This window comes from Sorex araneus, chromosome 9, assembly GCF_027595985.1.
Source record: "Sorex araneus isolate mSorAra2 chromosome 9, mSorAra2.pri, whole genome shotgun sequence".
Taxonomy (NCBI): Eukaryota; Metazoa; Chordata; class Mammalia; order Eulipotyphla; family Soricidae; genus Sorex; species Sorex araneus.
In genome coordinates, this window is record NC_073310.1 from 67,686,230 (window position 1) to 67,965,150 (window position 278,921).

The 278,921-nt window shown below is 58.0% G+C and overlaps 6 protein-coding genes across 14 annotated transcripts; 2 read left to right on the forward strand and 4 right to left on the reverse strand.

Moving 5' to 3' along the window:
- Window positions 1-36,832: 36,832 nt before the first annotated feature.
- GATA3 (GATA binding protein 3) lies at window positions 36,833-58,658 on the reverse strand. 7 transcript variants are annotated; one of them, XM_004605314.2, is made up of 6 exons: window positions 58,450-58,658; window positions 50,038-50,561; window positions 47,586-48,125; window positions 44,406-44,548; window positions 41,092-41,217; window positions 36,833-38,010 (listed from the first exon to the last, which is right to left on the reverse strand). In XM_004605314.2, the coding sequence occupies exons 2-6, from the start codon at window positions 50,276-50,278 to the stop codon at window positions 37,726-37,728; spliced, it is 1,335 nt and encodes a 444-aa protein (XP_004605371.1). In that variant the 5' UTR covers window positions 50,279-50,561; window positions 58,450-58,658; the 3' UTR covers window positions 36,833-37,725. The 7 variants fall into 7 exon arrangements, with proteins under 7 accessions (XP_004605371.1, XP_055003035.1, XP_055003038.1 ...); XM_055147060.1 differs by having other exon boundaries at window positions 44,406-44,551; XM_055147063.1 differs by lacking the exon at window positions 58,450-58,658 and adding an exon at window positions 54,367-54,623 and having other exon boundaries at window positions 44,406-44,551.
- A 15,687-nt stretch (window positions 58,659-74,345) lies between these two features.
- TAF3 (TATA-box binding protein associated factor 3) lies at window positions 74,346-148,209 on the reverse strand. Its single transcript, XM_055147162.1, has 7 exons — window positions 147,836-148,209; window positions 140,519-140,761; window positions 91,715-93,537; window positions 84,905-84,987; window positions 78,616-78,841; window positions 76,401-76,507; window positions 74,346-76,073 (listed from the first exon to the last, which is right to left on the reverse strand). The coding sequence occupies exons 1-7, from the start codon at window positions 147,999-148,001 to the stop codon at window positions 75,959-75,961; spliced, it is 2,763 nt and encodes a 920-aa protein (XP_055003137.1). The 5' UTR covers window positions 148,002-148,209; the 3' UTR covers window positions 74,346-75,958.
- Window positions 148,210-150,952: 2,743 nt separating this feature from the next.
- ATP5F1C (ATP synthase F1 subunit gamma) lies at window positions 150,953-164,633 on the reverse strand. 2 transcript variants are annotated; one of them, XM_055147353.1, is made up of 10 exons: window positions 164,507-164,632; window positions 159,156-159,190; window positions 158,593-158,724; window positions 155,975-156,179; window positions 155,343-155,486; window positions 155,166-155,230; window positions 153,840-153,995; window positions 153,438-153,534; window positions 151,602-151,638; window positions 150,953-151,092 (listed from the first exon to the last, which is right to left on the reverse strand). In XM_055147353.1, exons 1-9 carry the CDS (start codon window positions 164,560-164,562, stop codon window positions 151,632-151,634), a joined length of 897 nt encoding a protein of 298 aa, XP_055003328.1. In that variant the 5' UTR covers window positions 164,563-164,632; the 3' UTR covers window positions 150,953-151,092; window positions 151,602-151,631. The 2 variants fall into 2 exon arrangements, with proteins under 2 accessions (XP_055003328.1, XP_055003329.1); XM_055147354.1 differs by lacking the exons at window positions 150,953-151,092; window positions 151,602-151,638 and having other exon boundaries at window positions 153,434-153,534; window positions 164,507-164,633.
- A 112-nt stretch (window positions 164,634-164,745) lies between these two features.
- KIN (Kin17 DNA and RNA binding protein) lies at window positions 164,746-180,728 on the forward strand. Its single transcript, XM_055147527.1, has 13 exons — window positions 164,746-164,909; window positions 169,411-169,505; window positions 170,590-170,633; window positions 170,713-170,835; window positions 171,286-171,467; window positions 172,217-172,265; window positions 172,641-172,698; window positions 173,454-173,583; window positions 174,690-174,740; window positions 176,226-176,294; window positions 176,965-177,064; window positions 177,220-177,320; window positions 178,283-180,728. The coding sequence occupies exons 1-13, from the start codon at window positions 164,796-164,798 to the stop codon at window positions 178,343-178,345; spliced, it is 1,179 nt and encodes a 392-aa protein (XP_055003502.1). The 5' UTR covers window positions 164,746-164,795; the 3' UTR covers window positions 178,346-180,728.
- Window positions 180,729-181,289: 561 nt separating this feature from the next.
- ITIH2 (inter-alpha-trypsin inhibitor heavy chain 2) lies at window positions 181,290-202,890 on the reverse strand. The gene is made up of 21 exons (XM_004605309.2): window positions 202,775-202,890; window positions 201,790-201,864; window positions 200,373-200,405; window positions 197,235-197,404; window positions 196,129-196,233; window positions 195,108-195,270; window positions 193,863-193,970; window positions 193,655-193,783; window positions 192,682-192,798; window positions 191,877-192,045; window positions 191,434-191,559; window positions 189,588-189,769; window positions 188,817-189,002; window positions 188,395-188,534; window positions 186,920-187,089; window positions 186,229-186,363; window positions 185,428-185,541; window positions 184,718-184,916; window positions 183,997-184,169; window positions 183,170-183,281; window positions 181,290-182,046 (listed from the first exon to the last, which is right to left on the reverse strand). Exons 1-21 carry the CDS (start codon window positions 202,856-202,858, stop codon window positions 181,899-181,901), a joined length of 2,838 nt encoding a protein of 945 aa, XP_004605366.2. The 5' UTR covers window positions 202,859-202,890; the 3' UTR covers window positions 181,290-181,898.
- A 7,414-nt stretch (window positions 202,891-210,304) lies between these two features.
- On the forward strand, window positions 210,305-251,969 carry ITIH5 (inter-alpha-trypsin inhibitor heavy chain 5). 2 transcript variants are annotated; one of them, XM_055146680.1, is made up of 14 exons: window positions 210,305-210,506; window positions 216,523-216,567; window positions 226,605-226,768; window positions 227,182-227,283; window positions 230,215-230,465; window positions 241,031-241,200; window positions 242,449-242,565; window positions 246,160-246,328; window positions 246,986-247,295; window positions 247,568-248,088; window positions 248,967-249,020; window positions 249,215-249,331; window positions 250,534-250,911; window positions 251,248-251,969. In XM_055146680.1, exons 1-14 carry the CDS (start codon window positions 210,417-210,419, stop codon window positions 251,598-251,600), a joined length of 2,841 nt encoding a protein of 946 aa, XP_055002655.1. In that variant the 5' UTR covers window positions 210,305-210,416; the 3' UTR covers window positions 251,601-251,969. The 2 variants fall into 2 exon arrangements, with proteins under 2 accessions (XP_055002655.1, XP_055002656.1); XM_055146681.1 differs by lacking the exon at window positions 216,523-216,567.
- Window positions 251,970-278,921: the final 26,952 nt, after the last annotated feature.

The window sequence follows — 278,921 nt, forward strand, 5'->3', positions numbered from 1 at the left end:
CTCCTGGTGTCTGGAGGGAGAGAAGAGACCGGGAGGCCGGAAGTGAGCAAAGACGGACTTCACTCAAGGCTAGCAGGAAGCTCCAGGCCCACCCCTGGCCCGTCTGATCCATGATCCTCCCTGTGCACCTTCAGAAGTGCTGGCGAGCCGCTGTCTGTCTCTGAGGAGAAGCCCGGGGAGCCCCCCGGTCCTGCAGACACTAGGACCAGCAGATGTGAAGGCGCCTTCCAGGGGCAGCCTCGCACAAAGGTGCCGCTGAGCGACAACCCTATGACTCCAACCTATGACTCCAACCCTATGACTCCAACAGAACTCCCCACGGTCATAGGGTTCTGCCTCTCCAGCTCGGCGACCCAAGAGAAAAGACAGATGAGAAAAAGATGGTTTAAATATATTCTCTTTTCCATTGTCACTCATAGATTTCTTTCATGGTACCTCATTTTCTGCGTTCAAAAAATACCTATTTATTGTGGAATAGATATAAAAAGGCAACAGAATTCTCAACGTTTTGAAATTTTGTCATGCCAGAAATGTGTGCACCCTTGTTCTCACATTTATTCCAAAATATCATATCAGTTCTGCCTCTCACAGTTTCTCTTTTATATTTTGCATCTTCTGATGGTCTCTTTTATGTTTTTATTACTTGGAGAGAAAGAAAATATATGTCATGCACCTGCATACACACACACATAACACACACACACACACACACACACACGATGCTGTGAAGGTTACACGCCTTTCCTGAGCTAGGTGATTTACTGATGTTTGCCAGCATTCATTCTAGGTGCCAAGTCTAAAATACCTAAAACAAGCATCAAGGTTTGTTCACCAGGATAACCCCTGGCTAGCCAGGATTTCCAGACACAGGTTCTGCTCAGACAAAGCTCCAGCTAGGACACCAAGAACCGTCATTGCTACATATCACTTACCTCTCACCTGTACGATAATCGACTGAGTAAGATGTGGAGACATTTGTGATTACACCCAAGCAAATATCATATCTATAACATGATATGCTGCCATTAAAGTCCAATGGCCATCCGTCCCCACTCCCCAGCCCCAGACACCCAACCCTGGACCGAGCCAGCCTCTTTCCCGCAATTCCAAAGCAACGAGGGAAGGTAAGTCCATGTTGGAAGCGTCGTCCAAGACCCAGGATGGATGAGACGAGCGGTAGGAAAAGTCGCTCAGCTCACGGCATTGAAACCAAGGAGAGTGTCCCACCACAGCGTCAGGTCACCGTGGAAACCCAGGTCCAGCCCAGGGCGCTCTACGGGAAGACAAGCCTGTGTGTCAGCCCCAGCCGGGACCCACCGCTGCCAACTCCGGAAACTTCATCTATCAAGACAACGGTTTTTTGTTTATTTGTTTGTTTTGCTTTTTGGGTCACACCCAGAGATGCTCAGAGGTTACTCCTGGCTCTGCGCTCAGAATTAACTCCTGGCAGTGCTTGGGGGACCATATGGGATGCCGGGGATTGAACCCAGGTCGGCCGCGTGCAAGGTAAATGCCCTACCCGCTGTGCTATCGCTCCGACCTCACAAGATGAGCTTTAAGCACAATGTTTTCCTGCCCAAAAAACACCAGAAATAAAACAGGAAGCATTTCACAAAGACAGAGCCATGCATTCTTTTCTTTTTGAACACAGTGAGTGAAAATTGTCTTGATCTCTCCTCCCAGATCCAGGCCAGAGGCCAGAGGGTCCCCGCACCTCACCCTGGCCCCGAGCTGGGGGCAAAGCCCAGTGTCCGAGGTGAATTCAGGGACCCCATCCCCTCCAGCCTGGGAGCCTCTGCGCCTACACCCCCTTCTTCCCCACCCAGCCACTCCGGCCTCACCAGTAAAACCCGATGCCCAGTTCAAGGTGAATTTCAAACCAACAAGGAACCGCTTTTTGGTCTGAGTGCGGCCTGGACCACCGATACTTTACAAAACAAATTACTGTGCATGGTCCAAGACGCGCATGGAGGGACCAACATCCTGTTCCTCCCGGGACAGCCCCTCCCCCCTCTTCGTTCCCACCCCTCCCCCAGCAGGCGGCCTGGGAGCTGGGCCCGAGAGAGATGGTCACTCCGAAGGCCCCTAGCAGGAACAAAAGAAGTAAAAATAACAGCCCGACTGAGAGGCGGCCCAACGTGGAAAGAATGTTACTGCACATTTGCTGACGGCGGCCAAGGGAGATTTCCAACACAAACAAGGAAACCTAATCTCCCTTTGCAAAGGCTTCCCCGGTGCTAACTGGTGAGGGGCTCAGGACCTGGCACGGCTTGGGTGGAGAGACCCCTGTTTGGTATAACAGGCAAATCAGCGACGCCCTGCCACGAGGCCTCCAAGAGACTCGGGGAGACGGGGCCACAAGGGCTGTGCAGTGTCCAGGCCCGTCCAGCCCCGCCGTGGCGCGTCCACCTGCTGCAGACATCGGGCAGATTTGCATGTTGGCCCGTGGGGGAGGCGGTGGACAGCCCCCAGCAGCGCCAACCTGGCTGTGGCCTGCTGATGTTCTCGGGGCTCCCAGGAAAGACGCGAGTCTCAGCCCGGCACGGACGGAGCCGCCTTCGCTCACTGGCCCAGGGAGGGACGGGGCGGCTGCCCCATCCCGTCTGAGAGCAGGGGACAGAGCCACGGGAACAACTTCACTGAAAAGTAAGGTTCCGTTTTTTGATCATTCTATCAGTCATTGAGGGGTAACAAGCAATAAATGGGTGGAGCGATAGCACAGCGGGTAGGGCGTTTGCTTTGCACGTGGCCGACCCGGTTTCATTCCTCGGTCCCTCTGAGAGAGCCCGGCAAGCTACCGAGAGTATCCCGCACAAACGGCAGAGCCTGGCAAGCTACCCGTGGCATATTTGATATGCCAAAAACAGCAACAAGTCTCACAATGGAGATGTTACTGGTGCCCGCTGGAGCAAATCAATGAACAACAAGAAGACAGTGCGACAGTGCTAATAGAATATACAAATTACCTATAATAAAGTATTGGGCCAGAGCAACAGTACATTGAATAGAGTGTTTTCCTTGCACGCAGCCAAGCTGGGTTCAACCCCCGGCATCCCATATGGTCCCCCAAGCACTGCCAGGAGTGATCCCTGAGTGCAGAGCCAGGAGCAACCCCTGAGCTTAGTCAGATGTGACCCAAAAGAACAATAAGTAAAATTTTTTTTAAATAAATGACTATGCAGAGAGTCTCTTGCCTGTACAGCTGGCTGTCTTCCCCGGGGCCCCTCGGAGGGGATGGTCTCCAGCTTCCCTCCCCACCCCTAGCAGAGCTCCCGGAGACCAAAGACCACCAGAACCTAGCTACAGCCATGCTCGAGGCCCTTCTCCACACATTCTTCATGGCCGTGCGATATCTTGTAGCCCACTTCTCCCTCTGGGAGAAACTGGCAAGCTTCTGAGAGTTTCCTGCCCACATGGGACAGCCTCGCAACTTTCCATGTTGATCCACTTATATGCAAAGTTCATGACTTCATCTTTACTAATAGCTGCATACTATTCCATTGTATAGATGTACCAAAGTTTCTTTAACCAGTCATCTGTTCTAGGGCACTCGGGTTATTTTCAGATTCTGGCTATTGTAAACAGTGCTGTGATGAACATATAAGTGCAGATGTCATTTCGACTATACTTTTTTGTTTCTCCAGGATATATTCCCAGAAGTGGTATTGCTGGATCAAATGGAAGCTCAATTTCTAATTTTTTGAGAAGCGTCCATATTGTTTTCCAAAGGGGCTGGACCAGTGGCATTCCCACCAGCAGACACACACACATATTTCTCGTGTCATTTTTTTCATGTATTTTTTTCCTTATTATAAAGTTTGGGCTCCATTTGCCATAAAAAAAATTGTATGCTCTGTTCACATCTTTGCCTCCCTCTTAGACTGGAAAATGAGCACATAAATTATTTTCTGACTCATTTGCCAGAAAAAGAGATAAGAAACTGTGCCCTTTTCTCAGAAAGGTGGTGAACAATGGGGCTGTGGTACTCAGATGGTCGAGTACTCGCTTTGCAGGAGGGAACCCAGGCCTCACCCTGGGAACCACAGGAGACATCGCGGGCCCATAAATGTGGCTCCCCCACCCCCAGATTTTTTTTGAACCATCAACTCTAAGATAAAAATGACCTTAAAAATAAAGCAAAACAGGGCTGGAGCGATAGCACAGTGGGTAGGGTGTTTGCCTTGCATGCGGCCGACCCGGGTTCAAATCCCAGCATCCCATATGGTCCCCTGAGCACCGCCAGGAGTAATCCCAGAGTACAGAGCCAGGAGTAACACCTGTGCATGGCCGAGTATGACCCAAAAAGCAAAAATAAATAAATAAATAAAGCAAACCGTTCTACTCACTTTGCAGCCGGGATCAATGTCTTTGGCACATTAGCCTGCTGACAACTTGGTCCTGTGTCATTTCACCCATGGATGAGGATTGAATCGTGTCTACAAACATGTCCAGAGCCGAGATCCGACATGGGAAGGCGGTTGCAAGTGTGACCTCCTGAGGGGTAAGAGGTTTGTCTTTTAAATTTTTTTTCATTTAAAATTTAAAATTTTGAATTTTGAATTTTAAATTCCATAAAATTTTTTTAAAAAGAGCAGCGCTGCCGAGGGTGGCCCCACAGAGACAGCGCACGCAGGAACTCTGCCCCGACATCGTCAGTACGGGTGTAGACAGTAGCACGAAACCACATCCAGTCCAGTGGGTCACCTGTGTCCATCTCAGTGGGCTGTGTAAAGGTCTGTGGGGAGGTAGCGTCTCCTTCAAGGCTACTCCTGCGTGAAATGGGATTCTGGGTGGCGAGGAACAAACTCCCCAGCCTGGAGCACGAGGCCAGAGCGCTGTGTTGTTGCTCCAGGCTCACAGCTGCAAACTCTGGAGCAGGGATTCTGGGCAAACCTTCCAGCACAGCCACCGTACCAGCTGCCGCTGATGCGAATCCTTCCAGAGCAAATCCCAACCAGGGCAAGACGGGGACCCAGGGTTTGCTCAAGGGAAAGGAAGGCCCAACCACCAGTGGGGGCAAACGAGTGCAGAGCGTCCGAGAAGGACTCACACCCGAAAGCTGTGGGGGACGCATACAAACCCCAATCCCCAGCACGCACCATGGGAAAGTGGCCAAAGGAGACAACCTTCTGGAGGAGGTACTCCAAGGGGCCGGGGAAGGGCACCGGCACCGCGCGTTCTGAAGGAAATGCCACGGAGCCACCGGGAGCTGGACGCACACCTGCTCCTGCTCCGGACACGGGCACAAAAGCAAGGCGGGTGCTGGGGGACGGGGCGGGGGGGGGGGAGGGGGGAGCTTGCGCTCGCTGCTGGGAGTGAAATGGGGACAGCAGCGGGGTCTCCGCTCAGGACAGCGCCCCCCGGGGTGTTGACACAGCACCAAGCACTACCTCCCAAATCAACTCGAGCGTGCCCAGTGCACCCCACAGAGCTAGTCCACAGTCTCCTCCCAGCCTCGGGGCCGGGACAGGCTCTGGCGGGGAGAAGCCACCGCAGAAGCAGGAGGGGCCAGAGCAAACTGAGGAAGGAGCACTGGAAGGGGGCCCTTCCCAACGCATGGGAGGCACACCGGGAGGAATGTTCTTTTCCAGAAGGAAAAAGTCGAGCGAACCAAGAACTCTCGAGAATCACAAACCGGCAGTGAGCACGGAAGCCCTGAGTTACAGCTCTAAGGCAGGGCAGGGCCGGAGAAGGAGCCATGGGCACCAGGCAGGGGAGAGAGCAGGGAACAAAGTCGGCGAAAGGGCTCAAGTTCCTAGATAAATCTTGATCGGAGGTGATGGGGGTCGGTGCCCAGAGGGACCGGCGGCAGTTGGAACTGGAGCGTGCAGGGGGCACCTGGGCTTCAGGCCCAGGCCGAGGGGGCCTTAGCCAGGCCCACGGCCCAGCCGCAGTCATGCAGGGTCCGAGGGCGCCTTCCGTGTAAGCACTCAGCTCCCGGGCCCGGCAGCAGGCGGACTCCAGCACCTCAGGGCGCAGCCCAGGGGCCCTGAGACCCCAGAACAAAATTTTATAAAAACGCTGATCCCCTGGGAAGATTCCGCCTCTTCCACAGACTCTCCTCCTGGCGGCCGAGGTGGGGGCCCTGGGAAACGGGTGCAAGCGGCAGGCCATAGCAGGGGGCGGGAGGGGCGGGCCCCCGACTCCACATGGATCCAAGGGCAACTGGGTAGGAATAAAATCTGCGTGGGCAGGAGGCGGAACCGCCACGGAGCACGCGACACAGCTCTGGGCCCGCCAGGGCCGGGCTGGGCCCGGGGCCGGCGGGCCGGAGCCTGGGAGGCGGGAAGCACAGACTGCTCTGCGCCCGCTGGCGTGAATGAGCAAAGCAAAGGGACGGACCAACCCCAGGACTCCTGGGCAAGGGGGAAACTGAGGCTGACAGGAGGGAGGGCCGAGGAGGGGTCTTCCTGGTGGGGAAGTGGGGAGCCCACCGTGTTCCCTCACAGCACCTGCCCCAGCCCCGCCCCGCCCCACCTGTGCGGCTGAGGGTGTGCAGCCCCTGAGAGACGCTCAGCATGTGCACGGTCCCTCAGTGACTGACCAGCGAGGCCCGAGCCTGACCCAGACCCACCAAGCCCCCTGTCCCTCCAGGGCCGCCTCGGAGGTCCCTTGCATTCCAGAAGACAGGCAGCCCCCACCGCCCAAAGGGCAGCTGCCTCTCCACCCCCGAGCTGGGGCTGTGGAAGGGGCCACAGGCCTGTCCGAGGGGCCCCCGGAGCCCAGACTGCCTGCCGGGGAGCAAGAGAAAGTGCACGGGAGGGGGCAGGGCAGGGCGGAGTGGGGGGAATTTTTTCAGAACTCGTTTTGCCCATCCCTGGTTACGACACCCTCTGCTTCTCCCTGAGGCCTGGCAACACCCCACCCCTGAAACTGACCTAGTTTGTGCCTGTGCCTTTAAGAAAGGGCTCTGGCAGAGAGGCGCATCTGAGAGGAGGTGGGAAAGTGGGGCAGGAGGGAGGGGCCAGGACCCCCAGCCCGCCCAGCCGCTCCCTGTCCCAGAAAGCACCTCCTCCCCGTTGTCTCCTCTCCTCACCCAGGCTCTGCTGCCTCAGGTGGGGTCCCGCCTGGGCCTATCACAGGGGGGGCGGGGGGGCTGGGGGGCCTGGGGCGCTGAGCTGCCGGCCCCAGAGCTGGAGGGGACACTGGACCCCACCTGCGGGCCCCACCCCGCCGGCCCCAAGCTCCACGTGCGCCTGCAGCCCGCAGCAGGCCCGGAGCTGTGGCAGGAGATACTTCTGGATTCTTCTCTCCAGACTGGGCCCAGGGCCGGCTGCGCCCCCGTCCTGGGGGGACACGCGCCCCCGCAGCCTCTGGCCAGCCCCGGCCACTTCTTCCCACACCAGCTGCAGGGCAAGAACGCCGTCGGGCTGGAGCCAGAGCACAGCCGGGAGGGCGTTTGCCTTGCACGCGGCCGACCTGGGTTCGATTCCCAGCATCCCATAGGGTCCCCTGAGCACCGCCAGGAGTGACCCCTGAGCATCGCCGGGTGTGACCCAAAAAGGAAACCAAGTAAAATAAAACAGGAACGCGGCTGGGGCCGCCCGCAGACCCAGGCCCGGGGCCCCACGCCCTCTCCCCGGCCCCTTCTCTGGCCAGTGCGGCAGCTGGCAGGACGCGGGGAAAACTCTTCCCGGGGTCCCACGAGAGCCCAAGGCTGGGTCCCTCACCTCCTCCGTCCCACTCCCTCTGCCCGACCGCACCCCCGGAGCAGAATCGCCCCGAAAGTGGAGCACTCAGGCCTCAAGACAGACAGCACGTGAGTCACCCGGAGCCAGTCCATCCTCCACCGTCGCAATGGACCCCAGCGAGTCAGAGCAACATGCGAGGAGCAGGCCGGGGTGGGGACAGCTCGGCCTCCCTCCCCGCCACTGCCTCAACGCCGGCCCGAGGGAGCAGAGCAGCCACCCGGGCACGGCCCCCGCCTGACCCTGGGCGGGAAACAGTGACAGCGTGCAGGGGCCACGCCGGCAAGCGGACGGAGCCCGGGCCGGGATGCGGGAGCCGGGAAAGAGGAAGCCCAAGTCCCAGCCTCAGGGCACAGTGCTCCACGGAAAGGCAGAGAGGCCACGGCCACTCACAGGCCACACCACAGACGCCACGGCCACTCACAGGACACGCCACAGCCACTCACAGGACACACCATGGCCACTCACAGGACACGCACAGTCACTCACAGGACACGCCACAGCCACTCACAGGACACACCACGGCCACTCACAGGACACAGCACGGCCACTCACAGGACACGCCACAGCCACTCACAGGACACGCATGGCCACTCACAGGACACGCCACAGCCACTCACAGGACACGCCACGGCCACTCACAGGACACGCCACGGCCACTCACAGGACACGCATGGCCACTCACAGGACACGCCATGGCCACTCACAGGACACGCATGGCCACTCACAGGACACGCCACGGCCACTCACAGGCCACAGCACGGCCACTCACAGGACACGCACAGCCACTCACAGGACACACCACGGCCACTCACAGGACACAGCACGGCCACTCACAGGACACGCCACAGCCACTCACAGGACACGCCACAGCCACTCACAGGACACGCCACAGCCACTCACAGGACACGCCACGGCCACTCACAGGACACGCATGGCCACTCACAGGACACAGCACGGCCACTCACAGGACACGCCACGGTCACTCACAGGACACAGCACGGCCACTCACAGGACACGCCACGGTCACTCACAGGACACACCACAGCCACTCACAGGACACGCCGGCACCAGCCCAGCAGACTCCGTCACATAAGGCAGCTCGCCGACGGGCACCAGAGAGGCAGAGCGGGAACCGGAGCGGGGACCAGGGTGCGCGGCGGGCAGGGTCAGGGCTCCACGCGGACACCAGCCCGGCCACAGCGACCACGCGTCACGGTCAGCAGGAGAGCTCCAGTGAAGGGACACGCGTGAGAAGAGGCCCAAGTGACGCAAGGGGAGGGCGCCGAGAGGGGAAGGCACCAAAGGGGGGGGGCCTGGACGCCCACTCCAGCTCCGGGCGCGGCTCCCGTCTGCCTCCTCTGTGACCCGAACCTCTGAGTCTACGCCCCAAAGGAAAGCCCAGGCAGAGACTCTCTCGCTCCTAGAAGACAGGACTGTGGGGAGATGCTTCTAGAATCACCTAGAAGATGGGACTGCGGAGAGGTGGGGTGGGGCGGGAGAAAGGCTGATTTGAGAGTGTATTTGAGTGTGAGAATAAATGTGCACAAGTGTGTGAATAGCCATAAGTGTGTGAGTGCACGAGCAGATTGAGTAGTTGTATGCGTGTGAGCGTGTGAGTGTGCATGAATGTGTCTATGTGAGTGTGAATGTGAGTGAGTTCACAAGTGTGAGCGTGTATAAGTGTGGAAGTATGAGTGTGGATGTGTGTATGAGTGTGAGTATGTGTGAGTATGTGGATATCTGTGAATGTGAGTGATCGTGAGCGTGTGTGGGCATGTGTGTGAGTGAATGCGAATGAGTGTGAACACACATGTGCATGAGTGTTAGCATGTGTGTAACAATGACTGAGTATGTGAGTGTGAGAGAAAGTGTGTGAGTATGAGTGTGTGAGTCAGAGTATGAGTGTGTGAGTGTGTGAGTCAGAGTATGAGTGTGTGAGTATGTGAGTATGAGTGGGAGTGTGTGAGTATGAATGTGAACGTGTGTGGTGTGAGTGAGTATATGAGTGTGAGTGTGTGAATATATGACTGTGAGTGTGAATGTGAGAGTATATGAGTGTGAGAGTGAGAGCTGTATTTGTGTGAGTGTGTGTGAGTATGAGTGTGTGCATGTGTGAGCATGAGTGTGAGTGTGAGTGAGTATGAGTGTATAAGTGTGTGAGAGTGTATGAGAGCTATGAGTATGAATGTGTGTGAGTGTGAGAATATGTGAGTTTGAGTGTGAGTGTGGGAGAGTGTATGAAAGCTGTGAGTGTGTATGTGTGTGTGAGTCTGAGTCTGAGTGTGTGAGTATGAGTTTGAGAGTGTGTGTGTGAGTGTGTGAGTATGAGTGTGAGAGTGTGTGAGTGTGTAAGAGTATGTGAGTGAGTGTGAGAATGTGTGAGTGTGAGAGTGTGAGTGTGTGAGAGCTGTATTTGTGTATGAGTGTGTGAGAGTCTGAGTATGACTGTGCATGTGTGAGGATGAGTATGAGTGTGAGAGTCTGAGTATGAGTGTGTGCATGTGTGAGCATGAGTATGAGTGTGAGTGTGAATGTGAATGTGTGAGTGTGAGAGTGTGTGAGTGTGAGTGTGTGAGAGCTGTGAGTGAGTGTGTATATGAGTATATGAGAGTCTGAGTATGAGTGTGTGTGAGTGTGAGAGTGTGAGTGTGGGAGTGTGAATGTGAGTGTGTGAGTGTATGAGAGCTATGAGTATGAGTGTGTGTGAGTATGAGTGTGAGTGTGTGAGCATGTGAGTGTGAGAGTGTGTGAAAGCTGTGAGTGAGTATATGTATAAGTGTGTGTGAGAGTCTGAGTATGAGTGAGAGTGTGTGAGTGTGAGAGTGTGTGAGTGTGAGAGTGTGTGAGTGTGAGAGTGTGAGAGAGTGTGTGAGTGTGAGAGAGTATCTGAGAGCTCTGAATATGTGAGTGTGTGAGTATGAGTGTGAGAATATGAGTGTTCAAATGTGAGTGTGAGAGCTGTGAGTATATGTATGAGTGTGTGTGAGTCTGAGTATGAGTGTGTATAGGAGTGAGACTGTGAGTTTGAGAGTGTGTGAGTGTGAGTGTGTGCAAGTGTGTGAGTGTGCAAGTGTGTGAGTGTGAGTGAGAGTGTGTGAGTGAGAGTGTGTGAGTGTGAGTGTGAGAGTGTGTGAGTATGAGTGAGAGTGTGTGAGTGTGTGAGTCTGCCTGTGAGAATATGTGAGTGTGTGAGTGAGTGAGAGTGTGTGAGTGTGAGTGTGAGAGAGTGTGAGAATGAGTGTCAAAGTGTGAGAGTGTGTGAGTGAGGGTGTGTGAGAGCTGTGAGTGTGTGTATGTGTGTGAGTCTGAGCATGAGTGTGAGGAAGGAAGGAAGGAAGGAAGGAAGGAAGGAAGGAAGGAAGGAAGGAAGGAAGGAAGGAAGGAAGGAAGGAGGGAGGGAGGGAAGGAAGGAAGGAAGGAAGGAAGGAAGGAAGGAAGGAAGGAAGGAAGGAAGGAAGGAAGGAAGGAAGGAAGGAAGGAGGGAAGGAGGGAAGGAGGGAAGGAGGGAGGGAGGGGTGAGGGAGGGAGGGAAGAGGGAGGGAGGGGTGAGGGAGGGAGGGAGGGAGGGAGGGAGGAGGGAGGGGTGAGGGAGGGAAGGAGGGAGGGGTGAGAGAGGGAGGGAGGGAGGATCAGGGAGGGAGAGAGAGAGGGAGGGAGGGAGGGGTGAGGGAGGGAGGGAGGGAGGGAGAGAGGGGTAAGGGAGGGAGGGAGGGAGGAGGGAGGGAGGAGGGAGGGAGGGAGGAGGGAGGGAGGGAGGAGGGAGGGAGGAGGGAGGCAAGCACGTCATCCCTATGCCCCCCCCCCCGGGAGGCAGAGTGGCAGTCCGGGACCCAGAGCCCCTTCTCCCGAGGGCCGCCCGAGGGGCTCTCCCGGCCAGGCGCCCCAGGCGTGGGAGGCCCGTGGGAAGGGCAGGGGGTCTGTTCCCTCCCGCCTCTGCCCCACACCCCCAGCCTCCTCCACCCGAGCAGGAGCAGCCGGGCCGGGCCGGGTCTCTGTGCCCGTCGTGGGGGCGGGGCCAGGCCTCGACCTGAGGCCTCAGGAGTTCCCCCTCGGTCTGGGCTGCGGTGACCCGAGGGGCCGCACAGCTGCGGGGGTTCGAGGGGCAGGAAAGGGGAACTGGGCCAGTTCCCACCTCATCAACTGCGCCCACATCCTCCCGCCAATGGCCAGGGCGCGGCCGCCCGGGGAGCGCGGTGGGAGCGGGCGGAGGGACGGGCTGGACGGCCGGGACTTCTCAGAAGCGGAAGCTCCGGACGTTGCTCGTCCCGCTCCGCCTCCCTTCCTTCCTGCTTCCCTCACTGCACTGCCAGCCCTGCGGCACGCCGAGGGCACAGCCGTGGGCACTGCCCCGAGCAACCTCGCAGTGCTCCACACGGCGGCCTCGGCCCTCCCCCGCCCGCACCTGCCCCGTCGTGCCGGCGTGGAGCAAAGGCAGGGCCTGGCCAGCAGCCTCCCCAGGAAGCCTAGTGCTCCGAGCACCGGAGCGTCTTGGGGCCAGCCCGGGAGGGAGGACCAAGGGAGCTCTGGCTCGTCCTCGGCCTGCGGGGTGCCGGAGGGCACGCGCTCGCCTGCGCAGGGCCGGGTTCTCGGAATCACCTCGGACCCATCCACCACTTCCCTTTCTGTTTCCGGAAATACCTGGCGGAGACTTGCGCAACCCGCCTCAGGCCACGCCGGGGCTGGCCGGTTGCTCCCCTGCACGCTGGCTTGGGGTCCGCACACCCTCGGTGACGCCCCACTCTGGGGTGACAGCAGCCGCCTCACAGGTGGAAAACTGCACCGACCCTCAGCGCCTCCGCGGGACCAGGACACGCCAGGGCTGATGCCCTCTCGGACCCAGGGACGCCCCTCCCCGGCCCGGCCGGAGAGCCGCTGGCGCAGGTCACCAGCCCGCCGAGAGCGGCATGGCCAAAAGCCGTCTCCGGCAGGCGGGGCGGGGAATCTAGCCAGGCCCCCCTCCCAGAAACACGCCATTGCTGACACCTTGGGCGCCTGGCCACGGACTCGTCCCTCTGACCACCCTCCCAGGCGTTCCCAGGGGTCCGGGGAGAAAATAATGTAAATGGGGCCATGGGACGGGATCGGGGTGCACCGTTGAGGCTGGGGGCACGGGGAACAAGGTCGGGAGTGAGGCCCTGCCAAGGGAGGGCTGGGACGGGCTGTTCTAGCAGGCGGGCGGGGGGTCTGAGAGCCGGGAGGGAGCAAGACGGGCTGTGGGGAGGGCGGCCCCGTGTGCCCGGGGGCCACCAGCCAGTGACCGCCAGGCGCCCCCCAAGGAAGGACCCTGCACACGAGGGTCTTTCTCCCTGTTTGACAGAGCCCGGTCCCACGGCACAGACCCCACTGCGCTCCATGTCTCTGTCCCCTGCCGCCCCAGGGGGACGGGAGCCCCCTCCCACCCGACCAGGGGCCTGGGAGGCTCCCTTGGCCCCGCCCTGCCAGCTCGCCCCCCGGCCGCTCTGTGCGGCTGGGCCGTCGGTGCCGCCAACCAAGCGCCAGGCCCCGGCCCTGTCCCCGGAGCACGAGGAGCGGGTGCCAGCCCCCCGCTGCGACGAGGAGAGTCCCTCCCGGTCTCCTGGGCTCTGCGCCCGAGTCGGCCCGAGGGAAGCTCTGGAGCACGTTGGGCCCGATCGCGATTGCCCGAGTCTCAACAAAACCTGGAAAAGAAAGCCAGTCTCGGTTGGCACCGTGGAGAGGCCACGCCTGCGTGGTGCGTGCCTGGCCCTCACCACGCTTGCACAAGAGCCTCTCAGAGGCCGACCAAGAGTCTCCAGATAGTCCTTCCATGCTGAGCACTGTTTTACAAGTCCCAGGCAAGTAGCCTCCGAATGCCGTTGATGGGCCTTCGCCAGTGAGCCAGGGTCTCCACACGAGCCCCCGGAACGCAGCTTTCAACAACGGCCTCGGCCTCGTGGGCTTCCACGCTGGACCCTCTCCTCGGGGCCGCCGCGCAGCTGAGTCCCACCGTGCACGGGACGCTTTGCTCAGCGCCAGCTGCCTCCCGACCAGACCCCCCGAGTCCCCGCGGCCGCTCTGTAAACAGCTCCGCTGGAAAGTAAACACCTCGGGGCCCGCCAGGAGCTCCTCGGAGCCGGCGGAGAGAAAGGCCAAACAGCTCTGCAGCCCCGCCCCAGGGCTGTCCACCGGAGGGTCAAGGGGCCTGAGGCCAGCCCAGAGCGCAGGACTCCGGCCCGGCCGGGCCTTTAAGCCCCTTGATTTCCGACTGCCCGTGCCAGAGAGAGACAATCGTCCCCCCATCCTGTCCACCCGGCCACATGCCCAATGCCCAGAGACGAGGCAGGGACTGTGTCCACAGGCGCCCCCCAGCAGGGCTGTGATGGCCACACTTTAGCACGTGAAGCCTCCCTGCCACTGGCCAGCCAGGCCCCACCCGAAGGCTCCCCCTCCGCAGGAGAGCGGCAGACCATCTCCCAGAAGACCGGGGAGACCAGAGACCCTGTGGTCAGGCGGGCCCAGCACTGGGACACCCTCAGGAGTCAAAGCCAACGGGAGGGGCTTCAGGAAGCCCCGACAGACCCGGACACGCGAGGGCCGCAGAGGCCTCCTCTCCCGGAGCCCACCCGCCGGCTGCCTCTTGCTGGCAGGGCTGCACGTGAGTGCGTCTTACTGGCGTTTCCCGTCGCCGTCCTTCAGGACGACGGTGCTTGCACCGCGACCCCCTTGCCCGTCTCCATTTTCCTCCGTCCCAGCGTCCTCGCGTCCCCTAACATTTCAGACGCAGCAAGACCAGGTTCACGTAAAATCCTGTGGCCTCACGCAGCTCCTGCGTCTCCTGACGGGCACCTCGACCATCTCCGGGTCACCTTGGCTCGACCCTCACTGCCCCCTCCCCAAGGTTAGAATAATCTGAATCACCCAAAGTATTGAAGAAAAACCAAAGCCGCGACGGCAGGAGAGGGCGCTCAGGGGAAGGCGCTCAGGGGAAGGCTCCCGTCTCGGGCCCCAAGCATCGCCAGGGGCCCCACCCTGCCCTGCACCCTGGGGCCCTTGCATTGAACACCTGGAGGGGTTGGCGAGAATCACGGGGGCAGGGCGTCCCCCAGACTCCTGAGCACCCCTTGGTGCTCCAAAATGGGAAAAAAGAAAGGGAGGGGAAAATGTGGAAGATGTTCTCAGACCCTCCTGGGGAGTCTCACCACCACACCCGGACCCCAGGAGACCCACCACAGAGGGGCCTGTCGGACGGTGAGGAAGGGACTCGGCACCCAGCGAGGGCCTTCCCCCGGCCCTCCTGCCACACGGAGGCTGAGCGCCCACTCTCGGCCTGGGTCCTCTCCTTCCTCCCAAGCCCATCGGCGTGAGCAGGCTTGGGGGTGCCCTAAGGGTCCTGAGGGTCCCAGGAGAGTTTCCCCGCTGTGCCACTTAAAGAGGGGAGTTACGAGGGGCCGCGGGGGTAGGCTTGGAAAGTCGAGAACGTGCCTGTTCCGTTTCTCCAACCAACAGTCGGGCACTGGTACATAAGGCCCCGGCACCCTCCTTTAAAGAAACCTGCTTTTCAAATAGGGGCCTGGTCCCACCACCAGCCCCCTCCAGGACCACCACCACCGGCTACGGCCCCAAAATCAAACCTAAGGAAACAAATGAAGTAAAACGGGAGAAGCGGAGGCACGTAATAAACCTGCCAGAGTCGGAATTCAAACCCGGGGCGGGAGAGGAAGGACAGCAGGTGCCTGTCTGTCACCACCTGCCTGTCACCCGGCCGCTCCCAGCACTGGCACTAGACCCCCGAGTGCAGAGCCAGGCGCCCCCCGCCCCAGAGAAAAGAAAAGTAGAAGAAAAGGCCCAGCACACCACAGTCCGCGACAGAGCCGGGCGTGGGGCATCCGGTTACGCGGCTGAGCCAACGCTGGCACGGGCGGCCCTGCCCTCTCGGCCGGCTGCAGGGGGAGCGGGCGTCGGGAGGTGAGCCCGCTCGGGGGTTGGTTCTAGGCTCCCTCTAAAGCACGGTTTCCACAACGCCCCGGAGCGTTCCTTGAGGGTCCCTGAGAAAAATCCCGAGTCACGGCCCGTCTGCAGGGCCAGGGCCTCCCCGTGGCTCTCCGCGGTTCTTGGACGCATCTGTGCTCTCCTTAGCGCCCGACGAGGTGGCCGGCGTCCGGCCTGCCCAGCTCTCACTGGACCCCCGAGACAACCAACGGAAACGCAGTCTGGAGAAGCGTCTGGACTCACACCCAGTGCTCACGTGGCCCTCGGGACGGAGCTCTGGGACCCACGGGTGTCCCTCCAAGGCCTCCTCCACCCGCTCCCGCCGGGGTGAGGGGACCCCGGGAGCAGCACGGGTGACGTTTTCTCCCCCTTCTCTGCGACGGGCACTGCAGGGTGGGGGAGCGCCGAGACCACAAGTCCCCACCCCCCTCGGGCCGGGCTCTCCGCCTCCTGCTGGCCCGGCTGCTCGGGGGGCCGGGGGTCCCCCGGTAATCTCCGTCAGCGGCCTCGGGCTCGTGTGCTGGGGGCACCAGGCGGGCTGCACCCCTGAGCTGTCCGCACGGCGTCTCCGCAGGAGCAAGTCCGAAGCACGGCCACCCGCTGGCCATGGCCGGGCTGGGGGACAGAGCCTGAAGGGCCTGCACACGTGGCCAGGCCAGCCCCTGCCCAGAACCTAAGCGCCTCGGGGACTGTCATTCATGAAGGGCACCGGGGAGAAGAGCGAGTTCCGGGCCGACCCAACTGGCAGGGGCAGGGATGGCCGCGTCCACCCAAGGCCAGGTGGGAGCCTTCCTGGGGGGCGCCGTGAGGTCGGGGTGCCCCTGGCATGAGGCGGCAGCTGGCACCAGCGGTGACCTGAGACAGGAAGCGAGGGACAGGGCGTGAGCTGGGGGAGGCCCAAGGGGGTCGGAGTAACAGCTGAGACCTCGACAGCAGACAGACAGACAGACAGCGGGAGGGGAGGGGAGGGCGGGGCCACAGCAGGCCCAGCCCCAGGCCCCGAACGGCCACACCCTTCAGGCACGGCTCCCTGCTCCCCTCCTCCCAGGGGGCCCTTCCGGCAGAGCCTGAACTGCACAGCCTGGCCCAGCGCCCGCTGCAGAGGGTCCCCGGCCGGGCGGGTGTCCACAGGGGCTGTCCTGCCAGGCTCTCGCAGCCTCGAGGCAGAGGCCGAGCCTGGTCCCGGTGAACAGCCTCGGAGCCTGGGAGGCCCGGTGAGCCCCACAGAGCCCCAGACGCTCCCCGGGGCGCCCCTCGAGGGCTCATGCCACGGGCCAGGACGCTCCCTTGATGACGCGCCCGGGACAACCCCTGGCTCCATCTGCGCCCGGGGTCAGGCGTGGGGAGCACGGTCTGACCCGCCACCCGCTGCCTCCCCGGCAGAGTCCGCGGCCGGCTGGCGAGGGCTGGGAGGATCAGTGCGTGTTTGCAGAACGCTCCCGTCCGCGGGCGACTCTCTGGGCGCCCGTCTGATTGGCGCGTGTTGTGAATGCTCCAGGAAAGGGCTTTCTCCGTGGCAGCGAAGCCGGGCCGGGAGCTGAGGGGAGACTCGGCTGAGGCAACCGGTCGGGCTGTCCCCAGCGCCAAGCAGGCCAGTGTCCCATCTGGGGTGTCACGGCCGGCCTGCCTGCAGCCATCGCGGCCATCCCGTTCTTGGGAGGGAAGGTGACCGAGTGGATAGACCAGCCCCGGCCCTAAAGAACGCCGTGGTCTCTCCTCCTGTCTCCCTGAGTGCCCGCTGAGACCGTCTGCTCCCTCTTGGACCTGGGCACGATCACGTGATCGAGGGTCGGGATGCCTCACGGGGTCAGGCCTGACTCGGTCTTTCAGTCGTTGTTCTGATGATCCAGGGGCCCACGGGAGGAGCAAGTCGTCCGGTCAGATCCTCTCCGGGCACCAACTCGGCAGCAAGATGCGGACCACGGGGCAACCATTCCGAAGGACAGGCCTGGACGCCGACATGGCCCTGAATCCAGAACCTTCTCAGGTGTCTGTCTCCACCCCTGGCAGCTTTCCTCCTTCCCTCCTGAGCAGCCCATGGCATGTAAGATGCGCGGGGATCACTCGCCACCCTCGGACCCGAGGCTCTGGAGCACACGAGGGGCCACAGGCCCAAGAGCACATCTCCCAGAGTCGTCCCGGAACCTCTGTGACGAACATCTCTCTCCAGCCCAACTCCATCCAGTCTCGGGTAATGGATTCCCCAGGGCTGCCTCCCTCTCCCTCTCCCTCTCCCTCTCCCTCTCTCTGTCTCTGTCTCTGTCTCTGTCTCTGTCTCTGTCTCTCCCTCTCCCTCTCCCTCTCCCTCTCTCTGTCTCTCTCTGTGTCTCTCCCTCTCCCTCTCTCTTTCTCTCTGTCCTTCTGTCTGTCTCCCTCTCCTCTCTGTCTCTGTCTCTCTGTCTCTGTTTCCCTGTCTCTGTCTTTCTCTCCTGTGTATGTGAGAGTGTGTATGTGAGAGAGAATGTGTGTGTGAGAGTATGTGTGTGTGTGAGAGAGAGTGTGTGGTGTGAGAGAGTGTGTGTGTGTGTGAGAGAGAGTGTGTGGTGTGAGAGAGTGTGTGTGTGTGAGAGTGTGTGTGTGTGAGAGAGAGAGAGAGTGAGTGTGTGTGTGTGTGTGTGTGTGTGTGTGTGTGTGTGTGTGTCTCCCCCCACCCCCCTTCCTTTCCTTCCAAAGTACTGCTGAGCTGACTCACACTCCCAGCTCTGGCCGCAGGGAGGGAATTCGGGAATGTGCGGGAATGTGCGGGAATCCTGGGAGGAGGAGCTGGGGCCCAGGGAGGACGGAGGCTCGTGAGACTGGACGTTGGTCAGGGGGTGGTCTCCCTGCTCAGCCCTGCAGCTGCTGCTCTCCCGCCCTGTGACAGAGCCTGTGGCCCCAGCACTGCCCCCCCCACCTGGACCCAGGGGACTCGGGAAGGAACTGCTCCCTGTCCCGGGCAGACGCACCCCGGGGCGGGGGCAGGACACCTCCCCCGAGGCTTTCAGTGACTTTAGGGGGCTGGAGAGAGAGGACAGTGGGCAGTGCTGGTCAGCAGGCGGCTGACCCAGGATCAATCCCCTGAGCCCGCCAGGAGTCAGCCCTGAGCACCGCGCTGTGACTCCCAACAGAACACTGAAGGCTTTCAATGCCGTTGTCTTTGGGGGGGTCTGCTCGACTCCAGCTGCGCCCGAGACTGCAGCCGAGGGTGGCGCCCCAGGGGCTGTCGTTACCGCATCTGCTCCCTGTTCCAGCGCCTCAGCCGACCCAACCCTGCCCCAGCAGGGTCCCACGGACGGGCCCATCCCAGAAGGCAGGGACACTCTGCAGCACCAAGGGCTCGCGTGAGGAGGGGGGTCGAGGGCTCCATCCACAGCGGGTGGTGGCCAAGGTCAGCACTTTGCCCCTCCCACCCACAGCTTCGCCGACCCGGGTTCCGTTCCTGGCATTCCGGATGGTCTCCAAGCACGGCCCGGAGTAACCTCTGAGTGTAGGGCCGGGAGCAGCCCCTGAGCGTGGCCAGGTGTCCCCCACAACAGACAGAAGAAGTTCCCACAGCAAGTGCCCACCCTCCGTTCCCTGGGCACCGCCCGGCAGCCCAAAGCTCCTTCCTGGCTCCCCGCCAGCACGGGAACGGGTGGGTCTTTGAAAAGTGGGCCCAGGGCTGGAGCGACGGCACAGCGGGGAGGGCGTTTGCCTTGCACGTGGCCGGCCCGGGTTCGACTCCCGGCAACCCATATGGTCCCCCTGAGCATGGCCAGGGGTGATTCCTGAGTGCAGAGCCAGGAGTGACCCCTGAGCATCGCCAGGTGTGACCCAAAAAGAAAATAAAAAGTGGGTCCAGAACATGGTGGCCTCTCAGTGTCTGTGCTGCAACCATAATGCCCAAGAGCAGAGACAGTGTGGGGGAAAGTGTCTGCCAGAGGCAGGGGGAGGCTGGAGGGGCAGATACTGGGGACACTGGTGTGGAGAGTGTCACTGGAGGCTTGGGTATTTGATCATTGTGCGACTGAAACTCAAACATGAAAGCTTTGCAACTTTATCTCAATAATTAATTGATTCAATAGTTAAAAAGTAAAATGTGGGTCCATCCACTTCCCTAGGGACTGAGGTACCGGAACCTAGTCGGGACCTCCCTGAGAGAGGAAGGGTTGGTGGCCAGCCATGCCCAGGTGGCGCCTGCTTGAACAGACGAGGCTGGGGGACGGGGCTCGGGGGGGGCAGTAAAAAGGAGGAGGAGAGGGCCGAAGAGATGGTCCAATGGGCAGAGCCCAGCGGGGCCTGCAGGAGGCACCACCTGGCCGCCAGCACTCCCGGCCCTCCTGCACAGGTGCGTGGCCCCCGGGGGCCCTGAATAATAAAGTCGTGGGGCACACGGGCGTGCAGGAATGAGGGCGACTGGGCCACTCTGGTCGCGCCTCCGGGCTCCTGGCACTGCAGGGAGTAGCAGAGATGGAGACCGGGAGGCCACGTGGAGGAGACGGCCCAGAGAACCGCAGTGAAGGGACAGCGTCACCCCAAGGAAGGCGCGGGCTTGGGGGGGGGGGTGCTGGGAGAGGGGCGAGCGCCTCAAACTGTTCTCAGGACAGTGGTTCTGACGGGGCTTCAGTCGGAGGCCACGGACGCACTGCTCCTCCCCCGGCCGTGCTCTGGAGGGCTTCGCACAGCAGGTGGGGGCCGAGCCCTGGGGTGTGGAGGGGCACTGGGTGAACCCCCAGAGCTCGGCAGCCCGTGGGGAAGTGCGAGGGGCCCCCAGGTCGGGGAAAGCCAGCTGCCTGCACCCGCTCCGGGGCCCCCTGCAGAGGGGCCACACAGCCCACAGCTGCCCCATACACACACACACACACACACACACACACACACACACATGCACACACACATGCACACACACACGCGCACACACGCACACACGCACACACACACGCACACACACGCACACGCACGCACACGCACACACACGCACACACGCGCACACACGCACACACGCGCACACACGCACACACACACGCACACACGCGCACACACGCACACACACACGCACACACGCGCACACACGCACACACACACGCGCACACACACACGCACACACGCACACACACGCACACACGCACACACACGCACACACGCACACACACACGCACGCCCCAGGCGCATCGGGAGCCGGAAGGCGTCTCGGATCCTGGGGGGAGGGGGACTTTTCCAGGACTTTCCCGCAGCGAAGCTCCCCTGAGCGCCCCTCCCCCCTGGCCTGTGGGTCCGCCCGACTGTGGCCTCCTGAACACACGCTGTCAGGAGCGCCCGGGGAGGGGCCAGGCCCGCAGCCCGGAGGTGGCCGAGAGGGGCCAGCAGGCCCTGGTTGCTCCACCCCCGCCCACTGCCCGGGGCAGTGAGTCCACATAATAACAGTGCTCGGGCCTCTCTGCAGGCGCCAGCTCCTTAGGGCCCCGCCCTGCCCGCTGAGGCAGCAGGAGCCCCCCTTGCCCGGAAACCGAGGCAGGCATGCGGGAGGCCCTGAGCTGGGCACTCGGGCTGCAGAGCGCGGGGACACGTCCGTCAGCCTCAGGCCAGCTCAGTGGCCCCGGCCGGGTCCGGCAGCCCTGCCCCCAGCCCTGCCCTCTGGCACGGGGGCACAGGCCGGGCAGGCTCGGCTCCTGCCCACCCCCTCCCAGGCCCAGCCCCCGGAGAAGACCCGATGCGGGGAGGTCTCTGGGAGCACTCAGCTGGGTGTGGGGCCCCAGCAACAACCCCTCACACAGAGCAATCGCCACGGTGCGGCCCTGGGGCCAGGGGTGGGGCAGCAGCTGACGTCCCTCTGCTGGGCTGAGAGGGAAACACGAGGCTTGAACCCGAACTCAGGGGCTGGAGCCAGAGCACGGCAGGGAGGGCACCTGCCTTGCATGCAGCTGACCCGGGTTCCATCCCAGCATCCCTTAGGATCCCCCGAGCACCACCAGGACTGAGTCCTAGAAGTCCTGAGGAGGAGCCCTGAGCATTGCCCAGTGTGATCCAAAAAGCCAAGAAAAGAGGAAGAAGAAGAGGGGGGCAGACGGGATTGGGGGGTGGGGGGATACAGGGTCCATCCCTAGTAACACACAGTGCCCCAAGCACCCCTAAGCACCAAGCTGGGTGTGGGAAGGAAAAAGAAAGAAAGAAAGAAAGAAAGAAAAGAAAGAAAGAAAGAAAGAAAGAAAGAAAGAAAGAAAGAAAGAAAGAAAGAAAGAAAGAAAAGAAAGAAAGAAAGAAAGAAAGAAAGAAAGAAAAGAAAAGAAAGAAAGAAAGAAAGAGAGAGAGAGAGAGAGAGAGAGAGGGAGGGAGGGAGGGAGGGAGGGAGGGAGGGAGGGAGGGAGGGAGGAAGGAAGGAAGAGAAGGAAGGAAGGAAGGAAGGAAGGGAGGGAGGAGGGAGGGAGGGAAGGGAGGGAGGGAGGGAGGGAGGGAGGGAGGGAGGGAGGGAGGGAGAGAGGGTGGAAGAGGAAGGAAGGAAGGAAGGAAGGAAGGAAGGAAGGAAGGAAGGAAGGAAGGAAGGAAGGAAGGAAGGAAGGAAGGAAGGATCGGAGGAGGAGGGAGGGAGGGAGGGAGGGAGGGAGGGAGGGAGGGAGGGAGGGGAAGGAGGGACGGAGGGAGGGAAGGAGGGAAGGAGGGAGGGAGGGAGGGAGGGAGGGAGGGAAGGGGGGAGGGAGGAATCGAGAAACAGTACTTTATTCAATAAGATGTTCTATGTCACCAGCAATTCCCCGCTGAGATTTCTGGAAGAATGAGGAGACCCAAGATCATCTTAAGGAAACAGGCAGCTGCCACTGAGATCTGGAGTCTCAATAAAACAGTTCATTTTGTGCAACGCAAGGGTCTGAACCCAGAGCTCCGGCCCTCTGAACTCTCCCCCAGCCCCAGAAACCCTTTTTGTTTGTCAACTTTATTTAACACCACGGTGTACAAAGTCGTTCACATGCATCAGGCCGTCGGTGTTCCAAGCTCGGTCCCACCCCAGTGTGACCTTCCCTCCGCGCAGTCCCACGTCCCCTCGCCCCCAGCCTGCCGCGCTGGCAGTACACAGTCATTCATTTCTTGTCACCAGTCACAAGACACAGCGAACGGAACCATCAAATATATCTCACAGAACTCCATAAAGGAAAGCTTGTGGGAATGCCGAATCCCAGGGGCTGCTCGCGCCAGTGCCCGGCTGGGCCTCGGCGGCACCCGTGCCACCCTCCCGGCTGGGCCTCAGGAAGGGGAACGTGCGGAGGGTTGCTCCTGCAGCACCAGGATCTGTAGGACTGGGAGGATTCCTGACCCCCCCCCCCAGCTCCAGGGGTGGGGGTCGGCGTCTCTTCCGAGAGCAGCTGCCAGGAGGTGTGGGCGCGGCTGCTGGGGCTCCCGGCAGACGAGAACACACACACACACACATACACACACACACACACACACACACACACACACACCCCGCTCCAAGGAGACCCCGGGGTTCTCAGGCCCAAGACTGCGTAGCTGGGAGCAGAAACTCTTTTCCAAGGAAACTCTGAGCACTTAGCATTCTCGGCTTACCAGGCCCCACGCCCCAAGCTCCCGGGAGTGAGGCGAATGTGTGAAGCAGGGGGAGGCGCGGAAGACACCCTACTCCCAGGCCCAGGAGGCCTGCCAGCCGGGGGACAGGAGGACCCGGTTCCCAAAGCCTCGGCCAGGGAAAATGGAATCAAAACTACCTCAGTCACAGATTTCCCGAGGCACCAACGAGAGGTGTGCGAGCAGAATAAGGCTCGAAGGGGGGTGTTGTTTGTTTTGTTTTTATGGGATTAACTATTGGAATTAAAGTCATTAAATGCTATTAGCTTAACAGTCCTTGATTAGGGTAATAGCCCGGGCCTGAATCGGGTTGGCCCAAGCTGGATTGCCATCCCACATTCACTTGGCCTTGAGCTCCGTTTCGTTTCTTGCAGAGCTAGAAGAAGCTAAGGCGTAAATACGGATGGGGAGGGTTGGAAAGAAAGTGGCTTCACAGGCACACAAGCGAGCACACACACATACACAAACACACAGGTGCACACACACAAACACATGTGCACACACGGGCACATACATAGATAAACACACATGCACACACGCAAGCGTGCATACATACACAAACACACACGTGCATACACATGAACACACACATACACAAACACACATGCATACACACATACACACGTGCATATATACTCACACTCATACACACGCACGCACACATACACATACATGCACACACATATACAAAACACCCACATGCACGCACGCACACACACACACACACACACACACACTCACATAGTGCCTGTCCTGGGCCTGTCTGCCTCTAGTCCCCAGGAGAGACAAAGAGGCCTGGAGTGACAGTATAGCAGGGAGGGCGTTTGCCTTGCACACGGCTGACCAGGGTTCGATCCCCAGCATCCTGAGCACCACCAGGAGTGATTCTTGAGTGCAGAGCCAGGAGGAAGCCTGTGCATCGCTGGGTGTAGCCCCGTCCCCCAAAATGAGAACGAGAGAGAGAGAGCGAGTGAGAGAGAGCAAGAGAGAGAGAATCAGAGAGTGAGAGAGAGAGCGAGAGAGAGACAGAGAGACAGAGAGAGAGGGAGAGAGAGAGAGACAGAGAGAGAATCAGAGAGAGCAAGAGAGCGAGCGAGCGAGTGAGAGAGAGCAAGAGAGAGAGCGAAAGAGAGGGAGAGAGAGAGCGAAAGAGAGGGAGAGAGAGAGAATCAGAGAGAGAGCGAGAGGGAGACAAGACAGAGAGAGAGAAGGGGGCTGCGAGCAGAAGGTGGAGAGGACGCCAGAGAAGCAGAGCAGACGAGAGGCTCGTGTCCCCAGGCCCCTTGGTAGGTGCTGGCGGCCACGGCACTGACCCCTGCGCCCCCAAGGCCCGCCCACAGGCAGGATGCAGCCCCCTGCCAGGCGCATCCCAGGGCGGCCACGGGCACAGGGCAGGTGCTCCTGCTGCCAGAGTTTGGTTTTCAGGCGGACGGTGGATTTCTGCGGGCCTTTCACAGCCTCTCGTCCCCGCTGGACCTTCTATTTTCCTTGGCTTTTTGGGTCACACCTGGAAATGCTCAGGGGTCACTCCTGGCTCTGCACTCAGGAATCTCCCCTGGCCTGCTCAGGGGACCATATGGGATGCTGGGAATCGAACCCGGGTCAGCCGCGTGCAAGGCCAACGCCCTCCCCGCTGTGCTGTCGCCCCAGCCCCCTGCAGGACGCTCTTGGCCGGCGGCGGTGCAGCATCAGGGCCATGCATGTGTGGCAGAGACCTGGTGGAGGGCGCGGAACCAACGGGCGGAACGTGGCGGGGGCCTGTCCACTCCGTGTGCCCTTGGAACTTGGGCAAAAGTGAAATTTCCATTAAAGAAATAAGGAAATGGTCGTCAGTGATGCCTGAGTCCAGCTGTGAAGCCGCAGAAGCATCTGTGTCCGGGTGGGAGACAGCCCGCGGGCGGGCGCGCTTTCCCCTCACACGGGATGCGCTTCCTGAATGGCCGGTGCCAGCCTCCGGGCGGGGCCGAGCTGCCTGCCCCTGGACACCCTCCTGAGGAGGAGTGGGGTTCACCGGGGCACTGTCCAGGGAGCCTGAGCTGACCCCCGGAGTGCGACCGGCAGCCGGTGCTGGAGCTCGGGGCCGGTGCCTTCAATCCAGGAGCCCAACCCCAAGGGCAGTGTCCTGACCCGGGCGTGAGCGGGGCTTCCCCCAGCCCGGGAAGGAGAGCACGGCCACTCCCACCGGGGGCAGCAGGCGGCCGAGCACTGCCAGGGAGCTGCCGTGTCTTCAGCTGCAAGCACACCGTGCACACAGCCTCAGCCATCACTGTCTCGCGCTGGTGCCTCCCCCGCCCCCCCCCCCCGGCGGTCAGCCACCACCGGAGGGGCCCAGCAGGCCCGTCCCACCCACTTGCAGGTGGCCCGGCCCTCCTGGAAGGCTCCAGGCCGCCCGAGTCGCGCCTCAAGGCTGTTTCTTGCTGAGATTCCAGCCCTCGGAATCCTGCTCTCCTGCAAGACCCCGCCCTGCAGTGCCCCGAGGGGAGGGCGAGACCCGTGACCCACACACGGGGGCGGTGGGGAGGGCTAGAAGGGACCCCGGGACGGCGTGACGTGCATGCGTGTCTCATGCCGTCCCCTGGAAGGCTCCGAGCCTCACCTTCAGGGCTGGGCTGCCGGGGCAGGAGGGCGCAGCCGGGGGGGGGGGGGGCCGCCGAGAGGGAAACTGACCCCAGGGTGGGCCAGTCCATGTCTCCCGCGGGCATCAAGGTGGCCGGGCTGAGGGGTTTCTCCGGGCCCTCACCAGAAAACCATCCCCGGGCAGCCAGAGGCGCCATCCCTGCTCACACACGTGTGTGCAGGACTCATAAGACATGTTTGTGTGTGCTGTGCACACATGCTACACACATGTGCTGTGCTGGGTTGCTACATACATAGTCATGCCATATCAATAGACATACACATGCATAGACATGCCACGGACATGCTAATTGCATGCTACATATGTACAGTATGTGTGCACCACATACTCACTACACACATACTACACATCACACACATGTTGTGATACTGAGCACAGCACACGACATACATATACTATGTGTGCTTGCATAGTACAGACATACTCATGCTATGCACATGCATGAGCTACACAGCTACTACATGCATAGTTCATATACACACACTAACACGACTTGCATGATACACTACACATACATGCGCACATGCATTGCACACATATGGTACACATATGCTATATACACTACTCATATAGTCCACATGCATGCCACACACATTCTCACACACTACAGTCATGCTATACACACTCCATGCATATACCATACCTATATGCTACATGCATATTACACACTTCATGTTTTGGTACTATATCTACATATGTGTGTTAGACGTGCACTTATGCTTCACCTCGATATACTGCACACATGCTACACATGTATGCTCACCCCCTGCCACACGCCCAGTGAGGTGGCATCCGGGCGGGGAGCGGGGAGGTGGAGGACCCTGAGGCCAGCTGCAGCTCCCTGTGCCCACCCGGGAGCCCAGACGCCCTCGCCAGGACGTGCCCGGCACTGGGGCGGCCACTGGGGGAAGCAGCCAGCAGCGGGAAGGGCGCCAGGCATGGCAAGGGGAGCGTGACGGGGCAGGGCCCCGCATGTCAGGACCATCTGGGCCGGGCAAGTCCACGGCCGGGACAGTCAATGGTGGACCAGGCTCCAGCAGGCAGGCCCTGCACTGAGCACTGAGCCCTGAGCCCTGCACCAAGTCCTTAGCACTGAGCCTGAGCCCTGAACCCTGCATTGAGCACTGAGTCCTGAACCCTGCACTGAGCCCCGCACTGAGCACTGAGCCCTGAGCCTCGCACTGAGCACTGAGTCCTGAGCCCCTCACTGAGCACTGAGCCCTGAGCCTCGCACTGAGCCCTGAGCCCAGGGCCTGCAGGACAGCGCCTGCCCCGCTGTGGGCGGCAGAGAGTGCCAGCCAGGGCGAGGCTCCTGCTCCTTCCCAGGGAGGGGGCTGCCGCCTGCAGGTGTCTGGCCTCACCTTTCTCCCCAGGCAAAGGCCGGGCAGGTGCCTCCCTCCTCGCAGGCTCCCGGAGGGGAGGCCGTCGCCTCTGCCCGACCGCAGTCCCGCCCACGGCTCCCTCCCGCCCTCCGCCCTAGACCGCCCTGCAGTGTGCTCCCGCTGGGCCCTGGCACCCCAGACCCTGGGCCAGCACAGACACGACCCCCCTCCTGCAGGAGGGGCGAGGAGAGGCGGCCAGGGTCAGGGTGCGGCCCCAAGGCGGCCCCTCTGAGCCCTTCTCCGGGGGGCTCAGGCCAGGTGCCCCCAGGCTGCCTGGAGGAGGCCCCTCCCCCAGCCCCGTGGTCCCAGAGTGACCCCGGGAAAGCCCTTCAGGAGGAGAGGGACGGGGCTTCTGAGGTGATGGAGGACCCCAGGTCTGAAGTGCCAGAAAGGCCAGCGCGAGGGAGGGGAGGCTGCTGGGGGTCCTGGGGGCGGGGAGGGCTTCCTGGCACAGGCTGACCTTGGTGCCACCCCAAACACACCGGGGCGACTTCCAGGACACAGCTAGGAGTAGCCCCTGGGCACCACCGGGTGTGGCCCCCAGACCCCCAGAGGGGCAAGTGACTAAGAAAGGACAGCCAGGACCCGCTTGCCCAAGGAGTCAGTCTCCCCCTGGACAGTCGGTCTCCCCTGGAGAGTCGGTCTCCCTGGACAGTCCGTCTCCCCCTGGACAGTTGGTCTCCCTGGACAGTCGGTCTCGCCCTGGACAGTCGGTATCCCTGGACAGTCGGTCTCCCCCTGGACAGTTGGTCTCCCTGGACAGTCGGTCTCGCCCTGGACAGTCGGTATCCCTGGACAGTCGGTCTCCCCCTGGACAGTCGGTCTCGCCCTGGACAGTCGGTCTCCCCCTGGGCAGTCAGTCTCGCCCTGGACAGTCAGTCTCACCCTGGACAGTCGCTTTTCTCCCCCGGCTGTGCTGAGCACAGCTGAGCCCGTGGCGGGGAGGAGGGGGGAGAGGAGCCGGGCCAGGGCCACCGCAGAGCTCCATGCCTCCACGTCTCAGGGGAGGAGCAGAGTGGCTGCCGGGCGTGTGGGTCCAGCCTGAGCACCGAGGCCTGGCCAGAGGGAGGGGTGACCGAGGCCTCCCCCTCTAGAGCTCCTGGCCCCTCGTGCGGCCCCGGGAGGCACCGGGCCGCAGAGCACGTCGGCGCCGCCCCAGCCACCCCTTCGCTCCGACCCGCGACACTTTCCCAGAGACTCCGGCCTCTCGGCCGCCTGTCCCCAGCCACGTGACCCAGCCCTGGCCTGGCCTGGTGTGGCCCTCGGAGTCTCCCTCGGGCCCCGGAAGCCGTGGGGCTCAGCGCCCTGCGTGTCCTCACGGTCTGTCCCTTGGCTTGTTTTTGAATTTGCTTGTTGGGGGCCACACCCAATGGTGCTCAAGCTTAGTCCTGGTGTTCTACTCGGGGGTCCTCCTGGCGTCTTGGGGGCCGGATCCTGTTCTGGGGGGCCGACCCTGGGGAGCCCGTGCCACCTGCCTCAGCCTCCAGTGCCCGTGGCTGTTCCGTGGCACTCGCGAGATGCACTTCCAACCTAGCGTTGGGCTTTACTGGCTTTTCCCGTTTTCTGAGGACCCCCGGACGCAGCAGGCTGGCGTCCAGGTCTCTAGTCTCGCTGCCAAGAGCCTTTCCTCGCCGGGTCTGGGGGCACGTTGCGTTCAGAGCGTTTCCCACTATTGTCCAACCACCGGCCGCCCCGGAAAGTAACAGAATAGGCCCAACACGCAGCCCCTGCCTGGGCCGGGATGGCCTCGGGACCCGCGGCTGGAGCGTGACGAGAGCCAGCCCCTGGCCTGGTGTCACGTAACCGGTGGCCGTGAGGAGCCGCCGAGAGTCCCCGAGGCTCTGGGTAGTTTTCACGTCTGTCACAAACCTCGTGGTTCTTAGGCCTCGGGGAGTGGCCGGGGACAGGCCCGGGGGAAGGATCGTTTCCCGGCTTTCCTGCTGACTCAGAGAAAGTGCCGAGACCCTGAGTCGCAGCCCCCCGGCTGCCCCCGTGCCGAGAGCCCTGGGGGCTTCTAGACCAGCCTCCACCCCTGTCCTGCCGTGCCCTGGGCCAGCGGGCCCCTCCAGAGGCCGCCGGCGCCTTCTGAGAGCCCGGTGACAATCACCTGGTTTCCACGGAGACTGCTCTGCTGTCCCGGGGGGACACCACAGGGTCCACGTGACACGGCCAGGCCTGGTCTGAGAAGTCGGGGGCCAGCGGGCCCAGCCCCTCACACATGCCAAGGAACAGCCCGCGCGAAGGCAGCGTCCCCAGTGCTGCCCCTCCCTGCCCGCCCGAGTCACCTCCTGCACCCAGGCCTCTGAGCGGAGAGGCCCCGGCCCGCCACACCTGCCCTGTACAAGCATCCCGCTGCCGGGGGCAGCTTGGGCACCCTCCCCCCTGCCCACGCACGCAACACGCCACTGCCGGGGCCTCCCGCAGGCTCCTCCTCAGGGGACACACTCTGGGTCAGCAGCTCTCCCCGCCCAGGGGCGTCCCCAGCCCTCCCGCACCATGGCCGGGTCACCCTCAGCAACCAGACTGCAGAGGCCGAGGGGCTCAGAATCCCCGTCCCCACAAACGCAGACAAGAAGGTGCCCATCTGGGGGCACGGGCTGGTTTCAGTCACGGGCTGCACGGGAGAGCCGGAACTCAGCTGCAGCCCGCCGGCCTCGGGCATGTGCCCCCCTGGCGCTGGGCTCTTCCCACGTGCTAGGCCAGACGCTGAGGGCGCGGGACGCCCCCTGCTCCAGGGCTGGGCCCGACTTCGGCATCTGTAGCTCAAGAAACTTGTCTGAGGGCCAGAGTGATGGGGCAGCGGGGAGGGCGTTTGCATGAATGTGGCTGACCGGGTTCAACCCCCGGCATCCCATAGGGTCCCCTGAGCACCGCCAGGAGTAACCCCTGAGTGCAGAGCCAGGAGTAACCCCTGAGCATCGCCGGGTGTGACCCAAAAAGCAAAAAGAAAGAAAGAAACTTGTCTGAGGTCGGAGAGATGACACAGGGCAGTAAGGCCCTTGCCTCGCACGCGGCCACCCCTGGCTCGGACCCTGGCCACAGCATGTGGCTCCCGAGCACTGCGGGATGGCGAGTGTAGAGCCACCGAGAAGCCCCAGCAGGCAGGCAAGCCCAGCCCCCTCCTCAAAGGGAGGGTAAAGAAAACCGCCCGGGTCTGGGCCCTTATCTCTGTCCCATCCCCCTCCCTTGGGGACTTTGAAGAGAGGGTCCCCGGGGCGTCCCGCCCTGTCCGCCCTCAGCAGAGGCTTTCGGTAGCCCCCGGCCTCATTCCAACCCCCTGACAAACCTGCTCCCTGGCCCTGCGGGGCCTGAGGCTAGAAACCACAAGGGCCAGAGGCCTGGGACGAGCCCAGGCCAGGAACCGGGCTTCTGGGGCTGTCTTCCCCGGAGCACCCAGGCGAGCACTCCAGCCCCCCGCGGAGAAGGGGACCGACACTTCCCCGACCCTCGGCACGTCCCCACAGCCAGGGCCTGCTCACCCCCCACGTAGCACGCCCGGGGGAGAGACACCGCGCGGGACAGCAAGGTGCCCCCCAGGGCTGCGGGCAGCGGGGATAGCGAGGTGCCCCCCAGGGCTGCGGGCAGTGGGGATAGCGAGGTGCCCCCCAGGGCTGCGGGCATCGGGGACAGCAAGGTGCCCCCCAGGGCTGCGGGCAGTGGGGATAGCGAGGTGCCCCCCCAGGGCTGTGGGCAGCGGGGACAGCGAGGTGCCCCCCCAGGGCTGCGGGCAGCGGGGACAGCGAGGTGCCCCCCCCCAGGGCTGCGGGCAGCGGGGACAGCGAGGTGCCCCCCAGGGCTGCGGGCAGCGGGGACAGCGAGGTGCCCCCCAGGGCTGCGGGCAGCGGGGACAGCGAGGTGCCCCCCAGGGCTGTGGGCAGCGGGGACAGCGAGGTGCCCCCCAGGGCTGTGGGCAGCGGGGACAGCGAGGTGCCCCCCAGGGCTGCGGGCAGCGGGGACAGCGAGGTGCCCCCCCCCCAGGGCTGCGGGCAGCGGGGACAGCGAGGTGCCCCCCAGGGCTGCGGGCATCGGGGACAGCGAGGTGCCCCCCAGGGCTGTGGGCAGCGGGGACAGCGAGGTGCCCCCCAGGGCTGCGGGCAGCGGGGACAGCGAGGTGCCCCCCCCCAGGGCTGCGGGCATCGGGGACAGCGAGGTGCCCCCCAGGGCTGTGGGCAGCGGGGACAGCGAGGTGCCCCCCAGGGCTGCGGGCAGCGGGGACAGCGAGGTGCCCCCCAGGGCTGCGGGCAGCGGGACAGCGAGGTGCCCCCAGGGCTGCGGGCAGCGGGGCCGCACTGACTCGCAGCAGCCGTGTTCCCGCTGTTTCCTTGGGCTCTGCGGGCGGCATGCGCCCACCTCCCCAGCACAGACCGTGGGTGCTCCCGAGTCTCCTGCTCACAGTGCTCCAGCACTGGCCGCCCTCGCTGTCGAGAGCACGTCAGCTGGGAACGCTGACCAGCAGCGCTGACCCGCTGACTCCGTCAGACACAGAGCACGAGCGTGGAGCTTGAGAACAGCACCGCCGCCACCGCCAAGGGGTGCGCTTACTGGCCCGCGCATCGGGGGCTGGGGGCTGCTCCGGCCCCTCTGGCAAAGCGGCGAGTCTCAGGAGCCAGGGTGTGCGGGTAAGCGTCCCCCCGCTGTCCCCAGGGAGACCCCCAGGCCGTGTCCAGGCCACACGGCCCCGCGCCTGCCCCGCGCTGGTGCCAGACGGCCGGGAGCCCCGCCGGGAGCCACCCTCAGCCCAGAGCCAGGGTAGCCCCCAAGTCCCAGCAGGGTGGCCCCCAGAGAAACAAACCGACCAAGGACCCCCAGAAGTTGTGCTCAGGAAAGAGCCCCAAGCCAAGCACCCAGGGGAGCCTCCTGTCTTCTAGAAGCTTCTGCACCCCAGGCTCAGTCGGGGGAGGTGAGAGCAAAGACCAGGGGGCAGGGAGGTGACTCAGCCACAGACTGTCCATGGCAAGTGCTCAGTGTCCTGGGGCTACCAGGCCCACAGACTGGGGGTCACGCCCTGGATGGGGGCGGTGGCCCCTCCTCCCCGACACAGCACCCCCTGCAGTGCCACCAGATGACTGAAGGACCCTCCCGGCCCCCCAAACTTTTTGTCCCCAAATGGCACTCAGCAGAGCCTGGACCCCCGCAGGCCTCCCTGAGGCAGGTTCAAGGGGGTAGGGAGTGGGGGTCTCTCGCCTCGAGCCCCCTCGAGCCCGAGGGGCCCACCTCTGCCCCGGAGCTGCCGTGCTCTGGAGAGCCAGTGGGGAAGCAGAATCTCCACTGAGCCCGGGAGCTGTGCAGGCCCCTGCCAGGCCTCTCCTACTGGGGGTCTTGTTCTGTCTCCTGGGGGCAGTGACTTGGGCAACGAGCAGGCGGTGCTCAGGGCTTGTCCCTGGCTCTGTGCTCAGAGACCCTCCCGGTGGCACGGGGGGACCCTGTGAGCTGACAGGGGCTGACCAGCTGCGTTAAAGCAAGGGGCGGCCCCCACGCTGGCCCCAGGACCTTGGTTTCCCCATCACTGTGGCCCTCACCGCGTCCCCCCACCCGCACCCCGCCCAGGGTCCTGCTAGAATCTGTGACTATGTTTTGCTTGGGGGGGGAGTCATTTTATTATTATTTTTTGGGTTTTTTGCAGGGCCGGAACCCGTTTCCCCGCATGTCGGCAGGCGCTTTGCGGAGCTGTGGGGCTCTGGGGGCCCGACTGTGCCAGGTGGGACCCGGCAGGAAGCGGGGGGCTGTTAATGAGGGGCAGGAGGCTGGGCGGATGGGGCGCGGGCTCAGGTTCAACATTCCATATTTCACGCGGACAGGCCTGATCCCTTAAGCCCTGGAAACACCCAGAGGGCAACTCTCAGCCGCAGGACCGGCCTCTGCCCCCCACTGACCCCGCGGCCTTCGCTGGGTCACCTTCTTCCTTCTCCGCGTCCACGGCCCCCTCCCGCCCGCACACAGCTCGGTCGTGTTTGTTTGCTGGAGGGAGGCTGGAGGTGGGCGGGTGCCGACGCTGCCCCCACCCCATGGAGGCCCCGGCCCACCCACACTCGGCCCTGGTTCACCCCTGGAGCAGAGTCCCGGGGGGCTCCCTCCTCACCCACCGGGCAGAGCACACGTGGGGTCCCAGGGAGTCGGGCTGAGGACTCCCTGGAGCCTCGTCAGAGGGAGGCTTCAGAAGGCGTGAGGTCAAGACTCCCACCCCAGGGGCTGCAACGATAGCACAGCGGGGAGGGTGTTTGTCTTGCACACGGCCGACCCGGGTTCGATTCCCAGCATCCCGTATGGTCCCCCGAGCACCACCAGGAGCAATTCCTGAGTGCAGAGCCAGGAGTAGCCCCTGCGCATCACTGGGTGTGACCCAAAAAGAAAACAAACAAATAAAACCTCCCCGGGCCCCGACTGCAGTGTCCAGCAGGCTTCGGGGGGCCCGCTGCTGCGCCCCTTTTCTCTGTGCTCCCTGACTCTCGCTGGGCGTCGAACCCTCCTGGCCGGGTCTCGGGGAAGTGCCCGGCACTGGCGGGGCTCTGGCTCCACAGATGGGGCTCGGGAGACGGCTGAGGGCTGTGCTCGTGAGGCCCCGGCTGCTGTCTGCTGTCCACCAGGCCCAGACCCGCTCCCTCACCTGAGAGCTGAGGCCCTCCCGCTCAGGGTGCAGTGCTCCCACGGAGGACACGGGGAAGGGCACGTCCTGGCGGGCTCGAGCCCCGGGCCCTTCCGGAACCCCCTGTGCATCTTGCCAGCGCCGCTCCGAGCAGCCCCACAAAGCTCAAACCAGCGCCTCGAGGCACGAGGGCTCCCAGAGCTGCCGCAGAGCCGCCCTGCCCAGGGCGGAGCGGGGTCACGGCCCACCAGGGGCAGAGCAGGGGTAAGGCGAGCACTGCCCCAAGCCGGCGAGAAACAAAGCCAAGACCAGAACCTGGCTGCTCTTCCTCTCGGCGGCCCCCCCTCTGCTGACCAGCCCCGGGGGGCCAGCAGCAGCCTCGCGAGGCCCGGGACAGCCGCGCGGAGGTCACAGACCCGCCACTGCCCGCTCTGGGCCCGGTTCGGAGGGACTTCCCGGGTTCCGGCCCTGCAACCTGGGCCCGTCTCGGCCCCACAGACCTCAGGCTGGGGTGAGGCCCGCCAGGAGCGAGTGCGGGCTCGGCTGTCGGCTGTCGGTCAGGCTCGGCCGGAGGCCGGAGGCCGGGGACTCAAGGCGCAGCTGCAAAGGGGCCTCTTGCTCCTGGTGCCTTTGCTCTCGGAGAGAAGGTGCCGCTGCTGCCCCTCGGCTCCGAGCACGTGCGTCCACGGGGGGAGAAGACGCGGGCCTCGGGGTGAGGAGGGGGACGCCTGGACGCAGGGGGCAGTGCTGCGAGACGGTCCCAGGCCGGGCTGGGCCACGCAGTGGAAACCGCCTGCTCCCTGCTGTGGGATCGTTCGTGTCGGGGGAGTCAGTGGGTCCTCCAGGGGCCAGTGAGATGTTCTGAAGCAAAGCCCGCATGCCACGCTTGGAGGTCATTTCACAGCCCACAGGGCACCTGCCTTGCACGGCCCCTGGGCCGGAGCCCCAGCAGCCCGGGGTCTCTGGCCGAGCACAGGACCGGGAGTCAGCCCTGCACAGCGCAGGTGTGGCCCCAAACCAGCCAGTCGCATGCCTCTCCCACGTGACATCTCATGGGTGACCCAGCGCACCTGTTTCTGAAAGGCAGGAGAGAGAGGGAGAGAGAGGGAGGGAGGGAGAGAGGGAGAGAGAGAGAGAGAGAGAGAGAGAGGGAGAGAGAGAGAGGGAGAGAGAGAGAAGGAGGGAGAGAAAGAGAGAGAGAGAGAGGGAGGGAGGGAGAGAGAGAGGGAGGGAGAGAGGGAGGGAGGGAGAGAGAGGGAGAGAGAGAGAAGGAGGGAGAGAAAGAGAGAGAGGGAGGGAGGGAGAGAGAGAGAGGGAGAGAGGAAGACAAAGGGAGAGAGAGAGCGAGAGAGAGAGAGAGAGAGAGGGAGAAAGAGAGAGAGAGGGAGGGAGGGAGAGGGAGAGGGAAAGAGAGAGGAGGAGAGGGAGAGAGAGAGAGAGGAAAGCACCTGGCATAGAGGTGGATGAGGAGGGGGTGGGAGGGCCCTGGGGTCACTGGTGCTGGGAAGCTTCACTGGGGTCACTGGTGTTGGAAACTGACTGAAACCGGACCATGAGCAGCTTAGTAAGGGTCTATCTCATGGTGATTCAGTTTTTTTTAAAGAAACTGTTTTTTAAAGGGGGAGCTGAGGTTGCTTCCGCACCGCACTCGGGCGCTGTTTCCCCGAGACCCTCTTTCCTCGCTGTGCGCCCACTTTCCACGGCAGCACAAGGAAGGCCTCGCCGCGAGAGCTAGAGCAGCCTGGGAGAAACGAGTCGTCGGTATCGGTGTCGCCGTCTGCGGCTCACAGCTCCTGCTCGGTCTCCCAGAAGTGTCGGCGCCCCCCGACCTGAGTGATGAAATGATGTTTGTCCGGGACTCAGCAGGGACACAGGAGCCGCGGGCCGCGGACGCCCGACAGTGTCAGGACTGACTTGGGGAGTTTCCTCTGGCCCCCCACCCCGAGAATGTCAGGAATGCGAACTCCCTGGTCTGGAGGTGAAAGGGCATCACTCCGACCTGTGGGCGAGCAGAGACCAGTCCGTGCGAGAGGCTGAGACTAGCCAAACGTCCTGGGGTGAACATGGCCGTGGGGAGCTCGGCCAGGCGCGTGGGGAGGCTGAGTGGGACTCAGGGCAGAGGGCAAACTCAGCAGGAAGGTGCTGCAGCTGGCTTGTTCTCGGCTCCTCTATTTCAGCGTGGAGTGTGAGTTAGGACGTTCGCTGGAGGGTGGGGGCACGCCCCGCGAGACAGCACAGCGGGGAGGGCACTGGCATGGGGAGTCGGCCTGGGTTCAATCCCCAGCACCCCATGTGGGCCCCCGAGCACTGCCAGGAGTGCCCCACCTCCCAAAGAAAACCAAAAAACAGCCAAAAAGGGGCTGGAGCGATAGCACAGCGGGTAGGGCGTTTGCCTTGCACGCAGCCGACCAGGGTTCAAATCCCAGCATCCCATATGGTCCCCCACGCACCTCCAGGGGTGATTCCTGAGTGCATGCGCCAGGAGTGACCCCTGTGCATTGCTGGGTGTGACCCAAAAAGCAAAAAAAAAAAAAAAAAAAAAAAAAAAAAAAAACAGCCAAAAAAAAGCAAACCAACACCTTTGCTCAGGAGGCCGAGCCTCGGGGAGCCCACCAGGGTGACACACGCCGACAGCACGGAGGGAACTGGCACAGGCCTGAGAGCAACCAGCATCTCCCGGTCTGCAAACGCTCCAGCACACGGGCCGGGCTGAGGGTCGCTCCACGCTGGTGTGAGCGTGGCAGAGGCGAGTCAGAGCCCAGCCGCGTGCGCACCGGCCCACCCCCGCCCCGCCGCCTCTCCGGTGGTTCCCACCGAAACTGTCCCCTCTCCACCCAGTCGCCCCACTGGCTGCTTGGGGCTTCCAAGACCTGTCAGAAGACCCCCGGGCCCACGGCAGGAAGCACTGAACCCAGGGACACACCGTTTCCACGGGTCACCCAGAAGGACGGCCCCCCCCCCCACCCACAGACGCTGCACTGGGCCGGGTGGGCGACGCCCGCATGCAGTGGCCGGGCTGGCCGGGGCGTGAGAGAGACACACAGACGCCGAGTTTCCCTTAGAAGCTATTTAATAAATATCCGAAAACAAAGTGGGAAGAATCCCTCGGAGCACAGCCACCGTCGGGCGAGGAATACCTTCTAGTTTTATTCAACCCAAACTCGAGAAAGGAAATATTAAAACAAAAACAAAACAAAACCAAAAAAAGCCGCTCTTAACACTAGCAGTAAATAATTTGTACAACAATTCAGTCTGTATAATATGATGAAATAAATCTACATCTCTGCTTATTTGGGCGTTTTGAATTATACATACAAACAATTACAGGGTTCTGTTCCGAGTGTGGGGCGGGGCGGGGAGCCCTGGAAAGCCCAGACCCCCAGAACTGGGGATTCCCACGCAGAGGGCCCCCAGCTCAGAACAAGTGATTTACCTATAACTCTGCTTTTTAAAATTTTTTTTTGTTTTTTTTCACTTTTTTTCCTTGCTTTTTTTTGTTGGCTTTTTTTTTTGTCTTTTTTTTTTTTTAAGTTTGTTTGTACTTTTTGCTTTTAATGCATCAAACCATGGTGACCAGTGTAAGAACCCCCAACTGGCAGTCTGTCCATTTGGCTATCAGACCTCGTCTCTTCTTTCCCCCACTTCGCGTCTCCCCAGAATTCATGACATTCTCGGCAGCCCTTCACGCCTCTTTTCCCAGCCACCCGATGCGACGAAGTCCTGTCCCAATGTCCAGTGTTCCTTAGGGTCTAAGTTCTAGGCGACGCTCAGGCTTACGTTCACAGCACGAGGACCCTGTGTGGGAGGGAGGGAGTCTGAATGGCTTATTCACAATGAACCCAGGGTCGCGAGGGGCGCGGCCAGCCCGGCTGCCTCTGCCCTGGCCCCGGCTCTGTCCTCGGCTTCATGATTCTTGCTCCTGCAGGCGCGGGCGGGCCTGGAGGGCGGGCCCTAGCCCATGGCGGTCACCATGCTGGACGGGTGGTGAGGCGCGAAGGAGAGGCTGGCCGGCGGGTGCATGGGCGTGGGCGTGGTCAGCATGTGGCTGGAGTGGCTGAAGGGGGAGATGTGGCTGAGAGAGGACATGTGTCTCGACAGGGCGGCGGGGTTGAAGGAGCTGCTCTTGGGGAACTCGTCCAGCGTCTCGTGCACCTTCTTGCACTTTTTCGACTTGCTAGACATCTTCCGGTTCCGGGTCTGGATGCCCTCCTTCTTCATGGTCAGGGGTCTGTTAATCTAAACAGAGATCAAGTTGTTGTTTTTTTACTTTTGTTGGCCGGCTCTGAGCTGCCACGCCTCCATCCTGGGCAGACGTCTGCTTCCCAAGGCCACACTCGCCCCCCTCTGCCGCTCACCCTCCCGGGACCCTCTGTCCTGTCAGGGCTCGGGCTGCGGTGGGCTTCTGCCGACCCAATCAGGTTCAGAAGTCAAGAGCCCGGAGGCCGGAGCGACCGCACAGTGCAGAGAGCATTTGCCTTGCACACGGCCAACCGGCATCGCATAGGGTCCCACCAGGATTGTAATTCCTGAGTGCAGAGCCAGGAGGAAGCCCTGAGCATCGCCGGGTGTGACCCTAAAAGCCAAATAAAATAAAATGAAGTGGTTGAATGGAAAGAGAGAAAGAGAAAGAAAGAGAAAGAAAGAGAGAGAGAGAAAGAAAGAAAGAAAGAAAGAAAGAAAGAAAGAAAGAAAGAAAGAAAGAAAGAAAGAAAGAAAGAAAGAAAGAAAGAAAGAAAGAAAGAGGAAGAAAGAGAGAAAGAAAGAGAGAGAAAGAAAGAGTGAGTAAGAAAGAAAGAAAGAGAGAGAGAGAAAGAGAGAGAGAAAGAAAGAGAGAGAGAAAGAAAGAAAGAAAGAAAGAAAGAAAGAAAGAAAGAAAGAAAGAAAGAAAGAAAGAAAGAAAGAAAGAAAGAAAGAAAGAAAGAAAGAGAGAGAGAGAGAAAAAAGGAAGGAAGGAAGGAAGGAAGGAAGGAAGGAAGGAAGGAAGGAAGGAAGGAAGGAAGGAAGGAAGGAAGGAAGGAAGGAAGGAAGGAGGAAATCAGGAGCCCAGTGTGGGGCACGAGGTGTTTTCCGGAGTCCACCAGAGAGAATGTCGGGTGGCACCTGAGAGTGCCTCATCTCGAGAGTTTCCCCTGCACATTTCACGAGCACTGGGTGCTGAGGGGCCCTGGGCGGAGGCAGGCAGGGGTCTCTATTCCTCTGACACATGGGCCAGAGCTCTGCAGACACTTTCCTGGCAACCTGAAATGGTGGCGTCTGTCTGTCTGTCTGTCTGCAAAAGGACCACCCCTGGCCTCGGTCAGTGTGGTTCCCTCGCCCAGACCTGGGTGCTGTGGAAGCTGTTGGAAAATGTCCCCCTTGAGTCTGTGTTTTGAGGTCAGTATTGGGCTGCTTTGGTTTCCAGGGGGCGAGGGGTGCAGGATGGGTGAAACCCAGGTTCCTGCGTGCAAGGCAAGGCTTGAGCATGAGAGACACACACAGCCAGGCTGGACTCGGGTCTCGGGGAGGGGGCTGGCGGGGGAAAATGGCAGGAAAACTCCGGGCTGTGTCCCAGGGTGGCTGGGATTGCAGGGGCCAGGTCCTCCGGTTCTGTGCTCCAGCTCTAACCAGAACCACAAGGCTGGGTCCAGTCGCTGGTAAGGGGGTCCGGGCTAAGCATGGGCAGGAAGGAGGCGCCCACCCCGCAAATGGGCCAGAAACGAAACAGTCGGGGGCACCAGCCTCGGCTTGGGAGCCGGTGCCCACAGCCCCTCTTCATCTTACTGCAGAAACGCAGCTGAGTCGGGCCCGGGAGCAAAGGGAGGCCCCCCGCTGCCCAACGATACGGCAGCAGGCCGGCTGCAGGGGAACCTTCCCGAAAGGAGGGGTCGGACCCCGCCACCCGGGCCCTTAGGGGAGGCGCCACCCACCGTCCAGCTCACTTGCTCCGAGAGCTGAAACATGGAGCCACGGCCGGGGGTGCCCAGCAGGAGCAAGACCCCGCAAGCTGCAAGACAGACCCCAGGGGTGACCACCAGGCCACCACCAGATCCGGCGTGGGGAGGAGACAGGCCCGGCCCGCACCAAGCCTGGCCGTCAGACAGCCGCCCCTCAGCTGAGCCGCAGGGGCTCTGGCCCGGCCCCCACCCCAACAGGCAGGAAGTGCCTGCAGGGCCTGCGTCCGAGGTTCCCTGCCCCACACGCACGGCCGGGCGCCCTGCGGAGGGTCTGGACCCAGGCCAGGGCCCACTGCGCAGTGAACGGCGGCTCCGTCCCGGAGCCACGAGCAGCCGCTGAGGAGGGAGGGGCTGGGGGGCCACGGGGCCCTCGGTGTCTCTGGGGCCAGTGAGAAATTCATCCTCTTCAGAGTCGTTTCCTTTTCAATCAGACAGGACAGAGCTTCTCTGTCACTGGGGCGGAAGCACCCGAGTGACAGCCGGACCCCCCCCCGCCCTCCGGCAGGCAGAGCCCGGCCCGCACGCGCCCAGGAGAACGTCCCTTCAGGCCTGCTCCAAAACACCAGGGCTGCCGTCCCCTGGCCACCAGACAGGCCCCGGCTTCTCCCTGCCAGGGGCACCTGCCTCGCTTCTAGGAGCCCTTGTTTCTTCCCGGGAAACAGACACCGGCTCCCTGGAGCACAGGCCTGAGGACGTCCAGCCTGCGATGGGGCAGCTCAGACACGGCCGGCTGCGAAGCCCAAACTGGTTCATCTCCACTGCCGTGGGCAAGCGAGAGCTGGGGAGAGGTGGGCGTCCAGTGGGGCCCCAGCAGCCGGCCTGGCTCCACCAGGGAGTGAGGCAGAGGGTCCACCCCGCCCTATACAGGCGGCCCTGGGGGAGAGGGGGGCCGGGTGACCCCAGACCTCCAGGCACACACTCCCCCCCACACCCCTCCAGGCAAGGCAGGACAAGGCCAGGAAGGCCCGCTGCCAGGTCGGGGGCACAGGTGCCGGGGCAGGCCCGCACCGAGGGGCCTGGCTGGGGCCTGGCCGGCCAGCCAGCGTGGGCTTCGGGAAGCAGGCGGGCCCCAGATGAACAGATGTGAAGCGAACAGCTCACCCCAGGCCTAGACTGCCCAGTGCCGCGGGCGGCGTTGGCCGCAGGAAAGACGGGCCCGTGCAGAGCCCTGGGAGCCCGAGGAACCCCCCCCCGCGGCTCTGGCTCCTGGACTCCCTGGATGCTCCCAGACTCCGGCCCCACCAGCTCCGAGTCCGTGAAGAAGCCTCTTCTCTCCCCCCCCTCGCTGCCTGTGGAAACGTGCCATGGGTCGCCAGCATGGGTCCGAGTTCCGTCCCCACGGGCCCCACAGAGCCCCGGCTCGGGGACCAGGCACGACACTTACATTGTGCAGTTTGTAGTAGAGGCCGCAGGCGTTACACACCGGGTCCCCGTTGGCGTTCCTCCTCCAGAGAGTGGTGGTGGTGGTCTGGCAGTTGGCGCAGGACGTGCCTGCCCTCCTGGCGGCCGACTGTGGGGAGAGGGGAGGGGGCTAAGACAAGTCCAACCACTCTCACAGAGCACATGAACCCAGGCTGGGAAGAGGCAGCTGCCCCGAGCAGCCACCGAGGGAAAGGAGAGTGAGAGCCCGGTGCGGGCAGGGGGCGGCCAGAGGACCCAACCCCGTCCCGCATGGGCCAGACTGATCTGAGGGGCCGCGTCCCCCTGCTCCACACCTGCCCCAGGCCCTTTCACAATGCAACGGGCAAGAAGGCCGATGTCCATATGGGCAGCTGGCCCCAGGGGCGGTGTGCAGGCCGCACGTGGGGGCAACTCCGGGTTCGATCCCGGGCATCAGACGGTCCCCCTGAGTACCTCCAGGGGGAGGTTCGGAGGCCCCCAGGGATGGCCTTGGAGAAGAGGAAGAGGAGGAAGAAGAAGAGGAAGAGAAAGAGGAAGGGTGTGGGGAAGGAGGGGACAAAGGGAAGGAAAGCAATTTTCCGGGGCGCCCCGGCTCAGCAACCTGGGGCCCCAGTCCCAGGACGAGGCTCCCCGCTCATGAGTCAAACTGAAGAAGAACAAGCCCCGCATCCTCCCCCCACCCCCGCCCCTGGAGGAACTCAGGGTCTCCTTATTGCTTATCCACTGAGCTGGCGGAAGTGGGTCAAGGGTCAGCCTCATTCTGCAGCATCCAGACTAAATAGGACCCTTTTAGTCCCATTTAGTCAAAAAAACTTGTTGGAAGAAAATGGAATCAAAGAGAAAAAAAAATACTTAACAGCCAAAACATTCCCGGGTGCCTCCCCCAAGGCCTGGGACTAAGGAAGAGACCCTGAGGCTTGCTCTGGCGTCAGAGAGACCCTGGAGCTGTGCTCAGTGCTCAGTGCTCCGTGCTCACAGCGGCTCCCCAGGGCCCTCCCGGGCCTGCTCGGGGGCACAAACAGTCGGTCTGAGCCCCCAAAGTTGCCAGAGATGGGCCGGAGCGATAGCACAGCGTGGAGGGCATCTGCCGGGCACGCGGCCCAGCCAGGTTCCCTCCCCGGCCTCCCTTAGGGTCCCCCGAGCACCACCAGGAGTGAGCCTTGAGCATCGCTGGGTGTGACCCCAAAACCAAAACCCAACACACAGGTAAAAGCCAAAGTGCCAGGTCCAGAAGAAGCAGCTCTGGCTGGGGGAGACCCCGAGGGTGCCCCAGACAGGCCCGCCTGCCCCCGCTCAGCCCTGGGTTTCCTCGGAAACCGGAAGTGAAAGCCAGCCCTGACCTCCCCCGCTGACAGGGCCTGGGCCTCAGCCCGGGTCCAGAGTGGGGAGCCCCCCTGGGGGCCCCCCTCTGCCGCTCAGGGACCCTGGCAGCCCGTGACCAGCCCAGCAGCTCCGCAGGGGTGTCCCACACGAAGGGGGGAGGAGGCCTCCTCTCCCAGTCACCTCAGAAACAGCCTCCCGCACGGCTCAGCAAGCCCCTCTGCCCGCTGCCAGACCCCCCGGGCCAGAGGAGAGTGCCGGCCCCCACGCACCCCTGCAGGGCGCAGAGCCAGCTGGCAGAGGGAGCAGGGGCGAGGGGCGGGACACCCCCAAGGAACCGCGTCCAGCCCCCCCCTCAGGCACCTCAGGGCTGAACCTCGGCTACTGCATGAGCTCCGGAGGCCAGGGCAGCCGCGGGGTCCAGCAACCAACCGGGGCCAGAGGAGTCAGGGGAAAGAGCAAAGAGGGGCACGAGGCCAGCCGGTGGCAAGGCCCCGACAGGCCAGCCTGCCTCCTCCCACCTGCCCTCTCCTTGTCTCCGCTTCCTGGACGGCCCGAGACCAGCCGCAGTGCAGTGACCGCTCCCCACCTGCTCGCCCAGGACTGACCCTCGAGCACAGAGCCCGGAGTCACCCCTGAGCACCACCAAGGGTGGCCCCAGACCAACACAGACGCCAAGAGCCCAAGGCCAGGGACTTGCCAGGGACACCATGTCTTTTTCCAACAAGAGCTCCGAGTTCCTGATTTTCTTCCTCACACCCCCTTCTTCTCCCTTTCCTCCCCCTGAAGGCCAGGTCCTGAGTGATTCAGAGCATTCTTCTGCGGTGCGATCACACTCATTCTGTGCTAACACCTCCAGCCATTTTTGTTTTAACACTTCTTGTTCTGATACGTTCAAACATCTCGATGTTTGGGCTGGGAAAGCCTAGCTGCTGTGTGCGAGTTATCTCCAGGGCCCAGATATCCGGCAGCTTTTTCCTAGGAAGTCAGCTTCGCACATGAGAGGAGAGGGTGTGTATGCGGGGGTGCCAAGCTGCAAGAGGCTGGCGGGGGCGGCTGGAGAAGGCGCGAGGATCAGAGAGAGGCACTGAGCCACGTGACCTGGCATCCCTGCAGGGCGGGGCCCGGGAGGGGATTCCCTGTCCTGCTGGGCTGCCCTGGAGGGCACTGGGCCTCGTGCACATGTGGGGGCAGGCCCAGGAGAGTCCATGGCAGCAGCCGAGAGGGTGTTTCTGGTCTCACTGCACTGGGGCTGTATCGGCCAAGGCTGCTTGGACTTGTCCTGGCCACTTACATTTGCGGGTCAGCTGCCCCCAGCTCCCGGGGGACCTGCCCTGTGATGCTCAGGCTCAGGATGTTTCCAGAAGAACGAAGAGGAGGGGCTGGTGAAGCCTCCAAGCGGCTCGCCGGGAAAGTAAGACCCAGGGCTGGCTGGATCCAGCTGCAAGTCTGACGAGGGCCAGTGCGCCAGGCACAGAGAAAACCCCTCCTGGGCCCGTCCCTCTGCAGGCCAGCACCAGGCAGCCAGAGATGTGCAGGTCCTGGATGTGTCTGGAACATTCCCTCCTCCACCCACAGAGAAGATCAAGGTCCCGGGCTCAAATCCCCTTCCAGACCCAGGTTCCATTCTTACAGGCACTGAGGGACCGAAGCACCCAGGGAAGGGAGGGAGGGGAGGGGGAGAGGAAGACAGAGACAGAGACAGAGACAGAGAGCAACAGAGAGAAGCGCGTATGTGAGTGTGTGTGTCTGTGCGTGTGTGTGCCTGTGTGTGTGTGTGCACCTGTGTGTGTGAGTGTGTGCGTGAGTATGTGTGAGTATATGTGAGTATGTGTGTGTGTGTGTGTGTGTGTGTGCGCGCGCGCGTGTGCGTGTGTTTCTATCTGGCCACTGGGGAGCAAACAGAGGGAAAGGAAGCATGTCCCTCGTGGCCTGACCGCGAGAGCCCAGGCCCCCAGCCCCATTCCGGGGACTCACCAGCCTCCGCTTGGGCTTGATGAGGGGCCTGTTCTGCCCGTTCATCTTGTGGTAGAGGCCGCAGGCGTTGCACAGGTAGTGGCCAGTTCCGTCTCGCCGCCAGAGCGGGGTGGACGTGGCCCCGCAGTTCACGCACTCCCGGCCTTCTAGAAACAAGAGGAGACTCGGTGACGTGAGGAAGAGGGGCAGGGAAGGGTCAGCTCCTCCTTGGCAGGGACCCCCAGGCCCTGAGGTGGGGGGTGGGGAGGGGGCAGAGGAGGGGAGCCGGCCAGGGAAGATCATTTTCTCCAACTTGCAATGGCACGAGCAAGGTGGACGATGGGCAGAGCCAGCACGGCGTCCACTCCCCCCAGGAGAACAAAGGTGACCCGGGTCTGAGAGCTGCGGAGGGGAGGACGCAGGGAGAGAGTCCCCCCCACGTCGCAGACACCCAGGAGCAAAGGGACCGACAGACTGGCTGACTGACGCTGGCATCGAGATCGAGGACTCTGGATTCTACTTCCAGTAAAACTGTCCGTGTTCCAGGCTGGCAGCGTCAGGGCCTGGCAGGGCCTCGGTGCCCCCACACCAGTCTCCCGGGCCTTTCAGGGCAGAAACCAGGGGACCACACGTACGAGGGGCCCCGGGGGGTCCAGGCGTGGGGGGTCCAGAGAGAAGGGCCCCAGGGACCCAGGAGCAGGGAGGGGGCCACAGCGCCCGCCAGGCTGCCTTCGCTCTTTTTCCAAAAAACAAACAAACAAAACAAACAGCAAACCGGCCAGGCCAGGTTGGCGCCCAGCAGGCCGGCCAGCAGCCTCTGGAAAGAGGGCGCAGAAGCCTCCTGCCTTGGAGGGAGGAAGAGGAGGAGAAGGGGGAGCCCCCAGCCTGGAGGGGGAGAGGAGCCCCTCACACCCCCGTTAGTGCACTTGGTTTCACGGGGCAAAATGCTCCGCCCAGAGGCCAGGAGGGAGGACTTGGGGACCCTACAGCAGGGCACTGGGGGAGGGGCCCAGGGGGTCCCCCTGCAGCTGGGGAGGCACAGGGCAGAGCTGGAGGGTCTGTGCGTCCCCAGGAGGCACCAGGAGAGCTGGGCTGCCCGGGCAGGGCCCTCTGGGATGCAGGGAGGTGGCCCCAGGCAGGGCCCAGTGGGGGAGGCAGGTGGCAGGGGGAAGGGGGAGGACGGGGAGGAAGGGGCCTCGGCTGGGGACGCCCCAGTCTGAAGCTGAGTCTGATTTCCTCTCCTGGCCTGCCTGGCAGCGGGGGAGGTCACAGCTTCCGTTTCAAAGGGACAGAAGCTCCCCAGGACGGTCCCCTGGCAGAGGCTGGGGCTGCCCAGGTGCCAGCCCCGGGGGCGGGAGGGGGGCGGCTTTCTGCGCTTTGGCATTTTCTTTCCCTCTGGCCGGCCATCAGGGGAGCAGGGAGTGAGCCCGCCTCCCCCTGCCTCTCCCAAGCCCAGGACCCCCGCCCCCAGCAGTGCTGGGCTGCACCAGGGGAGGGAGCCGAGCCGGGGCTGTGCAATGCCCCGACCCGGGACCCGGAGGAGGCGGGGCCACACAAGGGCCCCTGGAATAGGGGTCTGCTGTCTGCTGGGGACCCAGCTCTGGGCCAGCACCCCGCACCAGCACCAGCGCCCTGAGTGAGGCTGGCAGAGGCTGAGCCGCAGCTGCAGCTGTGTCGGGCCAGTCTCTCTCCTCACCAAGGCCTCTGCGGAGAGGTTAAAGACACAGGCCCAGAGAGCCCTCCCCCCTGCATCCCGCTGGCTCAGACAGGGGCTTCTGGAAAGTTCTCAGGGTCCCAGGGCCCCAGTGCCGGGAGGGGGCACCCAAGGGGGGAGGGGCTGGTAGGTCTACTCTGCGGGGTGGGGGTCCTGTGAGAAAGGTAAAAGGAGGAAGTTAAAATCCCACTTTTAAATCCTCTCTCGCCTCTCCCCTCCACCCCACCCCACCCCAATAAAACTCGAAATGAAATTGCTCCCTAGGGGCTCAGGAAACCACAGCCCCCGCCCCCCCACCTCACCGGAGCTCAGCCCCAGGAAAGCCCTGAGGGCGAGGAGAGAGCTGAGGGGGAGGCCGGGACTCTGGGGGCAAATCGCTGTCCCCCTCTGCACCCCCGATCCCCGACCCCCGACCCCCAGCCTCAGCCAGAGACCTGCCCAGCCGGAATCAACGCCCCCAGAAGGAAGGACTTTAAAAAAGAAAAACCAGCCATCCCGAGGTGACCCGCACCCCCGCGGCTCTGCCCCCCCTCGCCCCCGGGGCCGCCCCCTCGCCTGCTGCTGCAGCTCGAGGGGCGCTGAGCTTTCTGCTGGCCTAACCGCATCCGGACTCTATTAGAGTTCCCGGCCAGGGATAAACAATGCGACTGTCGCGTGCGGCAGTCTGAAAATAATTGGATTAGCTACAACGTATCAGCTAAATAGAGACAGTCCTGCAAGGCAGCGGGTGAATGTCACGGGGAAAAACCTGAAAACTGATCTCATGGCCGGCCGGCCAGCGGGGCCTCCCTCCCGGGCGCCCAAAGCGGGCTGGGCCAGTCCGGCTCGGGCGAGGATGGAGCTTTCAGGGCCGCGGGTCGCCCGCACAGGGACGCCAAGTCCCGCAATCCCGGGGACTCCCACCTGCTCTCACCCCTGCTTCCGTTAGAACAGCACCTCTCCTGCGAGAGCCAGAAGGCCAGGTGTGGGCGCGGGCGCGCTGTCTGCGGCGCCCACACCGCTGGCCTTTTTCTTTCCTGGACGACAGGCTGAGCGCGAGAAGCCCAGACAAGAGGCACACCCCTGAGACGGGAAATCTCTGCAGGCCTCTCTGCCGCCAGGCCCCGGACCCCCGCATGGAAGAGCCTGAACCCAGGGCCCACCTGCTCCTTTCTCAACAGCCGCTCCCCAGAGGCAGCCGAGAGCCTCCTTCTGCAGCCCAGAAACAGGAGTCCGGCTTTGGCCACTCTCCCGGTGCCCCACAAACATACGCCCCCCCCCCGTGGTGGCTGGACAGCTGACAAAGGTGGGCACCGCGGTGGGCAGAGCCCAGAAAACATCCCTGGGCCGAGGGCGGAGGCCCACAGGAGTTTCGCCTGAGGTTTCGTTTCAGACGGATGCCCTCCCTCACTCCCGCACCCTGGGGGAGGCACCCAGGGGGGCAGGAGAGCTGGCTGGGGGTCCTCCGCCCGGTTCCCTGCCCAGGAGCCTGGGGAGGCTGCGCCTACCTGTGCTGGATCTCGCCTTGGGCCTGGACTTGCAGCCGAAGCCGGTGGGGGAGCCCCCGAGCAGGCTGCTGGGGGGGAACAGTCCCGAGCTGTACTCCGGCACGTAGGGCGGGTAGGAGGTGATGGGGTGGTGGGCCGAGGTGGCGGCTCCCCCCAGGGCGGCCATGCCCGCCGCCCGAGGGTGCGAGGACTCCAGCTTCATGCTGTCGGGCAGCGGCACCTGGTACTTGATGCACTCCTTCTCCTCCGGCCGGCCCGCGCCGCCCGCGCCCGGCGTGGACAGCGCGGGGTCCGGGGACACGTCCTTGGGCGGGGTGGGCGGGAAGGTGAAGAGGTGCGGGCTGGAGTGGCCGGCGGACAGCGAGGAGGACGAGGCCGGCGGGTACACGGACAGCGGCCCCGGGGAGCCGTGGTGGATGGACGTCTTGGAGAAGGGGCTGAGGTTCCAGGGCGAGGCGCTGTGGTGGCTGCCCAGGGCCTTGCCCCCGTCCAGCCAGGGCAGCGACCCGTGCAGCAGCGGGGGCCGGCACACCTGGCTTCCTGCGGGCGGAGAGGGCGAGGGCGCAGGTGAGCAGACTCGCCAGGCTTCCCGGCCTCACCGCCTCGCGCAGACGGACCCCAGAATCCTGGCCCAGGGCACTCTCGCCTCCCTCCCGCCACCCCACCCCTCCACAGGGGCCAGGGGCAGGGTAAGGCCTGGGGGGGCCGTTCAGCCTCTCCAGACGCACTTTCTGAATCGCCTCCCTCCCCCTCCCCAATACTCTTGATTTATTGGCTGCCCCAATGACCCAGCCCGGGCCCAGACTTCATCCCAGCTGATAAGAGCCCAGGCCTTGAATGATGGGGTCCGAAGTGGGGATATGGCTGGGAGGCTGCTCCCTGCTGGGAAGACCCCGGCCTCCAGAGGGGCCCTGCGGGAGACGGGGCGTCAGGGCTCTGCCCCAAGGCTCAGCGCTGCCCGCGCCCTCGCCAAGGCCTGCGGAGGCATTTGCTAAGGGAATTTTCCTCGTCCGGTTGTGGGGGTTTTCTGCCTTTTTGACCCAACCATGTCCTCCAGGAGAAGAAACTGAAATCAGTCCCAAATGCCTCTGAGTTGTGATTCCGCCAGTGGAACAGCCACAACAAAAGGTGAATTTTCACCTGGACGGGGCGCCAGCTCTGGCCTGCCTGGGCTACACGCTACACGCCAGGCCTTCACCTTAGGAATGAGCTGGGCCCAGCTCGGGCCTGGGGTCCTGGGAGCCGCTCAACTCAAACTGCCCCGGCAAATCCTTGCCTTATTGATCTGTTCTCAGGCTGCCCTGCCTTTGCCAGTTCATGTAACCATTAAAAACAATACTGAAACCAAAATTGAGAGAGAGAGGGAGAGAGAGAGAGGAAGGGGAGGGCAGAGGGGGAAGGAGTGCTCTCTGAAGCCGGGTCAAGATTCGCAGTATGCAGGAAGTAGTTTAGTAAATTAACATGAAGCCTGCATCCACCACCTTCCACCCGGCCCGCATCTGCAGAGCACTCGGGCAGAGAGCAGGAGCGATTGTCTCCACACAGACAGCAGCGAGGGTCTGTCCTCAGCGAAGGGCCGGGACGCTGAGACCGGCTCCTGCGGCTCCAGCCCCAGAGACAGTCCTTGCCGTGTCTTAGAAGCTCCAGATTCCAGTGGGACTGATCGCGCCTCACCACCCACATTACCTCCGGGCAAACTTTCTTCTCAACATTTCTAAAGTCTCGAAACTCCTCAAGGTGAAAGAGAAAGAAAGGAAAAGAAGACAACAATCGAAAGACCACTAGGAAAGGCTCCTGGGCACCCGCTGGAGATTCCTCCGGGCGCCTGAGGCAGGCCGAGCAGAGGCGCAAGGAGGCCTGCAGGCCACGGCCAGCCGGGAACTTCTGTGCAGCCGGGAAGCTGGCGAGCCCCGCACCCCGAGCCTTCACCGCAGAGGCCTCCCTGGCCAGGACCCCACCCCGCAGAGCGGAGGGGCAGCAGACCCCGTCTGCAAACACACCAGCTCTGGCCAGAGGCTGGGAGACAGAGGAGCCCAAAAATACTAATAAATAACAATCCTCCAAAAAGGGCACCTCTCGGGGCCTTTCTGGAAACGAGTAGGAGACACCCACGGAGGTAGCCGGATCTTCCTTCAAAGGGTTCGGGCTCAGCGGGGCCCCTTGGAGGAACCGAGCCCGAGCTGGATTTGGGCGGTGCGGGCCGGACCTGGCCGCCAGGTGCGTGCCCGCCGGAGCCGGGACCCCGGCAGCCCAGAGGTGCCTGCGGAGGCTGTTTGCAGGAAAAAAAAAAAAAAAGAAAGAAACAACCACTCCCGACCCGACAGTCGAAAGCTCCCTCGCCCACTTCCGGGACCCAGTTTTTTGGTTTTTGTTGTTTTTTTTTTTTTTTTAAATGAACCAGCACCGGTCCCCAGGCCTCCCTCCCGCGACCCGGCGGGGTCCCCGCACTCACCGTGGTGGGCAGGCGGGTAGCGCTGCACCGTGGCGCGCACCGAGTTCCCGTAGTAGGACGGGACGTGGTTGCCTTGGCCGTCGATGTTGAAGAGCACGTCCACCTCCTCGGGCAGCGGGTACTGCGCCGGGTCCATGTAGGAGTGACCGAGGCCGGGGTGGTGCGAGTCCGGGTGCTGCCCATTGAGCACGGCCGGGTGGTGGTGGCTCACCCAGCGCGGCTGGTCCGCCGTCACCTCCATGGCCCTGGGGGGCGCGGGGGGCTCGGGGCGCTGCAGGTGCTGCCGCGGGCCGCGGGGCGCGGGGCGAGCGGGCGGACGGGCGGGTGCGCAAGTGAAGTCGTTATTTAAAAAAAGGAAAAATTAACTTTCGAGGGAAGGGTCGTTTAGCAAAAAAAGAAAAATAAAAAAGGAGAAGAAGAAGAAAAAGAAGGAGAAATAAATTCCCAAAACATAGAGAGGCACTGACGGATCCAAGGAGGTCGGGCCGCCAGGCGCGGGCTGCAGGCACGGGGAGCCGGCTCACCTGCAAAGGAGAGAAGGCGAGACGCCGGTGAGCGCCTAAGTACCCGCGCACCTGAGTTCCCCCAGTGGCACCACCTCCTCCCTCCGGCCGCGCGGGGGGCGGGGGACACGCGCGCGCCTCCCGCGCCCCTGCGGCTCCCCCCGGAGCCCGCCACCGAGGCCGCGCGGGCGCTCCGTCCGGGACCCCCGTCCCGGGCCCTTCCCAGCACGTCTCCCGGGGCGCGCGGGGCCGGGAGGCGCCGGGGCAGGGGCGGGCGGTGGCCGGCACCCACCTGGGCAGCCCGGAGCGGCGCGGGCCGGCGGGCGGCGGGCGGCGGGGGCTGGCTGGCGGGCCGGGGCGTTTTTTTTACAGGGAATGCATTCTTTCTCCGAGTATCAGGACGGCGCCAGGCAGCTCAGTGCTCGCAGACAGCTGTGGCGCGACGCAACTTAAGGAGGTTCTAGTGTCATCCGCGCCGAGAGGGAGGAGCCAGGCGCGGGCGAGGAGGGGACGGGATCGCGGCACCAGGAAACGGCGACCCAAACCCGCGCCGGGCCCGCGCCCCCACCCGCGCGCACCCCCCGCCCCTCGCTGACCGGAAAGGGGCGCCGCGCGGGGCGCAGGGGCCGGCCGGGGGCGGGGGTGCGCGCGCGGGCGCTTTAAAGGCGCGCGGGGCTCCCGCAGACGCACTCGGGGACTCGGGGCCGCCCGGGTGGGCGCCGCCGGCCGGCCGCTCAGCGGGCGCCTGTCGACCGCCGACTCTACAAAGTGGACGGACTTGGGAGACTGGGGCTTTTGATTTCTCTTTTATGTCTTTCCCCCAAAAAAGAAAAATTTATAAACTGACCCAGGAAATCGGGGAGTTCATTGATTCGGGGCGATGGCAACACGGATCCGAAACAACAACAACAAAATTAGGAATAAAGTGCGATTCTCTCCGAGAGCCTGGAGGCGACGTTATAGGAGACCCGGGCGGGGGGCGCAGGGGCCGCGGGGCGCGTGTTCCCGGGCTCGGGGGAGGGGGCTCGTGGACGACCTTCCCCAGCCTCTCGGCTTCCCCCGGGCCTGTTTCTGCAGCTGTCCTCTGCAGAGTTCGTGTGTGTGACCGGGACGTGCTTGGGAGGGGCTCGCAGGACCCCCGAGCCCGGGCGCAGGGGACCGGCTCGGGGCTGCGCTCCGGCGCCCCAACTTCGCCCTGCCCAGCCCCCCCGGCCCGGGCCCTACTTACTCCGGCTCCTGGCGTTTTCCCAGCCCAGGAAACCAGCCCCTACGCCCCTCACCAGGCCGCCCGCCGGACCCTCCCGCGCCACCTCGGCGGCCGATGGAAGGTCCCGGGCGCCGCGCAGCCCCCGGCCCGGGGAGCACGACCGCGGGCCCGGGACCGGGGAGGGGGCGGGGCGCGGCGGGGCGGGGCCTCGGGACGGACCAATCGGCGGGCGAGCTGCGGCTGGGAGGCGATTGGCCGGGGCCCGGGGCTCAACCTCCCCGGAGCCACTGGTCCTCCGAGCCACGGCATCCCCCTAGCGGTGCTCGCGCTCCTGCGCCCGGGCCGGCGGGGGCCAGGCGGGAAAGGAGGCCCCGGCTCCACCCTCCGCGCCCCCCCTGGGCGCCGGGTGCGAGGAGCGGGGCTCTCTCCTGCGGGCTAGGTGGAGGGGGTGCTCTGAATCGAAGACCCTGTTCCCCCAGACTCTCGTTGGCCCCTCAAAATCCCCTCCAGGTGCCCAAAGCGCGAGCTACAAGACTCCGTCCCAGCAAGTAAGTTCTGAAGGACCCCCCTGCCGGCCTCACCCGTGCGGGGCGTTGGCTCGCTCGGGCTGGACGGAGTGGGAGGCTCCACCCAGCCCTGCAGGCAGAGCCAGGACTCAGCCGGCAGGAAAAGCGCAAAGCTTGGGTCCCCATCTAAACCCCACCTCCCCTGAAATCAGATTTGCTCCAGAGCGGGGTTGAGTTTTCACCTCCCGAGCAGCAAGGAAAACGCCTGAATTAAACACCCCTCCGTGTCCCTCCCGAGCCCACTGCCCAGTCAAGAGCATCGATTTTCCGTCCACTCTAACCACGGCTCTCCAGGGCCCCGGCCGCTGGCAGCCGCCGCTGCGCTCTCCGGCTCTTTTAATTATTTAGTTTCTAACATTCACCGGAAACCGCTCCCCAAACAAGGAGCCGACGCACACACACACTTTTCTCTTTCCTCCTCTCCTTTTTCTTTCCTTCTTTCTTCTTTCTTTCTTTCTTTCTTTCTTTCTTTCTTTCTTTCTTTCTTTCTTTCTTTCTTTCTTTCTTTCTTTCTTTCTTTCTTTCTTTCTTTCTTCCTTCCTTCCTTTCTCCGAGGCCCGAGATGAAGGTGAAGGTGGGCGGCGGAGATAGGCCAAGCCGTACATGGGGACCCGGAGCTGGCGGGCGCCACGCGGACAGCCCGTGGCTCCGCTCAGGCCTCTGCGCGCTGGAGCGGGGAGCCCGGGCGCCCGAGCCAGGCCCGCTGCGGGCTGCCAGACCTGCACATGTCAACTGGTGGGGCCCAGCACCGTGTTTTCAGACAAAGAGAAAACGTTTGTGCGCGGGAGGCCTCCTGGTGCCGAAGACTTATCTGAAAACGCACGCAACTCGGGGTCAGGGGGAGTGGATTTCATGAACCGCGGAGCCGAGGTTCGGCCTGTAAGGCCACACACAGCATCCCCCCTCCCTTGGAAAAATAAAAGATGGGGAAGGCCCCCTCTGGGCGCGGGTGCGGGGCCTGCGGCTGGGTGCCCCGGGTAGTGGAGCCAGCCTGTAGGGGGTATTTAACATTTAATTCCCAGCCGGACCGCCCCGGTTCCCGGACTGACAGTGGGTAATTGGGAAAGAGGACGTTGCTCTTTTGATGGCCCGCGCCGGCCAGTCTCGCCGACGCCACTCCGGGCTTGACGTCACGGGCCCAGCCCCAGAGCCCGGAGCTTGCAGCCGGGGGGAGGGCCCCGGAGGGGAGGGGGCTGCGGGCGAGGGGAAGGCCGGGGTCGGCCCGGGACCCACGGCCGAGAAGGGGGCAGGGAGTGCGGCGGGGGCGCGGCTGCGGCACTTGGCCCGAGGCGCAGAGCTGGGCCGCGGGGGTCTGGGTCGGGCCCGGCGCCGGCCAGACCCGCCTCGCCGGCACGAGCAGGCCCGGTTTCCTCCTCGCGGGGTGGCGGGGAGGGGAGAGGAGGGGGTTAGGGAAGGGGGGGTGGAAGGTGGGCCTGACCCCCTCCGGGTCCCCGTGCAAAAAAAAAAAAATGGCCCTGGCCGCCTGCAGCCGGGATCCACGGCCCCTCCCCGGCGCCCCGGCCCGCGGCCCAGCCAGTGCCCCCTCCCCACCTCCCCTACTCGGGAGCCGCCGGCGCGGCCCGGCCGCTGGGAAGCCCGAGGCCGAGGATGCTGCCGCCGCCGGCCCTGGGCTCCGCTAGGGCGCGCGGCCTCGCTCTCCCGGGTAAGGGTCGGGCGAGCCTGGGATCCCGGACCGAGCGGGCGACGGCGCCTCCAGCGACCCCTAGAAGCGCCGGGTCGGGGCGCGTGGCCCGGGGCGGCTGCGTTCAGGCGTCAAGTTGAGCGGGGCGTGTGTGCCCTCTTGGGGAAAGGGTAAGAAATGGAACCGCTCTCGCTCCCCGGGTCGGGGACGAGCCGGGACCCGCACGGCCACCCCTCCCCACCCACCCACCCACACACACATGCCCACGGCAGGTCCCTCCCAGGCGTCCCACGGAGACACAGGCCGCGCGGGAGTCCTGTGCGCCCGAAGCGCGCCACCCCCACACCCCCGGCTCACCCCTGGGGTCGCGGGGCCCAGAGCACGCACGTTAACGCGGCCAGCGTCACCCACCCGAGCCTGGCGACCTCCCGCTGCAGGCGAGCTCCGCGGGGCCGAGGTGCCGAGCCGAGCATCCCGGGCGCCCCCGCCACCCGAGCGGGGGACCGCGCGCGGCCGCGCCCGGAAGGGTTTCGGCGACCCGGTGCCAGCCCCGGGCCGGGCATCCCAGCGCGTCTGCTTCGAGACCCGGGGCGGGCGGAGAGCGGAGCCGGCCGCCCGGCGCGGGGGGCGGCAGATAGTGGCCGGCGGGAGCAGGACGCGGAGCCGGGCCGCGCCGCCGCCGCCCTCCCCCCGCAGCCTCGGCGCCGGTCTGGGCGGACCCGGCCGCGCCGAGCCGCCGACCTGCGGCCGGGAACCCGCGGGGCGGGGAAGGCGCGGGCGACCCCGAGGGCCGGGAGCCGGGGCCGGGAGGCGGAGAAGCCCCGCCGCGGGCCGCTCCCGCTGCGCCCGTAAGCCCGGGGCGGCCGCGCGTCGGGGGAAGCGGCGCAGGCCAGAGGGGCCGGGGCCGGCGCCGCTCCAGCTTGGTCCGCGGCCCGGCGGGGCCCGGCGTAGGGTGTCTCCCCTTTCCCGCTGCCCATTGTTGGGGCAATTAGCGCTGACAATCACCGCCGAGAGGCGTTTAATTCGATTCCCAGCGCCGGCGGCGCGGCGGGCACCCGGCGCGCGCGGGGAGCGGGCGGGGGCGCTAAGCCCGGGTCTCCGGGCGGCCTCCGGGGCGGGGGCTCCAGGGAGGCGGGAACCACCAGGTCCCGGGCCCCGGCACGGTGGGGAGTCCTCGGGGCGACCCTCGCCACCGCCGCGCCTGCCGGCCACACGCCCTCCGAGCTGCCGCCGCGCTCGGGCCCTCCAGGTCTGCTCGGTACAGAGCTGCGACGGCAGCGGCGTGGAAACGGTTTCCTGCGCCTCGAGTAGCACGCCTCGACCACCTGAACCGCGTCCCAACTCCCTTCCGCGGCCCGGGAGCAGGGAGCTCTTTTTGCGGCGTCCCCACCGCCCCCTCCTCTGCTCGGGGCCGGGGATCGGGTTACCCGGCTGGGCGCGGATTTGTGCCGGAGCCGAGAATAGCGCAGGTAACGCTGTAGCCACAGCGCGGCCGGCCGCGCGGCGGGAGCGGGGCGCCGGGGACGGGTGCCCAGGCGCCAGCTGACCCTCCCGGGTGCCGGCTCCCGCGGGGCCTCCCCGAACTGCCAGCCCCGCACCCCGCGCCGGCCGCAGCGCAGCCGCGCGCGCGGGTTCCCGCCTAAGCAGAAATTCAGAGTAGGGAGCGGCCGTGGTGGCTACGCTCCTGAGGACCCCAGGACACCACCCCAGGAAGGGTACTGGAGGGGGGAGTTGGGGCGAGGGTGTGTGGGGAGCTCTGCAGAAAAGCAGAACCACTCGGGACCCCAGGGCCTCCTGCTCCCCCCGCCACCTGTCTGCCTTCCCCTAAGAAATAAGCTTCGTTTGGGGCGACACGAAGTGTTCTCTCAACTCCGTGTCAGGAAATGCGGGGACATGCAGCTTCGCTGTGCCGTCGCCAGCGGCCCTGCAGCTTGGGGGACCCTTAAGGGGGCCTTGCCGCCACCCCTCTCTCCCCAGCCAGAAAACCCCTGACTGCAGCGAAGCTAACCGGGCAGGGCAGGCCTGAGAGAGACAGAGGAGCAAGGGGGGGGGGTCGGGTCCCACAACACGTGGAAGGGATGAGGGACAGAGCTCGGGTTCCTCTGTGTGTGCGAAGTGTCCGTGTCCCCCACGCAGCCCCCGGGCTGGGCAGGCTCTCCCTGCCCTCCCCGGGCCTTGCTTTGGGTGGCAGGTGGGAGCTGCAGGAAGGGTGGAGTCCTCAAGGCCAGGCTCAGGGGTGGCACCAGCGTTGTCTCTCCCACAGGAGCCTCAGAACCCCCAGGAAAGGTGTGAACAGCATGAGCGCTGGCCCCCACCTGCCCGGGGCCCTCTCCCTGCAGTCTCTCTGGAGCCCTTGGCCTCAGCATCCACCCTCGGCCGCTCGGCAAGCCGGAGCAGGAGCAGGAGGGCTCTCTCCAGAGCTGCCGTGGTGATGTTCGGGGTCAGCCACAAAGCCACGCAGCTGTGGCTGCCCGCGCCCGGCTGCACTCCGGGGCGTGGGGGAGCTGGGCAGGGAGGAGCCGAGCCGCACGGGGGTCATTTCCTTCCCGCGGGAGACTGCAGAGGGTCTCTGGAAAGGAACTGGGCTCAGCAGGGAAGCTGGCCATCCACGGGCTCGCTCCTCCCTCAGAAGGCTCTCGGCCACCTGCCACTTCGTGGACCCAAGGCAATTTGTTACATAAAACAAAACAGCGGCCACACTCGTGTGCCTGCAGGCAGGCTCCTGGGCTGCCCCGGGAGCCATCAGCGCCCGGGGCAGTGGTTCTTCCCGCTCCTGCCCACCGCCAGCCGGAAGCAGGGGGACCTCGGGACTCCAGCAGGGGTGATCCCTGACCCAACGCCCAGCCGAGAAAGGAAGCAAGTAGAAATGCTTTGTTCCCACACAAAGAGGTTCTAGCCAAGGGACACCGCTTCTGTGGCACCACCACCAGCAGGGTGGCCCCAGCCGTAAGAGCAGGCTCGGCCGCAGCCTCACGCACTGCAGGACTCGGTCCCCGCGATGCCCTCGGCGCCCACCGGTTACCTTCCTGCAGAACAGGGGTTTCCGCGCCCGCGGGCTGGCAGTGTGGCCCTGCTGGTGGCTGTCCCATCACTAAAGGCCTGAAAAGGGCACCCCACCATTGCTTCTCTCACCCCTGTCCGATGCCCGAGTGCAGGAAAGACAGAATAAAGGAGGGACGCAGCTGCTGTCTGTGCTTCGGGCTGGGCAGCCCCGGCCCTGCCCCTGGTGGGGTTTGCCGGCCACAGAGGGCCTGTAGCAGGGCGCATTCGGCCTCGAGTTGGTTGAACCCCACTTCCCAGCCCAGAACTGCCCTTACCCCCCCCCCCACCGCCCATGTCACAGGAATGGAGCCCAGGCTCCCAGTCCGGTGGGTCTTCAACTGGGGGACCTGGACACCAAGAAGGGTCCCAGCATCCCTCGTGGTTCAGGCACGGGCGTGCACGGTCCACGGCCAGACGCTTCCCCAGATGCCTCAAGCCCGCAGGCAAGCATCTGCATGCAGAGACCCGGGTTTGGCCCTGCTGGCTGATTCCTGTCACCGATAAACATCCCCACTGCGTGTACCATGTACCGGGAGAGGGGCAGACTCAGTCCCTTTATGGAAAGTTCTTTTTCCCACCCACTATGACAGCCTTGGAGATTATGGGTAAGTAGGGGAGCACAAAGGGAGCGAGCACCAAATCAGGGAGAATCCTGGGCAGCTGGCTGCACTCATACAGAATTGCCCCGTCAGCTTCCCGGGCACCCTCGGTGTCAGAGAGAGAGAGAGAGAGAGAGAGAGAGAGAGAGAGAGAGAGAGAGAGAGAGAGAGAGAGCCTTGAAACCACTCTGCACACCTCCCCGCCTCTTGGGAACTATTCCTGGGGAGACCCCTTGGAGCTCTGGGGCTCAGAATTCCCAGCAGAGGGTCTCCTTCCCTCCCCTCCGCTGCGTCTCGGTTCCCCCAGCACCCTCTGTCAGAGCGGTGGGAGCTTTGAGGAGCGAAGGCACCTCCCCACCTCCAGTTCCCAGATGCCGCACATCTGGGCTCCAACTTTCTCACCCACCAGCTGTTTCTTTAATTACATGCAGAAACAGGGAGCATAAACACACACTGGCAAGCAGAGAGAAATAACCCCGAAATCGGGACCCTGACGTGGTCGTGGGCAAGGCTGGTTCCGATTCTTTCCCCCAAGCTCCCGGCTTGCCCGCGGTGAGAACGGGCGTCCAGCCCTTCCCCAGCCTCCCCCCACCTCGGGCTTCTCTTAGTTCGTGTGCGCCTTGTTCCATCAGCTCTTCCCACCCACCAACAAGGACGCGGAGCCTTACCTACGCAACGGTGCCAAGGTCATGAAGAAAGCCAGAGATCGCCAGTGACCCGCAAGGAACAATAAGGACAGGGGAGGGGGATCTCGCCCACTTTCTTCCAGGGAGGCTGTCCCCTCAGAGCAAAGACCCCCGCTCTTAATTCTCACCACGTGGGATGCAGCCTCAGAAGAGAGCCGTTCACTGACCTGGGAGCTCGCTTCTGTGGACGACCAGCTGGTTCTTATTTTTTTTTTCCTGGTTTGTCGCAGATCTGAAGGCAGAAATGACAGGCGGACTCACACTGCTGCCGTTCTGAGTCCCCGGGTGCTTGTGGCCCCAGCTCCTCCCAGCATCTCCCAGGACTGCCCAGGAGAAGTGAAGGCTGGGTGCCCGCATCCTTCTGAGGGTTCCTCCCTCCCTCCGCCCCGCAGACCCAGCAGAGCTCTTCCGGGTTGCCGAGGGGGAAAGGGTGGGAGGAGAAGATGGGGGAGGGGATGAATTTCACCCCCTTTTGCAAACACACTCCACATGGGGGGGATGTGAAACAGGCAGCGAGGGGGTGGGGGGCACAAGACGGCCTGAAATGTGACCAGCTCTGACGCCTACCAAGCCCGTCTCTGGGCGGGCTGAGTTAACACTGTGGATGTCACCGGGCTGCGGACTGGGCCATTGCCTCACTGACAAGCTTCAGCGCAGTTTTCCTCAGGTTTGGGGAGGCTCCTAGGACTCTGCTGGGAGCAGCTGGGGGTGTAATCTGGGAGGGCCACAGCAGGTCCCGCTTCCCCACCGCCCTGGGCATTGCCTGGCCCTCGCCCGCCACTCCAGCTTCTGGTTACACGGATGCTCAAGAAGTCCACCCACCGCTCTGGGGCCAGCGCTGGCCAGGAAAGTTAGGAAGCAGCGGGCTTATGGGGACAGGACCCCAGGCTGGCATCGAGGGGCTGGGAGGCAGGACGAGTGCTGGCATAGGCTCAGTGGCCACTGGGGAGCGGGGGTGATGTGGAGGGTCCGAGTCTTCTCCAGACTGCTAGGGGAAGCCGCCTTCTAAGAAGGCGATAAGGAGTGAGAATGAGAGGTGGCTGGGAGACAGGCTGTCTGGGGGGCCGGGGGACACACAGTCTCTTAGTCTGCACCCCAAGCCAGAGCTCCGCAGCAGCCACGCACCGAGGCTCCCTTCTCTGGGAGTTGGGGGGTGGGAGTGGAAATCAGCCCCTGGGGGTGCCCAGCGTGGGTCTCTGCAAGGGTGAAATGCAACCCCCTAAACGCTGGGGTAGAAGGGTCAGGGCCGTTTGTTTTGACAGGTAGAGTTTTCCCTTCACAATATTTATACAATAAGAATATGGAGAGCGACTTTAAAAATAAATACATCTTTGGGGAGAAATAAAACAAGATCAGCCTGCTGCGGGAGCAGGAAGTTGGAGGGTTCCTGCCGGGAGGGTGGGGTTCCAGAGTGCGGGGGCCATCAGGCTGGGGGCGGCCAGGTCACAGGGAAAGTTGGACTGGAGGAGTCCAGCTGCCAGGAGGGGGTCTGGAGAGCGCCCGCCCACCCACCGGCACCCCTGGGGCTGGGCTGGAGGACCCCACACTCAGCCGGCCAGACCAGTGCAAACCCCCCCCCCCAAACACACACACCCCGGGCGTCCCCCTTCGCGCGGGGGCTCGGGATAACGCGGAGAGTTGGGGGGGTCCAGGCCCCGCAGGAGTCCCCTAGCCCACCTGGCTCTCGGGAAGCAGCCCCCTCCCGCCCTGCCCCCTCCCCCCGCCCCTCCGCCGCCAGCGTCTGGCCAAGTTCTTGGCGCCGGGACTGCGCCTTCCCAGGACGCGGACACGGCCACCGTGGGCGACCTTCATCCAACCTGTTGAATGGGCGCGTCCCGGGGGGCGCCGGGGGCCGGGACCCCCTGTCGCCTGCCCCTCGTCCTTCGTGCAAAGAGCCTCCGGGAGGGGGCACCGGGCGGGGCCGGCGTTGGCTGGGAGCGCGCTCGCGCCCCACCTCGTCCCTCCGCAGGTCCCCGCCGGGCACGCCCTTTGTCGGGGACGCCCCGGCGCCCTCTCGCTCCTCTGGGGGTCCCTCCGCGCGGCCCCCCGCCTGCCACGCCGTCCCCCGGCCTCCTCGGGCCGTCTCTGCCCGCTGGGGAACTGGCGGGGTCTCCTTTGCAGGATGCGCGCCGGGCCTGGGCGACCCCACCGCGGGCTCAGCGCCCGCACGGGGCTTCGGGAAAGGAAAGGCGCTGTCGCGCGCCTGGGGGTCCCAGACCGTGAAAACACAAGATCGGAGTCCTAAGGGCCTCGATCAAATATGAGCTTTGCGCGGACCTGTGGGCCAGGGCCGGGCGGGGGAGGGGGCAAAGTCGTTTCCTGGTGGGATTTGGGCGGGACCTGCGGCCCGTTAGGGAGACCGGGAGGGTTGCGGGGGCGGCGGGAGCGGGTCCTGAGCAATGGAGCGCCGCCCCCGCCCCTCAGCTGCAAAATCAAGGCTCCCCAGAAGCCACAAGTTGCTCTTGACATCTCCAGGGCTCCCCCTCCTGCTCGACGGCTGGGGTCGGGAGGGGTGGGGCGGGTGGGGGAGCCCCGCGCGGGGGTGTGAACCGGAGCCCGAGCGGGAGTTCAGCAGAGGAAAGAAAAGAAAAAGAGCTGCTTGCGTTTATTTCTTGTTCCCCCCTTCCCCGGTGCCGCTTCCCCGTGAGCCTGCGCACCCGGGAGCACCAGGACCCCCGCGGTCCACCCTTCCCGGGACCGGCCCTGCGGCCTGAGCGCGCGACCTGCCCGCCAGGACACCGCCCGCACCTCTGCCCTGCAGCCCTCGCCCCGCACCCGGCTCTCAGCCCCCTGGGCCCGGGTCGGAGGCCCTGGTCCTCACCCGACTTGGCCTGGGCCCCTGCCCTGGGTGGGGGTGGGGGGCTCGTTTCTGGGGACCGAGCTCGGGTTGGAATTCTTCCTGCAGGCAAACAGAAGGCCGCGCTGCCAGTCCCGGGTGCAAGAGGCAAGTTTTCCCAGGCCCCGCGACTGCGCGCTAAGAAGAGCTAAGAAATGTGGCTGGATTTTTCATATACAGGCGAGTCCTGTGCCAGGAGACAGATCCGCGCGGAGCACTAGAGCGTGGGCGCCGCAGCCAGTCCCGGCCACGTTCACCTGTTGGAGAAAGAGAACGGAGCAATTATCGCGGGCAGGATCTCCAGCCTGCGGCGGGTGGGCACCGAGGGCCCTGGGCAGGGCTGGGGGAGCGGCCTCCTCCTGGGCTTCCCCCTCACTGCCCTCACACACAGGTAGTAGTTTTCTTCTCTCAGCAGCCGTCAGCCTGGGCCCTCCTTATCAGCACCCTCCCTCCAGGACAGTCCCTGCTACCTCTCCCTCCATTCTGGGCCACACCAGAGCAGCACTCAATAGCCGCCTTGCTTGAAGAGTTCAACCCTTCGATCCCGCGCGTGGAGATAGAGTTCATTACAAACGTGCAGGGTGGGGAGGGCCAGGGAGGGTGAGCCGGAGTCTGGGTGGGTGCAAGCCAGATCTTGCCTTTTCCTTCTTTCCCCCTCTCCTAAGAGAACGCTTCTGTTCTCACTCAGCTTTCGGACATGGCATCTCCCTAACCCAGCAGCGCCGGCAAGTGGGAGGCGGGCAGGTGGGTAGCCCCGAGGTGGGAGATTTTTTGTCACCGTGGACATCTCAAATGAAAGTTTCACAAAGCCATGACTGGAAATTAAAAAAAAAAAATCAGACCTATTCCACCCAGGCGCCCTAAATAAATAGCCCCGTTTGCAAATTCCTATCAATTATTACGTGATGGGAAAAAATCCTATCTGAAAATAAAGCACGTGGACATGGAGAATTTTAATTAAATCTTACTGTGGATATAATAACATGGCAGTGATTTTTCATTCGGCGCTTGCCTGCTCACCAGTGTTTTATGGCGTTTTCTTGCCTCTGACTTTATTTTAAAATATTAGACGAGGTGGAGAATTATAAACGACTCTTTCCTTATCTGTACTGCTCACATATCCAGGATCAGAGAAGCTGATTAAGAAAGAAGTCAGAGGCAACGTTGGATTCATAATGATTTGGAATAATGAATCCTTATCTCTGCTTTCCAGATTATCTGCCTTTCAGCTTCCAATGTTTTGTTACATGGGATAATTTATTGCATCTAATACATCACAATGAATCTGATGGTAGGAAGTGATGGCTAACGTTCTGAAAGGGGCCCTTATTTTTTATCCCGGGGCAATGAAACTGCTTTTTGCAGTTTTTAATTGGGAAAATATAAGGTAGATCTGATAAAAAAAAAAAAAGGGAAAAAAAGGGCTGGGTATAATCTTGCCTGCTCGGGCCTCACCACGCAGCTCTTTAATTAGTGTGTCAATTTCAGGCTGAAATTAACAAGATCGACCCGAACCCTGTGCTGTTCCTCCCAAGCACCAAGACCCTAATTTTTAACATGATTTATTTTTATGAAAAAGGAGATAATTAATCATAAACACTGACTGAAGCACAGAGCCAAGTTAAAATAAAATGCCATTTGCAACTTTATGTAGAAAGATACCTATAATGTTAATTTTTCTGAGGTTTCCTCTCCTGCCCCCCTCCACCGCCCTCCCTGGCTACTCCCCGGCTCCAGTCCCATTCCAAGTAAGGGGGAGATCAATTCCAGCTTCTCCTTATCCATTGCTCTCTTTTTAAAAGGAATGTCTACATATGACTCATCTCTGGCTTTGTCTGCTAACACATTCCGTTTGGGAGCAGGTATGGGACCCCAGAGCCCAGCGCTGGGTGGGTTCTTCTGTTCTCCAGCCATCCTCCCCCGCCCCCTCTTCTCTTCCTACGCTCTGGTTTTGGAACTGGAGAGCACAGACTCATCTCATTTAATGGTTAATTAGTTACAATAATTGGCATTTTTGTTTCTTTAGTCTTTTGCCCTCACACCCAGGAAACAAAAGCCATCTAAAGCAACAGGCATCCTCTCTGCCTTTTCCTCCTCTGATTTCTGGATCTAAGGCTGGGCCCTGAGTCCTGTCCCCACCCCCAGCTAGCCACAGCTCTGCAAACCTCAGGGACACGGCAAGAAAAAGGGGCAGAAGTCCCGGGCTTGGCGCTTCCCGCTTGCTCTGCCTTGACTACTCTCTGCTGGCTCAGACTGAGCCTTCCTTGCATACTTGCAGGCCAGCGTGAGGGCATTCCTACGTGTTCGCTCTCGATCCTTCCCAATGACGTCAGATCATAATTTCTTGGTAATTGGACGGTTTGCATCAGAATAAAGCGCATCTGGAATATTCTACCTTTCTCTGGGTTGCAGGAGATTTTGTACTGGGACTTGACTTTTTTTTTTTTTATAATAATTCTTGTTCTGTTCATTGCTCCATGTTCTCCCTCCCTCCCCTGCACCTAAGAACACTGACCCTGCCCCCACCCTCAGCCGGTCCTGGGGCTGGGTGCAGGCTTTGATGCTGGAGGTCCGGGTTCAATCTCCAGACAACTACAAGGTCTCCGGAGCACACCACCCCTGTGTCCGGCCCCTAAACACCACCACCAACTACCAAAAAGAAAAAAAGAAACACCCAGCATTGACTTGTGAAGCCTCTTGCGTGGAGTTTCTTTCCTGGGCATGTGGCATCCCCAGGAGGCTCCAGCAAGCCTGAGGCTGCGAAAGCAGAAGGGACACTTCTGGGCGCTTCCCCTGGCTGCGCCTGCTGGTTACGTGCTGGTGGCTCAGATTAAACACTCATTGCAAATATGCAGGCCTGTGTGAGGGCATTCCTACGCGTCCGCATCCGCTCTCTGGTCCTTCCCAATGATTTTTTTTTTTTTTGGCTTTTTAGGTCACACCCAGCGATGCTCAGGGTTGACTCCTGGCTCTGCACTCAGGAATCACTCCTGGCGCGCTCGGGGGACCATATGGGATGCTGGGAACTGAACCTGGGTCAGCCGCATGCAAGGCAAACGCCCTCCCCGCTGTGCTATCACTCCAGCCCCCTTCCCAATGATTTAAAAAAATAATTCTTGTTCTGTTCCAGCGTAGGTTGGAACACTGGCCCGGGTGTGTAGAGATGGAGGAAAGAGGAGGCAGCCCCCCACCGCGTCCCCCCTGCCTTGGAGCTCCTCCTCCCCCTCCTCCTCCCCCTCACTTTGCCCTTCACTTTGGTGCCCCTAGGAACCAGCCCCCTGGAGTTTGGGTCTCAATTCCTGGGCCTCTCTCCTAGCCAATCATCCCCGTCGCTAGAGACGGAAACAGCCCCACCCTTGACCGGCGCATCGGCAGGACTCAGGCGGTGCAGGAGGGAAGTTCTGCTTTCTGGGGCCGTTTCCTCCCTTCCTCTGCCCTTCCCCATGGCTTTGAGAGACTTCTGATTTCTCCTTCAGATTGTGTGCTGAGGGTTGTGGGGCCTCCCCACCACTGTCTCCCCCTCCCTTGCCCCTCCCCACCCCAGCCCCCTTGCTCTCTTCCCTCTTTAGGACCTATCGCTCCAAGAATTTCAAGTATCAATTATAAGTAATATTAATTTCTCAGCCCTGGCCAGCGAGGTGTGGCTGATCTTGATAGGCGCAGAGCAACGGGGCTTCCCTAGACGAGGCAGACCAGTGGGCCCCACTGGGCCGCCTCCCATGCCCAGCTGAACATTCAATTTTCCGGCATTATCTTCGCACTTAAACTCGCTTTCTCCATTTCGGTGCCAAGATAAATTTGCATAATATTTGCAGCTGTAATTAGCTGATGAGCATCTCCCAGGCTCCCCCTTTTGTTTCTCTGTGCATTTGGTCCTCCACTGAGGCCACGTTTGATCTTTAATATTACAGGAGTCCTGACAGACGATTGCCTATCTTATCTTACCAGCTCCCAGATCTTTGGGGAGGGCGGGGTGGGAGAAGGGGCTGGCTTGGGGGACCATGGGCGAAGAGGAGAACGCAGGGGCCCTAGCCAGTCTGCAAAGGTTATGTTGGAAGAAGGTAAAGGTAGTGACAGACGGATCAGATAAACGGAGACAGTGGGGAGGAATGGCTGTCGGGGGGAGGGGCCCGTCTGGCATAAATACGTGAGCTCAGGAATGGGGTAAGGAGACCCGGATGAGATCTGGGGCACCCGTGGGTGTGCCCCCACGCCTGGCCCTTGCCGGACCGGCACAGGGTTAAGGCCAGGGCACTGTGCTGGGAGTTGCTGCTGGGACTGGCTTCCCTCAAGCAGAGAGTGGAACTTCGGCTCATCTGTCCCTAACAGAGAGGGCAGCCTCAGTGTACGTCCAGTACCAGTACGGCCACTGACACTCGCTGCTCCCTCCAGCACTGTCTCAATTTTTTTTTGAAAATCGCTTCTTTGCCCCCTCTCCCCCCACACCCATGATTCAGGGGTAGGAGGAAAAGGGTCAGCAGAGAGAAGTGCCAACGTAGCAGAAGTGACCCAGGCCCGGAGGGAGAGTGGGGTGCCCCCTCCGCCCCGCACCCACCCACCGCCGCGTTTTTTTGGGGGTTCTGTTCTCCGGGGAGTTTTCAGATTGGGGGCCAGCGGGGCGGGAGGGAAGGCGGATTAGCGGGGCCGCCGGCGGCGGGATGAGCACTGGTGGGAATCCGGAGGGGTCGGGGGAGAGGGAAGGAGAGCGGCCGGAGGAAAACAAGCCGCGGGGCCGGCTCGGCTTTCCTGCCAATCACGGGAACAAACGCGCCCGCTTAGCGCTCACGCCGCGCGCCCCTGCGGAAAGCGAGCCGCGGCTATCACGTTCGCGCCGCCCGCCCCGGGCCCCCCCACCCCCGGGCTTGGGTTTCAGCCCCGCGCCCGGCGGCGGCCCCGGGCTGCGCCAGATCGGGTAGCGCCGGGGTCGCGGCGGTCGGGGGGCGCGGGGGCGCGGGGCGGGCACGGGGCACCGACGGGCGGTGAATGAACAGAGGGCGAATCAGTGAATGCGCCCCTGCAGGAGGGAAGCCCGAGCGAACGAATGAATGCGGGAATGAACGCACGCGTGGATGAATGAATGAATGCGTGTGGGAATGAATGCACCCGTGGATGAATGAACGAGTGCGTGAATGCATGAGCGAATCCGGAACGCATACAGGCGCGGATGATTCTGCGTGAATGAGTGAATGGATGCGTGGCTGAGTGAATGAATGCATGAGCGAATGAATGCATGCGTGCATGAATGAATGAGCGAATCCGTGAACGCATGCAGGCGCGGATGACTGTATACGTGAAATCATGAACACGCGAATGAATGAGTGAATGCATAAATGAATGAATGCATGAATGCGTGGATGAATGAAAGTGTGCGTGAATGAATGCATCCGTGGATGAATGCATGAGTGCTTGAATGAATGCGTGTGTGAATGCATAAGCGAATCAGCGAACAAATGCAAGCGCGAATGACTCTCCGTGAATGTGTGAATGGATGTGTGGATGAGTGAATGAATGCATGCGTGAATGAATGCGTGCGTGGATGAATGCGTGTGTAAAGGAATGAGCGAACTCAAAAGCATGCAAGTGTGGATGACCGCGTGAATTCATGAACAGGAGAATGAATGAGTGAATGCGTGAATGAATGCATGCGTGGATGAATGAATGAATGAGTGTGTGAATAAATGAGCAAATCCATGACCGCATGCAGATGCATATGCGTGAATGCGTGAATGTGTGAATGGATGCGTGGATGAGTGAGCGAATGTATGAATGAGTGAATGAATGCACGAGTGAATGAATGCTTGCGTGAATGAATTAGCATATCCACGAATGCAGGCAGTCGCGGATGACTGTATGCATGAATGCGCGAATGAATAAGTGAATGCACGAATGAATGCATGGCTGAGTGGATGGATGAATATTCATGCCTGAATGAGTGAGTGAACGAATGAATGAATGCATTGGGGGCAGCCCCCCTTCGCCTCTTGACCCCAAGCTCAACTCAGTTCGGGAAAAGTTTGCTTGTAACTTTTTTAATGCCGCCAATTTCCTGAAGCGAAATGAGAGGTGGGGCTCGACCCCAGGGGGCTGGGGGCGGGGCGGGGGTCGCCCCACGCCTGAGCGGCCCCCTCTGCTGTGAGGGGCAGGTGGCCGATGGCCGCCCGTGTGGCGGGGCGCGTGCTCGCGGCTGGGGTCGCCTCTGCAGACCCTGCAACCCCCCAGCGCCCAGGGGGCTACTCCCAGCTCGCGGCCCCCTCTGCGGGGCGGGGTCTGCTCCCCGCCGAGCCCTCCCCCACCTCGTCCCTGGGGGGGGACCTCCTGGGGCGCAGCGCGCGGCGGGGTCGCCCCAGCCCGGCCGGCGGGGGGGCGCCGCTGAGCCCCGCACCCGACCCCCGCTCGGACCCGGCCGGCCGCTTTGATTGACGCGCTGTCCCCGGATCATGTGTTAATCCCTTCTCCACTCGAGCCTTTTCATAACTCATTTCTCTCGCGCGAGATGGGGACCCTGATGGTTGCCGGGCAACCCGCGCATCCCGCTCCGCCGGGGCCGGTGCTCCGCGCGCGGGCGGCAGAGGTCGGCCCAAAGTCACGGCGGCCCCGCGCGCCCGAGCCCGGACCCGCCTCCCGGGCCCTTCGCCCCTCCCCCACCCGGGCCTGGCGCTTCGCTGGGGCGCGGTAGGACCCCTCCAGCTCTGAACTGGTCCTCCCAGGCAGCAGGAAAGGGGTCTCTGGGCCTGCGCGGTGGGCAAGGGCCTCTGGAGGGACCCTCGCCCCTCCCGCCGGGCGGGCGTTTCCTGGCCTCCGCTTTCCTGGTTTCTTTTTCCTTTTCTTTCTGGCTATGTTGCCACTGGCCAGTTAAGCTCAGGGGTCCCTCCTGGTGGCCCTGCAGTCCCTCTGCCACCCTCCTCCTCCCTGTGCTTCCAATGGGGGCCCAGGGGACCCCAGCCCTCCCGCTGGAGTCCTGCCCTGACCACCCACCTAACCTGGCCTGTCTTCCTCCTCCCTCAGGGGCTCCGGGACTCAGGGACCTCCCCCTTTGGGTTGTCACCCCCAAACCTGTCCCCTCCACAGAGCAGGAAGAGCCTGCCTGGCGGGGGTACAGTGCCAGGGAGCAGGGGCTCATCCTTCCCACATGGGGGTCCCTCTTCACACTGCCAAGTGTCCCCCAAGAAGGCGACCCCAGCAGGGTCCACATCTCAGCATGTGCCAGTGCTGAGGGCTCTGTCCCCTGAGTGCAGGGGCAGGAGCCAGGTGGGAGCGTAGGTGAGGGGGTGCCTGGTCACCTTGGCCCTGCCCAGGTGCGGCTGTTCCCAGGCTCCTTCTGCTGCCTCCTGGGGAAACTGAGGGACAGGAATTCCAGTGACAGTGGCAGTGAGCACCCAGAGGGCATCTCCCAGGCCAGGGCTGCAGGGGGGGGGGCTCTGAGGTCCGCCCCCTTTCCTGCGGCTGGGCTGGGGGGGGGCTGCCACTACTGAGGGTTATCCAAGAGGGTATTTCTCCCCCTCCCTCCCCTCTCCCCTCCTTCCTTCCCTCCTCATCTCCCCCTTTCCTCCTCCTCCCCCCCTCCCTCCCTCCCTCCCTCCTCCTTCCCTTCCCCACCCCAGGTGACTTCTGTCCTGAGATGCCCCCAGAGGGTCTGAGGACAGGCCAACATCACAGCCTCCAGATATACAGAATAAACTCACCTGAAACTCCCTTCAAAGTTGGGGTGGGGTGGCTCACTGGTAGAGCACTTGCCTGGGCCCGAAAGACTTGGGGTCAGGGAGCCCCTTTGGCTGAGCACTGGCCTGGGCTGGGGGGTTCCCGGGGAGGCTGGGGAGCACTTGGAGACGGTCCCAGTGAGCAATCTTTCAGTTTGTGTTTGGGGACGGGAGGCTCTGCTGGTGCTCAGGGCCCCCTGGAGACCCAGCCCCTGCTGGCCTGGGGCGCTGGGAAGGTGGGGGAGGGTGACGGAAGCCAGGCTCAGGCTACCCCGCAGGCGAGTGGGAGGAGGGACTGTATCCCGCGCCCACAGCCGCCTAAGTCAGTGATGGTGTGAGCCCCAGGTACCTGGGCACGCGGCTCCAAGTGCTATGTCGGGGTGTCTCAGTACTGCCGCCTGGGGCTCCTGGTCCTGGCGGGGGGGGGGGGGTGGCCTTGTCCACTGGCTCGTTCCCAAGCCGTCCAGTGGGGCCCCTAACTACGCCCCGGCCTGCTGCCAGGACAGGAAGCCAGAGCTGGCTCTGCCTGTGTGGGCAGTGGGGACGCGGTGGGGACTCTGGGTGCCCCTAATGAGCGGCCCCTTCACACAGGCCGGTCCCGCAGGGCTTGGTTAACAAGAAGATCATGGGGGGCAAGATGTGTTTGTTTAGCACCCCGAGATAAACCCAACAGGCCTCCCGAACTTTCCATCAGTGATGGGCACCGTTAGCCATGATAAATAACCCTGGAGCCGACTGGGAGTGGGACTGGGAATGACAGCGCGGGGGCTGGGCCGAGTCTCCTGCGTGTTGCCATGCGCACGCACATGTGCACACAAACCACACATGCACACACATGTACACGTATGCCCACACATACACCATGCATGTGTGTGCACCTGCTCACACCCACACATGTGCACACATGTGCAAAATAAGCACACAGATGCAATGCATATACACACATGCACACACATGCGCAAGTCAAGCACATGCATGCACACACATGCACACACACATCAGCGCAGGACTCGGAACCGTTTCCTTCCTGGTCAGTCAGCCCCACAGCTCAGTTGTGTTTTTTTTATTACTTTTTGAATCACAGTGATACACACATGTATAAAGTTCTCCACAAGGGGCTGGAGCGATAGCACAGCGGGTAGGGCGTTTGCCTTGCACGCGGCCGACCCAGGTTCGATTCCCAGCATCCCTTATGGTCCCCTGAGCACCGCCAGGGGTAATTCCTGAGTGCAGAGCCAGGAGTAACCCCTGTGCATCGCCAGGTGTGACCCAAAAAGCAAAATAAATAAATAAATAAATAAATAAAGTTCTCCAGGACTGCATTTCAGTCAGACAATGTCCCAGCACCGTCCCTTCAGTAGTGCAGCTTCCCCAGCCAACCTCCCGGCAGGCACTTTCCTGCTCTCTCCCCCTCCCTCTGCGCCGGGCCTAGGGCAGGGTGGGGTGCAGAGACAGCAGGTGCAGGCAGCTCCGTGAGCTCCAACCTGTGCTGCTGCTGCTGTGCAGATGGTGCCAGCGCGGTGTGCCCCCAACGGGTGGCCTTTGTGCGTGGAGGGCGCTGTTCGTGCAGGCCACAGCGGGCAGCGCCCAGGGGCTACTCCCGGCTCCGCGCTTAGTGCTTGGGAAGGACTCCCGGCAGTGCTCGGACGCAGCACTGGGGATTGACCCTGGGTTGCGACCACGTGGCTGCCTTGGGCCAGGGCGGGGGGTGGTGGTCTCTCCACACAGCCCTGCAGCCCCCCCCCAGGGCGCCCGAGGGTGCTTCTGGGGCAGGGCGTGGCTGCAGTGTCATCTGAACGTGATCTTCACTCAGAGGGGAGCCGGCCCCGGCCCCTGAGCATGCCCAGCCCGGCCCTGCCCAGGGCCGCGGCGGCTGGAAGGGGTCTGCTCCTGAGAAGACTTCTGCCCAGCAGAAGCCGCAGGGCCAGCCCCATCCGCAGGGCCAGGAGGGGCTGTGGGAGGCCACGTGCCTCCAGCAAGAAAGAGTCTTTGTGACTGGCTCCCCCTGGGCCGGGCCACAGCCCGAAACCCTGGGATTAGGTTCCCCAGACTCTCTGGAACCGCGGGCCGGGCGGCCGGGCCAGGAGTCAGTCGCAAGGAAGCGGTTTATCTCCATGGTCGGCTCTCAGGGAAGACCTTGAAAACAGAGCCGGCCTCGTCCCAGGGGCTTCCCTCGAGGACCCCACCACCGGGGCCAGCCGCAGCTAAAAGCCACGGGGCTCCCGGGAGGCCGGCTCTGGGGTTCCAGGAGTCCTTTGAAAGGCGGGCAGGTCCCTGGAGGGCCTTCTCTGCTTACCTCGGACGCCAGCGGGCGCCCCATCCGAGACAGGCAGGGACTCTGGAATGTTCTCCAGGTAAGGAGAGCTTCCTTCCTTCCGGGAGCTTCTCTCTCTCACCGGTCTTGTCCTCAGGCGTCATGCTTGCAGGGCTGATGGATACTGTGGCTCCATCAGACGCAGGAGGACCAGGCTGTTCCCCCCCCCCTTCCTTCCTCCCTTCCTCCCTTTCTTCTTCCTTTCTTCCTTCCTCCCTCCCTCCCTTTCTTCCTTCCTCCCTCCCTCCCTCCCTCCCTCCCTTCCTTCCTTCCTTCCTTCCTTCCTTCCTTCCTTCCTTCCTTCCTTCCTTCCTTTTCCTTCTGTCCTTCCCTTTTTCTTCCTTCTTCCCTCCCTTCCCCCTTCCTCACTCCCCCTGCTCCTTCCTTCCTTCCTCCTGCCTTCCCTGTCTCTATTACTCTCACTTTTTCTCTCCCTTCCTTCCTTAGTTTTTGGGCCACACCCAGCTGTGCTCAGGATTTACTCCTGGTTCTGTGCTCAGGGGGACCGTAGGGGGTGCAGGGGGCTGTGCCGGGTGATGTCCCACCCACTGTACTGTCTCTGGCCCCGACAGGCTTTAACCTGCCGCCCTCTCCTCAGCAGCCCTGCCCGCGCCCGCTACTCCCCACTGAACCCCAAGACTTGCTCTTCTGGTGGAAAAGCGGGTGGGCGGGCCGTGGGGTTGGCCTTGGCTGGGGACTGGGGTTGGGGGAGGCGCCCCAGCCTCCTGCCCCTCCAAACTTTCTCTCCCGATCTTTGAGCCCCCAGGAAACATGATCAGCGACATGACAGGACCAGGAGCTCGAACGCTGTCTCACCCCCTCCTGCTTCTGAAGGCACGGCCCGCGGCTGTGCGGTCTGGCCATCGAGTCCAGGCTCCCACAGGGGGGCACGTGCTGGGCACCCCACCACCTCCACCCACACCGGCACTTCAGACAAGGGCCCCGCCCGAGTCTCCCACTCCACAGCGCCTGCCCGCCCCACGGGACACCTTCAACCGCCTATTGTGGCGCCTGCCTGCCCAGCCGTCCGGGGGCAGCTGTAACTCGAAGCCCTCCAACAGCTCTGCGATTTAGTGACCAAGAAGTAGCCCTCGCTATTGTTCTCAGTGATTGGAAACAAAGTTCCTGACAATGAGGAAAACCTGCTCTCTGGCCAAGAAATGAAAAGGCTGTTTAAAAGCTTCGGGTGCCTGCCCCGAGGGGTGCGGCCGCCCCCTCCAAGACACCCCCCCCTCTGTCCCTCCTCTCGGCATGGACACTCGTCACAGAAATGTCTGGCCGTGCATGGACACGGCGGGATGACCAGTGAGCGCAGCTTGCCCTGAGAACTGGCCACACAGTGTCCCCGTTTGGACCCAGCCTCTGATGCCAGCCAAAAGGGGGCCCCCTTCCCCTGTACCCCCACCCTTTCGGTAGGCTGCTTCCTGAGTCAACTTTGGCGCCCTGGTTTGATTCATTGTTTCACTTGAACCCTGTGCTTAAGAAGAAAAAACAAATTAAAAAACAAAAAACAAAAATCCAAATGTAAAACGTTGGGGTGATGGGCCAGAGAGAGAGCACAGCGGTACCTAGGGTCCCCAGAGCCTCGCCAGAGGTGATCCCTGAGCACCGGGTGCAAGAAGGCTGGGGTGAGCTGGGCTGGATGGGGACCATAGGTCAGAAGGAAGAAAGAAGAGGCTGTGCTGAACCCCATCAGAAAAGCCACTTTCTGCCAGCTCTAGGGGAGGCCCGGGTCCCGCCGGACAATGTCGGCCGACGGTCCGTACTCCCACTGACCCGCATTCTTGCCGGGCCCGAGTTACGCAAAGCAGCCAACATCCATGTTGAACTATTTCACAGGGCTGTGGACATTCTCAGGTTTCAAAACCAAACATAACCCCTGCCTTTAAAAGGCCAACAAAAGCCAAACACCAAACGGGAATGGCTGCTAAGGGCCGAGCACCTGCACTACTGGGGCACGCACACACACGCACACACACATGTAGACACACGCACACACACGCACACACAAGCACGGATACACAAGTGCACACGCACACACACACACAACTGTTCATATGATGAAATGAAGTGGACGCTGCAAGTGTGTAGACTGACAGCTGTTGGCAGAGAGCCAGCAGAGGCCAGGGGGAGACAGGCCTAGGGCCGCCGGGGCTGTGACGGGAATATGTCACCCTGCAGCACTGGGGGGTCGGGACCCAAGGCAGGGCCACAGAGCATGAGGGACGGGCGGGGCAGGAAGACGGAAACTTAGCTTTGCCGGTTCCGGTTCCCTGGATTCCAACACAAGGGGATGGAAGGGGGCGTGGGGGTGGCAGGCGAGAAACCGTCCCAGGTCCCCCGCCCTGTGCCCCGCAGCGAGCTGAGAGTCCTCCCTGCGGAGGGCGTCTTGGCCTGAGCTGCCGGGACGGGAATGGGAGAGAGGCCACTTGGTACTATTCCGGGGACAGCCCACTGGGATGCGCCCAGCGGTGGCGGGAGAGCGAGGGCACCGCTGGCTGCCTGCCCAGGGCCAGGAGACCCCTGGCTGTTCGGGACACACGGGCGGAGGCCCCGCAGGTTCCTCTAGACACCACTACTCTGGGCACGCTCTGCTCTGAGGACGCCATGGGGTCGCTCCCCTCCCAGGGACGCGGGGGACACCCTCTGTCCTCGGGGGGTGATCCTCCTGCGCCCTGTGTCTCCCAAGAAGAACCCCCCCCCCCCGCCCCGAAGCTCCGGTGGCACTTCCCCAAGGCTGTCCCTCCCCTCTGGGCGCGGGGGCCTCTGCAGGGGATGCTCCCAGCTCTCCACCTTCTGTGCTCCTCGGGGGTTCGGTCCGCACCAGGGGACAGTTTCCCACCCTGCGTGGGCCGTGCAGGGCCGAGACCGCTGGCCAGGGAAGGGCCGCCTGGGTCCCCCGCGGCCTCTGCCCGAGCCGAGGTGAGACTCTGTATCCCGTTACTAATCCCCAAGCTCTCCGGCCCCCTGAAAACGATTCTTTGGTTTTATTATTGCAAAGGCCATTTATAAATCCATGGACTGGATTTAGGAAAGCAACCATGAAATAGCAGGGACAACAAACTGATTGAAATTCCCTCAGACGGCAGGCTAGGGGCACAGGCCTGGGGACGTGCCCCCGTCCGGCCGGGCGGGCGCCTGGACGTGGCCACTTAGACCCATCGGCCATGCCTCAGGGAGCTAAACCCTAAAGAAAGAAAATGGAAAAGCCACGACGACATAGCCAATGATCTTTATTTCACACCTTCCCCCACCTGCATTCCTCTCCAAAAAGCACTGACGGGCATACCTGTGCATGTGGAAATAATGTATAAAGTATTTAGAATGATCTCGAACGAAGAAAACAAACCACAGTATCTCAACACAGACACTTTGTTTCTTTGTGGGGATAGAAAACTTTTGGCTTCTAGAAGCAGGAGGGCGCTGAGGAAACCCACATGGGGAAGGCCGCCTGGCCCTCGATCGGCAATTTGACATTCAAGGCAGAAAACCTCATTTCTCTAACCACATAATATGTTTTAAAATAGGACTAATTCATATACTAATATCAATTTACTTGGCATTAAAAAATCACAATTTCTATTAATATATGTGTATGAGGGTCGAAGCCCATATTCTGGTATTTAAGATTATCTATTACACAGGCCCAAACTGGGGTTATTTCAGAATCAAGTAAAAGTCCATATTTATTCCAAAGTTGCTAAAATATGCTAATAAAATTAAATTTGACGTTTTACATTAAAAATAAAATATTTGGTTTATCTCTCAGACATCTATAACATATTAATAAATAGTGGGCAGTATAGTAATATAATAAAGTTTGTGATACCCTGAAATTTGATGAGTTTTCTTAAAAAAATTCATAATATACTTCATTTCAGCCTTAAACCACAATATCAATGAACAACAGATTTGCAGAAATAAAACAATATAAACACAAAATGCTACAGCATATTTTTTTTTTTTGTTCTTACTTTTGGGGAATCTACATGTCCTTTGAACAAGAAGAAAGTCAAAGAAATTTACAGAAACAAACAGGTAACAAAAACAACTTCAAATCATAAACTCTGGGATTGAACTGCCTGTTCTCCTTCCAACTGCTGGGCCCTGTCCCCCGAGGTCAGTGACGGGCAGGCCGGCCCTGGCCAGGCCCCTGCTCTCCACTCTGCCTTGTTTTCTGGCCTCTTTGCTCTTGTTACAGTAGTAATTACAGATGTGGCCGAAATCACCGTGGATTTCAGAGACTGCCAGAATTAAACACGATAAAAAATTTAAAAATAGCTATTTCATAAATATTTATTATTTACATAGGGAGGATGAGCCTAGTTGGAAGATTTTATACATGTCAATGAAATGTCTGAACGGGAGCCCCCAGCAGCCAGAGGGGCAGAGCCAGAATGCAACAGACGGGAAACATGTAGGGCCAACAAAATGATCTGCAGAGAAGCACACGGGACATGATAGAAACCCTTTTCTTAAAAAATAGAAGGTATCTCACAAAAGCCTGAACATTTTACAGGTTAGTACTAAAAAGGGGGACTGGGGGGGGGGGGAGTTTCATATATTTTCATCACAAAAATATTCACCGACCCTCAGCTGGAGCTTTCTGCTCCGTCGCCACCTCCCTCCCAGGGAGGAGAGGCTGGACACCGTCTCAGACTAGCGAGCTCATCCTTGAATCCCAGTCCCGGCAGCTCCCAGGCCCTCTCGCACCGTCCTGACTAGGCCCTGGGGAGTGAGGGCCCTGGGCGGGCGGGTTGGGGTCTTATTACAACGCTTGCCCCAGCGTCCCAGGGGCGCTCGGCAGAGAACGGCGGAGGCCACGGCCGTCAGTGAGCTCGGTGCTTCCTCTTCTTGTGCTTTTTGTCCTTCTTCTTGTTGGCACACTTGGGGCAGAACCACTGCATTTCCTCTGGGGGCGCCGCCGTGATCCCGACACAGGGCCTGCACACATCAGAGGGATGGTGTCAGCACGCGCCGGTCCCACGTGTGTCAGCCCTGGACACACGTGTGTGCTGACTGCCAGCAGCTGCTCTCGGTTCTACCGTGTGCCGGCCTGACCCCCCTTCCCAGAGGCACAGCACAAGGCTTCCCCGGCCTGGCCGGGACGGCAGAACACTGGTGGGCCTCTCCCTGCAGAGCGGCTGCCCTCGGTCTGGGGAGTGTGCAGCCCCCAACATGCTTCTCCGGGTCACTGCTAAGTGCAATGCTCGTCCAGGAAACTAAGGGACAGGCAAGGTGGGCAGGCCGGAGCCTCGGATGGGCACTCACCAGTGGTACCAGTCGTCACAGTCGTCACAGCCGATCATGGGGCTCCCGTCGTCGGGCTTGTTACACCCAGGGCAGATCCAGATCTGGTTCCCCCACTCATCTCGGATCTGCCGTTTGCGAGAGGCCAGGAGCGGAAGGCACAGGGGGACGGAGAGGAGAGCAGGATAAACACGCTTTCGGGGAGGGACTCCAGCGGGCAAGGTGCTGGCCTTGCGTGCGCTTGGTTCAATCCCCGGCAACCGGGTCCCCCTTCCCCTGGTCTGGCCAGGAGGGACCCCTGAGCACAGAGTCAGGAGTCAGCCCTGAGCTTATAGTCAGGTGTGTGTCCCCCTTCCCAAAAGCTTATTTTATGCTGTGACCTTAAAACCAATGAACTCAGCTAGAGGTGGACATGCAGACCCCTGGCGGGGTTCCTGGCGCTCTGATGTGCCCCTGACTACCCCGGGACCATGTGAAGGGCAGTGGGGCCTTTCCAGGGAAGGCTTTCCCGACGATGTGTCAACTCCTGGTGTGTCGTCACTGGTGCTTCTGAGCACCTATGCCAGGCACTACAGCGGGCGTGTCAGCTCTCCGTGACCAGGGGCTGGGGTGAGCCCCGGGAGTGCTGAGCTGAGCTCTGACCCTCCAACTGGAGCTTCCCCTCTCCACCATAGCTGGACACGCACGCGGCCACCGTGCGGGTGTCCCCTCATTACTGATTAGCCAAGCCCTGCTCCTGACCCCGCGATAAGATCAAGGATATAAAAGAGTTGTTACTAAGTAACTTTCCATTGCCTCGGTGGCATTTTCAGGCAAGTACAAGCAGTAAAGGGCGAATGCAGGAGGGATTGGGAGGTGAAGGGACCGCGCAGTGGGCCGTGAGTGGGCCACAAACCGGGTGCCTCGCTCGTCCGTAGCCCTGCACACGAGGGCCCGGGTGGCTGCGCCAGGACGGCTGGGGACAGAGCAAGGCTCTGGGCTGAGCCCAGGACGGCTGGGGCGAGCACTCCTTCTGGAAGGTTCCCGAGTCACGGAACATCTGCTTCCAAACACGGCTCAGAGCTGAGTCGTGGTGGCGGGTGGGCGACCTCTACTGTGCCCGTGCAGAGGCCACACGCAGTCATGCGGTCCCGGCGACAGAAGGGCTTGGCCCTCACTGGAGCAGCAGGATGTGAGCTCCCGGAGCTGGCGTGCACTGACACTCCCACGCAGGGCCTGACCCGCCCGGTCAGCGAGGGTGATCTCGCCTGAAGCCCGCGGGCTGCTGCGAGGTGTGCGACCTTCTGGTCTTTTCGAGGGCCATACCTGGCAGTGCTCGAGGGTCACTTCTGCAGTGCTCAGGGGACCATGTGGAGTGGGGACAGAACCCGGCCAGCCCGTCAGCTGCTTCCTGTCACACTGCCAGCTGCACATCTATGTTAGCAGCCACCCGCGGCTCTCTGCATCTGCACTCCAGTCTCGCCTCTCGCCTCCCCTGCATCCCAGGAGTGCGAGGTGTCCGGTGATCCGTGGAGATTCCGGCCCCAAGAGGGCTCCATCCACGGACGCCCACACAGGCCAGAGGGGGCCCGGCCCTGCAGCACCCCTGTGCATCTCCGGTCCCGTGGTGCTCCTCTGTGGGAGACACACCTCACAGACTCAGGGCGGAGCCGGTGCTCTGAGGGCGGGCGCCCTGGGAAGAGGCGTGGGGCCAGGAGCCTGACTGCCCGTCTCATCTGCCACCCCGGGATCTCGTGCCAGCAGAGTCAGGGGGCTGTCCCCTCACCAGCTGTCACGAGACACTGCGGGAACTGTGCGGTCACAATCCCAAACAATATAAACCAAGACAATGCTCTGACCTTCCCTTTCTTTGTTTTGGGATCACACCCCATGGTGCACTCAGGGCTGACTCCTGGATCTGTGCTCATGGAGCACTCCTAGCGGGGCCCAGGGGAATCAAATGGGGCATCAGGCATGAGAGCAGGGTTGGCCAAGTATGAGACAGGAGCCTGACTGTGACGTCATTTAAGGAGGCTGAAAAATTAACGTGGTCGTACTTTTCACGATCCCAAAGCAATGAAAATCCCGTTCTAGTCTGGGAGCCTGACACTGACTCCTGGTCAGGAGCCCCCCAGGAGCCCTCCGGCGCTGAGACCCCTCCAGGAGCCCTGGACCGCCACTTTTCAGCTGCAGGCGGGAAGCAGGCTGCGGTCGGGCTGCCCACCCCAGCTCACCCTCTGAGGACATGTGCACGTACCACGTAGGTGCTGACCGTCTCGGTGACCACGCTCCGGACTGGGGCTCGGGCAGCTCCTGAGACAGTGGGGGCCGGCGCGGGCAGCAGGGCGGGAGAGGCGGCCGGGGCCAGGAGGGGCAGGGGCAGCGGGGCGGGCGTGGGCGCGGGAGCCGGTGGGGGCGTCTTGGGCCTGTTCAGGGCGGGCGCGGCCTTAGCCTCGGGCGCGGGGACCACTTTGCTGATGACGCTGTGGGCGAGAGGAAGGAGAGTCAGTGGGGCGGGCGCAGTCACTTTCTGCCCTCCCCTGGCTTCGGGGCTCGCAGAGGGCTGTGCTCAGGGGACCACACAAGAGAACGGGGACGGCACCCGGTCGGGCCCCTGCTCCCGTGCAGACAGCTGGGAGGTGGGCCTCGAGGCTCCCTCCCACTGCGCAGCTCACGGGCTCACCCCGACTTGCCGCCATGGGCCAGCCACGCTCCATGGAGGCAGTTCTCAGAGGCGGCAGGTTCAGGGCCAAACAGAGGAGCAGGAGCCCCCAGCCTCACCCCCGCCCGCTCCTGACTTAGCCAAACTCCGCTGGCCTGAGTCCGGGTCCGGCCCCTCCCCAGGCGAGCATCTGAAGGGACAGGCCCACAGACACGTCCTCACATGTTCCCACCACCCGGGCCTCAGGCGGCTTCTACATGACGCCAGAGCACAGGAATCGGGTCAGCAGGCGGCACCTCAGAACTCAGGTCTGATGCCAAGCTTGCTCTTTCTGACGGTTTCTTTCTTTGATAAAAGATGGGCCCATCACTCAGAGCAGAGAAAGCAATGTCGAGAGTCAGCTCAGGGAGACGGCGCACGGGACACTCGAGCACAGAAAACAGCAGCCTACAGACAGCACCATCGGGCAGCGTATGGGACACTCAGCTCGCCCCAGCAGCCACCCCAGGGCGGTCCCTGCACTGGCTCCTGGGTGTCAACCACGGACACCACAGCACGCTCCATCTTTTGTGGCAAATGGCATCTCCAGCGAGAATAAGAAAAAGGGAGAAAGAGGGAGAAAGAGAAAGAGAAGAGGAGAGAAATAAGAGAAGAGAGAGTGAGAGAGGAGAGGGAGAGGGAGGAAGAAAGAGCAAGAGAGGGAGAGGGAGGGAGAGTGAGAGGCAGGAAAACAGAGGGAGGGAGAGAGGGAGAGAGGGGGAGAGGGAGGGAGAGAGAGGAAGGGAGAAGGGGAGAGAGAGGGAGAGAGGGGAGGGATCATGAGATCAAGTCTTGTCGCTTAGCCTAATCTGATGGTTACCAAACTAAGCACTGGATTCCCGTGAGCTCTCCCTGGAAGCAGGTGTCCGCAGAGTCAACCCAGGCCAGCCACAGAGGCCAGCAATGGGCCCCAGCATGGGCCGGCGCAGCTCTGCATGCGGCTGGACGCTGGGCAACCAGCCCAGGGTGTTCAGGCCTGGCCAGCTGCTCCTGCCAGGCTTTGCTGGCAAATCTGCCCAGGGAGACACGAGGCGTGAGAGGATCGGGTCTGAAAGGCCCTCTGGGACAGTCTCCAGTCCGGACCATCGTGAGCACTTCCGGGTTAACGCTCCATCGTTACTCCCCCATCCTCTGACCCGCCCTCGCCAACTCTCCTCTTTCACACAATCATCACACAGCTGGTGGCATGTTTCCGTCCTTGGACTCAGGGCTCATGCCTCTTGACTATTTTACACCATCTCCTAAGAGGAGCATCTTATCTTGTCAGGGTCCCAGTACACATCGAGTAGCAAACATGTTCTCTGGATTCAGGCATGACCTATGTGAAGAGTGAAACCAAGGCTTGGAGGAAGCAGAGGGAAATGCAGTTGCTGTAGGACGGCCCCCCGCATGCTCGGCCTATCAGTAACAAGCCCCAAAGGGCCTGGAGACTTAGACCAAGAACCAATGACCAACAGTTCTTCACATCTGCAAAAAGACATATTAAAAATCAATCACTAAAAGCAAACTAAGGGGGGAAAAAAAGGTAACTTCCAGGCCAGAGGGTGGAAGCGGAATCCAGCGGATCACTCAAGTGTGGACAGAAAGGACTGCGGAAGGCCAGCCCCGGGCCCGAGGGAGAAGGGCCCAGAGCCCACTCGGAACAGCTTCTCTCGGGCTGAGTCCGGAGCGTTTCACAGCCCCATACTCCGTGATTCCCACCCTGCAGCTGCTTCATTCTCCACGACTGTCATGGGGGCCGGGACTGACAGAATCTTCTGGATGAAAACTAGGCGAACTCATCTTACAAAGCTTTAAACGGCCTGTCTCTCACCTAGCAATATCCGAATGAATAAACGCATGAGGATGGAAGGAGAAACCCAGCATGGGGCTGGGGCAGCGGGTGGCGGGTGTGTGCTCTGGCTGTGGTCCCGAGCTCAAGGTAACCCACTGAAAGGCGGCAGGGCGGTCTGGGGGCCTCTCTAGTGTGGGGCGTCTCCCGGAAGGCGGTCGGGAGCAGAGGGGACCTGGGAGCAGGCTGGTTCAGAAGCCACTGGGTGCACGGGCCGCATCTGGGGATGGACACAGACAGGCCTCGAAGACCAGTACGTGGGGAGGACAGTGCAGGGGGGAGAGGAAGAAAGTGCGCCCGAGGCAAGAACAGGAGAGCGGAGGACGAAGCCAGGGAGGACCATGAGTGCGGGAGAGGGGACGAGGGGCAGCAGATGGCTGCGGCCCTTTGATGCTGCAGGGGGCCACCTGCCCGGAGCCCCAGGGGCGGGCTAGGAAGTGGACAGCGGCGGGCAGACAGGGGTGGAGGGGGATGAGACGGCATCACTGGCCTTCCTCTGCTCTAGGGAGGCGGGAAGGTCTGGGAGGGGGGAACAGAAGGTCAGTGGAAGCCAGAGAACCCAGAAGGGGCTGAGAAAAGGAAGGAAGGAAGTGGGCGGTGTTCAGGAAGAGCTAGTCCCAGGGTAAGGGATGGTGTCCTTGCGTCCTGGGTGCCCTGGGTCAACTGGGAGGCTGGGATCAGTGTAGGCGATGGGAGGAGACCTGAGGGGCAGGGCCGGCTCCACACTACATGTGTGTTCCCGCCCCCCCCCCCCGCAGCCCACCTGCAGAGAAGCAGGGCCCAGCCTGACCAGGGGAGCATCCTCGCACTGTGGCCAGTGCTCCCAGGTGGAGGGCCTGGCCAGGGAAGAACTGCGCTTTCCTCTCAGGCTGGTGCTTCCGCCAGCGGGATGGAAATGTTCTTTCTAAGCACCCAGGCTGTAAGTGTTTTGATCCTGAAGGGGTCCCAGAGCTGCCGGACACTCTCACCCCAGCAGCTGGCCTCGGCCTTTGTGAGAGGGACCCAGGGACCTCTTGAGTCACTGGACTGGCCAGCTGGGCCTCTGATAACACTGCGGAGAGAAACTTCCCAACTATCATTCAAATCATATCTACAAAGGTGGTCATAAATATTTTAAAACCTAAGTGAACTAATAAGACCTAGGCCCATTAAGGATAAGATCTTCTACAACAAATTAAATAAAACAATTTATTGAAGCCTGGACTCAAGATAAGCTAGATTTACTAGCTGACCTTTTATTCATTTAAAGAACAAAATTAGCTCTAATTGCATTAGAATGGAATCCAGTAAATTTCCCCAAGTCTTCTAATGTGGCGTCCGTGTAGAAACTGCTGTAATTGTTTACAAGTAAGATGGAAATGCTTTGATTATAATCTTTCCACTTGCTTCACTGTGTACTGAAAGCAGCTCCCCAATCCTAACGCCAGTACTTCTGACGCTATGCGCCTGCCTCTGAGATGCACCATCTCTGGCGCTAAAGAGCAGACTAGAAAGATGCCAGGGGAGACCATCAACACCTTCCTCCTGACTCCCGGCAGCAGGAGGGCACGTGTCCCGGGTCTCGGGGAGGTGGGTAGTCTCTGGGCGGGGCCGAGGGCCCCCACAGGGACACCAGCTTGTCACTGCAGCACGGAGCGCAGCCTCAATAGCCATCCTCGGGGCCTGTGGCCATGGCTCTCAGCCCTGAGCTTAAGGGCCGGCGAGGCCATGCAAGGCGGGGTGCAGAGGAAGAGGAAGTGCTCAGCCTTCAGACCTGAAGACAGTGCTCCAGAGCTCGGCAGGGACTTCACACCCACGGGCTTCTCGGCTCTGCCCTGCAGCCTGCTCCAGAAACACAAACCCCGGTGGCCCCGAGCCTGTGAGAAAGTCCCTCCCGGATGGGGCACATGCCCAAGCCAGGCAGGGCCCCCTTCCTCTCTGACCACAAGGCCGCCCGGCCACCCAAGTGAACTACTAAGACCCAGGCTTCTGAGGACTGAAACCAACCTGGGGGCCTGATGGAGGCAGAGGGTGGGCGCTGAGGACCGGCCCCGGCAGGCTTCTGAGCATGAAGAACCAGCCACCACCGAGGCCCATCGGGGCCACAGCAGAAGGCAGACAGGACAGGACTGGCTGAGTCCTGAGGACACACAGCCCTGCAGACCCTGCCGACAGCCACTCCGTCAGCATGCCCCCCGCCTCCTGCTTCCCTCCTCTCCCTCCGCCCTCTCCCCTCCAGTCCCCTCTCTCTGCCCTCTCTCTCTCCCCACTCTGCTCTCTCCCTGCTCCCACCTCCTCCTTTCCTCCCTCCCTCCCTCTCCCTCCTCCTCCGCCCTCTCTCCCTCTCAGGGGCAGCAGTGAAGTGCTTCGTAAACGCTGTCAGGCTGCCTTGGGGGGCAGTGCTTTCGCCATCCGGCTGGACATGGAAAGCGAGTCTTAAACTGAGAAAGAAAACAGGAGAGCACAGTCCTGTGGGCCCTGAGAGGCCGCATTGTCGGCGGCTCCGTGGGACAGGGGACAACTCCATCTGCCCAGACATGGTATATGGAGGCAGGAACAAGGCACCCTGCTGCCAGGAGCAAGAGTGAAGAACAGAGGAAGCGCCCAGCATCGGAGCAGAGGCCGAAGCCTCCCACGGGAGAGGAAAACCCGGGAAAGCCTTTTCCCTGCCCTAATTTCAAAAGGCTCTCTGCCTGCCCCCCAGCAGGAAACGAGCCCCCCTCCAGGTTACGCCCCCTGACCAGCAGGACCCCACACGCTCACGGAGGGGGGGCGTGGAAAGGCAGTCCCAGCCTTGCCCCTACCCCTCGCCCCCTCCAGGAACCAGGGCTCTGTCCTGGACGCTGCCTCTGAGGCTGCTCTCACTCCGGCAGAATGGCGTTTCTCACAAACGCGCGGCTCTGTGTCCACTTTCCCACCTGCCCCACTGGGGAGCCACGAAGGGCAGCGGGCCGTCTGCTGACCTCTTAACTGGCCCTTGGCTGAGCTACAGTTTATCCAAATCCCTACGACCACTAATGTGGACTCTTTTTTCTTGCTCATTCTAACTTAAAATATAAAACAGTTCACTTCACTCCTCTCTAACTATAATTAATTCAATTTAAAGTATTTTCTTGCATCTTGCATCTCCTTTTGGTCCAAAAATGAGCTGTCATATGTGAGGGTCCTTTACCTAAAATACCTGAAAGTTTCTATGCTATAAAATGCTTCACTTTTGGGAACATCTACGTGGTTTCCCTAACACTGGACAGACGTTCTTTTCTATCTACGTGGTTGTTCTGGGGCTGCCCAAATGGTGCCCAGAGGTCGGGGGACACTTCCGGTGACTCTCAGCCGCCCAGACCAGTGGGTGACGTGAGGGCCGAGCCCCGTGCCAGCCACGTTCCCACTGAGTCTCTGCAATGCAGACCTCTCCATTTCCTAGCTACCGGGAGGAACAAACGCGCACAGCGGGCCACGAGCCTGCACCCTCAGCTGAGAGTCGCCGGCAGACACAGGGCATGGCTTCAGAGCAGAAGAAAGGCTTTTCACTGTGACTCAAAAGCAAAACTCTGCTTCACCACTTTCCTGGGATCACAGAAAAGCAGAGGTCTGACTGCCGGGAAGGTCCCACAGCGTGTGAGGGTGTCCACGTCCAGCTCCCCTCCACACAAAGCAGGCAATGGGAGCTCCTGTCCGATGGCCCCACGCCCCTACGCCCGGCAGCGGCAGAGGACGGAACGGCATCCTGAGTCAGGAGAGGCCCTTCCTTCTCAGGCACGCGAGAGAGGACAGAGCCTAGGGACCCTCATGGCACCGGGGAACACACAGGGGATCCGTCTAGCCCAGAGTCTCTTACCTCCAGGTAACTGTCCAGGGCTGGTCTTTGCAAGGGAAAAAAGCAGGGAAAGCATTCCAGACTCCGAGGAAGAAGCCAAGACACCGCAGAACTCTCAAACAGACGCGGGACCCTGAATGCCCCCACCTGCACTGTAGGCTCCTACTCATCCCCGGGAAAGGGGACCGCCTCCCCCGACTCGGAAACTTTGTACTCACATCTTGTCCTGGCCGGCTCCGACGCGGAGAGTCAGTCTGGGGATGACAGGGCTCGGGGCGGGGGCAACCGGCTCCACTTTGATCTGTCAGAATCAGCACAGCACAGTTAACAACTTTTTCCTTCCTTCTGTTTTGCAACAGAGGTTCTTCCTACCCCTTCTCCCACTTGGCCATCTCCACAAACTTGATAAACAAGTTTAAGCCTCAGATGTGGTGAACACGCCAGAAGCCAGAAGGGCACCGGGGTGGCGGGAAACCCACGAACTCGGAACCCTTGATTTGAACAGGGCAGAGATTGTACAGGTTTACTTAGTTTGAATTCATATCTTAGGTTTGCATTGTTCAAATTTTCCAATAAAACATCTAGATAATTGGTTGAAATGTTTACCAAACAAATGTTTCTAATCGACTTAACAGAAATGGGGAAATGCAGTGATGTTATACTACAAGACAAACACACCTCCTTAGGGGACCTGAAAGTAGAGATCATCTTGTGTTTGCAGTACCACATAAGACAACAAAATGCCACAGACAAGTGCAGCGTCAAGCTGCTCACTTGGGGAGCTCTGGGGTGGGGAATGAAAACATCTGAAATACTACAAAGAAAAACTGTTTTCCGAAAAGACTTATGGTGAAGTAATGGCTACTGGCGAAGTGGAAGAGGTCACAAATATTGGAGCTCCTGTCCGTCAGAAAGCGAACAGGCGGTTAGGCAGGTCACTAAAGTGCCTCCATCCTCACAGTCTTTAGTTTTCAGACGCTACAGGTTTATCTCGTGAACAAAGAGTCCTACCAAAAGCCAGGCTCCAAACACCGAGCCCGGAGCCTGCCAGCAGGATTCTCGCTGCTCTGTGGGTGACTTGCCCTGCGGGGACGTCCCAAGTACCGCAGGACACCCCGCTCCCCCGCTCGAGACCACTCTGCTCTCCAGCGAGTTGCCAGCTATGGACTTAACTGTATTTCCAGCTCAAGAAGTCAGTCATAATGGAACAGATGGTGGTCCTAACGGGGGGCGGATGACAGAAAGCTCAGTACGTGCCACCCTATCATTACTAGACTGTGCAGAGATCCAACCTACTGTTTTCAAATGTCCCCTTCTAGAGTTTTGTTTTGGGAGCTACACGTGGCTTTCCTCAGGGATCACTCAGGCTTGAATCCGGGTCATCCCCGTGCAAGGCAAGCGCCTACCCGCTGGACTGTATTTCTGGCCCTCAGAGTTTTCCTTTTCAATCAAATCTCCCACGAAGCAGTATGGTTCCAACCAGTCTCTTGAAACACACCTGGATGATACTGAATAAACGTTTATTTGATTAACAGCCTCTCCTGCCTCATAGGGTCCCATCATTTGTCCAGTACCAAACAAAAATTATTCTCCAGAGCACCCGAAAGGAACCCAAAAGGAGAATAAAAGAATTCTGTCCACATCTTCTAGTTGAAACTCCCATTTCACCCACACCTTCACTGCCAACGGTCCCCGTGGGAAAGCAGCCAACGGAGCTGTGGGCAGGGCCATATTGGACTGTTGACTGTTTCTCGTGCCTAACACTGGGTCTGACACATACAAGTGTCTAAGATCACTTGCCTTGACACTCCCAGGCCCCACCCACGGTTTCCTTTCCTCCAGTGCCAGTCAAACCTCACAGAGGAACGGCAAGGTGGCCAGGTACTAGACCGGAGTCCCTCCCTGCACGACTCGGCCCAGAACTTCCCCCTCAGTCTAGTCTTCTCGCTTCCTTCCAGCATCTCCAGCTTGGAAGCTCCTGAGCGGCTGTGGAAGTACGCAGCTGTCTGCTACCCGCCAGCCTGCCCTGGCTTGCTCCCTCTCGGCAGAGGCCACCTTTCTCAGCTCAGTTCTTTGGTTCCAACAGGCCAGAGGCTTCCCTCATGGTCCCTGGAGCAGGAACAGAGCGAGACCCACATGCCCTCACTGTGCGGGTGCGGTTCCGTCTCCCCTCTCTGCTGAACAGAGCTCCACGTCTAAACAGTCTCCAGACCCCATGGGGCGTCCATGCCCCCTGCCCTGTGCCACACTACGGACTCTTCTCCCTGCTAATGCAGACGTGCTCTTTGCCAGTGTCATTCATGAGTGCCATATGCTTGTGGTGGCTTGGGTTGGCTGCAAAATATATTCTGCTCTGCGGAAGGTTAACTGGCTTATATGGAAACAGAGATAAACTTTGGCCTCACTTCGATTCAACTAAATGCATTAGATTTTTGATGCCGTCTTAAATGGCCTGGCAGGGCCAAAGAACGGAGACATGGTTTAGCTGGGCCTCACTACAAACAAAAGTGATAGGATATATTGTATTTTTGTTTTTGCTTTTTGAAAGCACCCTTTCTGGGGGGGAGATCACCCCAGAAATGGCAGGGTTGGAGGTCAGGCCTCCCACATGCAAAGCCTGCACTCAGCCCGTTGAGCTATCTCTGGCCCATGAACAATCCAAAGTGCTCCCTGAGCTCAAGCCTTGCTGGGGCTGACTTTAGATGATGACATCTGTGAGAGGTGGGGCGTGAACTCCACCAGGCGCAGGTACAGGCTGGTACTGTCCCAGGAAACGGGCATGTGGTAACCCTGCCTGTAAGTACTTAACAACCTTAGCCTCGTTCTTCCAGGTGCGACATCAGATTGATCCACCAGATACAAAGTCAGGCCAGCAAAGAAAAAGAATCGATCAGGATGTGAAGTGCACAGTGAGAGAAAAGGCAACTTCTAGATAGCAGTGTCTCGCCAGCCTCCTGCCTCGAGTCACTCTCCCGAGCCTGCTAACACAAAGCCTGTCCCACACCTGAGCATCACTCCTCAGCTCTCCTTCCTGCTCGCAGCGGACTCAAGAGCAACTTGGGTTCGTCAACGGTAGGACCATCGCAGTCACACTCTGGGGCCAACTCGAGCTTCCAGGGGTTAAAATAAAAGAACAGCACTTTCGGAGGAGGCTGAGGACCGGGCCACGCAGAAGAGCATTTACAGTGGATTACTAAGCTTCCCGATTCACCAAAGAAGCAAAGTCCAGTAATAGAAGGCTCCTTTGTAGCTAACTAAAAATACATTGTCAGTGGATTTGTCCAGTTTTATGTATAAGCAATACTTCTTTCACCTGAACTAATACTAGTACTCATCTAAGCCCCTTATTGCCATGTGCTGCATTTTTTTTGCTAATCTTCAAGGATTTAGCTTCTTTGCCACATACCTCAGGGCACCAACTGATAAAGCTCTCACTCTCCATTTTTCCAGGACACCAGCAGTGCGGCCTTGCAAAAAATGAAAATCGCTCAAGAGATTTAAAGGAGAAATTTATTTTTAAAATCCTGACTTGAAGCAAAGAGGTGGATTTTTAAAAAGCTTATCTCTAAAGAATCAGTTTAAATTTAAATTCTATCTTGGAACTCTTTCATGCATTCCAGCTTTAAAGTTTATCTTCTGACACGGACTTTCTGCAAAGGTAATGGGCAGCTTTGTCAATATAATCTGGCCAAGTTTTTATTTTTTAATGTTAAACTTCTTTCATCACACACACACACACACACACACACACACACACATACACGAAACACCCAACACACACATGTGTGCCAAGCCATTCAGATTCTCATTTATGCTAATGTGGGAGAAGAAGCCCCAGAAATATTGATGAAAAGCTGAATGTAACAGTCTAACATTTAGGCAGCTGAACTAGGTCAACTGGCTTCCTTGGGCTTTCTTAGCAATTAAGGTCCTGCAGACGCATAGTCCCAGGAGCTTTGGGAAAATCAAAAAGGCAGAGGGAAAAGATCTACAAAACCAGCAGCATAGGAGGCTGCAGGCAAGGAAGTGGGGCGGGCCTGGATCCTGAACCCCTGCTTTCCTTGGGAGCAGGTAAGGTAAGGGAGAGGCCCCCTTTAACTGGCCCGTGTTGACCAGAAGCCCTTCATTTCTCCACGTCCTTATGAGAGCTAATGAGAAAAGGCTGGAAACAAAATGGCATTAAATAAAAGAGGAGAATGAGGGGCTGGAGCCACAGTACAGTGGCTAGGGCACTGGCCTTGTGTGCAGCACAGCCGGGTTTGGTCCCTGAACACAGCGCCAGGAGTTAGCCCTGAGCACCACCAGGTGTGAGCCCAAATGAAAAAAGGAAAAACACAAACAGGAAAATGACAACCGTCTTTTGTCAGAGGCACTGAGCAGGAGCAGGAGCGAAGCTCTCACTCTCCAGAGAGAAGAAGTGGCTTCCACTGGCCAGAAGACGCAGGGAGGCGATGCGAGGGGCTGGAGTGCACCAACACTGCACTCTCCAGGTCCGCCTCTGCCTGCCCTAATGTCCCCACTACAGGAGCCCGAGGGGCTGAGGGCTCCGGTCTGGGGGCCGAGCTGGGTCCCCTGCTTCCAGTGGTCCTTCTCACATGACTGGCCTAGTCGACTGAGGAGCCCTCGGCACGAGAAAGCAAACACGGTTGAGTGAGGGCGGCTCTCAGGGCCATGGTCTCCGCAGAGAGCTCAGGGCGGTGGGACATGGTGGACACTAGGCCAGGCCTGCAGTGCCCACCCCGGGCAGTCGCCGAGAGGCAGCTCGTGGCCCCGGAACGTGCAGACTGGACGGGTCCCAGGTAGCGATTCCTTCCTCGCCAACAAATCACAGCCCCGTGTGTGGACAAACCGACGCCCAGCTGCAGAGGCCTCCCCTGGCCTGGAACGGGGCCTTCACTCAGGGCTGCCCCAGGGGCCTGAAGAGAAGGCGGGAAGGCAGTGCCCAGGGCGGTGCCACCCTGAGCCTGGCACCGAGGGGCAGGGAGGCAGAGGTGCAAGAGCACTGAGCGGCGGCCGGACGCCAGGAGAGGCAGGCCAGGACAGGCTGCCAGGCCACCACTGGGTGAGAGCAGGAGACTTCCCCCGTCGGCAGGTGGGCGCCAGCCCCTCTCCTGCAGCTTACACGCACCCCTGTCAGTTCTGACACGGGAAGAAGTCTCACATTTCACTTGTCCTTCCACAAAGCGTGGAGGTTCTGAGAGAAACCTTGGGAAGGAGTCTTAGACAGGAGTCCCATGACAGTCCCGTGAAACGAACGACATCATGCCAGAATAACACCCATCACAGACATGAACATTTGCATAAAAACCCTTAACTGTTCTAAGCATGTCCTGTGCCTTAGTGGCCAGCCCGGGGGGAGGTCAGGCTTCCCGAGCCCCAGGCACCGGGTCCATGAGCACCCCTGATCCCTGAGTGAGGTCTGGTACTGCCCGGAGGAGGAAACTAACGCCCTGGCTCCCAGGCCGGCCTCAACCCACGTGGTTACCAAGTGCAGTGGGCACCTTCACAGCATCAGCTGCTCGCCCCCTGCCCACCCCCACCCCCCGCCCCTGGCTAAGCCTAGGGCTACCCCTAAGAACGTCAGGATTGGAACTCAGGACAAATGGCTTTTCCTAACTGCACCACCTCTCTGTCTAGACGCCAGGGCTGGACACACAAGTCAGCCTCTCTCAGCCATCACCCCAGATGCGGCAGGGCCCGTTTTGCCCCCAGCTGGGTAGTGGGGGGACAGGCCGGAGCTAATCTCAGCCTTCCAGGGGGCGTGGAGAACAGTCTGTCTGAGGGGCTGCGGGCCCAGCAAGCTCTGGGGAACACAGGTGGAGATGGGACTCTGCATACCAGTGACCAGTGTCTCGTATCTATACGGGTAACACTCCCTGCTGGGCCCGAGCTAGAGCAGTATCCGGGGAAAGACACGTGCAAACTCTCACTACGCCCCTCGAGGCCCCCCCAAAGACAATGCTGAGAGACGTTTAGAAATAGAAGCAGGTGCCTGGGTCTTGCTGAGTGCTGAGGCCTGGTCACTGAGACCGGCATTTCCTCTCTGCTTCTTTATGGCCACACGACAGAGAAGAATGAAGTCAGGCGGAAAAACATGGAAGCTGCCACCTTTGCTTCTTGGCAGAAGGAACTTTCCTAGATAAAAAATCCTGCAAAGGTCTAGCTAATAGCCTGCTGGCTGTCCAGTGTGCCACATCTTACTTCTGTGAGCACCCTCAGTGGGTATTACTCGCCAGCCAGCACAAGAAGATCTCTGCATGGCCCCACGAGGACTTGAGAAGAGTTTAAGCCCAAGCAGTCAGCCACCGTGGGATCTAAAGGCCTGGGGCCACACCCCCAATCCTGCAGATCCGTGGCCAGTCACAGCTCCTCTGGCTGTGTCTGGGAAAACCGAGTTTTCTGAGTTGGACAGAAACGGCGATTACTCTGCCCTCCGCCCAGGCTGCTGGCTCAGGCCATGCCTCAGAAACATGTCCCCATCTTCCGGACGCAGAGCCTTGAAGGAAAGGGAGGTGGCAGAACTGCAGACGGCCAGAAGCAAAAAAGACTGGCAAAAGTGGCTTACCCTAAAGGGCAGAGAGTGAGGGAGGAGGGCCCCGGAGGTGTGCAGACCTCGACCCCCTGCTTGGGGGGGGGGGCGTGCGCCCTAGGGAAAGGGGTGCCTGGCGCTTTCCAGCACCCAGGAGCTGGGGACGGATGAGGAGGCTGTGGGCCTGATCTATACAAACCAGCAGACACACGCTAACCCTGCCGGGCGGGAACACAGCCTGGCACAGAACCCTCCCGGAGGCGCCGTCTGCCTTTTCCCCGTGCATCAGGGGCCGGCTTGGAAGCCCTGGGCTGTACGAGGGGGAGTTTTGTGGCTCACGGCTCACATTCCTGGGAAGCTCTGGGTGCACCTCCGGATGGCAGAGGCGGGGCCGGAGTCGCAGACAGCGGGGAGGGCGTTTGCCTTGCACAGGGTGTGCAAGGCAAGTGCTCCCGAGAGCAATGCCGGGCGTGCCCCTCCCAGCGCGGCCCACACTGACCTTCTCGTGCCGGTGCTTCTCCTTCTCCCGCTCGCGCCTCTCGCGCTCGCGCTTCTCCTTCTCCCGCTCCTTCTCTCGCTTCTCCTTCTCCTTCTCTTTCTTCTTCTTCTTCTCTTTTCTGTCCTTTTTCCTTTCTTTCTCCTTTGGTTTCTCCTTCTCCTCGAACAGTTTTTCAGGGAGCATGGGCGAGAGCGAGGGGAACAGGGCCGGGACCCGGCCAGGGCCGGGGGGGCCCGCCAGGGCCAGGGCCACGTCCTTGGGAGGCAGTGCCAGTGGCCCGGCTGCCAGGCGCAGCCTCTCCTCCCGGCCGCGGTCTCGCCCTTTCTCCTTGTCTCGCTTCTCCTTCTCCTTCTTGCCCCTCTCGCGATCTCTCTTCTTCTCCTTGTGCTTCTCGCGCTCCTTCCTCACGAGGCCGTCTTTCAACCTCCCCTTGGCGTCCCCCTCTTCGAATTCTTTGAGCCGGAAGCGGTAGGGGTCGGCGTCGTCCTCCTTGAGGAGCTCCTTCCAGGGGCACCTGCTCTCCTTGCCGGGCTCCCGCTCCCGCTCCTTCAGGCGCTCCCGCTCCTTGCTCTTGTCCTTGCTTCTGTCCCTGTCCCTCTCCTTCTCCCGCTGCTTCTCCTTCTTCTTCATCTTTGTCTTCAGTTCCTTCTTCAGCTTCTTTTTCACTTCCGCCGACGGGGGCAGCTTGGCCTTCTCCTCGTACACCTTGGGAAGTGGCTCGGGAGTCGGGGGGGACACGGAGGGGGAGGAGAGGTAGGGGAAGCTGGGGGGCAGCGCGGGCGGGGTGCCCAGCTTGGCCTTGCGGACCACCTCGTCGATGGAGGCGTCCATAGTCCATGAGTTGTCAGAGCTGGAGGTGCCCCCTGAGAGGGGCAGCTGGGTGGGCCCGGACCGGGCAAAGTTGTTGGAGGGCGGGGGGCCCTTGGGGGTGGTGCACTCCGGCCCGGAAATCCTCTTCGGGCTGGTGAAGATGTCTCCCTCTGACTCCGAGCCCGAGGAAAACTCAAAAGGGTCGGGCTCGCGCTCAGCGCATGCGCGGGCAATGACAGCGTCGATGGAGTCATCGATGGTCTTATCGGCCACCAGCGCCTTGCGTGGCTGGTTCTCACTGTTGGGCCTGCCTGCATCGGGCACGGCGGGCGTCTGTCTGACCTGCACACTGGTCTCCTTGCTCACCCTGTCGCTCACTGGGGCCACGGGAGTCCTGTTGGGGGTGTCGGGCCGGACGGGTGCTGGAGGCGGGTGAGACACAACCTTGGGGCTCTTGGGACTTTTGGGGCTCTTGGAACGCCCAGGGGACTTCTTCTCTTTGGGCACAGGCTTGGGTGACCGAATTGGACTTCCGACCACTGCTGGTGACTGGGTAGTTTTGGGCGACTTCGTCTTCTGCCCCGGAGAGCCCGTTTTAGTCTTTGCTTTCGGAGTAAAGGCCTTTGAGTCCAGTGGCTTCGCGGTTGGTATCTGTGACTTTGCCACAGGTGCCAACATGGGCGGCTCGGGCGACGGCGGGGCGAGGTCTGCACTGTCTTGCACATGCACGGGGGAAAGCATTGGGGGGATCTTCTGGGCATTGATGGAGCTGAGGGGCTCCCGTGCTTCCACCAAGACCAAATCTAAGGCGGGGTCCCCTTTGGTGCTCAGAAGGCGTGGCCGCTTCACAGCAGGCATTTCTTCCGCTTCAGGACTGTCCAGTGGTCTTTTACCCAAGAAATTCTCATCATTAATAACCTCCTCCTCCTCCAAGTCCTCATCTTCTTCCAGGGGAACCTGCATAGGCTCTGCCGATGTGCCCCCATCAGTGGGCACCTGCTCCTCTTCTTCTTCTGCAAAGGAAGAAAAGAAAATGTTCATGGGAGAGAACTCTACTAGACAATGGCAAGGGCCAGGCAAAGAGAATCGACCTCCACTCTGACCACAGAACACGGTCAACAAGGGCGCTCGGGCTGCGATGCGCTGGGCGTGCCGGTGGTGAGCACAGGACCCCTGTGCCCCTGCAGCAGAGACAGCTACCCTCTGCACACGACAGCACCTCAGGAGAAAGGTACAGCAAGCAAAGTGTCGAACCCAAGACTGTGCCTGCACACTGAAGTGGTGAGTTGTCAAGGGTCTCTCCAATGTATCATTCTTTTAAGAGCAGGAATGGAGGCTGGAGAGAGAGGAGAGGCTATTACGGAACTTGCCTTGCACACAGCTAACCCAGGTTTGATCCCTGGCCACCCAGATGTCCTCTGAGTACTGCCATGAGTGGTTCTGGAGCACAGAGTCAGGAGAAAGTCCGGGGTACCGCCAGGTGTGGCCCCCAAACGAAAGGAGGACTGAGAGGCTGCGATGTTCCAGATTCGTGCCTCAGATTGCTTTCCTTTTGATTCTTACTAGTGACGGGGTGAGTCTTCTGTTCAGACCCTCCCCCACCCCCAGAACTGAAGGCACAGGATACCTCTGACTACATTCTTAGACGCCATAAAAAGCTTATGCACAATGAGAGCTGTGAGACCCTCTTTCATCGTTAGAGCTGGAGAACACACACCTCCATCCCAGGAACTGTGACTCCTGACCCTCTGTGCTCCCGTCTTGTGCTTGTGCTGTGCTTGCCTGCGCCTGGCCAGGCAATGATGGGCTTGGGCAGCAGGGGGACAGTGGTCCTGCTGACAAGTGGGCACCGAGACTTGCTGGCCTTGGGTAACCTCTTGACCTCTGCTTCCGGCCCTTTCAAAGGGGGCTTGTGTTACTGGCTCTGCCTCCCTGACTGAGTTGCTGTGAGGTTAGATAATTTCTTTCCATTAACTAAGCACATGCCAGGCATAATGCATCCGATAAAGTCTGAAAAACTGCTGGAATAAACCAGAATTTAATCCTGACCTGAAAGAGCTGGCAGCTTAGTGGGGGAGACAACACCCACACACACACACACGGAGCCCGTAGAAACTGGGGAGCTCTACCGAGCAACTGGTAGGACTGACCCGCGGGGACTCAGAGAGCGGCATTCTGGGGACACAGAGGTTGCTGAGGTCCGGGATGAAGGAACAGATAACAGAGGCACCCATGGGTCACAGGAAGTGCACGAGTACCAAGGAGGAAGGGTCTGGGAAGTTGGGTATGAGGTGTAGAACAAGAAACCGCTCAGTAACGAAGTCAATTCTAGACCCCACAGACTTCAGAAAACTAACATGACCTGAATCTACTGGCAGTTTTTGGACCACCAGGTGCAGCCGGGCTCAAGCATCAACCCTCGAGCACGGAGGACCGAGTACCACGGGGAGTGACCCGAGACCTCAAGCATTGCCTGGGAGCCTTGGCCACCCCCGATTCTGATGACAAGACCTTCTTATTTACCATGAAGACGGACATGAAAATAAAGGCTTCGTTCCACAATGAGAGTTGTGACGAGAAGTCTCTAGAATACTCTTATGTCCTGCTGTTTCAAACGGACACCAAAAGGGCTGTCTGTGCAATGGGGATACATGAGTGCTGGGGGTACAATGTCCACAGGAGCCGGTCAGCTGGGAGATGTTTAAGGGAGTCTCCCAACGTCCTCAACTTTCTTAGCCTCTGTGGCCTAGCAGATGGGGCCTTAGCATCCTTTGTTGGCCAAGTACAGTGAGCCACTAATTGGGGTTCAGGAAGCGTTTCCAACTACTGTGTGATCCAGATCACTACTAGAGATGAACCCAGACAGATGCTGTCAAGCCAATTTTGCAATCCTTTGGAGATTAAAAACCCCTCCTCACCACAATCTAGAACCATCGAAGAACAACTCAAGTCCCGAGTAAGCCTAAGTCAGAGGCTTTGGGCCGCAGGAGGCTGGGGCAGGTGGACATGCGGCTGAGGGGAAGTGAGGAATTACTGGCCATGTGGGTGTTTCCTTTCCTGCTGTTAAAATTTAGTCACTGTTCACAGTGATCACCTGTGGGAGATTTTATTGCAAACTGTGCTTTTCTTACACTGGCTATTAACACGCTCATTTCACTAAGAACATCACACATGAAGATAATACTCTCTACTTCCAGGAGAAGAACAAAAAGAACCACACATATGCCACTGGGGGACTCCCACTCCCCCAAATGCTGACTCACTGGGAATGGTTCAGGCCCACTATCAACTCCCTCCTTCAAATAATCACACCAGGATCAGCTGGAGATCCCATCAAAGGGGAAAGCTGCCACATGAGAAGTCAACGAGGAATCACTTCCACTCTGCCCAACGTCTGTGCACACCATCTACCAGGAAAGGACTGACGGGAACCACAACTGTATACCACGGCCCGGAGGAGCAGTGAGGGGCTCACCCTTGGGAAGACCGGTCCTCCCTCCTCCAAGGAGGCCAAGTCACTGTGGGGCTGGATGCTGTTCTCTCAACTTCAAATGCGGAATCATTTCAAACTTCTAGAACTGCTGCAAGAATACTTAAAGGCCCCTGAGGCTGAAGTCATGGGCAGCAGGGGGGGCGCTTGCCTTGCACATGGTTGACCTGGGTTCCAACCCTGGCACCTCATATGGTCTCCAGAGCCCGCCAGGGGTAATTCCTGAGTGGAGTCAGGAGGAAGCCTAAGCCCTGCCAGGTGTAGCCCAAGAACAAAAGAATACCTGAAGGCCCCACACAGGAGCCACCAACTGCTCACTGTGGAGTCGGAGCGGAGGACAGAACAGGGGGGAGGGCGTGTGCGTCACACACAAAACACACCAGCCACAACTGCTGACTGTCCCGCAGGGCAACTGTGGGACCACGGCGCTAAGGCCTCTCCCACAGACTCATGATGGTGGCCCTCATGAATGCTGAAGGGAGCGGGGAGACACTCCAAACACCATCCCAATTTTCCTTCATCACGACACAAATAAATGAGCCGCGCTCCACCCAGGCCCCGAGGAGTAATGAGAAAAACATGCGTCTTCACAAAACTCCTCCAGCAGAAACAAAATAAGGCCGTAATACTGAACACACCAAAAGGATTTTTCAGAGGTTAATTCTAAGCTACTATAAATATTGACTTAGAACAAAATATCTTTTTAACTAGAATAGTAAATGCCTTTAAAGAAACACTATAATCTAAAATGCTTATGGACATTAGGGGAAAAAAGGAAATTGTTTGCATATGGCATGAAAGCTTTTTATCTCATTAAATACACAGATGCACACAACTTTAAAATTCAGTGGCATGATCTCAAACTAAGCAGAAAATATGCTGTGTTTCTGAATCTTTCTATAAAGACAATAAAATATTATAAATGCAGACATTTTATCAAAATTAGGTATAATTAAAACTAGGTTTACTGGAATTTTAAAAAATATATACATTTTAAAATTAATTTCTCACAATAATGACACAAATGTTCCAATTTTCTATGAGTCACACTGCTTCTGTGATGGTCTTTTTCATTAACAAGTATGAAAAATTAATTTAAAATGCCTATTTGTTAAAAATAAAAAGTCTGCCAGAAATTTGGTGCGTGGATTATAATCTCTTTTGAGGGGGAAAGAGGGTCTGGGTTTCGGGTCATACTAGCAGTTCTCAGGGCTGGCTCCTGGCTCTGTGCTCAGGGTCCGTGTGAGGCAGAGTGTGTTGAGAGGCAGGGTCAGCTGGAGGAGGCCAGTGCCCTCACCCTTGCATCATCCCTCGGCCCTTCTCACCATTTCTTTCAGTGACGTGCTACAGCCACTACTCACTCGCCCGCCCCCCTCCCCCGGTGAGCTTACTGACGGCGCCGAGGAACAGACCCAATGGGCCCGAGTTCCTGACTTGGCACCCTGTGGTGGGGGCAGCCAGGCTGGGGATGTGAAGAAAGAAACGGCCACACCAAGGAGGTCAGGGGCTGGCTCCAGGGGCCGGCACTCGAAGCGGATGCTGTCCCCGAGCATCAGGCTACAGAGCGCAGGGCCGGCTGACACCCGGAGCACCAGGTGAGTCGATGCGCAAGGGGCCACGCCGAGGGGCTGGGCAGAAAGGACGCAGGGCCATAAGGGGGATCCTCCTTCCGCAGCAGACGGTCCCCGCTACCATGTGACAGAAATCCTTAGAACACGACTCAGTGTGTATGTGTGGTTTTTTTTTTTAAAGTAAACCTGTTTATTTATTTATTAATGAAATGACTTGCAAAAACAAGACAATTAGGTAATGATAATTTGTATGGCGAAACCAGACACATGACAAATTAATAGCAGAGTGAAGATGCTGTTAGGAATTCCTGTCTATACACACAGGGGTCTGTAAAAAGGCACCGTTTCACCAACAGTCTGCACAAAAACTCTGAAACGCCATATAAGCAACCAACCTGAAATGACACCTTGTATTATAAATGGCCTAATCTATATGTTAATACTGGTGTATCACATAACTGCAGCAAGACCAAGATAACAATATGACTTTGGGGTTTCTATGGCTACATTCTGGGCGCCCCTGCCGGAAAGGCTGGCAGCCGACACCTCACGAGCTTCCTGAGTGCTTCTTTTTGGTTATTTATGATATGATTTATGATAATGACAACATCTCCCGTTTTCTCTCCCCCCAGATACAATAAATTGCTATCGTTAATCACCTTCTTGGTTCAGCTCTGATCACAATAGCATAAAAGGGCCGAGTTATGGCAGTACTGTGGGTTTTCAACAAACCAAACATACAAGGGATCTCTGCGGACAATGTCAGTCCCGCCAGATTTTAATGACCCCCTCTGAGCACTCGCTGTCGCTGCTGTTAACAACGAAGGCTCCATGTCCAGATGAAAGCTGCTGAAGGCCAGCTGCACGTCAGCATCCCCATATGGCTCGCGGGCCCAAGTGCCATTCAAGTAGACGCACTGGGGGCTCCTACACACGGGGCTCACACATGTCCATACATGGGGTTCACACATGTGCAGGTGTATACACGCGAGGCTCATAATACCCCCACACAGGGCATACACGTGTCCAGATATGTGACACACACATGCAGCCATACACATGAGGTTCACATGTGTCCACACAGGGGTCTCACGTGGATATAAACATGGGGCTCTCACACAGGACACCCGGGGTAAACATGTGTCCACACACAGGTATACGCATGTGTTTCACATGTGCCCACACACGGGGCTCATACGTGTTCAGACATGTGCCTCACACATGTGGGTGTACATGTGTGTGTGTGTATACACGAGGCTCCGAAGTATCTACACGGGGATCTCACAGATATACACATGAAGCTCACACGAATGCGTACACAGGTATACACCCAGGGCTCACACGTGTCCACATGGGGCTCTTACACGGGTATACACAGCAGGCTCACATGTGTCCACACACGGCACTCTCACAGGTATGTCTGCACACAGGCCTCAGTGCTCCTGCCATTGTGCTTTCCGTTCTTCTCTCCTCCCATCCCCTCTCTTCCCTCAATGTTCGCTGGGGCACCTCACTGCTCATGGGGCACATCAGACAGTGGTGCTCACACACGCAGGGCACTTGTTTCTTTCCTGATTCTATGAAAAAACTCTTAGGATTTTCCTCCTTTGGACTAGACAAATTAGGCGAATAAGCCACTCATCTCTGAGGACAGCAAAGGGAGAGGGAGACACGGTGTGTGCTCTGCCCTCTGGGCCCCAGTTCTCTTGGCCTCGAGCTTCCATGCAGCAGTGAGGCAGGGCCAGAGAGCACCCAGCGCAGGGTGGCCAGAAATCCTCCCAAGGCCCCATCGGGGCCCACGGGGAGAGAGCGAGTGTTTCTGGGCAACAGGTCAAGGTCGGTGGGTGTCCCAGAAGCAGAGACGGAAGCCTTGTGCAACCTGGGCTTCTCTTCTGCTCCCGGGAGACTTGCAAGCGTGCCCACAGGAGGAGCTCAGGCCTGTCCGTATTTGCACAGATGGCGGCACCTAGTCCACGCCTTGCAGCAAAGAGTGCATGGGCAGAGGCAAGGGCTCAGGCAGGGGGGTCCTGGCACTGCACGGCCCACCACGCACCCCTGGACATGGCCCTGGAGGCCCCGGCTTCTGGCCTGAGCAGTCCAGCGTTGGACCGAGGCCCTGACCCGATCCTTCTCTGGTAGGATGACAGGCCATGCTGAACCAGTACAGCTGGGATTTTATTTAAGGCTAATGAGGAATCACCAATAACTCAAAAAGAGTTTCGTCTGGTTTGGAAAAAGGTTAGGATCTGAGTGAAGAATACCAATTAGGTTACTGGGGACCTCAGTCAATGGCTTCCAGCTGGTGGTGGAGGGGAGTAAGAGGAAGGGGACAAGTCACAAATGAGTGTTCCATCCTTCCCTCTGCCACCCATCTATCTAACCCCCCCTCCAGCAGCCAAGTGCCACCCACCCACCCATTCTCTACCCTCTCGCCACCTGCCATCTAGCCTCCATCCATCCACCCTTCATCTGTCGACCTTCCATCTGCCCATCACCCATCCGTTTAAAAATATTTATCATCCCCTATGTACAACAGGCAGGAGAGATGTAAATGCAAAGAGACAAGATCTCCTCATGGGCTTTACATGCAACTGACAAATGCAAAGGATGACTCCAACGGTGAGGAGGAAGGGACAGCCCGCAGGAGGGACCGAGCGCAAGCGAAGGAAACAACTCCAAGTCCTCTGTGCAGATAACAGTCAAACGGAACTGCAGAGATTGTTCGCCAGGGGGAAAAGGATGCAAGAGCAAGGAGGAACGCACAAGGCAGGTAGGCCAGAAACTCAGAGCCAGCAGAAAGCCAGCTCTTCCGAAAGGGTCACTCCAAGGGCCTCACAGAGGTGAGCCCAGCACTAGGAACGTGTGCCTGAGTCCACACCCAACACCCCACAACGCTGCATGGCACTGGGAACCAAGGGGATGTGGGACCCACGCAACCCGATCAGAGACTGGCCCAGGACTCAACGACCTTGACAAAACTCTGGACAGCAGAGCTCAAGACCTGGGGCTCCAAAGCTACTTTGGCACGAGCTCTGAAGAACTGCCCCACAATATGAGCTTCTTGATTAATTGTTTCAGATAAGGCCGCCTCCTCCTTGCTGCCTCCCTGTGGCACCCTCGGGTCCCCATAATCACTTTTGTCTCATTCTTCTAAACCCTGGAAGGCTCAGGGAAAGTCAGAGATACACCAATTCCATTACCTGCGGATTAGTGGAGATAACCCTTTGTATTCCATTACCGACCATTATCCCAGTAACAATTCAATAAGGAGGAACATCTGAAAGATGCACTAATTGTTTTCTGAGGCCCTCCAGCAGGCCTGCCAAACCCTTACAACATCTGGGTCACATGAGAAAAAGGACCAGTAACTTTTACTGCACTTCTTTCTCTTTGATTTCTTTTCTTATATGAAAAAGTAAAAGCCGAAATAAGAATGATTAGTCTATTGAAGGTCTTCCTGCCTAACTAGAAAATTAGGGCTCTATATTTGACCAGATTTATGTCTTACAAGAGTCAAATTTCTGCATAATTTAGACAGAAATTGGCAGGGGATGGCTGTTTCATCTAATTTCAGCAAAATTAGTATTCAGCCACCTGAATTTTTGGCAGTAGTCCCGCATGTTTATCCAAAGCAATAAGTAGAAAGAAAATAAAAGAAAATTGACAATCCTGCCTAGTCTCTCTCTCTCTGTCTCTCCCTCTGTCTCTGTGTCTCTGTCTCTGTCTCTGTCTCTGTCTCTGTCTCTCTCTCTCTCTCTCTCTCTCTCTCTCTCTGTCTCTGTCTCTCCCCTCCCCCCATCGAAATAAAGAGAATAATTTCAAAGTACATTTCAGGAACAGAATCACAGTTTTCTGTTCTTCCCTTATAAATACCAGCCTGGGGGCCAAAGAGAGAAGAAACAGTAAATAAACCACTTGCCTTGCATGTGGCTGACCCAGGTTTGATCCCCTGTACCCCACATGGTTCCTTAAGCCCCACTGGTAATGACCCCTGAGCACAGAACCCAGAGCAAGCTCTGTCAGGTGTGGTTCCAAGAACAAACAAAAAAGTCACTCGCACATAGACCAAGGAAAGCCATCCCATTTCCAAAGTAAAGAGCCTTATAATAAGCACAGGTTTCCAAGGGATAATGCTTTTTTAAAAAACAACTTTTTCTCTAAACAAAGCAAATCAATGACACCAACTTGTAACTGCTTGTGTTAACAGAGATGACAGGAAGAGGCAGCCAACCCCCCTCAGGAGCTGCTCGGTCCAGTGCAGGGGGCTGACCCCGCCTCCAGCTCCTCCAGGGCCCTGAGCGGCACCGAGTCAAAGCCCAGGAGCGCGCCTGGGCTGTGACGGCGGCCTACGAGGTGTTTCCAGTCAGTGTTGGGCATCACTCCAGCAGGAGCACCCCAGGGTTGTCACAGGAACATAATGTAGAAGCCACCTGGCCTTGCTGACAGAAACATTAACTAAGCAACAGCTTGGTAAACCCTTAGACAAGAGCTTAATGTGAGATACAACGGTCTCACAAGTTTTATTCTACGGAGATATTTTTAAATCGCTGAGCCATTTAGTGTAACAAGCAATATAAAGTGAATCGCTGTGGGGCTGCTATGGGGACAGGCTGGAGGGGTGGTTGGGAGAATGGGGACAATGGCAGAGGGAAGGGGACAGTGGTGGTGGCATGGGGCGGGAACACTGAATGCCTGTAACAAATCATCATGCCCAAGTCTGTAACGCAGGTGCTGGGATAAAGGGCGGGGTCAGAGAGAGCACGGCCGGTCCTGCAAGTGTCCCGACAGACGGCCTGGGCAGAGCAGGCCAGCCACTCCACAGGAGCCCCCTGGGGAGACACACAGGAACCGGAAGCTCCTGCAGATACTCTGCCTCTCGGGCGCCCTTCTGTGGGGCTGGAGAGCATGGTGGGTGGGGCACTTGTCTTGCACTCAGTCAACCTGGGCTCGATCCTCAGCACTTCAGATGGTCCCCAAACACTGCCAGGGGTCCTTCCAGAGTGCAGGGCCAGGAGTCAAGCCCTAGCACACCTGGGTGGACCCCCTGCCCCCACAAACAGGATGGCCTTTGACAGGAATCAAGACAAAATGTTTTAGGTAAGTAACAGAATATTAAGAAGCATGGTTGGTTTGTTTTGGGCCACACCAGGCGGTGGGTGGGAGCAAGAGTACAGGTGCAGGGGGACAGAATCCGCCTCCCACCCCCGCCAGCCCCCTGGAGAGCCTGTGCCTCGAGCTGTCCCTGGCCCAGAAGCAAGACTGAAACAGGCAGGGAGTGATGACCTACAACGGGTGGCTTGAACACTACACCACATATTAGCAACTAAATAGAGTGGAAAGAATAGAAAAACTACCAAAAACTACTCTCTACTTCAAAGGAAAGTTAATTATGTCTTTTACTAATTAGATTACCGAGAGAAATAGTGTGTGTTCCTAAGAAAACCAAGGCGGAATTAAGAAATGTCTAATGTCTAAGGCCTCTTCGGGTCCACAGAGCTCCTGAATACAATGAAGGCCCCTCGTCTCTGCACCCGAGCACCATCAGTGTCCTCCAGACCAGAGCGGCCGCCCGGCCCTCACCCAGCTCAGGAGAACGTTCACATTCCAGTGGGGTTCTGCAAGGTCAGGGTTTAAGCGGTAGGGGAACGAGCAAGAGCTCCTCAGCTACTGTATAAATCACTGCTACAAAAATTATTAGCCTTACTCATTTCAGTGCTACCAGATTTCCTTAAAATATGTGGTAAGAAGATAAGGTTTATTTAAAAAATGTTTTACCTGTAAATCAAAAAGCTTTTCCATTTTAGCCATATTATGTTAAAGAAGGAAAACAATTAACTATGGTTTTTATCTCCATTCTGACCTTAAAAGTGTCAGTTTATATCACGTAAACACGGCATTTATATTGTATAAATGCAGACTTGTTCTTTAGAAATTGTTTCTGTGAAGAATACAGAATAGACGCAGGGAGATTATTTTCTATTTCATTATATGCTACACAAAAATCAATATCACTTTATTTGGGATAAGACGGCTAGAAATACATTTTATCATTTATATCTCAGAACAAAATGAACAGCACAAGCAGCTCAACATTATAAACAAAGATTGGGATCGCCGATTCAGTGGGCGAGCCTGGGAGAAGGGGCGTTACAGGACCACCAACACCTGAGGGGGGTGGGTAACGCCGCAGTGGCTGTGGGTGCTACAGACACACCACCCGTCACCCCTTTCTGGGTGGGGACAGGTGGCCTGGGCGGCTCTGGGGAGAAAACCCCACTGAGGCCCATGCTCACGTCCCTGGACTCCTACTACTCGACTCACATCAGGCTCTCCAGGTCACCTGGCCCCCAGCCCCACCCGGCTAGTGAGCACGCTGCCTGCCCCCTGCACGTCTCGAACCCATCAAAAACGGGGCAACCCTGAGCTGAGTGTTCCTCCCCACGCTTGGCCCACACATCATCCCGGGAACCCCGAGTCCCCCGTCCCCAACACCCCTCCCTGCCAGCCAGCTCCCCAGCTGGGCAATTTCTCTCTCTCTCCCCCTCTCCCTCTCAAGCACCTAACCCTTGCTCCCCAGGCCACAGGGAAACACCCCTGAGGTGTTCTCAAAGCTGCGCCAGGCCAGTCTGTCCCTCACATGAGCAGGACACAGCCACGGGCGGAAAGCTACGTGTCGACTGGGGGCAGAGTACTGCAGCCCATGTTCCCAAGTGTTCACTTCTGTGTACAAATAATTCCCGTGAACTATTTCCTCTACAGTCTATTTTCCTCGGCGACAGCGGTGACCGTGCCAGAGCAGGCCAGATTCTACTCACCCGATTATTCAGTTTTGTGCTTTCAGCCCTTCCCCATCCTTGTCAGCAATCAGATTTTTCTAAAGAAAAGTTCTGATCACATCGACACAACGAATACACGACGAATAGATTTTTTCATCTCAAAGCACCACCTTAGAAAGACTCAAAGGGGGCCTGGAGTGACAGCACAGCGGGTAGGGCATTTGCCTTGCACGCGGCCGACCCGGGTTCAAATCCCAGCATCCCATATAGTCCCCTGAGCACTGCCAGGGGTGATTCCTGAGTGCATGAGCCAGGAGTGACCCCTGTGCATTGCTGGGTGTGACCCAAAAAGAAAAAAAAAAAGAAAGACTCAAAGGGGCAAGCTAAACTTCCAAAGTAAGTCTTTCTGCTCAAATCTGCCAACACACCGACAAACGTACTCACATCATCACGTTGCCTAATGACCACAGTAACGGTAACATCGCTGTCATCCACTGAGGGCAGCAAGCAACAGACAAGCAAAGCTTGGGGGTCGGCCACTGGGCTGAGGCTGGCATCCCCTACTGCAGGCACCCGGGCTCCTGACGTCCCTGAAGCTAGTGCTCTTACTCAACAGAGTGACCCTGTAGTGGGAGGGCACTCGCCTCGAACACTGCCGACATGGGTTCAATCCCCAGAAGCCCGAGCACCATCTTGTGTGGCCCCCAAACCAGAAGATAAATAAATAAATTGCCCTATTTCTGGCGTGCACCTGCTCTTGTATTACGGTCAAAGGGCTCTGACTTAGTTCCGAAGTCCTCTCACATACAAGAGGGTACTGAGAATCACATCCAGGCTCACAATATTATTCCTTATTTTTGATCAGCAGTTAGGCTGATGTCCTGAAAAATTGTTTTAATTTGACCCTTAGAAGAAAATCATGCCTAGAACTGACAAGTCGCATGATACTGAAGGCAGAGAAGGGCCCAGCTCCCCACCAGCCTCGAAAAGAACATGATGCCACCAAATCTTCCCAGGTGGCCAGGGTCGAGCAGAGTCCCCTCCCCTCTGACACGGGAACAGGCCAGCTCCACTACTGGAGCTCAGGTCGCCAGGCCACAGTCCCACGCTCTGGATAATGGCCTGTCAGCCCATCTTCTGATTTTCAAACACTTGGGCCAATCTGGAGACTCGGGTGTTGAAAAATACAACCGATAGCCAATGACACCAGCACAGGGAAGGCCCAGAGAAACTTCCATTAGAACCAGGGCCTTTCCTTTATTGACTGAAATACACATGCGTTTTTTCATCCATTGGGGGCCACAGCCAGTGGTGGTCAGGGGTGTGGTGCCAACTCTGTGCTCAAAGGACTTCGTGGCAATGGAGATGGAGAGCCAGCCCCCTGGCCCAGGGCCTGCCATCAGCAGCCACCAGAGGGGGCACTGGAGGAATGGCCCAGTGACCATGCAAGCACAGGGTCAAGGGTTTGATTCCTGGTCCCCTGGGCACGCCAGCAGTTCACCCCGACAAAGAGGTGACCGTGAGCACTAACGGAGTGCAGCCCTCGGGGAGCACTGTCACATGTGTGAGTTACATGCAAGCCGGGGCAAGCACAGCCAGGGGAGCACATGACCCCCATCACTTCGACCCCCACCTCAACAATGATGGTCCACAAGGGAAGGGGAGGGGACAGGACAGGACACAGATGGAAACTCAGAAAGACATATTTCTTCTTACTGATTTAGGGTTGGGGCCACACCCACTGCAGTGCCGAGGATCTGACCTACATGCCCTACCCTCCTGTACCCTCTGGCCCAGATACGTGTTGTTAAGAGCTGACGACGACGAGCTCATGTCAAAGGAGAGTCTGAAAGGGCTCCCCGGTCTAATCGGGGTAACCTGAAGAGCCAGAGGAACAATGATTTAGCAAAAGTAAGATGGTAAATACAAAAAGAATCCAAACTCGGGTCCAGTAACTGGGCAGAGGTCAGATTTCCGGTGTAGAGGAAGATAAAGCAAGGATGACAGCCAGGGCCTGGGCCTTCAGAACCGCACCAGCAGCCCTGATTGTCCTGAGACCTGAGACACCACCTCAACTAAATGACCATCACCCCAAACTACAACTGACCAAACCGGGCGCACCTGTCCACGGAGCCTATGACACTGTGACACCTCATCCCCTGAATGTCTTCGCGAGGGAGCGAGCAGTCCACGCCGGCCCACGCTCTCCGACAGCACCGCAGTATGGACAGGTAAGCACGGGAGCCCATTGGGATGGAAAAGGTAACGGCTGGAAAACCAAGCCACAAAGGAGCCCAGGGAAACGGGACGCCGGGGGCCTGCTCCGGAACGGTGCGGCAACAGTCAGCCCCATGCACAGTGCCCTCTGGCTCCACGAGGGACGCCGAAGTGTCCTGATTCTGAGGAAATGCGAGCAGGAAGGCTGTGACTCCTCTCAAACCTTCAGAAGTGTGTGTGTGCTGATCAAATCTGAGATAGATTTTCCCAAACAGAAAAGGCAGCTTGTCAGGTAAAGACAAGGTGAACATTTGTTCTCTGCAAACACGCAGTGCAACTGCCACGGGCCTTAGCCGATGGGGAAAATGCCTGAATCCCACCACATTCTGGAAATACTGATTTAAGACTCTTCTGCCAACAACATGTGCTCCTGGTGGCCGTCTGTCTGTCTGTGCCACAGACACTGCCCCACAGACGACAGCGCCCCACAGCCCACTGGACGGGGGCTCCAATCCAATGAGCTACTGCACGCACAGCGCCGGGAATGGCGGACGGTCAAGTGGAACAGCCGTGGCCAAGGGACATTCGGCAGGGGTTCCATCCCAGCCCCTTTGAAAGGAAAGCAGTTTTCAATGGTTGGCTGGTCAAAAACAGCATGAGTGAGCAAGCACTCCTGAGGTAATTGAGTGTTTGCCAGAGAGAGCAGGGCTCGTTTGTAGACTGGGTAATTAATTTCTTTGTTTTTATAAGAATTTTAAAGAGTGACCAACATGCGCCCCGCGGGTAATTAACTTCATTCAAGAAAGACTTCTGACTCCTAGCCACGGGCTACGCTTAGCTTTGCAAACACTCCAAGAATCTTTTCATCTGGTTGCAAGTTTTACTTCCAGTCATTTTCTTTCTCATAAGAGAAAACATTATAGTACTATAGTCTTCAAATCCATCACAAGTAACTTTAAGAAAATCAGAGTGACTGTCAAATAAATCTCTATTTAAAATAAGTTCATAGAAGGCAGCAATCTTAAATTATATTCAAACTTAATAGACCTTAGCAACTTCAATACTAGAAATGTGTAACTTAAACATTAGTTTGGGGATGATCAGTTTAGGTTTTTTTAAAAAAATACTCACCCTCTAGAAAGTTTCCATAAGCACACTGAAAGAAATTATAAACACCATGAAATGACTTCAAAAATAATTTTAGTGATTAATTTGGTATACAAAATGTGAATTATTTGTGATAAATTCTTATATGAGATTAAAAAGGGTTTTTTTTTTTTTTTTTTTGGTTTTTGGGTCACACCTGGCGATGCACAGGGGTTACTCCTGGCTCTGCACTCAGGAATTACTCCTGGCGGTGCTCAGGGGACCATATGGGATGCTGGGATTTGAACCCGGGTCGGCCGCATGCAAGGCAAACGCCCTACCCGCTGTGCTATCACTCCAGCCCCAAGAGATTAAAAAGTTTTACCTTGCTAATTTACACTACAGACGGTGAATCAAAGTCTGAATTGTACGGTACAGATGCTGAAACACAGCCCCTTAGAAGGAACATCAGGTGCGCAGACAGCAGAGCTTCGTGGCCTCCCCTGAGTTTGGGACACTGCACTAAAACGTTAGCAGTGACAGCTTTTAGAAAAACAGGTGTTTGTTATTGTTGTGTCAGGCCCTCAGAGTGCCAACCCCTGCCCCTCACTTCCTCCTCTGCCCTCCGAGACCGGCCTTCTCTGTCCACCTGAGCTCCCACCAGCTTGCCAGGACAGTCCTTAAGGAGACAACTGGGGGCTGGAGCAATAGCACAGGGGTAAGGCATTTGCCTAGCACACAGCTGACGCGGGTTCAATTCCCAGCATCCTATACGGTCCCCTGAGCACCGCCAGGGGTGATTCCTAAGTGCAGAGCTAGGAGTAACCCCTGTGCATCGCCAGGTGTGACCCAAAAAGCCAAAAAAAAAAAAAGACAATTACCCACCTTGATCAAATGCTCAAAGGCCCCTCTCTGCCACCCCTACGAGAGTCACCTTGGCAGTGGTAACAAGGAGTCTGAGCTCAGGACTGCCGGAAGGAAGATGGTGGCGGCCACTTAAAGAAGCCCACGAGATTCTGTGATGGACAGGCAGAGATGACCCTGGACAGTGGAAGACCCTGTACTTTACCTGATCTAGTAGAACAAAGAGGTGGCCCCAACTCTCTGACAAAAGGTGTGCTGTGGCTCCCACCCCAGTGCTCACCCCTCTGCCTTCCCAGCCTGAAATCTGGTCACGAATGACTGAGCTCAGCTGTCTTATCCGTGTCCCCAGAAGAGGGTCCAAGCGCGCAGAACCCCCAAGCCCACCCAGGGCAGAGGAGCAGGACAGTATCGACAACGGGTCGGTGAATTCTCTGATGTGTAAAATGATCTACTGTTCATGAAATGAACTGTTCAGTAATGAATGAAGGAGTGAACGACTAAATGTTTTCAAAGGAGGAAAAAGTATTTGTTGCTCTGAAAGTCACGAACTGTAAACTATCCGTGAACACCATTGGTCGTTCTAACTTCCACAGCGTCGCAACGCCACGGAACACGCTATGCTGTGTGAACAAGCCAAGAGATCCTCCATTTATACTGGCAGTGTTCCACCACCAACAAAGCCAAGTCCAGCAGATACAACACTTTCAAATGCATGTAAACTATTTAGATGAATTCTTTCTGCTTACAATCCCAGGGGACAGGAGAGAAAATGATGTGTTTTACCCTAAGAGCTCAAAGCTCTCTAGGGAGGTAATTCAATTGAAATTTTACATTCAGTCTAGCCAGGCAGTGATAAACAGATGCTTAAATTAACTGCCTTATACTGTAATCAAATATCTTAAGGAAAAAAAAAGTCTCTAACAAAAATATGAGAAGAGGATGAAGAGAAAAGGGGGAAATAAACATTTTAAAAGCTTTCTGATATTTTTAGGGAAATAACTTTTAGAGCTTCCTCTGTTTAAGCCATGCCATCTAAATCAACCTACCTCTCAATACACTGACTGGTTAGTCTGCATTAGTTAGCAAACCAACAGTCAGTTGAAAATAACTGAAAGTTTTTTAATTAAGTCTTCTGAAATGGATATTATAATTTATAAGGGTCTTTAAAATGGCTGCACATTAAAAAAAAATAGTTGCACAGAAAGTTGATCCTTTCCAGTAAACATCTTCAGGTCTTGTCTGAAAGTAACTTGTGGCACAAATAAGAAATCTATAGAAGATGATAAATTAATAATGATGCATGAAATGACTCCTCCATCTCAAAAGGGGAAGAAAGAAAGTCAGTGAAGAACATGTCAACCAGCGGCCAGACCGAGGGAGAGGCCCCCAGGAGCTGCGCCTTCTCTCAGGCCCGCCCCTCACGCTCTGTCTCTTCAGATTCAGGCCTGGCAGCCAGGAGGAGCGTGAGCCGTGTCTCCCAAGCGTCCCAGAGTGGTGGGAACGTAGTACGCACTGGCAGAGCTGAACCCAGCCGAACCCAGAGTGCTGTTCTCAGGCTCAAGTGTGCCTGTCATGTTCCCACAGTAAGTGTGTAGTTATGTTACTTACTGCAACATGAAGCAAGGGAACAGGAGGGCACCAAGAGGGGGAATCTGTCATCTCATCTCTGACTCTTCCTGACGGGCGGGAGAGATGATACAGGGCCAGAGGAGCCTTGCACCCTGCCCGTGACAGTTCAGACCAGGCACTGGTCTGCATCTCGGGAACCCCGTCTGGCCCCACAAGCACCACCAAGGGTTTCTCCTGAGCACAGAGCACTGCTGGGTGCCCCCCACCCAACACTGAAGCTCACTGAGTGAGCACCATACAAAGACAGCAAAGGGCGAGGTCTGGGCCCAGTGCTGAAGCACGTGCTGTGTGTGCACGGACCTGCGTCCTTCTGGCACTGCCCAGCGGAGCTGCCGTGCAGTTAGCATATTACTGTGACCATGGCAGCTCGAAAGCATCGGAGTGCATTAAAGGAACCAGAGCTGCTGGCAAGGCTGGCTGCAGGCTCTGCAGCGGGGGCGTATCCCACCCCAGTCAGGGACCCTGGGCTGGGCAAGGTTGGCCCCCACCCCCATATCTTGGTCTTGAAAAGGTGACCCCTGAGCACTGTGCTGGGAGTGTGCCCATTCCCAAGCAAAACAATAATAGTAACTTGCAACTTCAAGTATAAATTGCCAGACCAGACGGTGGCCAAGCCACCAGGGTGACAGGCTTTTCAAAATCCAGATTCAAGCACCCAGAAAGCACCTCAAACACTACACGTGTGCACACACACCCAGCTACAGAGGAACATCCAGATTCCACATACAGACCCAGCTATACAGACATACATGCCACAGCTTCACACACAGCTTGCACACATAGACACAGCTAACAAACTTCACACACACACGTATGCACGCATATGCGCGTGCACACATATGCACATGCATACCCAGCTTCCCAGGTGACGGTAGTACCCTGTGCCAACCTCTGCTTGAATAAAGGAATTTGGGAGAAATGGATTTAAAACGCTTCCTCTTTTCAACATGACTTAACTTCCTTTGGTGTTCTGTCTAAATGGTCAATTAGAACAAGAAAGAATTTTAATAAGCTAAAGGTCTGATCAGGTATCTTCCCCTCTAGTCCTGAACCTTCCCTTTATCGCCCAATTTAGCTCTGACTGAGATAACTTTCTGGACGTTTGGTGTCACTTCGGATTCAGCCCCAACGGTCCCACCCAGGACTGCTCCCTTCACAGTGACCACCCAGCCAGCAAGGGTCATTTCCGCCCACCTCCTTCCCAGAGAAGCATCAGAAGTGGAGAGAGAAAAGGAAGCACAGGGAGCACGGGAGCACAGCTGGCCAGAGACTTGACTCGGAGAAAACCGTCTCGATTTGGGGATCACGGCAAGCTCATGCAGTAATTTAAAGCACAACTTCAAACCGGGTTCTGAGTGACTGTTCCCCTGAACTGGCAAGTCCCGGGGGATGTCTTGGTCCTCGGAAACCCCTTTCACAGAGGAAACTGCTCGAGGCTCATGGTCCCCAATCACTGCTGCGTGTAAGTAGTTGTATCCATTCACAAACATGTCAAAATCTGAAGAGAGCATTAAAGGATTGAACAATGTTCCAGCAGGGGGCTGGAGAGATAGCACCGAAGGGAGGGCGTATGCCTCACACGTACACGGCAAACCTGGGTTCGATCCTCAGCACTGCAAAAAGTAATGCCTGAGCACAGAGCCAGTAGTAACCCCTGGGCACTGCCAGGTGTGGCCCAGAAACCAAGGCGGGGGTGGGGTGGGGGAAGGAAGATGATTCCAGTAAACAGTTTGTCTAAGACAGACAGGAGGAAGTTGCTGGAGAGGGTGATCAAGCTGGGGTGCTGCAAGCCAGGTGAGTGCCAGTATGAGGCCCACGTGGGCCTCCCTGACCAGAGTGTTACCCTCCTCTGGCTGGTGAGAAAACCAGGCCAGCGGCTTGAGGGCACAACAATCACGGTCACAGTGTTGTCTAACTGCCATGCGGCTGCCTTCTCAAACCTTCCCCGTCCCAGCCTCCAGCCAGCGACCCCTGTGACCCCAGGCCTTCCAAATACCTTCAGAACCCCCACACGGACAGGCCACCTTCAGAGCCGAGGACACGGAACCCGGGTCAGGAAGCAGGCCAGCAGCTCGGAGCTGCTCTGTGCAGGCCAGGGCGCGCAGACGCGGGGCTCCTCTGGCCCTGCACAGGCACTGGGGGCCCCACTCTGCACTCCGGCCTCCTCCGCGCAGCATGTGAGCACACAGGCCTGCCAAGGGGACTCAGGCTCTCCACTCGGACCCGAGGACACAGGTGCCAGATGCTCTGTGAGGAAGGGGCCTGGCACAGGGCTCCCCAGAATAGTCTCTGAGCAGAAGGGGCCGCCTGAGCCCCGGGACAGGAACTGCTCCCCGCCAGGGCCACGTGTGGGAAAGCAGTGGACTTGGACTCTGCAGGGCTGTGCCCGGCCAGTGGGGGCACACGCGGCAGGGCCTGCAGCAGGAGCACATGCCTGTCTCCCCGAGGAGCACAGAGCTGTTGGGGAGTGTACAAGGCCGGAGCTGGGAAGTGAAATTAAAAGGCAGCTCTCTGAAAAACAGGGGGGAAAGGCGGGGGGCAGGGGGCACACGGGCTGGGAAGAACAAGCAGATACCGGCCAGAAAGGGAGGAAGCTTTCCAGACAGGTGGAAGGACCCGAGAGAAGCTTGAGGGGATCTCCTGGGCCACCTCTGGCCACCATCTCCTGGTCACCAACTTAAGCCCAGCCAGATGATGAGGACGAGGGACGCAAATGAGAGCCCTTGAATGCCCGCTGGTCAGTGACAAGTAGGCTTGTCTGGAGCTCCCCAGGCTGCCGGGCAGTGCGCACCCCGGGACACCCCGAGACACACAGTGTGGCCGGAGCCGTGGCTGAGAAGCTGGAGAGAGGCCTACAGGGGAGCAAAGACAAACGATCAGCGGCAGCCCTCACGAGGTCCAGGTGTAAGGAACCCGTGGGCGACGAGGACGCGGCACACCTGCACCCGGTCCTGAGTCTAGGGACACCTGACACATCTCTGCCTGGCCCACCACAGGCCAGCCTGGGCTTCTTCCCTCTCCACAGCAAGGAGAGCACTGGAACAGGGGTCTGACTTTATCAGTCTGTACACTAGACAACAGACGCACGCCCAAGAACATTTCCTGACCTTCAACTATGCTACGCGTGGGAAACGCTTGCTTCTAACAAAAACACACCTGAAGTATTCCAGGGGAAAGAGACATTCAGGCTCACTGAAGATCAAGCAGTCACGGGGAGGAGCAGGCAAACGACACGGCAGCAAAGGTAAGATGCTGGCGCCGGGGCAGGCAGACAGAGCCTTTCAACGTCCCTGCAAGCCAGGAGGGGTCTCAGGGACAGAACAGAGACTGGGCCCTTGTGTCCCATGAGTTACTGAGGGCGATTCTGGGCAAGAATATCAAGTGATGCCCCCGGCAGGGTCTCCCCCCCACCCCCCGGGGCCCCCAGCGGTGTTACTGAGCCTGATTCCTGCCATTCAGTCACAGTCTGTCATTGTGCACTTTTAATCCCCCAAACCTGTATGCCTCCCCAGGCCCCTGTGACGATGAACTTCCCTAGATGCACTCAAAAGCTGCTCGCCATCTCGAGATTTCATTGCAATGAGGTTATTATTATTTTTTTCTTTTTTGGGTCTTCCCCGGGGCCCCTCGGAGGGGATGGGCTCCAGCTTCCCTCCCCACCCCAAGCAGAGCTCCTGGTGGCCGAAGACCACCTGGAACCTAGCTGCAGCCATGCTGGAGGCTCCTTTCTACACGTTCGGACAGGCCTCATGCATGAAGGTACCGGCAGAGGAACCCAGGTGTGTGTGATCCCATCAACGGCCAACATCCAGAGAGAGACTTAAAAGCGAGCTCCCAGAAGCGATATCTTTAGCCTACTTCTCCCTCTAGGAGAAACTGGCAATCTTCTGAGAGTTTCCTGCCCCCATGGGACAGCCTTGCAAGCTCCCCATGGTGTATTCATACGCAAAATCCAGTAACAAGCTGGATCTCATTCCCCTGACCCTGAAGAGCCCCCAGTGCAACATCATTAGGAGGGCCTAGTCGAGATAGACTTCTAAGATCTCAGGGAAAGGACGAAATGAGATGTTACTGAGCCCACCCGAGAAATCGGTGATTAACGGGATATTGTGATTGTGATTGATTTTTGGGTCATACCCAGCGATGCTCAGGGGTTACTCCTGGCGGTGCTTGGGGGGCCATATGGAATGCCAGGGATCGAAGCTGGGTCAGCCGCTTGCAAAGCAAATGCCCTACTCGCTGAACTATCGCTCCAACTCCATTGATGAGTTCCCTTTAATGGCTTAATGCCTCCCGCTCTTTTCTGCCCCCTAAAGCTGTCCCATCTAAGCTTTTGCTGTTATTTCCTTCTGTGAAATGAAGTGGGCTGACTCGAGGCCTGAGGCCCCAATGACCCTAGAAAGGGGAGAGCTGTGCTAGCCCACCAAGCCTCTGCTGACCAGCCCTCTGTGGTCACTTCTTCTCAGAGCTTCTCCAACAAACAGACCTCTGTACTCTGCTATAGATTACACAGAAAGTTCCCGGAAATGGCATGAGAAAACATCTTGACATTCCCAGTTGCTTCCCCAGAGTCTGAAAAAGTTGAGAAAAATGTATTTGTAGATCTATTGAACTGGCTGGACTTGGAATTTGGGGCCCAGGGGCCTGGTCACCCTCTGTCTGGCTGTGGACTGCGTCTCTGCAGAAGCTGCCCATGACACGGCCCTGCACAGGGCATCGGCCTCTCAGAGCCAAGCACGGCAACATAAACAGCCACCGGAGACCATTTCTACTTCTGCATCACTGTCACGGTCTATTTTTCCCCAAAAACAAGGGCAGAGAAGGGAAATGACCTACCCAGAGTGAGGAAGTGACTAGATTTCGGCTGGGGTCCACTTCAGACCTCAGCGTCCCTCATCTGCGCTCTACTAGATCCTGTGGTAAGCTGACCCCAAAGCACTTCCTCTGGGATGATTTTTTTCGTTACATTTAAATGCACACTTGTTACTCTTCCCGTTTTGAGTAGCGCTCTGGAAACTGTTGGTTTCTTACTCTCTTATCTGTTAACATATACGTTCAGGTATTTGATCTTAAAAAAAAAGTAGTTAAGGGGCTGGAGCGATAGCACGGCGGGTAGGGCGTTTGCTTTGCACGCACCGACCCGGGTTTGATTCCCAGCATCCCATATGGTCCCCTGAGCACCGCCAGGAGTAATTCCTGAGTGCAAAGTCCACAGGAGTAACCCCTATGCATCGCCGGGTATGACCCAAAAAGCCAAAATGGGAAAAAAAAAGTAGTTAAGTCAATGCTTCATTGCAAGACTTTGGACTAACCCCACTGTCCATTTTGTGTGTGAGAGATGACAGTCTGGTTTCTTCCTAATTTAATTAGCTCAGACAATTTTATAGCACACGGCCCTTGTAAAGAGAATTCTGGGGTTGTATACACACTTGATGTAGAGTATTCAAAAGTAGCTCTTCAAAGCAAGGGACTCAGGATCCCAAAACCTAATGGAGATTTAGGAATACAGCACTGGGGGCAGATCAACAGTAGGATTGGCAGAGCACTTATTGGCCAACTGCTGTTCGATCCCCGGCATCACATACGGTCCCCCTAACACCACCAGGAATAATCCTGAGTGCAGAGCCTCTCTGGGCAAGGCCCCAAGCCTGTGCCACGGTATTAGCATTCAGGGCAGGGAAACAGTTATTCATTCTTAAGGGAAGCCTGATGTGATGTGCGTGATTTCTCAATGTGTCCCTCAGAACATTCCTAAACCAAATTTGTAGACAGCAGGGAAGCTGAGGAATGAGGCAGATGAGGAAGCCATGGGGTTTCAGAGTTACACTCTATAATCCACATCCAAAACAACGCAGTTCGAGTCAGGGGACCATGGGAAAGTTCAGTGGTGGGAGAAGGGCAGCTTCCAAGGTACAGACTGCAGTTGCAGAAGTGGGCAAAGGATCTGCTCCCACAGGGAGACAAAGGGGTGCGGGTGCTCCCACTACACGGGGAGGTACGCTGAGGGGTCTGGAGATTTGGCACTGGGAGTGTGGGTGTGCTGGGGTGGGGGGTGAGCAGACCCTGTGTCCTCATCACTCGGGTCTCCAATTTCCTCCCACCTACCAGCTGTCATTTAATTATTTTTCGCTTTTTGGGTCACACCCGGTGATGCTCAGGGGTTACTCCTGGCTCTGCACTCAGGAATTACTCCTGGCGGTGCTTGGGGCACCCTAGGGAATACTGGGGACTAAACCTGGGACTGGCCGCATGCCAGGCAAGTACTCCCCCCTGCAGTACTATTGCTCCAGCTTGTCATATTAAACTTCATGACCATCACATTAGTTTGGAAATAGTTTTTTTCATATGTGCAAAAATGTTCCACAGAGGCCCTTTTCTAAATGAGGTTCTAGTCCACTCCCCCAAGTTCCAGGAAACAAACATTTTGAATCTAAATCACTGTATCACTGTCATCCCGTTGTTCATCTATTTACTCGAGTGGGCACCAGCAACGTCTCCATTCGTCCCAGCCCTGAGATTTTAGCAGCCTCACCTTATTCGTCTTTCCCAACGATTGAAGGCTCTTTCAGGGTCAGGGGAATGAGACTGTTATTGTTACTGTTTTTGGCATATCGAATATGCCACTGGGAGCTTGCCAGGCTCTGCCTTGAATCTAAATATGCATAAAAATTAGTAAAAGTCAGACAAAGCAACAATACCAAAACTGACAATGCCAAAACTGAAGCCATGCCAAAGGCCAGCAGAGCGAGTTCTCACGGCCCACCTGATGGACAAAGTCAGTCTCCCTACAAACAGAAAAGGGGGTATCCTGGACACCCCGATAATCTAGTTCCTAATGCGTCACAATTCTGCAAAAAAGTAGGTTTTATTTTTTTTTTGGCTGCACTTCATTTTTCTTTTAGGAATATACTTTGGGGGTAATATAGCACTATAGTACTGTCATCCCATTGTTCATGGATTTGTTCAAGCAGGCACCAGTAACGTCTCCACTGTGAGACTTGTTACTGTTTTTGGCATATCGAATACGCCACGGGGAGCTTGCCAGGCTCTGCTGTGCAGGCGGGGTACTCTCGGTAGCCTGCCGGGCTCGCCGAGAGGGATGGGGGAATCAAACCCGGGCCGGCCACATGCAAAGCAAACGCCCTACCCGCTGTGCTATTTCTCCAGTCCAGGGGTAATATAAATAATAAATTTGTAAATATCATCTAGAATAACCCTGTACCATTTCCTAAATAAGACACTTTCTCATTGCTGTGGCCTATTTTAATAAGAGTAAATAAGTATGGTTATTTCATCTTATGTACACTAGACTCAAAACCATGTAAGATACAGCACATATTCAAATGTGAACTCACATTACCAGCTGAGATACAAAACTGCCTTCATTAAAATACAACAACAACAACAACAACAAAAATCTCTCATAAGTTTACAATTAATGATCTACCACACAGTCAGTATTAGAGAAGATAAATTACATGTAGGGCTGAATTTCTTAAAAAGTTTAAAAAAATAGAAAATAAAAAAACTAATTCAGGGTGGGAGAGTTTGTCATGCACACGACTGACTCAGGTTCAAAACCCAATACCCCAGGTGGTCCCGTGAATCCCACATGTAGTAATCCACAAATGCATAGCCAGGAATAATGCCTGAGCACAGGCACATGTGGCCAAGAACAAACAAAAAATAAAAATTTATTTTATTCTAAACAGAACTTTAAACAGATTCAAATATGCACATATTAAAAGGTTCCTAAACTGTCATTTATTTAAATTTTTCACTTCACTGAGACTTCAGTAATGGATCTAGCCCCCAGACCTTACAGTAATTGGTCAGCTTTGACTGTAATGGAGGTGGCAGAGCAATACTACAGTGAGTAGAGCACTTGCCTTGCAAGCAGGTACCCAGATTTAATCTCCAGCACCCCACATGGCCCTCCCAGCTCGCCAAAAATGATCCCTGAAGGAATAAGCCCTGAGCACCGTGAGGTGTGGCCCCAAAACAAAGTTAGAAAAAAAAAATCACTTTTCTGTATATCTTATAGAACTGAGCAAGCAATTACAATTTAAACATTTGTTGAGAATTCCAGACTAAGTACTGTGTCTTTAAATTTTACTCAAGGTTTTTAAAATACTGAGACATTATATAAAATTTAACCAAGTGTGTGGGTAGAATGCAAATTCCTAGGAATTCAAACCCTTGCTGGGAACTGAGCTACCACCTCAATTCTCAAGTGACCGCCAAATTGACAAATCTAGGTGGTTTTTCTAAAACTTAAAAAACCAGGGGCCAGAGAGATAGTACAGTGGGTAGGGCGTTTGCCTTGCACCCAGTGGACTTGGGTTCAATCCCCGCAACCCATAGCGTCCCCTTAGCACTGCCTGGAGTAATTCCTGAGTGCAGAGCCATGTGTAAGCTCTGAGCATTGCCAAGTGTGGCCCCCAAACTGGAAATAAATAGTTATAAAACAGTATTAACACTGACACTCTCACTGTATTCTGTAAGATTTCAAACTTAACTAGATTTGTGACTAGAAAAGGGGAATGACAAGTAAAAACCTGTAAAGTAGAAAAATTTTATTTTTAATTTGAAAAAAAAAGGCAATAACAGGGTAAAAAATAAATGTCAAATGTGGGCTCGCTAAGAAAAAAAAGTAGTGAGCAGATAGGAAAGTGAGCAATTTGGGTAAAGGAAATGCAAAGAGAGATTTGAAAATCAGAATGACAGTTTTATTTAGATTTTCCCGATAAAGGGAGCAAATTCCAGTGTCAGTGATAGGGTGAGCGTGTCCTGCGTCCCTCGCTGGAGAGAAGAGCACAGGAGTTTCAGAGGGGGGCCTGGAGGGAAGCGAGGTTTAGAGGGAAGAAGAAATGTGGAAGGCCCAGCAAGACGAGATGATGGCTATTCTTCCAAGACCAAATAACCAAGAAAAACTGTTGGCATTCTCTTTGTTTTAAGCAAATGGATTAAAAATATCTAGCGTGACTTAATTCACATGGGGGCGAGGGGGCAGCTTCCCCATACCTAAACACCGGCTGCTGTTTGCCTTCTCCGGGTGCACGGGGCACTTGTTTCTGTGTCCCACCCAGCCTGCTCAGGGGTCATTCCCGGCTCTGCACTCAGGGGTTCTGGGGCTGGAACCTGGGTCAGGAGCGTGCAGGCCCCACCCGCTGAGCTACCTCTCAGGCCCCGACACTCATCTCTAGCCGCAGCATTTCCATAGCAAATAAGTGGTCTTTCCAAATGTGATTCTTAACAAACGAGAAAACTTTCAGAAAATAAGACAGACTGAAAAATTCCAGGGCATGGCCCCTTTAATTCTAAATAAAATACAGGGGTTCAAAGACCAAGTCCATGGATAGAAGTACAGACCCCTAACAGGCTGCAAAAGTGCCATTTTCCAGAAACAGTCTTCTTACATTTAAAAGAATACACATGCACAGCGCCAATATTCTAGGGAATCGCCCCTAAACACCATCTCATTTCCCCCTTATTCGAATTTTCCATTCTGTGACTTCAGATGAGCAAACAAAGTCCCGTGCAAACTTGTCCACGCAGCCCTTCTCCCTGGGTCACCGGGGCTCTCCTTTGTCACCAAACAGCCGATCCGAAGGAGGGAAAACAGATTTGGTAAACAGAAACGTTCAAGTTTAATAATTCTTGGCGATCACTATCGCCGGGTTGTGGCCGGATCATTCCGTCGGTAAAATCAGTCCACAGGGAGGAAAGGGGAGTATTTCACAAAGCGCTGCTGGCTGCAGCCGGTGGGCGGCTGTCCCCCAGAAGGGTCAGCACAGCACTCAGCCTGGAAGCAGGGAACCCCACTTCCTCGGGGTTCTTTTGTTTGCAGGTAAGGGCTTCTCTTTGTCTTTCTTCCCTGCGTGATTAGCGCCTAGGGATGGGGCAGCGGCAGACTCGGCAAACTTGGTGCATTTTCAAAGGAGCAGCCGCCTGCCTGCCAGCCGGTTGCTCTGTTCCAGCGTCCAGCGTCCAGACGGCGCTGGCCTCGAAACGTCCTTCTCCAGGCCGGCCCCTGCCCAGCTGCCCTCTCGCTCCCGCGGCCCCCTGGGCGCAGGATTCTCCCTTTGTTACAGCCCCAGGATCCCATCCTGTGTCCTGCAGTGGGTCAACGGCCCTGGCCCCAAGGTGGACGCGCCTCATTCTTCTGCCCGAAAGCAGCTGCGAGGTAGGTGAGGATGGGTCCCGCAGCCCGGGCGGGACACAGGGAGGCCCCCAGGCAGCGGGAAAGGTCAGAGAGGCGCCTGTTCCAGAGTTATCTATGGTTCTGTTCATCTATGCAAAATATCCCCAGGTTAGAGACTATCTGCAGGTAAGTCATCTGTGGAAAACTTTGCCGTGCAAGCTGCACCCTGAGAGAAAATTACTCCAATCAGCACTTCCATTATTGCGGACATGCCCCCCACAAAAAAAATTTAAGACAAAACAAATAATGTTGGCGTATATATTTTCTAATATGCTCAGAGTATAAGTCACAAAAGAAACAAAATGAAATAATGGAAAATCCTAATTTTTAAATTCTGAAAGAACAAAATACTCCCCATTATCTCTTGACAAATTTAAGAGGTCTTCCCCCCTACTATTCCCAAACAAGAAAGTGGAAATCTTATTTACGTAGGAAAATCCAGGATAAAAATGACCATCTTAATTAAGTACACACAAGTTATATTTGTGATTTACAAATGCCTGCAATATTCTAATGCATTAAAAAAAAACACGCCAAAACGTACATCTCTAAAATCTCACTAGCATAACTTTAAATCTAGAGCAATTAAGGATTTCCCCAAAACATTATTCCAACTTGTAGTTTCTTTTCCTTAAATGTCTTTAAAATTAATTACACATCCGATTTCCATACAAATAGATCACAAAAATAATAATAAAAGCTGTGTTTTTACATGACAGGTTCACGGTTTAAAAAATTCATTCAGTAATATTCTCCGAACATTTTACCTAAGGATCCTAAGGCACCTGACTTATCTGCAGAGATAAAACTTATCTTGACCTTATTGAATACAAAGAGCCCAGCCAGAATCCAGCATTGGCCTTTCTGGAGGAAGACCACGACTATCATTAACCTGCATATACACAGGAAACTAGAAATTCTCTCACAACTCGGGGCAGAAGAGAAACCTGCTTTCTGCTCACCTGAGGGTAATAAGTGAGAAAGGCCAGTTTCTGCTTATGTTGGGAGAGCACCTGGATACTGCAGGTCTGTGCAAGAACAGCAGCTCCTACAGTGTCCCTCAGCTTCAGACCCCTCACCCAGGGCCCTCGCAGAGGGGGTTACCATGGGGTGGGGGAGAGGCAGGAGAGGGCACAGGAGGCCATACTGGGGGCATCAGTCTCATCGGAGAATCCCAGGGAAAACCACCAAGCTCTTTGACATTTTCAGCTCCTGTTTGAACCTAATCCCACTAAAATACAAACACTTGACAAGTATTTCTAAGTTTTTTTTTTATTTAATTACATAGCGGCTTATCTCCACAATTTACTCCTCCATCAAATCTCACCCTACATTTCTGTCTTCAGAGCAACAATAAAATGATCTCTCCTGCTGCTGAACACAAATCAACATAAAATGATTTCTCCTGATTTTCAGTCTGTGGCATAGAAGGTAAGCCTTTCCCACCTTTTAAATCAAGGTCTGGGCTGGTCCCATGGTAGTGGGTTATCAGAACTTATTAATGCTAGGATCACTAAAGTTGGTATTCTACCCCCCCACTGCTGAATTTGACTGGCTAAAAAATAAATAAATAAACAAAAATAAAAATAAATAAATCAAGGTCTGATTTACGGTAAATGCAATTTCAACCTGTGCTCAAACCCTTAACAAAAGTCTTACGTAAGGTTAAAAAATTCTCAAAAATGCTAGTTAATTCCCTAATTCCACGTGGTTACCAATTAAGGATTAAAAATGCAACCATTCAAATTCCTAATCCTCCGGCCGGAGCAATAGCACAGTAGGCAGGGCATCTGCCTCGAATGCAGCAGGCTTGGGTTCAATCCCCGACATTCCATATGTCCCCCGGATGTCCCCCGAGCATCCCTAATTCCTGAGCAACACTGAGTGGCCCCTAAGCCCCATCCCCCCAAAAAAGATTACTCAACCCTCAAAGACTTCACTACTTTTACAAATCTTAAAGCCTAAACTACAAATACATTAAATCATTCTTGAAAAATATTTAAGTTCTTGACAATTATTATGTCTAATAATGTATACCTTGGTTTGAATTTTTTTTTCTGGTTCGTTTTTAAACTACTTATGAATACCTGAGGATTCACAGATATTTACTTTATGAATTATTTCGGGCAGTTTAGAAAGCAATCATGTCCCCAAAACATTTGCCAGGGCTGCCCGGCAATGACTGTGCTTTATGGAACATTTATGCCCCCTTACAAGGTATAACTTCAACTGGCTTTTAATATTCATTGTTTTCGTAGTTACGATATCTATATCACTAATGTATGATTTCAAAGAAGCATGAAAAAGAAATTACACAGGGCAGTTGCTAAGTATGATCTACTTGTCTTCTCTAAGTTTCAGGCTAATGCTGACACATTTTAAGCCCCTGCAAGGATTCTGCATCCCCCATTATTATTCAGGCCACCTGAACACAGATAGTATTACTACGGCACATTAACTTTGCTATTTCTCAAGATGAACCGGGAATTTTAAACATTCCCTATCGAATAATTTGCTCAGAACACCTAAATGAAACATGCTGTAATTTTATATATTCCCATCTACAATATTGCCTCATGCTGATAAACCACAATACAGCTTTCTCTATTTTAATAGGTGACAGTTTTGGCATTAGCTACAGAAGAGAACAGACTCAAAAAAATAAATAACACCATCCACAAACTCTGCCACAAAAAATAAGGCTCCATTGCTAATTATACAGGGAACTGATTTTAATTACACAGGAAAACATTGCTTTTAAAAACACTTTCCAATCTGCCAAAGACACAGGAAGATGGACTCAAACTTCTACCATGTTACAACACTGCCATCTACTGGTAAGTGTAGCACCTTGCAGAAATGATGGAAGAACTAGATGGAAATTTTGCTGTCCCTTCTTTGACAGAGGTAATGAAATCCAACTGTGTCATGCTAAACTCAAGTTCATATCTAACTTCTTGTTTGAAGTGTTTCTTGATAAAATTTAGAGACAGACCAGCACGTAGGATGCTTGCCCTGCCAGGAGTGATTTAGCACACTTATTTAGCACCTGGATTTCAGTAACTAACTACCACTATTATAGTTTGTTAAAAGTAAGAAGTGCTACCAAATACCATAGTCTGATTTGTAACAGGTCCAGTGGGAGTCTCCAAGCTCCTTGAGCACTAAAGACTTTAGTGTTTTAGTGGTTTTAACCTTTGACTTATGTGGATTATGGCTTCCGGTCAGTCAAGACTCTTCCACTGTACGATCCCACTGACCTACCACTGTACTATCTCTCCAACCCCCACATTGCCCCTTTAACTCTCACAAAAATAAACTCTCCTTTATGACAGGAACTGAGAAAACTGCTGTCTTTAGGCACAAACATCATTTCTGCCCTGGATACTAGCCCCTACCCACCTAAGTTACAAAAACGGCGTTTTTTGTTTGGGGGCCACATGCTACAGTGCTCAGGCCTTACTCCTAAGCTCTTCGCTCAGGGATCATTCCTGGCAGGGCGTGGGGGACCCTATGGGATGCCAGGATCAAATCCGAGCCTGCCATATACAAGGCAAACTCCCTCCACACTGTCCTGTCTCTCCAGCCCCTGGAAAATGCATTTGTAAAAGCTATGCTGACCCAGGTTTGATCCCCAGCATCTCACTGGGTCCCACAAACCTGCCAGAAATGAACCCTGAGCATAGGGCCAGACGTAAGCCCTGAATACAGCCGAATATGGCCCAATACAAACCCAAGAAAATAAATAAGCCTTGTGAGAACTTCACAGCTGTAAAGGAGACCATTTGCTTCACAGTGAGTCTCTGCAGAAGGGCAATGCCTGACTCCGTGGAGTGCGCAGGCTGGGGGAGGCGCTTCAGAACAAAGCAGGCACCAGCAGGAAACTTAGGGTGAGAGTGTAAAGTGCGGGTGGCAGGGGTGGAGGGGAGAGTTGTTAAGAGGCCTAAGAAGAGAGTTAAAACAGAAGGAAAACAGAAGGAAGCAACAATGTGCCCGAGTTCTAGTTAGGGGCGAACCCTTTGAAGTGGGGAGAGCTCTCAGTTCTGTGAACAGTTCCAGCACTTCAGCAGCCTGGCTCTTGCTCCAAAGAGCCCACTTCTCACTAGCACTTAATCTCCAACGCTATCATGCAAATCAATAGAGAAATGAGATCTGCACCATGAATGATTTTATAGCGTCCCCATGAAGTTGACTAGCAATACCCACTGAAAGAATCTGGGGGCCTGAGTACAGCGGGGAGGGTCATTTGCCTTGAATATAGCTGAACCGGGTTCAATTCCCCGGTTTGATCCCATATGGTCTCCCATCACTGGCAGGAGTAATTCCTGAGCACAGAGCCAGGAGTAAACCGTGAGCATTGCTGGGTGTGACCCCCCCTCAAAAAAGCCAAAAAAGCACAAAGCAAGCAAGCAAGCAACACTCGATCCTAAGGTAAGGGGGGCAAGGGTGGCTCCGCAGCGATGGCAGGGCGCAGGGAAGCGTTGCCCAGAGGCCCCTGTGAAACCGGCACAAACGGCCTTCAGACAGGTGCCTGTTAAAGCACTGCAGCAGCTCTATGCTGGGGGAATTCAAGTCCAAGTACATGATCAAGGATGTGAATCCTAACGTGGCAGACAGTGGAAGCCCCAACAACGTAAGCGCTGCACCAAGGAACTGAGTAAATAGTTTTGTGCACACCTCCGTAAGGCGGGGCGGACGGAACCAGGATGCAGCAGGGGTGGGAAACGGACAGCAGTACAAGGAGAAGTTCGTGACGGGATGGGGAGGGCTATGGTGTGAGTGTCTGACGCACTCTCATTCTGGGAAAGCAAACTGACCAAGCGTACATGCACGCGAGCGCACGCACACGCAGGCATGCATGAGAAGCTTCTCGGTTCCGTGGTGGGACTGTGAATGATGTTTTGATGTCTTGAACTGCACGTGTCTTTTGAATTTCTTCCTTAGGCTACACGGTGGCTCTGAGAGCAGAAGTAGGCCTCGGCTCTGCGGTGAGAAACAGAGCAGGAGGCGGTTCCGCAATGGTACTTCACTCTCTAGGCTGAGTCCGTCACCCTGAGCTGGGTCTAGTTTTGATGAACAGTGTTGATTTAACCCGGCTGTAAGTACCTACATGTGGGTCATGGGTAAAACAACAAAATAACTGCAGCTTTAATTCTGAAAAATGTTCAGATTTTTTTTCTGGCTTGTTATTTTGGACGGGTTGTTTTTTTGTTTTTTGGGGGTTTCTTTTGGTGTCAGGGATCCAACTCAGAACCTCAGGCAGATGAGCCTGAGAACTAATCAAAGAACTACATCCTTGGACCTTGGAAGAACTTTTTATTGAGCGCGGCTTCTACAGCTTTCTCTACTCATAGCCCCTTCCTGTAGTCTATAGGTATAAGACATAACATAAAGATCATTTATGACAATAAATCATAAAGAAATATGCTAATTGTTTGCTCTGGGGTCACACCTGGTGGTGCACAGGGGCTACTCTTGACTGCTCGGAGTCACTCCCATCTCACGTGGACAAGCGGTGCCCGGGACTGAAACAGGGTCCCCTGCATGGAAGACAAGTGCCCTGATGTCTCTCCAGCCCCAACAGCGCCGAGGGCGGGTCTCCGAGATCCTGTCCAGGCTCCTCTCTCCGAAGCCGTTCACGGTGGCAGAGGGGTGCCCGGCTCCCAGCCACCCGCCACACCCTGGGTAAATGAGTACATGGGGGGGACTCAGTCCAAGAGCGACTGGCCTGAGCTCCCAAGCAATCACCAGGTTTCTGGAGGCATCAGCCGACTAACTCCAGAATCCAGAAGTGAGCAACTAAATGCCAATTCCTTGCCAAAACAGGAAACCATTTCTAGAGGCATGTCAGAAATCACAGCTTTCAAAACCCGCCTGGCTCCATTTGGAACTTAAGCTGCATATCGCTATTGCATTCTGATTTAATTTCTCCTCTCGGTGCTGGGCCATTTGCGGCTGATCCCAGTGCAAGGCCATGGAAGCTGTGGGGCACACTCACGGGCACACGCCCTGCACCACTCAGAGCTGCTGGCGTTCAGGGGCTGGCTTCCGTGTGCCTTGCCTCGAGCTGCTTCCTCACGGACAGGCTCGGCTGTTCTGTGACAAGCCCACCCTGAGCCCTGTGCAGGGCAGGCACTGCCCCGGCCCGGCACATCTCCTGCCGGCACCCAGTCTGCAGTCTGCTCTCCCCTAGTCCCCGCTGGGAAGTGGGGCCACAGCAGCCCGCGACACTGGGAAGAAGGAAGGGTAAAGCCTCCCTGGGGCTGGGGAAAGCAGAGCCCGACAAAGTTGGTCAGGACAGGGGGGAGGTGCTGGCCTGGCACACAGCCAATCCGGTTCAGTCCCACATCTGGTCCCCAAGGCAGTGCCAGGAGTGGCCCCTGAGCAACATCAGGTGTGGCCGCCAAACTAAACACCACCACCACTAAAAATCAAAGAAGGGGAGTCAGGAATGGGACCCACTGTCCAGGGGGACATCCACCCAGGGCCGGCACCTCACTGCACTGCCGGTCAAAGCCACGCTGGGAGGAAAGAGGGGGAACAGTTCTGTGCGCATCATGCCAGACGGTTCCAAACTTATCCGCCCTCTGAGAAGCCCAGGAAAAACCCCTGGAAACTGACCTTCCTGAAGTCAACAGAAAGCTCCCGCTAGGGGGTCTCAGTGCCCACTCTGGGAAACACTGATCCAGCAGAAAGATCAAGACAAGACCCGAAGGGGCAGGCTAGACCTGTGTTGATGTGCCTGGCGCCAGAGTGTGGCTGGAACCTTCCCCGAAGTCTTCCTGGGAGCTGAGCTGGGCCAGACCACCCACCCCTGCGACAGTCAGGAGGTCTAGGCAAAGCAGGACACACAATCCCTGAAGGCCCCAGGGTGGCCCCAAAGCAAGGGGGGGAGAGGGGTGTCACGCTGAGCACCCCCAGTCTCCCTCACTCTCCCCCTTCAGGGCCTGGAAGGAACCACGGGGAGCCCGGGGCCCAGAGCCTCCTCCTGTTCCCAAATGTGGCACAGGGGAGGAGGGCGGGATGAGATCGTGGTGCTCAGCCTGACAAATGGCTTTGACTTCTACCTTCAGGAGAGCAGGAAAGACCGCCATGGCCACCTACCCAAGCCGAGTATTTTTAAGTTACTGTATCAATAATTTATGTAGCATGAATAAAAGGAGAATAAAAGGAGAGTGGAAACCACCTCACCAGGTAAAGAGGAATGAGACACAGCAAAGCCTCTGTGTCCGTGCAGAGTCTGCTGGCTGCAGGCACAAGTCGGAAAAGGATTTTGCGAGCAATGTGCTTGTTCTTGTTCCAGGAGCGCCCGTGCGTTAGGAAACCCTTCTGTACGCAGCTAGGGACCTACTCATTTGTTCTGAGAAATACCGCTCAGCTGCCAATTTTGATTTGTGGAAAACTAACCTCAGATGTGTCACCTGAAGACACAGCACATGAAATTCATTTACACGATCACTTTCTTCATCATCTTGAACCAATATAATCACCAGAGGCAAATACTTTGCTGTCTCCCTACATTTCTTTGGGGATACCCGCCCTACAGGCACTTGGGACCTACTGGACTGTATCTCAATTCAATGTATTTGTTTGTTCTGAGCCACATCCAGCAGTGCTCAGGGATCTTTCTTGGCACGGCTGAGGGGACTGTATCAGGTGCTGCAGATCAAACCTGGGCCAAGCACCTGCAAGGCAAGAGCCCTACCAACTTGCCATCATTCCAGCCCCTAAATTTCTTCATTATTACTTACTGTTATTCCCGGGGAACAAACACGCAAGGCAAACTCTCAACTCCTGAACACACTCCAGGCCAGCACTATCAGTCCGAAGAATTTTAAGTTTAAAACAAGTTATACAAGTGGGTTGGAGAGACAGTACAGCAGGTAAGGCATTTGCTTTGCACACAGCTAGCCTGGGTTTGATCCCCAGCGCCCCATACAGTCACCTGAGACTCATCAAGAGCGATCTGGGAGGAGAGTTGGGAAGTAACCCTAGGCACAAGTGGACCTGGCACCCCCCCATTACAGAACTAAATAGAACTGACGTTCATTAAAATGAGTATGCTCACCACGTACAAAGACTCGGAAGTCTGCTTCTGTACGAACTGTGGCTAGGTTCTAGAGGGAATGTTTATTTTTGCTTCTAAATTTCAACTAAAGAGTTTTAAAAAAAGAGCCCCATCCTTAAAAATATGCTTAATAAAAAGTGTTTCATCTAAGTTTGTAAGAAAAGAAAAAAGAGATTATGCTTTGAAATTCAATTCCAATGAGGCTGCTAGAATATTGGTATAATCATACATTCATTGTGGCATCGTAAAATGATACAATTCTTTTGGAAAGCAATGTGGACTACATGTCAAAAGCCATAAATGTGTTTATACCTTTGACCTAAAAACTCCTACTGTGGGAATTCATCATAAGCAAATAATATGAAGAAAAAATATGCACAGATATTTGATATAACCTGGTAATATCTCAAAACATTAAAGTGTCTAACATTAAGAGAATGGCTAGGTAAATTATGGTATGTCCTTAAAACCAGTAAATATAAAATACATAGGAACAAGGAAAATACACAACAAAAATGTTAAGTTAAAAAATCAGACTATAAATAATGTGAATAAAAAAATAAAGAAGAGAAATTGTATTAGCTATTTTAACAAACCAAATAGTCTCTTCATAAATAAAGGGAAAGTACACTGAAAAAAAATTTTTTTTAAATTGGGGAGGGGGTGTGTGAAGAAAGTTCATTTTCAATTCTAACGAGACTTTAGTTTTGTGTCTGCTCCAGGTAGCGCAGAGGGGCTGTGACCGGCTCTGCGATCAGGAGTGACCCCGGCAGTGCTCAGGGACCAGATGTGGTGTGGGGAGCAAACCAAGCCCAGCGGGAGGTGAGTCAGAGCCTCTGCCCCCTGTGATTTCTCCCGTTCCTCTAATCAGACTTGCAAGACAATGCTTAAAAAGACATTGGAGAAAAATCAGATAAATGAATAATAATTTCAAATATTTTGAAAGAAAACCTAGCTTCAGAAAGAGTAACATAAAGCTTTAGCTAGCTATCAAAAGGAACTCTGATCCAAAGACAGGAGTTTACTTCAGGGAAGATGTGAGCAGGTCTGCTCAGCAAAGCCCACACAGAGCCCTTCAGTACTAGTACTCTAAGACCAGTCATTAGCAAGCTTTTCTGCAACTCTCTGAGAAGCGCTTTTTGGGGGCCATTAAATTGGATATTCATTAACACCTGCGCCAGAAAAGGCAAGAGCGCCATCTACCGAGCCCTGACCGCCCGCACCGTGGGAGACTCCAGCAAGCAGGAAGGAGCTGAGTGATTAAGGATTACTAACAAGCAGGAAACACTTAAATGTTACATTTGTAACTTCAAGATGCTTTGATAATAATGGATTATACAGTTAAGCCAATTTTGACTCCAGAAAGGAAAAATAATGAGTTTTCTATGACCCAAGTTTGTGTATTAATGTGAAGCCCCAACAACGAAGGACGACAACCTCAGGTGCACGAGCAAGGCACAGCGCCACTTCCCCTGGTACAGCCAAAGGCACGTTCAAGCACTACTGAAAACAAGAACACTTCAGTGGGTGCAGGGGACGGGAAGGCCGACTGCCATACGCTGCAGGTGATCACAGCCCGGAGCCAGAGAGACACGTGGCGCTGGCCCTGCCCTCACACTTCTTCCCTCCTTACTAAGTGGCCACGGGGTCACACTTGGCAGTCTCTGGGGGACCGTGGGGTGCAGGGCAGCTCTCACGGGGAGGGAAGACTGGCTCCCTCGGCAGGGATGAGGCCACGGTGTGCCCACACGTGTGCCCATCATCCACATTTCCACCCGAGAGAAGCCCAGAGGGCAGACGGGACTGCTTGCTCCCAAGGGCAGGACCCCTGGGGTTGGGCTGAGACTCAGACAGTGCACCCTGTAGTGAGGGAGGGTGGCTCCTTGACTAGTAGATGGCACTGACCTCATTCAATTACAGCTGCTGCTCAGAAGAAAAACGGGGCTGGGGAAAAGGACAAGCACACTGTAGCAAGAGAAAAAGAAAGCCAATAAGAAAAGACCATCGCGGGCCACCCACCAACGGCCAGCCTCTAAACACGGAGCACGGGCTCACTGCCGGAAGCTGCCTAGGACCCAAACCCTGCACGAATACACTTGGTGATACAGCTAGGTGGTGTGACCCAGCAGCATCAGAGAACTCCGGGATCACTGACTCAAGTGCCCCACACGTGGACCTACACACCACCTCTGCCTCCACACGGCGCCTAGCACTTAGCAAGAGCAACACCAGTGCGACACCAACTTAGCCTCGTCTCATGGCTACACCGGCAGTGCTTAGGGAGGAGCCTGGCTCGGCCCCTTCAATGGTCCCCTGGCCCCGGCCTGCGGCAAGCAAGTGCATCTGCTCTCTCTGGCCCGGGTTGTTGCCAGATTATTAAGATCCACACCTGGACCTCTTTCGGCTGGAATGACAGGACGGCAGTGCTTACTTTGCATGCAGTCAGCCCAGGGTCCATCCCCAGAAACCCAGAGCCCTTCAAGCTGGAAATCCAGCTCCCTACCCACAGGCAGATCCTGCCATCCCCATCTTGCACTATGGTCCTTTGCCCCTGCACCCCCACATCAGCAGAATGGGGGCCCCACGACCTCTCCCCGGAAGACTGCCACCAGCCCGACCAAAACACCTTGCCATTCTGCCATTCTCAATCAACACCACCCCCCCCCCCCCCATGTCATTATTGTGTGAATCCAGGTGCTTCAAATGTTTATCCTTGGGGCAGGAAGCCAGCTCACAGGGCCGGAGTGTATGCCTGGCAGGTGGGAAGTCTGGGCTGGCTGCCCTCGAGGGTCACGCCCTACACACGCATATTCTCGAGTGGGCCTGGGGCTGGGGGAGCCACCACTCACCTTACACTTACTCAGACATTCAAGCAACATTTTGAATTTCTCAGTATGTTTGGGTCACTTTATTTTTCTTTTTGGGTCACACCCGGTCATAGGGGTCACTCCTGGCTCTGCACTCTGGGATTACCCCTGGCGGTGCTCAGGGGATATGGGATGCTGGATATCGAACCTGGGTCGGCCGCATGCAAGGCAATCGCCCTACCCGCTTTGCTATCGCTCCAGCCCCTGTTTGGGTCACTTTTGATAGTCATCTAAAACCTGTATTTTACAAACGTTTCTTAAGCCCTCAAGAATAAACATAGAACCCTTGGAAGAAGATGTGGCCAGTCCAAAGGGTTCCAATTTCGGCCCCAAAAGGCCTCAGATCTAGATGCAGATACACAGCCTACCAGCAGGGGGCACATGGCCTTCCCGAAGCCTGGCCTGGGCAGGGGCTCCTGACCACAGGCCCTGCAGGATACCAGCCTGAAGCAGGCACTGCACTCTCCGCAGGCGCAATGGCTACCAGGGGAGGGGGGAAAGGGGGCTCTCTTCCCCAAGCTCAGAACCCCAGTCTAATCATGAGCAACGTCACTGATTCCGAGGGACCCCGGATCCATGCCCGGCCTGTATCCTTTGGAATTGTCAAGCCCAGGGCACCTCAGGCTTCGTGAACCTGAGGGCAGGGCCAGGTGTGACCCCAAAACACCAAAACCGACAATGAAGATCAATGAAGATCAAAGAAACCAAGAACTGTTCTTTGAAAGGATCAATAAAATGGTAAAACCCTTGATAGTCTCACCAAGAAAATAAGGGGGGAAATTCTGACTAAAAATATGTAAGAAATGAAAGAAGTTATGTCTTGCAACAAAAGTATTTTTAAAAATTACCATTAACATTCAAATGCAAAAAACGGGACAACCTAAAGAATGTATTCTTTTTAAAGAAACGGACAAATTTTAAGTATCTATAACTTTTGGTGACCAGAGATAAGGCTTTGCATGTGGAAGACCTGGGTTCATCCCTAGAGCAATCCAGGAAAAAAAAAGGAAAGGATTTTACAACTTTCCAAGAAGAAAAAGAGGCGAGCCGAAGAGATAGCATAGTGGGTAGGGGATCATATTGTGGTCCCTGAGCACTCCAGGAGGAATTCCGAGTACAGAGCCAGAAAGAACCTCTGAGCATCACTTTGTGTGTCCCCCCAAAAACCAAAACAAAATGGCTGGAGTGATAGTACAGTGGGGAAGGCGCATGCCTTGCATGTGGTGGACCTGGGTCTGATCCTTGGAACCCCCATATGGTCCCTGTGAACCACCAAGAATGATCTGAGTGCAGAGCCAAACCCTGAGCAGCATCAGGTGTGGCCCCAAAACCAACAACCAAAAAGAGATGATGAACAACCTAACCACAAATGCATTAATGCAAACAGGAATCAGAAGTGTTTCTCAGAACAAAAGCTAAGAAACAGCCAACTTCAACGATGAATTCTACACAGCTTTCAAAGAACCAATACTCATCCTGCTCAAACTTTTCAGAAAACTCAGGCAGGCAAACACCCGACTCATTCTCGTGCCAGTATCATTATGAATTGCCAAGCCAGAAAGGGCAGCATAAAAAGAGAAAAGCCACAGCATGGTATCTCTAATGAAAGTCGAGGCAAAATTCTTCCATGAAATCATGGCAAATTGGACCCAACCACATCACAAAATTCACTCACAGGCTGGACAGACTGTACAGCAGGTAAGGCACTTGCCTTATATGCAGCCGACCACGGTTTGACTCTCGAACTACATTTATGTCCAAGCTCCACTAAGAGTGATCCCTGAGTGCAGAGCCAGGAGTAAGTCCTAAGCACAGCCAGGTGTGGGGAGAGAGGGAATGAGGGATAGAGGAAGAGAAAGAGAAAGAGAGACTCATTCATGATGATCCAGTGGGATTCATCCCAGAGATGCAAGGATGACTCATATGCAAATCAATTTGTGTACTACATGCCACTGTAGCACTGTGGCACTGTTGTCCCGTTGTTCATCTATTTGCTCGAGCAGGCACCAGTAATGTCTCCATTGTGAGACTTGTTACTGTTTTTGGCATGTTGAATACACCACAGGCCACAATCAACAAAAAATATAAAAATCACATGAAGTATCAACAGTTGCAGAAAATGACTCTGAGAAGACCAAACATCCATTTATGATTAAAATGCTCAATGACGATAATAGAAGAAACATAACTGCATAACAAAGGCCATATATGACAAACCTACAGCTGAGATCACACTGAATGATGGAAACCTGATGGCTTTTCCATGAAGATCTGGAACAAGGTTATTAACGTTTTTGTATGTGTGTGTGTTGGGGGAGGGGGGAACCACTGTTGGTACTCAGGTGTTACTCCGACTCTGCACTCAGGGATCCTTCCTGGAAAGGCTTGGGGGATCATATGGGGTGTTGGGGATGAAACCTAGGTCAGCTGAGCACAAGGCAAGCACCCTTCCCACTTATCTCTCTAGGCCCCAAAGACACTAGTAGCACTAAATTTCAGGAGTCGGAGCAATCAGGAATGAAGACATAAAAGAGAGTCAGAGCAGAATAGAAGGAGAGAGACTTCACTCAAAGACTGGGGCACATATGTGCATGTGGGAGCCCCAGGTCAATCCTGAGCACTGCCAAATATGGTCCCCAAACCAACCAATCACCCCCAACAAACTGGAAAAAAATTAAATTGCTGCTATTTGAAGATGGTATTAGAAATAATATCAACAACTACAAATAATGATCTCAATAAAGTGGCGGACTCAAAAATCAACACACAGAAATGCAACACAAAAACTCAACACAGAATGAGTTGGAAGAAAGAAAATTAAGAAAATAATCCCATTCACTATGGCATTAAAAGAGGAAATATTTAATGAAGGTGAAGAGCTACCCACTGAAAACTGTCCAGCATTATTCAAATAGAAGACATAAAGAAATTAAAAGATATCCCCGGCTCACGATTAGAAAAATACACATTTTTTTGGTTTGTTGTTTGGTCATACTCGGCAATGCTCAGGCATCACTCCTGGTGGTGGTCTGGGGACCATATGGGATGCCGGAGATCAAACCCAGATTGACTGAATGTAAGGCAAACGCCCTACCTGCTCTAGCTTGAAAAATAAACATTATTACACAGGCCCTCTTCCCTAAAGCAAAATACTAAATAAGCAATGACATTTTCTAAACTTTATAGGAAAGCACGATGGGCCCAAGTAGCCAAAGGCACTCTGAGAGCGAGAATAAATGGAGGCATCGTACTCCCTGACCTCAAACCAGACTACGAAGCAGTGATCACTGGAGGTGCGGTATTGGAAGGAAAACATGCACAGATCAATGGGACAGGACAGAGAACCCCACAATAAGCCCACACATTTCTGTACAGCTAAACAACAAATGAGTCCATCCAAACAATAAAGAGGAAACCCCTTCAGCAAATGGTGCTGGAAAACTGGATAGTCACATGCAAAAAGATGAAATCTGACCGCTGTTTAATATCACAAAGATCAACTCCAGGGGCTAGAGAGAGAGTACAGTAGGTAGTATCTACTGTATATACCTGCACATGATGACCCGGGTTTGACCCCCGGCACCACATGAGATAGCCTGAGACGGAGGAAAGAGGGGAGGGAGGGTGGGAGGGAGGCCAACAACCCAATAAGTAAGCAACCTAATTAAAAAATGGGCAGGACATAATCCTCCCAGGAAAACACCTAGACTCGTGAAAATGATTATGGTTACCAGGGGAAAAGGAAGGAAAGGGGAGTGAGAGGTGAAAGGGCTTCTTCTGGTGAAGAGGTGGCACTGGAATTTTGATGGTGGGAGTGGAGAGTAGTATAAACACAGGCACAAATAAAATTCTATACTATTATAAATGACAAAATACAACAGTCTACTGAATCATTATTTTTTTTTAAACTGGGCAGAAGACCTGAACAGACTACTTCTCCAAAGAAGACAGGTATCCCACAGACACAAGGAAAATGCTCAACATTGCTTAGTACTGGGGTCACCCAAGTGTAAACTGCAGTGAGTGTCCACCTCCCCGGGTAACAGTAGCCTACACCCATAAGTCTGGAAACAATTAGTGCTGGCCAGAAAGCAGAGGGGAAGGCCCCCTGCAACACTGGGGGTGGAAAGATGCAGCCACTATGGGCAAACTATATGAAATGAGGGCTCCTTAACACACTACGAGAGAGCTCAAGTGCTGAGTGCAACTCCTGCAGGTGGCAGGCCCAGGTCCAATGTCTGGTACCACACAATTTCTGAGCATCACCAGGAGAATCCCCACACACAGAGCCAAGAACAGCCCCATCTCCCAGCAACAATGGGTAGAACCCCCAAATTAGAAATGAGTAAGTAAAACTAAAAAATACTGGGCCTCTGGAGAGATAACACAGGGGTTAAAGTGCGTGCTGTGCACATGGCCCATACCCATCAGAGCCTCAGCACCCTATATGGTCCCACACACACGCATAGGTGTGATCCCTGAGCACAGAACCCGGAGGAAGCTCTGAGCACCACAGATAGTGCTCCAAAACCCCAAAGAAAAAATTGGAAACACCCTGTGATCCAGCAGTACCACTCAGGCATTTCTTCACAGTCATAAAAGCACTACTTTGAAAAGATACTTTGAAAAGTGTACACCTATATTCGGCAGCATTATTCACAGCCGGAAAATCAACAGTTGACTGTCACCCATAGACTGGAACCCTTCTCCAATGGAGCAGTCAGTGGTGCACAGCTCAGTAACTCATGCTGAGTGTGAGGAACTGAAAGGCCATCACAGATGCTTTCACCTATATGGGGAAAACCATTAATCCAAGGGGAACTAGCAAGAAACAACAAGTCACCCCACATCAGTGACGATGCCGGTCACGGAGGGGAAAGAGACAGTGGGAGGAGAGAACACAAGGTGCTCCTGGTGATGAGAGAGCCCTGGAACAGGGACGAAGGGGGTTGTGACAAGGTACAGGAAGGGTGAAGCAAACAGAATTAGGCTGGAGTACAGTACAGGGGTTAAAGCACTTGCCTTGCGTGTGGCCGTCCCTAGTTGGACCCCAGATACCACATTTCCCCCGCACCAGCTGGGGTCACTCCTGAGCCCAGAGCCAGGAAGAGCCCCCGGTCTGATTCTTAAACACCAGCAGCTGGGCAAGAATCCCTTCTCTGTCAGCTCCCTCACAGCTCTGTAACACCCGCCCAGCCTGCACCCACTTAGCTCCCAGGTGCAGGATGGGTGCTACAAAGATTCGCCCTCCTCAACACGAAAGCAAATTCCTGACGAGCAAGGGAGGTGCAGGAAGGAGGAGAGTATTCCCTGTCTGACGTCCTGTGTGCTTAGCCGGTTCTATAAAGTGTCTCCTACCCTGTGTGGTGCTGGGCATCACGGTACCCGTTTTGCACATGACAGCACAGGCTTAGGTGAGGTGGCTGGGGAAACGGCCCTATAAGTATGTGCTCTGCCTTCAAGTCTCCACGAAGCCTGGGCTTTTTGTGCACTGCCAGCTCCGCTCACCACTGCCACTTAGGATGCAGTTCACAGCGATGACTGTGGGAAAGACATTTGAAGGCTTTTCCTGTTTCTCAATGTAAGGCAAGAGCCTTAACCTCTGTTATTACCTCTCCAGTCTTCCAGTGCTTCTTTGAGAGTCAAGTTGAAGAACTGACCAAAGGGCCAGCTCCTAACGGCACTTCACCACGATATTTCATGATCCAAGTCTGGCCCAGTTGTGGCTCATAAGGAAGCCAAAGGGCAATGAAGACCCTGGTGGCCAGGTGTTTGCTATTATCACAGTTATTCACAATGTATGAACAGATGCCAACTCTGCACCGCCTAGCAGAATCAAAGGAGCTTCCAACAATCTGCCCCATGAAGATGAAGAGGTCAGACTGTTAATGATTTAAGAGGCTCCCTCTGAGAACGGCAATGGCCAGTAGCAGGTGTCCTACCCCCTGCACTCTCTTCAGCCATCCCTGCACTCTTGGGAACTATGCATATGTATCACAAGTTAGTGAGAATCTGCTTAGTAGCAAGTCGCTAAGTACAGGCCGAGAGAAGTATCCAAGGATTACATAAAATGTTTACAGGAGCCAGAGAGACATACAGTAGGCAGGGCACTTGCCCTGTAGGTGGCCAACCTGGGCCCCACATATGGTCCCCTAAAGTCTCCCCACAGGAAGTCTCAGCTGTGACTTGGCCCCCCCAGCTCATGGCATAAGGCCTTCATGGTCCTTCTGGTGCTCTTTGAGGTTTGCTGTGGGCTCAGGAATTATGGATCAGCATCTCCATAAAAAGAAGCGCAAAGGCAGGGGAATGAATTTGAAACATTACCAAGCAAAGCCAGGGTGACTGAGACTTCTAGAGATGTCCCAGTCTCTACCTAGTCATTGCTACCAACACACACGGAAGGAAGAGAAAGCAGTGACTTCTGGAGGGAAGACCTGATCATCGGTGCTTGACTCAGATCTCAAGCACTTTCTCACAGCGTGTTCTGTACAAACACCGGTGTCATGGGTCGTGCCTTCAGGGCACAGAAGCTCAGAGTGCTGAGGTGGAGACAACTGAAGTGTCGAGTGGCAGGACTAAAGCTGAAGGCACGGAAGCTCTGAAAGGGCCCGGTGAGCTCCTCTCGTCCAGGCCTGGTGAGAAGCCAGCATGGATTCCGGGTTCCACTCCATGTTCAGAGTCAGTCTCAGTCTCTCTCTCTCTCTCTCTCTCTCTCTCTCTCCCTCCCTCCCTCCCTTCCTCTCCCTCCCCTCTCTCTCTCTCTCTCTTCTCTCTCTCTCTCTCTCTCCTCTCTCTCTCTCCTCTCTCTCTCTCTCTCTCTCCTCTCTCTCTCTCTCTCTCTCAACAAGATGTCACTTTGGAATCTTAGTGGTCTGAATGATCTACACAGGAAGCCAGGTAGGAAAAAAAAAACTCCACAATGATGGGCAGCCACACCTTGCCACACCGTGCTGCTGTTTTCAAATGAGGCAATCCACATTGCCACTCTTCATACAAACAAGGATGGCTGGGAGGGCGCCCTGCCTTAGGTTCGATCCCTGACACCCCATCTGGTCTCCTGAGCCTGCCAGGACTGATTGCTGAGGGGTAGCCAGGTATGGGCCTAAACTGGCCCCCCTCCCCAGATCAACAGAAGCAAGGAGATAACTCACTCACTGAATCACATTAAGTGAGGTGGGGGGGCTTGACTTCGAGCCCGTGTTCTACCTTGAACACATACTTGCTCTCTCTCCCCTCACATCGAAGCAAATTCTCTTCAATAAACACTATCTTGTTTCACCAAAAACAAACAAAAAAATAGTGAGGCAGGGAGGCAAAGAAGTACCCCATCCATCTTGGTTTTCAGATGGCCTCGTTTCTTTCTTTCATTTTTTAATTATTATTATTATTATTATTATTATTATTTGCTTTTTGGGTCACACCCAGCAGCACACAGGGGTTACTCCTGGCTCTGCACTCAGGAATTACTCCTGGCAGTGCTGGGGGACCATATGGGATGCTGGGAATCGAACCCGAGTCGGCCGCGTGCAAGGCAAACGCCCCTACCCGCCGCTGTGCTATCGCTCCAGTCCCAATTTTTTGGGGTTTTTTTTTTTTTTTTTTTTTTTTTTTTTTTTTTGCTTTTTGGGTCACACCTGGTGATGATGCACAGGAATTACCTCCTGGCTCTGCACTCAGGAATAACTCCTGGCAGTGCTCAGGGGACCATATGGGATGCTAGGATTCGAACACGGGGTCGGCTGCGTGCAAGGCAAACACCCTCCCTGCTGTGCTATCGCTCCAGCCCCTTAATTATTTTTTAATTGAGTCACCATGAGAACAGTTACAGGGCTTTTTAGGATCAAGTCTCAGTCATACTATGTTCAAACACCCATCCCTTCACCAGTGCACATGTTCCACCACCACGAACCCTAGCATACCCCCCTCCCACTGCCCCTCTGCCTGTGTGGCAGATGATTTTCACTTTACTCTTTCCTTACTTTGATTACATTCAATTTTGGACGGGAAACTCACTATCATTATTTGGAGTTTTTCCCCCAGTAGTCAAACCTGTCGGAATGGCATCATTAGATTGTATGTTTTTCTATTGTTGGTAACAAAGAGCATATGATGTTGCATGGTTGCGAAAGCGGCCGCTCAGTTTTGGAATTCTGGTATTAGGTCCAGAGGTATTTCTGCCAGCAGCCGCTGCATCCCCGAGATTGGTTTCTGTGGCACTCGGATCCTAGCTGTTCAGGAGCGGAGGAGCTGTACATGGGCGACTGCTCGGGGTCTTATCTGGGCAGAAGGCAGGGCCGGTTCTGCCTCCCCCATTGCAAGATTCCCCATGCATCCCTCCCATCACTGTAAACTCCTACCTCTCTGTCCAATTGGTTCCTGAACAGTGTTGGCCGCCAATATGTCCAGGGGTGGAAAGGCTGAGGGACAGAAACCCTTCCCCTCCCGGGGCTGCACGGGCCGTAGCTTAACCATGGGAGGGGCAGGGGCACTGAACGGGGCGGCACCAGCCCAGTTTCCAATTTGCCCTGGCCACCGGGAGTCACGCCCTCGACCCACCCTGGGCACCATCTTGCCAGAACCAGCAGGTGAAGAATCCGGGTCATTCTGGCAGGCACCACCAGCTGGAGTTTGCTCCGGACCCCAGACCGGGCCAACAACAGTAGGGTGCCAGACGGAGAAGGTACAGCCAGCACACCTTCTCCAGATGGAGCCCTGGCGACACTGAACTACTAACACAGCTCCGGTATGCGGGACTGGGACATCTCCAAACTGCACGGACGCATAAGCGGCCTCTCCTGATATACAAAATACATGCTCAGGAATGGCTCCGCCACGCCTGAGCGACCATTATCCCAGAGGCACAGAAACCAACCTCAGAAACACAGCGGGATGCTGGCAGATATACTCCTGGACTCTGGCCTCGTTTCTCTACTATCACATATATCACATGTGCATTGCACAGCTACTGAAAGTTGCTCAGGGCCACGTTCCCTTCCCTTCCTGGGGAAACGGAGTTTCCCCAGGGGGGTGAATGTCTCACCACATAGTAGCCTGGTGCTGCCAGCAACAGAGCTACAGCACTGCAGGCTGTGAGTAACATGGAACGGTCTGCATGACGCTGAGGGAACGTGCAGGCTGGCAATGGACCACACGGGATTCGGCTGGGAAAGACAGCTCAAAACATCACCAACCCAGGAGGAGCCGCACACCAAGGCCACTCACCTTCCTGGGAAGATACGATGGGTGGCAGGTACTCAGGGATGTACTCCTTCCTCTCCTCAGCATCCTTGCTTCCGGGCGGAGGGAACTGCAGCACGTTGTTCTTGCTGACGGGGAACGAGGGGATCTGGTGCGGGAAGGTGACAGGCTCGAGGTTGTGAATGTAGTCCTCGAGTTCGTGGAGACTGACCCCCATCAGCTGGAATGCTTCACTGACATCATCCAGAATCGGGTCAGTCCGGCCATCTGAAACACAGCCAAAGGCAGAGCATGTTATTTCCAGGAAGGCCCACTGATGTTTGCCCAAGTATTAAGGAAAAAGTTTGAAGGAGCAAGCCGCCCACTGTCCAACTAAAACTACTGTCCACTTACAACCTCATCATGGGAAAGAATGTGAACATATTTTATTTTTTGGTTTGGGGTTTGGCAATATTCAGAGGTTAATTCTGGCTCTGCGCTCAGGAATCACTCCTGGCAGTGCTCTGGGGACCATATGGGGTGCCAGGGATCGAACCCAGATTGGCTACTTACAAGCAAGCACCCTACCCATGTACTATCTCTCCAGCCCCAAGAACACAAATGTTTTTTTTTTTTATATAAATTTATTTATTTTTAATTAATGAATCACCATGAGGGTACAGTTACGGATTTATACACATCTGTGCTTATGCTTCCCCCATACAAAGTTCGGGAACCCATCCCTTCACCAGTGCCCATATTCCACCACCAGTAAACTCAGCATCCCTCCCATCCTCCCCAATCCCATCTCCCCCCCACCCCACACTGTCACTGTGGCAGGGCATTCCCTTCTGTTCTCTCCCTCTAATTAGCTATTGTGGTTTGCAATAAAGGTGTTGAGTGGCCACTGTGCTCAGTCTCTAGCCCTCATTCAGCCCGCAACTCCCTTCTCCCACATGGCCTTCGACTACATTATAGTTGGTGATCCCTTCTCTGAGTTGCCCTTTCCCCAGAATGTGAGGCCAGCCTCCTAGCCATGGAGTCAACCTCCTGGTAGTTGTTTCTACAATTCTTGGGTGTTAGTCTCCCACTCTGTTATTCTATATGTCATAGATGAGTGCAATCTTTCTATGTCTGTCTCTCTCTTTCTGACTCATTTCACTTAGCATGAAACTTTTCATGCTGATCCACTTAAATAAAAAATTTGTGACCTCCTTTTTTCTAACAGCTGCATAGTATTCCATTGTATAGATGTACCAAAGTTTCCTCAACCAGTCATCCGTTCTAGGGCTTTCGGGTTTTTTCCAGATTCTGGCTATTGTAAACAGTGCTGCGATGAACATACATGAACACAAATGTTTTTAAGTAGAACACCTTATTATTCAGATCGCAGAAAGCAGACTCTTAAAGTCAAGTTTATTAATTTATTTTGATTTGGGGTTCACTGGAACTCACGGGCTATTTCCCGGTGGTGCCTAAGGAACCACGGGGTGCCAGAAATTGAACCCTAGCCTCCTATATGAAAACCATACTAAACCCTCTGCACCATCTCCCTGGCCCATGGAGCCAATTATTTCTTGTGGGGTACAATTTGAGGTCACCCCGCAGTACTGAGGAGCTAGTCCTGGTGCTCTGTACTCACTGGTCACTTCTGGGGGGGGGTACTAAGGGGACTCTATGATGCCAGGGGTTGTCCACATGCAGGATAAGAGCACCCTCTCTCCAGGGCTCAGCTCAAACATGATCTGACAACCAGAACACCGCAGATAGCCACATTATCAGGTAGTAGAGAACAGACACAAAAAACAAATACCTAGTAATACAATTATGATCATTTTTCAACAAGTAACTAGTATGAGGGACTTAGGAAGGGCCCACGATACTGTGTCTACTGATGATACTGATTGATTAGCCCCTGGAGCAGGGGCTAATACATAGTTGGCACTCAATAAACACTTGCTGAATTAATTCTACCATGCCTTAGTTTTTGATATGTCAGAAAATTTAGAGAAAGGTCTTGGATCATGAGGGCAATTAACATGAAAATTTAAATAGAACTGGAAGGTACGACATCAATGGCGTAGGCTGAGTCAGATACAATGAGTTAGATCGCAGCTAGATAGAATGAGATTTCTTTCACACAAGGAAGTTTCTTCAGAGTCTCCCCTTTGCTGAACTTCAGGTCTTCACAGGTCCTGAAACATCTAGAAACCCCCAGCTTGATCCTGCTTTGCACGAGGAGGCCAGCTCCATTCCCAGCATCGTGACTAGCCCAAGCATGGAGCCAAGAGAAGCCTGGGAACACCATCAAGTGTGGCCCCCAAACCAAAACCCAACTGACCAACAAAAACAAGATACATGTCTGTTCACATGCACGTAGGACAGTTCTGGAAGGATAAACAACCAACTTCACGCATTAAGGGGGTAATGGCTACTCTCACTTGTAACTCCAGACAGTTCTGCAGCCTGTAATGTTTTACAAGTATGGGTTATTTCTAGGATGTATGAAAGAGACAGAAAATTCATATTCCGTTTCAACTCTTTTCATTAAAAATCTTATGAGGGAAAGGGTGGGCCACACCTGGTGATGTTCAGGGCTTAGTCCTTGCTCTACACTCAGAAATAACTCCTGGGGCTGGAGCGATAGCACAGCGGGTAGGGCGTTTGCCTTGCACGTGGCCGACCCGGGTTCTAATCCCAGCATCCCATATGGTCCCCTGAGCACCGCCAGGGGTAATTCCTGAGTGCAGAGCCAGGAGTAACCCCTGTGCATCGCCAGGTGTGACCCAAAAACCAAAAAAAAAAAAAAAAAAAAAGAAATAACTCCTAATGTGGGGATCAAACCTGGGTTGGATGTGTGCAAGACCAATGCCCTACCCAGTGTACTATTGCTCTGCCCCCTAAAACTGTTACTATTCTCTCAGTGCAACATAATGATCATTTTGGTGGATCCCTTGCTACGCTTTGCAAATTTAACCTTAAGCCTGGTACTTCCTCCCGTAGTGTTTTTTTTCTCTCTATTCCCTCCAACACTACCTCAGTCCAGTTCCAATCCCACCCTCTGTGCTCTCTTGCTCTGTACAACAGCCAACTTTTTTTATCAATTAAAATTTTTGTTGTTGTTGTTGTTGTTTTCTTTTCCCAACTTTCTTGCAGTACCTCTCATTTTTTTTGGGGGGGAGGCAGCTTTTCTGCTCCTGCACAGCGATGCTCAGGGGTTACTCCTGGTGTGGCTGGAGGGACCACAGGGTGCTGAGGATTGACCCTGGATCGGCCACATACCATACAGCCCTCCCTGCTGTACCACAGCTCTGGGCCTCAGCCTTCTCGGTCCTGATCCCATTCGGATACCCAAGACAGCTTTCCCGGATCTGAAAGGTGCTCTTCACTTTTACTGCATTCTTTATTTGGGGACCACACCTGGCTGTGATCAGGGCTTACTCCTGGCTCTGTGCTTAGAGATCACTCCAAATAGTGCTGGGGGCTACATGGGGTGTCGGGCATTGAACCAGGGTCAGCTGCGTGCAAGGGAAGTACTTTACCTGCTGCACACATGGCTCCAGCCCCGGCTCCCCATCTTTAGACAACTATCCACACAGCTTGACTCAAATCCCAGCTTTTCTGAGACAGACCCCTGGCCCCATGACCTCTGGCCCCAACCAAAGCCCTCACCTTGCTCCTGTGCTTAATACCTCAAGCACATGATGGCAGCTGAAGAGTCTCAGTGCTTTCAGCCCTCCCACACCAGAAACACAGAATCTGGGGCCTGCCCCAGTGCTCTGACAAACTACCACTGTAGGGAAATTGGCAAAGGCATTATGGGGTGAATGAACAGAAACTGACATTACTACTTTCACCCCTGAATGAATTTTAACAAAGGGACAAATACCACTTGGAGGCTGCCGTAGACATCTTGACACCCATGTACACATCCTTTGGTCTGGGACTGTGGCTTGGTACTGTTGTGGCTCGTATCTAACCTAGTGCTCAATTCAAAAGCAGTGTCAAGACACGTGACAAGGACAGAATGGACCGAAAGAAGCAGCATACAACATTGCATAGTGGCAAGTGGGATTATGAATGAGTTTCAAGTCAGGGAAGCATAGGGAAAAAACATTTAAAAGGGCTGGAGAGGGGTCTTGCACATGGCTGACGCAGGTTTGATCCCCAGCATCCCCTTCAGTCCCCAGAGCACTGCCAGCAGTGACTCCTGAGCACAGAGTAACCCCTGAGCATCACCGGGGGTGGCCCCCAAACAAACAAAAAGGTGGGTTAGAGAGATAGTAGAGAAGGAAGGTTGTTGCCTTGCATTCAGCTGACCCTCTATTGGTCTCCAGCACTACATATGGTCCCCTGAGTACTGCCAGGTGTGATCCCTGAGCACCACTGATATGGAAAAAGAAATAAAGTAAGGATAGTACAGGAGTACAGGATGTTTAAAAGTCTTTAAACATCTTTACAATAAGTATAACAATAATTAGCTTTTTTTTTAAATAAAAGTCACCAAGTCTTGGATAAGCCCATCTGATGCTCTCTCAGACAATTCTGGTTCTTTCATCAGCTTATGCTCCTTTTGGCTGGGAGAAATAAACCTGCTTTTTTGTAGGTTTACAAGCCAACTCCCCCCCTCCAATAAAAACCCACCACATCTGACTGCAGAATAAGTACCACTCTCATAACTGCATTCTCACTAACAGAAACTGGGTGGTTAAGAAAGAGGGTGCTATGGAGACTGCTCCTGAGTGCCTGTACTAATTCCCTGCTGGGTTCCTACAGAAAAGTATGTAATGGGGGAGTCTGGGATGATCTAATCCTTACTTAGGGAACTTGGTAGCAAAAACTCAATCCTTCATACGCAAGGGCCAGGAAGTGGGGATGAGGAAAAGTAGCAAAAGTCTGAGCTCCTGGTAGAGGATGTCCATGGCCACAGGGTCACCAGGCTGGTCAGAATGAGAACAGGAGGCTGGTTTGGGAAAACTATGTTGGAAAAAGACATTTTTACAGCTGGAAAAATGAGGTGACTGAAGGGCTGTTAGGGTGGAGAACTGCCAGTTCATTCATTCATGCAGCCGGTATTTCCTGGGTGCCGACAGTACTATGGCCCCGGACAAGGTGACAGAATACAAACAACAAAGTACATCTGTCTCCTGGGGAGGAGGGAGAGGTGACATGAACACGGGCAATGACTGAAAGCCAGTGCAAAGTGACTGTCCTGGCCCCGGCTGTGCTCGGGCACACGGCCGCCACAGAGCATGTGCAGACACGGTGGGGGGGGGGGGGGGTGAACCCGGCTGGCAAAGGGCAGGTGCAGAGTACAGCAGGGGAGAGGAAGAGGCCGGCAGAAGCAGGCACACAAAGGGAGGCTCGGTGCCGGCCTAACCAATGCCGATGACAAGCCCCACATGGCCTAGGGCACACCACTCTCACAGCACCAGGCCGAGCTCAGGGCATCTGGCAAGGAGACCCCTGACAGCCCCTCCTCCAGCTGACCACCTTCAAGAATGACGAGGGCTGGAGCGCCAGGGCGCCCGCCCTGTACACAGCTGACTCGGTCTAGCTTCCACAGGCTCCCGGAACCCCGCCAGGGGTGCTCTCTGACCCGAGGACAAAGTCAACAAGAAAAGGAAAAATGACCTGAAATTTTTTATCTTTACCAGTTTTGGGGACTGGAGCGATGGCACAGCGGGTAGGGCGTCTGCCTTGCACGTGGCCGACCCGGGTTCAATGCCTCCATCCCTCTCAGAGAGCCCAGCAAGCTACTGAGAACATCCCGTCTGCACGGCAGAGCCTGGCAAGCTACCCGTGGTGTATTCGATATGCCCAAAACAGTAACAACAAGCCTCACAATGGAGACGTTACTGGTGCCCAATCGGGCCAAACGATGAACAACAGGATGACGGTGCCACTACAGTGCTACGGTGCTACTAGTTTTGGAGCTACGCCCTAAAGGACTCAGAGTTTACTCCTGACTCTGAACTGGGGGAACCATGTGGGGTGCCAGGGCCGTGGGTGGGGTTTCAAACCCAGGTAGGCTGCAGCACGCAAGGCAAGTGCTGTAACCCCTGCGCTAACTCTCCCAACTGGGACTTGAAATTGAAATGTCTGGCTGTTCCCTAGCATGCTCACAATCACACTCACACACACATACACACACACTCACGTGCACACACGGCCATTCATGCATGTGCTCCTCTGCACTCTCACGCGTGCGCACACACATGCTCACGATGCACACATTCACTCATACACATACACACAAAAGCTCACTCATGCACACACAAGCTTACTTTTGCACACATTCACACACTCATACTCATGCATCTTCAGTCACACTCATACACAAGCTCATTCATGCACACAAACAAGCTCACTCTTGTACACATTCACACCCATTCACATACACTCATACACATACCCATGTTCACTCGTGCACAATGACTTACACCCAAGCTCACTCGTGCACATATACACACACATGCTCAGTTGTGCACATTCACACATACACTCATACACACACCCATGCTCACTTGTACACACATTCACATACACTCATACACATACCCATGTTCACTTGTGCACAATGATTCACACACCCAAGCTCACTCGTGCACACATACACACATGCACTCATACACACTCACCATGTTCACTCGTGAACACATTCACATACACTCATACACATACCTATGCTCACTCATGCATACAAACACACACAAGCTCACTTGTGCAGATATACACACATACACGTTCACACCGATGCTCACTTGTGCAGACACTCACTTCACACACACTCGCTCGTGCAAATATTCACACTCATACGCAAACTCACTGGTGTGCACACCCACCCCCTCACACTCGCTCTCTCAGGCACTCACACTCACACAAGCTCACGGTGTGCACACCCACCCCCTCACACCCGCTCGCCGGTGTGCACACCCACCCCCTCACACACGCTCTCTCGGGCACTCTCACACAAGCTCGCCGGTGTGCACACCCACCCCCTCACACACGCTCTCGGGCACTCACTCCGACAAGCTCACGGTGTGCACACCCACCCCCTCACACTCGCTCTCTCAGGCACTCACACTCACACAAGCTCACTGGTGTGCACACCCACCCCCTCACACCCGCTCTCTCGGGCACTCACACCCACCCCTCACCCCCGCTCTCCGCACTCACTCACACACGCTCCCGGGCACTCAGGGCGCGAACGGCCGCTCTCTCGCGCACACACGGACCCTCGCGCGACTCACTCGCACGCCCGGCCCGCGACGACGCGCACGACGGACGGGCAGCGGCTGCGGCGCGGGCGGCGCGGGCCGGGGGTCGCGCGGGGCGGGGGCGCGGCCGGCCGGTACTCACAGAGCTCGGAGTAGCGGTGGCAGCCGCGGCCCAGCTGCTGCAGGTAGCGCTGCAGCACGTCGGTGAGGAGGTGGCAGGCGCTGAGCTGCACCGAGTCCCAGCCCAGCGCCTGGCAGATCTGCGCCACCGAGACCCTCAGCAGCGAGCGCGAGTAGCTCTCGCACATCCCGCCGCCCGCCGCCGCGCCGGGCCCGCCGCTCGCCTCAGCACAGCCGCCGCCGCATCCTCCGGGCCCCCGCGGGGAGACGCGCCCTCGGCGCCGCGGCCCCGGCGACCCCTCAGAGCCGCGGCAGCGCCGAGCGCGCCCGCCTGAGAGCCGCCATTTTGGGCTCGCTCCGCCTCCCGCCGGCCCGAGGCAGCGCCAGCCGAGCGCCGAGCGCGACTCCGCCTCCCGCGGGCCTGAGGCAGCGCCAGCCGAGCGCCGAGCGCGACCGACTCCGCCTCCCGCCGGCCGCCGCGCGCGCCCCCGAGCCCGCCTCCCGCCGCGCGCGCCCCCGAGCCCGCCTCCCGCCGGCCGCCGCGCGCGCCCCCGAGCCCGCCTCCCGCCGGCCGCCGCGCGCGCCCCCGAGCCCCGCCTCCCGCCTCCCGCCGCGCGCGCCCCCGAGCCCCGCCTCCCGCCGCGCGCGCCCCCGAGCCCCGCCTCCCGCCGTCGGCCTAGGGCAGCACCGGACGGGCGGGCGCTCCGCGCCGGGCGACGCGGCGGCGGGGCCGGGCGACGCGCCGAGGGTCTCCTCAGGGAGCTGGTGCGCGGCGGGCCGGGACAGGTCTGTCAGGGGCGAGCCCTGAGCGCGCCAGCCCGCGGGCTGTGCCCCCCAACGAAAGACCCCGAGACCCCGAGCGCCCGGGCGGAGGGGCCTTGGGAGCTTCCGGCCACCTGTGCCCCCCCCCCCCAGGACCCCTCCAGAACGCAGCGTCGAGGGTGCACGGGGCCTGGGAGCTTGGAAGACGAGGCCGTGGCGGGGGCGCCGGGCGGGGGCCGCGGGCTCGCGCGTGCTTCCCCCCACCCCCTGTCCCACCCGCGCGTGCTTCCCCCCACCCCCTGTCCCACCCGCGCGCGTGCTTCCCCCACCCCCTGTCCCACCCGCGCGCGTGCTTCCCCCACCCCCTGTCCCACCCGCGCGCGTGCTTCCCCCCACCCCCTGTCCCACCCGCGCGCGTGCTTCCCCCCACCCCCTGTCCCACCCGCGCGCGTGCTTCCCCCCACCCCCTGTCCCACCCGCGCGCGTGCTTCCCCCCACCCCCTGTCCCACCCGCGCGCGTGCTTCCCCCCACCCCCTGTCCCACCCGCGCGTGCTTCCTCCCACCCCGTCCCACCCGCGCGTGCTTCCTCCCACACCCTGTCCCACCCGCGCGCGTGCTTCCCCCCACCCCCTGTCCCACCCGCGCGTGCTTCCCCCCACCCACTGTCCCACTCGCGCGTGCTTCCCCCCACCCCCTGTCCCACCGCGTGCGTGCTTCCTCCCACCCCCTGACCCACCGCGCACGTGCTTCCCCGCATCCCGTCCCACCCGCGCGTGCTTTCCCCACCCCCTGTCCCACCCGCGCGTGTGCTTCCCCCCACCCCATCGCACCCGCGCGTGTGCTTCCCCCCACCCCCTGTCGCACCCGCGCGTGCTTCCCCCACCCCCTGTCCCACCCGCGCGCGTGCTTCCCCGCATCCCCCGTTCGCACCCGCGTGTGCTTCCCCCCACCCCCTGTCCCACCCGCGCGTGCTTCCCCCACCCCGTCCCACCCACGCGTGTGCTTCCCCCCACCCCCTGTTCGCACCCGCGCGTGTGCTTCCCCCCACCCCGTCCCACCCACGAGTGCTTCCCCCACCCCGTCCCACCCGCGCGTGTGCTTCCCCCCACCCTCTGTCGCACCCGCGCGTGCTTCCCCCACCCCCTGTCCCACCGCGCGTGTGCTTCCCCGCATCCCCTGTTCGCACCCGCGCGTGCTCACACACGTGCGCCCCCAGCTCTCTGCTCCCCAGGCCGATTGGCCCAGGTCACTGTGCCTTACCCTAACCTGCAGAGACGGGCTGCAGCGGCTTTGCTTGGGGGTCGCTCCCTGCAGTGGAGGGGCTCGTCCTGTTTGCCTGGACTGCCAGTCCTCCGACTGGGGTGGGAGGCAGCAAATACTGAGACGACCATATGGTCCCCAGAGCCTGCCAGGGGTGATCCCCGAGGGCACAGGCAGGATGAAACTCTGAGCACCAGCGGGAGTGACGCCAAACCAGAAAAAGCACCCGAGGTCCAATGGTGGCTGCTGGTCAGGTCCAGGAAGCAGAGGAAAGCAGCATGCACCCAAGGTGCCCAGACGCCATACGGTGCAGGGATCCAAGGGTGGGGGGTAGTCTGCGTCCAAGGCACGGACTCACTGCCAGGTGCATGCGGGAGGGCCAGCATGCCCCAGGCCTGTGGGCACCACTGCGGTGCTCATCTCTCCCTAGCAGCCACCGCAGGAGCGCATCAAACTGTTCCCTGAACCACCGGTCGATTACCATGTCTCTGAGGTTAGTAAATGCGGTGCTTGGAGAATTAAAAATACATTCTTCTATTGACCTTTAAAATGCCAGAGCAGGGCTGGAACACACATCTGCACCCTTGAGACCCACATTCTGTCTTCCCAGCTGTGCCACCAGGAGGGACCCCGAGAGCCAGCTGGAGTTAAAAATGAGATACCAAGAATGACAGCAATCTAAGTGAGAGTGTAAGACATCTCACATGCTGCGGGATTCTGACGGCAATGAACGTTTGTGCCAAAACACACAGTCCCTGTTGCAACGAACAGGGAGCCCGGCACTGTCAGCCAGTGGCTGGTGACCCTGCCACAAATGCAGTATGGGAGGTGTGACTGTGGGGCACAGGGCAGTGGAAATGCCCTGAGTGTCGAGTGGTGAGCTGATGGCCCACAGAGCAGGGGTGGACAGCGTTCTGATGAGGCCAACCAGGGAGTGGGCAGTCACCTACTCCCTCCACCAGGACCCTCCCAAGAGGCTGGGTGGGACTTGCTCCAAGAGCCTCTTTATTAACAGCTCATCAAAAAATTTTTAGAGTAGCACATTAGCATTTCTGAGTATCTTAACAGTATCTCAAATGAAAAGCAGACCATGTTCTTAGATAGAAAGCACAGTGATTTTCTTATTGGAAGTCGTTTATTGTAAGATAATTTACAAAGATCTGCTGTCCTTATAACTCAACAGCCCAAACATTTCTTTTGACGAGGACAGTGATAAAGTCAATCCATAATCAGTGTGCTGAATTTTCTTCCTTTACCTGAAAAACAAAGGACACAAGTGAAAATCAAGCTATCGGGGGAAATAATGATGTCAAATAATAAAGCTTAGTGCCACTGGAGCCTCGGGAACTAATGGAGCAATCGGTGACCGCACTAGTGGCTGCCAAATGTGATCTGAGGCCCTTTCATGGGGTCCAAATGGCTAAGAAAGACTGCCTGCGCCACCATGTCCGGCTGTTTGTGGGCACACGCAGTGATGCTTCCCAGGGGCTCAGAAAGGATGGACAGAAGGGTGAAAATCCAGCTATCTTCAGGCATGAACTCAGAACCGCTATCTTCAACAATCCTTATTTAACCCAAACTGATGCCGATTTTCTCATATATTACTTAATACATTAAAAAAAAAAAAATCCCACACCCCCCTGGCACCATCCAGATAGTACTGCTCAGGACCCACTCCACATTTTCAAAATCACTTCCTGTCTAGCTAGCTAAATTTCTCTTCTAAAGGGGCTTGGGAGAGAGTGAGTGAATTGTCAGACTTTACCTCTTGTCTGAGGATGCAACTTGGTTTTCATTAATCCCTGGTTATTGTATTAGAGAAAAAAGACAAACACAGAACAAGTGGTTAAAAAGCCATCATGCTAGTTAATTGTGTATCTTCCGATTCACTAGTCCATTTCTTCACTTGTTACCTTGAGTATAGCAACATGAACAGGTTCCAAAACATTCTGTTACAATAGGTTTATGTCTATTCTAAGTTACTCAGTTCACGCTGGTTAGAGGCGATAAAACCATGTGCAATAAACCCATATTCATGCAAGTTTCAAGTACACAAGACCAAGAAAATACTTTAAAACTTTTTTGTAAGTAGCACACTGCATCATTTCAAACATTTTTTGACTGGCAACAAATACTTAACATCACAAACACTGGTTTATTTATGCTTTTGAAATTCAGGGTTTTTAGAACCAGGACTACACCCAGCAGTACTTGGGAGCCCCTGACCACTGACCATCTCCCTGGCCCAATTTTTTTTTTTTTTTTGCTTTTAACTAAATAGCCAAAGAAATCTGCTCAATCTTCTATATTACTAAATGCATTCAATCTTTAAAGAACTAAGCACGGGTCAGAGAATCATAAAAACCCAACCAGCTTGGGGTTACACAGGATCTAGATTACCCTTCTAGAGCATGAAAATTCCTATTCCAGTTTCAGAATTCTGTCTCTCATTTCTCCAGTCTTGCTCATACTGAGTCCAACTTCCCACAATCCTAACCGAGCGCGAGCACGGGCCTCCGTTCTGCAGGAGCATCCCTGCTTCACCCAACCCTAGGTATCCTTCCCCCGGACCTCTCCCAGAGCTCGTCTCCCCAGACCGTCTCACTGACATGTAGCAGCAGGAAGAAAGTTTGAGGACCAACAATCTAGTCACTTGATTCCTGACCAGACTCAACACTGATGACAGGCGTGTCGCAGCCAAGTTCAGCAGCGCACACAGGTGGTCAGGCACTGGTCACTGCCCTGTGCTCTGTTGTCCAGTAATGCTCAGAAGCACAAGAGAAGGATGCTGAGAAGAGTCTCCGGAGGCTGGACACTGTTCTCGAATTCTGAGAGGTATGTAGGGCCAGCTTCATTTCTCCAGAGTGAGTCTCTTGCCAAGTCTCAGGCATGTGCCCACTTTTCACACACCTAATGGTGTGACTCCTTTCTGACCTTCCCTTTGCCTTTTTGTTGTGTTTTAGGGCCACACCTGGTTGTGCTCAGGGGTTACTCCTGACTTGAGCTCAGGGGACAATAAAGGGTGCCAGGGACTGAACCTGGGTTGGCAGCGTGCACAACCAAGCACTCTACCTGCCATACTATCACTTTCACCTGAGCTTCCACTTCTTAAGGCAAAGCATCATGACTTGATCAATGGAGTCACGTGTGCCAATGAAGGTTTTAGCCTCTGTCACTGCCTGCCACTGCAGCCTGCACTGAAGCGTGTTTTGTCAGGTGCTTCAGTAAGGGACTCACATTCTCTTTAACCTGGTTTCACAGACATTAGTTTCTAGGGACCCTCAAGAAAAGCAGTGTATTATCTTAGAATATACAAAGTAACTCTAGCACCAAATCATTCTATAGATTTCTGTTCAGACCAAAACCAGGCCTGTAAGGTTTGCTAAATGATGCCAAGTTATCTGTTTTCTGAATGCTTCAAAAGCGTAAAAGTCAGCAATACACCAATCTCTAGAAAGAGGAAAAGAAGCCCTAGTGTCAGCTGCAAGAATGAAAATGAACAAGAGCACCCTTTCTCTCCATCTGCAAATCCTAAGGGCCTGGCTGCCGATGAAGCCGTGTGTGTCCGGGACAACAGGCACAACCCGCCCCCGGGACTCACAGAGCAGCAGCGCCCGAGATGATCTCGATCAGCTCCTTGGTGATGACGGCCTGGCGGGTGCGGTTGAAGGTCAGAGTGAGCTTGTCGATCATCTCCGCTACAGAAAAAAACAAGTTTAGACACCAAACTCGAAACATTTGACAGTCACGCCACACCTCCCATGGGAAATGGTTTTCTCTCTTGTGCAGCTGGAGACCACGCCCCAGGTCTCCCACACACAGGGAGGGCAAGCACTCTACGATAGAGATGAGACTCCACAAAGAACGATGCAACTGCTGAGGAAACCCTCCGCCCATCCCCTCAGGCCCCCTCCCACCCCTGCCTGTGCTGAGGAGGCTGGTCCTCAGCACCTGGTCCTGTGCCCACCCCCCACACCCCTGCCCCACCCCTGTCTGTGCGTACAGGCATTCTTGCTGGCATTGTCCATGGCCGTCATCCTGGCACTCTGCTCGCTTGTGGTCGACTCCTTCAGGGAGTAGTAGATGATGTTGGCCAGATTATACTCCTGGTAGTTCTGCAGCACATCAGCATCAATGTCATCGTAGATACTCATGTTCTCTGTTGAAACAGAGAAACAAAAGGAAATAGAGCACAGAGATGACTTCAAGCAGACCAGCACACACGTGTCATATTCTAGGGGCACCATGAACACAAAGGGAAGGGAACCCAAAGAACACACACCAGATTACTGCAGTGTGCCCAGCAAAATATGATGCTAGAATGAAATGTGAGGTGAGCTTTCATAAAGCAAAGACACCACCTAGAGAACGGCAGCCCACAGCTGAAAAGCCCTCCAGAGCTCACCAAGCAGAGACAGTCACTGAAGAAATTAAGGGAAAAATGAAAACCAAGTGCAGTGAACACCAAAGCGCCTTCGCGCCTTCTCCTGGCTGGTTTTCAGAAAGCTCTGCGTTTATACACAGCTGGTTTTCAGAAACCAAAAGGAGCAATACTTCCAAAAGGTTTGTTTTCAGGTCCAAGTTGAAACATGGCAACCTGGGGGAGCTGGGGAGAGCACAGCAGGAGAGCGCTTGCCCTGCATGCGGCTGACCCAGGCTCAGTCCCCAAGACCACCAGGAGTGACCCCTATCAGAGCCAGGACTGATCCCTGATCACGACACCACATGTGGCCCCAAAACAACAAAAAGTTGTTGTTTTTTTAAATAGACAGAATTAGAGACTGCGGAGGATTTTAGTAACTATGCTGCAGAAATTTAGCAACGCTTCAATGCACTCGCTAGTGGTAAAATAGGTCAACACGATGCGAAATTTCATCAAGCAAGAGACACCACGGGTCAAACCCATGTTTAAAGGACCACAAGGAAAGTCTGAGTCAATATCACATGCCTCAGCTTCAAGAAGCTTCCAGCTTCAGGTGACGCCCTGGGAAATGTATGTGTCAGACTAGGTGACAGACGAAGAGAACAGACTTTAGGGGAACAGGGTCCACTCTGATTCCAACAGTAAAACCCGAGAACTGCGGGGTCTGTGTGGAGCTGGGAAAGGGGTGTCTCTCCTCAGCTGCTACGGGAGCAGGACCGTGCTCAGAGCTGCCTGTCTCAGAGCTCACAGCTGTGGTGTTCCCCGTCTGGCGACAAGACAGAAGGTGCCCGCAGAGTGGGCAGAACGTGGGCCCAGTGGAACGGGGTCCTGACAAACACTATTTCCCTGAAGGTGCAAGTCCCTCCTTTCTACGTGAAAAAACGCTTGTCGCACGAAAATACTTACCAGCATTTGCAATTGTATCAAATGAAAAGATGGGCTTTTCTTCTGTTTTGTAGGAAATGACAGACCTAGAAAAAACATACACACGAATTTAAAAGTATGTTTTAACCACTTCAACACACATTTATATATCTTCATATATAAATGAATACAAAGCTTTGCTTTCTAGATGGTTCTTGCCTGAATCGATTAAAGATGATAGACCCTTCATCAAATTCATATCCAGAATTCAGTAATTCAAGGGCGATGACTGATGCATCTCCGAAGGTTGGGGGCTTTCTCCCCACTTCCTTGAAGGTCACTAGAAACTGGTCAGAGTGAGTCCTGCAAGGTGGAGAGGCCACAGTTGAAAGGGACATTCTGCTGAAAGCACACGGGCAGCCAAGACAGCGCTGCCACTGGGGATGAGGCTGAGGAGAGGAGCTGTTCAAGGAACTGGGCGTCCCCACGCTTATCGGGATTACTCCAGCAGCACTTGCTAAAAACATCAAGAAACCAGCCCTTCTTGTTTTCTGCTTCTCTTGGCTTTTACTTCTCTCCTTCCAATCCTGATTATCAGCTGTTCATTTCCAAGGTGGCTTTGACTTCTTCGTCTTAAAAATGGCAACAGCTGATTTCACTTTACTTTTGGTAAGGAAAAAGAAGCAGAAGCAAGGGAGGAAACGAGAAATCTATAGGCTATATAGCCTAATATTCTAGAAGGGTAATAGCAACCCCCCGAGTAGAAAACAGGTTAAGACAACATCCTGCTCAAAGAAACCTGCACTCATTCGTGTCTGCAGGGGAAAGAAGCCGCCATATATCTGAATTACCTGTGAAGTATCCCCCTGATTTTGTCACCGATGCCAACGATCATAACTTCCTTCCCAGCTGCCGTGAGGTTGGCCACCTCGTTCTTCATCTGCTTAGCCACCGAAGAGTGAATAGCCCCGCACAGCCCTCGGTCCGAGGACACACCAATGAGAAGGTGCTTCTTCTTGTTCTCAGGGGCTTTGATGTCAGCTTTTTCATAGAGAGCTTAAAAATCAAAAAGCAGCAAGGTTTTTCCAGGGAGCTCACGTAAACACAACGATGGCCTTGGCTGACTTAGACAAGTGCTGCAGGCAGGTGAGATCAGCCCCTGACCAATGGCGGCTCTCTACTTCTCAATTTACACTCAGGCTGGCAGCCAGAAAGGGGTCAATCTCCTACGACTAAGGCTCCTGTGGCCAATTTATCTGAACGAAAGATAAGCTGATCTAAATAAAAGAACATAAAGAGACCCACATAACAGAGCTAAGTACTTATCAAACGATCAGACTGCTAAGAATTTAAGCCTTTGTTAAACAATCAGAAAAAGCAGGAAGCAAGCATGTGTTGGTACTAAGATCTATCCACCAAGCTCTCAGAAGAGCGCTGGCAATCAAGTAGCTGGCAATCAGGGTGCCACTTTGTTTGGAATACACTAGCAACTCCACTTTGTGGTCTGTTCTTCTAAGCAGCAGAGGCAGCATGGGGATGACTGACGGGCACCCAAGGACTAGCTGGGAGCTGCCCCAAGACCCAGGTGAAGGCAGGGGCTGGCAGCTCCTGGATCACAGCACTGCTTATGGGCAGTCCAGGAAATGGCCAAGGTGCCAAGCCCCCAAACTGCACCAGACTTAGTGAGCCGAGCTCGCTGCTGTAGCACAGAGAGTCACCCGCCCCAGCCTCCTCCCTGACAAACACCTGCTATTGCTGAGTACGCAGAGGCCTTCGACAGCAATGTCTGAGGACACCTAGGAGAAGTGAGGAACTCCAAACTTCAAGGAGGTATTTTCATTTTTTAAAAATGCTTTACAGTGTGCAGATTAACATGCCTATTTTAAATATTCAAACAATTAGCCACTTAATACCTAGCAGTTCGGGGTTTTTTGTTTGCTTAAAGCACTTAGAAACCACTGACTTATCAAGACACCTTCTCATGGTTCCGGGGATAGGGCCCACAGCCCTCCCCCTAGACAGGCTCTCCACAGGGCCAGAGACCCCCAGTCCTCTCCTGAATTTTCAATATCATGCTACAAATACTCAAATTAGCTATCTTTGATCGAGCCTGGGTCAGCCACATACAAAGTAAATGCCTCACCGCTGTACTATTGCTCCAGTCCCGGAATCAGATTATAGAATCAATTATTTGCATTACTATATTCATATTATGCACTGTCTGTAGCACTTCTGTTCCACTGTTCATCGATTTGCTCGAGCAGACACCAGTAACGTCTCCATTGTGAGACTTGTTACCGTTTTGGGCATAGCAAATACACCACGGGTAGCTTGCCAGGCTCTGCCATGCAGGCAGGATACTCTCGGTAGCTTGCCCGGCTCTCTGAGAGGGGCGGTGGAATCGAACCCAGGTTGGCCACATGCAAGGTAAATGCCCTACCCATTGTGCTATCGCTCCACTCCAATGCTGAACAGAAAGAAAAAAACAAGATGTAATTCATGGTGATCTTAGAATATGGTTTCCTCCCTATTTTAGGTTGAATCTGGGTTAAGAAAATATTTAGTAGGTGTCCATCAAAGTCTTTACTCTGATTGAGTATGTGACATTTCAGCAAGCCCACTAGACACCATGACGTATACTGAGAAAGGAAGGCTTCTGTTTGGAAATTCAACATGTCTGTGAAGCCTTCCAAATGGGAATTTAGAAACTGGCCACCGAGTTCCCCTTGAGTTCTGGTCCTTCCCGAGCCTAATGAAAATATGAGCAATGGAAGCGGAGCAGGGGCAGCCATGTGCTGGAACTGCAGAGCAGAAGCAAGCCTATCTACGGGACCAGAGTGACAGTACAGTGGGGAGGGCATTTGCCTTGCATGCAGCACACTTGGGCTCAATTTCCAGCATCCCATATTGTCCTCTGAGCTTGCCAGGAGTAACCCCCTGGCACTGCAGAATGTGTCCCCAGCCCCGAAGGGAAAAAAGGAAGCAAACCTATATCATGTCTTTCCCAAATGTTCAGCCAAGTTATCCACAAACTTATAGCAATTATAGCAACTTATAGCAATTCTGAGGGGACATGACAGCTGCCTGGGTGGGTGTCCCCTTCCTCCCTACTGCTCCATGTGAGTCCCTCCAGAAGCTGTGCGCTCGTTCGAAGAGGAGCCTTCCCCCGAACAGAGACAGACTAAGGGTATACGAGTAGCTGCGCTCCCCTGCTGGAACCTCCTAACAAGCTCATATTATGCATCAAATGTAAATTATAAACAAACACATCACCCTTTCTCCCCCCAAGAAGGTGATTCTCTATTTCTCACATAAAAAAGAGCAAGGGGTGTGGGAACAAGAGTGCGGTGCTGGGTCAGTGGTCACAGCCAGCACCTGAATCACTGGGCCATCTCCTGGCCGTAGGTGCTCTTCCCTGCGGACAGGACAGGGAAGGACAGACACCGAGGGCACACACCAACGCTCTTACCCAAAGAGCCCGTTCCGTACACGCGCGCTGGCTTCAGCTCCCTCTCAGCTCGGGCGTATTTGGCAGCTGCCACCATTTTCATGGACTTGGTGATTTTCTGAATGTTTTTGATGGACTTCAGTCGCCTGGTAACTGGAAAATGGAAGTGTGTTAAGATCAAGAATTACTCTATGCCTGGACTCATTTGCAGAGTAACACAAATCTTTTTCTGAAACTGCAGGGTAGAACACTAGCACCTGGCCCACCCATAGCAGCGCACGGTTTCGGGTCGGAACAGAGCTAGTACTAAGGGTAGCCTCGACCCAGAATGAGGGTAATGAAGTCGGACAGGATGCAGACTTTCACTGCATAATTTTAAATGATCCTTTTTTTTTTTGTTTGCTTGTCTGGGGCCCACACCTGGCAGTGGTTGGGGCTGACTCCTGACAGGGCTAAAGGGATCACAGGGGTTGCTGGAGACCAAACCTGGTGAGCCACGGGCAAGGAAAAAGCCCTTCCTGCTTTACTCTACCCCCAGCCCACAAATTTAGTTCTTAATTCATATATTGAAACGAAGTACTTACTATCTTTCAAAGTTGCCATATTTCGAACTTGGATCCTGAAAATAAACATATTTGAAATATTACTACTCACTAGTTTCTGGAAACCAGCCCTACATTGAGACAAAGCTGAGTTAACGAGCCCACTGCAAGCCGCCCGGCACCTCAGCACCGGGGCGCACCAGCTCCGGTCCCTCCCATGCCTCCCACATCATCCCAGGCCAGACAGGCCAGGGGCAGCCTCCTCGGAAAAGCTCTTGGTTTCCGCGTGCAACAAAGCCCTTCGGTCACATCTGCCACCTCTCACACAAGTCCCATTACCACAAGCTGAAAATATGCATAAACCAATTCTAACTTTTCCACTAGTGTTCCTTCTCTTTAAAATCTGTCTACAATACTATGTGTGTTTTAGGGGCGCCATTTCATACCTCTTCTCAGAGTCTGTTGCCGCCCTCACCCACCACTGAAGCCCCGCGCCCCTGCAGCAGCCCGCCCTCTGACACGCAGCTTCTTAAACAGGGAACATGACCGCATGTGGGTGGTGTGACTTTTTAAAAAAAAAAGACTGCTTTAAAATATGTTTTAAATCCATTCCTATTCCTGTGTACCCAGGATTCATAAACATTTCTCTGGGGCAAGGGGATGTGAGTGGAAAAAGTTTAGGAAGCCTCGCTCAAATATCAAAACCGGTTAAAGGCCCTGTAAGAAGTGAAGGATTCTATACCACCAGCTTCGTAAGGTATGCTCGTCACTTGGATATACACGCAACATAAATCAACACAAAAAGCATCACCAGTACAGTAACGAGTTAAAGGAAAATCCCCCTGAACGGAGCAGACTCGAACAGCCACTGACGATGAGCCTCTTAGTAAACAAGGCTGAGAGCTGCCCACCCTCATCCTGGCACCCAACACCAGGGCAATCCCAGAGCAGAACTCGCTCTGCTCCTAGGACAGGTCCTAGGTCTGTCCTCCTGCTGCCCCCCCACTCCGCACAGCACCAAGTCTCGCTGAAACAGGAAGAAAACTGAAGGCAAACAGATTGGGAGGGAGAAATAAAGCTGTTTCAGTTACAGGTATTAGCAAGCCTACTTACAAAATTCCAAGGAATCAGCAAAATCAAAACCAAGCCCCCAAACCCCTCCTGAGTACGGATCCAAGATGAACCAGCAAATGGCAGCACTTTGCTTTCTACCAGCGGTGTGCTGGGGTTTCCAACGGGGGCACTGCAGTTCTCAGTTCTAACCTGCTGGGGAGGGCTGGGGAGCTGCTCAAAGGAACCAAGACCACCCCAGCAACACAGGGGCCCCACTGCCACACACACAGGGGAGTGTCGCCGGGTGCTTATACTTAAAATGGGTTAGACGGCCAACTTTTTAAGTATTTAATCTCAATAAACACAAAACCTTGATGTGTAAACTATTAAAATATATGTAAGACCTGAGGAAATGACAAATTGCTCAAAGAAACCAATGATCTCAGGGCCAAGTGGGTAGGGAGTTTCCCTTGCGTGAGCTGACGTGGGTTTGACCCACGGTCCCAAGCCTGCCAGGAGTGATCCCTGAGCACAGAGCCAGGAGTACTGCCTGAGCATAGCAGGTGGCCAGCAAACAAACGAAACACCTAAAATAATGCTTCTCTGTATCTGCCCAGTTGATCTGTCTACTAAGATCCCGCAGCATCACTCACCGCTGCCAGACTGTATGCAACCAACATGCCTTTCGCACTCGAATGCACCAGCCAACTTCAGTGTATGTGGACGTGCCGTGGAGCACTCAACGTTCCCCAGCAAGCACCCGAAAGCCACAGACACGGAGAAACTTGGCAGGAAACTTTGGCAGTTAGACTTCCAAAGAAAATTTGAAAAGGCAAAACGATTCCTGCTATATGACATTCGGACTACACAAGCAGTAAAAAGCCCAGTGGCTGGAAGACTGAGGGGGCAGTGAGAACTACTGTACCACAATCATCTGTCAAGATGCACAACAGCCTCCAGTGGAGAGTGAAGTCTACACCTTAATGAACAGCGTGACCACAGTGGCTCCAAAATGCTAACACAACACACACTGCACTAGGTCAGCAAGTAATGAGTACTGGCGACTTAGTATTTGGAAGGAACTCTGTAATGTATGTCCAGTATTTCTAATATTAGACTTATAAAAACAGCAATAATTACTGGGGTCCAAGAGGTAATACTGAGAGATTATTCCTGGCGTTGGAAGAAGGTGCTTGCCTTGCACGTGGCTGATCCAGGCTCCATCCCGGCACCACATATGGACCCACCCTGAGCCCCACCAAGACTGATTCGTGGGTTCAGTGTGGGGAGTAAGCCCCCCACACAGCTGGGTATGGCCCCAAACCAAATCATTTTTTTAAAAAAAGAACTGTAAAAGTGCAAGTTAGGCAGTATCTTTTTGTGATTTTTCTATGTGCATAAAAATATCCTAATGGTCGGGGCTGGAGCAATAGCACAGCGGGTAGCGTGTTTGCCTTGACGTGGCCGACCCGGGTTCCCATATGGTCCAGCATCCCATATGGTCCCAGGAGTAATTCCTGAGTGAAGAGTCAGGAGTAACCCCTGTGCATCACTGGGTGTGACCCAAAAAGGGAAAAAAAAAAATCCTAATGGTCATAACACAAAGTTATGCTTAAAAATCTTTTGACTTATGTATCCACTAGTATTACTCAGGCATAGATAAAATTTTAAAAAGTAGTATTAATTATATGAAATGATCAACTAAAGCCAGGGAGATGGCTCCAAAGCATCCAGCACAGGCTTTGCAAGTGTGTGTGCAGCTCCCCCACCCCCCACAACTGAATCTGATCCCTGGTGCCACAGCTCCAGTACCACGAGAGAACAGAAGACAAAAGCTGTGGGCCACTGGCAAGCCTTGCTGTTTCAGAATAGATTTACCTGCTGCTGCGACCAGTCATTAACATTTTTCACAACTGCGCCTGGAAAGTGACACCCTCATTTTCTATTAAATCAATGCAATATACAAATTCGCAGTTTTTCATGCTGCTTCCGTCGTGCAATGTACCAGCACCCGTTCTTCCACCTGTGTCCACATCTCTCCACCTCCCCAGTTTTCCTCCAGCAACCCCAGCCTGCCTGGATGGCAGACACTTTTCTCTCTGCCCTTCTTCCTCTGAGGCACTCAGTCTGCAATCCTGTTTCTGACAGGAATCACGCCTACCACTTTACCTCCTGCCCGCACCCATTCTTGTCCGGGGGAGCTTTCTTTAAACTGTAGTAACATTTCCACTCTGAAATAAACTAATGCATAGCGATCTTTGAAAATCATGGGTTTTTGGGGAGACGCTTGCGTTTAACGGACAGAAGAGCACGGCCAGAGACAGTCCCACAGACCTTGAGTTCCCGGAGCATCCTCCATGGGGGCTGAGCAGGAGAGTAAGATCTCCCACAGGTGGCTCCCACTGCCCATCTCTCTCTTCTAACCATGGCTATGTTACAGCTTTACAGGAATTTCTTGGTTTGGGGGCCATGACCAGCAGTGCTCACTGAGTACTCACTGTGGTGGTGGTGCTGGGGACAGAAACCCCATGGGTCACATGTAAGGCCAGAGTCTTGCCCTGCTCTCTCTCTCCAACCCCCACACCTGTTTTTTTAACCTCAGTACAAAATAACATCCTGCCTTTCCCCAGACAGTTTGTGCAACTGAATAAGCTCGCAAAGGAGAGGATAAAGCCAGTCACAACCAGTTACAGCACCTAAAGATCCACACCACGCCTCGAAGTGTGAAACGGTATCAAATCCAGAAAGTGGAAAATCAAAAATTGTGGATCGCTGAATCTATGTATCATTGTTAGAGACTGAAGCAGACAATGGGGGCAGGGGGGCAATGATCTAAGTCAATGATGTATCTTAAGAAACCAGTGGCTGGAGCAACAGCACAGCGGGTGGGGCGTTTGCCTTGCACGAGGCCGACGAGAGTTCGATCCCCAGCATCCCATATGGTCCCCCAAGCACCCAGGAGTGATTCCTGAGTGCAGAGCCAGGAGTAACCCCTGTGCACTGCCGGGTGTGACCCCCCCCAAAAAAAGAAATCAAAGGCAGTTTGAAAGGATTTCAGGGTGGATCGCCATGCCTACTGCAAAAATTCAGGAAATCGAGGACAGAGAAAACACCAAGAGTCTAATTCTAAAGTAAGTGGTAAGTCAACGCCCGCCGGACACCATCCCACACCAGCAGCTGCAGGGCCAGGCCAGTCTCCAGAGCAAACCCCACTTTCCGTGGAGGCGAATTTCCGAAGCCCTTTCCCAGTTCCCTGGCCGACCTCCGGCCCCGACAGGAGCAGGCCTCTCCTGGCCCCTCCAGCCCCCTCCAGGTCACAGCTCCTGTGAGCGCCCACTGGCTCAGACCGGCTCAGTGGCGGAGAGCACGGCGCGCCTCCCCACAGCCCAGCTCCTGACACTGACAGGCGCAGAGCGAAGGTCCGGGGGCAGAGGAGCAGAGAAGCGTCAGGCCGGCAGTGCCGTGCGACAGCGAAGCTGGCACCCTTTGCCGTGGAAACCCCCCGCCAGGCATCCCGCGAGCAGCGGCGGGGTGCCAGCCCCTGCCCGCCACCCCAGAGGCTAAGGTCAGGGCGGTGACCTCTGCTTGCAGACTGGGGTTGTAGCTCTGGCGCACGAGAACCGAGAGGGGGTGCTCAAAACGGAGTTCTCCACGGAAGACCTCCGAGTGGGCCGTACAGGCTGCAGACCCTTTGCCCCGACGGTTTACACCAGCCTCAAGGCGCCCGCGCGCCCCCGGGCCCCGGATCTCCGCGCCCGACTGCAGGCTGGGCGGCGAGGGTCCCCCTGCGCAAGCAAGCGGGTGCACGGCGGGCCCGCGCGGGGACCCCCACAGTCCCCTCGCTCGGGAAGGGGGGCCCTGCCAGAGGCTCCCACGGACACCGGGACCCCCGGAGCTCAGCCCCCGGCCCGCTCCCGACGCCTCGCCCGGGGCAGGAAGCTAAAGCCGCCGCAGCTCGCCACTCCCCGGGAAACGGGGCAAGCGGCGTTCCAGGGCCGGCAGGAGGGGCTGGGCCGGCCGCCGGCGCGCGCCCTCTGCCCTGGGGCCCGGGCCGGCGTGACCTTGCGGGGTCACCGCCGCCGCGCCCGGGTTCCCGGGGGCGCGGGTCGCCGGGCCGCGCCGCCCCAGGGGCAGAGCCCAGGTCCCGGGCACCCCACCGGGCAGGGCCGGGCAGGGCCGGGCGGGGCCGCGCGGCGCCGGCGGGTCCCGGGAGACGCGGCCCCGGGCACGCTCCGGCCGGGCCCCAGGGACCCCGCGGCCAGGGCCCGCCCGCCCGCGCGGCCGCCGCCGCCCCCGCGCCCGCCCCCGCGCCCGCGCCCCGCGCCGCGGCCCGCCCGTACCATTGCGGCTGCACGGCCCAGGCCGAGAGCCCCGCGACGCCTGCCCGGGAGAACATGATGGCGGAGCGGCGCTGCTGAAGGTCGGACACTCGCGCCGCGCCGCGCACGCGCGGCTCCGCCCCCGCAGGTCGCGCGGCTCCGCCCGCCCGGAAGTCTCGCGAGCCTTCAGGCCCGCTGAGGCCCCGCCTTCTTCCGGCCCCCGCGGCCTCGGTCCCGCCCCCACGCCGGCGCACTTCCGCTTCCGGTCTGCAGGGCGCAAGAGCTGAGGGCTTTGGCCGCGCCGGTCGCGATGGGCAAGTCGGATTTCCTGACCCCGAAGGCCATCGCCAACAGGATCAAGTCCAAGGGGCTGCAGAAGCTGCGCTGGTACTGCCAGATGTGCCAGAAGCAGTGCCGGGACGAGGTGAGCGGGCCGGGTGCCGCCGGAGGAGTGACCGGCCCGGGGTAGCGACCGGCCCGGGGTAGCGACCGGCCCGGGGTAGTGACCGGCCCGGGGTAGTGACCGGCCGGGAGGAGTGACCGGCCCGCGGTAGTGACCGGCCGGGAGGAGTGACCGGCCCGGGGTAGTGACCGGACGGGGTGCCCGCCAGGTGGAGTGACTGGCCTGGGGTAGTGACCAGCCGGGGTGCCCGCCAGGAGGAGTCACCGGCCCAGGGTAGTGACCGGCCCGGGTGCCCACCGGGAGGAGTGACCGGGTGCCCACTGGGAGAAGTGACCGGCCCGGGGTAGTTACCAGGTGCCCCCAGGGTAGCGACTGGCTGGGGTGCCCGCCGGAGGAGTGACCGGCTAGAGTGCCTCCGGGGACAGGGCCAGTGGGTCCGGTCACCCGTGGGCTGTCTGGCTGCGTGTCTCGCCGCCGTGGGCTCCGCACACACTCTGCTGTCACCACAGCCCTGGGGCCAGCACACCCCACTGCCCCCCTACCCCCCACCCCCCGCACCAGGCAGAGCAGGGAGAGGGTCCAGCCCTGGCCAGAAACACGGAGATTCCCGGAGCCGGCCGTTGTGAGCAGGAGCAGGGACTGGCCACTCATCCCTGCAGCTCCCCCCACAGCCCCAAGTGTCATGCGTGGGCTCGAACCCTTGGGTTATAGCAGGGCCGGCCAGTAGCGGTTAGAACTGCAGGGCCATTACCCTCTGCCCAGACACATACACCCATACACCCACCCACACACACTGCAGGGGTCTGGTGAGTAGTGCAGGCCCACCCGGCACACCCCCCCACACACACACTGGACACTTGTTTAGAGTGGACATCAGGGTAAGGCTGCTTATGTTGTCTTTCATGTTGCCCCATAATGCCCCCTAGTGCCCACCCAGGTGAGGGAGGTACGAGGGCAGTGAGGACACTGGTTGGAATTCACACTGTACCTTTTCTCTCTCTCTCTTTTTTTAAAAAATACTGTGGGAGTACTGCTGGGCAGTACTGGCCCGTGGCATATTCAGTATGCCAGAAACAGTAACAACAAGTCTCACAAGGAGACATTACTGGTGCCCACTCGAGCAAATCGATGAACAGCAGGACGACAGTGCGACAGGAGTACTGCTATTTATTCAGCCATTGATTAAGCGGATTGAATTGGGCATGAAGTCCACATTACTTTTTTTAAAATTCTATTCTGAATGTCAACTTTATTTTATTATTTTCCCCCCTTTTTTTGATTCACCATGAGATGCAGCTACAAAGCTTTCATGTTTGAGCTTCGGTCATGTAATCATCAAACACCCTCCTTGCCCAGTGCACACTTTACACCACCGAAATCCCCAGTATTCCCCCCCCCCCCCAACTCTTCCCCTGCCTGTGTGGCAGATAATTTCCTCGTACTCTCTCTCTACTTTGGTTACATTTGACATTTTGACACCAGTCTTGCCACCACTCAAACCTGCCGAAAAGACACGCTAGACGATTTGTTTGCTGTTGCTGTTATGGATAGAATATAATGTTCAGGAAATTCTGTGTCATTCTCTTCTGGGGGCTTTAGTTTATTCTCTGAGTCTTGGTCGTTGATGAGATTACATGGCGCCAGGGGCAGTTTGTGGGTGTTCTGGAAAACTGGGGACCTGGGGGGAGGAGGCCCAGTCCTGATCCAAGCCGGCTTGGAGATCTCAGTCACGGGTTCCAGCACATCTGGATTTTTTTACTGGTCCGATCTCTGGAGAGGTTCATTCCATTTTGGGTGAGGCTCGTCTAAGCATGTGGAGAGTGGCCTTGGGCATGGTGGTGGTTGGGTTCTGGAGGTTTTCGGCTGCCGGAGTTCTGCTTAGGGCAGGGAGGGAAACTCATCCCGCCCCCCTCTGAGGTGCACTGGTGAAGACAGCCTGGCACGGTCAGGGCATTCTGCAGCGCTCTCTTCTGGGACTTTAGTCGACAGTCTCTGGGCCTTGGCCATTGATGAGATTACATGGCGCCAGGGGCAGTTGTGGGTGTGACTGCAAAGCTACTGGAAAATTGGGGGCCTGGGGGGAGGAGGCCCAGTTCTGATCCAAGCAGGCTTGGAGATCTCAGTCACGGGTTCCACATATCTGGGTTTTCCTGCCAGTCTGCTCTCTGGTGAGGTTCATCCCATTTTAGGCTCGTACCCTCTTGGGTGAGGCTCGTCCATCACACTGTGCCCTTTTCAAAGTCCAGATTGTAGGGCTATGGTGACCTGCACCCATGTGTCTTGGTGCTGTCAGCTTTTTGCATGGTTCTAGCATCCTTGTTTGCATGCTTTGTGGTTTGTCTGGGCCTGGGGCGACACACCCAGTAGTCCTCGGGGCTTTCTGTTGGCACTGCGCTCAGGGATCACTCTAGGCCGGGCGTGGGGGACTGTACGGGGTGCCAGGGATCACCCCCTGGTCAGCCTCATGCAGGACAAACGCCTTCCCTGCTGCACTGTCACTCCAGCCCATGTCACTGTTTTGTTAGGAGCTGCAACATGTTTTTCTAAATTTCCTGTTTACTGTCCCGACCATTTTTTGTACAAATGAATTCCTCTCACCGTGTGGGCTGCTCGGGTGTCCTCAAAGGTGCCCTATTGTGAGCTTGCTGTGCGCTCCATTCCGGCAGTGACCGGTTTGCAGAGGCTCTTGTAGGGGCTCTGTTCCTGCTAAGGGGCATCCATGGGAGAAGGGACCTGGGGGGCCCCGCCCCCGCCTCGAGTCTGGAAGATTGAGGGGGAAGGACCGACCCTGTGTTTATTGCCTCTCTGCTCAGCCACCCCATCAGGGGCCAGAATCTAGTAACATTTTGCACCGTTTCTGATTTTCATCACGAAGGTCAGTTCTTAGTTACGAGAGGGAGCGACTCCATCTAGGAGACTGGCCCCGGGCTCCTACGCAGCAGCGGATGGGGAAGCCTGGCAGGCCTGTCGGGAGTGGGAGGGGCGGGATGGGCAGCGGACGGAGGGAGAGGGACCTGCGGCCTGCCTGGGGCTGCGGGCCCAAGAGGACGGCTTGCTCTGCGCCCGCTTTCGAGGGAAGAGGTGCGGCCAGTACTGGCAGGACCAGAGACAAAACTTTGCTTTGGTTTTATTTTGGCTTGGGGGCCACACCAAGCTGTGCTCAGGCCAGCTCTGTCTGTGCTCAGGGGTCCCTCCTGGCGGGGTCCGGGCATCCCAAGAGCTGGCCCAGCGGCCTCAGCGGCAGGTGCCCTCTGCTGTCCTCTCTGCTTCTCGCGACGTCTGCAAAGGGTCCTTCTTTGGTGTGGGCCACAGGTTCTCGCAGTGTCCGACAGGGCTGGAGGCGAGGGAAGATGCTTGCCTACACGGAAGCTGCTCCAGCCACTGTACGTCCCTGAGCCAACGTGACAGCTTGTGGAAGTCAGTGCTCACTAGGACGAGCCCCCCAGTGAAGCCCAGGGGTGTCTCGTGAGTGTCTGTTTCCCAAGACCCTGATTGCTGCATCTACGTTCTGGGATTCATCTGCGATTGGCAGAGTTGCAGAATTAACCTCGCAAAGCGGCTTAAGGTGCTTACAGCAAGTGATCATTTAAAAAAGCTGAACAGTTTAAATTTCTTTCTTTTTTTTTTTTTTTTTTTGGCTTTTTGGGTCACACCTGGCGGTGCTCAGGGGTTACTCTGGCTCTGCACTCAGGATTACTCCTGGCGGTGCTCAAGGGGCCATATGGGACACTGGGAATCGAACACGGGTCAGCCTCGTGCAAGGCAAATGCCCTACTCGCTGTGCTTCCAGTCCCAGTTTAAATAATTTTGATCGATAGGGCCACAACCACAATTTTTTTTTTAAGTCACCTGAAGACTCCTTTTTTTTTTTTGAGTTGCTCATAGTAATTTATTACACTCAATTTCCAACACCAGTCCCACCACCATTACACCTTCTCATCACCATTATTTCAAATTTTCCCATCACCACCCAAGCCTGCCTCAAAGTCAGATCCTAACTAATTTATTTTGTATTGCTTGTTATGAATAGCCCGCTATTCATAATGATGGTGGTTTCCAAATGGATCATTATGATCATAATGATCCAGGAAAGTTTGCTTAGAGAAAAGTGTGTGAAGATTGTTGTATCTCACCCTGAAGGCATTAAGCCTTTGTATAAGAGATTACTAACTTGTCGTTACATTAGCACAAATATTGTGTGCTAATACATATATATTTTTTTCTTTTTTTGATCGCGATCTGCTTTGCACCCCGTCAATGTGGTGTGCTACTCCTGGTACATCAGTGGCTTAGAAAGGAGATGTCTCGAGCTCCAGGAATTCTACAATTTTAAAAAGGGTGGTAGAGCTGGAGTTAAATTTTTAATTGGATGGTGACTTTGGGGTCTGGTGGCAGCTCTGCAGCGTGTGGCTCTCTTCTCAGATTTATTTGTGAGTCTCTGGATCATGCCATTCGTGAGCTTATCAGGCACCAGAGGCTGTTCGCCGCCCACAGACTCTGACTGCTACCTTTACTCTCGTAGAATGGCTTCAAGTGCCATTGCATGTCCGAATCGCATCAAAGACAGCTGTTGCTGGCTTCAGAAAATCCTCAGCAGTTCATGGATTATTTTTCAGAGTAAGTAATTTGCGTCAATCTCATCAGTTTTATTCAGCCAGACATGTCAGAGATATTTGATAGTTGACATGTTGGCACCCTGTTTTTTTCTTATTAACCCGCTTGATAACTTTATTATCTCTGTGTCCAGTTTGGTCTTTTGCCGTGTATCGGCGTGTGAAATTGTGGCAGAGCCTCGCACGCATTGCTCTTCCCTCCTCCCGCTCCAGGCCTGTGAGACCCTTCAGTCATGCAGAGCCAGGCTGGTGAAACTGTAGGCTCAGGTCTGCCCCTCACCGGCCCCAGGTCCCCCCCGCTCAGAGCTGCGACTGGGGGGACCCCATGCCCTGCTCAGTGTAGCATCCCCTTCCCTTTGGTGCCCGGCTTCCTGCCTCGGTGCCCTCTGTGCAGGCCTCGTAGCTTCCCCGCTGTGTGGGGGCTCGGGGCTGACTCAGCCTCTGTCCTGAGTTTCTTCTCGGGCCAGTTCTGCCCTGTGTGGCTGAAGGCTCTCCCTGAGCCAATGCGGGCCTCTCCACTGTCAGCCCCGGCAGCCGGAGGCTCCGTGTTCTCTAGACCCCCCACTGGACGCCTCAGCCTTGGGAAATGTCCCCTAGACTCCCCTAGAGGGCTGGCGACTACCTGGCCTTGCCGCACTGCTGTCCGCCTGTGGCTTAGCAGAGGGCAGGGCTGCGGCTGCCCTGCTCTAACCCCACAGGGGGACCCGGCCTTCTGTTCTGGCCGCTGGCATTTCCTCTCTCATCTGGTTTCCATAAAACTGCAAATGTGAAAGAAAGGAGGCTTTGAGCCTTCCAGACGCTGCCCTGGCCTCCTCATCCAGCCGAGCTGCCTCCAGACCCGCTGCCCGCCCGGTGGGGTGTCCGGCCTGAGTGGTGCTGGGTGTCACGATGGGCCCCGGCCAGGGTCTGCTGTGTGGAGCCATGCCCTCAGCCCGGCAGGCTTCCCTTTGGAAACCACCTTTCCAGAACCTTCCCCTCCCCGGCTGCTAAGACGATGGTCGCGTATCGGGGGCGTCCGGGCCGCCGGGGAGTCCCAGGAGCCGGTTCTGTGTGTGGGAGATGGCATTGGTGTCTCCTCTCCTCAACAGGGAGTTCCGAAATGACTTCCTGGAGCTGCTCCGGAGGCGCTTTGGTAAGTGGCGGCCGCGCTCCTCTGACAGTCCCCGCTCGTGGCCCCGCTCCGGCCACATGTGGGTCTGTTCCGTCCCCAGGCACCAAGCGCGTCCACAACAACATCGTCTACAACGAGTACATCAGCCACCGTGAGCACATCCACATGAACGCCACCCAGTGGGAGACGCTGACCGACTTCACCAAGTGGCTGGGCAGGAAAGGTCGGGACCCCCAGCGCTGGGGCGGGAAGGGGGGCGGGAGCTGAGCCTGGGGAGTCCTTGGATCCCTGCAGCCGGGCCTCCCTGCTGAGTCGGGGGCTCCATGATGGCAGCTGGGTCGCTGTCGCTGTCTGAAGCCCTCCCTCCTCCCCCATACCATTCCACTGAGGAGGCCTGTCCCCCCTAAAAGTGACCCCTTGGCTGCAGAGCACTCACTGGTGCGGAGCACCTCGATGCATGTGAAAGAAATCGTCAGTGAGTTTCCTTCACTTAAATATCCCGCCTCAGCGTCCGAGTCAGAATCATGGTTTTTCTCTGTTAAAGTGCTCCCCTGAGAAAAGCCTCCCTTTCTCCATGAACATGCCTGAGAGCTGGGCGGGTGATTGACTAGTGGAAACGCTTTCCCACAGAGCATCCCGTGTAACTGCGCACCCCGTGATGTCTGTCTTCCAGGGCTCTGCAAGGTGGATGAGACCCCGAAGGGCTGGTACATTCAGTACATCGACCGGGACCCAGAAACCATCCGCAGGCAGCTGGAGCTGGAGAAAAAGAAGAAGCAGGACCTTGACGATGAGGAAAAAACAGCCAAGTTCATCGAAGAGCAAGTGAGGAGAGGCCTGGAAGGCAAAGAGCAGGTACGCAGCGTCACGCCGGGGTGTGCCCAGCCCGCCCGCCTGCCACTGCTCCTGGGGCGAGTCCGCTCGGGCAGGGCCACACACTGGGAACTGTAGGCCACGGGGCTGTCGGGGGCTGCCGCACTCGGGAGGGCGAGCGACTCGGCCCCTGGGTCTGAGCACAGCCTCACCCCCAGAGCCCCTCGGAGCCTCAGCCGGCACCGCTTCCGGGCTCTCTTGCTTGACTGTTTGCTTTGGAAGAGTTTCAAGTAATACGAGTTCCTTCACCTTCCGTTGTGAGAAACTGCGGGGTTACCGGGGTTACCGGTGGGAAGTCTCTCTGCTTGCTGGCGAGCACTGTAGGTGGGCGTGGCAGGCAGCATTCACGCCTGCTGAGAGCTTCCTTTACATTTTCCTACCTAGGGGCCGGAGAGGTGGTGGAGCTGGTTAGATGCAGGTCTTGAACCACTGGTCCCACATCTGTCCCTCGTGGGACCCCCAGTGGTCTGGGCATGCCAGGCCGGATCCCCCAGGATGCAAGATTTAGCAGAGTAGAGGAGGGTTGGGGTTTCTAAGTATCTGGCCCGTGGGCTGTGGTGGTTAACATTGTAACTTTGTAACCAGCTTAGGTGGATACAAAAAAATCTACTTCCCCTCTTAGAATACTTCCCTGAGGACAATATTTAGAAGCAAAGTAACTTTGTAGTCACGGCCCTTGGGTCTGAGACCTGCCTTGCAACATCCCTGTTCTTGTGTTTCCTTTGTTTAAGGAAGTCCCTGTTTTTACGGAATTAAGCCGGGAAAATGATGAAGAAAAAGGTAGCCATCCGTTCCCCCGTTCCCCATTTCCTGCTGTGAATGCTTTAACCCTGCAGGCCAGGAGAGTGCTCCACGGTCGGGGCAGACAGCCTCTGTCGGGCACCTTTCCTCCTGATGAGGGGAAAGCAAGGACATGAATCCAGGCGTGCCACTAGCACGGAGGCCAGTCCCCGGCGGGGTGGGGGCGGGACAGCCTCTGTCCCCGGTGTGTGCCACGGGAAATTCCCCCGGTGCTGGGGTGCGCCTCCCTTTCCCGAGGGTCCCAGCAGTTACAGGCCAGACCGGCTCGTGGGCTGCTCCGCAGGGCCCAGGTGGTGGCGGGAGGAGCGCGCGGCCCCGGCCTCTGCTGCAATCACCACCAGCCTCTCCTTACAGTCGCCTTCAACTTGAACAAAGGCGCCTGCAGCTCTGCGGCCACCACCTCCAAATCCAGGTGAGCTCCCGGCAGGGGTGGGGGAGACGAGAGCATCTGTGCCGTGTGACTCGGCTCTCAGGAGATGGGGTGGCGTCTGCTGGCTCGCAGCCCCATTCCGTCCCTTCCTTCCGAACTTCCCCACCCCAAGACCGTTTCTTGGTAGGAACGTGGCCTCGTTTTACTCAGTTTACTTTGTGTGCCCGGGGAATGTAGATGAAATTGGCCATTTTTGTCCATGTAAGTGTAGAATTGATCTCTCCGTGGCTGCGCAGTCATCCCTCCACCCTGTTCAGGACGGTTTTCTCAGTCCGAAGTGAGAAGTGAGTCGCTGGCCTTTGGCCGACTCCCCATGCCCCCTCGGCAGCCTGGAAGGAGAAGGCGGTGACGGCGCGAGCAGTCACCCTGGGGCCCATCTCTGATGCCCTGATTATTGCTGGGGCTCCCCAGCCAGTGCTCAGGAGACACGGGTCACTCCTGGCTGTTCTCGGCCAGCCGGACTATGGCTTGGCGAGAGGCTGCGGAGTTCGGGGTAACTGCCGGATTCCACGGAAGTCCCGATTAGCCCTGGCAGGGGCCGGGACTTGGGTGCCCTGATGGCCACCAGCCACCGGTGGGGAGCTTGGGCTCAGGGCCCTGCCCATCCCGCGCCCAGCTGGCGTGAGGGAGGGTGGCATGTGCTCGGCCTGTCCGGGCAGCCGCCAGCTGCCGCGCCCCTGTTAGAGGCGAGATGCGCGGCCCCGAGAGGCCCCGCTCACGCCCGCGTCCCCCCACAGCTCTCTGGGGCCGAGCGCCTTGGCCACTCTCGGGCCTGTGGCGTCGGCCAAGCGGAAAGAGTCTTCGCAGAGCTCGGCCCAGTCCAGGGAGAGGAAGAAGAAGAAGTCTGCGCTCGATGAGATCATGGAGGTAGGGGGTGCGCCTGCGCCGGGGAAGGGGTCCCGGCCCAGTTCCCAGCAGTGTCGGGGCCCCCACAGGGCCAGTTTCTCACTGGGTGCCCCCTTGAGGCGCCCTGGAGCTGCGGCCAGCAAGTTCAGTCCAGGGACGTTGGTGGTGGTGACACTAGACAGGAAGAAGTCGGTGCCGTCTGGGCGCTGCCAGAGCCGGCTGGTCCCCTCTTGCCTTTGGGAGGGAGCGGTTGGTGGTCCCCGGGCCTGTCTCGGTGACTGTAGATGGGGTTGCTCCTCGCCCAGTGGCACTGGCTCGCAGGCCCGGGCAGCGGGGAGGGAGCAGCCGAGTGCCATGAGCTGTTCCGGGGGAGTCCCATGAGTAAGCGGCAAGCCCTGGGTGCTGGGGGTCCACTGGCTGCAGGCGCTGAGGCTGACAGGCTGGCAAAGGGGGGATGAGCCACGGACCAGAACAGTTGCAAGGGGGGAGCTTTGTGGGCCAGAGAGGTCGGCCAGGCCGGGCCAACCAGGCCTGAGTTTACTCCAGAGTAGAAGGAAACGCCTGCCTTGAGTGAAACAGGCTGTGGTTGGGGCTCTGTTTCTCTGAGAAGGCTGCCGGGACTCGGAGAGGCTCACTGGACGGGCCCACTGATGCCGGTTCCGAGGGCCAGCCCCGGTTTCACCCCAGCACCCCCGCGCTGGGGAAGGGGACCGACCCAGTTCCCAGCAGCGTTCCCAGCAGTTCCCACCCCCCGAAACCCAGGTGACCCCAATAGTGCCACACCCTCAGGCATCTGCCGTGAACAGGGTGCCTGTAGGTGAGACTGACCGGAGTGGCCCGGGCCCCGAGCAGCTCTGGCCAGCAGTGGACCAACTCCATCTTCTGCTCCTTCTGGTCATTCATTTTCCACCGCAGGTGACTTGCTTTGTTGCATAGTTATTGTTGTTGTTGTTTAAATCTGTTTCTTTTTATATCAAAAACCTAATTGCAAAAAAATGTTTACTTGTATTTATCAGAGCTTGCGTATTTGATCCTGGGTCTTCTGACGTGTGTGTTTTCTGAGATGGCGTTTGAAATTGAGACCCATAAAGGGACCCGTTTCTGATGTTGTCTTGGATCTCCTGCAGATTGAAGAGGAGAAGAAGAGGACTTCGCGGACAGACTACTGGCTGCAGCCGGTGCGTGCCCGCGGTTTGTGTTGGTGCGGGGGCTTGAGCTGCACCTGGCGGTGCCTCTGGCCGTGAAGCGCTCAGTCCTGGCAGGCGAGGCGGTGCGGAGGAGCAGATGAGGGTTGGCACGTGCCAGCCAGCGTCCACGCACTGTGCTCACTGTCCGGCTGCAAGGTCATTGGTTTTAAGGAAAATGAAGTCACAGCAGCCGACCCTTTCTGGCTGCAGTTGGTCCAGCCCTGCTCTCCCTGAGGGCGGTGCTGTCTGTCCGTCCATCACATTGTTTCTCGGGGCTCGAGCCTCAGCCCCAGCACAGTGCTGCCAAGCATCTCTGGAGTGGAAATGACAGCAGGCCGCAGGGAGTGGGCACCCTCTTCTCAGGAGGGGGTGTCCTGAGCGGGTTCAAGGGGCAGTGAGAGCCCTACAAGGCCCCGAGAGGATCTTCCCAGAAGTGCTCCCGCTGTGTCAGTGCTTCGCTGTGTCAGAGAGACCGTGCAGTGCTCCCGTTATGTTAAGAGAGACAGTGTAGTGCTCCCGCTGTGTCAGAGAGAGAGTGCAGTGCTCCCGCTATGTCAGAGAGTGGACAGTGCTCCCGCTGTGTCAGGGAGACCAGGCAGTGCTCCCATTGTGTCAGCGGGCAGAGTTCCCGCTGTGTCAGGAGACTGTGCAGTGCTCCCGCTGTGTCAGACTGGGCTGGGTTGCCCCGACCATGCAGTGCTGCATAGCAGACCTGAGCTCCCACTTGCAGAGACTTGCAGAGCTTCCGGACTGCCCCTTGCGCTGTCTCCTCGCCTTCAGGCCCGCTCAGCCTATTTTCCTGCCGTCGTATCTCCCTCCCTCAAACTCCACGTTGACCCTTTTCCCTAGTACAGTCCCTGCGTGGCTCGGTCACGAGTGCGGGCTCTCTGGACCGTGAGCCTTTGTAGCGCTACTCGGCCATTCAGTTTTCATCGTCCGCCCCAGGCGGCTGCTGGCAGTCAGGACAGCAGCGAGAAAGCTGCAGGCTCAGTTCACGGAGAAGCAGCCGAGGCATCCCTCCTGCCTGACAGGTGCTCCGAGCAACCGTGCTTCTAACTGGGTCGATCGGGAGACATCCGTCTTATCTGGAACTTCAAAGCTGCAGGGCAGGGAAGAGCGCTGTAGAACGTTCTAGATCCGGCTAGATCCCTGCAGACCTGGGCCCTCGGCCTCTCCGCTTCCAGGCGCGGCCGAGCTGGCTGTGAGCAACGTGGACTCACCTGGCTGGGATGTGAAAGCCTGTGGTTGCAGGGAACCTTTGCTGTGGAAGTCGCCGGTAGCCGGGCACTGCTGGTCAGAGAGAGGGGAAAGGTTGCTCAGGGAGCACTTGGTCACGGGAAGCCTCGAACTCCCAGAGCTCCTCTCTTTAAAGGGGCTGATACATTTATGTTGCAAGGATTCTTGGTGAACTTGATTTAAAATGAAAAATTAAAGATGATTTATGCTGGTCCTCTTTCTGTTTGCTTTTGTTTTCAGGAGATTGTCGTGAAAATTATGACCAAAAAGCTTGGCGATAAATATCACAAGAAAAAGGGTGTGGTGAAGGTGAGAGCAGATGGGCAGCCCCGGAGGGAGGCAGGGGAAGGCCCAGGCTCGGCTGCTCAGGGCCAGGTCAGGTGACGGGGAAGCCACGTCCTCTCCCTGCAGTCCCTGCTTCCGTCCGGGCACCCTCAGTGCTCCTCAGTCCTCCGTCCTCCCTCCCACAGCCCTGGGGCGTTGCTAGGAGTCGCGTCCTCTGGCCCAGAGGGGGCGTGCAGGAGTCCAGGGTCCAACCCCAGCCAGGCAGGGTGGACCCGGTGTGGTCCAGACACCAACAAATAAGAAATGGATAAATCACAATGGAAATCGGCCCCGTCCTCTTCTCTCTGCCAGAGTGTCCCTTCCACACCAGCCACATGCGTGTCCGTACGCCGTGCCCAGGAGTGCGCCCACCCGCCCTCATGCTGTCCCCCGGCCTGTCTGCTTTCCACAGGGACCCTACTAGAGTTTGAACTGAATGCTCCCCGGGCTAGAGCAGGGGGCCTGGGTCTCAGCACCGTCCCCGAGCACCGCCAGGGCTGACCAGAGCCTTAGAGGCCGAAAGACGGCGTCCGGTCCTCGGGGATCCCGGCTCTGTCAGTGCCCGTCAGCCGTGCGTGCAGCTGGCTGACCTTCATTGTCCTTTTGTCCTTTGCTCGCCGCTCTCCCGTCTGGACGGCTCGGTCTCTCGTGGCAGGAAGTGATTGACCGGTACACGGCTGTGGTGAAGATGATGGACTCCGGGGACAAGCTGAAGCTGGACCAGACGCACCTGGAAACTGTCATTCCCGCCCCAGGTACACCGGGCAGAGTATACCCCATGTGCGCTGGGTACTTCCCCACCCTAGAGCTGGCAGCTCCCAGGGGATTTGGCTTTTACACTCCTTTTGCTGTAGTAAGATTAAAACGAAGCACACTTTTTCCCTGCCCTCGTTGTTTCTTCTCTTCGTAGGGAAGAGAATCCTGGTTCTGAATGGCGGCTACAGGGGGAATGAAGGCACTCTGGAGTCCATCAACGAGAAGACGTTTTCAGCTACCATCGTCATTGAAACGGTGAGAGTCCCCGGCAGATGGCAAGACGCACCTGACAGGGTTTTCGCTGGTCGTTCTCCGGATGGCAGTTGGTCCTGGTGTGCTTTCTGACAGGGAAGAAGGGCGTGCAGCTCGGTCTGGGGCCCTGCTCGCAGGCGCCCAGTCCTGGCTCTGGCCTCGGAGGGCAGCTTTGTGTGCGCTCCGGGCGACGGGAGGAACGGGGTCTCAGGAGCTCGCTTTCCTGTCCTCAAGGCCTCTGCCCCCCGACCTCATCTCCTTCCATGGGCACCGCCTCCCGGCCCTGCCCGAGGCCAGGCACAGCAGAGAAGGTCGGGAGGAAGCGCTGACCGCCTGCCAGGTGGCCGTCTCCGGCAGCTCTGGTCCCCTAGTTCACAATAGGACACGTCCAGCTCGACACCCGGGCCCTCGCCCTCTTGTCTGATTGACTCTCTCGGCCTGGCGTTCCTCGGGGGCCTGTCCGTGGAGGAGCCCCGGAGTCAGGGCTGTGTGAGGTGGGCCTTGCGTGAAGGCGGGGGAGCACCATGCGTGCTCCGGCCTCCTCTCTGGATTTTGGTTGTTAGTTTCTCGTACTTGGGTCTTAGCCGGCAGTGCTCGGGCTTGCTCTGGCTCTGTTTCGGGGATCACTCCTAGGGCTCGGGGGACCGTGTGGGGTGCCTGGCATCCAACCAGGTCAGCTGCGTGTCAGGCAAGCGCCTCCCCGGCGTCCGTGTAGTTGGGGTGGGGCGGGGTGGGGCTCGGGGGCAAATTACTGGTTTCCCAAAGGCACATTTCCAGGGAAGCTGAGTACTCGTGTTCCCGGGAGTGAGTTCAGAGCCCCTGCTAGGAATTCACAGACCAACTATTGGCGCCCATACGTGCTTTCAGGGATGCAAGAGGAGGATTTGTAGCCATAAGTGTTGTGTCCTTTCCTTACCTTTGAAGACATATGTTTTAACCTTTTCTTAAAATATTCTCATTTGTAGGGCCCTTTAAAAGGACGCAGAGTTGAAGGAATTCAGTATGAAGATATTTCTAAACTTGCCTAAGTTTGAAAATTTGTTAACAACACATTAAAATCCTAAAGCATCAAATTGGTGTTCGCCAAGACATTTAGACTCTACTGTGTTAGGGTGTTTCTTCTGTATAAAGCAAATGAATTTATTTAAATCAGACTGTATAGTTGTTTAGCTAAGCTAGCAAAATGTCTTAATTATGTCGCAAGTATCCAGATGTGTTATTTTGTCCTCGTTATTTTTTTTGCTTTGTAATATTGATGATTTTTTTATCTTCATTAAAGAATGTTATTGTCAAGTTTTATATAACACACTTTCGGAGTAGAGAATTAGAGGCAATTCTCCATATACTCAAAATTTATACTTCCCGCTGTCCGGTTGTATTGAAAATGGATAGTTACATTTTGAAAATACATGAAGGTCTTTCTACACTTGCCAAAGTGAAAGTTTGTCGACGGCACCAGCGACGCTCGCCGAGGCCCGACGGGCGGCTGTGCCAGCAGGAGCCGCCTGTGGAGACTGGTCCTGGCCCGGCCCCAGAGGAGGGACGGCTCCTTGGCCCCGCTCTGTGCCCTGCCCGCTGCTCTGCCCCGGGCTCGGTGGCTTTTCCCCTCCTGAGCGTCTCTCCACGGGAATCCCGCTGGCCCAGCGCCCCCGGGGCCATCCCCGCCCCAGGCCAGCGCAGAGGTTCCCGCCCTGCAGCTGACCCTCCTCCGCAGAGCTGCGAGACCTGTGCTCTGGAACCCCGTCCCGCCAGGCCACTGGCCTTCCTGCCTGCAGCGCTGACCCCTCATGGCTGAGGGCCGTGTTTGTTTGCACTCTGGGCTCTGGGGAATCCTGGTGCCCTGGCCGCTGTGCATGAGATTCTGTGGGAGCACTGTTCATGCTGTGTTCCAGTACAGCCCGGCTGCGCAGGGCTTTCTGCCACTCTGTCAGAGCGGCTGGCGCCCGGTCTGCTGCCTCGAGCAGTGAATAGCGTTGGGTTCCTTGCCTTCTAGGGTGCAAAGACAGGGAACCCACCTCCCTGCAGGATAGAAAGGGAGGGTGTGGGGGGCTTATCTGCACGGGAGCAGTGCCGGCTTCCCGAGCAGTGGGAATCAGAGTTGGACGCTAATGAGGGCCAGCACTTGGCATCTGGGCCGCTGTCACTGCATTCTCAGGCTAGTGCTCAGCTTCTCGGCCACTGTCACTGCATTCTTAGGCCAGCGCTCGCATTGTCACTGAATTCTCAGGCTAGTGCTCAGCCTCTCAGTCACTGTGACTGCATTCTTAGGCCAGCGCTTGGCCTCTCAGCTGCTGTCACTGCATTCTCAGGCTCACGCTCAGCCTCTCAGTCACTGTCCCAGTGTTCCCAGTCTTTCTTCACGACAGCGACAGCCAGCCCTCCGTTTTCTAGCTTAGTGCAGCCAAGCACCTGAATTGAGTCTTGGGCCACACCTGGGCATGGTCCACCAGAGAAAGGGGTCAGAATGTCACTGTGTCTGAGAGAGGAGAGTGAGGAGCGTCATGTGGGGATTGGCGACAGTCGGTGAACTGGAGGGTTCAGATGGAGTGAAAGGCCAGCTTAGGGAAATGAATTTGGAGCAACTTACCAAAATCTTCCCCAATTTCCCCTGGCCCCATACTGATACCAGTATCTGCCTCCATTTCCATTTGGGACCGCAGGGTTGGAACATGGACCAGCCTTGATTGGGAATCAGTAGGTTGACCAAAGGGGTCCGAGAAATGTCCGCTAATACTGCCAAAGGAAGGGGAGTCCTGTTCTATCAAAAGAAGGAAGTACCTTGGTTTATCTGTTTCCTGGGGCTAGTTCAGGGAGAAGCACCAACACAGACAGCCAGTTTGCAGTGTGGAAACGTGTTAAAAAAATGCCACCACTAAAGTCTTGTAAAAGGGATTTAACACGGGAACTAAAGCAGAGGTCAGAGGCGAGCCCACTGGGCCGAGGGCACACTTCACGTGTGGGAGGTCCAGGTCACGCGGGGTCTGACTCCACAGCCAGACGGAGCGAGGACTGAGGAGCGTTACCGTGAGACCTGGGCCAGGTGGGCAGGAGAGCGGCTGTGGGCTGCCTCGCCTGAGACGTGGTATTGCGAGGTACCGAAACACCAGCACCTGGTTCGGGTTCATTTTTAATATGCATCAAGACTTTGTTTCCCCCAGCCTCTGGACCTCACCCAGCAGTGCTCAGCAAACTCGGTGTTCTGGGGGACCGTGTATGGTGCCAGGGACTAAGGCCAGGCCAAGCCCCTGCAAGGCAAGCAGCTTAAGCTCTGTACTCTCAGCCTCCAGCCCAAACCCTGAGACCACCCCCACACACTTCTTTTGTATTTGTTTCTTACAGTTGCCAATTTTTCAACTCAAAACCGGTTTAATTTTCAATAATTTAGAAACATGGACTTCTAACAACCCTGAACTCTGTCAACAGTCTGGTTTTTCTCAAATGTAGAGCCTCTTTCCTGAGATAATACGTGCACTTCTCAAAATCAGTGGCAACTGTTTAGACCGTTACTCCAGGAAGATTTGAAGGCAGGGCACACGAATCCTGAAGATTAGCTTGACGGGTCGCCAGCCCTGTCACAGCCCAGCTGAGAGTTCATGAAGCCCACTGCTGTGTGTCAAATGAAGCAATAATTACTACTGACTTGCAGGCGACTCCAAAGAATAAGGAAAATAAAGGTTAATTGTCAAGTTGCTTCCCTTCATCCCTGCACATAATGCTTTCCCAAACTAATAGAGGGGAACTGTACCCTTCTAACCATTCCCGTTAATTTTGTTCCTTCATTTGAAATTAAAAATCGACAATCCACTTGAAATGAAAAATTATAGACATGAGACATATTTCTGGTCTTGTGTCATACATGAGCAGTGTTAATAATATTTTTACTGGCAGTGAATTTTAAAGTATCAGCTGTCCAAAGTTTGATACTTGAAATAGTGATTTTTATTTTAAATCTAGTTTCTTTTGATAGGACTCGTTCAAATCTTGCCTGTAACCCTGTCTCCAACGTGGTCATCATTTTTAGAACTGCATTGAAAATGCTGGCGCAGAGTAAGCTTGTGTGCCTAAAGGCAACTGTTTCGTAGTCAAGATTCTTAGAAGTAACCTTTGCCAGCCGCCACTTTTGAGGTTGGAGTAAGAGCACAACTAAGGTCAGTATTTATTTGGGCGGGGATTGGGACATTTGGGGTGTGTGGGGTGTGTGTGTGTGTGTTGAGTATGTGGGCATTGTATATATGTGTGTATGTGAGTATATGGATAAGAATGTATAAGTATGTGTATGTACGTATATATTTGTATGTGAGTATGTATAAGTGTATATGTGTGTATGTTAGTATACGTGTATAAATGTGAGTGTATAGGTATGTATATATGTGAGTATACATGTGTATATTATGTGTATGTGTATATGTGTGTGCATGTGTGTGTATATGTATGTGTGAGTGTGTGTGTGTGTGTGTGTGTGTGTGTGTGCGTTTCTGGAGCTGGGGAACCTGCATGGCCCCGTTAGTTCTTAGGTGTGGTGGTGTGCGTCTGTGCTGGGGTGGGGGGCGCGCATCTGTCACATCTGTGTGCGCTGGACCTTCAGGGCCTCTGGAGGAAGCTGTGGAGCCGAGGCACGAAGTAGTCCTTGTACTGGCCGTCGATGAAGCCTTTGCCGCTGTTGTGCACGAACCAGCAGGGCACGTCCGTGCCCAGCACCACATCTGTGCGGTAGTCCTTCTGCCAGCCCCTGCGGGAGACACAGTGGGTCAGGGCTCACCCCCTCCCCACACATGTCTGCCCAGACCTCAGGGGCATGAGACTCCAATTCATCTGCTCCCTAGGGTTCAGCAACACTGTGCCCACTAGCCTCGAACCTCAGACCCGTGTGACTAGAACAGGGACCCCCCTCACTTCTCCGAACGTGTTGGGAGCCCAGGGGTCCCTAACAACAGCCCAGGTGAGTGACTTGGGGTGCTCACTGCAGGGCCATTTGGGGCATGGGTTTGTCGTTCACACTGTGTGGCTTAGTGACTGAGGTTTGTGGAAGCCAACGGCATTTGCACGCGAAGAGCCACTTCTTTGGGGGGGGCATGGCCACACCTGGAAGTGCTCGGGGTTTGCTCCTGGCGGGGATCAGGGGCCATATGGGATTGCAGGGATTGAACCCGAGCCAGCCGCATGCCAGGTAGGTGTCCTCCCCTCTGTGCCATGGCTAAGGCCCCAACAAGGTGTTTTAAAAGCAAACTCAGCTGCTTCATGAAAACTGGAGAAAGGCTCCCCATGCTCTAAAGTTGTCCCAAATTAGGCACAGGGGGTACAGAGGGTGGGCGGCTGGGGGTACAGAGGGTGGGCGGCTCGCCAACCCGGGTTCGATCCCTGGCAGCCGGTATGGTGCCCTGAGCACTGCCAGGAGTGATTCCTGAGTGCAGTCAGGAGTAACCCTGAACATCGTTGGGTGTGACCCCAAACAAACAAAATACCAAAAAGTGATGGGGACTGTGTGGAAGGAGGTGCACATTCCACGTGGATGTTTGCCGGGGTCCCGAGTCCTCAGATAGAGGTGGGCTGTGGTCGGTGCAAGAGCCGCCCCCGCAGTCCTGTGGCAGGGGTGCCTGGCACGGGAAGGAAGACGCCCCGTGTCTGGCACGGATGCTCTGTGCACGGCTCCCCGCCCTGGGTCTTGGCGTGTGAGCAGTGAGGCTGAGCGCAGTGTGTCCTGCAGCGTCACTGTCGGTTTACGGTGCCTTTGGGCCTCGGCGTGGCGGGCCGTGGGGTGACACAGCTGACGCCTGCCCCAGTTTCCCCCTCTCTGTGCTGCTCGGGTCACTTCTAATGGGCATTGCCCCCACAGACATGGGTCCGAGACATACCTGGTGACACTCAGCTTGTGCCCCTTCACCTCCATGCTGGCCTCTGGCTTGGCCGGGTCCTTCCCGGGTCGCTCATTGAAGATCCGGATGGCGGGCTCCCGCATGAACTGGCCTGGTGGGCGGAGCTGCTGGTCAGCGGGCAGTGCGCGGGCCCTGTCCTAGTGTCCTCTCCTCCCTCAGAACTCCCGTGTGGGGAGACAGCAAAGAAACCTGTGTTCGTATGTATATCTATGTGTGTATGTGAGTGTATGTATATGTGTGAGTATGAATAAATGTGTGTATGTGAGTGTATACATGTAAATGTGTGTATATGTGTATGAGTGTATACATGTGAATGTGTGTATATGAATGTATGTATCTATATATTTGTGTATGTGTAGATATGTGTGAGTATATACATGTGAATGTGTATATGCGTGTGTGAGTGTATCTGTATATCTGTATATGTATGTATGTGTGTGAGTGTATACATGTGAATGTATGTGTGTATGTGTGTGTATACATGTGAATGTGTATATGTATGTGAGTGTATCTGTGTGTATTTGTGTATATGTGTGTATGTGTGTGAGTGTATACATGTGAATGTGTGTATATGAATGTGAGTATGTGTGTGTGTGTTTCTGTTTCTGAGCCCCATCAGTGTATATTTAAGCTGATCCACAGGGTGGGAAGGAGTCCAACCCGCTTGTGTGGCCTCATCTTAGAGGCAGGTCCCAGGCAGACCCTGGAGCTTCCCCACGGCCTGTCCCAAGTGCCACCCCCCCAGGCCAGGTCCCAGGTTCCCCAGAATCTCCAGCCCCGATCTCTCTGCCGGTGGGTCAGCTTACCCAGAAGTCCGTGCGCCTTGGGTGAAAACTTGTCCGTGGGGGGGATGTAGATGCCCAGAAAGTCGACGTTGGTGGGGTGCTTCTCCCAGACGCGGTGCAGCAGGACGGAGAAGGACATGTCCCCACCCAGCGAGACGGTCAGGCTGCGCCCCCGCCTCACGGCCACCAGCACCCTGCGGGGCATCACCGTCCACCGTCACAGGAGGGACTTGGCTTCTGGGGGCGAGCGCGGGTCAGGGAGGTGCTGACCTTCACTGCGGCTGGTCCTGAGCCCGCCCGCCCGGCGGCCCGGGGCTGCCGCTTCCCTCCGCCACTATCAGAGCGACTGCTGTGGGTGATCTCAAACCCTCCCTCTACTTTTTGGCCCACATGCAGGCGTGCCCAGGACTTGCTCCTGGCTCTGCGTCAGAGGGGGGCCCTACGGGATGCCAGGGGGCCAACCCAGGGGGCCGTGTTCAAGGCAGGGCCCACCCACTGTACTGCCTCTCGGAGCCTTTTCGAGGCCTGCACTGATGTCGTCACATTCTCGTTGCTGGGGCCCACCCGCTGGGACTGGAGCTGCCCCAGCCCTGAGCGCAGGGGTCACTCCCGGGCCGAGGGGGAGCGGGCGCGCAGGGGCCGAGTGCCGGGCCTCGCCCAGGCAAAGCCGTCCTCAGCCCGAGTCCGCCTCTGAGTGGACACAGCCGGGCGTCCTTTCCTGCGTGGGCGGCATGGCACTTGCCTCTGGAAGCTGACGTGTGCCGTGTCGGACCAGGACAGAGCACTGGTCCGCGGGCCCCGGGTCAGGGTGATGGCCTCCGTGCTGACCTCCAGCCTCGTGTCTTCATGCCGGAAGTAGAAGCCCAGCTTCCCGAAGTAGGTGCTCAGTTTCCCCCTCTCACGCCTCTTGGCGCCAACCAGCTGCCCGTTGACAGAAATCCCTGCCGGCGGGAACACACACGCTTTCTCTCTGCTTTTGGGGCGTGGGCGGGCACGTGCGCACACCATCAATTTAGATGTCGGAAGCATGGGCCTGCGGAGTCCAGGGCACTGCCCAGCACGCCCGCCCCGCCCCGCCCCGCTCTCATCCTCCGAGCAGCTCGGGCGTGACCCGGGCTCCCGGCACCGCCACACCCTTGGCCCGCCGGGAGCACAAGGCTCAGCTGGCCAGAGCCACCGGGGGCCCCTTGGGCACCTCCCCACCCCAAGATAAATCAAAGTAAGTGTACAACTGTTGTGGTTGTCGGGCCCTAGCGTTTACATTTCTTTCCCTTTGTCGGCCTAGTTGGGATCAGAGTGACCGTGAGGGGGGCCTTCCCCACGGGCACTGTGGGTGCAGGGTGGGCAGCATCTCCCTTAGCCTGAGCGCTGAGTGTGACCAAGGTGAGGAGCAGGCCTGGGGCGGGCGCGGGTGGCGCTGCTCCGAGTCCAGGCCCTGCCGCGCGGGTTTACCTGACTCTGGGTCCGACACCAGGCTGAGGATCTTGCCAGGTTCTGAGTCAATATTGAAACAAATGTTCTTCTGGCTTTTTGGAAGGTAAATGATGAAGTGCGGGTCATTTTCCACTGGAAAATGCACAACAAAGATTGAAAATAACATCGAAGACAAGAAGCTTTCACACACACACACACACACACACACACACACACACACACACACACTTGAACTCTTTCCATGAAACCAGAACAGATATTTACTGCGCTTCTAAGACACTCCCCGAGCTCCTGAGCACGTGTGGCCCCGACACCTGCCCTCCAAAGAGCCCCCCCATACCTCTTCTCCAGGTGAAGGAGACGACGCCCAGAAACTCTCAGCACACTCAGCACCAAGCCCCCCCCAGCTGTGTGGGCACTCCAAAGAGAAATCTCTTCCCACTGACAGCCCAGTGCCCCTTGCATTTGAGGAACATTCTAGAACTTCCCAGAACATTCCAGAAAGTTCACCTCCCACAGTTGGGAACTGAGTGCTACAAACTGTTGTCCTCCTCTCTTTTCCCATCCCCCAGCACCTTCTGCACCCCCCAAGGTGATCTGAGGAGCCTTGGCTGCCATGAGGTTTGGAGGTGGGTTCTCGGGGAGATGAGGGCCTCAGGGGTTAGAAGAGGTGATCCCCCCTCAGGGCAGAGACAGTCAGCTTACAGGAGTGCCCAGGAGCCAACATGTCCATCACATGGAGTCGGCTCTTCTGGGGTGCTGCTACCTGCCCATGTGACCCATGAAGCCTGGACATTGGGGGTCTCCTTGGCCCTTTACCTCGCATCACATGGGGAGGAGTCATCTCGACCACAGGAGCACTTTTCACGGGCATTGGGACCATCGGCGTGGGGGATGGGCTGGCCCAGGAGGGGATGGAGCCCGGGGCAACTTTGCTGCCATAGTACAGGGCACCTGGGGAGAGAGACAGAGACAGACAGAGAGGAACAGACACAGAGAGAGAGAGAGAGAGAGAGAGAGAGATCACGGCTCCAAGTTCGTTGCTTCTCTGTCTGAGGCTAGCCGGGATTATGCCCGCGATGGCCTCCCTTGAAACTGATGCTGAATCTTTCCTCTGTCCCTCTAATAACACATAATACCGGCAACCGCATGAAAAACTTCACTTAGCCATCTTTTCCTCAAACCATATTTGCATTGTGCTGACCATTTGTTTGCTCATAGAGATTTAAGTTAATTAACTTGGGGGGTCGGGCGTTGGGTCATCCTCGGAGGTCTTAGGACTTAGCCCTGAGTTCAGGGCTCACTCCGGCCGGGGGTGGGGCTCAGGCAAGCGCCCTCCCCACTGCACTGTCTCGACCCTGGCCGTGCTTCTAAGTGGACGCCCTGGGCCGTGTGTTAGTTTCCAGGACCCTGAACGTTGAACTGTGGGGCAGCTACGGGACAGGATGGAAGGGGTGAGGAGTGCGGGGTGAGCTGGGGCCTCTGGGACGGGCGTGCAGATGCCCCGTACCTGAGCAGCAGGATGGGTCCTGGGGTGGGGAGTCGGCCAGCATGCGCTCGTCCCCTGCCTCGCTCTCTATCACCATGGCGGTCAGCGGGGTCACGATGTGGTGCTCCAGCGACATCTGCAGGGCCTGCCTGGTGATGGCCCTCTTGGCGGCGGCCGTGGGCGCCAGGCTCCTGCGTGGGGGGCGGGGGGCTCAGGTGGCAGCAGCCGCGGGCCAGACCCTCGCCCAGGGCCCCGCCTGTGCGAGCCCAAACCATGGTTTTCACGGAGACCGTCGAGGTTCGTGGTGAGACTGGTCACTCCTCCCCCACGGCCCCCTTCGCCAGTGCCCCAGCCTCACACAGCAGCCCACGGTGGCCACTGGCGTCACGCCTGGCGTGGGGCCTTCCACGGACAGACGGACGCCCTGCATGCCCTGAGGCGCTCCAGACGTCAGTGGCCCTGGTCTCTGGGGCTCACCGCGTCCCTCCTCTCACCCACCCGCCTGCTGGTGACCATGGGCGTGTTGACAGGGATTTTAAAAAGAATTAGTGTTCAACTGTTGCAGCAGAAGGTAACCTTTGAACTGTTTTATCTGGGGGAGGGGGAGTGTTTGGGTTTTACACCCCGTGGCGCCCAGGGACTGTCCCTGGCCCTGTGCTCAGGAGTGACCCCTGGTGGTGCTCGGGAGGCAGTGCAGTCCAGGGGTCAAGCCAGCTCAGGGCTTTGCACACCCTGTACACTCTCTCCAGTCACAGCCCGGACAGCCTTGTCCATTGCAAGGACCTCGAGCGGCCGGCTCCACCCCTGCTCAGAGCCGCAGGCGGAGAGGCACCAAGGCCCGCGGAGTCTGGGGCCTCCGAGTCTCCCGTGTCTTTTGGGTCAAATGCACTCGGGGGTGTTTCAGGAAAGTGGGGAGGGGTCCTCTATGGCTTCAAGCCTGCGGCCTGTGCCCAGATCTGCGGAGGGAGCCCTGGGCTCCTCTCCAGCCCCCTCCCCCCGAGGACCCCTCCCTCAGTTTAGAAACGAGCTCTTGACGCAGGTCTGCTGGACGCCAGGGCTGGACACTGCCCAGAGGGCCTCATCGCAGCTGCCGCCCACCTTTTGCACGACCTGCGCAGTTCACAGGAGCCAACGCAAGTGGACGAGGCATGGCCGGGCAGCACAGCACATGGGGAAGGACGGGTGTGGCTCGTGACAGAGGGAGCGGCCAGAGCTCACCGAGAGGGCCCTGGGAGGGACCCCCAGCTGGGGCGCGAGCTCCTTCAGAGACGGGAGGCGGGCCAGCCTGCGGAAGGGGCCACTGCCTGGACGTCACATGTGACAGTCACGGGGCCGCACGCACAGTACGTTCTCTGCATGTCCCAGCCCCGAGAAAGGACACAGCACCCAGCTCAGAGCCACAGCAGGAAGGTCCAGGCCCTCGGGTATCTGGAAACTTCGTTGCCTGCCTCTTTGCTCCACGCTCAGGTCCCCCTCGCGCGGGCTCTGAGCCTCACCGCTCGGCCAGCAGCTGGTTGATGGTCAGGTAGGCCCACAACTTCTTGGTGAAGTCGGGGTCTGCATGCTTGTCGTTGGAGAGAAAGTCCTCCAGGTCCTCCATCTGGCCCAGGGTCTCCAGGACCAAGTCCGTGTTCGCCTGAGGGAGAACCGGGCAAGAAGCGGCACAGTGGGTCCCAGAGAGGCTTAGGGCCAGGGGAGGGAATGCAGAAGAGGCACCAAGGACCCCCGGGAGGTGGAAGGCAGAGCCCTGGGAGCCTGGGCTGCAGAAACAAGGCCTGGGACAACCCCAGGTCCAGGGAGCTGATGCCTCATCTTCCCTAAACGCTTTTGCCGGCTGACGAGCCTCTTGGAAAGCAGAGCACGAGACTCGGGGGGGACCAATGGGCATTTTCAGAACAAGCACGAAAGCAGAAGTTACCGAAGTTGCAGTGACAAAGCTTTGGATTTGCTCCAATTTGTTCCGATCGAATTTTCCTGCCACTACAATCTCTGAGCCGCTGAAATAGTTATGGAAGCTGTTTTGTGTGACGTCCGTCACTGCCGTCTGGGGGTAGTTGAACTGGACGTTCCGGAGCAAGGGGGTAGAGACCTGGTTGTAGAATTTCTAGGAATCGTAGAATGAAATCAGAAAAGGGAGGGGCCGGAGCGATAGCACAGCGGGGAGGGCGTTTGCCTTGCATGCGGCCGACCCGGGTTCGATCCCCGGCATCCCATATGGTCCCCCAAGCACCGCCAGGGGTAATTCCTGAGTGCAGAGCCAGGAGTAACCCCTGAGCACCTGAGCACTGCTGGGTATGACCCAAAAAAGAAAAAAAATCAGAAGAGGGAGAGATCATTCCTTCCCTCCCGTGTCAGGGATCTACCGCGTTTCTCTCTGTGATGCCTCCAGTGCTTAGCAGCTGGGCCGCCGAATGGCCAGAGCAGACCCGTGGAGAACTGGGCACGGGGCAGTTCTCAGGTGGCCTGAGATGTGGACTCTCAGGCTTGGGAGTGTGTCAGATTTATTTCTCTATTTGGGGTCTGGGCCACACCCTGCAGTGCTCAGGGCTTGGTGCTCGCTCTGTGCTCGGGGATCACCGCTGGTGGGCTTGGGGGACCGTATGGGGTGGTGGGTTTCGACCATGGGAGGGGGAGGCCCTCACGCCACGCCCTGGGGTGGGAGTCAGGGGCAGCAGGGGTGAGGCGGCACCTTGAGCTGTGATGCCGTCTCCTGGTTCCCATAGATCCGCTGAGCAATGCCGCGGTTCTCGTTGGAGAGTCGCTTCAGGAAGTCATAGTCCACGTCGAACCCGATCCCCAGGCTGAACAGAGAGACGTTGTCTGGGATGCTCTGCTTCACGTTCCTCTGGATCTTGGACAGCTTGAGCTCGCCTGCGGGAAGGAGGAGGGGGAGGCGGGTTCGGGGAGCCCGGGGGGGCTGCAAGTGTGTCCGCGTGAGGGGAGGGAGCCCCCGGCCCAGCCCACGGGGCATTTCCGCGAGGGCACAGGCCGGAGTGCAGTGGGCAGGAACGCACTTTGTTGGGGCGGCTTGTTGGGGGCCAGGGTGCTCGCGGGGGCAGTGCTGGGGCTCAGAGCAGGGGCCCTTGAGGAGTGCTCCGAGTCCCCGTCTGGCTCAGAGCGGGAGCGTTTATCACGCGGTAACGGGGGGGGGGGGGGGTGGTGACCGCGGGACACTAGGGGGCGGGCGGCCCTGCAGTGGTCACACAGAATCAGCTAGGCGGGGGTCTCAGGCAGCAAGGCCAGGCCGAGCCAGGGCGTGTGGAAGGGGCGAGCGGGGGGGCCGCACAGGCCTGTCTGTCACCTCCCGCGTAGCAGGGCCGCCTCAGAGCTGCACCCGGTGTATGTCCTTCCCTTCTGTGTGTGCGTGCGTATGTGCGTATGTGTGTATGTGTGTGCATGTGTGTATGTGGGCATGTGTGTCAATGTGTATGTGTTAATGTGTGTCCATATGTGTGTATGTGTATGTGTATATGTATGTGTGTGCATGTGTGTATGTGGGCATGTGTATCAATGTGTATGTGTTAATGTGTGTCCATTTGTGTGTACGTGTATGTGTGTATATGTATGTGTATGTATGTGCATCTGTATATGTATGTGTATGTCTGTATGTCTGTGTGTATATGTGTGTGCATGTATATGTGTGTATGTGTGTGTCTGTGTATATGTATATTTGTGTGTATGTGTGTATGTGTATATGCATATATGCATGTGTATGTGTATATGCGTGTGTGTATGCATGTGTATGTGTGTATGCGTGTGTGTGTATGCATGTGTATGTGTGTATGCGTGTGTGTGTGTGTGTGCGTGAGTGCGTGTGTGCCAAGGGTAAGGTTGTCCTCCTGAATGGTGATGTGGATCCTGGGCACCTTCTAGTGACTCTGGGCCCGTGAGAGGCTCGAGGCTGTGACTCCCCCGGGGGAACCTCCTGACCGGAGACGCTGAGGCACCTTGCGGGGCTGGGGACTGACCCTGGGGCCACAGCCGCGGCACCAGCCCTGGCCCCACCTGATGTGGAGTCTTCGTCTGACTGGCTGCGAGCGGCACTGACGCCAGGCACACAGGACAAGGGCCGCCCGTCTCAGGCCCGTCTCGGAGGCTCGGGACTGGGCACAAGGGCAGGGATGGGGCGAGACGGGCTTGACTGGCTGGCAGCCCTGACCACTTAGGGACCCAAGGACAGGCGCCGGCACTTCTGGGAGGGTGTGGCCGCCTAGCGGGTTTGCGGTGCTCAGGAGACAGAAGGTGCAGCAGGGATGCGGGGAGCAGGGGCACAACGCTTGGGGCCCAGAGCTCTGCGGCACCCGCGGCATGGACACCACCCGCACCACCCGCTCCCCCGCCCCTCTCCTCTGCCGGAGGGGCCCAGGGTCCGCGCTGAGCCGGTGTCCCCCCGCAGACCCCACGTCAGGGCCAGGGGGCCACGACACTCGGGGCCGTCACGAGAACTGCTAGGGGACAGCCTAGTTGGGTGAGAAAGGCCCAGTGGAGGCCTGGGGCAGGGCGGGGGCGCGGGCAGCAGGGGGAGGGCCACTGACCGACGGTGGGGTCGCCGTCCGAGACCAGGATGATGAGCGAGACGGAGCTGGGCTCCAGCAGCCCCAGGCTACTGGCCTCGCTGAGGATGAAGATGGCCCGCAGCAGCGCCTCGTTGATGTTCGTGCCTGTGGAGGGGCCGTGGGTCCCGGTGACAATCCCCCGGGGGCGGGGCTGGCGCAGGGCCCGGGAGTGCTGTCCCGCCTCAGAGCTCTCAGGCCTGCCCTTGGTGAGAAGCTGCCTGGGAGACGGCTGAGCCCCTGGGGGCCCGCCTGGGCGCCCCCGGGCCTTGGCCCGGACAGCAGAGCTGTGCCGCCACCCTCCCCGGGCAGTGGGCGTGCTGGGCCCAGGGGGACGCTCCGTGCTGTCTCCCGGGGACTCGGTGCTCGCGGTGTTGGCAGCACAGCCGTGGGGCTGAGGTTGGGGGCGGGGCCCGCCTGCTCACCCCCGCTGGGCTGGATCTTCTCAATGTACTTCTTGGCGTCCGCCACCTGCGTCTTGGTGGCCGGGACCAGGTCGCCCCGCCAGGTCCGGATGTTGTGGTTGAAGTCGACCACGGAGAAGCGGTCCTCGGCGCGCAGGTCGTCCAGGATGGTCTTCATGGCCTCCACCGTCTGGGCGGAAGGGAGGGGAGGGCCGAGGGCCCCCTGCTGCCCGCCGCCCTGCCGCCGGGCTCCTGTTGCCCGCGCCCAGCCTGCTCTGCCCGGCTCCCAGCGAGGAGGGGCCCGTGCTCGCGGCACCGCCTGCCCGTCGCTGCTCCCGCGGCCCCTCCGAAGCCCCGGCTGTGCCCCGAGCGCCCGTGGGCGGAGCCCTCCCCGCCTGGCCTCCTGCGTGTTTGGTTTGCTTCGGGGGCCACATCTGCTGGCTCTCTTCCTCCCAGCTCAGTGCTCAGGGATGACTCCAGGTGGGCTCAGGGGACCCTCGGGGGTGCTGGGACCCAACCTGGGTTGGCCGAGTGCAGGCAGGCGCCCTCCCCGCCGCGCCGTGGCTCTAACCCGGCTCCCTCCATCCTTCATCACAGGGTCCCTCCTCCTCTCCCCACTCCTAGCTGCTGAGCCCCGAGGGTGCCCCGGGCCCCTGCCCCGGCCCCGTGTCCGCATCTCTGCAGGGCACAGTGCTCGCGGTTTCTCTCCCGCCTCGTTTCCCAGCGGGACTCGAGCCCTGCATCAGCCTGTCCGTGGGCCCTGGGGTCACAGGCCTGGGCCCGGGTGCTGAAGGGTGCGCTGTGGGGAGGGACAGCGGGCACTCACTTGCTTCATTTTGATCCCCCACATGGAGCCACTAACGTCGATGACAAACAGGATGTTCTTGGGAATGGGGTCCATGTTCTCCGGGGCGAAAAAGTGCACAAAGTAGCCATTAAAGACCTGAAAGGCAGACGGTGCTGTGAGGAGCTCTCCCTGGGAAGGGGTGGGAGAGCAGAGGAGGGGGGGACCATCAAGCACCTTGTGACTGTGGCCCTCACCCTCCAGCCCCACAGTCCTGCCCTCCCCCTGCACTCCCTCAGCCTCCCTCACAATCCCGCCCCCTCAATCATTCACCCCTACACTCCCTCAGCCTCCCTCACACTCCCATCCCCTCAGTCATTCACCCCTACACTCCCTCAACCTCCCTCACACTCCCATCCCCTCAGTCATTCACCCCTACACTCCCTCAGCCTCCCTCACACTCCCATCTCCTCAATCATCACCCCTACACTCCCTCAGTCTCCTTCACACTCCCATCCCCTCAATCATTCACCCCTACACTCCCTCAGCCTCCCTCACACTCCCATCCCCTCAATCATTCACCCCTACACTCCCTCAGCCTCCCTCACACTCCCATCCCCTCAGTCATTCACCCCTACACTCCCTCAGCCTCCCTCACACTCCCATCCCCTCAATCATCACCCTACACTCCCTCACCCTCCCTCACACTCCCATCCCCTCAATCATTCACCCCTACACTCCCTCAGCCTCCCTCACACTCCCATCCCCTCAGTCATTCACCCCTACACTCCCTCAGCCTCCCTCACACTCCCATCTCCTCAATCATCACCCTACACTCCCTCACCCTCCCTCACACTCTCATCCCCTCAGTCACTCACCCCTACACTCCCTCAGCCTCCCTCACACTCCCATCTCCTCAATCATCACCCCTACACTCCCTCAGCCTCCCCATGCTCCCGTCCCCTCACTGTCCCCTCAGGATGCTGGGAAAGAGGCCCCGGTGCTTGCCCCGCACCTGCAGCTCGCCGGCCTTCGCCTCCCTGCTCACGTCGTACACCACCACCAGCTCTCCGTCCACGGCCGTCTCCGCGCAGCTCGGGCACTTCCTCTGCTGGGCCACGGTGGGCCTGAAGGCCACGTGCGCCTGGGAGGGGCAGGGCGTCAGGCTCCGGGGCGGGCAGGGAGAGGGGTGCCCGCCTTGGCCGCGCCCGCGTGCACGATACCTTCTGCTGGCCCTTGGAGATGACCGGGACCCCCACGAAATGCCCGTCAAACGTGTCAGGAACGTGGAGAAACTGGATGCCCTGCGGCTCGATGATCCACACGTCCACCTGCAGGGGGCAGAGGCGTGGCCTGCCAGTCGCCTCCTCCTGGGGTCTCCCCACGTCTCCCCACACCTGACCCACCAGCCGGGGGCGGGAGGGGGACGCACGCCACCTGGTGGCTGCCGATGGCGTCAAAATGGAAGGAGGCCTGTGATATCACACGCCCGGGATCTCTCCCTGGTGGGGGACCCTCCTTGGCAGTCAGTGCGTTTCTCAAGTAAGAGATCCCAGTGAACACGCAAAATCCAGGGAAGAGGGCTGGAGCAACGGCACAGCGGGAGGGCATTTTCCCGGCACGTGGCCGACTCGGCTGGTCTGTCCCCGACATCCCATGTCGTCCCCTAAGCACCACTGGGAGTAGTTCCTGAGCCCAGAGCCAGGAGCAGCCCCTGAGCATTGGGGGTGTGACCCAGAAAGGAAAAAACAAAATGAGAGAAGAATAAAAATATTAGAAATAGAAGATACTCTACTGGGGGGAGCATGGGGGAGGCCAAGCAGAACAAAACAGAAAAGCAGCAGAACTGTTTTCTTAATTAGGAAGACTGAAAAAAGCAGAGCCAAGGGTCTAAGTTCAAATTCTTGAATTGGAAGCATTTCCCGTAGCTTTATAGGTTGGCAGACTTAGACTCAAATCTTTTATTTTATTTTATTTTATTTTTTTGCTTTTTGGGTCACACCCGGCGATGCTCAGGGGTCACTCCTGGCTCTGCACTCAGGAATTACTCCTGGTGATGCTCAGGGGACCATATGGGATGCTGGGAATCGAACCCGGGTTGGCCGCGTGCAAGGCAGAAGTCCTACCCGCTGTGCTATTGCCCAGCCCCCATCAAATCTTTTATTTTTTAATTAAATATTTAAAAAGAATTTGGGCCATGCCCCATGCCATGCCCATGCCAGGGGCCCGGGCTCGCCGTGCCGGGGTTGAGCCTGCCCCTGTGGGCTCTGCCTGTGTTGGTCTGGGCCAAGGTCCCGGGGCCCCAGAAAGCTCTCAGGGGGTCGTGCAGCAAGCAGAGACCACCGATGGGCTGTCGGAGCCAGGCAGCGGTCTGGCCTCTGCGTCCAGGGCTCTGCAGGCCACTGACCGCCCGAGTGAGGGCAGGGAGCCAGCGGGGCCGCGCGTCACAGCCTGAGCCTCACCCCTACCTGCATGTGCTTGGCCAGGCGGCCGGGCTGCAGGTGGAGCCGGTGCTCGTAGCTGCTCAGCCGCCTCCACTTCACTTCCTGGTACTGCAGCTCGAACTGCACCTTGGCCCCGGGCCCGAGGGTCACCTCTGTGTTGAAGTGCTCCATGTCCAGCGCCCGGCTCCTGGGGACAGGCAGCCCCGGGGAGGTCATTGCCCGCCCCCACGGGGCACAGGAGACCCAGAACTGAGGCAGAGGCACCAACGCCCTGGGCAGTCACACAGGCTGTCCCAAGGACCGCAGTGGTGGAGCCCACGGCCAGCGCCAGGCGCTCCCTGGAGCCTTTGTTCTTCTTGTTGGGTCACACCAGCGATGCTCAAGGGTTACTCCTGGCTCTGCACTCAGGAATCACCGCTGGCGGTGTTCGGAGGACACAGGCGGGGATGAAGGGGCAGAGACGGCTGGCTGGCAGCCGCCCCTGCCGCGGCCTGGGGAGGAGTGGCGGGTCCCGGGGTCGCCCCTTTCGGGGCTGGGGGGCTGACAGGCAGCAGGACCTGAGCCACAGGGCTGGTGCTGGAAAGACCCCCCACCCCACAGCCGGGAGGCCAAGGGTGTCACTAAAGCAAACGACTGAGGTGACGCAGCGGGCACGGGTGACCGGGTCCCCCCCCCCCGTCGCTCTGGTGGTCCCCGAGACTACCAGGAGTGACCCCTGAGTGCAGAGCCAGGAGCAAGCCCTGAGCAAAGTCAAGAGCGGCCCCAACCCCCAAAGAGCAAAACCCAACGCCACCTCGGTGCTTCTGCCTGGCCGGCGACCTCTGGGCCCACGGCCCCGGCCTCTCCGGCCGGCCGGCTGCCCTTTCGGAACAGCGGGGCGTTTCCGGGACGCGGTCGCCCAGCGCGGTGCCCACCCGCCTGCCACACGAGCGGCTTTCGGCAGTGAAGCGCCAGCTGGCCGCCCTCTGCCCCGCCTCTGCCCCGTGGCTGCGGGCGGCGGGTTTGGGGGCTGTGGGGGGGCTCGCCCTCCCCTCCCCGCCCTCACCTCACCAAGCCGGCAGTTTTGCCTTTCGCCCTGGCCTGTGAGGAGAGGGCGCGGGCCACCGTCTTCTCCTTGACGGAACTGGTGAAGGTCACGCCGTCCACAGTCCTAGAAGAGGTGACAAGGGCCCAGGGCGTCCCAGGAGGAGGCTCGGCCTGGCCCCCCAGAGAGCAGCCAGGGCATGTCCTGAGTGGGCCTCGGGCGTTTGCCCCACCCAGGGTCCGGAAGAGTCGCTCGTGTGCCCGGCGCAGAGCCGAGGGACGGGGCCTGCCTGAGGCAGTTCCTGCATCTCTGGCTTGCCAGAGGTCTTCGCGTCTAAAGGAAGTCACCTCTCCACAGAGGCAAGAAGACTTCTATTTTCAGCGCTGGGACTGAACCCGGGAAGGCATGTGCTTACCACTGAGCCATCTTTCCGGCCCCAGACATTTTTGACTGGCTACTAAGCTAGGTAAATTTCAGTGACGTAACTGACTGTCTTCTCTGGTCTTGTAATTTCCCTCTGAATAGAGACCACGAGGAATGCCTACCTCACAATTCCAGTCTCATCCCTTCAGATTTCTTAGGGAATGGGAAGGGGAATCATGAAAAGAATGATGAGGAAAATAGTAGCAATAGCCCTAGAGTAAATTCTGGTTATTTGGTCTGAAAACAAAGATCTGGAGCAGGAAGAGAGCCCAGTGGGCGGAGCTGAGGGCTCAGGGCTGGGTGCTCCAAGGTCCATTCCCAGAGCTGGGGAAGTCCCTGAGCACCACTGGGTGTGACAGTGAACAGCTCAGTGTTCGGGGCCCCGGGGCTGGGAGCAGAGCACGCGTCATGAGCTCTGACACGGGCAGGCACGTGTGAGGCGCAGTCGCCCAAAGAGGCGGGACTGTCGGGCGTCCCTGCTCCAGCCTTCAGCTCTTCCGAAAAGACGACTAGAATCCAGTTTATGGGGTCACTCCCCGGGCGCTTGGCCGGCGATGGTGGGGGTCACTGGGGCCACACGTGATGGTACCGGGGGAGGGTGGGGCGCGGGGATGGGCCCCAGGACCGCGCACATGCTGTGTGGAGAAGGCGGTGGCGACGGGGAGAAGCGGGGTCCGCGGGGAGCGCCCCCGCCGGGCACTCACATGGAGAAGTTGGAGAGGAAGGCGCCCCTGGGCACCTGCACCCCGAACACGGCGTCCTGCGGCCGCGGGCCGTTGTTCACCAGCCGGGCCTCGACGACCGTGTGTGCCACGCGGGAGGTGATGGTGGACTGCACCTTGTAGCTGTACAGCGTGAGCGGGTCAGCGTCCTCCTGGGGGACAGAAGCACGGCTGCTCGCCGCCCGCCCACGCGCAGCAGCCCGGGCTCTAGGCGTGGCTCTGAGGCCTGCGGCGCGCCACAGCGGGTGGCAGAACCAGCGGCACACGGACCGAAGGCACCGCGACCGCGTGCATCAGAACCATGACAGCGGGGCGGCCCGCCGGCGTGAGGCAGACCTCAGTTCCACCCCCAAGTCCTGCCAGGAGGGGCCCCTGAGCACAGAGCCAGGAGTAAGCCCGGGGCACCCCTGGGAGTGGCCCCAACCACACCAATAAACAACCACCAAACTCTGTCACTGTCAACCCATTGTTCATCACTTGCTCGAGCGGGCGCCAGTAACATCTCCACTTGTCCCTGTCGCACGCTAGTGTGGCCCAGTGGCATAGGGGGGCGCTTTCGGGAATGACCAAAATAAGGCATCCAAAAATCGTCCTTTTGGGCTCAGCGCAATAGGACAGCGCGGAGGGTATTCGCCTTGCACGAGGCTGCCCCAGGTTGGACCCCAGCATCCCGTATGGTCCCCTGAGCACCGCCAAGAGTGAGTCCTGAGTGCAGAGCCAGGAGTAACTAACCCTGAGTACCGCCAGGTGTGACCCAAAAGGCAAAAACGCCAAAGTCGTTATTGAGGCAAGTGGTGACAATAGTGTTGGCCTCCGAGCTTTGGCTTCTCTGCTTCCGTTTGGAGGACACAGCTGGCAGGGCTGAGCGGGCACTCCGGGCTCTGTGCTCAGGTCTGACTCCAGGCTCTGTGCTCAGGTCTGACTCCAGGCTCTGTGCTCAGGGCTCACTCCCGGCTCTGTGCTCAGGGCTCACTCCTGACTGTGCTCAGGGCTCACTCTGGGTTCTGTGCTCAGGGCTCACTCCAGGCTCTGTGCTCAGGGCTCACTCCAGGCTCTGTGCTCAGGGTTGACTCTCGGCTCTGTGCTCAGGGCTCACTCCAGGCTCTGTGCTCAGGGCTCACTCCAGGCTCTGTGCTCAGGGCTCACTCCAGGCTCTGTGCTCAGGGTTGACTCTCGGCTCTGTGCTCAGGGCTCACTCCAGGCTCTGTGCCCAGGATCACTCCCAGCTCTGTGCTCAGGTCTGACTCCAGGTTCTGTGCTCAGATTCACTCCTGGCACTGTGCTCAGGGCTCACTCCTGACTGTGCTCAGGGCTCACTCTGGGTTCTGTGCTCAGGGCTCACTCCAGGCTCTGTGCTCAGGGTTGACTCTCAGCTCTGTGCTCAGGGCTCACTCCAGGCTCTGTGCTCAGGGCTCACTCCAGGCTCTGTGCTCAGGGCTCACTCCAGGATCTGTGCTCAGGGCTCACTCCAGGCTCTGTGCTCAGGGTTGACTCTCGGCTCTGTGCTCAGGGCTCACTCCAGGCTCTGTGCCCAGGGTCACTCCCAGCTCTGTGCTCAGGGCTCACTCCCGGCTCTGTGCTCAGGGCTCACTCTGGGTTCTGTGCTCAGGGCTCACTCCAGGCTCTGTGCTCAGGGTTGACTCTCGGCTCTGTGCTCAGGGCTCACTCCAGGCTCTGTGCTCAGGGTTGACTCCCGGCTCTGTGCTCAGGGTCACTCCCAAGGGGGCTTCTTGGTGGGACTATATGTTGGCACTGTCCCTCGCAGGCGCCTTCTCCCTGTTCTCTCTCTCTGGTGACATGGTGTGGAAACCGCAATCATGTGATAAAGTGAACCCAGGGTCATGGTGAGGGGACAGAGGGCCCCGCAGGCTCCCGAAGACGGGGAGGTGGTGGGAAGACAGTGTCCCAGGGGCCAGTGGTCTTCTGCCTTCTTCCGCTTACCCCCCAGCCTCTCCCCACCTGAGCAGCTCATGAGCACCGTGGAGAGAGCGGGGGGAAGGGTCCCCCACCCCATGGAAGGAGCAGATAAAGGGACAGTCCAGCGGGCCCCTGTGCTCCAAGCCAAGTGTGCAAACACAGCCCCAGAGCGGGCACGGAGCACTGCGGACACCAGGGGCCTCCTGCACCACTGAAGCCAGTGCCCCGCGCCCAGCTGGGCAGGACCTTGTGCCCGCAGCTGCTGCCAGGCCCTCTGGGGAGGTATTCTGAACCCCAGCAATTAGCCTGCACTAACCCCCTGGAGGAGGGGGCCAAGCCCAAAGGCAGCAGAAAGGAGACCAGGAGGACGGGCATGGTGGGGGGCTTGTCAAGGGGGGCGTCAGGACAGAGAAGGGATGACGGGGACCGCGACATGGAGATGATCACGCGGGGCAAGAACTGGGTGCTGAAAGGAGGGAGAGGGAAGTGCAGGGTGACCTCTCAGGGCCTGGACTGCAAAGTTCAGTGCCGAGAAGGGAAGAGAGAGACAGAGATAGCGAGAGACAGAGACAGAGAGACAGAGAGAGACAGCAACAGAGAGAGATAGTAACAGAGAGAGACACAGAGAGACAGAGACAGACAGAGACAGACAGAGACAACGAGCAACAGAGAGACAGCGGCAGAGACAGAGAGGCAGAGAGACACCCGCAGAGATAGTGACAGAGACGGAGAGAGACAGAGAGACACCCACAGAGATAGTGCCAGAGACGGAGAGAGACAGAGACAGACAGAGACAGAGAGATGGGCCATAGAGGCAGGCTGGGGGGGGGTGGCGTGAGGGAGCCTGGGGACACTGGTCTGGGAAATGTGCATAGGTGGAGGGACGGGTGTTGGAGCACTGTATGAGACCCAATCGCGACAGCTTTGTCCCTGTGTATCTGACAGTGACTCAATTAAAAACAACAACAGAAATAACTTGCGGCTGCTGCCCGCCTTGCTGCTGCCTTGTAAGCAGGGGGCAGGCCTTGCCCGGCGCCTCTGTGATGCCGCCTCAGACACTTCCAGAGTTGGGCAACCAGGGGCTGTTTCGCAAGCGGGGCAAACGCGCCCAGCGCCGGAGACGGGCGCCGGGATTGATCGCTGGGTAATCGGTAACGGAAAATCATTCAGGCTTCGCTGGGCACGAACTCAGAGTCAACTCACCTCCGCCTCCCCAGGCTCCCCAGAAATGCTTCTCTGTAACGGAAAGATACTTATTAGCCGCACAGCAAACACGGCCTTCTCCCACCCAGACCCGTGCCTGCCACCCCGGTGTGGCCCACACAGGGTGCCATGCAGTTACCTGCACCCACCACACAGGCACCGTGCAGTTACCTGTGCCCACCACACGGGCACCGTGCAGTTACCTGTGCCCACCACATAGGCACCGTGCAGTTACCTGTGCCCACCACACGGGCACCGTGCAGTTACCCACTCCCACCACACGGGCACGTGCAGTTACCCACTCCCACCACACGGGCACGTGCAGTTACCTGCACCCACCACATAGGCTCCGTGCAGTTACCTGTGCCCACCACACAGGCACTGTGCAGTTACCTGCGCCCACCACACGGGCACTGTGCAGTTACCCACTCCCACCACACGGGCACGTGCAGTTACCCGGACCCTGGGAGTTTATTCCCACCAGCACATTTCCTGGCACCGGGCGGCAGCCTGCATGCCTTTCTTGGATGCAATGCTGAAACAAACATTTCCCTTTTATTTCAAAGACTTTTTAAATGTTGCTACGGGCAGGGGCCTCTCTGCTGGGGCTGGGGGCCCCAGCTGTGTGAGAGCCGAGTGCCTTCTCTGGCCCCTGGAGCAAACATCTCTGACACCTTGGACATGAGCCTGACGGATGCGGCACGGCCCCTCGCTTGCTCTTAGCCTTAGTTGAGTGGCCATCTGGGGCTCAGTTCCCCGCGTGGGTCTGGCCAGGCCGTCTGCCCCCGCACCCTGGGTCCATGCTCAGTGTGGACAGAAGCTTCTAGAATCCCTCTGTGCCCGGCCGGTCCCCGCGGGCCCCCGGCAGCTCCTCCTGGCGCAGAGTGTGCAGCTGGGGTCCCGTGCCCGGTGGGCCGTGCCGGGGAAGCAGCCCCTGGGGCTCGCCAGCACGGCCCAGGGACTGGCTCACCAGTTTGCCAGGCTTGGGGTAAAGAGCTTTTGGGGGGCGTTAGGGACACTTGGACGCCAACGGTCACCCCCTCCTTAAGGCCTGGCTGGCAGTTCTCGGGGCGGTTCTCTCATGGCCGGCGAGACACACGGGTCCGTCCCGCGGCGTCTGCTTGTACCTGGGCACCCAAGCCCAGAGAGACACTGACAGGGCAGGGCAGCAGTGCGCCCCGGCCACTCAGGGGCCCCTTCCCCGGCTCACACTGCTGGGACCAGCCGGAAGACTCAGCGCCGCGGCCGAGTCCCTCCCCGCACCCCCGGGTCGCCGGGCTGACCCCTGGACAGAGTCTGGGGGCACCCTGGCTGGCCGTGACCACGCCTACTTTGGTGTCGGGCAGGGTGTCATCTCCTGGAGTCAGGACCGTGCCAGACCTGTCCCCTCCCGCCCTCCGGCCTCCGGCCTCCGTACCTGCTGTCTCTGCTTCTCCGCCACAGACCGGAACCCGCCCGGGGCCAGCTCCTCCAGCTCCCCGTACTCTGCGAACTTCCAGAGTAAGGAAGGTGTTTGCTCCTGGGCGCAAAGGCACGGGGGGAGGGGGCCGGGCGAGCCCCAAACCCTTCCACCTGCTTCTGGTCTGCTGGAAGGGGGTGGGCTGGAGGGAGAGGCCGTGCCGGGGACCGAGCCTGCACTCGCCCTTCCTCCTGGCCTTCAGCCCTGCTGAGCCTTCTGCGTTTGGGCGACCCCAAGGACGCGGGCGCAGTGTCTCCACCCGCACCCACCTCCACCGCCAGGAGCACCTGGAGTCTCCCACCAACGCTCAGGCCCCCCAGAGCCGCTCCCGTGGTCCCCAGTTCTCCAGGCTGGAGGCTCAGTGCTTGGGGCTGGTGTCCGAGCACCAGGCAGTGCTGGGTCTTGAAGTGAGACCCCCGCGAGCCAGGCCCCACTCCAGCCCCCGAGGCCCCCAGAAGAGCTGTCGAAGGACTTTCAAAGGAATCACCCCAAGACTTCCCTTACGGGACCCCCCTCCTTGGCCAGCCCCTGCGGCCGCTGAGCAGGCCTGCTTAAGGGTCTCCGTGCCCCTCGGAGAGGGGGAGCATGGTGGGCTCCACCCCGCCTCCCTCTGAGCTCGTCACAGAGCTGCTGCTTGTCGGCGTGGTGCCGCACGCGTGCTTTCATTCTCACGGCCCACAGGGGAGAGCCACGACTGTCCGTTCTGGAGGAGCCGTGGGTGTCCGGGCCCACCGTGAGAGGACACGGACACGGCCTCGGCTCCACGCGATTCTTCCTCACGTGGCCCTGCCCTGCCAGGAGAGTGTCTGGCCCGACTCCAGCCGTGGACGCCTCTGGCCACAGGTGCAGAGTCGGACCCCAAAGCCCCCCTACCCCACCCCCGTCCTGACTGAGTCCCGGTGGAGAAGCTAGCAGTGGGGTGGGGTGTCCTGCGGGTACTTACGTCGGGAAGCTCGTTGTGGGGGGTCTCAAAGGCGGGTGCTCGGGACAGGAGGCCCCAGAGGAGGAGGCACGCGAGCACTGCCATGGCGCGGGGCGAGTCCTCGCGGTGGGCGCGGGGCCGCGAGGAGCGCGGGCTTTAAGGAGGAGGGCGGCAGCGGAGCTCAAACTTTGCTCGGAAGCGGGACAAATATTTGCTCTGCGGCTGTGGAGGCCGGAGGGGTGGGGGTGGACAGGCCACTGGCGGTCACTCAAACAGCCCTCCCGGGCCCCGCGAGCACCCACGGGCGGCCCCGCGTCCGGCGTCTCTGCTCCGGCCGCTTTCCCTGCAGCCTGCTCACGAGGGGCCTCTCCCGACCTGCCTTCTCCCCGAGGCCTGAGCAATGGGGGCGGAGTGGGAGGGGCTGGGGGACACTTTCTGCCAGCAAGGTCCTCTGATTCTGGGGGGGGAGAGACGAGGCGCCCCCCCAGCCACCTGCCCCCTGCGCTTGGGCTCCCAGGGCACTGGGCCCCGCGGCCTCCCGGGGAAGCGGTGGGATCAGTTTGCGCCCGCGCTCTGGGCTGCCCTGGTCAGCAGGGTGGACACAGCCCGGGAGGGACCAGCCGGCAGGGGAGGGGGCCCTCCCGGCCAGGGTCCTGACAACAGCGACACCTCGACTTCCTGGAGCCAAGTGTGGTGCAGGGTCCAGCTTCCCCTTTTAAATTCACGAAGAATCAGGCGAGGGCAGGAGAGCACACAGGCGGAGGCGTCTGCCCCGCGCGAAGCTGACCCACCCAGGCTCAATCCCGGTCCCCCGAGCACTGCCAGGAGTGGTCTGAGCACAGAGGCAGGAGTCAGCCCTGAGCTCTGCCACCAAACCAAAACCAAACCAAGAAAACCAACCAGGGGAACTGGGCGCTGGCTGGCACCTTGTGGAGGCCAGTCTAGGCCCCTCTGGCGCGGCCGGGCGGGAGAGCCGGCAGGACCACCCAGCAGGGGAGACCCGGTCTTGTCTGGGAGGTTGGTAGGAAATGCATCCCGGACCTAAAGTCGCAAAGCCAAGCTGGGAGAACTCGGACCGGAGCAGCTCCGGGGTTGCAGGCGTGGCAGGCAGAGCTTCCCGGCCCGGCCGCTCCTGCGGGACATTCCCAAGGGCTGGAGGAGGGGGTCGGGAGGCCACGGAGCGCTGGAAGAATTCAGGGTCTCCACGGGGCTCGCAGGCACAGGGTTCAATGCCTGACACCCACAAAAGAGAGAATTGAAGAAGGGCCTGGATGTTCTCTCCGGCCTTCAGAAAAGAGAAAGAATAAGGAAACTGCGTCACAAGCGTGGGGAGGACTCCCCAGTGGGGAGCACGGTGGACCTGGGCCCGGCTCCACCCCCCCCTCTCTCCCCCCCCCAGCCCAGACCCTTTGTCCCACGGCCCCCACTGCTCGCACCCACACTGCTGTTTGCTATAAATCTGCAGGCCGGCCCCAGACTTGGCCGAGCACTGGGTATCAGTGTGGCTTTCTGCTTTCGTGACAGCGCGACGGTCCCAGCACTGCTGAGCGTGGGACGACCTGGAGCCGGGAGCACTTTCCTTCCGGAAAGCAGTCTGCCCCGGCGGGAGGGGCCTGGGCCTAGGGAGCTGCTTTCGTCCTTCTCCCAGGGTGACTGGCCGGCGGGGGGCGCGCGAGCAGGGACTGGGGAGACGCCCGCGGCCTCTCACCGCTCTCCCACAGAGGCGATGGCTCTGATGGCTCTAGGTCCCTCTGACTGGGCGCCCCGTTGTCGCACTCGCCTCCGTGAGAGTGGCGGGAGCCCTTCCGAGTCTCCGGACGAGACGGCTTATCAGGCGGCCCGGGAGGAATTTTATCTACCTGGCGGCCAGCACGGCTGGGGCCTCGGAAACAGAAGCTCACTACCCAGGCTCGCTCTGGGCTGGAGCCCCTTTCCCACCACTGGGGGTCTCCGGTGCCCCCAGGCTGGGACCTGAGAAGGAGCAAGCACGTGGGTGCTTCTCTGGGCGCTGCGGCTCCCAGGACACGCGGTGTCAGCGGGAGGGTGCTGCGGGCCCGCCCTGGGATGGGCTGGGGGCTTCCCGGTTGGCACAGCCCGTGCCAGGAGCCCAGAGTCCAGTGTGAGCTGGGGGACATCTGCTCAAATGCCCCGGGCCTGCTGGGGTCTGGGCTGTGGGAGGGCTGGGAAGCCCCCAGGCGACGCCTCAGGGACCGCCACGTGACAGTGCTGCAGGCAGGGCAGCCCGAGGGAGAGGGGCTTCCTCCGCTCAGGGCTTCCTGCTGGCCTGAGGTGGGAGAGCAGCGGGACACTGAGCCAGGTTCCTTCCTAAGGCACAGAAACCAGCACCGCCTCGGTCTCTCCAGATGGGCTTTCGGACAGGAGAGGGAAGGAACAACACGTGCTCTGGAGTAAAGCACTGATTCCATCCGAGTCATGGGGGTGGGAGGGACGCGGGGGGGGGGGGGAAAGGAGGGAGGGAGGGAGGGAGGGAGGGGAGAAGCTGGTCCTAGGGCGCCTCCGGCCAGGGTGGTTAATAAACAAATGGAAACAATCACTTGTATCGCTTGTCATCCCCTTGTTCCTTGATTTGTTCGAGCGGGTGCCAGTAACGTCTCCATTCATCCCTGTCGTGTGCTAGTGTAGCCCAATAGCGCCTGCTCACTCCAGGAACACGAAGATCCTCAAATCGTTCATTCAGGGTCTTGACGAAGAAGTCTGACCATCTAGTTGGTGGGCGGCCACGTGGTCTTCTGACGTCCTTGTGGAATCCAGTTGGTCACAGCTCTAGTCCAGCGGTCGTCTCTGAATCACATTGTGTGGCCGGCCCATCTGATTTTCGATGCCTTGGCAAATGAGACAGCGTCCCTGGTTCTTGACCGTCGACGGAGGCCGGAGCTCTGGATCCCGCCTCTCACTCGAGCGAGGTGCGTTGGTGGTACAGTGGGGAGCGGAGCTGCCTTCCAAGTGGAAACAATATAAAAAAAAAAAAACAGAAAATAATATGAAAAAAGGAAAGATGACAGAGCATGAGTGAAGGACCCGGCAGCTGGCCAGCGCATGAGAGCAGGGGAGGAGGTGACCCCTGCTTGGGGGACTAGAGGAGGCCGCGGGGGTGGGGGTCTGGGCGGGTCTGGGCCTTGCAGAGCATGCGCTGCCCACTAGGGGGCGGAAAGTGCCCACCTGCAGGACACCAGGAAGCAAGGGCCCAGGCGGCGGCTGGAAGGGTGGGTGGACACAGGACACAAGGCAGCGTTGGTGGCAGGGCATGCTGTGAGCCTCAGTGCCTGTGCCTCAGTCTCCTGACCTGAAAATGGGCAGAGTAACGGCCCTCCTGAGGATGACGGAAGAGTCCCTCTCCCTCTCAAGCCCCCCAGGTGCCCCCTGGGAAGTGGGGAGGGAAGGGAAGTGTCAGCACCACTAGGACCTGGTCTCTGCCTCACAGAGGTTGCACATGGGGCTTGGATGGGACGCATATGCAGGAAGACTGACCTTTGCCGTGTGCAAAGTAGGTGGCCGTGTGCAAGGTGAGTAGCTGTGTGCAAGGTGGGTGACCTGTGTGCAGAGTTAGTGGCTATGTACAAAGTGGCCATGTGCAAGGTGGGTGACCATGGGCAAGGCGAGTAGCTGTGTGCAAGGCGGGTGGCCGTGTGCAAGGTGGGTGGCCATGGGCAAGGTGGGTGGCCGTGTGCAGAGTTAGTGGCTATGTACAAAGTGGCCGTGTGCAAGGTGGGTGGCTGTGGGCAAGGTGAGTAGCTGTGTGCAAGGTGGGTGGCCGTGTGCAAGGCGGGTGGCCGTGTGCCATGTGCAAGGTGGGTGGCCATGGGCAAGGCGGGTGGCCGTGTGCAGAGTTAGTGGCTATGTACAAAGTGGCCATGTGCAAGGCGAGTGGCTGTGGGCAAGGTGGGTGGCCATGTGCAAGGCCTGTGCCCAGCAGGGCCGTGCGGGCATGCAGGAGGCAGGCGGGAACTCCTTTCACAGGCGTGCTGAGCCACGGGCCCAGCTAGTCGTGATCTTTGGAACGGGAAGGGCTCACCAGCTGGGCACTGTGGCTTCTCAGTGGGAGGGTCCCGGAGACATGGGGCCACAACACGGGGTCCAGAGAAGGCTGAGGGGAGCCCTGAAATTTTACCAGCCTCTCCTTACTCGTCTTTCCCAATGATTGGAGACTCTTTCAGGGTCAGGGGAATGGGACCCATTGTTACTGTTTTTGGCATATTGAATACACCACGAGTAGCTTGCCAGGCTCTGCCGTGCAGGTGGGATACTCTCGATAGCTTGCTGGGCTTTCCGAGAGGTATGTATATATCTGTTACTATATTTGGGATGTGAATACGCCACGGGGAGTTTGTCAGGTTTCCTGAGTGGGTAATAGACTCTCGGTAGCTTGTCAGGTTCTCCAAGAGGGAGAACTAGGCTATTAGATGTCACCCGGCTGCAATGTGGCCACGTGCTTCCGGGAGCTTGGTTTTAGAGTCTCTGGATGTTGGCCATTGATGGTATTACACAGCGCCAAGGACAGTTTCTGGGTGTGACCACCTAGCTACTGGAAAATGGGGGATCTGGGCGGAAGAGGCCCAGTCCTGATCCGAGCAGCCTTGGAGATCTCGGCTCCGGGTCTCACACACCTGGGTTCCTCTGCCGGTTCCTTCATGCGTGAGGCTCATCCGAACATGTGGAGAGTGGCCTTGAGCATGGCTGTGGCTGGGTTCTGGAGGTCACCAACTGTCGAGGCTCTGCTTGGGTGGGGGTGGGGGAATGCATCTCGTCCCTTCCGAGGGGCCCTGGGGAAGAGAGCCAGGCACGGGGGCAAGAGACTGCATTGCTCCCTTCCGGGTGCTTGGTTTTATTGGTTTTATACCATTTCTGTAAAGTCATGAACATACTCAGGTCACCAGGAGCCTGCTTCCACATGCGGCCCCTGAATTGGGCAACATTCTGCAGAGGAATTCTGGGACACACAAGGAGTGAGGTGGTGGCCAAGGTGAAACCAGACTATGGCTCAGCCCTTGGGTCCCACAGCCCGGCCCAGGGCCTCCAGCCCGTGCCTCCTGTCTGCTGAGACCTCAGACACCCTCTGACGAGCCAAACACAGCACAGCGGTGGGGATTGTGAAAGCAGCTCGTCTGTGGGCAAGTTCAGACTCAGCTAGAGAAGCGATAACGGCGGCACAGCGGAGCCGGGGCAGAGCCGGAGGGCCTCGGGGGCAGAAGGGAAACCCCACTTTCCTCTTTCTTCTCACCTCGACAGGAGCTGGTCGCTATGGCTATGGGGGAGGCCAGTTTCCAGGTGACAGAGTCGGGCTGGAGTGATGGGACAGCGGGGAGGGCACCTGCCTGGCACACGCCAGCCCAGGTTCAACCCCTGGCAACACGTTCAGTCCCGGGCCCTGCCAGAGATTCCCGAGCACAGAGCCAGGAGGACGCCCGGAGCACCCTGGGTGTGACTCGGACAAACAGCTCCCAGACGGACTGAGCAGGAGAGGCCGAGGGCAGGAAGGGACCCTGGCTCTGCCGGGCACTTGGAGGAACGGCCATTGCTCCCACCCTCTCCCCCTTTCAGTAACTGGCTTTGTCCAAACCCAACTTTATTTTTTTAAAAATATGTTTTGTTTTTGTGTCACACCAGTACTCCTGGCTCTACGCTCAGGGATCACTCTTGGTGGGACTTGGGGACCATATGGACTCCTGGGGATTGAACCCACATCGGCCACGTGCAAGGCAAGCGCCCAACCCCCAAATCCAGCTTTCATAAGTAGGGACTTTCCCTGCGGGGGGACTGGGAATCTCTGAGTGCTGAAGATCTGGAAACATCCTCCTTCAAGGTGACTGCGGTGCGAGCGAAGTTTGGGGATGGAGTGTTCCCACCTCTGCCCGGCGAGCTCCGTTCACTCACACCCCCTCGTTCTATCGAACAGAACGAAAGTCCCCCCGACGCACTGCACTGCTCTTATCACCAGTGGTTTCATCATCTGCGCTCCCGGGACCAGCTGCTTGTCCTGCTGCTTCGGTCCCCAGTGGCAGGCTCTGGGCCCGCTAGCCCCAGTGCCAGTGATGATGCTCCTTTGATTGATTGCCCAGAGCTGAGATGCCTGTGGTCTGCGTGTCTTTGCCTTCCCTAATGTTTTCTTGAACAGACAGCATTGCAACCACAGCGTATAAAACATTTTAAAGAGTGTCACAGTTGCATGCTTTTAACCCATTTCCTAATTGTTTTTTTCTCCCTATATTTACTTTTTATATAATCACAAAGATTTTTTTCTATGTTCAAATAATCTGAGTTTTCCTTTCAATTACATGATAAACATCTTCCATGTCCCCATGGTCAGTCACCCCGAAGATGACTACTGGCTGTATAATATTCCACAGAAGAATGTGGTGCAGTTTGTGGGAACTCGCGCCAGGCCCAGTTCTCAGGTGGCGCCAATCTCTCACGGATAAATTCATCTCATCGATTGGGGTGCAGCCGTTATCAAGACACAGGACTTGCCTCTGGGACGCTAGCCTTTGGGAAGACGAAGCAAACCAACGGCCAGGTGAAAAGATGGCACTCTGCTGACACTGGGGTGCGGATGGGGGCCGACACATTTCTCCTTCCCCAGGCTGGCGCTTAGATATGCTGGGACATTCACCCAGTGGCGGGGAGGGGACAGCCTCGATCCCACCTTCTGTCCTCACTGGCCAACCCCCATCTCCACTTCCAGATTTCTCAGCCCGGGTGCAGCCAGAGAAGCGAGTGCCAGGCCCAGGGAAGCAGGTGCCCCTTGCTTTGGAGGTGGTGGCAGGCGCCTGATGTGGCATTGCGGGTGGTCCCGCTGGCTCCAGGACAAGGCAGGGGCGACCTCGAGGAAGAGGCTGTGCCCTGCAGGAGGGGCGTGGGTGTGTGGGGGGAGAAAAGCAGGGGAGCCAGGTCTAGAGCCCAGGGTGGGAGCTGGAGGGTGGGAGCTGGAGGGGGCCAGCAGGGTGAAGTCTCCTGAAGCCTCTTGGGGTGGGAGACCAGGAGGGTCCCTGGGGTGCGCAGAGCGAGCTGGGGTGGCAGCAGGCCTGAGGGGGCCAGGCAGGTCCTGCGGGGAGTCACCACCGGCCAGTCTGAGGTTCTTGGGTGGGGGGGAGTTGGGAGGAGGGTGGGTACAGGGAGGAGGGGAGAGCAGGCCTCAGGCTCGGTGGGAGGGAGGGGCCAGAGAGGCGGGCCTGGCCCTGGGGGCGGGGCGGGGAGACAGGGCTGTGCTGAGGGCGTGGTGGGGGCTGGGGCGGAGCCGCGAGGGCTCGGGAAGGCGGGGTTGGTTTCCCAGGGGCGTGGCTAGTTTGGGGCGTGGCCGGGTCGGGGCGCGGCCGGGGCGTAGCTGGGGCGTGGCCGGGACAGAGCTCGGGGCGACAGAACTTGGTTCGGGGCGGGGAGGGCGTGGCAGGGGCGAGTCCGGGGGCGGAGCTTGGAGGGGGCGACTGGGCTTGGTCCGGGGCCTGGGCGTGTCCTGGGCGTGACTGGGGCGGGGCTTGGGGGGCTCGGCCCGGGCGGGGAGGGCGTGGCCGGGGCGTGGCCGGGGCGGAGCTCGGGGCCGCGGGCCGTGCGTGCGGCGGGCAGCGGAGCGGCTGGCGCGGTGGGCAGCCCGTCGCGCCGTGGCCGTGAGCGTGGCCGCCGGTGCCCAGCGCCCCTTGCCCGGCTCATCATGCTGCTGCTGCTCACGCTGTGTTTGGCGCTGCCGCTCAGCGCAGGGTCGCTGGAGGAGGCGCGGAGCCGGGACGGCGCTGCGGAGCGAGTGAGTGGGCTCGGGGCCGCGGGGCTGCAGGACGGCGTTGGGCTCGGGTCCGGCCGGGCCCGGGAGGGGACCCCGCTCCTGCGAGTGCCGAGCGCTCCCGCGGCGGCTGCTCTCCACGGCCCCCCTCGGACGCGGGCCGGCCAGCCCCGGGCAAGTGCCCGGATCCCCCTGAAGACGGGCTCGCGGGTCGGGGGTCCGTGCCTGTGGGGACGCGGAACGGGGTCCCAGACAACCGCGGACACTGCAGAGCTTCTGACCGTCACACTGTCCACTGTTCCAGGCCATCACGCCGCCGCCCTGCACCTGGGAGAAATGCACTTTGGGGCGGGGGGTTGGGGGTTCCCAGGAGGCCCCAGTTTAAAGGAAAACGAAAAGGGGTGGTGGTTGGAGCCGGGTCTTTGGGGGTCCAGGAAGATGGCCTTTCGGGGCCTCGCCTGCCTGGGTCCCGCACTCAGGCCCCGCCGCCTACTCCTGGTCCCTGCAGGAGAAACCCTTCCCTTTGGCTTTCGTTTTGTTTGGGGGCCACACCCAGGGGTGCCCAGGCTACTCCTGGCTCTGTGCTCAGGTGCCGCCCGCGGGTGCTGGGTTGGGCCAGAGCGAGTGCCAAGGGAAGGAATGTAGGGCAGAGAGCTGAGGCTGCCAGGGTGCAGGGCAGGGGTGTGGGAAGAAGCGAACAAAGTTCTGATTGTGCTGGGCGGGGGTGCAGTTCGAGGGGGGGGGGCGGCATGGGACTCTGCAGAGTCCTGCTGGGAGCAGCTGCTCGGACCCTTGACTTCGCCCAGCTCTGGGCGCAGTCCCCGAGGTGCCAGAACCCCGAGCAGTGCCAACGTGCCCGTGTCCACAGCGGACGGCTTCACGCCTGCTCCTGCTCTGTCTGAGAGTGAGTGTGTGAGAGTGTGTATGTGTGAGTGTGTGAGAGCATGTATGAGAATGAATTTACGTGTGTGAATGTGTGTGAGTGAGAGTACATGTGAGCTTGTGTGAGTATCTGTGTATGTGTGCGATAGTGTGTGTGTGAGAGCATATGTGAGTGTGTGTGAGAGAGCATATGTGAGGAATGTGTGTGAGTATATGTGCAAGACTGTATGTGAGTGTATGTGTGTAATGGTGATTGTGTGGGAATGTATGTGAGTGTGTGAATGTATGTGTGAATGCGAGTGTAATAGTGTGTGAGTGTATGTGAGCGTGTGCAGGTACATGTGAGCATAAGTGTATGTGTGAGTGTATGTGTGAGTGTATGGAGTATGTGTGAGGGTGTATGTGTGGGATGAGTGTGTGTGCTGAGTGTGTGAGTGTGTGTGAGTGTGTGCCATAGGACTAACAGTGCAGACTCTGAAATGCCCCGAGCCCGCATCTCCCCCGCCGATGAGCCCTCAGATCTCTGAGCCTGTCGGGGGCCTCTGCCCTGGGCACGGGGTCCGTTGTCGGTGCTCTGTGGGCCAGACCGCCCACTCGGAAAGCCGAGTAGCCACGTGTAGCTGGTGCCGGCGTGTGCCCGGTCACGGTCTTAGAGGCCGTGTCCTCCTTCGTGGAAACACCAGATTTCTCGGACCGTCCGCTCATGCTGCGAGTCCCACTCGCCCTTCCCCGAACCCCTGCCAGTGACCCCTCCAACGCAGCCCCCTGGAGTGACCGGTGGCTTTCCATCCACCGCACAACTCGCTCGGGAGCTCGTTAACCCCTCGGGCTCCAGGCCCGGTCCAGGCGGGCCGTGGCGGGTCACCAAGCGGCTTCACAGGAGTCCCGGGAAGGGCAGGCCCCGCACGAACTCGGGCAAGGGCTCATGAGTGCTCCCCTGGCTCCTGCCCAGGGGGGTCTCCAGCTGCTGCAGACTCTCCAAGGGGTGGGTGCCAGGGAGGGGCCGTGCCCTCTGGGCACCCCGGGCTCCACCCAGAGCCGTCGGTGCCAAAGCCCGGCTGTTTACCGCCCTGGATTAGGAGCCTCTGCTCAGAACTAGGGCCTGAGAAACAGGTGCCACGTGCCCTGGACCCAGAGCTGTGGGGCTCTGAAACCACTGGGGCGCGCAGCCGGCTGTCCGGCTGTCTGTCTCTTCTTCTCTCTTCTCTCTTTCCCCCCTCTCCTCTCTCCTCCTCTCCCCCCTCTCCCTCCTCTCTCCCCCTGTACTTTCTCCCCTCTCCCTTCTCTCTCCTTCCTCCCCTCTCTTCTCTCTCTCCCCTCTCTCCCTTTCTCTCTCCCCCCTCTCTCCCCTTTCCCTCCTCTCCCCCCTTTCCCTCCTCTCTCCCCTCTCCCCCCCTCTCCCTCCTCTCTCCCCTCTCTACTCTCTCCCCTCTCTACTCTCTCCCCTCTCTCTTCTCTCTCCTTCCTCCCCTCTCTTCTCTCTCTCCCCTCTCTCCCTTTCTCTCTCCTCTCTCTCTCCCTCTCTCTCCTCTCTCCCCTCTTTCCCTCTCTCTCTCTCCTATCTCCCCCCTCTCCTCTCCCTCTCTCTCTTCCTTTCTCTCTCTCTCCTCTCTCTCCCCCTCTCCCTCCTCTCTCCTCTCTCTGTCTGTCTCTGTCTCTGTCTCTGTCTCTGTTTCTGTGTCTGTCTGTCTGTCTGTCTGTCTGTCTGTCTGTCTGTCTCTCTCTCTCTCTTCTTCCTCTGTCTCCGTCCAGGCCAGCAGTGTCTCTGAACTGCTCACAGCTCCTTCCACCACCCGGGCGCCGGGGTGTGACCCCCTTTCCCTGCACTGGAGGAGGGACCGCTGCCCCTGGGGTCGCTCCCAACCAGTGGGAGGGGGCAGAAGGGGGGGGCCTGGGCGGGGTGCCGGGCTCCCAGCTGGAGGGGATGGCCGGGCCTGTGCCGAGGGGCAGGGCCAGGCTGTCCTGCAGCCTCTTTCCCAGCGTGAGAAAGGCGGGGCTTGGTTTCAGCCAGCTGGACTGCCTTTGGGGACCCCAGCGGGGAGGCGGCGGGGGGCGGTCGGGGAGGGCTTATGCCCCACCTGAGTCCCCCAGCACCACCTGCACATGGCCTGGGCACCGGGTAGACCCCCTGAGCAGCGGCTGGGAGACTCCCCCCAGACAAGCTATGGAAAGTGCTCAGAACTGAGCCCCCGGATGTGGTTTCTTCTTCCATTTCTGGGGGTGCACCCTGTCTGGGTTCCGTATGCAAAGGCCAAGCTGGAGCCCGGGAAAACTCGAGTGTGGGGCGGGTAAGACCGTCCAGAAGCTGCCGCTGCCCCCTGCCTGGGTGGCCGTGGCCCCACCAGAGCCACCAGGGGTCTAGGGTCCTGTCCCACCTTTGGGGCCCTGTCCTATCCCTCACCTCCCTGCTCTGTGGTTCCAGGGTTCCAGGCAGCAAGGAGATGGGGCAGATGCTGGAACCCTAGAGCCCTCTGGATTCCTCGCCCCCCGGATGGGGGGCGGGGGTGGGGGAGCAAGCTTCTCTCAGTGAGGGACCTGACCGTGTCCTGGGATGGACTCCCCGGGGAATTCCCACTTTCCGGCTTTTCTTTTGTCTCCCTGAGTCGTGGGGTCTTGGCACTGCCCAGAATTCGGCCCCCCTGGACGTCCACCTTCATGCCCCTTGTCGGGCCGGGGGACTCAGGGAGCACATTGCCGGGCTCTGTGTGTCCCCCTTCCCGCGAGGACCCCATCCCCAACCCGAGCCCGCGGGACAAACACAGCCCCCACCACCGAGGTCACTGGCCTCTCTGGGGGCGGGGGGGGGGTGGGTGACGGAGGGTCTCTGGGGCCCAGCCCAGCCCGGGACAGAGCCTGTCACTGGGGGCGGGTGGGGGGGTGACGGAGGGTCTCTGGGGCTCAGCCCAGCCCGGGACAGAGCCTGTCGCTGCCGACCCCCTGGCTCCCTGCCCCCCTACAGCCGTCTCATCTGGTTTCCGTCCAGCCTGGGACCTGTCGGTCCTCAGGGGCAGGGCGGGGGCTCCACGCTCCAGAAATGCTGCGGTGGGACATCTGGCGCCCTGCCAGGGGCCCCTCCAGTCGGTCCTGCGGCCCCGCGCTGGCCGGGACGCCCCTTGGTGCAGCTCGGCCCCCCAGGGCAGCTCGGGGCTGGCAGGAAAGCCGGGAACAATGGGGAGCGGGAATTGGGGGCACACTCAGGACGTTCCCGCCTGGCCCCTCAGGGTCACTCTGAGGGAAAGCGGGACTGAAGCGAAGGGAGCCCCCGGACGGCAGACAAGCCTCTGGGAGCCCGACGCCAGCGTCTCAGAGACTCGGGAGGGAAGGGTGAGGCCAGCGCGGCCCACGCCCTCCGGTGGAGAGAGGACGGTGTCAAAGGCTGTTTTAAAACTGTTTCCCATCAGTGGCGACTGTTTATTTTGGGCTTGGGGCCGCTCCAGTGCTGGTGGCTCTGTGGGTGGGTCTGGGCCGTGCCCCGTGAGTTGAGGATTCTGCGGCCGGGACACTCAGGAAGGTGCTTGCCTGCATGTGGCTGACCCGGGCTGGAGCCCCACAGTGCAGAGGGTCCCCTGAGCCACCAGGACTGATCCCTGAGCACCCCCGGGTGTGGCTCAGAACCCCCAAATAGCTTGTGTTTGTGAATTATGCCTCAGAGAGATATTGAAAAAGGTTTGCGCAAAGTCTAGCAGTGATGTGCAGGGGGTTCTTCCTCTCTCTCTCTCTCTCTCCCCTCTCTCTCTCCCTCTCTCTCTCCCTCTCTCTCTCTCTCTCTCTCCCTCTCTCTCTCTCCCTCTCTCTCCCTCTCTCTGTTTTTTCCCTCTCCCTCTCTCTCTCCCTCTCTCTCTGTCTCTCTCTCCCTCTCCCTCTCTCTCTCCCTCTCCCTCTCTCTCTCTCTCTCTCCCTCTCTCTCTCCCTCTCTCTGTTTTTCCCTCTCCCTCTCTCCCTCTCTCTCCCTCTCCCTCTCCCTCTCTCTCTCTCTCTCTCTCTCTCTCTTCTCATCTCTCTCTCTCTCTCTCTCTCTCTCTCACTCTCTCTCTCTTTCTGGTGTAGTTGGGGGTTGGGTTGCACCTGGCAATGCTCAGGGCTCACTCCTGGCTCTGTGCTCACTCCCGCTCTGTGCTCAGGGCTCACTCCTGGTGGGCACAAGGTGGGGCCCATGTGTGAGATTAGCCGTGTGCAAGGGCCTTATCAGGCGTGCTGTCTCTAAGTTTTGACCTGCTTTGTCAAATTAAGCTCCAGAGAAAATGAGTTGCTAGCAATTAACACCCTTTCCGGTAAACAACAGTTTGCCCTGGGCCAAGTTCAACAACTGGCCAGGACTTTTACACGCATCTAGAGGGATGCTTGGTTATTAATAGGCCCTTTTGCGAAGGCGGCATCTCGCCTGCCCAGCCCCACAGTCGGGAGGACAGCCAGTGTCCAGAACACACATGTGGGACAGAAGGAGGTTCAGGCTAAGTTCCCGTGTGAGTCCCAGAGTTTCCGGAGTCTCAACATGAGTCAACGGGCCCCGCCGAGGAGAGGGTCGTGCACTGCACAGACACGAGTGCAGAACGCGGTCTGAGGGAGAAGAAGACACAGCGGCCGCAGTCCTGCCGCGGGCTCGCTCTCCTCAGTCCCTCCAAGCTCCCAGAGTGCACATAGGGACAACGTGAGGCTCCAGGGTCACGAGGGAGGGCCTGAACGCAGGCTTTGCACGCAGGAGGCCCGCCGTCCTGTGCTTCCTGGTCCCCTGCTTCCTGCTGGGAGCCCCCAGGCATGTGCCGGGTGTAGCCCCTAAGCATTGTCAGGTGAAATTCTGCGCACCCCCAGCGTGCATGGAAGACAGCGAGCGGGAAAGAGCAGGTGAGCAGCAGCCTGACCCCCAGAGCGCAGCTGTCCGCTGTGTTTCCCAGTGAATCCTCAGGTTCTCCTTCTAGCCTGGAAGCAACCAGGTGGAAATGTTCCCTGATGGAAGTGCTCCCTGATGAGAGTGCTCCCTGGTGGGTGTGCTCCCCAGTGGGTGTGCTCCCCAATGAAAGGCCAAAATTGCCTTTTACTTCTTTTTTCAGCTTTTTTTTTGCTGTGGATCTGAGTTGACCTAATGGCCCACTCCCCTGCCCAATGACAGATTTGAGAATGATTTCCTCACTGTAATTTCCTTATTCTCCTCTTTCCACAGGCCGGACCGAGGCTCCCCCGGCAAGCCCGGCTGCTGCAGAGACTGGTACGTACAGTCAGGGCGTCTGTGCCTCGGTCCTCCTGCGCCCGGGGCTGTGCACTGCCTTCAGCACTGCCTTCTAGCGTGAAACGGGCCCGATTCTAGAGGGACTGAGCCGGGCTTGCATCTGCGAGAAGAGCCCCTTTATTTTGTGTGATGTTCTCGTCCCGGGATTGGGTTCTGTGGTGCCATTAGTCATGAAGTCACCAAAGTCAGCCGGGGCTGATCAGAGCAAGGCTGACGGTGCTGGGCTCTGGTCCCGGATGGGGCTTGAATATTCGGACCCGAGGGCGCTTGCGTGCCCACCGGCCATGTGGGATATGGCTGTGTGGGGCCCAGGCTTCTGGCTCCTGACCCGGGGAGGCAGTTGGCTAAGGACCATGCTGTGTCGGTTCTTCTCACCTGCCATCACACTTACTGCCCTTCTTGTTCTGGGACTCGAGTCCCAGAAATGACTCTGGGCTTCTGTCTTTTTTTTTTTAAGTTGAATAAATATTTATTAATCTCATCATTGGTAGTTCAAACTTATTTTTTATTTTTATTTTTTTTACCTTTTATTTTTTTATTTATTTATATTTTTAAAATTTTATCACCATGTGGAAAGTTACAGAGTTCTCAGGTTTATGTTTCAGTTATACCGTATTCAAACACCATCCGTTCACCAGTGCCCATATTCCACCACCAAAATCCCCGGTATACCCCCCGCCCCCAACCCCAACTTTATAACTGATGAATTTCACTTCATTTTCTCTTCACCTTGATTACGTTCAATATTTCAACACAAAACTCACTATTGTTGTGGGAGTTATACCCCCAAAAAGATAACCCTAATAAGGAAGCATTTGATAATTAGTTTTCCATTAAAAGATTGTATGTTTTCAGGTTTTAGAAAAGGTCGCGGGGCTGCGTAAGCGGCCGCGCGGCTCGGATGTGTCCCAGTCCCGAATCCCGGAGCCTTGTTAGTTGCTGCTCAGTGTCGCCAGGGCTCCATCTGGAGAAGGTGTGCTGGCTGCACCTCCTCCTTCCGGCTCCCTGGTGTTGCTGGCCCCAATTCGGGTCCGGAGCATTTTCTGGGCCGCGTTGCTCACCAGAATGCCTGCCGCTTCTCTGTGGATTGTGGCAAGATGGTGCCGAGGGTGGGTCGAGGGCGTGACTTCCGGCAGCCGGGACCACTTGGAGTTTTGGGCTGGCGCCACCCCACTCCAGTTGGGGCTTCTGTCTTGCCTCTTTCTCCCTTGACCCTTTCAAGCCTCCCACCCCCCACATCCTTGGAGAGATCCTGCCACACACAGAGCTGGTGCCTTTGCTAAAAGCGTGCAGGAGTCGCAGCAGTTCACAGGGCAGTCTCAAGCCAGATACGCACGCATGCCTGTCCACCCATCACCCAGCCTTCATCCACCCACCATTCATCCGTCATCCATCCCTCTTCCCATTCATCCTCCCATCCATCCATCGTCCATCCATTCTCTCTCCATCCATCCACCATCTATCCATCCAAACATCTATCTCTCCCTTCCGCCCTCCACCAACTAGCCATCTACCCACCCACCATTCATCCACCATTCCATTCTCCCATCCACCCACGATCTATCTATCCACCCGTCTTACATTTAAGGATAATTATCTATTCAGCCACCCACCATCTATCCATCTACCCCTCAACCCACTTTCCCATCCACTCACCAATCCACCCATCCATCACTCACCCATCCATCCATTATCTAACCATCTGTCCTCCATCCATCCACCCAACCATCATATCTCCATCCATCCACCCATTTACCTACCCACCCACCACCATCCACCCATCATCTATCCATCATCTCTCCGTCCATTCATTTGCCTAGCACTGCTTGGGTGTTTGAAGTACAAAGCATGAAACAGGTGAGAGGTGGCACCTTTCTCAGAGCCTGAGCTCCTGGCATGCTGTGCTCGGAAACGCAACCCAAGGGTATTAGTGATATCAGAGACGCTGACACGTGCCCCTGGGAGGAGTAACAGGGCAGGTGGAGGAAGTGGTGCACACTTTGGGGGGCAGGGTTCTGGTCACTGTTCTCAGACTAGGACAGACTAGGAGATGGTCTCTTGACCCCTGAGGTTCGCTGAGTACTTGCTAGGTCCCAGGCATTGTTCGAAGCGTTTCTCTTCTGACTCAGTAGCCCAGCAACGCATCCTGGAGGCCTTTTCCTGCTGGGAAGTGGAAGTTGGGCGGGAAGGAGTGCTTGCCCGGAGCCCACTGGCTGGAAGGTGGAGGAGGCCAGAGTGCCTCTGAGGCCTTCTTCTAACTGACCGGCCGCCTTCTCCGCCCTGAGTCTCCTCCCACGTCTGGTTTGTGTTCAGTAACACCTCACCCGACCTGGCTCTATCCATCCTCTCTAGCTTTGTCCATTCCTCTGGGCAGACGTGGGAAATGTCCGGCCGCGGCTAAGAAATGCCTGTGAAACCCTGTGATGCGGCCCCTGAGCACGGCAGGAGACGCCCGCGTGGCCCCTTCTAAGTGCCCGAATGGGCCTTGGCAGAAAGGGCTCCCCACACCTGCTCTAGGTAGTGAAAAGCCTTCTTTGGGGGTGGCAAGCAGTGCCCAGGCCGGGGGCCACTGGCGGGGTTACTCGCTCTGTGCTTAGGGTGGGCGGGTTCCCCGAATGCCCGTTGTGCCGCCTCCCCCTAGCCCCCGACCCTCATGGTAACGATATTTCCATTTGCCCAGATGTGTTTGTTTCTCCTGCTAGAATCAGTACCACAAAGAACTTTCCGTTCCTTCTTTTATCTGACTGCTTTTAATTCCATGATTAATTCCATTCCTAGATTTTCTTTTTCGTTTGTTTGTTTCCTTTGGGCCACACCCGAGAGGCGATGCTCAGGGCTTATTCCTGGTTCTGCCCTCAGGGATCACTCCTGGCAGGGCTCAGGGGACTTTATGGGATGCCAGGGATCAAACCTGGCTGAGTCTGGCCTACATTCTCAGCAGGAAGATTTCTGGACCCGTGTGTTTGCATTCTTCATGTTTACAAGCGTCCGATGACGTTTATATCTGATTCCTCTTTTGGGTCACAGCCCCCTGTGCTCAGGGCTGACTCCTGGCTCTGTGCTCAGAGGTCATTCCTGGTGCTCAGGCAGCCATATGCAGTGCTGGGGATTGGAGCCGGGTTCCTTGTGCGTCTGTGTGGGTTCCTTTCCCACCAGCCACGGGTGCGTCCTTGGCGTCAGTCTAGCTGGATGTGTCGTTGGTGCTGAGTCGGGCCATTCCCCACAGCCTCGGGCCTGGGGGTGTTGCTCCCACAACCTCCATTGCTCCGTGTTCCAGCCACTGCTCCCAGGGTCAGAGTACCCCACGCCCCGTCCTGTGGGGGCCCCGGCTTCTTGAGGGCCCTCCGCGTCTCCATCAACATCTGCCCAGGAGCTCCGCAGTTTATTCCCCACAAAGGAAAGCGGAAGTGTCTGAGTGATGACTCGACTTACCTTTCTTTCTCGACCTGAGTTTTCATCCGCAGTCAGAAGACTTTCCTCGATATCTTGGTGTGGGCCATTTCTGCCGTGCTCAGGTCTCTGTAGGAATCACTGCTCATTTCTGTGCCCGACGCTTAGGTTTGTTATTCACTTCTCGGGCTGAGCTGTGTTTATACGGCCAGTGCTGGGTGAGGATCGGTGCTCGTGCTCGTATTTGCAGTAACTCCCCACAGACCACGGGATAAAGTACCAGGACCAGGGGCCAGAGTGATGGTGCAGTGGGTGGGCACTTGCCTGGCACACGGCTGACCTGGGCTTGATCCCCAACACCCCATATGGTCCCCTGAGCACAGAGTGAGGAGTAAGTCTGCACTACCGGGGTGGCCCCCAAAGAACACGGGAACTGAGGGGCCGGGAGAGACTCAAAGGCTTCAGCCCCAGCACTGCACAGTCCCCTGAGAACCAAAACCCCCAAACGAAAGGGAGGGATAACTACAGAGATGAGAATCTGGAGTGTGGAGGCCTGAGCACAGAGCCAGGAGTCATCCCTGAGCATAGAGCTGGGAGTCATCCCTGAGCACAGAGCCGGGAGTCAGCCCTGAGCACAGAGCCGGAGGCTCCCCAGGGCTGCAGAGGGGCGGAGCTGTCTCCCAGGGGCAAACCCTGGGCACTAGCTGAGGGGGTACTGAGACCCCGTTGCGGGCCAGGGTCTGGGTCCGAGGCAGTCTCAGAGCGTGCATGGGGACACGCGCTCTGGGGGCCCGTCTTGCTCACTCACACTCCCCAGGGCTGGGCCGCGAGCTGCCGCTGATGGATTTTCCGTCTGCATAGACTCTAGGAAACAGCGAGGGGTGAGGTCACCGGAGGAGATTCTCGCCCCCTCGGGCGCCCCCGGTAAGGGCCCTGCCAGGGGTGTGTGTGTCGGGGACGCCAGCCAGGCCCTGAAGGCCCCGGACTGCGGCGTGCCGGCCCTGGGCCCGTGTGCGGGGCCAGCGCACGCGGGGCAGCCGGTCCCTGGGCACTCCAGCGTCCCCTTCCGGTTTGCTTTTGTTTGGGGCTCACCCGGCTGTGCTCAGGAATCACTGCTGGTGGGACTTGGGGGCAGATCAGGTGCTGGGGTTGAACCTTGGTGGCCGCACGCAAGGCCAGTGCCCGTCCTCCTTCCCTGCTCAGCCCCTCAGCGTCTTCTGTGCCTTCTCTGTCAGCCTGCAGTGGCACCCAGCTGGGAACCGCTCCCCTGAGGGATTCCCTGATCTCCCCCCCTCCCCCCCCACCTCCTCTTCGAGGAGGGTCTTCGAGCCAATAATAAATAGACAGACACGGGGGCCTGGGACCGTCCCCCAGGGAGAAGCGCCTTCCTGGCTCGATCCCGGCACTACTTGGCCCCTGAGCTCCGCCCAGAGGCCCCCCATGCCAGGGACAGCAGGGCTGGTCCCCGAGCGCACGGCTGGGTGTGGTCCCAGTGAATGTGGCAGGGAGGCGAGAGGGGGGACTGGCTCGTTACCACTGGCCTCGCTTAGGACTCAGAAGGTTCCGTAAGTGTGTTTCTGAGTTCATGCCGGAGCTTTCGGAAAGCAGCAAGTGGGGCTGAGTGGAGGGAGGGGTGGGGGCCTCTGGGCGGGGGTGGGCGCAGGCAAGAGAAGGGCAGATTCAGCTGCCCGGGGCCTCCAAGGAGGGCCGGAACCGCTGGGAAGACCCTTCCCCGGACCTGGCTCCAAGCAGCGTGCGTTTCCCTCTGGGCTGGGGGCTGGGCAGGGCCTGCGGAGCACAGGGGGCTGCAGGGCCCGGGGCTGCACATGGCTGGCTCCGCGCGTGGCGCTGGCCTGGACCCCGCACAGCCCGGGTTCCAGTTCTCTCTTGCTCGCGCGAGGGCGCTGGCCCCTGATGCCACCCCCCCGCCCTGGCTCTGGGCCTGGATCCCGACGGCAGGGCCGGGGCTCGGACTCGAGGCCCTGACCTCGCGCCTGCCTGAGAGACCGCTGAGCCCAGCCGCACACTGGCAGCTGACCACCTTCAGCCCACACCCGCGGCTGGGCTGCTCCCCGTCCGTCTCCAGAGCTTCATCCTGCAAACCTGAAACGACCCCCCGTGGCACTCAGTCCCCCACGACCCCCGTCCCCTGCCCTGGGAAAGGGGGGCCCGACCCTGTGGCCTGTCCCTGGGAGGGGTCTGACGGCCAGGAGTGCGTGTCACCTGCACCATCTGTCAGATGCCCCCGGGCCATGCACGTGTGTCACGTTCCAGTCCTTTGAGGGCTGAGTAGCGCCCGTGCTCCAGGGCCCCACACTCTGTTTGTCCACTTGCTGGTGGACACCCGGCTGATTTGGGAGTGTGTGATGTTGTCCGCTCGCTGGTGGAAGCTGCTTCCTGCTTTGGGGAGTGTAGATGCAGCCTCGGAGATGGGGTGCAGGCAGAGGCCCTTTGGGCTAAGGGGATCGAGGGCGGGCAGGAGCACACGGCCCAGTGACACCTGCTGTGTGTCCCTGAGACGCTGGGTTGGGGGGCCGCAGGGCCGCTGGGAAGCGGTCTCGAGGCCAGGCCAGGGGTCAGGAGCCTTCCTGCCACAGTCCTGGGGCCCCGAGCAGCCGGGCCCTGCTTTGCGCCTTGAGAGGAGAGAGTGGTTTGGGTCCTTCAACGTGGCTGTTCTGGGCTCCTAATACAGGCCCCTCACCCTGACTAGCTGGGAGAGTGTGTGTGAGCCCCATGAGCATATGGTGGGGGCCGGGGTGAAGGGTCAAAGGGCCACGCCTGTACATGGCTCGTAGGAAGTCCAGGATCAATCCCCAGCTTAGTGTGGATCCCCGAGCACCCCCGGGAGCACCTGAGCACTGTGCTGGGAGTAACCCCAAGCACCACGCCTGAGGCTCAGCTGTGTGGGATTGCTCCCTCAGGCACACCCGCCAGTAGTGATGTGCACAGATGGCAGCTGGGGGCAGAGGAGCGGGAGGCTGGCAGTTCCCCACAGGAGCAGACGGGAACCGTTTCTGCCAGTCGGTTCTTTGTCACTGAAGCCCGAACGCTTTTGGCAGCATGTAAATGAATGGAGGTGGAGCAGTTCCAGTAAAAGCTTATTGACAAAACTGCGATATTATGATAAAGCGATTGGCAAAACGATGTGCCCTCGCTCGCCTACCGTGGTGTAGACCAGAGGTCCCAGAGTATTTGGCTTAGTTACTCTGCAGCTAAGAGCGCCCTGGAAAAATCTACCTTCCTTCAGGGAATAAATCGAAGGAACTTCCCTACTACTCCCAAATTACCAGCCCCCGCCCCAGATATTCCGCTACTTCCAGGGAATGGCCTCGCCCTCGTTAGGACACGGCCGTGGGGATGAGTCACTGGGCTGAGTCATCGGAGGCCGCACAGGACTGGGAAGCGGCTAGAAAGCGAGTCCCGAGGGCTGCGCTGCTGGTCGGGTCGCTGCCTCCGCCCCCGGCAAGCCGTGCTCTCCCTCGAGCGTGGATCTCCCTGGCCCATCTCTGTCTCTGCTCGCCTGCTCCCACCCTGCAGAAGCCCCTGTTCTCTCTCCAACAGCACGTCGCCCTTTCTCGACCCTGAGTCGAGAAACTTCACCAAGTTTTGGGTGAACTTCCTCGCTTCACCAAAAAAAAAAGATTATTAACATTATTGTCCCCAGCTCACACTCACTGTCTTCACTGAAACTTGTTCAACATTTTTTGTTTGCTTGTTTGGCCACACCCGGCAGTGCTCAGGGCTTACTCCTGGGGGTGCTTTGGGGACCATATGGGATGCTGCAGATTCAACCCGGGTAGGCCACGTGTGACAAAAGTGCCTTACGTGCTGTACTATCTCTCCAGCCCCTTGTGCAATAGTTTTAATGAGATTATTTTAACCAAAGCATTTGATTCAGCTACATCTGGAATCTCTTTTTATTCCAACCTGCTTTTGCATGGAGGGGTGGGGGATGAGGGAGAGAGAGAGAGACAGAGAGACAGAGAGACAGAGACAGAGACACAGAGAGACAGACAGGGAGAGAGACAGAGACACAGAGACAGAGACAGAGACAGAGAGAGAGACAGAGAGAGAGAGAGAGAGAGAGAGAGAGAGAGAGAGAGAGAGAGAGATTTTGTTCTAAAAAGACCCAGAAGTTCATAAAGGTTGTTTCTGAACGCAGGGGTGATTTTCTGAACCCCGGGACCCCTTTCCCAGCTGGAGCTCTGCCTTGGGCCTTGGCCAGGAGCTGAGCTAACAGGCTTGGCTGGGCGCCCCCGCTGGGGAGGGGCTGAGGCTGCGGTGCACCTGAAGCTTCTCTCACAGGGTCGCCCTGCTGAGGCAGTTCTCGTGGGTCCAACTCCGAGACTCTCCGTCCTGACGGCCGGCCCACCCGGCTGTGGGCGCGGTGCCAGAGAAGCAGCCCCTGCCCGTGAGTGGACACTGGCCAGCCCATCCGAGAGCTTCCCTCCTCGGTCTCGTCCCTGGCTCCCGGTGCTCCCCTGCGGCCTCCGGGGAAAGCTGGCGGCCCTCGGGCTCCCCCCAGCCGCTCTCGCTCCTTCTCACCCTCCGGGCTGCGGGCCTGGCCCTGAGCTCTCTGCACCACGCCACGTCCCTCCCCTGGCCCTGGCCGGGGGCCAAGGCTGCTCCTGCAGCCCAGGCCCTGTGGGGTCACCGTGTCTGACCCGATGGCAGCATGCCGTGGTTCTCCTCCGAGAGCGGGCCCAGGCTGGAAAGAGGCTGAATCGCAGGTCAGGGTTGGACTCACCATGTGCTCAGGGCTCACCGCCGAGGGGTGCTGGCCGGGGGGCAGTCCTGAGAGCTGTGGCCGCATATCCGTGGGCGCCGGCCCACACAGCCTGCCCTTCCTGGCCTGGCCACGAGCTTCACGCGTGTCCCGAGACTGAGGGGATCAGGCCTTCGTCAGCCCGGACTGTTGGTGACTGAATGCCCTCACTGGGAGGCTTGGGGCGGTGCCTGGCGGGCTCACGAGCTCCTCCATGTCTGTGGGGGGGACTAGGTCGTGCCTGGGACGGAAGCAGGGTCCGTCACACCCGCCCCGCGACCCCCCTGCTCTGGACGAGAGGGCTGATGGCGCAGGGGTTCCTCTGCACTGGGGGTGGCGGGAACAAGGCGGTGGCTTGTCCCGCAGGCTTGGTGCGACTTTCGGTGAGGGGTCTCTTCCGGGGGGCGCACCACCTTCTCGCTCACGTGCCTTTTTCTCGGGTAAACAAGCTGGGCGGGGGCGGGTCTGACTCCCTCCATGGTCCCCTCCTCATGACCTCACCTCACCCTGTAGCCCCACCTCCAACTGCCAACGTGTGTGTGTGTGTGTGTGTGTGACAGTGTGGTGTGTGTGTGTGTGTGTGTGTGTGTTGGGGCGGGTGTTGCCACGACGTCCCCTCTGGTCCGCAGCCAGGAGCTACAGGAGTAACCCCGGGCACTGGTTTCCCGCTCGCGTCCCCAGATGCTGTCAGCTTCCGCTCCCAGTTGTCATCGGCTGGAAAAGCTCTGGCCGGTGCTGGCCAGTGCTCTGCGGGCACCCGGGGACCCTCCACTCTCAGGTTTCTGTCTCCCATCCTTTCTCATCTCAGCATCGATCTTGACTTTACAAACAGATGATGGTGGTCCAGACGGACTCTAGCCGGCGAGTAGGGGTCTCTTCAGGCGTGTTCCGAGGTTGTAGTCGACCCAGTGCTCCGTGCTAATTGTCAATAGCAACAGCTGCTGCTTCTAAGCTCCAGAGGCTTTTACGTGATCTAGGCCACATAGAGGCCCAGTGAACTGGAAGTCTGTACCCATGTTCCCTTGTTGACGTTCGATGTTTTACTCTTTATCATGGACTGCCTGTTCACCTAGCAAGGTTCTGAAAGTGGGGAGAACAAGTGAATACCAGAAGGGGGCGAAGAGCCACAGGCCAAAGGCTCCCAGACCAGAGGTGGATTCTGTCTCTTGGGGGGAAAGAGTGCCTCTCCACACACACACACACACACACACACACACACACACACACACACACACACACACACACACACACATACACACACCACACACACACCCCACACACACATACCTGAAACTCCCCTCTGTGAACACATACCCCCCCACTCCTCCTACACACATGCACACACACATAAACTCCTCCTACATGGACACACACACACAAACTCCTCCTACATGCACACACACAAACTCCTCCTACATGCACACACACACAAACTCCCCCTACATGCACACACACACACAAACTCCTCCTACACACACACACACAAACTCCTCCTACATGCACACACACACACAAACTCCCCCTACGTGCACACACACACACACAAACTCCCCCTACGTGTGCACACACACACAAACTCCTCCTACATGCACACACACACAAACTCCTCCTACATGCACACACACACACAAACTCCTCCTACATGCACACACACACAAACTCCTCCTACATGCACACACACACAAACTCCCCCTACATGCACACACACACACACAAACTCCCCCTACACACACACACAAATTCCCCCTACACACACACACACACACACACACACACACATACCCAACCCCTCCTCCCCACACACACGCTCTCCCCTGGCTGAGCGGCCCCTCCTGAGAACATCCTGTTTGGATCCCAACAGAAGGCCAAGCCCTTGATGACTGACTTCTCGGTCAAGTCGACCATCATTTCCCGCTATGCTTTCACCACGGTCACCTGCAGAGTCCTCAACAGGGCATCTGAGGACCAGGAGATGAACTTCCAGATGCAGATCCCCGCCGCCGCCTTCATCACCAACTTCACCATGTAGGACGACGGCCTCCCTCCGCCCCGCAGCCGAGAAAGGATGAGGAACAGATGCGTGCCCCAAGGAGGGGTGGCTCACGCAGGGCGGCTGGCAGGCGGGAAGGGGGCTTGTTGGGGCCTAGAGGGGGCTGGTTCAGAGGCTCAGCTGGTGGCTGGGATGAACGGCCTTGGTTACAATGTGTTTCTTTTTCTGAAAGAAAAGCAAAGTGATGCAGGGGCGGGTGGGCTTGAGGGCCGTCTGGAGAGCCCCTGGTGGCCGCCTGCCCCCTCCTTCCCCTGGACGGTTTCCTGCCACAGGGGAGCCCGGGCTGGAACCTGTCCCTTGGCCCCAGAGAGGTTTCCGGAGTCGTTACGATCCTGTGCCCTTGTTCCCGTGCAGAAGGCTGGAGACACACCTGCCCCCTGTGTTTCAGGCTCCTCGGAGACAAGGTGTATCAGGGCGAAATCAAAGAGAAAGGGAAGAAAAGTGATGCGGAGGTCAAAGAGAAAAGGAACAGAACCACAGAGGACAGTGGGTAAGTGCGGCTCAGTGAGCACTGCGGACCCTCAGCAGAGCACGTGTTCTCTCTGCTTTCCCGAGTGTTGACCTCTGTTCCGTTTTTATTATGACCAAATGTAGTTGTGTTTCGGGTTAATGATATAATAATAGACAAGGGTTTATGATAAAAAAATAAATAAACTTTTCCCTTCCCGTTCTTCTGGCCTGATGCCCCAGAGCGCTCACTTGTAATATTTCTGTGGTTATTTTTATAGTTTCCTTTCCAAATAGTGAGAGCCCTGCTTTCTAAGGGTGTCTTCTCTGCTGACTCTCTGCCATGCTGAATTCTGCTGCGAGAATTCAGCATGTTTGCAATACTTCCACTGTCTTTCTGTGTTCTGGACTTTTATCTTCTTCCTTTCCCACCATCTGAAGTCATGTTGCATCACCCCAGATAGCCCAGCTGTCTGACACTTCAACCTAGCTTTCTTCTTCTATTTTCAGAGGTCATATTTTCTTACATAACTGTAGGTGTTTGCTCTGTCAACTATTAGCATGACTGTAATAATATTACATTGTTTCCCTTATAACTGACTCAAAGTCCAGAAGAAGGACACATAGTGTTGGTTTGCAGGTCTGTGCATTTCTTTGCCTGCGCAGAGGATACTAAGATTCTCTTTCCCTCTCCCACAGCCCATCTGGGGGAAAGTGACCTCAGTGTCCAGCGAGCATGCGTGAATGTGCCCTTGGTTTGGCTCCCTGAAAGGATGTAGTTTTGAGAAAGTTCACGCTCTAAAAGCGTAGACCCTTAGAAACTTTGCTTTTGATATCCTACTAGTGAGGGCACAACATTTGTCTTTGGAAGATGTGAACTGTGGGTTTACATTAGTTTTTGTCTGTTTGCTTCTTGGGTTCTTATTGGGGGGCGAGGGAGCACCACCTCCAGCTATGCTCAGGGCTTACTCTGTGCTCAGTGCTCAGGGATCACTCGGTTTTGTTTGCTTTTTTAAAAAAAATTGAATTACCATGAGATACAGTTACAAAGCTTTCATGTTTGAGTTTCAGTCATACAATGATCGAACACCCATCCCTCCACCAGTGCACATTCTCCATCACCAATGTCCCCGGTATCCCCATCTCGCCCCTCCCCCGCCTCTATGCAGACAGTTTTCCCTATTCTCTCTCTCTCTGTCTCTCTCTCTCTGTCTCTGTCTCTCTCTGTCTCTCTCTGTCTCCCTCTCTCTCTCTCTCTCTTTCTCTCTCTCTGTCTCTCTCTGTCTCTCTCTCTCTTTCTCTCTCTCTCTGTCTCTCTCTGTCTCCCTCTCTCTCTCTCTCTCTCTTTCTCTCTCTCTCTCGTTTAGGGAATTATGGTTTGCAATACAGATACTGAGAGGCCATCACATTTGGTTCTTTATCTATTTTCATCCCCCATCCCGAGTGACCCCTCCAGCCATCATTGACTTCGTGACAGTGACAGGCATCGCTCCTGGTGGTGCTCAGGGACCCCCTGCAGAGCAGAGCTGGGGATTGAACTCAGGTCGCCGTGTGCAAGACAGCTGCCTTGCTCACTCTCACTCTCAGATCTCTCCACCCCTGTGGGTTCATTTGATACAGAAAAGCAACTAAGGTCCCCCCATCCTATATCATAATCCTTCGGTGTAGGATTGTGAGGCCCAGAAGCCCACCTTTATTCTAATGGCATCATTTCTAAGGACATCGGACCCTCGCTGGCCTCTCAGAAGGGCTGATGGAGGTACTGTCCGCAGCCCGGCAGACATTATCCGCCACACTACTGGCCACTCCCCCGGCTGTCCGACCCTCGTGTCCAGCTGTGAGGAACCGGGGGTACACTACACCCTATGCTGATAGGGGGCTGGAATATTATTTTATTGGGCTTCTCGGTGGGTCCCAAGTAGTCTTTATAGATGGAGTTTTCCCCCTGGATTTTCTTTCCCTAACCTTTCATAATTTGTTCACACTGTTGCCATGCCTTTGTTTAGTTGCATCTCGATATATAAATTTGTTTCCACTCAAGTGTCTAGCTGTCCTGCTTGTTTCTTGCTAATGCACACTGATTCGTGTCTCTCGCTGCATCTCGTGGGACTCAGATCCCACTGGAAGGGGTGGCAGTGCGGTGTTCATTTCTACAGCCAGTGGCGTCAGGCCGTGGCAGGACTCATTAAGGCTACCCTGGCGGCACATGGTCCCAGCGGGGAGTGGAACACTTCCGTGGCTTTCCCCAGTGTCCCCGCCTGACACTGTGTTCCTGGGGCTGTGCGCACGCCTTCTTTACAGTCCGACCTCCTCTCATGGCTCTGGCCTTTGCTTTGCTGGCGGGTTTCCACAGTGGCGTTCTGCGAGCGGGTGTGGCACGCAGACTCCCCGGCACTCCAGGGGGACCTGCTGTGTGTGGGGCAGCAGCGCCCACTCTTGGAGGGACGCCCTCTGCTGTCCTGCATCCAGGACCGTGGCGGTGCCTGGGCGTGGCCTGACACCATCCCTCTGCCATTCTCTCTGCCCTCCATCTCAAAACTGACCACAGTGGCCCTGGGTGCCCTCAGCGGGTCTTGGCTAATCCTCGTGCTCTGTCTGGCTGTCCACCCTCGATGTCACGGACCCACACACCTCAGCCCCCTCGCCCTGTAGCAGTCTCCCACCCCCTGCACGTCCATCTGAGCCCCCTCCTCGCCCGATACCCTCTGGATGGTGCTCGCTTCTCCTTCCCCCTTGCTCTGCGGGACCCCCGGGTCTCCCTGATGCCCTAGACATGCCCTGCGTGCTCAGCCCATCCCTGGGGTCGCTATGGAGAGGACTCGACTTCCAGGAGTGCTCAGGGCCTTCACACTGCCTCGGCCGCTTCTCCCATGGCCAGAGTCCGTCCCTAGGATGCCCGGCTTCTCTCTTGGCGCGGGAGGGACTCGCCCCCGCGCCCGCCCACCCATCTGTGCTCTCTTCTCTCTTCCTCCAGGGAGAAAGGGACCGAGTCGTTCCGAGTGTCCGTGGTGGTGCCCAGCAAGGACCAGGTGTCACTGCAGCTCAGCTACGAGGAGCTGCTGCAGCGGCGGCTGGGCAAGTACCAGCACGTGGTCAGCGTGCGGCCGCAGCAGCTGGTGGGGAGGCTGACGGTGGAGGTGAATGTTCTGGAACAGTCGGGCCTCGTGGCGCTGGAGGTGCCGGGGCTGCAAAACAGCCGGCAGAAGGGCAGCGGGCGGGCCGAAGGTGAGTGGGGCCGGCGGGGTCAGGCACCTTCTGGGGCAGCGGGAGGCGGGTCTCCAGAAGGCGGGCGGGGTGGGCGGAGCGGGAGAGCCACGCCGCGCACGCACCAGGAGGGCGGACGTAAGAGCTGTCGCCTGCGGAGGTCTCCTGGGCCTGCAGTCAGGCGGCAACAGCGCAAATTCCGGGGCCTGGCGGCGCTCGCAGACGGGGGTTGTCGCAGACGGCACCTGGCAGCCCCCGCGGCCCCGAGCGAGGGGCAGTTTCTCTCACGCGCCGGGGCTGCTGCTGTGTGGACTCGGGTCTTGGCCACCCGCCGACGTGGCCCCGGAAGCAGCAGAGTGTGGGCGGGCCTCGTGCTGGTGGCCCCTCTCAGGAGACGCTGAGCAGACCCCGCCACCTGGGCCCGGAGCCCGGACATGCCTGCGGCCCCGCTGCCACCCCCGCGTCACCTTCGCCCCTTCCTCGCATTCAGCGAGTTCTTCCAACAAACACAGGGCCGCTCTCTTAAACGCGTCTTGATCCTCTGTTACTCTCTTCCTCCTGTTCTTCCTTCTGCTCTAACCTCTCGGGCGTGTTGCCTGCGGGGTCACGCGTGACGCCTGGAGAAGGGTTGGTGTCCGGCTGTCTGAAAGCAGCAGTGGCTTGCGTTGTTTCACGTGTGGCTGTGGGCGGGGCAGGGGACGGAGCAAGTGATGGGCAGTGGGACGACGTGCAGAAGCTCCTGGATGCTTGACGGGGCTCGGGATGCTTTGGGGGTGACGGTGGGTGGGTGCGTGAGTCCCGGGGTGGGGGGAGCTGTTTACCGTGCATAGGATTCAGGGCGTGGCCAACCCGCAGAGGAGTTTTTCCATGCCATTGATCCCTTGGGAACTCTTGTTTTCGCTCAAGAAAAATCACTCTCCAGGCTGGTTGCTGGAGATCAGAGAACAGCCTCCCCGAGCACGGGGGCATCGCAGAGAAAGAATCCTCTGACGCCGGGGCCAGCGCCCTCCGCCTCGGCTTTGTTCTGTCCAGCACAGGGCCCGGGCGTGCGCGTCTGCCCGGGACCGGGAGTTTCCCGCAGAACCCTGACGCAGGCCCGCTCGCCGCGCTGTGAGCTGGCGTCTGGCCAGAGCATTCCAGGGGAGATCTGGCCGGGGTAGGAAATCAGTTTCTGGAATCTCCCTAAGCCGGTCCTGGGCCCCGGGGCTGTCCCTGAGCCGCAGATCCTGATAAGGAAGGAGGCTGCGGGCCTGAGGACCCCGCCTGCACCTCCCCCGTCAGGCTGTCCCTCACCCGAGTCTCAGGAGCCAGGCGGCTGAGGCCCCGGTGAGCCCAGAAACGTGACGTTGGCAGGGTGGGGTTTGTATTCTGGGTCTCTCCCTGGTGGTATAGGGAGCTAAAAAGGAGCCGCTTAGCCCCACCCCGCCTCAGTTTACCTGCCTGCTGTGGGTGCAGTGTCCAGGTTGGCGTCCGGCCAGGTCAGAGCAGTCTCCACTTGGAAGGGGTGTCTCTCCTGTCTGCGCGGTTCACTCAGCTGCCTCAGAACCGCCAGGTGCAAGCCCCTGTACTTCAGGGGGTCAGCTCTGACAGTAATCCAGGCTCTTTGGACCAACACTGAGATAGTCTGAAGGCAGGAGACGAATGTGCTCCCTGGGGCTGCGGTGACGACCCTCCAGCCCTCTCCTTCTCTGACCCCCACGACCTCCACCCTAGAATTACTTCCCTTGCCACAATTCTGGGTTTTTGTTGGAGAAGAAAATATGTGGGATTATGGGATTTGGCCAGGGATCACTCCTGGCAGGGCTGGGGGGCCCTACGCAGCCCAGCCGTGAGGGTCAGCCCAGGGTCCGCAGCTCGCAAGGCAAGTGTTGTTCTTTCTGCGGCCCTGTGGCAGATTCTGGTCTCCCTGGAGCCTGGAAGCAGGGCAAAATGACATCAGCTGAGCCAGGAGCAGGACATCTGCCTTGGCCTGGTCACTCCGCACCAGTCCCTCAGCTGCCGGACAGCTGCCTGCAGAGGCCCGAGGAAAGGCCGACGCCACCCCCTCCCATGCCCCAGGAGAACTGGATTCCTGGGCCAGTCTCATGAGGAACTGAAAATACCCAAGTGCTTTTAGCACACTTATTTGTAGCATTGAGGAATGATGTTCTTTCTTCTACACAAACAGTTTTGACTCTAAGTTTTACAGTTTACCCCCTCGTTGATCCTTTGTTTGAAAAAACAAAAAAATCCTATTGAATCTTGTTTGGCCGGGTGAAAAATGGACTCATTTAACACACTTTTTTTGGTAGTGTGTTTGCGTTTTGTGCAACTGTGATCAACATTCCATTTCAGAACAATTCTGCCACCCTGAAGGGACCAGAGATTTTTTTGACTCCCGGGTGGTCCCCACTTGGTCCCACCCCAGCCCTGGGCACCCGTGACCCCCTCCCACCCTGCAGATGCCAGAGATCAGTGCTGCCAGCTGTGGCTTTCGAGGTCCTAGGTGGTGCCCGGGCGCCAGCCAGGCCCAGAGCCCCCAGTCGTAGGAGGGTCTGGGGTGCTGACCACGACCAGTGACCTCCAGAAGCCTCCCTGAAGGGAAACCAGCGGCTCCCTTGATCCCAGGGGCCTGCAGCCCACACTGCCTTTGGACCCCAGTTAAAAATATGCGTGTCCACATCTCCCCCTGGAAGCAGGCCACGGGGCATGACTCACCGCGGTGGGAAAGAACCTCTCCTGCCTCTCTCCGCGCCCCCGTGTCCAGCCCCGCAGCGGGGGACGTGGAGGGTGGGGCGAGGGTGCAGCCTCTGCTGGTGGGAGGGGGGCTCCCAGCCGCTCAGAGAAGGCAGGCGTGACCCAAGGGTGCGTCCCGGCAGTTGCCTGCCCCCTGCCTCTGCCGGCACCGTCTGCTGTATCCACTCTGCCCTCCTCCTGGACCAGGGAAGGCCCAGCCAGAACCCCGCCTGGGCCCGCTCCCTCCAGGTGTCTCCTCAGGAAGCCCCCCGCCCCCCGCCCCAGGGCCGTCATCAGCCTGAACTTCTGCGGAGAGCCACCAGGACCCCCAGCAGCAGTGAGGGACAGCCCCCTCCCGCCCCCGCAGCCGCATACCCTCAAGGGCTGCGCCGCCCAACCCACGGCCCTCAGAGCGCGATGTCCAGGAGCAGGACTTCTCAACCTGTGGCCACTCGAGACCCCTTTCTGCCCGAGAACTCGTCAGGGCACCGTGTGTGGGCATAGAGTGGGCATATGCACAGCAAGTTTGATTAATGGTAAAGAACTCGATTTCAAGACACACGGTGACGTGACAGCCAGCGGTGCCCGGGGTGGCCTGTGGCCCGGAGACTTCGGTTTCCTCTGCTCCGTCCCCCTCCCACCTGGCTGTCCGGGGGCCAAGGCCACTGCTGGCTGTGTCCTGGGCATCTCGCGGGCTCGCCGCTGTGGAGTGACCAGTCCCCCACGCACTGTCTGCTGAGAATCCCAGCTCGTGTCCTTCACTGGCTCGTTTCCACATTGTGCTGGGACTCTGACAGCTGAGGGGCCGGGACTCGGTCCCCGAAGGTGCGTCTCTAAAGCCCGATCTCTCCCTTTGCCCAGCGGCCGGGCCGGTGTCAGAGGCCGTCTCAGCATCTGCCCCACTGCCCAGACACACTCGTCGCCGGGGAATCCCCCTGCCCGCCGGGCTGTCCACAGCCTGTCGCCCTGCTGTAGGCTGCATGGTCCCGTGCCAGCGGCTCTGTTTGTCCGGGGGCCCGTGTCCCCGCAGCTGGACGGCAGGGCCCTGCTTGGCCTCTGTCCACTCGCCGGGAAACCGGGGTGAGGATTCCCAGCCGTGTCCGCCGCGTTCCTGAGTCCTGAGTCACTTGGCTCCCGGCGTGGCTTTGTTTTGAGTGTGTGTGTGTGTGAGAGCCCAGGCCGGTCGGTCTGTCCGGTCTCTGGGGCCGGGCCTGAGAGCAGGAGGGCGGGTGGGCTTCTCCTGCCCCTTGGCTTTGGGGGGCAGCCACGGAGTCTGGGGACCGTCCCAGGAGATGCCCTTTGGCAGGTGACGGGGGTTTCCGGGTTTTCCTGCAGCGGGGGCTGAAGGCAGAGGGGAGGGTCCTTCCCAGTGCCCTTCCAGAGGAAACACTGAGTGGACAGCGCCGACCTTCAGCCCGCTGGGGGCTTGCGTGTGGCATTGCCTCCGTGCTGAGCACGGACTGGCGTGTACGTCCTCACTCCGCCCTGGAGCGGCGGCCTCACCAGTGGCCCCGGGCCCTTGAGTTCGCTAGTAAAGAGACATGGCGGCCAGTGGGCCATCCGGCTGGGGGTAAGACTGCCGCCCGTGGGGTTGACCAGTTGGCCCACCAATCTCTCAGCTTGTTCCCTTGTCCCAGACAGAAGCTCCAGCCTTCAGCCCTTCCCAGATGCCCCCCCCCACTCCGGGCCCCCCAGTTCTGTCAAGGAAACCGAGTGTTTCCCAAAATGGGCGCCGCTGGCACTGAGGGTCTACAGCCTGTAGTAGGGCCACTTTCCGTTACTTGTAGGTAGGAGTAAGGAAGTAGATTTCGGGGGCAGGGGGGATTTTGCTCTCTGTGAAGGGGGCAGCGGTGGGCCGGGTGGAGCCTCTGGGCTGGATCCTGCCCAGAAGAGCTGCTTGTTCCACTGGGCACGGTGGCCTGGCCTGGGGCTGAAGCTCGGCCCTGCAGGGTGGAGTGGCTCCCTGGCCCAGTGTCCACCCACCGGGAAGGGGACAAGGCGAAGGGGCTCCTCCCCCTCTCGGCGGCCAGACACTGGGCTCGGCCTGGGGAGTGCTGGAGCTGCCAGCGCCCCCCAGCATTGTTTCTCCACGGCCCCCGTCCCACTGGACACCCACCGCTGCCCATTGGGGGTGTCCTAGGGGAAAGCTCCCCGGAAGGTTGAGTCCGAGGTACCTCACCCCCTGCCCCCCCCCCCCCCCCCCCGTTCTCTGCATGAGCAGTTGTGGCCCTGGGCTTGGAGTCCCCCATGGGAGTCTCACTCTCACCCTCAGCTGTTCTCAGTTCCAGAATGTTCCTTCTGTCGGCTGCTCCCAGTATCTTCTCTGGACAGAGCAATTTGAGGGGGGTGGCGCCTACTTTGGGGTCAGCTGCCCCTCGTGCCTGGGAGGCCATGGTACCCTGGCCAGCCCCACAGGAAGACTCAGCATTGCCAGAGGAGCAGCTCACAGAAGCTGTTTTGCTAAGAAATCCTGGAAAAGGGCCGGAGCAATAGTACGGTGGGGAGGGCGTTTGCCTTGCATGTGGCCAACATGGTTCAATCCCTGGCATCCCATTTGGTCCCCCGAGCACCACCAGGACTAATTCCTGAGTGCAGAGCCAAGAGTAACACCTGAGCATTGCCAGGTATAGCCCAAAAATAGCAAAAAAAAAAAAAAAAGAAAGAAGTCTGGGCAAACTCTACTTAAGTTTGATTTCCTTTTGGGTGGGGTGAAGGATTGAGCCACACTCATGGTGCTTGGGGCTGACTCCTGTCTCTGTGCTCCAGATTCACTCCTGGCAGTGCTCCGGGGACCAGTTGTGGTACCTGGGACTGGAGTGGGTTGGCTCCGTGCCCGTCTTCCTGTCTGGCTCTCCACCTACACTCCAGACTGGGATGGTTTGGGGGGGGTGTGCCTCGCCGGGCACCCCAGTGTGCTCGGGTAGGACGGACACTGGGTGTGTCCGGCTCGGCTCCAGAATGGGAAAACACGAGCATTCGTGATGGGGTCCCCTTCCTGAGAGAACCCCTCCTCTCGGGATCGCTTGCCTCCTGTCCGGGCTAATCACCTCTGCTGGATGCACCCCTCTCCCCTGGGGCCTCACAGGTGCTGCCCGCCGGCCCCACGCCTGCGGGAAACAGGACAGGAACACCACCATAGTGAGGGGCTTCTGCTCTCTGACCTTTCACCTCCCACCTGTAGGCTGTGCGTCAGAAGTGGCTTCCTTTGTCCTCGGGTGGTGGGCCCGGAGGGGATTCAGCCTGTGAGTCACGGTGACAGCCCGGGCCAGACGTTTCCAAGTACTCTCACGCACGGCCTTCCTGGCGGCACCTGGGGAACACTTCGGACCCCTCCCTTGAAAATAAACAAACGGGGAGCACTGTCACGCAAGTCCCTGTGATTTCCAGGAGGTTCTCAGATAGCTGCTAACACCACTATACCTTCTTTTGGTTTGTCTTTGAGCCATACCTAGGAATGCTCAGGGGTTACTCCTGGCTCGGTGCTCAGGGGACCCTGTGGGATGCCAGGGATCGAACCTGGGTTGGCCTCGTGCCAGGCAAGCCCCTCCCCGAGGTGCTGTCGCTCCTGCCCCTCCGTTGTACTTGGTGGGCTGTTCTGGACGCACACACCTCGGTTCCCGTGCTCCTTCGGTCAGGCTGTGGGCATGCCAGCAAGGGCTGGGGGCCACCCCTTGCTCTGTGCTCAGGAGTCACCCAGGTGGTGCTAGGGATGGGGGTCAGGGACTGGGAATCCAGCTGGGGTCCGCGGCATGCGAGGAGGCTCCCAAGTCCTGCCCTTTCCCCAGCCCCGCTGCTGGGCTCTCTGCACCCCAGCCCGGGCTGTGGGGCCTGGAGCACTGTGTTCAGAGAGATTGAGCGCGAGCACTGTTTCCCACAAGTTGTCTCCCAGGCCAGATGAAGTGGGTGTGGCCCGGCTCCTGGAGGGCCGAGCCCGGGAGGCTGACCCTCATGGCCTCCGCTTCGTGCCCCGAGGCCTCTCAGCCTTGCCATGTGCTTGCGCCCGAATCCCACGCCCATTCCATGGAGTGAGTTCCCGTGGGCCAACAGGACGGACGGACGGACAGACGGATGGACAGTCGCAGATCTGTGGACTGGGTGGACACTGCGGCAGCTTCCGGGGCCAGGAGCGTGTCTGGGAGGGGGGCTGAGATTGGGGCCCCGTAGGGTGGTGACCAGACCCTCGGGGGCACCGGGGCCTGCTCAGACGCCGCCGTTGCCTCCGTGTCCTATAGCGGGGGCCTGACCGAGGACACAAGGCCTCTGACGGCTGGCGGGGGTCTCGGGAGGGGGTGAGGCCTGAGCCTGCTGGTTGCTGACCGTCCCTCCCATGGGTCAGCACATTCCCAGCATTGCCCACTGACAGCCTCTCCTGCGTGGTGGGCTCAGCCGGGGGCCCGGCCTCTGTCCCCGAGGGCGGGCAAGGTCATCTGCGGGAGGGCTGGGGCCAGCAGCTGTGGGCGGCCTGCACGAGCCTTACAGAGTCATTTTTCCCTGCTATAATGGAGGACTTGATCTAGAGAGAGGACGCTGGGCATCTCCCAGCAACTATTTCTGGAGGGGAGTAGGGTGGATAATGGAAAACTCTCTGGGCCGCAGTGAACGGTGCTTGGCTGGTGGGCGTCGGCCCAGCAGGCCAGAAGCTTCTCGTCCAGAGGCCACGTCCCCAGCGGGAGAGTAAAAGAAGCCCATTTAGAGGCTGTTCATGAATTTTCATCATGGACCGGCGAAGGCGAAGGGAAACCCAAACAATGATACTCTCTCCTCCCCGCTGCGTGTCAGAGAGCCTGCATCACGGCAAGGGAAACCAGACTTACAATCCCAGCGCTCTCATGCACGCGCAAGGCCGCCGCTCGGAGAGCTGGGGAGAGCGTCTCGGGGAGAGAGAGCTGAAAGCAGAAGGAGTTGGGCCGATGGTCTGGAGCACCAGGTGGAGAGAGGGGAGAGCGTGAGGGTGCAGTCCAGGGGCACCCTCGCATTGCGGAGGCCTCTTACGGTCCCTGTGGAAGAGCCAGAACCCTCTAGAAGGCTGGTTCAGACCGAAAGGTCTGGGCTGCACTGCCGGGGGGCTGGTGATGGGGTCAAGAATTTGGGCAAGTTTCAGACGCGCCGACGGAGGACGGCCCCAGGGCCCTTAGTTCACTCACGGGCGTTGGGCACCGCGTGGCCAAGGGCCCAGACAGTGCAGCTCTGAGCAGGTTGCTCGTCCGGACCCTCAGCCGCCCTGACGCCCGCCAGCAGAGGGGTCCTCCGGGGAGCAGCTGAGGCCCCAGGGCCCTGCGCACATGACGCCTCAGGGAGCAGCCGTTCTGTCTCCAGCTCCCAGCGGGCTTCCGCTCCTGAAACAGGGTCTCCGCCAGGGGCACGCGGCTCCTGGCACAGCAGCCCCCGACTTCCGGCCTCTCCGCCCAGCAGGTCCCACCCCGGGGCCAGCCCTGTCGGACGCCGGTGGCCGTGGAGAAGTCGCTCTGCTCTCCAGCCCGAAATTTCATCACGCTCACGGCCGACACTCCCTCACGATGCCTCGGTCTGTCCGGGCTGTGGGAGCCCCTGGCCGTCCGGCCTGGCACGCCCCACGCCTCACGTGTCGTGTCTGCTTTTTCCGTCGCTGCTCCCCTTCGCTCTAGGCCCTGCCCTTGGTGTGTGCTTGGGTTGATAACAACCTTCGAAGCACGACTGCCTCCCGCGTGCGCACGACCACCGCAAGCCCCTCCCCAGTGCAAGAGGGCAAACTAGTCGTCCGGTCTGTGCGTGAGTGAACCCAGGCCCAGTGACCTGGCCAGACACGTGGTGGTGGGGCGCAGAGCCAGTGCACTCACTCACTGATCCCCGGGCTCCGTGACGGTAGCCAGCGTGGGCCGTTCTTGCTCTCCTGCGCCAGCCTAGCTCGGAACACAGAGGCCCCTTTGTCTGCAAGGACCTTCTTGTCCCTGGCCTCTTCCTTCCTCTGGCTCAATGACGTCATCAAGCAGGATGGACAAGAGTGTGGCCTTGTCAGTGCAATTTGGTGAAATGCCACGGAAGTCCCCTCCCCTCTGCTCTCAGATGAGACCCTGGGCTGCGGGCATGCTTTCTTTCATCCGGGCTTTTCTGCTTGCCATCCCTCCAGAACCTTCTAGAACCACTGCCTTTGCTAAGCTAGGTAACAGAGGGACCACTTCTGTCTGGCCTAAAAACTACCCTGAGATCTCTTTCTGCCTCGCTGAAGAGAATGTCCAGGCTGACTTTGAACGGAATGTTGACCGGTACCCTTCACAGAAGGAAGCTTATTCTGATGCGTTAATTGCCTTGGCCAGTCTGTATCTCATTTCCTTGCTTAGTTTTCTAATTGAAGATGGGAAACCACCGGTCAGCATGCCAGGGGGTTGATTTAAATAGATTTAAAGACGTATTCAGACGCCTTGCTGATTTTGACTCAGGAATATCTGGGGGAAAGTCTCCGTGGTGCTGAGGGTGACGAGTTCCCCACTGCACTTTCCTGCTCTTTGTGAGGTGGGCACTGTAGGGGTGGCCCCCGGGCCTTCCAATGACCACTGGCCCTGTTATAGCTGGGACTGGACCCTGGAGTACCTGAGCCCCAAACGAAAAAAGTAGCACACCCGGGAGGGAGTTTGCCTTGCACACGACTGACCCACGTTCGATCCCCGGCCACCCATAGGGTCCCCCAGGCACTGCCAGGAGCGATTCCTGAGTGCAGAGCCAGGAGGAACCCCTGAGCATCGCTGCTGTGGCCCAAAAGCAAAAAAATAAATAAAAAAGAGAAAGAAAGAGAGAGAGAAAGAGAGAAAGAGAGAAAGAAAGAAAGAGAGAAAGAAAGAAAGAAAGAAAGAAAGAAAGAAAGAAAGAAAGAAAGAAAGAAAGAAAGAAAGAAAGAAAGAAAGAAAGGAAGGAAGAAAAAGAAAGAAAGAAAGAAAGAAAGAAAGAAAGGAAGGAAGGAAGAAAGAAAGAGAAAGAAAGAAAGAAAGAAAGAAAGAAAGAAAGAAAGAAAGAAAGAAAGAAAGAGAGAAAGAAAGAAAGAAAGAAAGAAAGAGAGAGAGAGAGAAGCTGGAGAAGCTGATCATGAAGCCAGAAAGAGACAATTCTCAGGAATATCAGCCCCCCCCCACGCACACATACACAGACCTGCACACATGCACACACAGACATACATACACATAAAGGCACACACACAGCATTAGAAGAAAGGGGGACAGAGATAGAACATCAGTTGTAGATAAAATGGAATTAAACCCGAAGTAATGTGGGAAGTTTGGATGGACAAACTAACCGTTTCCAGATATTCTCAGATATTCTCTGAGCAAACCGGGCAACGAAAATGCCAACTGGGCATGTGACAATAAGCTGTCGACATTAATTTATGGTAATAGTTGATGGTCATACTAAAATATTAAGAGATTAATTTGGAAATATTTATGAATAATTATGAAAGATGACAAGATGCAAACACAGTGACCTAGGACTGGTGCAGTGCTGGCCGTGACCCACCCAGACCGCGGGCCTGGGGCCTTATTTTGCGGTCCTACTTTTGCTTCTCTAACATCCCCAGGGGCTGGGGGTTATTCAGCGGCTGGAGCATGGGTGTTAGATACGGCCGCTCCTCCCGGGCTGCTCCCAGGCCCAGGACCAGGACTGGCCCCTGGCGCTCAGGATGACAGATTTAGCTACAGAAAAATAGGATTGATAATTGGGCCTAGTGAGTTCTGTCTGAGGAGACGCGGAGAGTCCTCGAGGTGACTCTGGCAGTGGGTCTCTGGTCACGTAGTGCCAGTGGCCAGGTTTGGTGTTCCTGTGGGGTCAGCCCCGCGGCCCGGTCACCGTCTGGGCTCTGCTCAGAAGTCTGTACACGTCTCAGGCTGATGCACTTCTCCTTGCAGCGGACTCCGGGCCCCCTCCCGCCACGGTCATCAGCCAGAACGAAACGTTTGCCAAAGTCCTGTTTAAGCCGAGTGTGGTGCAGCAGGCCAAGATCGCCCAGAACGGAATCCTGGGAGACTTCATTGTCCGCTACGACGTCAACCAGGAGGAAAACATCGGGGACATCCAGGTAATGGGTTCATGCTACAGGAACGGCCAGGTAATGGGGTTCAGCCTACGGGAACGTCCAGGTAATGGGGCTCATGCTATGAGAATACCCAGGTAATGGGGTTCATGCTACAGGAATGTCCAGGTAATGGGGTTCATGCTACAGGAATGTCCAGGTAATGGGGCTCATGCTACAGGAATGGCCAGGTAATGGAGTTCATGCTACAGGAATGTCCAGGTAATGGAGTTCATGCTACAGGAATGGCCAGGTAATGGGGCTCATGCTATGGGAATACCCAGGTAATGGAGTTCATGCTACAGGAATGGCCAGGTAATGGGGCTCATGCTATGGGAATACCCAGGTAATGGGGCTCATGCTACAGGAATGGCCAGGTAATGGGGCTCATGCTACAGGAATGGCCAGGTAATGGAGCTCATGCTACGGGAATGTCCAGGTAATGGGGCTCATGCTATAGCAATATCCAGGTAGCAAGGTTATACTTGCTGTTTCCTGCTCATTGCTTGATCCTTTTTGCTAACCAAAAGGAATTCCTTCCCATTTTAACTCAAAATTAGGAATCCCAGTGCTCACCAAGGAGGAGAGATCTTGGGTCCTTAGGACCTTTTGTTTGAACTGGACAGGAGGCTGGGCCCCACAGGGGGAGGCCGAGGGTGTCTTACTTCCTGCTTCAGTAGGCAGGAGAGCAAATGAAATCCATAACAGTTTCCCTGGGGGGCTTAGCCATGGTTAGAATGTGAGTTTATCTTCAGTTTTAATGTGGCTCGTGGGCCGTGGGGTTCGGTCCTGGCAGAGATGGGCAGTGAGTAGGAAGATGTATAACAGCACCTCCACACTGGACGGACGGTCGGCCCTGACCTCTGACTTGTCAGACAGGGAGTGGAGCCGGGAAGGAAGGCAGGGGGACAAAGGCTCGGATGGGGGGGGGTCACAAAATTCACAGCATTTTGTGAATGTGACAGTTGACTTAGTTACCCAATTGCTTTGTTTTGGGGCCATACCTGGGGGTGGTCAGGAGCTGCTCTCTGCTCAGGGGTCACTCCTGCCAGTGCTCAGGGGTCCGTGAGGTGCAGAGCAAAGTGCTTTCAATGGGGGCACTCTCTTGCAGGGATGCCGTGGCTCTGATCCAGATTAACTTCACAGTTAAGTGATCTCGGGACAGTGCTCCTCTGGCGGTGGCATCTGAGCTGGACGTCTGCTGCTGTATGTCAGCCCCGGAGCTGGGCACCCCATCGCCTTCTCCTTCCCCAGGTTCTCGACGGCTACTTCGTCCACTACTTTGCTCCCAAGGACCTGCCCCCCTTGCCCAAGAACATCGTGTTTGTGCTGGACAGCAGCGCGTCCATGGTGGGGACCAAGCTCCGGCAGGTGAGTCCGGGCCCACACGCTCCCCTCACCCTGCCTGCCACACAGTGCTCCGGCAGGTGAGTCCGGGCCCACACGCTCCCCTCACCCTGCCTGCCACACAGTGCTCCGGCAGGTGAGTCCGGGCCCACACGCTCCCCTCACCCTGCCCGCCGCACAGTGCTCCCTGCAAACGTAAACCCACAGGGCCAGCATCTGCTGTGTGGCTGCGCGCTCGCCTGCCAGGGGACGTGCCAGCGTGGCTGGTGGGGTGAGGCCTGGCGGTGTGCGGGGCAGAGGGGCGAGCTGAGAGGCGTCTGCAGCGGAGGCAGCCTGGACGGTTTCCCAGTCAGCAGGATCCCCTGCCCCGTTCCCGGCCAGGTTTTCTGAGCAGACTCCTCACCCCGGGGGTGACGGGAGGGCTCCCCAACGCAGCCTGCCACGGGACCACACACACACACATACACACACACATACATATACACATACACACATGTGCACATACATATACACATATACACATACAGACATACATACATACTATGCACATACACATGCACACACATACACACATATATGCACATAAACACATGCATACACACACACAGGCACTTGCACTGGGAGAGCTGTGGCCCAGGGGCAGGACCGCAGACCTGGTCTTGGTTGTGTCGCCCCTGATTTGTGACCCTCCCTGCCACAGACCCACATGCTCAGGCCGCACTGGGCGCAGAGGCTGGTGGGTCACACCAGCAAGGACTGCCCTTCCGTGGGAAGTTCTGGAAACGACACTGCAGGCTGGAGCTAGTCTGCGTCCAGCACGGGTGGACAGTCCAAGACTCCGACTGGGAAGGAGCTTCTTAGGGGGAGTGTGGCAGGGCGCTGTTGGGTCACTGTGGGGGCACTGCCAAAGCAGAGTCCAAGCACAGAAACACACTGTGACACAGGCCGGAGCGTTAGTTCGTCCGCGGGTGCCCTCAGTCAGAATGCCGCCGACCCGCAGGCGCTGAGCTCCCTGCTGTCCGTCACAGAGGCGGCCCTGGCCAGCTCGGGCAGAGGCCGCTGTTCGGAAGGTCCCGGCCTGCAGTGTACTGGGACTTGGGTTCTAGCTTTTGCGAAAGAAGAGTTTTATTTTTTTTTCTTGCAAATATGTATGGAGGTGAGGGACCAGAGGCAGAAGGCGGGGGTCAGCCTGGCAAGGCTTCAGGAGCCATCTCAGAGTTGGAATTCAGACACGCTCCAAGGGAACGAAAGGCTGATCCCCTCGTAGGAATGCTTCTAAAGGAACTTGACTCAGTGCAGAGCCAACTCTTTTTTTTTTTTTTTTGCTTTTTGGGTCACACCCGGCGATGCACAGGGGTTACTCCTGGCTTTGCACTCAGGAATTACTCCTGGCAGTGCCTGGGGGACCATATGGGACGCCGGGGATTGAACCTGGGTCGGCCGCGTGCAAGGCAAACGCCCTACCCGCTGTGCTATCGCTCCGGCCCCCAGAGCCAACTCTTTCTGAGAGTCGGAACCTGAAAATGTGGGGTCAGAGACAGTTGTTGGGTCACTGTGGGGCAGTGTGACCTGGCAGCTCACGCTGGATTGCTCACACCTGCTTCTGGGTGAAATTTCAAGCTGATCAGCTTCTACTAAGTTGTTCGGTTACTAAGCTGCCCCAGGTGAACTCCTGAGTGTAGGTGTGGTTGTGTCCTTAGTCCTGTGTCCTGGACGACTTCTGCCTTGTTCGCCAGAAGGACCGGGTGGGCCTGTGTGAGACACAGTCGCACTGCTTGGTGAACCTTCATTCTATTTTGGTTATTTTTGTCTGTTCGTTTTGTTTCGGGGTTGGGCTTGGGGCACACCAGCACTGCTCAGGGCTCACTCTCGGCAAAGCTCTGGGGCCCCAGTATGGTCAGGGGATCATACCGGGGCTGGCCACGTGCAAGAACAGCACCTTACCCCCGTCCGCCTCTCTGGCCCGGTCACCCAGAGGAGAGAGCAGCACTCGGTGCAGGCAGCGCTCACGCTGGATTGCTCCTGCAATGCTGTGGCCTTGCATTTCTTCCTATGACGGCATGGGCTTCCCAAGTGTGAGCCCATAACCCAGGGCTCGGGCACAAAACGGCTTTTGTGCTGGTTGGCGCAGACAGGGCTGTGTTTGAGAACAGCTGCGGGAAGCCGGGGGTGGCTGGGGCGGGTGTGCCGGCCCCCCCGCCAGAGTCTCCCGGGGGCCTGGTTCTTTGCTGTGCTTCCTGGCCGAGGGCTCTGCAGCACGCCCACACGCACACACGCCCGGGGGGCTGCAGCTTTCGGGGACTCGGCTCTGCAGGGGAGAGGACGAGGGAACGGGCAGGCCCCTCCCACGCCAGGGCAGCCAGCGGCCCCGTGCCCACCGCCCCCAGCCCGGGCTCAGAGAGTTTGGAGCACACCCGCGGCTGATTCCTGGGCACGAACCCCAGGCCCAGTTGGCATGAACTCTAGGGCGCTGTTTTCAGAGGGACAGACCCCGACTCTCGGTCCCGCAGTCCAGAACCAGGAGGTGGCCCTTGGCACCCCGCCGGCCAGCCCAGCGCTCTTGCCGAGTGCGGCCGAGTATCTGGGTCACAGGGGACGGTCTGGAGCACGTCGGGCCCCGTGCCCGCGCTCCGCCTGTGAGGGCGTGGGGAGTCTGGACCCTCTGCGGGCCGAGCCCCTGGACTGTCCTCGGCTGGAAGCAGCTCCCGGCCGCTGGTGGTACGTGCCCGGCGGTGTCCAAGGAGGCGAAGGTGGCGTCCGTGGAGAGAGCAAACTCTGTGCGGCTGCTTGAGATGCTCGGTCCTTCTTGGGGGACCCATGCCCGAGCTGAGGGTGGACAACTCCCGCTGCCTTCTCTTCTCTTCTTTTCCTTTCTCTTCTTTTCTTTTCTTTTCTTTTCTTTTCTTTTCTTTTTTCTTTTCTTTTCTTTTCCTTTCCTTTCTTTTCTTTTCTTTTCTCTTCTTTTCATTCTTGCTTGTTGAGTCACACTCGGCCATGCTCATGGGGTTCCTCCTGGCTCTGCATCAGGAATTACTCCTGGTGGTGCATGGGGGGCCATATAGGATGCCGGGGCCGGAACCTGGGTCGGCCACATGCAAGGCAAGTGCCCTTCCACTGTGCTGTCGCTCCAGCCCCGCAACTCCCACTTGCTCTGATTGGGGTGTGGTCCCCGACAGTGGGGCCTGAGGCAGCTGCTGTCCCCTCGTCTCTGGGCGACCAGCACCCCCATTCTAGGCCTGTGGATTCTCTGGTTTCCCTGTGACATGGGGGCCGGCACCTGGCTGCTGGGACCTGGGGTGCGTGTGGGAGCCACGCCCCCACCCCAGATATGGCCAGGGGCCCTCCCTCGAGCTCCCGGCGCTGAGGACAGGGCTGACCAAGGAGGTAGAGGAGGGTCTCTTTGGGAACAGACGTGCTTGCTGGAGGAGGGAGGGTGTCTGGGAAACACAGATGGGGGCACGGGAAGGAGAGTCCTCGAGGGCGGGTGGCTGAGCAGATCGCGGGGGGCAGGACGCCCTCTGAGTCACAGATGCCTCGGAACTCGGTGACTCTCGCCCTTTGCACAGCAGGGTCAGCCCCGTGCCCTCGGGGTGACTGCTGTGCTCCCTGTCTGCCCAGACCAAGGACGCCCTCTTCACCATCCTGCACGACCTCCGGCCGCAGGACCGGTTCAGCATCATCGGCTTCTCGAACCGCATCAAAGTGTGGAAGGATCACCTGGTCCCCGTCACACCCGACAGCGTCCGCGACGGCAAAGTTTACATCCACCACATGACCCCCAGCGGTGGTGAGTTCCGGGGAACAGGGAAATTGGGAGATGGGGAAGGGGTTGGGGGATGGGAAGATGGGGGACAGAGGGATGGAGGGATGGAGAGATGGAGAGATGGAGGGATGGAGGGATGGAGAGATGGAGGGATGGAGAGATGGAGGGATGGAGGATGGAGAGATGGAGGGATGGAGGATGGAGAGATGGAGGGATGGAGAGATGGAGGAATGGAGAGATGGAGGGATGGGGGATGGAGAGATGGAGGATGGAGAGATGGAGGATGGAGAGATGGAGGGATGGAGGGATGGAGGATGGAGAGATGGAGGGATGGAGGGATGGAGGATGGAGATATGGAGGATGGAGGGATAGAGGGATGGGGGATGGAGAAACGGGGTGGAGAGACAGGGGGCGGGGAGGGGGCGGGGAGGGGTGGGGTGGGGAGGGGGGCAGGTGGAGCCTGGGTGAGTTGCAGGCGAGGCCAGCGCCCTCCGCCCTGTGCTGCTTCTCCTGGACACTCTCAAGCCCCGCTCCCGCCGTCGGGGGAGGGGGCTTCTCCCAGGGCCCCGAGGGGCCACGAGCTCGGCCGCTGCTCTGCCCAGGGCTCTGCACGGGGGGTGGCCGCGGGGCAGCCCTGCCTGGGGGTGCCCCAGCCCGAAGGCGTGACCGAGCCGCCCGCAGGCACGGACATCCACGGCGCCCTGCAGCGGGCCATCAAGCTCCTCACCACCCACGTGGCGCAGGACGCCGCCGGGGAGCGCAGCGTGTCCCTCGTCGTCTTCCTGACGGACGGGAAGCCCACGGTGGGCGAGACCCACACGCCCCGGATCCTGAGCCACACGCAGGAGGCGGCGCGCGGCCGCGTCTGCATCTTCACCGTCGGCATCGGCAGCGACGTGGACTTCGCGCTGCTGGAGCAGCTGTCCCTGCAGAACTGTGGCCGCACGCGGCGCGTGCTGGAGGAGGAGGACGCGGGCGCGCAGCTCATCGGGTGCGGGGCCCCCCAGGGGCAGGGGCTGCGGCGGCAGGGCTGAGCGGGACCACCTCCTTGGGCCCCTGCACTGACCCACAGCCCAGAGCCGAGCAGTGCTCAGGAGACCCCTGGCCCCCACAACAAAACGAGAGAGAAGAGGGAGGAAGCCCTGTGAGGACGTGAGCTCCCCGTCCCCGGGGGAAACCAAGCCACCCCCCCCCCAGAGGTTCAGCTGCCCCCGGCGTGGGGTGGGGCCCTGACCCCCGCCTGCCCTCCCACCTCACGTCCAGGTTCTACGATGAGATCCGGACGCCCCTGCTCACGGACATCCGCGTGGATTACCCGCCCGGCGCCGTGGAGCAGGCCACCAGGACCCTGTTCCCCACCTACTTCAACGGCTCTGAGATCGTGGTGGCCGGCAGGCTGGCCAGCGGGCGGGCAGGGCCGCTGCACGTGGAGGTCACCGCCAGCAACAGCCACAAGTTCGTCGTCCTGAAGACCGACGTGGCCGTGGAGCCCGGGCTGGGGGCCGAGGGCCGCTCGGGGGGCCCCAACCCGCTGCAGCGCCTGTGGGGCTACCTGTCGGTGAGGGAGCTGCTGAGAGCCTGGATGCACAGCCGGGACGAGCGGGAGCGGGAGCGCCTGAGGCTCCGGGCCCAGGCCCTGGCTGTGGACCTCCACTTCCTCTCGCCCGTCACCACCTTGAAGCTGCAGCCGCTCCGCGCCCGGGCCGAGCTGGGGGCCGGCACGGCTGCCGTGGAGGGTCCCGAGACCGTGGTGCAGGCCCTGCACGGCTCTGGCCCCCCGCAAGGTATGGACCCGGGCAAGGGCGTGGCCACCGGCGAGCCCCGCAGGCGTGCCGTGTACCCGCCAGAGCCTGCAGCCCCGGGCCCCAGGGGCAGCAGAGACGCGGAGAGGCCCTGGCCCACCGTGCCTGGCTGGACTCTCGGGCGTGGCTCCCGCCCTCCAAGAGCCCCCCACATCGGGCCTGTTAGCTGTAGGCGTTGTTAATGGGCCACCCTGGCGGTGCTCGGGGCTCACTCAGGGGGACCTTACGGGGTGCAAGGCCAGTGCCCTCCCCTCTGGGCCGTGCCCCGGGTCCCCAGAGGTGCTTATTTTACCCACAGAAAGCAGTGCCTTGGGGCTGCTCGACCTTGTGTACCTTGACTTTGCAGCTTGGTGGCATTCTCACGGGAAGCCACACACACGGGGTTCTGAGGGCCAAGGCCCCTTCAGGCCCCGGCTGAGAGCACAGAGGGAGGCCGCCTGAGGGCTCCACCTTCACCATCCCATGTCCCAGTGGCTTGGGAGCCGGAAGCCCCTTCATGGGGTGGAGGGACCAGCATGATTTTACCCCCCAGACCTGAAACTCGGTCCCCACAGAACATCCCCACGGCCCCCTCCCCTGGCCCGTTTGCCTCTTGGGGGGCCACCCCTGGGGGTGCTCAAGGGCTGTTCCCAGCTCGGTGTTCAGGCTGTGCCTGGTTATGCCCGGGGACCACGTGCCAGGGTTGAACCGACCCCAGGACTGCCTCCTGACCAAGGCAGGGGTCCCCCGTGCGGTACCCAGAAGGCAGGAAGCCACCACATGCCTGAGAGACCCCCATGGCTGCTGAACACGAGCATCGCCCTCCGTCTGCACTGCCACACCCCTGCAGCCTCTCTTTGCTTTCTTGCTTCTCTTCCTAGAACCTGCCTCCCAGAAGGCATCCGACCCCAGAATTAAGATCTCTAAAACCTCAGGTAAAGAAGGCGGTGGGTGTGGAGGGGCTTGGAGAGGGGGGCCGGGCACAGCACGAGAGGCGGCAGGGAGATGCAGATCTGTCAGGTCCAGCCCAGGAGACGGGGCGCCTCCACCCACTGCCGCGGGGTGGGGCAGAGGGGAGCCTCCTGGGGCCCGCGGGGGATGCCCCTCACCGCTGCTGGCTCTGCTGCAGCTGACGGAGACCCCCACTTTGTGGTGGACTTCCCCCGCAACAAGCTTGCCGTGTGCTTCAACATCGACGGGCGGCCCGGGGACATCCTGAGGCTGGTGTCCGACCACACGCACTCTGGTAAGCGCAAGGCCATAGAGGAGCCGCGGTCAGGATCTCTGGGGGTGGATCTGACCAGCTGCGTCGTGTCTCCGTGTCTGTGGCTGCACTCGCTCGTGGTCTCCGTGTCTGCTCACTCGTGGTCTCTGTGTCTGTGCTCACTCGTGGTCTCCATGTCCGTGTCTGCTCACTCGTGGTCTCCGTGTCCGTGTCTGCTCACTCGTGGTCTCTGTGTCTGTGCTCACTTGTGGTCTCCGTGTCCATGGCTGCACTCACTCCTGATCTCCGTGTCCGTGGCTGCACTCGCTCGTGGTCTCCGTGTCTGCTCACTCGTGGTCTCCGTGTCAGCTCACTCGTGGTCTCCGTGTCCGTGTCTGCTCACTCCTGATCTCCGTGTCCGTGGCTGTGCTCGCTCGTGGTCTCCGTGTCTGTGGCTGTGCTCACACACAGGACATGCTCTGGGGGCCTCGTGCTGCAGAGGTGCCGGTGCCCCTACACAGCGGAGCTCTCGGGGCTGAGCTCGGCGCCTGTGGGCAGTGCTCAGGATGAGTCACAGCTTCAAGCCTCGGAGCCACCCCAAACCCACATTGTCCTCCCCTGGCCCCAGGACACTGGTCAGAGAGGGGGAAAATGCACTCTGCTTTCTGTCCCTGCCTGGGCCCACTCCCACTGTCACGTGTCCACCCATGTGTCCACTCATACACCCGCCTGCCTTCACCCATGTATTCACTCTTACACACATTCAGCCACTCGTGTACCTGTTCATGCGTCATCCATGTGCTCATGCCTTCACTCTCGCATTGCCCATGTGTTCACTCACTCGTTCACCCACTCATGCACCCACCTGTGGTCACCCATTCGCTGTGTGCACACTCATGCACTCAGCCACACTCTCATCCCCGCACTCACCCATGCGCCCAACCACACTCACCTCTGCAGTGCTTCTCGCGCTTGTGCCCTCATGCACTCATTCCTGCTCTCACTCGTGCACCCCTCATGCCTTCGTGCTTGCCCCCTTCTGTGCCTCATCCCCACGTCACACCCCTGCACCCCTGCACGTTCACTCACGCATCTCCTTACACCTTGCCCCCGTGGCCGATGCACGTGACCTCCGTTTGGGACCGAGGTCCCCGGAGTCCCAGATGCGGAGATCAGGGCAAGCAGTGTCCTGTGATGGTCTCAGCTGGACGGGCCCGTCTGAGCACAGTGCTCCCTCCTTCCAGGCGTGACCGTGAACGGGGAGCTGATCGGGGCGCCCGCACCTCCCGGCGGCCACAAGAAGCAGCGCACGTACTTCGGCACGCTCACCGTCCTGGCCAACAGGCCGCGCAGGTCGTACCTGGAGGTCTCGCCCCGCCGCGTCGTCCTGGACGGCGAGGACAGGCTGGTCCTCCCCTGCAACCAGAGCGCCGTGGTGAGTCGCTGGGGGCTGCAGGTGGCCGTGGCGGCCGGGGCCAACGTCACCATCACCATCCAGGGCACTGTGGCCTTCGTCATCCTCCTGCACCTCTACAAGAACCCGGCGCCCTTCCAGCGAGACCACCTGGGCTTCTACATCGCCAACAGCACCGGCCTCTCGGGGCACTGCCACGGGCTCCTAGGTAGGCCCACGGCCCTCCCCAGCGTGCTCCCCCGTGTCCTGGGGGGCCTGGCGGGAGAGTGAGGGAACAGGAGGGGCCCGGCCCGTCTCTGTTCACCCACCCCGTGGCCGCCTCAGGGTGATCGGGCAGTCAGGGGATGTGGGAGCGTGTGGACAGAGGGTCCCCCATGCACTAGGTGCTGTGGTAAGTGGACGCCTGGCCACCACCTGGCCATGGGCCCCTCTCAGGCCACACATGTGCCTTTCCTGGTCCCCGATGCCCAGAAGGGTGGGGGGTGAGGGGCCACCCCATGAGGTCCCTGCCTGGGGCCTGGCCTGATGCTTTCTCTGTCCTCAGGCCAGTTCCTGGGCCAGGACGCCAGCCTCACCCCACAGCCTGCAGAGCCCCCCCAGCGCCCCGGGGACCCTCGGCCCCCAGAGGCGCAGCTCACGGTCCGAGGACACAGCACCCCGGTGTTCTGGAAGCAGCGGAAGATCTATGGCGGAGAGGAGCAGATCGACTGCTGGTTTGCCCGCAGTGCGGCCCAGCTGCTGGACGGGGCGTACCAGGACTACCTGGCCGAGCATCCCTTTGACGTGGATACAGCCTTTGCCCCCGCCCGTCCCGGGCACACGGACATTGGCGCCTCCTGGGGGGAGGCACGGGGAGGCACGGCCGGGGTGGGCAGCCCCGTGAGGCCTGCGGTGTGACCATGTGTGACAGATCCACAGGCAGGGACCAGGGGGACCCCCCCCCGGCTCACAGCCTCAGAGGTGCCCGCCAAACGCCGCCCCCACCCCGGGGAAGCGGGTGCAGGAGGTAGAGGGGTGGGCCTCTGCGTATCTGCTGGCCTCTGCCTAAGCCCCTCCCCCAACTGCCGAGGGACATGACTGGTGCTGCGTGTCCCCACGTGTGGGGCTGCCCTGGGCCCTGGCCGCCCCCCCCCCCCACTCCGGCCTCTGCAGGGAGGTCGCCTTCCCGAGCAGTCCCACCTCTCCTTTGGAGCTGCTTGCCTCCCTCCTGCTGTGGGGCGTGTCAACACTCAGAATCTACTGGAAAATACAAAACCCATGTCCTGACACGCGAGTGTTTCTGGTGGGCTTCAAGGACCCCGATGTCCTCCTGGTCGGTGCCAGCCGCGTGCTTTTCGGGGACAGACGGGCCCTGACCACTCTGCTTCCCAGCTGCTCAGTGACATGGCGGGGACCCGTGCTCTCGGCGTTCACAGCTAGTCCCAGCTGTGTCCGTGTGAGTGGGGGAGGGGCTGGGCTGGCCCAGGCTGAGGGTCGGAACCGAGGTCGCTCCCAAGCCAGTGAGTGCAGCCCTCTGGGCCAGGACCCGCCTGTGGGTCCCCGTGCGCCCCAGGACACGCGCGTCCTCCTCCCCGCCCCGGCCCTCGCTCTCGGATTGGCTTTTCGGTCGGGACATGGACATGCTCGAGGCCCTTGGCAGAGGCCGTGTGGTCGGGAGCCTCCCCTGCCCCGAGGGTCCTGCCCGCCCGGGCTTCGGGGCCACGGCGCCCCCAGCAGGCTTCCAGGGGCAGCAGGAGACGTGGAACAGGGAGGGCTGTTTGTCTCCAGCCCTGCTCTCCCGCGCCGTCCGACCTCGGCTGCTCTGCCCGGCCCAGCTGCGTGCACTCAGCGGCCCGTGCCCGCGCGCAGGGTCTGGCGCTCCCGGGGCGGCGGCCGAGCCTCGCTCTGTCCGTCTGTCCAGCTGCAGGCCGTGCAGGAGCCAGCCCCGGGCCCCTGCTGCTCGGGAGGCAAACTCTCCTCCCTCCCCAGATGTCTCCCCGTCGGGGGCGGGGCACAGCTTTGCATGTGGGGTTCCTCTGATAGGGCCTGACCCGCCACCCCGCACCCCTGGGACAACCCCCGCACCCAGCGTTGGTAGCCCTGAGCCCTGCCAGCTGCAGCCCCCAAACAAAGCAAACTGAATTCCAGCGTCGTGTGGAAGTTCGACTTTAAAGACTTTTTTGCAGCTTTATGCCAAAAAAGGGGGTGCCTGCTTCCACCTTCTGTCCGGAAGCATCTTTATTGCAGTAGATCCCCACCCCCACTCAGATTTCAGGGTTTTGATGGAGTTGGTTGGTTGAACCCCAACACTTGCCCCCACCCCTGCCCCCCAGGTCAGGCACAGGCCCTCGACTTGCTTACCAGCCCGTGTCTGCAGCGCCTGGCCACAGCTGCCGTGCTGCGCGGACTCCTGGCGTGCAGAGAGAGGCTCAGGGGGCTCAGCTGGGCGACAGAGGCAGCAGACGCCGTGAGAAGCCCCCATGTTTGCTGTGTACCCGGGGGCGGGGCCTGTCTTGGGTCACTGCCTGTCTTGCGGTGTCCCCTGCCCACACGCTGATGCTGGGGGTACCCCAAGTTTGGCTGAGGCTGAGCTGCAGGAGGAGAGGGGTGGTCCTCAGCTTGTGCCCCAGGTCCCCCGAAAATGCAGGCTGAGAAGGAGCCCCCAGGGACCTTCCCGTGAGGGCGTGGGGAGAGACCTGTGTGGGCCCCGGAGCTCCGGGCCGTGCTGTGGGCTGGCCGGGCCTGCACCCGCCTCTTGGTCGTGACTAAGTCCACGTGGACACTCCATCAGCAGGTGCTGGGGGTGGGCAGGGCAGGAGTGCGGGGAGAGGGTGCCCCTCCCACAGCCTCCCGACCCACGCGCTGGCCCAGGGGACAGGGATGTGTGGGCAGGCCCCTGGTGAAGAGAGGGGACACCTGCCGCGCCCCCCACACACACTTGCTGCCTCCAGAACCACAAGGGACCCAGAACGAGGGTCCCCAAGCAGCAGTGCGAGCTGAGACCCCAGGTCCTGCCCGTCCTCCAAGCGTGCTGGGCGGTCTGAGCCACTGCCCTGTTAGGGCTGGCCGTGAAAGCGCACGCACCTTTCTGCACGCGAGTTTGGGTTTTCCGTCCAAGAGGAAACTGGGAGTTAAGCGGAGGCCTTTCAGCCCAATGGCTGCAGACAGACAGACAGACAAACAGTTGAATGTGTATGAGTGTATGAGTTGGCTCCGTGAGTCCCCATGCCACGTGCTTCCCCGGTGCCCCTGTCAATCACGTGACTTTCTCCAACAACAGCCTTGCATATGCGCAGCTCCGGGGCGGGGAGACGAGCACGGGTGTTGGCTGGAGATGGAGAAGCAGGTCCACGCGGGCCTGTCCACGGCCCCCGCAGGCCCTCAGCGCAGCCACTGTCCACGGTCCCCGCAGGCCCTCAGCACAGCCACTGTCCACGGTCCCTACACACCCTCAGCACAGCCACTGTCCACGGCCCCCGCAGACCCTCAGCACAGCCACTGTCCACGGTCCCTACACACCCTCAGCACAGCCACTGTCCACGGCCCCCGCAGGCCCTCAGCGCAGCCACTGTCCACGGCCCCCGCAGGCCCTCAGCACAGCCACTGTCCACGGTCCCGCCCTCAGCGCAGCCACTGTCCACGGCCCCCACATCTACGTGAATAAAACCGGCCTTCACATGGGTTGGACAGGAGAGAAGATGCCAGACCCGTGTCTGAGGGACCGGGGGGAAATGGCCCCTGTCCTCCTGCCCGCACCTCGGGGCCGTGCCCAGTGTCATCATCTCTGGATGTAAGTGCGTCAGTGTGAGCAGAAAAGCCTCACCCAGAGCACATGCATGTGGCCGCAAAGGGGCAGGGGCATGTGTGTTTGCATGTGTGCACCCACGTGATGCATGATGTGTATTTGCATGTGTGTTGCATGTGTACATCTGTGTGCTCATATAGTATGTGCATGTGCACACATGTGTGATGCTTGCGTGCCTGTGCATGTGTGCAGCATGTGTGTGCATGCACATACACACGATGGGGTGATTGTGTGCAACGTGTGCGTGCACGCACACATGTACTGCGGGGCAGGGTGGTCCACATGTGGCCCCCAGTGCCACGTCCCCACGTTCCTTCCTCTCCAACCACATCCCAGGAAACATCCTGCTGTGTCGGCAGTTGCTGTGTCTGGGTGGGTGCAGGGCACCTCGGTGGGCTCCGAGTGGGAGCACCAGCCCGTCACCTGGCCGATGCTCAGAAATGCCCCGTGCTGGGGTGTGTCCCTCGGGCGCGTGGACGCAAGTGTGGCCATGGTGCAGGGGGCAGGGGGAGGTGGAGGGTGCCCCTCTCCCAGCCAGGGCTGGCGGGAGGAGGTGGCAGCTGGGCGGCCCGGAGGCTGGCGAGGGGCTCAGAAGTCCCGGGAAAGCATGTGCCAGCCCCTCTCGGCACCACGCACCCCGGGCTCCAGGGACCCCTGGCACCTGGCCCCTTGCCCGGCCTGACCTGCTTAAGCCGGGGCCACTTCCCCCAGGGGTGAGTGGGGTCTTGTCCCCTCAAAGGCCCGCGTCTCACTGCCTCTCTGTTTCTGAGTCTGGCCGGCTCGCTCTGTTTAACCCCACACAATTAGAGGAATTTTAGCTGAGTTCTGCACAAAATCCCAGAATCACATCTTGAGACTGGGAAGAAGGGCCCGGGGAAGGGCGGGGGGCGGGGGGCCCGGGAAGGGCAGGAAGGGGGTCTGCAGAAGGGTGGAAAGGGGGCCTGGGGAAGGGCGGGAAGGCCGTGGGGGGCTGTGGGTGCGGGAAGGCCGTGGGGGGCGGAGGGTGCGGGAAGGCCTTGGGTGTGGGAAGGGCCGAGGGTGCGAGAAGGGCTGAGGGTGCGGGAAGGGCGGGGCAGCCCGTAGAGCCCGTAGAAGCCGGGCAAGGCTGCGGGTGCTGAAGCCTGAGCGGCCCAGCCTGGCGCCCAGACCCGTCCATCTGGACCCTGCCCGAGGTCGCCCGGGCGAGTGCCCTGGCCTGAGGGGCCCGGCCAGTGTCCGGTGTGCCACGCCTGGGCCGGCTCCTGGGGCTGAGGCTCCGCGGGTGTGTTCCGGTGACCCGGCCGGCCCCCTCCCAGCCTAAAGCCCCTCACTCTGGGGCGGGCCCTGGGCAGGTGAAGTGCCACTGTCCCATGGTCCCGCCCCGGCGGGGGTCGTGCAGGGCAGGGATCCCGCAGGTCTGGCTCCCACTGGGCGGGTGGCCGGGCCCCATGGCGCCCGCTCGAGTTACAGCTGTGCGAGGGGGCGGGGGGGCTGGGGGGGACGTCTGGCAGGTCCTGGAGGCGGAGAGGCGGGAGGAGAATGGGCACTTTGTGTGTGGGGGGCCGCCTGCCCGAGGTGTCGAGCAGAGAAGGGTTGAAATTCAAGTGTCTGTCGGGGAGGCGCCTGCTCGGAGCAGCTGATGACCCCGATAAGCCCCAGGCAGGAAACCCGAGCTTCCCGGGCTGGGGGCCGGCGAGGACACTGCCCCCTCAGCCGCACAGAAAGGACTCGGCGGGCAGCAGGGCGGGGGCGGGGGCGCCCAGGGAGAGCTGGTCTGGGGTGGGGTCGGCCCCGCGGCTGCTGCCTCTCTGCAGACCCCCACCCCACCCCAAGGCCCAGCCACCTCCTTGCCTGGGGTTCGGCCCTTGATCTGTCCTGAGACCCCTGAACCCTCTGAGGGCAGAAGTAACTGGGCCCAGCAGGGTCCCACCTGGGCGTGTCCCCGGAGGAACCGAAACCGTCAGCTAAACTGCTCTGCAGTGCCATGCTGGGAATGTCCACCACACGGGCCACGGCAACGAGGGCCCTTCTGCTCACGGGGCCCACACGTGTCTGCTCACGTGTCCACACGTGTCTGCCTCTGCTCACGGGGCCCACACGTGTCTGCTCTCGTGTCCACACGTGTCTGCCTCTGCTTAATGGCCCACATGTGTGTGCTCACATGTCCACATGTGTCTGCCTCTGCTCACATGTCCACACGTATCTGCCTCTGCTCACGGGGGCCCACACGTGTGTGCATCTGTTCAATGGCCCACACGTGTCTGCATCTGCTCAATGGCCCACATGTATGTGCTCACATGGCCCACATGTGTCTGCTCACATGTCCACACATGTCTGCATCTGCTCACATGTCCACACGTGTCTGCCTCTGCTCACATGGCCCATACGTGTCTGCTTCTGCTCACAGGGGCCCACACGTGTCTGCTCACATGTCCACACGTGTCTGCATCTGCTCACGGGGGCCCACACGTGTGTGCATCTGCTCATGTGCACGCGCACATATCTGTGTCTGCTGCCTGTGCACGTCTGTCTGCTCACGTGTGGCCCCTGCGTGTGTCTGCTTGCGTGTGCCACAGAGGGCTGGGTAGAGACGAGATGGTCTCCACACTGTGGCTTCTGCAGGTCTGTCCCCAGGAGGGGGTCCCGGTGCCGAGAGGCTGCGGGTGCAAGGGCCGATGTTTGCGGTGAGCAAGAGCCTTATTCCGAGGACGCGCCAGAGAGCGGTCACCTGTCCAGAGGGCTGGGGCAGAGAGGGCGCGTCTCGGAGAGGCCGCCCCTGGACACTGCCTGATGACTGGCCAAAGGGAGGCCCGAGAGTGGACGGACAAGCGCAACCTCACCTGGGGCGACCCGGGCTCTCCCCGCACCCAGAGTCCCACCAGGCGTGACCCCGCACCCCGCATCTCCAGCTGGGCCCGGAGGGGAAGCAGGACGGGAGCCGTGTCAGAGGGGGCCACAGCGGCTGGTGGGGGGCCGGTGGGGCCTGTGTGAGGGTCACGCGCCCTGGGGGAGGGGTGCGGCCCCACCCTGCAGCTGCCCCTTCTTTTGGTTTGTTTTGGTTTTGGGTCACACCCGGCGATGCTCAGGGGTCACTCCTGGCTCTGCACTCGGGAATTACTCCTGGCAGTGCTCGGGGGACCATATAGGGTGCCGGGGATCGAACCCGGGTCTGGCACGTTCAAGGCAAACGCCGTCCCGTGTGCTATCGCCCCCAGCCGCTGCCCTCTCAGGAGGCACTTCCCGCCCCTCCTTCCCGCCCCCTCCCTGCCGTCTGCGCCCACTCCCACAGGGGCTGCTGTGAGCGGCCGGCGGGACGGAGTGGACGTGGGCATGAGAGCTGCACGGGTGCACATGTGTGTGTGCGTGTGTGGACACGTAACCCCGAAGACCACTGGCCCCGTGTCCAGTGGAGCTGCAGGTCAGGAGAGGGAGCGGGCCAGTTTGCCGGCGCCCCAGCTGCTGGCCGAGACGCCCTCTCTCGCACCCGGGCCAGGCTCTGGGGCTTTATCTGATGGAAAATGATACAGACTCGGTGTCGAACAGCGGCGGCGCGAGGCCGTGGGGGACAGGCTCCCTTCAGCCTGACGTCGTGAGGTCTGTGGGCCCCCCTGGAGCAGAGATGTCGCCCCGAGATGGGCGTGCGGGGGCGCTCTGCGGGGCACTGGGCCCCCGGCAAGCTCACGGAACCCAGAGAAAGGTGGTGACCCCCTGCACCCCACCCCGGCTAGGGTCTCAGGCAGGAAGGCCAAGATCAGGGCTGGGCAACGTGGAGAGAGAGAGACAGAGAGACAGAGAGACACAGATAGAGACAGAGACAAAGAGAGACCCAGAGAGAGGGAGAGAAACAGAGAGACACAGAGAGACAGAGACACAGGAGATACAGAGGCACAGAGACAGAGAGATAGAGACCCAGAGAGACAGAAAGACACAGAGGCAGATAGGCAGAGAGAGACAGAGACACAGAGAGACAGAGACACAGGAGATACAGAGGCGCAGAGACAGAGAGATAGAGACCCAGAGAGACAGAAAGACACAGAGGCAGATAGGCAGAGAGAGACAGAGAGACACAGAGAGTCAGAGACACAGGAGATACAGAGGCGCAGAGACAGAGAGATAGAGACCCAGAGAGACAGAAAGACAGAGGCAGATAGGCAGAGAGAGACAGAGACACAGAGAGAGGCAGAGACAGAGACCCCGAGAGACACAGGAGAGGCAGAGGGCAGAGTGCAGTGTGGCGAGTGCCCCAGCCTCTCTCTGTGGGGACGTGAGCCCCCTGACTCGGGGCTGCGCCCTTGTGTCCTCCCTGACCCCCACTTCTCTCCAGAGACCCCCGACGGGGCCGAGGCTTGGCCCTCCCCGATTCCGTCCACGGCACGTGGTCACGGCCGCCCCCAGGTGGTCCCCTTGGCTCTCCCACGGGCCGCTGGGGCCTGGGCGGTCTCTGTCCCTGCGAGGCTGTCCCGTGGCCCCCGGCCCAGGGGAGCACTCGAGGACCCTGCTCGCGGGCCAGGCTGGCGTGTCCCATCCTGGCTGGGTCTCTCCGGCTTTCCGGCGCATTCTCAGGTGCCGGGACACGGCGCCCCCAGAAGCTCCCGCCCCGGCGCTGACCAGGAGCGCACCTGCGGGCTGTGCTGCTGTGAAGGGCAGCCTGAGCGCCAGCACGGACCCCGGGCTGCCCTGGACGTCCGTCTGCTTCAACCCCCTTCCCGGCCCCCGTGAGGTGCGGCCTGCTGGGGGTCGCTCTCCCTGCACCTCCAACGGGCCTCACAAAGCCGGGGGTGTGACCAGGAGCCCGGGAGCCGCTGGCACTCCAGGGGTCAGCAGGGGTCAGCCCTGGTCCTACGCGGATGTCATCGTGAACGTCTGGGAAGAACACGAGTGCCTAGAACCTCCGTTTCCTCGGAACTGGGTCGAGCTCTTGCTAACGGCCACTGGCTGCACGGGCAGACCCGGGGCCGGGCTCGGGCCACTGCTCCGTCCCCCCCCACGGAGGGCCCCTGGCACCTCGGCCCTTGGCGGGCACAGAGCAGCAGCCAGGAGTGCCCCGAACAGAACCCAGGCTGGGCCTGGTGCCTGCCCACCTCTGCCCAAGACACACGAGGCTGGGGTGAGCTGCACGGGCCCGAGTGTGCCCAGGCAGGACGGGGTCCCGGCAGGGGCTCAGTCACAGGACCAGCCCCGCCCTCCGGGGTCCCCGCGCGGGGCCTGATGGGGTCTGTGCCCTCAGCTCACACTCGGGCCTGGCCCTTCCCTCCTCTGCGGGGAGGACACAGCCCGGACCCCAGCGGCCACCGCCCCACGCCCAGCCCCTTCCCATCCCCTCTGCCCCCTGCGTCCTCCCCACCCCGCACTCGGCTCCGAGGCTCGTCCCCGTGCAGGCTGGCGTGGCCGGGCCTGGGAGGAGGTTATGGCAACACAGTGTCGCCATGGCTACCGTTGGCCTGCCACGTCCACCCTGGGTCAGACGAGAGCAGCTGGGGCTCGAGGGAGGGGTAGGGCCGCCCAGGCCTCCCCAGAGCTTCCCTGCAGCACGCGGAACGGCGGCCACGTCTGAAAGGAAAGCCAGAGGAGCATGTGCCACGCGTGAGGGGATGCCTGTTCCTGGACACGGGCTGCCAGACTCCAAAAACAGTGCTCACAGCCTGACCTCTGACCCAAGCACAGCAGGACTTTGACTGTGGCCTTGGCTGTTGAGCTGCGAGTTACCTACAGCGCAACCTTGAACCTGCGCCGCCCGACATTAGGCATGACCTCTGACCTTCACAGAGTATGACCTTCGACCTGCTCACAGCCTTGGACTAGCAGCTCCTGGGTCTGGACCTAGAGGGGTCGAGTCTAGGCTTCATGCCCCCACGTGGGCCGGACTGGACCTGGGAGTGGCCTGGTCCCAGGAGCACCACTGGCCCTGGGGACACCAAATGTTTCCAGAAGGCCTGGGTGCAGGGCAGGGCGGGACCCTCAGTGGGGCGGGGCAGGGCGGGACCCTCAGTGGGGCGGGGCGGGGCGGGACCCTGTGGGACGGGGCAGGGCAAGACCCTCAGTGGGACGGGGCGGGGTGGGACCCTCAGTGGGGTGGGGCAGGGCGGGACCCTCAGTGGGGCGGGCAGGGCGGGACCCTCGTGGACGGGGCAGGGCGGGACCCTCAGTGGGACGGGGCAGGGCGGGACCCTCGTGGACGGGGCAGGGCGGGACCCTCAGTGGGACGGGGCGGGGCGGGACCCTCAGTGGGGCGGGGCGGGGTGGGACCCTCAGTGGGATGGGGCGGGGCGGGACCCTCAGTGGGGCGGGGCAGGGCGGGACCCTCGTGGGACGGGGCGGGGCGGGACCCTCAGTGGGGCGGGGCGGGGCGGGACCCTCAGTGGGATGGGGCGGGGTGGGACCCTCAGTGGGATGGGGCGGGGCGGGACCCTCAGTGGGGCGGGGCAGGGCGGGACCCTCGTGGGACAGGGCAGGGCGGGACCCTCAGTGGGGCGGGGCAGGGCGGGATCCTCGTGGGACGGGGCCGCGTGTCCTGTGGGGGCCGGCCCTGAAAGGAAGCAGAGCTCGTCTGCAGTGACCCCGGCATGGGACTCTGCCGGGCCCCGCTGCTCCCGCCCCCACCACCCGCTGGCAGGAGCGCGAGGCCATCCCGGGCTGTGCTGAGCCCAGAGTTTGGGTGGCTCCGGGGCGACCCTAAGATCTTCCTGCCCCTGTCTCCCACAGGCTGCACCCGTTGCGGGCCACAGGCGGGCGAGCGGCGCCACCTAGTGTCCGCGTGTGAGACTGCTGGCACGGGACAGGCTGCTCCTTGGCCCCCTGCATCTCCCTGCGGCCCGTCCGTGGGCCCCGTGGGTGGGCCCCATCTTGAGAGCCCTTACGGATTCTTAAGTTGCTTCCTAAGACGTCCAAGGCCGCTTCCTGTCGCCCTGGTGCTATGCTGGGCTGCGGGGGCCCTGCAGGGGACCCGACACGTGCCATGCGTGGGGATCCCCCACACTCCAGGGTCCCGCGGCCGCAGGCAGTGAGGACCCACATCGCCTGGTCTGCCCGGCCTCCGTGTCAGGGGGTTGGGTGACCCAGCTCCCGGCACCCGCCGTCAGCAGCTTTGTGTTTGCTGGCTTGGTAAAGAGAGAAGAAAAGACACAGACGCATCTTCCCCCGAGATGGACGACCTTCGCACAACTTCACAAAACGACATTTGTCGTGGTTGCTGTTGGGCCACACCCAGAGGTGCTCGGGGATCACCCCTGGCGGGCTCAGGGGACGGTGTGGGGTGTCCGTGATCAAACCCGGGTCGGCCGTGTGTAAGGCAAGCACCTTCCCTGCTGTATTATTGCTTTGGCCCAACAGAAGGGTTTTCTTAAGGCCATGAACTATGGCGATGATTTTGTACCAGACAGACCCGAAAGAGGTGTACGGGCAGGAGGGGGTACCAGCACCCCGAGACCGGGATAGCTGCCGCAGGACACTGCTCGCTTCCTGTTTCAGAAACAGCAGGTGAAAGCTGGGGCCCGCACAAAGGGAAGGACCAGGAAAGACCCTCCCCAGCTCTCCTCCTTCCAGGTGGCCTGAGGTAAGGCCCCCACCAGCCATGGTCAGGGGGCCCCGCCATATGTATCCCTCCTCTTGCAAACTGCAGTTGCAGAAAATCAACATTTTGTTCCACATACGTGCAAGCTGCAGATTGTATTTTTAAATGTCTGCCCTCTGTCTGGTGGGGAATTAAACAAAAAAATCAGAACTATGGGGTGTGGACACCTCAAAGTCCTGTCCATCTAATTCTATTCATCCTTGTACAATGTCCACTCGAGGCCACACAGTTGCTTCATGTCACAGATGGCCACGCAAGTGCAGGGCAGCGCCCTCTCCTGGCTTCTCAGTCGGACCCGGCCGGGCTGTGTCCGAGCAGGCCAGAGGACAGCGCACAACTTCTGGTCAGCCAGTCCTCCCACAGCATGCTCGGCTTTGGATCAGCGCCAGCCAATCAGCATGTGGCCTTCAACCAATCAGCGAAGGGCTCCAGCCAGCGGTACATGCCGTCAACCAACCAGCAATGACTCCAGCCAAGCTGGGCATGGCCTCCAACCAATCAGCGGTAGGCATCAGCCATTGATTGATCTGGAGGCTCCAAGTCTCCGACCAGTCAGTGCACAGATTCAGCTGTATGGGTCAGCTGTGTGTGTGTGTGTGTGTGTGTGTGTGTGTGTGTGTGCGCGCGCGCGTGCGTGTGTGTCTGTGTGTCTGTGTGGTAGGGGGAGCAGCAGGGGTGAACACCCAGAAACTGTCCAAAGGAGCCCAGATAATGACCGTGGGAGGGTGATTCGCAGGGAAATACTGCTGGTGCGGGGGCTTCCCAGGAAGTCTCTGGTTTGAATTCTTTCACAGGCTTTCTTGGGCCCCACAGAGCTTTTCTTTGAGGGTTCCAGTCCACTGAGAGCAGCACTTGATGAAATTAGGAGGGGGGTGGGGATGGGGCGGGGGAGGAAGAGAGGGATGAGCTGCACCCCAGTGTGATCAGCTGGAGCCCTGGGTTTCCTCTGGGGGGCTGCACTAGCAGCACCGGCCGCGGTCCCTGCGCTTTGCAAGCCCCCCGTGCTCACGAGGCACTGCAGGGCCGGGTGGGCCCAGAGTCCGCGGGCCCTGTTGCACTGGGGGCCTGCACTGCGGCCACAGCCGCGTTCTCTAATCCTTAGGGCCGCGGCAGCCCCAGGTGGGGCCCCTGGGTTGACGGCGAAGGAAATCACTGGGATAGAAATTAAGCTCAGCTGTAATTTGCTGGAGAACCACTTAAAAATCGCCAGCCCCAGTCAATCTCCTTTGTCCTGCCCGGCCTTGTGCAGAGAAACGGACTTAGGGCAGAGATACCATCGCTGCTCCCCAGGAGACACAGATATTGACTAGGACCGAAAAAGCAAATAGGATCAGATAACCCGCTAAAATAAAGCAGGGAAAGTCATTATACTTTTACTACATTGATCCAGCTCCTGGCCTCATGGGTGGGGGTGGGGGAGCTGCTGACTTTGTTCAAATCTCTCAGGCTTCGGCGACACGCTGTGAGGTGGTGTGTGTGTCTGCCTAACAAACACACGGTGGGCTGTGATTAACACCTGCCAGCACGGCCCAGAGGGAAGCAGCCACCAGGGGGTTGTCTTGGTCCATTTGGAAAAATGATTGGACCTGCTTTCTGAAGACACAAAATACACCAGGTCGGCTCTTAAAAAAAAAAAATCTGAATCTATCACTTCAAATGAATTTTATAATAGCGACGCCCTTTAAATAGGTCTTGAGAAGGTTCTTGCTGTGTACACTCCTGCCTGTACGAATCCCTTAAGTGTCTGTGAAGAAGTGACTGGTTCCCAGCAGAGCTTTCTTCAATGTGTACAACATCTGACTTTGAAAACTGCATCACTTTTACACCATTAATATGGAAAAGGAAACGGTTGCTATAAGAATATTTCTTAGCATAACAGAGTAGGAGACTAACACCCAAGAATAGAAGAATAGTAGAAATAAGTACCAGGAGGTTGACACCCTGGCTTGGAAGCTGGCCTCACATTCTGGGGAGAGGGCAACTCAGAGAAGGGATCACCAAGTATAATGCGGTCGGAGGCCATGCGGGGGAAAGGTGATGCGGGCTGAATGTGGTCTAGAGACTGAACACAGTGGCCACTCAACACCTCTATTGCGAACCACAACACCTAATGAGAGAGAGAGAACAAAAGGAAATGCCCTGCCACAGTGGCAGGGTGGGGTGAGGGGAGACAACAATGGGGAGGGTAGGAGGGATGTTGGGTGTACCGGTGGTGGAGAATGGGCACTTGTGAAGGGATGGGTTCTCAAACTTTGTATGGGGGAAACATGAGCACAAAAATGTATAAATCTGTAACTGTACCCTCATGGTGATTCACTAATTAAAAATAAATAAATTTAAAAAAAAGACAAATACAGTGAAAAGTATACAGCATGGCTGTATTCAAGGCAAATTCAAAATGGATAAAATATCTTGAGACTAGACCAGAATCTACAAAATACATTAATGAAATGAAAACATAGGCAGAACTCTCTAGGAAATGAGATGGCCACAGAGGCAAAGACAACAAAAATAAAAATAAATATGCAGCACTGTTTACAATAGCCACAATCTGGAAAAAAAATGGAGTGCCCAAAAACAGATGACTGGTTAAAGAAACTTTGGTACATCTACACAATGGAATACTATGCAGCTGTTAGAAAAGATGAAGTTATGAAATTTGCATATAAGTGGATCAACATGGAAAGTATCATGTTGAGTGAAATGAGTCAGAAAGAAAGAGACAAACATAGAAAGTTTGCACTCATATGTGGAATATAAAGTAGCAGAGAGGTAAGAGCTAGCAATGATGCAACTTCTGGCAGAAATTACTCTGGACTTAGTTACTAAAATACTAAAATACATAAATCCAAAACCTTGCTGCCACTATTGTGGCCACACAACCTCATATCTCTTCATTCTCAGCAATGGAAAACAAATTATCAAATGCTTCCTTTCCAGCAGGTCTGACTCTGGAGAGGGCGGGGAAACCCCAAACAATAATAGTGAGTTTTTTGTGTGAATGTAATTAAAGTAAAGAGAAAGTAAAGTGAAATTTATCAGCTACACAGGCGGGGTGGAGGGCTGGGGGGATGGTTGGGTGGGGGGGAGGTTTACTGTGGTTCTTGGTGGTGGAATATGTGCACTGGTGAAGGGATGGGTGTTCGAGCATTGTATAACTGAGACTTAAGCCTGAAAGCTTTGTAACTTTCCACATGGTGATTCAATAAAAAATAAAATTAAAAAAAGAATATTTCTTAGCGTACGGATGTGTTTTACATATATGTTCAGCAACACATATGCATATTACAGTGGGCATGCACAGAGATATGTGTATGTACATGGACACAACATATGTGTGCTCATGTATATACAAGAGAATTTATTACACATATAGATATATGTAGAGACATCTACACTCATGAATATACATATATGCGTTTGGGCTTACGTTACATATATGCACACATGTGTACCATGCATGTATGCACATATATACACAAACAACTAGACATATATGTGTGTGTGCATGTGCATATGCACACAGCATATGTTGCCGTCGACATGTTACTTGGCAGCCTCCCGGGGAAGTGCAGTCAGCTGCCGTGGCCACTCCAGATCTTGTGTCTGGACTTTGCACTGGGTCACCTGAGCCTGGCCACCCCAGGTGAGAAAAGATGTCGCCCCTATTCCCCCTGGCGGCTCAGTGGCCACCATCTTCCAGAGGCCACTGGAGGTCAGGTGTGGGCCAGCAGTGACCAGACCTGCGGGCTCACAGGATGGGGGTGGATCTGGCCCTGTCCTCCCCCGCCCCACCGAGACCCTGAGTCGCCACCCACGCCCGGCCCCTCCGGGGACTGATCAAGCTGCTTAACAGCCATGACCCCAGAGACACACAAATGAATCTCAGAACCCAGCGGCTTTGGGCAGAAATCCCTCCGGATTTAATTATCAAAATTTCAGAATTCAAAAACCGCACAGCCGCAATAGCAGCTGCGATATCATAATCAGCAACAGAAAACAAACTGTCTAGTGTTGCCTTTTCGGCAGGTCTGAGTGTTGGGGGAAAATCCCAAACAATAATGGTGGGTCTGGTGTCCAAATATTGAATGTAATCAAAGTAGAGAGAGTAATGCGGAGATCATCTGCCACACAGGTGGGGAAGGGTGCAGGATGGGGGGTGTGCTGGGGTTTTTGGTGGTGGAACATGTGTGCTGGTGAAGGGACGAGTGTTTCATCATTGTATGACCAAGACTTAAACCCGAAAGCTTTGTAACTGTTCTCACAGTGATTCAATAAATACATTTATAAAAAAAAAAAGAAAAGAAAATACCTTGTGTCCCCTTGCCTTAAGAAGGCTCCTTCCCGCCACGGTTTCTCCCTGGGACATGTCTGTTTCTCACAGACCAGGAGCTGCTTCTTTTCCCCAAGAACTTTCCTGTAGATTAACTAAATTGCAACATTTATTAAATTTTGTGCCAAATACTATACTCAGAGCAGCATGCAACACAAGAAGGGAAAAAATTAACAATATTTGTCCCTGCCCTATAGGAGCAGAGGGGAGGGGGGAGCACTACCCCTATAGGAGCGGAGGGGAGTAGGGAGCACACCCCCCATAGGAGCAGGGGGAATAGGGAGCACTGCCCCCTGTAGAATCAGAGGGGGGTGGGGAGCATTGCCCCATAGGAGCAGAGGGGAGTGGGGAGCACTGCCCCATAGAAGCAGAGGCGAGTGGGGAGCACTGCCCCATAAGAGCAGAGGGGAGTGGGGAGCACACCCCCCCATAGGAGCAGAGGGGAGTGGGGAGCACTACCCCTATAGGAGCAGAGGGGAGTAGGGAGCACACCCCCCCATAGGAGCAGAGGGGAGTGGGGAGCACTGCCCCATAGGAGCAGAGGGGAGTGGGGAGCACTGCCCCATAGGAGCAGAGGGGAGTGGGGACCACTGCCCCATAGGAGCAGAGGGGAGTGGGGAGCACTGCCCCATAAGAGCAGAGGGGAGTGGGGAGCACTGCCCCATAGGAGCAGAGGGGAGTAGGGAGCACACCCCCCATGGGAGCAGAGGGGAGTGGGGAGCACTGCCCCATAGAGCAGAGGGGAGTGGGGAGCACTACCCCTATAGGAGCAGGGGGAATGGGGAGCAGAGTGGGGTGGGGAGCACTGCCCCATAGGAGCAGAGGGGAGTGGGGAGCACTGCCCCATAGGAGCAGAGGGGAGTGGGGAGCACTGCCCCATAGGAGCAGAGGGGAGTAGGGAGCACACCCCCCATAGGAGCAGAGGGGAGTGGGGAGCACTGCCCCATAGGAGCAGAGGGGAGTGGGGAGCACTGCCCCATAGGAGCAGAGGGGAGTGGGGAGCACTACCCCTATAGGAGCAGGGGGAATGGGGAGCAGAGTGGGGTGGGGAGCACTGCCCCATAGGAGCAGAGGGGCACGGGAGCTGCCCGTCCCAGCAGTCTGAGAGCAGGAGAGGCAAGTGTGGCCCTGAAGTAGGCACAGCTCCTTGCTGAGGTGGCAGTGGGGGGTACAGGAGTCCCTGCAGTAGGAAGAGTGGGGTGGGGACAGGGCAGCCTGGGGAGCACTGAGGGTCCTGAGCTCCACCAGGAGCTGATCCCTGAGCGCAGAGTAAGCCCTGAGCACTACCAGAGAAGCGAAGGAGGGAGAGGAGAATACAGGGCTCGGAGCAATGGCTGCAAAGGGCTCCTGGTGCTGAGGCACCCTCCCTGCGCCCCTTCAGCAGAGACGGTCCGTGAGCCCAGGCAGGAAGGTCACACGTGGGGCCTGCGTCAAAGGAGGAAGCAAGTTTTCATGCCGCTGAGATGCCGGGCAGGCTTACTTCCACATGAAAAACGCAACCTGGGCTTCCTGTCCGGTGCTGTGGGCAGGGGCCCTTCGCTGCTTCCGGACTGGACCGTGTTCTGATTCTGTCGATGTCCTTGTGGAGGACTGGACCGTGTTCTGATTCTGTCGATGTCCTTGGTGAGAACTTTTCTTCCCAGCAACCACGTGGCACCGGGACACAGAAGCAGGTCCCAGGTCAGTTCAGAGATTGTTGGAGATTCTTCCTGACCCCAAGGCAAGATGCATCTAACCATTTTCCAGGAAGTTCAAGTATTGAAGTGGCGCTGGAAAACTCGGCAAATTCTCAGACACTTAATCACAGATCACTTTTCGTTTAATAGCAGGCGATGGTTTATGAACTTGAAGTCACTCCTGCATCTGCATCGTTGTAGCTCATCATCTGCACCTACATCAGTCTGCATCTGAGTTGGCACTTACGGCTGCGTCAGTGGCAGCTGTAGGTGGCGTCTGTCTGCACTCACACCATGTCTCAGCTCTAGCTGTATTGTCCACGTCTGCAGCTGCATCTATATCTACATTGTGTCACCTGTATCTACAGTGATGCTGTATCATTTGTATCTGTGCTGATGATGCTGTATCATTTGTATCTGCAGTGATGCTGTATCATTTGTATCTGCACTGATGATGCTGTATCATTTGTATCTGCGCTGATGATGCTGTGTCATTTGTATCTGTGCTGATGATACTGTGTCATTTGTATCTGCGCTGATGATGCTGTATCATTTGTATCTGCAGTGATGCTGTATCATTTGTATCTGCGCTGATGATGCTGTATCATTTGTATCTGCATCTGTGTCACTTGGATCTCCATCCTGTCTCCATCGCTGCCCTCTGTCTGTCCAGTGTCTATCTCAGTAGCTATAGGCATGTTGATTAGCTGTGTGCTTATTTGAATGCAGGACCAGGGGAGCCCAGCTCTGCTGTCCGTGGGCTAGCGGCCCCTGCACACATCCATGTCCCTCCAGGTGAACTTAGTCAGAGCAAGGCTGGCCCCCGCCTCTGTTCCTACCCCCATGCTCTCTCCAGGTCCTCAGGGGTGTGGCTGAGCCCAGCCACAAGCCAAGGACCTCCTTAGCTCCATGCACTGGTCAAACCCCTCTCATCCCCACCAGAAACAGCCTTGCCTCCAGTCCCCAGGCCCCAACAAGGCGCCTTCTAGCAAGTTCCAAGAGCTGCAGGGCTGTGTCTTGAGACCCCCTGTAGACACGTGTCCTCTGAACCCCTCGGGGAGGACGTGTTTGTGACTCACAGACTCACAGCCCCCATGGACCCCAGACACATATTTATCATGCTGAATGAGAAGCAGCCAGGACGGAGTGACGCCACCACCCTCTGGCCTCTGCCCGGCCGGGAGTTGGTCTCCCTCCAGAGACACCTCCGTCCCGAGGATCCAGCGCTGCCGCCTGTGTGAGGCAGCACCGGGGGCGCCCACCTGCCGTCGGCCTACGGGCTCCTGGTCTCAGCAGAAAGATGCAACGGCGGCCCCTCCGCCTTCCTCTGGACTCCGGCACGCTTCCCCAGGCACGAGTGAGACCGCTGGTTTTCCTTCCTGCTGGCCAGCCCTCTCTCATCCAGGTTTGTCTCAGCTACGAGTCTACAGGAGAGAAAAGGCTTTTCTCTTCCACCGTCTTACCCTGGGGAAGGTCCACACGCAGCCCGCCCTCAGAGGCAGCGTGGGGGGAGGACGGCTCCCAGCCTGCCGCACTCAGGAAGGCAGCCGGCCTCTCGGAACTCGGAACTCCAGGTGGGACACAGGCGGCAGATGAGAGGATGGAAATGACACGCATTTATGTCTGCTCAGAAACTTGCAAAGCTCAGCAATTTTATTCAAGCAATGAATGAGTGTGAATATGCTATTAAAAAAGAAAAAAACAAAACAAAGAGGGCCCGAGAGGGAGCTCAGTGCATGCAGGAGGCCGGGTTCCAGCCCTGGCACACCACCGGGGCCCCACTCTACGTGACCGCACCCAGAGCAAGACAAACTGGGAGAGCCAGCACGCACAGGTGCAGAGACGAGCAGGGCACTGGGGCAGCAGCTGGCAGGGGGGAAGACGAGCGTGGGGCCTGACCGAGGGATTCTTGGCAGGTCCTGAGGTTGGCGGCTCTGCAGGAGTGAGCCTACAGTCCTCATCACAGCCTCACGCAGGTGCGCTAGACTATACAGAAAGGCCCCATTCGAACTGCCCTTTAAACAGTTCGCACTAGTCACGGGTACTGTACTTTTTTGGCTGTGCCCTTGTGAGCTGGCATGAGCTAGCTCTGGGGACAAGGGGAGAAGAGGGTCCAGCAAGGCGCAGTGCGGGTTCTTATGGATGCACAGACATGACAGAAGTGAGGGGATGGGGCGGGGGGCCGGGCAGGAAGGGGCGGTGGTACCACCAGACCCACGCAGGAGGCCATCCTGCTCGGCAGAAGAGAGACACCTTCTGGCAGTGAGAATTCTAACGCCCACCCGCTCTCACACAGGGAATTCTTTTTTTTTTTTTCTTTTTGAGTCACACCTGGTGATGCACAGGGATTACTCCTGGCTGTGCACTCAGGAACCACCCCTGGTGGTGCTCAGGGGACCATATATGATGGTGGGATTCAAACCTGGGTCGGCCGCGTGCAAGGCAAATGCCCTACCTGCTGTGCTATCACTCCAGCCCCACACAGGGAATTCTTTTTAAAACACAGAAACTCCACCTTGGCAAGTTCCTGGGAGATCCCACAGGATGAGCCTCTAGCCCTGGGACTTGCCATCGGCGGGACAGCGAAGGTGACAGAGGGACACAGGGGCGCGGCATGGCTGGAGCCAGCCTCTGACTTCCGTAAAACCCGGGACACTCCCCATGTGGGAGTCCACAGGGCACCCCCTTCCCAGCCGGCATCCTGCCCACCTGCGAGCACCCCCCGAGGACAGCCACCGAGACGCTGACCGTGGAGGGAGAGTTTTCTAGCAAACCCAGAGCGGTTGCTTAGCAACCAACAGAATAACTGTATTAGTTCCATGGATTCTGAACAAAAAGGTAATCATCCCGTACTCCCAGACGGGAGCTGGTGTTACCCCAGGAGAGTGGGGTGGGTAAGGCAGCGAGGGGGTCTCTCACCCAGACGCGCGCCTCGGTCCTGGAAGACCCTTGCCAGAACCACGGGGGTGTCCAGCGGCAGAGATCCCACGGCGTCACCTCCAGCTCACGCTTCACACGCGCCCGAGAGACAGTGGGCAGCAGGCCCGGGCTGTGGCCTCAGGGGCAGGACTGGGCTGGGGGCTTCCCTCTGCTCTCCCTGGAGCTCCTGCAGGCAGCCAAGAGCTGCATCTGCTGCTCCCTCCCCGGCCCGGCTCAGCTCTCCCGGCAGGGGGGCTGCACAGCAGTGTGGCAGGGGGGAAGGTGTGTTGGTTCAGGGCCAAGTGTGGCCCCTAAACAAACACAAAGGAAAATGCTGCCTGTCTGGCGGGGGTGTTCCTGACTCTTCCCGTCCCCCCTCAGTTTTGCCAGCCTGACCCATCTCCTTCCCTGTGTCTGTTCCTCCTTCCCGACACGGCGGCACCAGGACCACGGCTGAGCCGAGTCCTGCGTGGACTGAGCAGACTAGTCCAGGGTCCCGCTACCGCTACCCCGAGGGACGGACAGCCGCCTGCCTCAGCCTCCCCTGCGCAGCCCCGGCCGGCCCCTGCCTGGTCATCCTGGTTATCCCTGTGTCCCTCTGCCACCTCCACTGTCCCGCCCTGTGCTGATCCAAGACCGGACACCTCCCCTGCGTTTTCTGCAGCTTTGTCATCTTGAGGGACCAAGTTACCTTCCTGAGCACCGAGCACCGGAGCCTTCGCTTTCCGGGGAGGCGGGTCTGCAAGTCCTGACAGCGGCTTCGTTTCACTGCCACCTTCAGGCCACCGAGGCGGAGCGCAGTTCCTCCCGGCCAGGGAGGGTGTGAGCAGCGCCGGACGCGGGCTCTGTCCACGGGCCTGCCCAGCAGAGCCCGCCCTGCCTACCACGCCCCGCTCCACGGCCCCGCCTGGCGCTGCCGCAAAGCCTGAGTGGCAGCTGTGTCTGCAGCCACAGACACGTGCCCGGCCGTGTGGGCTGTGAGGTCTCCCCCGGGAGACTGGCAGCAGAGGCAGCCGTGACGGATGCTCTGGGCTCTCGGGCACACAGCAGGTGACTTGCATATCTGGCTCCTGGGCGCCTTGGCCTCATTTGCAGCCAGTTGTGAACTGGACGCCCCCCGGGGTTCAGAGGCAGGGACTCCTGAAATCTGTGCCCGTGTCTCCATTTGTCTGGGGCTACATTTGGATAGGGGGTCTCCCCCCAGAGCTACTGGGGATCACGAGGGCCACATTGGCAGTGCTCAGGAGTTGTGTGAGGGGCCCCAGGGGGTGTGGCATGTGCTCTGGCCAGAACCGTTTCCCCGCCTCCTGTGTGTCCATACCTTCGAGCAGACATCATAGGCAGAGAATCCCGACTGGCAGAGTCGGGTTTATCGGGGGCACCTCCTGGCAGGGCTTGGGGACACTCCTGGAGATACTGCACTAGCAGGTCAACCCTGCAGGTCCCTGCGGTGCCCACCCAGGGCATCCTGGGCTCAGCCCGTGGTGCTCTCGCTGGCCCCCGCCTTGGCCTTCCTGAGGGACAGACCAGGACGAGCAGACAGGACGCCCTGGGCCAAGTGCTGGGGCTCAGATTTGGTGCCCACCCCGGTTCCTCCCTTCCCTTTCTGAGTTGTGCTTTCTTTCCCTTTATTCCAAGTTTTGTTTTCTCTTATTCCATGGCTGCACATGTGTGGGTCTGTGACAAGTGCTAAGGGCCTGGAGCCCTACACAGGCTGGGCCACAGGTGGCCACTGCTCTCTCTGGCCATGGGTCAAGCTGCGATGTCCGTAAGAGTCTGGGGCACGCAGGTGCACTCCCCCTTCGCCCGTAGCCCTCTGTCTCGAGCCTCATGTTAGCCCCTCCTGTCAGGGGTCCAGAGCGCCCAGTGCTCAGGGGCTACTCTGGTCACCGTGCGTGCTGGGACCAGACACGTAGACACTTAGACGGAGGGTACTCGCCTGAGGAGCTCGCCGAGGCCGCCATTCAGAACTCCCAAACAGCGAGAATCAGAATCAGCCCACGTTTTCCTTCCTGGTCCTGGATCAATTTCTCCGTGACCAGGAAGCGGCTCCTGGTCTTGCTCCCGATTTCCAGCCAAGTGAGCCTGAATTCTGCCTGTTTCCTGCAGACGCCCTCGCTTGCACACTTTCCGTGCTCTGCGTGGTACAGCGGGCGGCAATGTAGAGGGACGAGAAGCTTTTGTTGCAGGGGCTGTTTAGCTTAAAGCCTGACGGGGAGAAAGAACGTGCCAGCGGGTGAGACAGCTGAGGGGGAACAGAGCCAAAGGGAGTTGGCCGGGCAGAGACCAGCGTGGGGGCGGGGGGCGGTGGTGACCAGGGGCTCGGCCCTGCAGGGGAACCCACCTAGGAACCACTATGCCCTGTGTCCCAGGAGTGCACCAGATGAGCCGGGAGCCCAAAGACGAGGACACAGCCTCCTCTGCTGAGGCGGGGACACTCGGGCAGAGAAGCTGCACCTGAAAGCTGTTAAGGGCACCGGGTCGGTTCCACTGACGCCTCTAGTCTGGGGCCCCTCCTTAAGGGATGGGTGGGCTCCAAGTTTGGAGAGCTAGAGGCAGTGCGGGATGCGGGGGTGGGAAGAGATCTGTCACTGTCATCCCGTTGTTCATGGATTTGCTCGAGCGGGCACCAGTAACGTCTCCATTGTGAGACTTGTTGTTCCTGTTTTTGGCATATCCAATACACACGGGTAGCCTGCCAGGCTCTGCCGTGCGGGCGAGATACTCTCTGTAGCTTGTTGGGCTCTTTGAGAGGGGCGGAGAAATCGAACCCGGGTCAGCCGCATGCAAGGCGAACGTCCTACCCGCTGTGCTATGGCTCCAGCCCGGGAAGAGAGGGATCATGTTTGTTTCTCTCCCCTTTAGATTTCCTCCTGTCTCTGGGTGCTTCACAATGTTCACAGAGGACACACGTCACTTGCTTCTGGGTGGTATTGACAGGACTGCTGTGGCAGTGGGCAGTGCTGGGGGACTGTGTGGGGTGGGCCCAGGCAGGGGCCATGGCGGGCGTGAGCATGTTGTCGGGAAGCTTGTCATGCTCCTGGCTGGACTCGTGGGGGCTTGTTGATGGGGTTTTGTTGGGCTGTGTCACAGGTTGGCTCTGGTGGGCTGTGTTGGGCTTATTGTCGGATTTGTCGGGCCATATTGGGTGTGTTGGCCTGTGTCAGGTATTTTGTTGGGCTGTGTGGTGTATGTTGCGGATTTGTTGGGTTGTATCAGGTATGCAATTGGGTCTGTTGGGCTGTATCAGGTATTCTGTCGGGCTGTGTTGTGTATGTTGCAGATCTGTTGGGTGTGTTGTGTATATTGTTGGATCTGTTGGCCTGTGTCATGTACATCGTTGGGTTTATTGGGCTGTGGTGGGTGTATCATGCTCGATGCTTGTGTGTTGTTTGGCTTTGTTGGACTTGTGTGGGACATTTGAGTACACAATTGGTCTCATTGTTGGGTGTCTTGTGCTTGCTGTGAACTTCGTGGCCGCGGTTGGCATTCCTCGGGCCCCTCCCAGCTCCCCGGCACCTTCCGTCCCCGACTTCCGCAGGAAGGGAGTGTAGCGCAGAGCCACAGTTCTGCCCAGCGCCCTGGGTCTGCGGCGGGAGAGCCCAGCGCGCCGGGAAACCCCTCCGCCTGCGTCTGCCCCTGAGTGATCACGAGGCCTTGCTCCTCCCTGACTTCCTCTGCTGTAAAACTGCAGACAAGAGGGGCCTCACAGTGACAGGTCCAACAAAAGGAGGTTTACTAAAACCCCTAGTGCTCATAAACAGGGGGAGATTCTGTTGATTTTTAACACGTGTTTTCCTCCTTTCAAAACCCGATGCAGCAGGGAAACAAGCGTTTCCTAGTCTCACACGGAAACAGCCAACAATTACTGTGCCCCAGAGGATGTCGGAACCACACAAGGCCGAGCGGAGGCTAGCTGGACCCGGATTTCCTAATAATGTGTTTTATGCCTAACTCAGCAAGGGAGTCTTGGGGAGTGAATCCATTTCCAATTTGACAATCCCACGAAAGGAGTCCATGGGAAACAGGTTAATAGATTTTCTCACGTGTAACTAAATTGTGGAGGCAAGACTGTAAGGAAACCAAGTAAAGACTAAAACATAGGTTCAGACCAGCTACTTTCTGGATTTTAAATCTTAGTAACCAAATGACTTTCTTTTTTCTCTTTTTAAAACCTTTTTTTACAAAAAAATTTTTTTTTACAATTTTTGGGCTGGAGCGATAGCTCAGCGGGTAGGGCATTTGCCTTGTACGTGGCTGACCCAGATTCGATTCCAGCATCCCATATGGTCCCCTGAGCACCACCAGGGGTGATTGCTGAGTGCAGAGCCAGGAGTAACCCTTGTGCATTGCCGGGTGTAACCCAAAAAGAAAAAAAAATTGCAATTTTTATTAAGACACCATGATTTACATTGTTCCTAATAGGGTTGTTGCAACAACAACCCCACCACCAGCAATCCCCTTTCTATGCCAAGGCCCCAGGGCCCCAACATGTGCCAGCCTACCCCTTTAGGAGCCATACAATAAACTTATTTTATATTACTTGCTCCAACAAAACTTAAAGTAATTGCAAGTGGAATTATCAGAAAATAAATCAATAAAAGTCAATTTGTGATGATTGATTGCTGAATGATTTTAACTAACATAAACAAGACATTCATTCCCTATTGAAAGTGTATAAAATTTCTTAGCAAACTAGGAGTAAACATCCCTTTATTACTCTCGTAGAGGGTAACCATATGCATAGTCAGTGAGTGTCATACTCAGTGCCACGTGTTGGGAGCTTGTCCTGTCCTTTAGAGTAGCCTTATAACATTGTTAGTAAAACTGGCTTCAAGATTGTGGTTTCAAGTCCCTAAGCTGTTGCCTGTCTGTGAAGCTCGGTATCGTCCCTTCAAACCTGAGTGATATCTGGCTGGATATCTAGTGATACCTAGTGTTCTTGGGGTGTTCATTTCCTTGAGTTTTTGTCCCCTATTCTATTTGAGTGTTCTGAAATTTACATGGACAGAACTGAGCCAAAATCTATATCCCCAGGAGTACATAATGTTCAGTACTTCAGTCAGACATAAATTTCTCATTTAGTCTTTTGTTTTAATATTTCCAGCATCTGCTATTCTGACGGTATTTAATCTAGTTAGTTTTGAAAGCTACAGAGTTTTTTCTAAGAAATCACCTTAGATTTTGACAAGATGAAAGAATATTTCCCACATGGCAGAGCCTGCGAGCTCCCAGACTCTAAGTGACTGACGTATTTGATATGCCCAAAACAGTAACAACAACGTGCTCTTCGTGTTCCTGGAGTGAGCAGATGTCACTGGGCTACACTAGCACGTGACAGGGACAAATGAAGACGTTACTGGCGCCCGCTCGAGCAAATCGATGACCAATGGGATGTCAGTGATGATGATGATCCCTCCATACTCACCGAGCCTCACTGGATAGATCTGCTGTAGGGCTGATGGGCTTTGCACTAAGTTCTTGTTTGATCTTGCTCCTTTCAGTATTTTATTTCTGGCTTTGGCTTTTGTCATTTGGACTACAATGTGTCAAAGCTTTCCTAGTTGAGTCTATTTTTTGCTGAGACCCTTAAGGCCCCTTGGATCTCGGTTCCCATAATTCTTAACTCTGGGAAGTTCTTATCGATGACTCCTTTTGCTATTATTTCTTCATCACATTCGCCTGCCTGTTCTTTGGGAACCTGATGATTCTCGTATTCTTCCTCTTGAACTCATCCCATAGTTCTCTGGCCTGCTGTTCAATTCTTCTTAGACATTTTCCACCTTCTGCTATTTCCGGGCTGTTTCCTCATTTTCGGGCTCCTGGATATGTTGCTCAGCTGCTGTTATTCCGCTAGAGCGCCTGTAAAGTTTTTATACCACTATGTGCTTGTTTCTGTCATTTCCTGTGTTATTTTTTTCATTTCAGCTCACCCTTTCTTGTGCGTTGCCGACTTCCTGTGCCATCCTTCCTTCGTGCTTGGGGCATATTCTCGTCATGGTGTCACTAAGACATGTGATGAAGATTTCCTGGTGTTTTCATGTCTTCAGCGATACTGCTTTCGCTTATTAAGCTTGGTGGGCTTCTGTGCGTTGGTCTCATTGATTTTTCTCGTGTTCTTGCTATTCTGGGGGGTGGATCTTTGTGGTCAGACCCCAGGAAGATGCTGAGGGATTAGGCGGGGGTTGTTCTCTCTTCTCTGCCTGTCGGGGGTGCCAGAGCAGCGAGCAGGGGCTCAGGAGTCCTGGTGTGGGCCCGTTTCCCTGGCACAGCCCAAAGAGAGAGGCTCTGCCCCCACTCTGAGGCAGGTCTGCGGATGTCGGCCAGAGGAGCCCCCCGGGAGCAGCCAGCAGAAGGTCCCGAAGGAGTCTCTTAATTGCAGGTTTCATTAGCGAGCTCTTGGAGTTATAAAACACTCGGCTGGTGTTTTCCTACAGCCCGGCTGAGCCGAGGCTCTGGAGCCTGTTTGCCGCCGTGAGCCTGTGTGTGCTCCCGTGTCCGTCTGCTCCTGCAACAAGGACAGCGTTTGTTCTCAGGAGCACGAGCGTCCCCCGCCCCCCTGCCCTCGCCGGCAGCCTCCTGGCTCGCAGCTCTCTCTGTTTATGCTAATGTAATAAACGGTCCCAGGGGAGTTCTGGCTAAACAGGGTATGAAACAGTCAGCAACATAATCAATTATTTTACTAGCAGGAATGGCTTGTTTACTTAACCCCCTTTTAAAAACAGTCATTTCAAGAAAGGCATCTCATGCCTTACTTATTTTGACAGCACCAAGAAGCTGCATTGTTAATCAGAAGTGTGTTAAATCAAACAGAATGCATAACCACAACAGCCGAGGTTTGCCAACAGGATCGACTTTTACAGCGTCAAGCTGTAAAAACATTTTATAGGTGAAACCCCATATAGCATCTCTGTGTAAACCCATACCATATGACGAGGCTCCGTCGAGATAAATGCAGAGACAGAATCGGGCATTAAATACCCCATTGCACTTTTAATATACCAGGTTTATGGTCGAAGATCGCTCGGAAATGAAACATTAATGATGGGAGAGAATATTAAGAATGTATGAGTATAGAAAAGGCAGAGTCGTGGGCTCTAAATCACTGTGTATATTGGTTGACTTATTTTGACAGGTGCAAGTAACACGTTCCTGGTAAGGAACCAAACAGCCCTGCTCTGTGTGCCTGTGTTCTCCGTAATAAGCACTTGGTGACATGTGTTCCGCTCGGAGCCTTAGCAGCTAAATCTTCATGAGAAATATGCTGCGTGTCTGGCTTGCGTGTGGCTGAAGTGAAGCTCTGTTGGCCGTTTCTCCCTTATGATTGGAGTTTTCGATCAACGTCCTTTACCTCACATTCAGAACTCAATTTCTTCTGGAGCCCACGCCAAGAACATGTCCGCTCCTAAGCATTCTCGCTCTCGTGTCGAATCTGGGCAAGCTCTAGCAGCGTCACTTTGCTTTCTGCCTCAGTTTCCCAGGGATGACAACTGGTGAGAGAAGGCAACGCCCGCTGGGGGGCACATCAAAGACACTCGATGAAAGGTGCTCCGTGAGGGGCACATTCGGCTGTTGTGGAGATAAAAGAACAAGAGTGATGGAGTTCCAGCATAGTGAAGTTATTAAAGAATCAAAAAATCACCAGAGGGACATAATTATCTCCAGAAAGACATATCACACCAGACAGACCCAACTCTGCGATGGGAGATATATTAAAGGGGGTTTGCGAAGCCACTGGGGGACTCAGCGTGTCACCGGCACAGCCCACACAGCCCGGCTCCTGGTATAGAAATGAAATCAAATCTCTCCAGAGGCCAGTGAGGGCCGTTACCTGAGGCAACGCTCCACCTCTTCCTGGCTGGGCTTTCTCTGCGCCCAGAGCTGCTCCACTGTTCCTCCTCACAGGTGACCCTTTCTGTCCTGGTCAGGCCCTCCTTGCTTTGCTTTGGGAGGCGGG

Bases quoted from the DNA above. Each gene is read 5' to 3' on its own strand.
- GATA3 (XM_055147060.1), bottom strand. From the start codon at position 50,278: ATGGAGGTGACGGCGGACCAGCCGCGCTGGGTGAGCCACCACCACCCG. The intron at 44,552-47,585 runs GTAGGCGCAGCC...TCTTGTTTCTAG, and splicing joins CAAGGCGAGATCCAGCACAG to AAGGCCGGGAGTGCGTGAAC. The intron at 41,218-44,405 runs GTGAGTCCCCGG...CTCTCCCCACAG, and splicing joins TCAAGCCCAAGCGGAGGCTG to TCGGCCGCCAGGAGGGCAGG.
- TAF3 (XM_055147162.1), bottom strand. From the start codon at position 148,001: ATGTGCGAGAGCTACTCGCGCTCGCTGCTGAGGGTCTCGGTGGCGCAG. The intron at 93,538-140,518 runs GTGAGTGGCCTT...CTTCCTTTGCAG, and splicing joins CATCGTATCTTCCCAGGAAG to AAGAAGAAGAGGAGCAGGTG. The intron at 78,842-84,904 runs GTGAGTACAAAG...TCTCGCCCACAG, and splicing joins GGAGCCGGCCAGGACAAGAT to CGTCATCAGCAAAGTGGTCC.
- ATP5F1C (XM_055147353.1), bottom strand. From the start codon at position 164,562: ATGTTCTCCCGGGCAGGCGTCGCGGGGCTCTCGGCCTGGGCCGTGCAG. The intron at 156,180-158,592 runs GTAAGAGCGTTG...TTGATTTTTAAG, and splicing joins GTACGGAACGGGCTCTTTGG to CTCTCTATGAAAAAGCTGAC. The intron at 155,487-155,974 runs GTAATTCAGATA...TCCACCTTGCAG, and splicing joins ATCAGGGGGATACTTCACAG to GACTCACTCTGACCAGTTTC.
- KIN (XM_055147527.1), top strand. From the start codon at position 164,796: ATGGGCAAGTCGGATTTCCTGACCCCGAAGGCCATCGCCAACAGGATC. The intron at 174,741-176,225 runs GTGCGTGCCCGC...TTTTGTTTTCAG, and splicing joins CAGACTACTGGCTGCAGCCG to GAGATTGTCGTGAAAATTAT. The intron at 177,321-178,282 runs GTGAGAGTCCCC...TCTCATTTGTAG, and splicing joins CTACCATCGTCATTGAAACG to GGCCCTTTAAAAGGACGCAG.
- ITIH2 (XM_004605309.2), bottom strand. From the start codon at position 202,858: ATGGCAGTGCTCGCGTGCCTCCTCCTCTGGGGCCTCCTGTCCCGAGCA. The intron at 189,770-191,433 runs GTCAGTGGCCCT...TCCTTCCCGCAG, and splicing joins GGACGGCGACCCCACCGTCG to GCGAGCTCAAGCTGTCCAAG. The intron at 189,003-189,587 runs GTGCCGCCTCAC...TACGATTCCTAG, and splicing joins AGACGGCATCACAGCTCAAG to AAATTCTACAACCAGGTCTC.
- ITIH5 (XM_055146680.1), top strand. From the start codon at position 210,417: ATGCTGCTGCTGCTCACGCTGTGTTTGGCGCTGCCGCTCAGCGCAGGG. The intron at 210,507-216,522 runs GTGAGTGGGCTC...CTCTTTCCACAG, and splicing joins GGGACGGCGCTGCGGAGCGA to GCCGGACCGAGGCTCCCCCG. The intron at 242,566-246,159 runs GTGAGTCCGGGC...CTGTCTGCCCAG, and splicing joins TGGGGACCAAGCTCCGGCAG to ACCAAGGACGCCCTCTTCAC.